We start from the raw sequence: 266,235 nt of genomic DNA on the forward strand, positions 1-266,235 counted from the left end.
CCGAGTCTTGTCCACTTATAATAGATCTCAGACATCTTTCCATATCACTTACATATTATCACTTATGTATCTATATCATACTTGCAAATTTCTGCATAAATATATGACAGTTTATGGATAATTTATTTAGAATGGTTTTAGATTGTTTATTGTTTTTTAAAGATTTTATTTTTTCATGAGACACAGAGACAGGCAGAGACATAGGCAGATTGAGAATAAGCTACCTGTGGGAAGCCTGATGTAAGACTTGATTCCAGGACCCCAGGACCATGACCTGAGTCAAAGACAGACACTCAACACTGAGCCACTCATGTGTCCCTTGACACATGGCACACTTTTTTTTAAGGGGCACTTTGCATATAGAACATTTTGGAAATTATAACCCCAAATGCTAGTAGATAATTTGACTTAATGGGAACCTGGCTGCTTTAGTTGGTAGAGCATGGGGGATCTTTTAGTTTTTAAGAGGTATGCACTTTTTTTTTAAGATTTATGCATTTATTTTTGGCATGAGAAGGGGACAAGGCACAGGTTGAGGTAGAGGGGAGAATCCTCAGGCAGACTCCCTGCTGAGTGCAGAGGACGACACAGTGCTGGATCCTTAGACCAAGATCATAACCTGAGCCCCAACCCAGAGGTGGACATTTAACCAAGTGAGATACTCAGGATATTCATGAGATATTCATGAGAGACGCAGAGAGAGAGGCAGAGACAGAGGCAGAGGCAGGCTCTTCACATGGAGCCTGCGCAGGACTTGATCTCTGGACTGGGATCATGCCCTGAGCCAAAGGCAGATGCTCAATCGCTGAGCCACCCCGGTGTCCCAGTTGCATGTGGAGATTATTTAAAATTTAGAAAAAAAAATACTTAAATAAATAATTAAAAAAAGGAAGAAAATTGTCCTCATGAGAAAAGACTGTACAGGCAGGCCACCTATCATGTCCAGCCCCTTGGGTTGGGGACAAAGGGGGACATGGCCCCTGAATCATCTATTCTTCCCAACCTCAAGTCTTGCAATAGAAATGGAACTTGTGAGCATCGATCAAGGAGGAAAAGCTTGAAGTTAGAGGTAACTTGTGTTAGATGAATCACGATGAGGCCTCCAGGGTTCCCACCTTTTGTGTAACACGGGAACAAACTGGTTGTCACTGTGTTTTGTCCACTTATAATAGACCTCAGACATCTTCCCATATGACTTACATATTATCACGTGTATCTATATCTATATCATACTTGCAAACTTCTGCATAGCATCCCATTGTGTCAATGTACCACAGTTTATGAACCATTTATTTCAAATGCTTTTAGTTTTATTTTTATTATTTTTAAAGATTTTATTTATTTATTCATGAGAGACACAGAGAGAGAGGCAGAGACATAGGCAGAGGGAGAAGCAGACTCCTCACACAGAGCCCGATGCCGGACTTGTTACCTGGACTGTGATCACACCCTGAGCCAAAGGCAGAGGCTCAACCCTGAGCCACCCAAGAGTCCCGGTTGTGTGTGGATATTACTTAAAATTTAAAAAGATCTTTAAACAAATGTTAAAAAAAAAGAAAGAATATTTTCCTCATGAGAGAAGACTGTACAGGCAGGCCACCTATCATGTCCAGCCCCTTGGGTTGGGGACAAAGGGGGACAAGGTCCCTGAATCATCTATTCTTCCCAACCTCAAGTCTTGCAATGGAAATGGAACTTGTGAGCATCAATCAAGGAGGAAAAGCTTGAAGTTAGAGGCAACTTGTGTTGCCTGAGGCCCTGGGTACCCGGAGGCCTCCAGGGTTCCCACTGTTCTCAAGTGTGCACCATGCACCTACTGGTTCATGCAATGACTTTTAGGAGGTGGGTACGATATAGTAGTTGGGTATTTATTTCAATATGTATTGGAAAAAGTAGCTGGTGCATCAAACCTATGACTTCAGGAATATTATTAATCAGGATAAGACATGAGTTAATTTAGGAAAATTATTGACTAATATTGGGCAGTTAGCAACATATGCTAGAAATGGTAAAATGTCTCTTGAGTCACTGAAGTTTAGAAAATACTGGTAGGAGATGCTGGGCAGGCATGGCCCGATGGAGCATGTGAGTCTTGATCTCAGAGTCGTGGGCTCAAGCGATAGAGATTACTTAAAACCAGGAAACAGGAAAGGAAAGTATATGAAGAAATATATTTGAGGAATATATTCTTCAAAGAAAATATCACAAGAAAATATAAAAGATGACACCCTTTATAAAAAAAAAACAAATATGAGCCCCGACTCCTAGGATTTGGGACCATTTCGAGTGTTTCATGCTCAAATTGCCAATATGGCTTATACGGGAGATCAAGTAGTGAGAAAGCAGTAGAAGAGGCTTCATTTTTTGAAGTCAGACAGAACTGGAGATGGAATACCGTCCTTTTCGTTGAAATTGCTCTGCCACCTTGGGCACTTTATTATCTGCAGGATAATGATCATTTAAAGGATCTTTAATTCCTGGGGGCATTACTTTTCAGGGATTGTTGTGAGACTTAAGTGGCTGACACATAAAGCGCCTGGCAGGTGGTAGGCATGCAAAGCTGAGTGCTTTCCTCCCTAGTGGGTTAGATGTAGGAGGGAGCACACCCGCTGCCAGACCTTTGGCCAAATTCAGCCTCCCCACCCCGCCTCTGCTTCCTCATACTCTGTAACTGCACCTTGCTGTCAAGCACCAGTGCCCATGTCATTATTTAACATCCTTCCAACAGAATATAGATGCCATGGGAGGAGGGACCTGTTCATCTCACTCCCTGCTGCGTGTCCTTTTCTATCACTGTCTGGTTTGTAGCCCTCAGTGAAGAGCTGTGGAAAGGGAGGTGGCCTGACTGTGAAGTGTCCCCCTGTTGCTGTTCTCTTGTCCCCTGGGCTCTGCATGGCAGCTGCACGTTATTGGGGCCTCTCATGGTCCTTTCATTTATTATTCTCTTTAATGATTCTACTTATTTGAGAGAGAAAGTGAGTGAGATCAAGAGAGATCATGAGTGGCAGGGAGGGGCAGAGGGAGAGGGAGAAGCTGACACCTCTCTGAGCAGGGAGCTGGACATGGGGATCATGACCTGAACTGAAGGCAGATGCTTAACTGACTGAGCTGCAATGGTGTCCCCCTACCACCTTTTTAAAAAGTGACTTCTACACTCTAGGAGTAGCTTGCAGTCACGACCCCGAGATCAACAGGTTCATGTTCTAGTGATTGAGCCAGCCAGGTGCCCCTCGTGGTCCCTTCTTATGAAGAGTCTCCGTGAGGGGAAGAGGAAGGTGCCTTCTCCCTGGGCATCTATGGACAGTGTCAGGTGAAAGGAGGGTATTCCTGCCCTTCCCAGTCGAAAGCTGAGAGAAACTCTTCGCATTCTCATAGAAAATGGGGTTTGGTTTCCAACTGGCTTAAAAAGCCTGTTTAAGGGCAGCCCCGGTGGCCCAGCAGTTTAGCGCTGCCTTTGGCCCAGGGTGTGATCCTGGAGACCTGGGATCGAGTCCCAAGTCGGGCTCTTGGCATGGAACCTGCTTCTCCCTCGACCTGTGTCTCTGCCTCGCTTTCTCTATATCTCTCATGAATAAATAAATAAAATCTTTAAAAAAAAAAAAAACCTGTTTAATTCAGAGTGTTACAGATTTCCAGTGCTGAGTTTTTCATTCTTTGTTTGCAACGTTGGGAAATACCAACTTTTTTTTTTTTCCTTTAAATAATTGTTTGATAGAGAGGGAGAGGCAGAAGGAGAAAACCTGAAGTAGACCCATTACTGTGCAAGGACCCCAAGGCAGACCTGTATCCTATGACCCTGAGAACATGACCTGAGCTGAAATCAGGAGTTGGATGCTTAAGCAACAGACTCACCCAGGCACTTCTACCAAGTGTTTTGTATAACTATGTGCATTTTGACTCTTGTACAAATAAGTGTACATTGTACTACGTGGTTGTTTATTTGATTTCTCATGCAACTCTTTACTCTTAGATTCTGAAATATGTGGAGTGCTTCACTGGACCCAATATTATGGCCATGCATGCAATGCTTATAAACAAACCTCCAGATTCTGGTAAAGTGGTTTTATTTGTTAAGTAGAAGCCAAAAAAAAAAAAAAAAAATAGAGAAAGGTAAAGTAAGAAAAAGTTTCAAGGATTCAAAGGATCGCTTTGTGTATAACTGCTGAATATTAAAAAACAAATGTGGGGACGCCTGGGTGGCCCAGTGGTTGAGGGTCTGCCTTTGGCTCAGGTGGTGATCCTTGGGTCCTGGGATCTAGTCGTACATCAGGCTCCTCGCAGGGAGCCTGCTTCTCTCTCTGCCTGTGTCTGTGACTCTCATGAATAAATAATAAGATCTTTAAAAACATAAAATAAGGGCAGCCCAGGTGGTTCAGCGGTTGGCGCCACCTTCACCCCAGGGTGTGATCCTGGAGACCAGTGATCCAGTCCCATGTCAGGCTCCCTGCATAGAGCCTGCTTCTCCCTCTGCCTGTGTCTCTGCCTCTCTCTCACTCTCTGTGTCTCTCATGAATAAATAAATAAAATCTTTAAAAAAAAATGTGTATATACTTTTAAGTCTTAAAACAGTATGTAAAAAAAAACCAGTATGTATCATAAGAATCGTGGAGTAGGGATTTCAGATGTCAACTATATGGTTATTTTTTCTTACTTTTAAAGATTTTATTAATTTTTTTGAGAGAGAGGGAGAGACACCATAGAGGAAGAGAGAGAAGCAGATTCCCTGCTAAGCAGAACCCTTTGCAGCTTGATCCCAGGGCCCTGAGATCCTGAGCTGAGAAAAGGCAAATGCTTAACCCACTGAGCCACCCAAGAGCCCTTAGAGGCCTTTTATTAACTTAGTTAGCTGATATTTTTTGCATCAGCCACTTAAAAGGCTAACAGGGAACCTCAAATTTGGTTGCTCTCTTCAATTACTCAAACTTTTTTTTTACTTTTTGAATTCTAGCTTCTATGCCCAAACCACAATTACAAAGGAATAAAACACAATAGAATTCATGACATGTGTATGAATTGCTAGTGAATGTTGTGTGTCAGTAAGTCCTCGGCTCCCAGAAACCCAGAAAAAAAATAGAGGATCTGGAGTTGTCCTGTGGATTTGATATTCAAATTTGATGCTTATCTCTCTGGACTGATTCTCAATAATGTTGTTTCACTTCTTTGGGTTTTGTGGGAATAGTCATTGCTGTGGTTTTGCAGGCAAAAGAGATGAAATCTGAGATGCAAGTGTGTATTAACAGCAGGTTCTGTTTCAGGCAAGAAGACATCCCGCCATCCCTTGCACCAGGATCTGCACTACTTCCCCTTCAGGCCCAGCAATAAAATTGTCTGTGCTTGGACAGCCATGGAGCACATCGACAGGAACAATGGCTGTCTGTGTGTGTTCCCAGGCACACACAAAGGCTATCTGAAGCCACACAATTATCCCCAATGGGAGGTATGTCTGCGTAGAGGAGGCATCATTTTTTTGTTGTTGTTTTTTGTTTTTTGTTTTTTTTTAGGTTAGCTTTTTTTTGTATTTTTTTATAGGGTTCGATTTTTCAACCTATAGTATAATACCCAGTGCTCATCCTGTCAAGTGCCCCCCTCGATGCCTGTCACCCAGTCACCCCATCGCCCTGCCTGCCTCCCCTTCCACTACCCATTGTTCCTTTCCCAGAGTTAGGGGTCTCATGTTCTAGCTCAGAGGAAGAATCTGTTTTTTGTTTGTTTTTGTCGTTGTTTTCTTTTAAGATTTTATTTATTTATTTGAGAGAGAGAGAAAGAGCACAAGCAATGGGAGAGGAGGGGAGGAGAGAGACAAAGGGGAAGGGAGAGGGACAAGCAGACTCTGCTGAGCACGAGTCAGATATGTGGCTTGAACTTCGCACCCTGAGATCATGACCTGGGTTGGCATCAAGACTTGGACGCCCAACTGACTGAGCCACCCAGGCACCCCTAGAGGAGAAATCTTAACCAGAATATTGTTTGTTTTGATTTCACATCACTCTCCCTAAAGAGCTTTAACAATCAGATGGCATTTCCTTCCTTACAAAACATCATTATAGGATTTACAATTAGGGTCAGGGAAGATTCAAGGATGTCAGGTAAAATAACCATTTTTCCATCAAGAAGTGTTGGAAAGCTGACCAGTGTGGGGCACTTTGGTAGGTACTATATAGGATATGAAATTATCAAGCCCAATTGCACAGGTAAGATGTCAACACTTGCAACACCACATGCATGTGTAAAGTGCCAACTACTTCTTACCCACTGATTGATGGCTCTTGGCATAAAGAAGAGAGAGGAATCATCTCTTTACTGCTAGAGAGACCAATGAAGACTCTGGGGAAGCATGAGTAGTATTCCATTGCATGACTGTTACATGGTGTATGGAATTGAGCTAGTTGAGGATGGAAGAGTATAGAAGGCTTTTGAGCCCATGAATGGTGAGATCAAATTGATCCTTCAATAATGATAATCTAGAGGCTTAGAGCAGGATATACTGGAGGTAGGGCTCCAGAGGCAGAGAAACCAGAGAGGAGATGATAAGTGTTTTAGGTATCAGACAATATGGTCTTGAAATCCCATAATGATGGTCAGAAAGAGAAGAGCACGGGTTGTTAACGCAGGAAGAATGAATGTGGTCTGTAGGAAGTAAAGAATATGGCTTTCAGGACTTCTGTCTCAATTAGATTCTTGCACTGAGGATTAGTGCCAAGGAAAATACTGGGGTCTGGATTCTGATATAACTGAAACTGTGAGATTCACAAATTCAGTTGAGTTTTGGGGAAAGTTTGGTGCAGGCAACAGAAGTGGGCTGTGGCTGACTTAAGCCAAACGAAGTGTTTTGGAGGGTGGCAGGCACCTGCTGAGTCCATGGAAAGGCTGGCTAGCTCTGATGAGCAGGAGAGTGGGGGTTATGTTCAGTGGGAACACTCGGGGTGGGGCACCTGGTGGGGTCAACTGAACTGTGATCATGACCAGTGCCTTCCATCTTCTGCTCAGATTCAAAGTGACCACAGTGGGCGGTTAGATTGACTTAGCTTAGGTCACGTATCAACCCTGGCCAGGAGAGAAGTGCACTGGATGAAAACCACAACTGAGTCCAGCAGGAAAGCAGTCCTTTCCCCAGAAGAATGTGGCACAGTCTCAGGAAGGGAAATGTGATGCCGTCCTTCCACCATAACTATTACTTAATGAAATAACTGACTTGGGAAATAGTTATAAAAAACAGAATGTTTTAATTTACTGTTTTTCTTTCCTTACTCTGCATGTGACATCAGTGCTTTCTGAGCTGAGAAAAATTGAGATTTTCTCTCTGCTGGTTTGGGAGAACAATTAGCTTCTTAGAGGTACTCCTGAGTTATAGAAGAATGGTTCAGGCAAAGTTCTAGGTGAGGAGAATATCATCCTGGGAAAGAATGATTATACATTCAGGCTTGAAAGGTGATCTCCCATGTTAACTGCAACATGCAACGTTGATCTAGATCCTCAATATAATACAGTTATGAAGGGTGAGAAGAAATTTCAGCATCTTCCTTTGCCTCCCTAAATCCATGATTTTAATATCACAATGTGACTTTCACAGCCACACATCTGAGAAGCTTTTGTATATTTGCAGTACCTGTTAAGAATCTATTTATCTTTCTCTTGGAAGAACTTAGGAAATCTACTTTTTAGTCATTGGGTTCCTCAAATACAGAGTTGGGTTCTCTTATGTGTTCTAGGGGGGCGTGAACTTAATGTTCTATGGGATCCAGGACTATGATGAAAACAGCCCCCGCGTGCACCTCGTGATGGAGAAAGGAGACACCGTTTTCTTTCATCCTTTGCTCATCCACGGATCTGGCTGGAACAGAACTCAAGGATACCGCAAGGTATGCATTACATCACCGTGCTTTCCAAAGACGAATAGGTTAGAAGCAAAAATGTCAAGATATGTGAAACTTTATGAGATTTGTGATGTTTAACTAAACTGCTCTTGCTCTGGTTTATTTACCAGGAAATATATTTGATACCACATTCTTTTTTGCTAAGTTATCAGTAGGAGGCCATGTGACCTCCGGTTCCCAATCCTACTGATCGTGAATTAGGAACATTCATAGAGTTGCTTGGTAGCCCACAGCCTGTGCTTTTGGAGACAGAAAGAATGGATGATGTACTAAAATCTTAAAATGGGAAATGGATATAGGAACCATTTATGACGGCAGTTTATAATAGCTTTGTTATTGAATTGGCTGCCCAGAAATAAGATTTAGCAGCGAGCCATGGTTTTTGCCCCTTAGCTATGAATATATTAAAAACCTATTGATTTCATTGCTTGCATTAAAATTTGACAAAATTTCCCATATTCCCAGATTTCTCTCTTCTCAAAAATTCAGCAGCTCTGACAGTACTGTGGACTGACATTATTCCACATTACATGGCTCTTATTACGATATATAGGGGGTTTTTGGGGTTGAGTGAAGCGTGCCAGTTTGTCACACCAACACCCATTGTCTCCCTAGGTGCAGGGTTAGCTACCATGTTTCATCTTCCATTCATTCATATTTCCACCAGGTCAACAGGGCCAGGATGAGGGTGAGGCAAGAAAGCCCTCTCCTCCAGGGAAAATTTAGCAGGGGTCGGGGGATGGTGCCAAACACCTCAACAATCAAGTTAAATGATAGTTTAAGGCAGTATTTAGAAAATCAAAATCAATGCAAAAAATACCTTGATGAACACAATGCCAAAATTTTAAATAAAGACTAGATCAGACTCCCCACCAACATGATCCTCAGAACTGTACAAGCAGGGGTACAGCCACAATGACATAAATAATATGAATGTTCATGAAATTCATGAATTTGGCCATTTATCATGTGTCCTTGGTGTCAAAATTCAACTTGATATAAAAAATGGAATTTTATGTATATGCATCTGTATCAAAACAGCAAGCTAAGACAAATAGTCTTAAAGTCTGTATGAGTTAGAGAATTATATTACTTCCTATATGATCAGGGTTATAAACTGAGTAGGATAACAACATACTGAAAGATCTCATGTCAAAACCTGAAAATATAGTATAAAGTGATTACTGTATGAAACTAAAAGGTAAATGATAAGAAACCAAGTAATGTGATTGATAATATCCTAACTTTGTAATTTTTCAATAGTTTTTGAACTACTTTATTTGGGAAAAGATGAACCCCTACAAAAAGACTTAAAAATGCATATATGGTAATGTACTTATCCCCTTGGATGTCACTTTTTCTTGGTGTGGTTTGGGGGCTTCCATGGGAAATGGGGGTCCCTGTGTGGCTCAGCGGTTGAGCGTCTGCCTTGGCTCAGGGGGGTGATCCCAGTCCGGGGATCCAGTCCTACATCGCGCTGCTTGCATGGAGTCTGCTTCTCCATTGCCTGTGTCTCTGCTCCCCTCTGTGTCTCTCGTGAACAAATTTAAAATATATATATATAATAAAAATTAAAAAAAAAAAGGAAATGGAATTTGTGACTCCACTGTCTACAAATCTCATGTTGTAAGCAAAGCAGACAGCCCTTCTGAGAGGTGAGGTCATCTCAAGAGAAGAGAACTAACATGCGACTAGGAAAGTGAGTTTTAAGTTTATCTGCTGATAACCTTTTCAAGAATGGGAACAACCGGGCAGCCCCGGTGGCCCAGCGGTTTAGCGTGGCGAGCAGCCTGGGGTGTGGTCCTGAAGACCCAAGATCGAGTCCCATATTGGGCTTCCTGCAGGGAGCCTGCTTCTCCCTCTGCCTGTGTCTCTGCCTCTCTCTTCGCTCTCTCTGAATGAATAAATAAGTAAATCTTAAAAAAAAAAAAAAAAAAAAAAAAAAAGAATGGGGAGAACCAAGTAACCTCCTTTCCCTTAAGAAGGAAACAAGATGTGTACCTTATGTGAATGATCTTGGACTTCAAATGTCCTTTTGATTTGAAAGGGGTGGGTGTGTATATTATTTTCCTTTGCAAGGTATTTTTAATGTTGATTTCCCTGATCTTTAGACATTAAAATAACAAAGCACCACAAACTCAGCTGAGTAACTAACTTCTGTGACTAAGAAGAGGATGAAGAACCCTGGAACCCATTCCTGTTTAGGACTGGGGGATATGCACTAGCTAGATAAATCACATGTTAAAAAGTTTAAAGTCCTCTTACTCTTGTCATTATGTTCTCAGCCCATTTTGAAAACAAGTATCCCAGGGAGCTTAAAACCTCTTGGAATTTCTCAGTCAGCCTTTAGCTGTACCTAGGGGGAGAAAAGACTCCAACCCCAAAGAGGCTAATCCAAGACACGATGGAACATTCTAGAAATCAAATGCTAGTGAAATAGCTGATGTTCTAAAAGAAGACTTTCTGTTTGGTTGTTGCTGTTAACAGATTTTTTTCTCCCCCAATATTAATCATTTCACCCTGCACAGGCAATTTCCTGCCATTTCGCCAGTGCTGACTGCCACTACATCGATGTGAAAGGCACCAGTCAAGAAATCGTTGAGAGGGAAGTTATGGAGTTAGTACACAGATTATACGGAATTCCGAAAGATACCAGCTTGCAGGTACGTTTGTATGAGATGAAAGATTTATAAGACTATTTTCTTCAATGCATGACAATACTCATATCTATTTTTTTAAAGATATTCTTTATTTATTTGAGAAAGAAAGAGAGAGGGAGAGAGAGCATGAGCAGTGGGGAGAGAAAGAGGGAGAGGAAGAAGTAGACTTCCTGCTGAGCAGGGAGCCTGATGTTGGGATCAATCCAGCAACCTGAGATCATGAACTAAGTGGAACATAGAGGCTTAACCAGCTGAGCCACCCGGCAACTCTGTTATCCCTGATTTAATTTGGAAGCATAATGTGCATTGTTTAGAGCACCGTGCAGAAGCCTTGCTGAGATCCACTGAGAATTTCAGCTAATACTTGCTTCCCCCACGTGGGGCACCTGAGCATCCCAGACTTCTTTATGTCTTTTGGCCGCCCTGTGCTGTGTAGGCTATCCTGTTCCAGGACAGGCAGGTAGGAAAGGAAACAGCAGATCTGGAGGAGAGCAAATGAGCAACAAAAGCCACCTTCTGAATGCACATAAGGAAAGTTAAAGGTTTGGGATATTACCCATAGGCCTCCCTTAATTTCTCTACAACAGAGTATTTACATATATGCAGATCCAATAACTGTCCCAGAAGCAATTCTCAAGCAGGTTTCTGTGTGGGTCAGTTAGCATCTGGGGTTCCACGGAGCTGATGGCAGAAACCACTGATGCTTATCAAGAGGGGACATGAGACATTATTTCATATGCTTTGCTACTTAATACACAACACTTGTAAAGTAGTTGCGTGTAGCTAGTGGGCATTCAGTGCTGCCGATGATCCCCAGACAAATTACAGTCAAGCCAAAGAAATAAACATATTTGCCTGGTAGACAAAGACATTTTAGCCTCCGAACCAAGAGGCTGATCCTATGTTCCAATTTGCAGAAATCACCAATATATGTTTTCCTAGGGGGTGACAGGACCTCCACGTAGACTGAATGTAATGATAACTCGGCCCCTCTAGTACTGTGAAGAGTACCGCACACCAGCACTACGCTACTGGGCCACTGGGAATCACCTTCTGAAAGTCATTCCCAGCTGAAGAATCTTACTTCCCCCTTGGCCCCTTCTCCCTTTAGAACCTATGAATCTACCCCATATCAGAAAAGACTCTCATTTCTCATTTGCCGTTGGTGGGAAGTCTTGTCCTTCTCTCTTTGCCCAGTTTTTAAAACGCTTTTATGAAGGCATCCTATTTTGTGAAGTGGGGCTTCCGGGCAACACACTGATTCTTGCAGCAGAAAACAAAAGCATATATTGTGTTGGCAGTTTGTCAGGGTTGTAAATGAATGAACTGCCGCCAGTATTTATTTCAATTATTTGAGAGAGAGAGAGAGAGAGAGAGAGGAGAGAGAGAGAGAACGTGAGCAGGAGGTGGGGGTATGGGCAGAAGGAGAGGGAGGGAATCTCCAGCAGATTCCCCACTGAGCCAGGACCCCAACACAGAGTCCATCCCAGAACCCTGAGATGAGTTGGACTCTGACTGAGCAACCCAGGTGCCCCAAGAAAGTTTGTTGACTCAAAAGTCTCAGTTGTTTGATGAAGAACAAAGCAATAATACCAAATCACCCCAATACCAAATCATGACCTGATTTTCACTGAGGAGCAGATCACTCTAGATGAGGCAGCGAGTGGCTAAAGGAAAGCCAGACAAGGAGTACAGGTCTTCTTGACCAAACAGCATGCTAAGCCTGTTGAGGACACCTGTAGTCAACAGGAGCACCAATTGGCACAGGCTGACTGGCCTGACTGGCGTCTGGCTCTCTCAGTTTGTTCAACATGATTTCAGATGTTGACAAGTAAATTATTGGGAGTCTTAAAAAATGGTTTATTTACTGATAGGACCACTGTGAGAGTTTTTCCACTTAACTATTCGTAGATGCTAGAAATCTACTTTTTTCTTATGCTGAACACATTCCCAGTGTTCCGTGGACTCCTTGTGGTTGGCTTTATTTCCAGGATGTCTTTAGACTGGGAGGACAGCTGGTGAAAGGAAGAAGGACCAACCTTTGAAGTGGCCGTCTGCTGGAGCTCTTTGAGAGGAAACCAAAAGGAATCAAGATGCCTATGGAACCTGTTTTATTAATGAGCTGTCCTAATCTTTCCTGTCACTTGTTATGAAGATCACAACGCACTTACAGGGAACTTTATGGGATCTGGTTAGCTCTGGGTGAGGGGCTGTTGCTTTAATGGATGAACAGGTGTAACAGTGGCATATTACTATTGTCAGGAATACTACTTTGCACCTAATAAAGGTCACTGATGTCTAATTTAAGTGTGTTCAGTTACTTTCATCCAGTTAGCTCTTTGCCCAAGCAAGAAGGAAAGCTTTGAAACTCAGGGTCTGCTGACTTTTTCGCATCCCTCTTCTGGAAATCCCACCACCCACTGATTTCATGGCATGAGAGACTTCTCAGATCTAGAACACTGTCCTCTACACACACGTTTAATGAAGGGCATTGTGGAGTGAGGACAAGGGTGGATGTTCATGCTCTGACACATGTCCTTGTGTCCTTGAGTCCTTGCATGACTCTTCCAACCCAGCCAGCTTGCTTAAAGAAAAGCCAGAATTTTTCCAAATCTTTCTCTGTTGCTGAAGAAGGAAGACAAAGGTGACTTCCTCTGCTAGTTAGGCAGCTGGAAACCCTCAGCATTTATGAATGAAACCTAAACTCTCTCAAGGTACAGGGAAATTGTTAGTTTCGATTTCTAATGGGCAGGAACTGGGGAAATTTGTTTTTTTTTTTTTTCATTTAAAGATTATTTATTTATGTTAGAGAGAGCACAAGGAGCAGCAGGTTGGAGGGGCAGAGGGAGTGGGAGAAGCAGACTGCCCGCTGGGCAGGGAACCCGATGGGGGCTCAACCCCAGGACCTGAGCCTAAGGCAGAGATGTTTAACCCACTGAGCCACCCAGGTGCCCCATGGGGACTTTCTTGTAATACAGAGCTGTGTTTCTACACCAGCTGAGGGTAGCAAAGACACATACTACTGATTATTAAGCATACCAGTTAGAATTTAGATCAGGAATAACAAGGAGTCCTTTTCTTTCAATCTGCTAAGCAGAAGTTGTTCTAAATGGACGTTCACCTTTTTTGTTGGTTTCTTTGAGGACGCTTTCTTTCCTTCTCTTTCTTTCCTTGTGAGAGAGCTCAGAGGGAGAGGGAGAAGCAGACTCTTTGCCTAATGAGGGCTCGATCCCCAGGAACCTAGATCATGAGATGAGCCAAAGGTAGATGCTTAACCTACTGAGCACCTAGGTGCAGGAGGACACACAGTTTAAGTTCACATCTGGCTGGAAACTGGAGAAGGTAAGACTATCCCTGACAGGGTTTAAGGAAATTGGATTATGGAAGAATTGTACATAAAATGTACATAAGGAATACGGTGTAATCAGCATGTATGGAGCACTGTTCTAGCAAAAACATTTTTTAACTCTTCAAATTTCAAATACATTTGAAAAAATAAACTTCAATAGGAAAGCAGACAGCACAGTTTATGTCCCTTAGGCATTTCTGGTTGCCAACTAGTCTCTCAGGAAACAATCCATTTCCCATTTGTTCTGTGTCCCTGGTGTCCATGAATTCATTTCCCAAACATCCAAGCATCCATTCCTATTCAGCGCAATAGGACTAGATGTCAAAGAAAGACAACAAGTGGAGGAGTTAGGACGGCTCCTTTTGTCTGTGTGGACCCACCTGGGAGAGGTGGGCAGGAGGATCAGCTGTAGAATGGAGAGCTGGGACGGGATTACCACCGGATCTTGGCAGAATGAGGAGCAGCCTGGTTTCCCAGTGGCTGTAAAGGGGAGGGATTTATCCTGGGCTAACCTTTTATTTCCCCAGAGGCTCACTTCCAAGGGCTATAGGAGGTACTCCAAGTGCAGACCAAAACAAATAGAAAGGGTCCCTTTCGTTGATGATTGGCACTGACAGCCTCAGAAAAACAGACCTTGGCTCCTGGTATCTGCTTGGAGTTCCTCCTTTGTGAGCCACAGACTGAAGCAGTTTGAAAAGCTTCTGATTGAATCAACAAAGGGTGGTAACCTTTCCCAAAGCCAATCCTAGTAATATGGCTGCATGGTTCAAACCAAATCCACCTGTGCAAGACCTTTTCCTACTAACCCCGGGCAGGCCGGCAACTCAGCTCCCGTACCCATCCTGTATGTACAGCATAGCCCATCACTTGGCCCTTGACTTTTCCGGAAGGGATGATGTTCTTTTTTTTTCATGTTAAGACCCTGCCTTCCCAAATAGAGAGGGTAGGCTCTTTGATAGCCCTGTCTATTCCTTTGCCCCTCCTGTCCCCCGTGACCACTTCCAGCACACTCACACTCGAGGCACGTACTATTTATGGCTTGTTCAATGTGAACACCAAACTTCTCATTTTTGTAGCTGTCCCTCCTACATAAGAGAGTGTCTTCTTGGAAATGTAGACACTTTACCTGCACGGTACCCATTATGATTCCCAGACATGTTTTTTTCTGAATGTTTCAACCACTTCTCCTTTTTTTTGAAATATATTTTACTTATTTACTCATGAGACTTACACACACACACACAGAGGCAGAGACATAGATAGAGGGAGAAGCAGGCTCCCTCTGGGGAGCCTGTTGCAGGACCGAATCCCAGGACTCTGGGTGGGATCATGCCCTGAGCCCAAGGCATATGCTCAACCACTGAGCCACCCAGGTGTCCCAGTTCCAACCACTTCAAATTCCAGGGCTCTCTTCACCAAACCTCTCCCCTATAGGTGGTGGTATGGGGGGGCGGGGCACTGGAAAAGTGGTGACTGTGGCTGAGTTTTTGCTCACTCATCAGAACTCTAGAAAATGTTTCCGTTGAATTCAACATTTTGTAAGTTTTAGTTTTATATTCTTTATTTTTTAAGTTTTATTCATTTTTAAAAATGTAATCTCTATACCCAGTTTGGTCCTTGAACTCATGAATCTGCCATCAAGAATCAGATGCTCTACCAACTGAGCTTGCTAGGCACCCCCAGTTTTGTTTTTTGTTTGTTTGTTTTTGGCCATGGGTGGATCCTGCACAGGGAGGGGCAGAGGGTGATGGAGAAGCAGACACATCACAGGGTGGGGAACCTAAAGTACAGCTCAATCCCAGGACCCCGAGATCATGACCTGAGCAGAAGACAGAGGCTTAAGTAAATGAGCATGCCCCCAGGTGTCCCCAATAGCCCCTAGGTTCAGTATTCTTAAAGAATTTTTTAAATGGTAGCAAAATGCACATAACACAATTTACCACCATCATCATTTTTAGGCCTCTAATTCAGTGGCATTAAGTACAATCTAATCGTTGTGCAACCATCACCGTCATCCATCTCTAGGACTCTTTGGCTTGAAAAACTGAAACTCTGTCCTCATTAAACACTAACTCCCCATTCCCTCTCCCCCAGGTCCTGGCACCCACCATTCTACTTTCCATCCCTATGAATTTGACTACAATGATAACTCAGACAGGGGGTGGTCCTACAGTATTTGTCATTCTGTGACTGGCTTATGTCACTTAGCATAATGTCCTCAGAGTTGATATATGTAGTAGGTGATGTGTGAAAATTTCCTTCTTTTTGAGCGCTGAGTAATATTATATTGTATGGATATACCCAGTTTTGCTTATCCATTCATCAGTCTGTTGACATGTGGTTTGCTTCCATCTTTCATCAAATGTGAAAATTGCTATGAACATGGTGTACAAATATCTCTTAGACACATTGCTTTCTTTTATTCCAGATACATATATTTATATGTATATTTTTAATATTTATTTATTCATCAGAGACAGAGAGAGGGAGGGAGAGACAATAGGCAGAGGGAGAAGTGGGTACCCTACTGAGAGTCTGAGAGAGACTTGATTCCAGAACTTTGGGATTATGAACTGAGCCAACGGCAGACACTCACCGATTGAACCATGCAAGCGCCCAAAGATACATATTTTTAAGTAGGCTCCATGCAAGGCATGGAGGCACTCACAACCCTGAGATCAAGTCCTGAACTGAGATCAGGAATCAGACACTTAAGTGACCGAGCCACCCAGGCGCCCCTGGAGAACTTGCTGTCAATTTTTTGGTATATATACCCAGAAATGGGGTTGATGGATCATATGGTTTTTCTATTTTTAATTTTTTGAGGAACCCTCATACTGTTTTTCAATAGTGGCTGCACCATTTTGCATTCTTGCCAACATTACATGAAAGTTCTAATTTCTCTACATCCCCACCAGTACTTGTTATTCTATTTTTGTGTGTTTATTTTTCTGGTTTTCTTGGCAGTATTCATCCTCACAGAGGTGAGATGGTGTTGTGTTAGATATTTTTAACTAAGGTAAAAATCTTAGCTCGTACTTCCAAGGACAACTGGATGCTAACTATGCCTTCACAATGACTCAGGGACAAACCTATTGTGAGGATAGCTAGGTTTAAGCTAGAGGGTTAGACAAGTTTAAAAAAATGAGCTGGTGTTAAGAAGGGGGGTGATGATGTTACAAAGCTGTTTTCTATGTTTATTGTTTATAAGGACCATGTAATAAAGCAGGCACGCTTTCTGATTGACTCTACAGAGGAAAGCCTTGCAAATGAAGCCCTAGCATAATGATTCTGGGCTTCCCCTCCCTGAACACAGATGGTCCCCCTGGAAGCTTTGGAGGAGGGGGATTTCACAGGAACGTGGAAGGTTTTGGGACTCTGGCTCTGCCACTTCCTAAAAGTTAACATTCCCGAGCCTGTTTCCTTACTGTAAGGTAGCAACACATATGTCTGACCTCTAGGGTGACAGTAGAGGATAAACAGGATAATATACTGTGGGGGCATGCAGCACTGTTCAGATTCTTTTCAGGAATAAAGAATTGGGGCCCCTGGGTGGCTCAGTCTGTTGAGTGTCCGACTTTTGATTTCAGCTCAGGTCATGATCTCTGAGTTGTGAGATCATGCGCCACGTTGGGCTCTGCACCTGAACTCTGGGCCTGGAGCCTGCTTAAGACTCTCTACCCCTCTCCTTCTCCCTACCACCTCCTCTCAACAGCTGATATGTGTGTGCACTTTCGCTCCCTAAAAACAAAAAAGAAAAGAAAAAAGAATATTATCTCTAGCTTTGAAAGGGCTGTCAGCAGATGTTCTTTCTGTCAGCCCTCTAGGGAGGGCCTCAGCTGCAGAGCTGCCTTGGTCTAGGTCATGTCCCTGCCCTGTGTCCACTGGCTGGTACAGCGTTAGAGCTGGTACTGCGTAGGGGGTATGAAAGCTGACACTTCTCAGCCCAACTCAAGGCAACTCTAAAGGGCCATTCCATTTCAGAATGTCTCTTGGCCAAGGGTGTCTCTAAGCTGTGCCTGCATTAGATGGTCCAAATCCTTTTAATTTTTGACTATGTAAAAGGAAAGCAACATATAAGTGGTTATTAGAATTTGCATTCCTTTCATAATAATGAGATTGAGGATTTGTCCCATCTTTATAGGCTTTCTGTGACTGACCAGCTAAATGCTGGTTTCTTCTTAGTTCTAGGTACACCTTCTTCTATAAAAGTTGTAGAAAAGATTTCACATAGCCATACATGACTCAAATGTTTTGAGAGATTAGCCTATTTTTTCTTTCTCATTCACTGCATGCCTGACTCCATGTTGTTATTCCCTGCCTCAGGGATTTTAACAGAAGCAGAATGTGATGTCCAGTCCTGAACCCACTGAGAGGGGCTGATATATGTCCTGGTAGGTAGGGAGGAAGGAGGGTGGGGACGAGGGTTTGGGCAGGGGTGATGTCTGAAGTATGTAACGAGGGCACCATTAATTAGATATCATGCAGACAGGAATGTGGCACATCTTGACAGTTTGTGAAGTTCCTGAGAAGTGGGTAACTCATCAGGCTTACTGGAACCACTCCAGGAAAATGGCCAGGCTCCGGAAGGCTCTCAAGGCAGGCTGTTCCCTGTGGCAGGTTGGGGCCTGGGTCTCACTTGCTGTCTCAGTCCTTGTCTACTATTTCCAGAGCAGCATTCCCTCTGCTTCCCATCCCTGGTTATCTCAACTCGGAGTAACTTACACCCAGGCCCCTTTCCCCAATGTAGGTGGGTACAAGATACATCATCCAGAGAAAAAGATCAATAAGGAATTGATGGTTTTCAATTAAACCAGAACCACCTAATACGTACATGTAGAACATTCCACCCCAAAGCAGCGGTGTACATATTATTCTCACATGTACATGGGACATTCTCTACAACAGAGCACACAAAGGACACAGGACAATTAGGAAAATGTAACTATCTCAAGCATCTTTTCCAACCACAGTGGTATGAAAATAAAAATTAATCACACAAAGATCCCCCAAAATGTGGAAATTAAGCAACATGCTCAACAAGTCATCAAAGAAATCGAAGGAGGAAAAATACCTAGAGACAAATGAAAACAGAAATACAATACAGCAAAATTTGTAAGCTGCAGCAAAATGATTCTAAGAGGGAAGGTAATAGCAATACAGGCCTACCTCAAAAAGCAGGAAATACCTCCAATAAACAATAAAATTTTACACCTAAAGGAATTATAAAGAGAAGGAAACAATAATTCAGAGCAGAAATAAATGAAAAAGATGAAAATGATAATAGAAAAGATCAATGAGGGGATCCCTGGGTGGCTCAGCGGTTTAGCGCCTGCCTTTGGCCCAGGGTGCGATCCTGGAGTCCCGGGATCGAGTCCCGCGTTGGGCTCCCGGCATGGAGCCTGCTTCTCCCTCTCCCTCTGCCTGTGTCTCTGCCTCTCTCTCTCTATGTCTATCATAAATAAATAAAATCTTTGAAATAAAAAAAAATCAATGAAATTAATAACTGATCATTTGAAAAGATAAAATGGGTAAACCTTTAGTTGGAATAACTGAGAAAAAAAAGAGAAAAATATAAATAATCAAAATCGGAAATGAAAGAGGACATTAGTTTTAGTTATGACTGTTTAGATACAATACCGAAGGCAATGATCCTCAGAGAAAAAATTGACAAGTTGGAATTTATACCAAAAAAAATCTCTACTCTGTGAAAGATGCTAAGAATGAAGAGACAGGCCACAGACTGGGACAAAGTCCTTATAAGACCTATACTAGGGCAGCCCCGGTGGCGCAGTGGTTTAGCGAAGCATGCAGCCTGGGGCGTGATCCTGGAGACCCTGGATGGAGTCCCACGTCGGGCTCTCTGCATGGAGCCTGCTTCTCCCTCTGCCTGTGTCTCTGCCTCTCTCTCTCTCTGCATCTCTATGAATAAATAAATAAAATCTTAAAAAAAAAAAAAACCCACATACTAATACGATCCAGCGGTCCTGCTCCTTGGTATTTACCGAACTGAATGTGACAACTTCTGTCCACCCAAAAACTTGTACCCGGATCTCTTCACAGCTTTACCCGTATCTGCCAAAACTTGGAAGCAACCAAGAAGTCTCTCAGCAGGTGAATGGATAAGTAAACAGGTCCACCCAGGCAAAGGAATATTAGTCAGTTCTACAAAGAAATGAGCGATCAAGCCATAAATGACATGGAGGACCCTTAAAAGCATATTTCTGAGTGAAAAAAGCCAATCTGACAAGATCAAATGCTCTAGGATCCCAATTCTGATAATCTGGAAAACGCAGTACTGTGGAGAGAGTAAAAAGATCAGTGGTTGCCAGTTTTTAACTTTTGGTAAAGTATGAATAGCTACTTTTCCAGATGTGTTATTTCTACTTACTAATCCATACACTTTTCTGTCTTTGAAGGCTTTGGTAACAGGTTTCAGCTTTTTCTGTTTTGAAGATTACAGAGCCACTGACAGCATCTAGATATTTAGGGATACACTCTTTCATGATCTTGATTTTAAGTTAAAAAATATACAAGAAGTCTTGTGTAAAAGGAGGATTCCATGTAGAAAATCAAATCAAAGAGGAAAAGTTCTTGTTTGGTTTTAAAGATTTCTTTCAGTGAAGGTGTGACTCGGTGGATCAGTTGGTTAAATGTCTGCCTTCGGCTCAGATCATGATCTCAGGATCCTGGGATCAGGCCCCCAGCTAGTCAGGCTCCCTGCTCAGCTGAGAGGGTGGGGCATGGGCTGCTTCTCCCTTTCCTTCTGTGTGCATGTTCTCTCTCTCTCTCTCTCTCTCTCTTTCTCTCCCCCTCCCTCCCTCTCAAATAAGTGAATAAATCTTAAAAGAAACTTTTTAAAGTCTTTTATGGGACCTATATTTTCTTGAATTAAATTTTGTAGTTCTAGAACAAATAGGCGATCTAAAAAGGTGTTTATCCGTGTTACTTAAGAACAGAGGCTTCCCTCTGTTGTAACCCACAAAAGCGAGAGGGACTGTGGTCATTAAGCACAAGCGCTGACTCCTCGAGTGTCCGCCTGAGAGAAACAGCACCTGGCCCAGGAGCCTCCCAACGCCTCCTGCCTCCAGGCACCAAAGCCTGGACATCAGAGCCTGCCTGTCCTCCCCAAAGGAAGCGCCCCTTGGAGATGAAGCCCCAGAAGAGGCTCGGCTTGGATGCACCCTCCACGAGGAGCCAGAGGGCAGCCTTTCTGCAAGTGGGATTGGAACTCAAGCCATAAGTACGCTGTGCGGGACCCGACAGGGATTTATACACATGTTGGTCCTCAAAAGCGACAAACCAGTGCTCTACAAAATAAAATGTGTTGGAAACCTCTGAGTAAGGTGAACATACTGTTGGGCTTTTTTTTTTTTTTTTTCTTTTTTTTTGGTATACTGGTGATGACTAAATCTGAATTCTTTTGAATGTCCATCATGTCTTGAATGCTGCTGGCTTCTTCGGTGGCAGGTCTCCTGAGAGGCAGGGAGCTAAGCAGATGATGTCCCTGAGGAAATCATCTTCGTGAAGATTGGATTTTGTAAAATGCAGGTCTGTGTGATTCATGTGATCCCGAGGAGGAAGAACTGGTCTTTAAAGCAGGGTTTCCCAGAGTGCATTCCAGATCATCTGGGGGTGCTTGTCACGGGCACGGTCTCGGGTCTCGCCACAGACCCGCAGGATCCGAGTTCTGGGTGGCCCAGGGAGTCTGTCTTCCACCAGCATCCCAGGTGGCTCCGTGCACTGAAGTTGGGACCACAGATCTGAGGAGTGTCCCAGAGGGCCAGGAAGAGGCAAAGGAGGGAAGGAAAGTGCAGTTGCTCTGGCAGCACCACTCTGGGCCCAGCAAACACGCACCCACGCCCAAGAATTTGGAGAGTTCCTTGAAGAATCAAGTGATTGAATATTTGACCTCTTAGCAAAATCTGTGTAGGAGATCTTCCAATTTGGTGAATACTTAATAAATAGACAATTATTTGGCTTCCTGATAGCATTTTAAAACTTCACATTGACCTTGGTATAGTGAGTTGTTCTCCTTAAATCCTATGATTTATCCAAAAATATAGCTTGTTGGGATCCCTGGGTGGCGCAGAGGTTTGGCGCCTGCCTTTGGCCCAGGGCGCGATCCTGGAGACCCGGGATCAAATCCCACATCGGGCTCCTGGTGCATGGAGCCTGCTTCTCCCTCTGCCTGTGTCTCTGCCTCTCTCTCTCTCTCTCTCTGTGTGTGTGACTATCATGAATAAATAAATTAAAAAAAAACAAAAAACAAACAAAAAAAACCACAAAAATACAGCTTGTTAAAATGCACGGCATTTTAAACTACAGTCTGAAAGGGCACGGCCCTGGTGAGGTAGGTTATTCCTATGGGCAACAGGAATTACCTGTCAATATCAAGGCTCAGCTTGTTATATTTGCGCAGGCTGTGTTGAAACTTGGAATTCTGCCTAGGAAGAGATGCTGAAATACTTACTGTGTAAGCAATATGTACTTTTTGGCCAAATATTTTTAAAATAACTTAGTACGTTGTAGTCTGCAATTCTGCATGCCTTATGATGAATAAATGGGAGTGCTTTAAGTTGTTCTGATCTGAGATGTTTGAGCCAGCAGTTTTGGTCTGAATTTAGCGTTGCCTTTCAAGGAGTTATAACCGAATTCTAAGTTTTACAGTTTTATTCTGTAAAGAGAGACCAGAATAGCTATACTGTACTACTACTGCGATGCTTTTCTTTATTTTTAGAAGTAATAAAGCAAGCATAGATAATGATGCTTCAGATACATAAGTATCTTGTGTGTGCATGTATGTGGGTACACAGAGAGAGGTCTAGATTTCCCCCAACCTACCTCCTTGAGCTTCTCATCCCCCAAGCTCGGAGCACCCTTTTTCTCTAGACAAGGTATTGGTTGCATAGATAATATAATTTACTTTCAACAGTAATTTTGCACCTTTTCTCACTAGAGAGAATAGTGCATATGGGGGGCACCTGGGTGGCTCAGTTGGTTAGGCGTCCACCTTCAGCTCAGGTCATGATTCTGGAGTTCTAGGATTGACACCTGTATCAGGCTGTGCACTAAGCATGTACTCTGTTGTCGCACTGCTTCTGCTCCTAACCCCTACTTCCTTTATCTCTCTCTCAAATTGATGAATAAAATCTTAAGAAGAAACCAAAATGATGACATATTTCTAAGGTGAGACATTCCTGAAGTAACTCTTTAAGACAAAGAAACAATGAGAAAAATGAAGAAGAAAAAAGAAACAATGAGATGCTATGTCAATCATCTGCAGAGACTGGATGAAAAGATATTCTAGAAAGAATTTCTAGTTCTTACAGTCATTATGGAAAGCAGTATGGAAGTTCCTCAAAAAATTTGAACTAGAACTACCATATGAGGGGCGCCTGGGTGGTTCCGTGGTTGAGCGTCTGCCTTTGGCTCAGGTGGTGATCCCGGGGCCTGGGATCAAGTCCCACATTGGGCTCCCCGCAGGGAGCCTGTTTCCACCTCTGCCTAGGTCTCTGTCTCTTCCTCTCTCTCTCTCTCTCTCTCTCTCTCTCTGTGTCTCTCTTATTTAAAAAAAAATAAAAATAAAAAAAGAACTGCCATATGATCCAGTAATCCCACTTCTGGGTATCTATCCAAAGGAACTGAAATTAGATCTCCAAGAGATATCTGCACTCCCACCTCCACCTAGCACTATTCACAAGAGGCAAGATAAAGCAAACCTAAGTGGTGGTCAACAAGTGAAAAGGTAACGAAAACAAGGTACACACATACAATGGAATATGATTCAGCATTAGTGAGGAAGGACATCCTACCATTTTGTGACAACATGGATGCAGCTTGAGGGCACTAGGTTAAGTGAGATAGGCCAGTCACAGAGAGACAGGTACCTCCTTCTCCCACTTACCCAAGGAATTTAAGAGTCAAACTCACAGAAGCAGAGACAATGGTGGTTACCAGGGGTTAAAGAGAGGGGAGAATGGAGAGGTGACGGTTTAAGGCTACAAACTTTCAGTGAAGCTACATAAGTGGTTCGAGAAGTCTATAATACAGCATAGTGTCTACAGCTAGCAATGTTGCAATATATACTTAAAATTTGCTAAGACAGTGGATCTTATCTTGTGTTCTTCCCACATACAAACAAAATAGTGAGGTGAAGAGTATGGGAGAAAATTTTGAGAAGGGATGGTGGTTATGACCTCGATGGTGGTGGCAGTATCATGCATACTTACCCCAAAGAAACTGAATTGTTGGAACGGAACGGAAAGAAAAGGAGGGGAAGGGAAGAGAAGGGAAGGCCTGGCTTGGTTGGTGGATCCTGAACTACTGATGTTGGGGTGGTCAGTTCGAGCCTCATGTTGAGTAGAAATTAGTTCAAATAAATGAATTTAAAAAGAGAGAGAGAAAGATAAAACTTCAGAGTTTTAGAAAATTTAAAATACTAGACTGTGGATCACACTAGCTTCAGAGTCATTCCTTCAGGGACTTTCTTTTTCTTGAATGAGAAGCCAATATGTTTCGGCATCCTCAGACTGGATCCCCAAATTCCTCTTTGGATCAGCACCTTACTTGTATGGGTGAACGACCATGTGAATTGTCAGAGCATCTGCACAGGGAGGGAGGGGCACAGTCACGTGGGATTAAACAGACTGAAAGTCCCGGTTGGGAGCATGGGTCATGTGTTGGCTCACTTCTCCCTGGACGACCTTCACCGGGTTAGAAGCCCTTGAAAAGCACTTGCTCTGCTCTGGGAGGCAGTGAGGATCTCTGCGATCTCGAGGAGCAGGGTGTGCGGGCATCCATCCTCTCCGCCCGGGGCGCCCAGTGCGTGGACCCAGGAGGCCCGGGGCATCTCCGCACGACGGAGAATCCGGGAGTTCTACGCGCTCCGCCTGGGCCACTACTGCTCCTCATCAGCCCCCACCCCCCCACGCCCAGCCCTGCAGCAGCTGTCAGGCCCTGCTGAGCCGTCTCCTGTCGCGGCCATGAACCAGCGCCAGGCAGCCGCCCGCCTGCGCGTCGTGCTGGGACACCTCGGCCAGACCTCCGCCAGGACCGGCGTATCCTTTGGGCTGCGGGAGCTCGGGCTGCAGGAGGGGTGGCCTCCAGGGTCCCCTGGGTCGGCGCCCGCGTCCCCGTGATGGTCCCGCCTGTTCCGGGCGCCCGGGGCGGGGGGCAGGGCGGCAGGCAGCAGGGGGCATCCGGCCGCCGGGAGGGCGCGGGCAGTGCGGGCCCCGGGGCTGATGCGCGCCCCCAGCCCCCGGCGTCCGCGCCGTCCCGGGCCCGGGGCCCCGCGCTGCGGGCGGAGAGCAGGCGGCGTGCGCGCAGCTCCCCGGGCCTCTGGCCGCGGCCGCCCGGAGCCCGGGAAAGGCGAAGCACGGGCCCGGCACCGCGCGCGGAGCTGCCCGGGGCGGCCGGGCGGGCGGGCGGGCGGGCGGCAGCGGGACCCTCGGGCCGGGCCGGCCCCCTCCGCGGGGGAGCCCGCTCTGGCCGCGGCCCCGGCGCTCCCCTCCTGCCCGGGACCTGCGTGCGCCGCCCGCCGCCCGCCGCCCGCCGCGCCCAGGGGCCCGCGCTCTCCGCGGCCTCGGCCTTCACGAGGGCAGCTCGCAGGCGCCGTGGGCGCCACTGCTGTGGCATCCAGGACACGTCGCTGCAGGACAGGGACACCAAGTTGCCGGATAGAACCGGGTCTCCTGATCCCTCTGGGGGCCACTTCGGGGAGCCTGGGAAACGCTGCGCGCGATTTTCCCTTAAGCCGCGGGACTAGTCTCTGTCCTGCTGTGGGCAGGGTCCTGAAACCTTTCCTACAAATGAGACTGGCTGTTGTAGGATTGCTCTGAGTTCCAAGCCGCGATGCAGCGGTAAACGAAAGTCCAGCCGCCCTCCCACAAGGCTGATGAGGTGATCTCATCCGACGGGCCAGAAAGCAGAAACCCAGGCCAGGGGAGAGGCACACTCTTGACCGAAGCCATTTAACTAAAGCAGTGTGTTCCCGGGACGGGCACCGTCAACAGCAGCTGGAAACTTGCTAGAAAGGCAGATTCCAGGCTCATCTCTGACCCTGGACTCCTAACACCCGGGAGTGGGGCCCAGCCATCTGTTTTCACTTGTTTCGGATACATGCCCAACAGTGAGAAGCACCAACATACTGGGACTAGGGATAACTGGGTCCAGTCTGGTACTGCTGTTAACATTTGATATCATGGGCCCCTGGGTGGCTCAGTCCACGAGGCATCTGATTCTTGGATTCTAGCTCAGCTCTTGATCTCAGGGTTATGAGTTCAGGCCCTACACTCGGCTCTATGCTGGGCAATCAGCCTACTTAAGAAAGAAAGAAAGAAAAATCTGATATTCTGATCCTGCTGGTTCTTGCTTTTTTTTCATCTATGTTTCCTAGAACAGCACTATCCAATCAACTTTCTTTGATGCTGGAAATGTCCTACACCAGCATTGTCCAGTACATGTGGCCATTGAGCACTTGAAATATGGCCAGGGCAGGCTTCATTTTCATTCTCTTTATATTAAATAGACAGACGTGGCCGGAGGTTCTGGTATCGGACAGCTCTGCCAAGATGTTCAATGAATGTGTATGTGGTTAGTGCTTAGAGAGGATCCTGGAAATCCTGTGGCAGTTTCTTCCCAGCCTTAACTGGTCTTAAAGAGATGTGGATTCTGGCACAAAGCAGGGATTTTTTTTTTTTTAAGGCATAAACCATAAGGCTTTTTTAAAATGCAGATATGCATTGAGAAGAAAATAAATATGACTTATAATTCCACCACTCACAGATCATTATCAGTCAGCTTTTTGGTGTGTTTCTTTTCTATGAATTTACATAATTATAGTCATACTGAATGTACAGCTTTTTGCATCTATTTTTTTCATGTTTACTAATATTATGTAGTAAACACCAGAAACATTTGGCTTTATATAATACCCATTTCCACACCATTAAAACATTTTTTAGAGAAAAGCAACTACCACCACCAAAACACACAGTGGTAGGAAGAATTTTGGACTGGAATATTGCTTTCTGGCCACATCTTGCTAGCAGCTGACAAAGGTCATTATCCTCTCTGCCTCAGGGAGAACAAACATTGGCTGGCAGTTCTGTGTCCCTGGCTGTTTCTCTCCTTGACAGTAATACTGTCCCCAGTTACATAAAGACATGACAAAAATAACATGTTTATGAGTAGTGACATTCTGACAGTCACTCCTTAAGCTAAAGAAACAAACAAAAAAATTAAAAGGAAAAAAGGAGGGACACCTGGGTGGCTCAGAGGTTGAGTGCCTCCCTTTGGCCCAGGACGTGATCCTGGAGTCCCAGGATCGAGTCTGGCATCGGGGTCCCTGCATGGAGCCTGCTTCTCCCTCTGCCTGTGTCTCTGCCTCTCTCTCTTGTTTCTCTCATGAATAAATAAATAAAAATCTTTAAAAAAAAAAAAAAAAAGAAAACTAGAAAGAATTTCTAGAGTTCCTGGCTCTTTAGGATATTTAAAATTATACTTGATTGTATGGATCACACTTTTCCTGCAGCCAGTGTCTATTTAATAGATATTTTTTAGGGGATCCCTGGGTGGCGCAGCGGTTTGGCGCTTGCCTTTGGCCCAGGGCGCGATCCTGGAGACCCGGGATCGAATCCCACATCAGGCTCCCGGTGCATGGAGCCTGCTTCTCCCTCTGCCTGTGTCTCTGCCTCTCTCTCTCTTTCTGTGACTATCATAAAAAAAAAAAAAAAAAGATATTTTTTAAAAGCCAGCTAAACTGTTTCTCATATTTGCACTGCATTACCAATAAATTCAATAACTCTTGTGAGAAGCACGTTTCTTCTCACTTCTATTTTCTTTTTAAAAAGTTTTATTTGTTTGCTTATTTATTTATTTATTTATTCATTCATTTATTTATCCATGAATGACACACAGAGACATAAGCAGAAGAAGATGCAGGTATCCTGATGCAGGACTCGATCCCAGGACCCGAGCCGAAGGCACAACCACTGAGCCACCCAGGTGCTCCTCTCCTCACCTTTAGACATGAACCTTACAATGTTTATTTGTTCAGCAGTTTAGTGGAAGGAATAGTCACATAGAAAGGGAAATCTATGAAGGAAACAATGATGGCTCAAGTGTGGGCTCAGCCATTCTCTGCTGGGTGACCTTGGACCAGTTACTGAGCCCAGGGGTCCAGGCCACCTGCTCTGGGCAGCTGGAATGCTGATAAAGGTCTTGGGGCTTCCAGCCCCTCCTCAGGACTTTGTGAATTGAAATGATGGAAGCAAGGGCGCATACCTGTCATCAGCTCTGTGTGTCTTCCCGGATGAGGGCTAATCCAGGGCCAACTGTGGGTTCCAGAAAATGCTGACTCTGAAATTTAATTTTATTTGCCTTAATTCATATTGTAGGTAGCTTACCCCACTTCGGGAGCTGTGTCTCCAAACAGCTTCCATCCTCCACAATTCCAGTAAGTAGATCTAATGGTCATTAAAAACCATATGATTGAGATATATATACACACACACACACACACACACACACACACACAGCTTTTTCTAGTGGGAATTAAGATATAAAATACAACAGATCATGTTGCCTGGTGAATTTATTACACAGGGGGTGGGGCCCCTGGGTGGCTCCGTGGGTTAAGTGTCTGACTCTTGATTTCTGCTCAGGTCATGGTCTCAGGATGGTGGGATGGAGCCCCATGGAGGGCTCTGTGCTCAGCAGGGAGTCTGCTTGCACCTTTCTCTCTGCTCCTCACCCTGCCCTGCCTATCCTCCCTCCCTAAAGAGAATAAATAAAATTAAAAATATTATTCATTATAGAAATCCTCTGTTGCCAGGACTTGTTCTATTTAAACCTAGGGAAAATGTTAAAGACCTTGACTTTAATACTTATATGTATTTTAACATCCAGAAAGGCAAAAAATATCAGAAGTTAATAGTCTGATTATTTCAAATTCAGGCATGTTACGTCTCATTGAAGTTAGCCTATAGTTTGTGGCCATACTGCTCTATCAGCTGGTATCTTTGGCTTATCTTAAATTACCTTTCTCGTGGAAGACTTGATAATCATGGAATATTATCACAGAGCCACAATTCTGATCTAGAATAATGGATGGGGTGCTCTGAGCTGTGCATATGCTATGCACTGAGTTTGCTTTTTGCCACTTTGATTTCTTCTGAGTATGTATGATTTAATATAAAATGTAAAATGTGTTATATGTAAAATAAAATTTAAAATATAAGATCTATTGGATTGTTTCCCACCTGAAAACTCATAATATTCCTGACAAATTACAAATTACAAAATCAGAGAAATAAAAGGAATTGAAAAAAAAACCACCCACAATTCCATTACATAAAGGCAATCACTTAAAACATGTGGTTCTTTTTTTATTTTTCATTTTTTTCCAAGTAGTGTCTTGGTTTTGCACAAATCTAACTATATATTATAATCACTGTTCATGCTCTTAAATTCTTCATTTTTTTTTAAAAGATTTTTAATTAAGAGAAAGCAAGAGGGATAGTGAGTGAGGGGAGGGACAGAGGGAAAGATTCTGAAGTGGACTTCCCCTTAGCAGGTAGGAATCATGGGGCCCTATCTCAGGACCCTTAAGATCATGACCTGACAGGAAATTACCTGGGGCACATGCTCTTCACATTTAATTCCTGAGTCCTACCTATCCCATTGACTAGATATAAGTCATTAATTGTTTTTCTATTTTTTGGTGACAGTAGTTATTGTTTTGGATTTAAAACTTTTTAAAATAAATGTTCACATTAGGGATTCCTAGCTGGCTCACTCAGAAGAAAGAGCACATGACTCTTGCTTCGGGATTGATTATGAGTTGGCTCCATGATAATTTGAAAGTTTTCTTTCTTTTAGGTATACTCGGGATAATGATGTCCTAAGCCTAGAACAGAGAAAATTTTATGAAGAAAATGGGTTTCTTGTCATTAAAAGTTTGGTGTCTGACGCTGACATTCAACGCTTTAGGTACAGTAACCTTTCATTATTTTACAAAATATGTTGTATGTTTGCGTTGGGAACATGGGTAAGAGGAGAGTGTGCGTGTTCAGATATTTTTCAGGGATTGGTTCCTTGGGACGTGGTTGGGAACATGAGCTCTGGAACCAGTAAGGCTGGCTTTAATCTTAGCCCTTCTACTTAATCTTGTGTGCCTGGGGCAACTTACTTTCCATGCCTCTCCTTTCCCATCTGTAAATTGGGGAAAATAGGGGCAGCCCTGGTGGCTCCTCAGTTTAGCGCCACCTTCAGGCCAGGGCTTGATCCTGGACCCCCAGATCAAGTCCCATGTTGGGCTCCCTGCATGGAGCCTGCTTCTCCCTCTGCCTGTCTCTGCCTCTCTGTCTCTCTTTGTCATTCATGAATAAATAAATAAAATCTTTAAAAAAAAAAAACGGGGATAATAGTACTGAGCCCTAGTGTTGTTGTGAGGACTGAATAAAGTAAAAGACGCACAGAGTGCTTCCAACCGGGCCTGGCCCATGGAATGGAGGAGAGAAGTATTTGCCATTGTTACTCAGATGCAACCAAATCACAGATTTTCCCCACTGTTTTCTTAGGCTAAGGAAGATGTGAGTTCTCACAGTGAATTCTGGCCTCACAGTGAGGAGGCAGGGGCTTGTGAGCTGGCCATTTCCTCACCCTATGCTCAGAGCTGCTCAGCCTGGCCTGGAGGTCAACTTGGTGCAGAGACACCATCTCCTCAATCTTTGTGGATCTTTCCACAGAACTGGCCAGGCAGGTGCCTGGAGCCTACAGTAATGACATCATCTGCCAATTTCATTTCCTAGGGACCAGTTTGAAAGGATCTGCAGAGGGGAGGTGAAACCAGAACAAATGATGATAATGAGAGATGTGTCCATTGCAAAATCAGAATATATTCCAAGTGAAAGGATGATTTCAAAGATCCAATACTTCGAAGACGACAAGGAACTCTTCAGATACTGCACTCTCCCTGAGGTTGGAGAACCTTCCTGTGTTTTCTTTGTTTTTAGGTTAACAGCCCACCGACATGCCTGCCTCAGGCATTGCTGCTTTTTCCTTTATCTGAGCCCCTCTCTGGTGGCTGTAGAGCAGTGGATCTCAGTTGGAGGAGCACATCTGGTGGCACCTGGAGCCCTGTCAGGTTGTCACAAGGTTTGGTCTGTAGAGCCTGGGCATGCCGCTAATGGAGCCCAGGGAGCCTATAATGCACAGAACAGCCCCTCCCCCCAATTAATGAATTATCCGGCCCCAAATGTCAATACTGGCCAGGTGGAGATACCCTGCTCTGGCGCTTGGTAATTAACCTGGTGGAGAAGGGCGGGAATTCTGCAGTGGAGAGGGGGAGCCTCTCTCACACTGAATATGGGCATATCAACAGGAGTCACATTGCAGATCCCACTCACTGTACATCCATTTATTGTTGCTTTTGTTTCTGTGAATCTGGTAGTAGAGGTTTAAGTAGGTCTTTAGAGTTAAACTTGTCTAAAAAATTATTCTTTAAGCATAAATCATATTTATAAAGTTATCCACATAATATAGAAAATGTAAAGTGAAGTCTCCCAACTTTCAGCCCCACTCACTGCCAAGCTTTTAGGTGTATTCAACTAGAATTCTTTCATGGTCATGAAAATGCATCCGTAACCCCCCACCTTTTGTGTTACACAGAACGTACTGGTTGTCACTGTGTTTTGTCCACTTATAATAGACCTCACACATCTTTCCATATCACTTACATATTATTACTGTTTCTTTTTTTTAACATTTTATCTATTTATTCATGAGACAGAGAGAGATGCAGACATTGACAGATGGAGAATAAGCCACCTGTGGGCAGCCTGATGTGAGACTTGATCCCAGGTCCCCAGGACCATGACCTGAGTTTTTTTTTTTTAAGATTTTATCTATTTATTCATAGACACAGAGAGAGAGAGAGGCAGAGACACAGGCAGAGGGAGAAGCAGGCTCCATGCAGGGAGCCCGATGCGGGACTCGATCCCAGGTCCGCAGGATCACACCCCAGGCTGCAGGCGGCGCCAAACCGCTGCGCCACCAGGGCTGCCCCATGACCTGAGTTAAAGACAGATACTCAACATTGAGTCACCCATGTGTTCCTTGAATAGTTTTATGCGGCACTTTGCATATAGAACATTTTGGAAATTATAACCGCAAGAGCTATTAGATAATTTGACTCATGTGGGAACCTGGCTGGTTTAGTGGGGAGAGCTGCGACATTTTTTATTATTTAAGTGTATGCGCCTTTTTTTTTTTTTTTAAGATTTACATATTTATTTAGGCAGGAGAACTGGAAGGGGGCAGAGGGAGAGGCAGAGAGAATCCTCAGGCAGACTCCCTGCTGAGTGCTGAGTGCCTAGAAAGACACAGGGCTGGACCCTTATACCCTGAGATCATGATCTCAGCCCCATCCAGAGGTGGACATTTAACGAACTGATCCACCCAGATGACCTGAGCATGTGGCTCTTGATGTCTGGGTTTTGAGTTCGAACCCCAGGTTGGGTGTGATGATTGCTTAAAACTTAAAAAAAAAAAAAAAAAAAAAATCTGGGCAGCCCAGGTGGCTCAGTGGTTTAGCGCCAACTACAGTCCAGGGCGTGATCCTGGAGACCCAGGATGGAGTCCCATGTCGGGCTCCAGGCATGGAGCCTGCTTCTCCCTCTGCCTATGTCTTGCCTCTCTCTCTCTCTGTCTCTAATGAATAAATAAATAAATAAAATCTTCAACAAAAATCTTTAAACAAATAAAAAATAGACAGAAAATTTCCCTCCTGAGAGAAGACCGTATACACAGGCCACCTATGATGTCCAGCCCCCTTGAGCTGGGGACAAAAGGGGATGTTGCCTAACTGAACCATCCATTCTCCTCACTCTTAAATCCTGCTATGGCAATGGAACTTGTGAGCATTGATCAAAGAGGAAAAGCCTGAAGTTAGAAGCAACTTGTGTTACATGAATCCTGATGAGGCCTCCAGGGTTCCCACCATTCTCAAGTGTGCACCATGCACCTGCTGGTTCATGAAATGATTTTTTGGAGGTAGGGATGATTTAGTAGTTGGATATTTATTTCAATGTGTATTGGAAAAAGTAACCAGGGCATTAAACTTATCACTTCAAGAATACTATTAATCAGGATAAGACAAGAGCTAATTCAGGAAAATTATTATTTTTTAAAAGATTTATTTATTCATTCAGAGAGAGAGAGAAAGAGAGGCAGAGACACAGGCAGAGGGAGAAGCAGGCTCCATGCAGGGAGCCTGACGTGGGACGCGATCCCGGGTCTCCAGGATCACACCCCGGGCTGCAGGAGACGCTAAACCGCTGCGCCACCAGGGCTGCTATTCAGGAAAATTATTGACTAATATTGGGCAGTTAGCAACATATGCTAGACATCATAAAATGGCTCTTGAGTCACTGAAGTTTAGAAGTCGGGGGGGGGGGAGGGCAGAGGGAGAGAAACACAAGTAGACTTGCCACTGAGCAATTAGCCCAACCTAGCCCATGATTCTATGACCCTGGGATAATGACCTGAGCTGAAATCAGGAATCCGATGCTTAACCAGCTGAGTTACCCAGGAACTTCTACCAAGTGTTTTGCATAACTATTGGCGTCCTGGCTTTTGTAATAAATAATTGTACTTTGTACCACGGGCCTGTTTATTTGATTTTTTGTGAAACTTTTTTTCCTGTTTTCTCTTAGATTCTGAAATATGTGGAGTGCTTCACTGGACCCAATATTATGGCCATGCATACAATGCTGATAAACAAACCGCCAGATTCTGGTAAAAGACTCATATTTCAAGGAGAAAAACAAACAAACAGGAAGTTTCAAGCATTCCAACTATAGCTGTGTGTAATACTGCTAAACTTTGATAAATAAATATTTATACACTTTCATTTACGTCTCAAAACAGCACACATCATAATAGTTGAGGTAGAATAGTTATTTCAGATATTAACTGGAGAGTTATTGTTGCTTTTTCAGAAGACAGGCTTGCTTCTAAAAAGTGCGATTAAATAAACATGACTGTTCATATACCATCGGTTGCTATTATTATAATCATCACCTGTAAGGTTTGTTAACCATTCTCACCTATGATAGGGTGAATTCTGCTTTTCTGATTGAAGATATTATGATTACTAACAAAATTAAAACTATATTTATGAATCACAAACTACAGTTGCTCTTAAAATTCCTTGTCCTTGCTGAAATGTAGCTCCTAAGATCTCATTACCACAGAAAGCGATTTGAAAGCTAAAACCCAGGAATGAGTATTTCTAAAAAAATTTTGTGTAGCTCACCCGGGACTTGAACTCATGAGCCTGAGATCAAGCCTTGAGCTGACATCAAAAGTCAGATATCTAACTGACTGAGCCACCTAGGTGCTCCAAGGAATCTGCATTTTTGAAGCCATCCCCAGCCATTGGACCATGCTGAGAAATTCTGCTCTACCTGTGATAAATTGATCCTTCAAGATCCTTTATCCTTCTCCACTTTTTCTGGAGAAAAAGAGCCAGGAGAACTTTATTTGACAGGCTTGTAGTTTAATTAACATCACCAAATCTTTCCTACCCTGGATGTCTTGTTTAGAGACGTCATAAAACATAAAACAAACATAAACATGGCTGAGGGAGCTGTGGTCCTCCATAGTGATGTACACCAAGTGCTTTTCGTTCTGTGATGTACTTTTTGGAAACCTTTTATTAATTTAGTTAATGATACTTTTTTTGCATCAGCCACTTACAAGGCTAACAGAGAACCTCCAATTTGGTTACTCTCTTCAAGTATTAAAACTTTTTTTTTTTTGGTACTCTGCTCTGTACCCAAACCACAATTACAAAGAAATAAAATACAATAGAGTTCATGACAATTCAGTGTATGAATTGCTAGTGAATGCTGTGTGTCAGTACGTCCTCGGCTCCCAGGAACCCAGAAAAAAAGTAGAGGATCTGGAGTTGCCCTTTGGATTTGATATTCGAATTTGATGCTTATCTCTCTGGACTGATTTTCTGTAATGTTGTTTCACTTCTTTGGGTTTTTCAGGAAGTCATTGTCGTGGTTTTGCAGGCAAAAGAGATGAAATCTGAGATGCGAGTGTGTGTTAACAGCAGGATCTGTTTCAGGCAAGAAGACATCCCGCCATCCCTTGCATCAGGATCTGCACTACTTCCCCTTCAGGCCCAACAATAAAATTGTCTGTGCTTGGACAGCCATGGAGCACATCGACAGGAACAATGGCTGCCTGTGTGTGCTTCCAGGCACACACAAAGGCCCTCTGAAGCCACACGATTATCCAAACTGGGAGGTATGTCTTGTTAGAGGAGGAATCTTTTTTGTTGTTGTTGTTATTATCTTTAAGATTTTATTTGGGAGAAGAGGGGAGGAGAGACAGAAGGGAAGGGGAAGGGACAAGCAGATTCTGCTGAGCATGAGTCAGATATATGCTTGAACTTCGCACCCTGAGATCATGACCTGAGCTGGCTACAAGACTTGAACACCAAATTGACTGAGCCACCAGGACCTCTAGAGGCAAAAATCCTTTATTTTCTTTTTAAGATTTTATTTATTTATTCAAGAGACACACAAGACAGAGAGGCAGAGACATAGGCAAAGAGAAGCAGGCTCCATGCAGGGAGACCACTGTGGGACTCAGTCCTAGGATTCCAGGATCATGCTCTGGGCCCAACATGGGCGCTCAAGTGCTGAGCCACCCACGTGTCCCAGGGAGAAATCTTAACCATAATATTTTTTGTTTTGATTCTACAACAGTATCCATAAAGAGCTTTAACAATGAGATGGCATTTCCTTCTTAAGAAAACATGGTTTTGGAATTAGGATCAGGGAACATTTGCAACACCATGTGCATGTGTCAAGTGCCGAGTACTTCTTACTCACTGATTGATGGCTCTTGGCATAAAGAAGAGAGAGGAATCATCTCTTTCTCTCTAGAGAGATCAACGAAGACCCTGAGGAAGCATGAGTAGTATTCCATTCATAACCATTGCATGGCTTATGGATTGAGCTAGTGCTGTTGGAAGTATAGAAAGCTTTTGAGCCCATAAATGGTGACATCAAATTGGTCCTTCAATAATGATAATCTAGAGGCCTAGAGAAGAATATACTGGAGGTGAGAGTCCAGAGGCAGAGAAACCAGAGAGGAGGTGATAAGTGTTTTAGGTATCAGACAATATGGTCTTGAAATCCCATAATGATGGTCAGAATGGGATAGAGCACGGGTTGTTAAGGCAGGAACAATGGATGTGATCTGTAGGAAGTAAAGAATATAGCTTTCAGGACTTCTGTCTCAATTAGATTCTTGCGCTGAGGATTAGTGCCAAGGAAAATACTGGGGGTCTGGATTCTGATATAATGGAAACTGTGAGATTCACAAATTCAGTTGAGTTTTGGGGAAACTTTGGTGCAGGCAACAGAAGTGGGCTGTGGCTGACTTAAGCCAAACGGAGTGTTTTGGAGGGTGGCAGGCACCTGCTGAGTCCATGGAAAGGCTGGCTAGCTCTGATGAGCGGGAAAGTGGGGGTTATATTCCGTGGGAACACTTAGGGTGGGGCACCTAGTGGGGTCAACTGAACTGTGATCATGACCAGTGCCTTCCATCCTCTGCTCAGATTCAAAGTGACCACAGTGGGAGGTTAGATTGACTTAGCTTAGGTCACGTATCAACTCTGGCCAGGAGAGAAGTGCACTGGATGAAAACCACAACTGAGTCCAGCAGGAAAGCAGTCCTTTCCCCAGAAGAATGTGGCATAGTCTCAGGAAGGGAAATGTGATGCCGTCCTTCCACCATAACTATTACTTAATGAAATAACTGACTTGGGAAATAGTTATAAAAACAGGATCTTTGAATTTACTGTTTTTCTTTCCTTACTCTGGATGTGACACCAGTGCTTTCTGAGCTGAGAAAAATTGAGATTTTCTCTCTGCTGGTTTGGGAGAATAGTTAGCTTCTTAGAGGTACTCCTGAGTTATAGAAGAATGATTCAGGCAAAGTTCTAGGTGAGGAGAATATCATCCTGGGAAAGAATGATTATACATTCAGGCTTGAAAGGTGATCTCCCATGTTAACTGCAACATGCAACGTTGATCTAGATCCTCAAATATAATACAGTTATGACGGGTATGTGGAAATTTCAGCATCTTCCTTTGCCTCCCTAAATCCATGATTTTAATATCACAATGTGACTTTCACAGCCACACATCTGAGAAGCTTTTGTATATTTGCAGTACCTTTTAAGAATCTATTTATCTTTCTCTTGGAAGAGCTTAGGAAACCTTTGCTTTTCCTAATGAGTCATTGATAAAATTTTTAGTCATTGGGTTCCTCAAATACAGAGTTGGGTTCTCTTATGCGTTCTAGGGGGGCGTGAACTTAATGTTCTATGGGATCCAGGACTATGATGAAAACAGCCCCTGCGTGCACCTTGTGATGGAGAAGGGAGACACCGTTTTCTTTCATCCTTTGCTCATCCACGGATCTGGCTGGAACAAAACTCAAGGATACCGCAAGGTATGCATTACATCACCGTGCTTTCCAAAGACGAATAGGTTAGAAGCAAAAATGTCAAGATATGTGAAACTTTATGAGATTTGTGATGTTTAACTAAACTGCTCTTGCTCTGGTTTATTTACCAGGAAATATATTTGATACCTCATACTTTTTTTGCTAAGTTATCAATAGGAGACGAGTGACCTCAGTTTCCCAATCCTACTGATCCTGAATTAGGAACATTCATAGAATTGCTTCAGAGAAAGAACATATTTGGTAGCCCACAGCCTGTGCTTTTGGAGACAGAAACAATGGCTGATGTACTAAAATCTTAAAATGGGAAATGGATATAGGAACCGTTTATGACGGCAGTATATAATAGCTTTGTTATTGAATTGGCTGCCCAGAAATAAGATTTAGCAGCGAGCCATGGTTTTCGCCCCTTAGCTATGAATATATTAAAAACCTATTGATTTCATTGCTTACATTAAGATTTGACAAAATTTCCCATATTCCCAGATTTCTCTCTTCTCAAAAATTCAGCAGCTCTGACAGCACTGTGGACTGACATTACCCACATTACATGGCTCTTATTACAATATATTAGGGGGTTTTGGGGTTGAGTGAAGTGTGCCAGTTTGTCACACCAACACCCGTTGTCTCCCTAGGTGCAGGGTAGGCTACCAGGTTTCATCTTCTATTCATTCATATTTCCACCAGGTCAACAGGGCCAGGATGAGGGTGAGGCAAGAAAGCCCTCTCCTCCAGGGAAAATATAACAGGGTTAGGAGGATGGTGCTAAAATACCTCAACAATCAAGTTAAATGATAGTTTAAGGCAGTATTTAGAAAATCAACATCAATGCAAAAAAATATCTTTGATGAACACAATGCCAAAATTTTAAATAAAGACTAGATCAGACTCCCCACCAGCATGACCCTCAGAAGTATACAAGCAGGCGGTACAGAAACAAGACATAAATAATGTGAGTGTTGTGAAATTCATGAATTTGGGCCTTATCATGTATCCTTGGTGTCAACATTCAACTTGAAATGAAAAATGGAAATTTAGGTATATGTGTATCAAAATAGGAAGCTAAGATAAATAGTTTGAAACTCTGTATGAGTTAGAAAATTGTATTACTTCCTATATGATCAGGATCATAAAGTAATATAGGATAGCTACATATTGAAAGATTTCATGTCGAATCCTTAGAAAATAGTATAAAATGATTACTGTAGGACCTAAAAGGTAAATAAGAAAACCAAGTAATGTGGTTGATAACATCCTAACACTGCAATTTTTTTCAATAGATTTTCAACTACCAATTTGGGAAAAGATGAACCTTACAAAAAGACTTCAAAACACGTATATAGTAATGTACTTATCGCCTCTGGCCTCAGGTGTCACTACTCCTTGGTGTAGTGTGGGGGCATCCATGGGAAATGATGTTTGTGATACCACTGTCTAGAAATCTCATGTTGAGGGCAGCCTTGGTGGCTCAGCAGTTTAGCGCAGCCTTCAGCCCATGGCTCAGCGGTTTAGCGCAGCCTTCAGCCCAGGACGTGATCCTGAAGTCCGCGGATCAAGTCCCACATCAGGCTCCCTCCATGGAGCCTGCCTCTCCCTCTGCCTGTGTCTCTGCTGCTCTCTCTCTATCTCTCTGTGTCTCTCATGAATAAATAAATAAAAATCTTAAAAAAAAAATCTCATGTTGCGAGCAAAACAGGCAGACCTGAGAAGCGAAGTCACCACAAGAGAGCTAACATGTGACGAGGAAAGTGAGTTTTAAGTTTATCTGCTGATAACCTTTTCAAGAATAGGGAGAACCAGGGCACCTGGGTGGCTCGGTGGTTGAGTGTCTATCTTTGGCTCAGGTCATGATCCTAGGGGTCCTGGGATTGAGTCCAGCATCGGGCTCCCCGTGGGGAGCCTGTTTCTCCCTCTGCCTGTGTCTCTGCCTCTCTCTCTGTGTCTCATGAATAAATAAAATCTTAAAAAAAAAAAAAAAAAAGAATGGGGAGAACTAAGTAACCTCCTCTTACCTTCAGAAGGAAACAAGATGAGTGCCGTATATGAATGCTATTGGACTTCAAATGTTCTTTTGATTTGACAGGAGTGGATGTGTATATTATTTTCCTTTGCAAGGTATTTTGTGTTTTTTTTTTCTTGATCTTTAGACATTAAAATAACAAAGCACCACAAACTCAGCTGAGTAACTAACTTCTGTGACTAAGAAGAGGATGAAGAACCCTGGAACCCATTCCTGTGTAGGACTCGAGGACATGCACTCGCTAGATAAATCACATGTTTAAAGTCCTCTTACTCTTGTCATTATGTTCTCTGCCCATTTTGAAAACAGGTATCCCAGGGAGCTTAAAACCTCTTGGAATTTCTCAGTCAGCCTTTAGCTGTACCTAGGGGGAGAAAAGACTCCAACCCCAAAGAGACTAATCCAAGACACGATGGAACATTCTAGAAATCAAATGCTAGTGAAATAGCTGATGTTCTAAAAGAAGTCTTTCTGTTTGGTTGTTGCTGTTAACAGATTTTTTTCTCCCCCAATATTAATCATTTCACCCTGCACAGGCAATTTCCTGCCATTTCGCCAGTGCTGACTGCCACTACATCGATGTGAAAGGCACCAGTCAAGAAATCGTTGAGAGGGAAGTTATGGAGTTAGTACACAGATTATACGGAATTCCGAAAGATACCAGCTTGCAGGTACGTTTGTATGAGATGAAAGATTTATAAGAGTATTTTCTTCAATGCATGACAATACTCATATCTATTTTTTTAAAGATATTCTTTATTTATTTGAGAAAGAAAGAGAGAGGGAGAGAGAGCATGAGCAGTGGGGAGAGAAAGAGGGAGAGGAAGAAGTAGACTTCCTGCTGAGCAGGGAGCCTGATGTTGGGATCAATCCAGGATCCTGAGATCATGAACTAAGTGGAACATAGAGGCTTAACCAAATGGGCCACCAGGCAACTCTGTTATCCCTGATTTAATTTGGAAGCATAATGTGCATTGTTTAGAGCACCGTGCAGAAGCCTTGCTGAGATCCACTGAGAATTTCAGCTAATACTTGCTTCCCCAACATGGTGCACCTGAGCTTCCCAGGCTTCTTTATGTCTTTTGGCCGCCCTGTGCTGTGTAGGCTATCCTGTTCCAGGACAGGCAGGTAGGAAAGGAAACAGCAGATCTGGAGGAGAGCAAGTGAACGACAAAAGCCACCTTCTGAATGCACATAAGGAAAGTTAAAGGTTTGGGATGTTACCCATAGGCCTCCCTTAATTTCTCTACAACAGAGTATTTACATATATGCAGATCCAATAACTGTCCCAGAAGCAATTCTCAAGCAGGTTTCTGTGTGGGTCAGTTAGCATCTGGGGATCCACGGAGCTGATGGCAGAAACCACTGATGCTTATCAAGAGGGGACATGAGACATTATTTCATATGCTTTGCTACTTAATACACAACACTTGTAAAGTAGTTGCGTGTAGCTAGTGGGCATTCAGTGCTGCCGATGATCCCCAGACAAATTACAGTCAAGCCAAAGAAATAAACATATTTGCCTGGTAGACAAAGACATTTTAGCCTCCGAACCAAGAAGCTGATCCTATGTTCCAATTTGCAGAAATCACCAATATATGTTTTCCTAGGGGGTGACAGGACCTCCACGTAGACTGAATGTAATGATAACTCGGCCCCTCTAGTACTGTGAAGAGTACCGCACACCAGCACTACGCTACTGGGCCACTGGGAATCACCTTCTGAAAGTCATTCCCAGCTGAAGAATCTTACTTCCCCCTTGGCCCCTTCTCCCTTTAGAACCTACGAATCCACCCCATATCAGAAGAGGCTCTCATTTCACATTTGCCGATGGTGGGAAGTCTTGTCCTTCTCTCTTTGCCCAGTTTTTAAAACGCTTTTATGAAGGCATCCTATTTTGTCAAGTGGGGCTTCCGGGTAACACACTGATTCTTGCAGCAGGAAAAAAAAGCATATGTTGTGTTAGCAATTTGTCAGGGTTGTAAATGAATGAACTGCCTCCAGTATTTATTTCAATTATTTGAGAGAGAGAGAGAGAGAGAGAGAGAACGTGAGCAGGATGTGGGGGTACGGGCAGAAGGAGAGGGAGGGAATCTCCAGCAGTTTCCCCACTGAGCCAGGACCCCAACATGAAGTCCATCCCACCACCCTGAGATGAGTTGGGCTCTTAACTGACTGAGCAACCCATGTGCCCCTCCCTCCCCGCTCTTAAGGATAAAATGAAAAGTCCAAGAGGCTACCAGAAGTGATGCAGGTGACAGAGCTACATTTCAGAGTCAGGTTGAATTCTGAAATTAAGCATTCCACCAGACCTTGCTGTCTGCTCAAAAATAAACAAGAAACCAGAAAGCTTGTTGAATCAAAAGTCTCAGTTGTTTGATTAAGAATAAAGCAATAATACCAAATCAACCCAATACCAAATCATGACCTGATTTTCACTGAGGAGCAGATCACTCTAGATGAGGCAGCGAGTGGCTAAAGGAAAGCCAGACAAGGAGTGGGGTCTCCTTTACCAAAAGCCTGCCCAGCCTATTGAGGACACCTGTAGTCAACAGGAGCACCAATTAGCACAGGCTGGCCTCTGGCTCTCTCAGTTTGTTCAACACGATTTCAGATATTGACAAGTAAATTATTGGGAGTCTGAGAATATGGTTCATTTACTGATAGGACCACTGTGAGAGTTTTTCCATTTAACTATTGGTAGATGCTAGAAATCTTCTTTGTCCGATGCCCAACAGATTCTCAGTGTTCCATGGACTCACTGTATTTGGCTTTATTTCCAGGAGGTGTCTAGATATCGAGCCCGGCTGGTGAAAGGACGAAGAATTAGCCTTTGAAGTAGCCGCCTGCTGGAGCTCTTTGAGAGAAAACCAAAAGGAATCAAGATGCCTACGGAACATGTTTTATTAATGAGCTGTCCTAATCTTTCCTGCCACTTGTTATGAAGATCACAACGCACTTACAGGGAACTTTATGGGATTTGGTTAGCTCTGGGTGAGGGGCTGTTGCTTTAATGGATGAACAGATGTAACACTGGCCTATTACTGTCGTCAGGAATACTACTTTGCACCTAATAAAGGTCACTGATGTCTAATTTAAGTGTGTTCAGTTACTTTCATTCAGTTAGCTCTTTGCCCAAGCAAGAAGGAATGCTTTAAACTAGGGTCTGCTGACTTTTTTGCATCCCTCTTCTGGAAATCCCACCACCAGATTTCATGGCATGAGAGACTTCTCAGATCTAGAACACTGTCCTCTACACACACGTTTAATGGAGGGCCTTGTGGAGAGAGGACGAGGGTAGATGCTCATGCTTTGACACAGGGGTCCCTTGCATGACTACTCCAACCCAGCCAGCCTCCTTAAAATAGACAGGATCTTTCCAAATCCCTTTCTCTGTTGCTGAACAAGGAAGACAAAAGTGACTCCCTCTGCTAGTTTTTATTGAGTTAGGCAGCTGGAAACCCTCAGCATTTATGAATGAAACCTAAACTCTCTCAAGGTACAGTGAAATTGTTACTTTCGATTTCTAATGGGCACGAACTGGGGAAATTTGTTTTATTTCATTTAAAGATTATTTATTTATTTATGTTAGAGAGAGAGAGAGAGAGAGCGGGCACAAGCAGCAGCAGGTGAGAGGGGTAGAGAGAGTGGGAGAAACAGACTCCCCGCTGGGCAGGGAACCTGACAGGGGGCTCAACCCCAGGACCCTTAGATCACGACCTGAGCCTAAGGCAGAAATGTTTAACCCATTGAGCCACCCAGGTGCCCCATGGGGACTTTCTTGTAATACAGAGCTGTGTTTCTACACCAACTGAGAGCAGCAAAGACACATACTACTGATTATTAAGCATACCAGTTAGAATTTAGATCAGGAAAAACAAGGAGTCCCCTTTTTTCAATCTGCTAAGCACAAGTTGTGTACATTGTGCACAAATGTACGTTCACCTTTTTTGTTGGTTTCTTTGTGAGGACACTTTTTTACTTCTTTCTCTTTCTCTCTCTCTTTCTTTCTTTGAGAGAGAGAGCTCAGAGGGAGAGGGAGAAGTAGACTCCTTGCCTAATGGGGGCTCGATCCCCAGGAACCTAGATCATGACTTGAGACAACGGTAGATGCTTGTTACTGAGCATCCAGGTGCCAGGGGGCCACAGTTTAAGCTCATATCCAGCTGGAAACTGGAAAAGACAAGACAACCCCTGATAGGCTTTAAGGAAATTGGATTATGGAAGAATTGGTCATAAAATGTACATAAGGAATGCAGTGTAATCAGCATGTATGTAGCCCTGTTCTAGCAAAAACCTTTCGAACTCTTTTCAAATTTCAAATACTTATCAAAAAATAAACTTCAACGGGGAAGCAGACAGCAGGGGATCCCTGGGTGGCTCAGTGGTTTAGCACCTCCCTTCAGCCAAGGTTGTGATCCTGGAGTCCAGAGATTGATTCCCACAGCAGGCTCCCTGCATGGAGCCTGCTTCTCCCTCTGCCTGTTCTCTACCTCTCTCTCTCTCTCTATGTCTCTCATTAATAAATAAATGAAATCTTAAAAGAAAAAAAAAAAAAAGGAAAGCAGACAGCACAGTTTATGTCCCTTAGGCATTTCTGGTTGCCAACTAGTCTCTCAGGAAACAATTTATTTCCCATTTGTTCTGTGTCCCTGGTGTTATTAATTCATTTCCCAAACATCCAAGCATCCATTCCTATTCAGCGCAAAGCGCAATAGGACTAGATGTCAAAGAAAGACAACAAGTGGAGGAGTTAGGACGGCTCCTTTTGTCTGTGTGGACCCACCTGGGAGAGGTGGGCATGAGGATCAGCTGTAGAATGGAGAGCTGGGACGGGATTACCACCGGATCTTGGCAGAATGAGGAGCAGCCTGGTTTCCCAGTGGCTGTAAAGGGGAGGGATTTATCCTGGGCTAACCTTTTATTTCCCCAGAGACTCACTTCAAAGGGCTATAGGAGGTACTCCAAGTGCAGACCAAAACAAATAGAAAGGGTCCCTTTCGTTGATGATTGGCACTGACAGCCTCAGAAAAACAGACCTTGGCTCCTGGTATCTGCTTGGAGTTCCTCCTTTGTGAGCCACAGACTGAAGCAGTTTGAAAAGCTTCTGATTGAATCAACAAAGCGTGGTAACCTTTCCCAAAGCCAATCCTAGTAATATGGCTGCATGGTTCAAACCAAATCCACCTGTGCAAGACCTTTTCCTACTAACCCTGGGCAGGCCTGCAGCTCAGATCCCGTACCCATCCTGTATGTACAGCATAGCCCACCACTTGGCCTTGATACTTTTCCAGAAGGGTTGATTTTTTTTTCCCATGTTAAGATCCTGCCTTCCCAAATAGAGAGGGTAGGCCCCTAACCTCTACACCAAATGTGGGGTTTGAACTCACAAACCTGAGATCAAGAGTCTGCTCTCAGGGCACCTGGGTGGCTCTGCGGTTAGCAACTGCCTTTGGCCCAGGGCGTGATCCTGGAGTCCCAGAATTGAGTCCCACATTGGGCTCCCTGCATGGAGCCTGCTTCTCCACCTTCCTGTGTCTCTGCCTCTCTCTCTCTCTCTCTCTCTCTCTCTCTGTCTCTGTGTATCTCATGAATAAGTAAATAAAATCTTATAAAAAAAAAAAAAGAGTCTGCTCTCTACCAACTGAGCCACTTAGGCACCCCTAAATTTATTTTGCGTTGTTTTTCAAGAGATTATAAACGACGGCCTATGCACAAACCAGGGGTATAGCAGGGGAGATGGAGAAATATACCCCTGCCAGGCAGAGAACTGAAGTGGGGGTGGATAGGACCTTGAGATCATGACCTAGCAGAATGCAGATGGTTAACTGACTGAGCCCCCCAGTCACCTCTAGTTTTGATATTATTAAAGAATTTTAAAATGGTAATAAAATGCACAGAACATACAATTTATCGTCATCACCATTTTTAAGCCTCCAATTCAGTGGCATTAAGTACATTCTAATCGTTGTGCAACCATCACCATTATCCATCTCTAGGACTCTTCGTCTTGAAAAACTGAAACTTTGTCCCATTAAACACTAATGGGACACTTTGTCCCCATTCCCTTTCCTCCAGGTCCGGGCACCCACCATTCTATTTTCCATCTCTATGAATTTGACTACACGGATAACCCAGACAAGGGGGATCCTACAGTATTTGTTACTCTGTGACTGGCTTAGTCACCTTACATAATGGCCTCAGAGTTGATGTATGTTGTAGCTGATGTGTGAAAACTTCTTTCTTTTTGAAGTCTGAATAATATCTATGTATGCGGGACACCTGCATGGCTCAGCGGTTTAGTGCCTGCCTTTGGCCCAGGCCGTGATCCGGGAGTCTTGGGATCGAGTCCCACATTGGGCTATCTGCATGGGGCCTGCTTCTCTCTCTGGCTATGTCTTTGCCTCTGTCTCTGTCTCTCATGTATAAATAAATAAAATCTTTAAAAAAAAAAAAAAAGAAGGGAGTGATGATGTTACAAAGCTGTTTTCTATGTTTATTGTTTATGATGATCATGCTAATAAAGCATGCAGGACTTGTGGTTGCCTTGCAAATGAAACCCTGGCACAATGATTCTGCTCCCCCCCCCCCCGCCCCAAACATGATGGTCCTTCTGGAGGCTTTGGAGGAGGGGAATTTCACAGGAACATGAAGGTTTTGATATTGGGGTGGAATGGCTCTGCCACTTCCTAGGAAGTTAATGTCCCTGAGCCTGTTTCCTTAATCTAAGGTAGCAACACATATGTCTGACCTCTAGGGTGACAGTAGAAGATAAACAGGAGAATATATGGTACGGGGCATGCAGCACTGCTTAGATTCTTTTCAGGAATAAAGAATTGGGGCCCCTAGGTGGCTCAGTCCGTTGAGTGTCGGACTCTTGATTTCAGCTCAGGTCACGATCTCAGGGTCATGAGATCAAGCCCTACATCAGGTTCTGCACCTGTGCTCTGGGCCTGGAGCCTGCTTAAGACTCTCTCCCCCTCTCCTTCTCCCTACCACCCCCTCTCAACAGCTGATATGTGTGTGCGCTTTCTCTCCCTAACAAACAAACAACAACAACAAAAAACAACAAAACAAAAGAAAAAAATATATATCTCTAGTCTTGGAAGGGCTGTCAGCAGATGTTCTTCAGGTGTCGGCCCTCAAGAGAGGGCCTCAGCTCCAGAGCTGCCTTGGCCAATGTCAAGTGGCCAAGGCAGCTCTGGTACTGTCACAGTGGCTGGTACAGTGTTACAGCTGGTACTATTTAGGGGGTGTCAAGGCTGACACTTCTCAGCCCAACTCAAGGCAACTCTAATGGGCTGTCCCATTTCAGAATGTCTCTCGGCTCAGGGTGTCTCTTTCTCTAAGTTGTGCCTGCATTAGATGGTCCAAATCCTTTTAATTTTTGACTATGTAAGAGGAAAATGACATGTAAGTGATCATTAGAATTTGCATTCCTTTAAAAAAAAAATAAGGGGGAGTCCGGATGGTGCAGCGGTTTAGCACCGCCTTTAGCTCAGGGCATGGTCCTGGAGACCAGGGATCAAGTCCCACGTCGGGCTCCCTGTATGGAGTCTGCTTCTCCCTCTGCCTGTGTCTCTGCCTCTCTCTCTCTCTCTCTGTCTCATGAATAAATAAATAAAATCTTAAAAAAAAAGAATTTGCATTCCTTTGATAATAATGAGATTGAGGAAATTTTTAAGGATGGGAACAAGATAACAATGCCCACTCTTGCCACTTTTATTTAACATAGTACTGGAATTCCTAGCCACAGCAATTAGACAAGAAAAAGAAATAAAAGGCAGTTAGGTTGGAAAGGAAGAAATAAACTGCCAATATTTGCAAATGACATGATATGTATAGATAGAAAACCCTAAGGAAATCATCAAAGAATTATTAGAACAAAATAAATTCAGTAAACTTGCAGGATACAAAATCAATATACAGAAATTTGTGGTGTTTCCATACACTAATAATGAAACATTTGAATTAAGAAAACAATCCCACTTATAACTACATCTAAGACAATAAAATACCTAGGCATAAATTTAACGAAAGAGGTGAAAACTGAACACTAACATCTATAAAGCACTGATGAAAGAAACTGAACACACAAATAAATGGAAAGATAGTATGTGCTCATGGATAAGAAGAATTAATATTGTTAAAATGTCCACACTACCCAAAGCAATATACAGATTCAGTCCAATACTTACCAAAATTCCAATGGCATATTTCACAGAATAGAAATAATAACTCTAAAACTTGTATGGAATCACAAAAGATCCTTATGCACCAAAGCAATCCTAAGGACAAAGAAGAAAGCTGGAGGGTATCACCCTTCTTGATTTCAAACTATATCACAAAACTATTGTAATCAAAATAGTATGGTATTGGTAGAAACATCAACACACAGATAAACGGAAACATTGAGAGCCCAGAAAAAACCTACAGATGTATGAACAATTAATCTTTGACAAAGGAGCCAAGAACATAAAATGGAGAAAAGACGGTCTCTTGAGCAAATGGTGTTTTCATGCAAAAGAACGAAACTGGACCACTGTCTGACACCACACACACAAATTAACTCAAAGTGGATTAAAGACTTGAATGTAAGACCTGAAACTGTAACATTCCTAGGAGAAAACAAAGGCAGTAAACTCCTTGATGTGTGCCTTAGTGGCATCTTTGTGGGTATGACTCCAAAGGCAAGGGAAACAGAAGCAAAAATAAACAAATGGGACTACGAAACCAAAAAGCTTCTGCCCAGCAAAGAAATCCACCATCAAAATGAAAAGGCAATGAAATGGGTGAAGACATGTGCAAGTCATATAAATGGTAAGAGATTAATACCCAAAATATATAAGAAACTCCTACAACTCAACAACTTAAAGACAAACAACCGGCTTAAAAAATGGATAGGAGACCTGAATAGACATTTCTCCAAAGACGACAGATGGCTAAAAGGCATTTGAAAATATGCTTGACATCACTAATCATAAGGGAAATAAATCAGAACCACAATGAGGTATCATCACCTGTTAGAATGGCTATTACAAAAAAGACAAGTGTTGGAGAGGATGAGGAAGAAAGGGAACCGTTATGCACTGTTGGAGGGAATGTAAATTGGTGTGGCCACTGTGGAAAACACTATGGAGACTCCTTAAGAAAATTAAGGACAGGGCAGCCCAGGTGGCTCAGAGGTTTAGCGCCACCTTCAGCCCAGGGCCTGATCCTGGAGACCTGGGATCCAGTCCCATGTCGGGCTCCCTGCAGGGAGCCTGCTTCTCCCTCTGCCTGTGTATCTGCCTCTCTCTCTCTCTGTGTCTCTTATGAATAAATAAAATCTTAAAAAAAAAAAAAAGAAAAAAGAAAATTAAGGACAAAACAACAGGACCCACCAATTCCACTTCTCAATATTTATCCAAATAACACAAAAACATTTAATTCAATAATGTTTTACCTTTATGTTCACTACAGCATTTTGTATAATAGCCAAGGAAACAACCTAAGTGTTCAGAAGCAGATAAATGGATCAAGAAGATCTGGTATATTTATATAATAGAATATTACTCAGCCACAAAAAAGAATGAAATCTTACCATTTATGACAACATGGGTTGAATGTGAGAGTATTATGTTAAGTAAAATAAGTTAGAGAAAGAAAAATATAGCATTTCACTCCTCTGTAAAATCTAAAAAAACAAACAAACAAACAAACAAAAAACCCCAAACCCAACAAACTCAAAGAATCAAACTCAAAGATGTAGAGAACAGACTACTAGTTGCCAGAGGAGAAGGAGGTGGTGGGTAGGCAAATGATGTGAAGGAAGCCAACTGCATGATGATGTTTGGTAACTAAACTGTAATGGTGATCACACTGTGGTATATACAGATGTTGAATTATAAAGCTCTACACTGGGAACTTACACACACACACACACACACCTATATACATAGATATATATGTATATAAATGAACAGAGGGCATGGCACGCCTGGGTGGCTCAGTGGGTTAAGCATCTGCCTTTATCTTGGTATTGGTACAAACATAAACACACAGATAAATGGAACACATTGAGAGGTCTTGGGTCATGATCTCAGGATCCTGAGATTGAGCCCTGTGTCGGGCTCCCTGCTCAGTGAGGAGTCTGCTTCTCCATCTCCCTCTGCCCCTCCCCCTGCTCCTGCTCGCGCTCTCTCTCTTAAATAAATAAATAAATAAATAAATAAATAAATAAATAAATAAATAAAATCTTTTTTTTTTTTTTTAAAGAGAGTTATTTATTTATTCAGAGAGAGAGAGAGAGACAGGCAGAGACACAGGCAAGGGAGAAGCGGGCTCCATGCAGGGAGCCCGATGCAGGACTCAATCTCAGGTCTCCAGGATCACGCCCTGGGCTGCAGGCGGCGCTAAACCACTGCGCCACCGGGGCTGCCCAATAAATAAAATCTTTAAAAGATTGTGAGCAATCTAGGAACCGGACACTAAGAAACACAAACTTGGTTGATTTGGGGATTTCTGCCCTAGGTTGGGAGTTGGGTGATCCTTTTTCTGTCAAGAGCCAGAGAGTAAATATTTTCTGCTTCATGGGCTATACTCTGCTGCAACTACTGAGCTCTGCTGTTACAGCAGGGTCAACAGGTAAATGAAGAGGTGTGGCTGTGATCCAATAAAACTCTGTTTGCAAGAACAGGCAGTCTGCCAGATTTGACCCCAGGGGGTCTGTTTGCCTGCCCTGCATTGGATGAATATGTCTATTTACGAATAGCAAACAATTGCCAGTGTGCCTTGGCAGAAAGCACCTGGCATTGTGAGAGCATTGCTTTAGTAGACCTCCCTGTTTTTTCGAGATTAACAGGAAGGTGCTGGAGAGCCCAGCCCCACCCGGTGCAAAGCACAGCTTGCTTCCTTATGTGATGTGCAACTGTTTGGGTTTTTTTTTCTCCTCAATATGGCCAATTGTTCATGATCAACTCTGGCATACCATGTGAAGACTTGTTCCCTGACTCTTCTGGTATAACTTGTAGGCCAGAAAGGAGCTGCTCGGCAATGGGGTGGGAGATACACAGTACTGAAGGACTCTACTTAAGTGTACACATTAGTATCCATCAGAAATCTTGGTTGCAAACAACAGAAACTGACCCTAACCATGGGAGACAGGAATCAAATCATGTTAGCAGGCTTTCCAGGGCTTAGGGAACTGCTGTGTGGCTGGCAGGGGTAGGGGGTGGGGGTGCCAGGTGCCAGGTATGCAGTGGACAAGAGACCAGCACAGTGGCTATGAGTGATCTATGTGCCTCTGCCCCCTAGCCCTTGCAAACTTGGAGCCCCTGCTTTGGAGTCAAAGCCCTAGGGACAGGTTCTGGGGACAGAGTGTGAGTCACATGCCATGACTGGCTGTTGCAGTGGTGGACACATAAGGAACATGGGCCTTTCTGGTTCTCTATTTTAGGATGTTACCACGTATCCTAAGACCACACTTTGTGGTGGGCTGGGGCTGCCGCAAAGCAAGATCCAGTTGCCAAAAGAAAGAATACGGACAAAGTGTCACCATCTGCTGTAACACCCACACACCTGGATATCACAGTCTTCCTGCACAGGAAAGGTAAAACCCCTTGTGAATGTGATGAAGGGAAGGGCTGTGTCCTAGGTGCCTGTCTCAGCCCTCATAGGACAGAGGCTCATCACCCATCACCTGGGAAGCACACTGGCCCACAGGAGCTCTGGCCTGGTGCAGCATTCCTTAGGCTGATGTGGGCATCCATTATGGGGTCACTGTCAGTACTTCAGTAGGTCACCTCTTCAATTTTCTTTTTGTGAGAGACTGAGAGCAAGTGTGTGGGGGAGGAGAGGCAGAGGGAGAGGGAGAGAGGGAGAACCTCAACCAGACTTCATGCCCACAGCCCAAAATGGGGCTCAATTCCATGACCCCGAGACCATGACCCGAGATGAAATCAAGAGTTGGATGCTCAACTGATTGTGCCACCCAGGTGCCCCTGTACCCTCAACTGCTAAATAAAATGACAGACTAAAATGAAAAACAGAGAAGAAATGAGAGAGCACCACATAAAGTAAGGGAAAGCAATGCTTCTGTTTTGTAAAACTTTCTGTGTGTAAAACTTGGGTCACAATGCAAAATGGGTTTCCTACTCTTGACTGTGGTCACAAAGAATGGAAGCCCATGAGTCTTGTTCATGACACACACACTGATTAGTGTGCTTGGACTGTTGTCATGAATATCCCAGATGAGCGGCTTAGTAACAGCCTTCTAGTTCTGGAGATCTCGGTGCAGTTAGGGCTGTTTCTTCTGAGCCTTTCTCCTTGCCTTATAGCTGGCCATCTTCCCTGTGTTTTCACACGGTCTTCCTTCCACACATCTTGTGTCCTGATAGCTTCTTACAAGGACACCAGTCACACTGCATTAGGGCCCATCTCAATGACCTTATTTATTGCTACCTGCCTCTTTAATGATCCCATCTATAAGTACAGTCACATTCTGAGTTACTGGGGGTTAGGAATTTTAGGAAACACAACTCAACCCACAACACACACCTTAAAGCTTTCAAGCAGCTGATGAAGCTTCAGGAGCTTCAGCTTTGCTTGTTTTCTTTGGTACCCCACTTCCAAACACGATTATAGTTTTAATATATGTCTTTATTTTTCCAGCGTCCAGATTCCTTTGTTTCTCGGTAGAATTGGTATGGCTTGGTATAATTTACACCTCTCATAGTTTAGAGAGAGCAGATCTTTGTTAGTGGCCTGAGACAATTTCAAAAATTACAGCAAGGATGGTTTGGAGATACTTCTAGCAGAATGAAGGACTAGGGACCAACAGGATAGAGTAACTTGTCTCCCTAAGTCACTGATTTCTGTCTTATTTCCAGATCAAAATGACTCAACATGGCTTCTATGAGAATAAATGTGGCTCGCAGTGTCTTTAACTCCCAGAGTACATTTTACTGTGCATTTACTAATATGTTATTATGATGGAGCTTAAAATCTTTTTGTATGCATTTCATTCTTTGGACAAGCAGAATAGCGGTGGAAAGATGATGAGCTTGGAGGTCAGACAAATCTGCATTTAATTCCTGGCTCTACTGCTAATGAGCTGCGTGGCCTTGGGTAAATCACTTAACCTCTCTGGGCCTTACAGTGTTCATTTGAAAACTGGAAGTGATAAGGCCTGTCTTTCAAAGTAAAGCCATCCAGTTTGTGGGTGGAATATCAAAAGAGATCATATAGTACAGCAGGCACTGAATAAATACTAGTTGTGGTATGTACGAATCCTCACAAGTGTGAAGTAGGGAGGAAGGATATATGTTGCTCCATTTTATGGTAATATGTTCCCTGAAAAGGAGTTTGGTTGGGCAAGAGAGGAGACTGGTAAATCCAAGAGTTCTGATTCCCAGTCTAGGCATTTCCTACCACACCACATTCAGAACCCCTGTTGATGCTCCTTACCCATAATTCCAAAGAAAACCATGGGCTGTGGTTTATTTTCTTTCGTGAAGCGTGGAGGATATGCAATGCGAAATGTCTATGTTAGCCCCAGTTCCTTAAACATCATGGGTGGAGGCAAAAGTGGAGATCCCAAGTCTTTACTGGGGAATGCAGTGGCCCAGGGACCAGAAAGAGAATGTGCGGCAGGAAAGAGGAGGAAGTGAGTGGCACGTGGCCAGTGTGTCACAACAGAACAGCCTGTTCTTTATCCTAGGGCCACACAGAGGCTTCCTGGAGTCCCTGATGCAGGAAAAAGAGTGAGTCAGCAGTTGAGCAATTTAGCTTTAGTCTTTCCCTTCTCCCTCCTGGGTTGTGTTTCTGGCTCTCCAGGTATTTGCTGGGGAATTCAGCTTCTGAGGTTCCTGTGTGGTGCATCTGTACCATGTTCAGTTATGTTTGAACAATACCAATCTCTCCTTTTAACTAGTAAAAGCAATGGCAGCTACTACCTATATTATGCCTTACTATGCGTTGGGCAGTGCTGTGAGCCTGGAATTTGTAGTATTGTTTAAAAAAAAAAAGAGAGATTTAGGGGATCCCTGGGTGGCTCAGCGGTTTGGCGCCTGCCTTTGGCCCAGGGCGCGATCCTGGAGTCCTGGGGTTGAGTCCCACGTCGGGCTCCCGGCATGGAGCCTGCTTCTCCCTCCTCCTGTGTCTCTGCCTCTCTCTCTCTCTATGTCTATCATAAATAAATAAATAAATCTTAAAAAAAGAGAGATTTACTTATTTGAGAGAGAGCAAGAGCCCATGGAGGGAGAGACAGAGAGAGAGATAAAGAGAGAGAATCCTAAGCAGGCTCCACACCTAGGGCAGAGCCTGATGCAGGGCTCAATCTCACAACCCTGCGAGATCAGGACCTGAGCTGAAATCAGGAGTCTGGCACTTAACTGACTGAGCTACCCAAGTTCCCCATCCTGATGCTTTCAGTTCTTGCAACAACTCTACAGTCTAAATACAATCATTATCCCCATTTTACAAAAGAGACAACTCAGGCACAGAAAGGTTAAGTAACTTGCCTAAGGTCATACAGCTAGCAAGTGGTAGGATTTAAACCCCAGCAATCGGGCTGTGGAGTCCTCACCACTTCATCATTGGACTAATGCATTAAAAGATCATCTACACATTTTTGGCGATTGATTTTATTTCGTATAATGTTAAGAACTTCAAAATTTTCCAAAATGTCAGCTATACTACAATTCAACTTATATTTCTTTAAGTAACAATGGCAGACAGTAAGAATAATCTTTAATATAGATATTGATCGTGTTTATGGTAGTTGGTATTGTAAAGGGATTCTACTGTATGCACAGAAACTGTGTCTAGCAATCCACTGATAAACAACAGTGGGCAGATGAATAGTTTATAGAATCAGAATACACAAGACGTAACAGAGAGAGTCTTAAGGATCATATAGTCCAATCCTCTGATTTCATTCATTCATTCAATTATCAACACTCTGGGCACAGGCATACATGGAGTGTGAAGCACATAAAGATGATTAGGACACGCTTTCTGACTTCAATGAACTCACCTCTGGGCTATGAGGAAACCCTGAGCTCAAGGCGGGGAGGGGGGGGCCCTCTCTGGGCTGATACATGTGTCTGCAATTTATTGACTGTTAACCAAGAAAGGAGAATTAAAAACCTCTAACAATACTTTACCTTAAAATGTCTATAATCGTTTAATTTCTATAAAGAGAATGTATTCATATAGTACTGCAATTAAAAATTGTTTTTAAAAGTTCATGATAATGACTGTTGGTGCTAAAAACCAACAATGTATTTCACTAGGCTAATAAGCTAAGGGGCTTGAAGTCGTTTTTGTTTTTTGGTCCTGCAGAAAATAGCAGATACTATGACAGAAACAAGTCATTAAGTCCAAAGTGTTTTTAGGTTGGGCATGTGTGTTTAGCTGAGTAAACCTTGGTTGCAGGGATTAGTTTGAGCACAATGGGGTTTTTATGATAAGGATCCTGGGCCATGCCATGACATTTAGAGAGTTGGGCTGCAGCTTCCGGGCAGGAACATAGTACTTCAGGGAATCCAAGTCTCCTTTCTCCCAGCTGCTTTGTCCTCTCTCCCCATGATCAGCTTCTCCTGAGCCCCAGCTGATGCCAGATAAGAGCTTTCATCAACAGGGCTGAGTTTATGTCTCTCCTGTCCAACGGAGCAGTCAGATGGTGAAAATATCTATTTAAATTCCACATTCCTGGGACGCCTGAATGGTTCAGTGGTGGAGTGTCTGCCTTCGGCTCAGGGCGGTGATCCTGGGATACTGGGATTGAGTCCCACTTCAGGCTCCCTGCCTGGAGCCTGCTTCTCCCTCTGTGTTTCTGCCTCTCTCTCTGTGTGTCTCTCATGAATAAATAAAATCTTTTTTTATAAATAAAATCTTAAAAAAAAATCCAGATTCCTTGTCATCCCTACCAAAATACCAACAGCATTTTTCATAGAACTCGAACCATCCTAAAATTTATATGGAATCACAAAAGACCTCAAGTAGCTAAGCAATTTTGAAAAAATAAAACTGGAGGTATCACAATTCCAGACTTCAAGTTATATTACAAAGCTGTAATGATCAAAACAGTATGGAACTGGCAACAAGAAAAGACACATGGATCAATGCAACAAAATAGAAAACCCAGAAATAAACCCACAGTTACACGGTCAATTAATCTTCAATAAAGAAGGAAAGAATTTCCAAAGGGAAAAACTCTCTTCAACAAATGGTGCTGGGAAAACTGATCAGTTATGTGCAAAAGAAAGAAACTGGACCACTGCCTTACACCATATCCAAAAGTAAATTTGAAATGGATTAAAGACCTAAATGTGAGATAAGAAACCATTAAAATCTTAGAAGAGAGCATAGGCAGTCATTTCTCTGACATCAGCCATAGCAACACTTTTCTAGGCACATCTCCTGAAGCAAGGGAAATAAAGGCAAAAATAAAGTATTGTGACTACATTAAAATAAAACATTTTTGCACAACGAAGGAAACAATCAACAAAACTAAAAAGCAACCTATGGAATGGGTATATTTGCAAATGACGTACCTGATCAAGGGTTAGTATCCAAAATATATGAAGAATTAATACAACTCAACACCTCCAAAACAAATAATCCAATTTAAAAATGGGCAGAAGGGATCCCTGGGTGGCGCAGCGGTTTGGCGCCTGCCTTTGGCCCAGGGCGCGATCCTGGAGACCCGGGATTGAATCCCACGTCGGGCTCCTGGTGCATGGAGCCTGCTTCTCCCTCTGCCTATGTCTCTGCCTCTCTCTCTCTCTCTCTCTGTGACTATCATAAATAAATAAAAATTAAAAAAAATAATAATAAAAATAAAAATGGGCAGAATAAATGAACAAACATTTCTCTAAAGACACATGGCCAACAGACAAATGAAAAAAAGATTCTCAACATCACTCATCATCAGGGAAATGCAAATCAAAACTGTAATGAGATGTCACCTCACACCTCTCAGAATGGCTAAAATAAAAAAATACAAGAGACAAGGGTTGATGAGGATCTAGAGAAAAAGGAACACTCATGTACTGTAGGTGGGAATGCAAACTGGTGCAGCCCTCTGGAAAACAGTATGGAAGTTTCTCAAAAAGTTAATAATAAAACTACTCTATGATCCAGTAATCACAGTACTGGGCATTTACCCAAAAAATACAAAAACGCTAATTCAAAAGGATACATGTACCCCTATGTTTATAGCAACATTATTTACGGTAGCCAAATTATGGAAAGAGCCCAAGTGTCCACCGATTGATGAATGGATAAAGGAGAAGTGGTATACTTACACAAGGGAATATTACCCAACCATAAAAAAGAATGAAATCTTGCCATTTATAATAAATGGATAGAGCTAGAGGGTATAATGCTAAGTGAAGTACATCAGGAAAATACAAATACCATATATGAATCTCACTCATATGTGGAATTTAAGAAACAAACAAGCAATGGAAAAAAAAGACAAACCAAGAAACAGACTCTTAACTCTAGAGAATAGACTGTTTGCTTATCAGGGGGTGGGGTGGGGTGGGGAAGATGGGGAAAATAGGTGAAGGGGATTAAGGAATGCACTTGTGGTGAGTACCAGCAGATGTATGGAATTGTTGTATTATACACCTGAAACTAACATAACACTGTGTTTACTGGATTTTTTAAAAGATTTTATTTATTCATGAGCGACACAGAAAGAGGCAGAGACATTGGCAGAGGGAGAAGCAGGCTCCCTGTGGGGAGGCCAATGCAGGATTCGATCCCAGGACTCTGGCATCACGACTCAGGCCAAAGGCAGATGTTCAACCACTGAGCCACCCAGGTGCCCCAACTCTACTGGAATTAAAATAAAAAATAAAAATAAAATAAAATAAAATAAATTCCAGGAATTCCTAGGAAAGAAGCTCACTGGCTCATTTTAGATCAGGTGCCCTGCCCTGATCCAATTATTTTTTAGCATTGTCAGCTTCTCCCTTAAGTAAGGCTAGTATAGCTAGTACCCAATCAAGTGTCTCGGGCTGTGGGGGATGAAGGTTGAGGAACAAGAGGTATGGGTTAGGTGAGGCAAAGGCAGGGAAAAAAGCTGACCAGACAATGTAGCTGTGGCTAGAACAGTCTATATACTAGGCAACACATCTCTATTAAAAATGCACTGATCTAGGGGCACCCAGCTGGCTCAGTCGGAAGAGCATTCAACTCTTGATCTTGGGGTTGTGAGTTTGAGGACCACATTAGGTATAGGGATTACTAAATAAATAAATAAATAAAAAGAAAGAAATTTTAATAAAGAAAGAAACTTGCATTAAACAAATGCACTGTGGCAGCCTGGGTGGCTCAGCGGTTTAGCACCACCTTCAGCCCTGGGCGTGATCCTGGAGACCCGGGATCGAGTCCCATGTCAGGCTCCCTGCATGGAGCCTGCTTCTCCCTCCGCCTGTGTCTCTGCCTCTCTCTCTCTCTGTGTCTCTCATGAATAAATAAATAAAATTTTTTAAAAAGAAGACTTATTCTTAGAAAGAAATTATAAAACAAAACAGAAAAATGCACTGATCCAATCCAGCAGTTCCATTTTTTATAGATATCTAAAAGAACTGAAAACAAAGTCTCCAAGAGATCTCTGTATGCCTATGTCCACAGCAGCATTACTTAGAGTAGCTAAAAGGCAAAAGCAACTGTGTTCATCAAGGGATGAACGGATAAACCCAATGTGTAAACATACAGTGGAATATTATTCAGCCTTAGAAAGGAAATCCTGACTCATGCTACAGCATGAATGCATCATGAGGACATTATGCCAAAGAAAATGTGCCAGTCACAAGGACAAGTATCAAATGATTCCATCTATATGAGGCAGCTAGAGCAGTCATATTCACAGAGAGAGCAGAATGGAAGCAGCCAGGGGCTGGAGGCAGGAAGGATGGGGAGTTAGTGTTTAATGGGGACAGTTTCAGTTTGGGAAAATGAAAAGAGACCTGCATGTGATGGGTGTAGACTTGGCGGAGTCGAATGGTTAAGACTTTCATGGTACCTTTTACTTAATGGTAATGGTAACTTTTCCGTTATATGTATTTTACCTAAGTCTTAAAAAATAAAACAGAAAACTTTTAATACTGAAAAAAGAAAACACACCCAAATTTCCTAAGATACTAGAAAGGAATATATATACACCAAACCCTAATAACCTCAGGAAAAAGGTTTCTCCTCGCTTAGAAAGACTTCAAATGGGGCACCTGGATGAAGTCCTGGCCATGCAAGGGTGGGTGCCCCTGCATTAACCGCCCACAGCTCTGAGCCTGAGCAGAGTCAGGCACTCAGGGCAGCACAGATCCTGGGGTCTTTGTGATTCAGTCCTAGAGGTGTGGCTAACCCTCTGAAAAAACACTTTTCTCCTCACCAGGTGCCTTGGAGACTCCCCTCCTGGCCAGCATTTCCCAGTCTGTGGGCATTTCCCAGACCTCCCACAGAGCCAAAGAAGCCCAAAACAAAACCACAACAGTCCTCAGCTTTTCTTAGAGATTTCCTTAAAGATGCCCCTCAGATAGGCCAGAGGTAAAATCCCAGCTCTACTACTGACTCACTGTGAGCGTCACTCAACATCTTAGACCTCAGTTTCTTCATTTATATGATGAAGCCTCTGGGGTGGTCTTGAAAATGAAATAAGGGTGTTGGCTACTTTTTTTCCTGTTCTTATTGTTTGTTGAGAAGTCTATTCAGACTTCAATTTAGCAAAGATCTTAAAAATGAAGTCCAGGGCCGCCTGGGTGGCTCATCGGTTTAGCGCCGCCTTCAACCCAGGGCGTCATCCTGGAGACCCGGGAGTCCCACGTTGGGCTCCCTGCATGGAGTCTGCTTCTCCCTCTCCCTCTCCCTCTCCCTCTCCCTCTCCCTCTGCCTCTCCCTCTGCCTCTGTGTGTGTGTGTGTGTGTGTGTGTGTGTGTGTGTGTGTGTGTCTTACGAATAAATAAATAAAACCTTAAAAAAAAATGAAGTCCATGATGGGATGCCTGGGTGGCTCAGCAGTTGAGCCTCTGCCTTTGGCTCAGGACGTGATCCTGGGAGTTTGGGGATCGATCCCAGGAGTCTGGGGATTGAGTCCCACATTGGGCTCCCTGCAGCAAGCCTGCTTCTCCCTCTGCCGATGTCTCTGCCTTTCTCTGTGTCTCTCATGAATAAATAAATACAATCTTAAAAAGAAAAAGAAGTTCATGTTATCACTAAAAACAAAGAAAACCACCCCCAAATCAGTAACAACTGTAAGTAGGATGTTGCTAGAATCAGGCAGGGAAGAGGGATGTCCCAGACCAGCTTCAGTGAGGGTGACCCATGGGCCCCTAATCCTGTGTTGGTCCCTCTTTGCTCAGATGGGACCAGAAAACAAAAACAAAAGGAAAAACACTCACATCAGCCAGAGCTTGGGAGACCCTCAGATTGTTTCCATTCGCTCATTATTTTTTTTTTAAAACACCGGGTTATGTATATAATAGGTGATAATCTGCTTATTATTAGAAACATTTTGCCTCATTAAATGCAGGTGACTTGAAAGGGATGTGGGAAATTGGGGCAGGATGAGTGGAAATGAAATAATTAGAGGATTGGATGCTAGGACTTACAAGATGGCAAAGACAGCTTTAGAAGAGATCTTAGGCTGACCACGCTTTTGAGTGATGTGAAAAATTTACTTATGTTCCCACCACAGTTCTGACTCAGCCCTCAGAACTGCACTCCAAACAGTTTCACAGATTCCTCCAGTCACATAACAAACTCCCTTTCACACACCCTTACACAGAAGACTTCCCTCACACAAGCCCACATTCACCCGCTTGTTGACACACTTGCACTGTCCACACAGACACCCTTTCATGCTATTTCCTCAATGGAGAAACCCAGATGCCAGCCAACACATGCGTCTGTTGCTGCATCTCCAGCTTTCTTCCAAGTTGTCCACAGAAATCCCCTGCAACAAATATATATATATGGGTGACCATGCCATGCTGGGCACTGTCGTGACCCCTGGGAGCCCCAGGACTGAGGAAGAGGTGGTCTTTGCTCCCAGGAAACTCCGGGTCTACTGGAGAAGGGTTGGTGGTGGGGGGGGGGGTGGCAGGGAAACTGTCTAAAAATCTAAATGCTTGGGGTGAGGCTGGTCCTAAAACTGAGGTAAGAACAAGGAAAAGGAATGGAAAAGGGGACAGTGAGAAGTGGGGCCACAAAGTAGAGAAAGTGTCAGGAGGGTCAGGTGTTGAAGAGAAGGGGATGCTTGAGAACAATCTTAGAAAATTAAAAAGATTTTGCCAGATGGGGAAGGAGGAGAGGATGCTCACTGGAGAGGGTCTGAAGAAAGGGAGAATCAATCCCCAGGGTATGGCTAGGGTTGAGACATGCTAGAGTGCAGAGGGGGAGACAGCGGGAAGATGGGGACCAGGAGGTAAAATGGGACAGATGATGAAAAATGCTTTTTTGCTGTGCAAAGTAATTTGGAATTTATTCAATATTCAGTGATGAGTCACTCAGGATGCTTTTGGTGGCAAGTAACAGAAAAAGTTGATTCTGGAGGCAACCAGTAACAAAATGGATTAACTCATATAACTGGAAGCCCAGAGTAAGGGTATGATATGCTCAGTGTCATCAAAGACCCAGGTTATTCTCACCCATTTCCTATTCTGTCCTCATCATGCTGCTCACAATCACAAAGTGGCTGCAGTGGCCTCAGGCACTGCATCCTCACACAGCATTCAGAGGTGGAAAAGAATTTGTTCTTTTTTGAGTCTCTCTCTTTTTTTTTTAATTAAAGGTTTTTTTTTGTTTTTTTTGTTTTTTTTTTGTAAGTAATCTCTACATCATACAACGCGGGACTCAAACTCACAACCTCCAGATGGAGCTGCATGCTATTCTGACTGAGCCAGTTAGGTGCCCCTCTTTAGAATCCTGAACCAGAATCACCCCCAATCCAGTGAGCTTCCTCTCACCCCTCAAGTTCATATGCCCTTTCTCAAACCAGTCATTCGCAAGAGGATTACTTGATTGGCCTGACAAATCAAGAGCCATCCCCTGGGGCTGGAGATGGAAGTCCATGGGCCCCAGAAGCCCACAACTGACAGAGGACTGGACAAAATCTTAGCTCTGTTGGCAAAGGCTTGTGGTGTGATGCAATCAAATTTGCAATGTAGATCAGTGACTCCACAATCTTAGTTTGCAGGATAAGTAAGAGAGAAATGAGAGTAGAAGCAGGAAAACCAGTGGTAGAGGTGACAGCCTCAATCAGGGCAAATGCATTCAGGGAAAAAGGGACTAGAGTGGATGGCAACATAGAAGAGATGGAAGAAGGGAGAAGTGGACGATGAGGGAGGAGGAGGAGCCCAGGTAACCCCTCGTGCCTCAGGGCACATTACTGTGCCAAATTCACCAAAGAGACCTCCGCAAAGCCACTTTGGGACTCTCCAAAAGAAGTGCTTTCCAAACCCTTAGAGATCCCTCTGAGCATGGGTGCCCATGCTGACCAGAAGTGTGTGGTTCCTTTTGCCATGAACTCACCTTCCTCTTTTGAATCTTTTAACCCACGGGCTGTTCCTTCTCAGCGCCCCCCTGCTGGTTCCTCTTCAGTCCCTCACCTCTAACTCTGTGCCTGCCTTAGGCTTTTTAGGCCAGAGAACTTCAGACGGTGGTGACTGGGGTCTAGCTAGGTGTATGGGCCACAGACCCTTTTAAGAGGATCCAGACTGAAGTCCTCTATTTCCATACATTTTGTTCCCAAAGATGTTCTGCCCAAGAATGTACTTGGATGGAGGTGCAGGTTCTCCTTTCCACCTTTTTTTTTTTTTTTTTTAAATATTTACTTATTTATTCATGAGAGACACAGAGAGGCACAGACATAGGCAGAGGGAGATCAGGTTTCCCACAGGGAGCCTGATGCAGGACTCAATCCCAGGACCCTGGGATCACACCCTGAGCAAAAAGGCAAAGGCTCAACTTCTGGGCCATCCAGGAGTCCCCTCCTTTCTACTTCTAACAAAAGACCTTCCGATATCTTTCTGATTTCATTGCTCCAGGGAGTAACACCCTCCAGAACTATCTGCTTCTGAGGAACTTCTGGTGAGAGTAAAGCAAAAAGAATGTCAGAGAGAAAAGCTGTAGGCAAGGGGACTGATTTCATTGCAGAGTGAGGCTCTGTGATTTATCTATTTGTCTTAGAAGCAGAATTCAGAAGATGGTTGTCCCAGGAAGTGCATTAGGCAGATTTATTTAATCTAAGAAAAAGCCAGGGATCCCTGGGTGGCGCAGCGGTTTGGCGCCTGCCTTTGGCCCAGGGCGCGATCCTGGAGACCCGGGATCGAATCCCACGTCGGGCTCCCGGTGCATGGAGCCTGCTTCTCCCTCTGCCTGTGTCTCTGCCTCTCTCTCTCTCTCTGAGTGACTATCATAAAAAAAAAAAAAAAAAAAAAGCCAAACTTTTGATTACTTTTGACGACCCCTCCCCACTGCAGACGAGGACTGGTCTGACTTTATAATGGGGCAACACACTGTTCTTTGCAACCTGGTTAGGTGGCATGTCCCCTGAAGCAATGAACAAAATATGCAGCTCCCAGTGTTCGATAAAATTAACAGAAGGCATGCTAGTGATGAAATTTTTGTTAAAATATTTTATTAGCAAAGAAGAATTTAATAATAAATATTTTAGAAGTCTTTATAAAGTTCTTCTTATTCTATTTTTCAGAATCTAGGAGAACGAATGACTCTAATGACAGGTTACAAATCCTCTTCAAACTCTATTGGTTTCCAATTCCTTGCTTTCATCAAAATTCAAAGAAGGTCTAATAGACCTGTCAGCTGGTATAGGTCTTTGTAAATAATATTTGATGATAGATCACTATGTGATTTTTGGCTTGTAATTCAGAAGACTTTAAAAGAATTGGGTGACAGCTTTGATACTAAAAATCCTTGCTTTATGTATTTACAAGAGAAACTTTCATCAGTTCTTCTGTCAATAAAAATGAAAAAATAGGAAAAACTGTTGCTAAATCTTGTCCCAATCTAGCAATAAGAGCCACCCATATGTATATAATCTAATTTGCAATGACACTCATTTCACAAAGAAGTGTTAAATGACTAACATCTACAAGTCATCATTTGTTGTTTCTAATTTAATAAGTAGTAAATATGTTGTTTGATCAGTTATGCACGAATATTAACTGTAATGACAACTCTCAATCCAGAAGAAAAAATTCTAACACTAGGGATTATGGTGTCAGGAAAAAAAACCCAAACAACAAAACACTGACAAAGGAGAATGACAGGGTGATAAATGAATGACTTACAAGCTTAAAGACATATTGCATTAGGAAAATATTTGTGAAGAAGTGGAATGGAAAGGCTCTAGGGTCTTACCATTTGCCATTTCAGCCAATCGATTGGAAATAAGAGTTCAAGGAGAAAGAGGAAAATATGTCAAATTTCCAACTGTTAAAGAAGAGCCTGTTCATGCCTTTATTTCTAAAGAAAATGAATGATAGTGGCGATAAAATCACTACTGTATTTGGATTCCCTTTGATACATTTATTTTTTTAATTTTTTAAAAAGATTTTATTTATTTATTCATGAGACAGAGAGAGAGACAGAGAGAGAGAGTGAGAGAGAGAGAGAGAGAGAGGCAAAGACACAGGCAGAGGGAGTAGCAGCCTCCATGCCCGGAGCCTGATATGGGATTCCATCAGGGTCTCCAGGACCATACCTTGGGCTGAGGGCAGCGCTCAACCGCTGAGCCACCCGGGCTGTCCTCCCTTTGATACATTTAAAAGAGCAATATGGAACTTTACTTAAAAATATGAATGCCTATAAAATGCCTAAAATCACTTGTAATTATTTAAACTTATAAGCAAACTGCAGCTGCCACCTTAAAAGGCATGAGGAGAATCCTAGTTCTTAAAAAACAAAATTTGTTTTTAAGTAGGCTCTATGTCCAACATAAGGCTCGAATCCACCACCCTGAGATCAAGAATCACTTGCTCTGCTGACTAAGCCAGCCAGGAACCCCTTAAAGTTTTTTTTAGACCTTGACGTTGCTAAAATGTGACACTCAACAACTGCAGGAATCAAAGTGAACCCAGATTTTTAGCGACATATACCAAACACTGGCCATACAGCCAGTCTCCATAAATTTCAAAGGACTGAAATCATACATATAGATTCTCTGATCATACAATTTATTGAAAGAGTTATCTGGAAAATTCCCAACTATTTGGAAATTAAACAAAATACTTTTAAATAATGAACGGGTCAAAGGTGTCACAGGGGAGCTCAGAAAACATTTAGAAACCAATGACAAAAACACAACATATCAAAATCTGTGATATGTGACTAGAGAGTGGTGCTGACAGAGAACTCTATGACTTTAAATGTTTATATTAGAAAAGAAGAAAGAGGGCAGCCTGGGTGGCTCAGCTGCTTAGTGCCGCCTTCAGCCCAGGGCATGATCCTGGAGACCTGGGATCGAGTCCCACGTCAGGCTCCCTGCATGGAGCCTGCTTCTCCCTCCTCTGCCTGTGTCTCTGCCTCTCTCTCTCTTTCTGTGTGTCTCTCATGAATAAATAAAATCTTTGAAAAGAAGAAAGAAGAAAAGAAATAAGCTTATTAGATTTAAGCTTTCCTCTTAAGGAGCTAGCAAAAAATAAGACAGAAAAATAAGAAAAAAGAAATAATAAAGAGTGTAAGTCAATTAAATAGAAAATGAACAAGCAATGGGGGGCGGGGATCAGTGACAACAAAAGCTGGTTCTTTGAAAAGATCAATAAAATCAATAAACACCAAGCAAGACTGATAAAGAGAAAAGATGAAAATGTGAGTTTCCAATTTTAGGAATGAAAGAGGGGACATCAATACACAGCACAGAAATGGGACTAGGTTAAGAACAGGAAAAAAAAAAAAAGAACAGGATATTATGTCCAGCTTTCTTCCAATTAATTTGGCAGCTTGCATCAAATAGAAGATCTGAATAGCTATATATCTGCATATCTATATCTGTTAAAAAAAACTGAAGCTGTAATTTAAAACTTCCCACAAAACTCCAGGCTCAGAGAAAACTGTGAGCTCCAATGGCTTCACTGGTGAATTTATCAAACATTTCAAGAGATAATATGAATCTTACACACATTTTTGAGAAAGGAGAGGAGAACACTCCCTAACTCCTTCAAGGAGGCCAGCATTCCCTTGACACTGAAATCAGTAAAAGATATTACAAAGTAATAACTACGACCAATAGCCTAAAACACAGATCCAAGAACTGTAAATAAAATACGAGCACAGTACAATTCTGCAGTAAATAATAAAGATAATCCAGTAGCATTAAGTAGGGTTTACCCCAGGAATACAGGGTGTGTGGGTTTCACATTTGAAAGTCAATCATTGTAATTCATCACATGAAGGTAATAAGAGAAAACCTGTATATTATCTGAGTAGATGTAGTAAAAGCAATTGACAAAACCCAGGAACATTAACAACAAGAAGCCCAGCACGCTAGAAGTAGAAGGAAACAATCTCATTCTGATAAAGGACACCTGCAGAAAACCAACTGCTGACACCACACTTAGTGAGGACAAACTATACTTTCCTCGAGATGGTATTCTTCCACTTTTATGCAGCCTCTCATCATAGACTTTAGCCACTGCCCTAAAGGAATGTAAAGCATACAGATTTGAAAGAGAGAAGGAAAACTCTTATTCACAAATAACATGACTGTGTACATAGAAAATCCTTAAGGACCTACAAAAGCCTAATATAAAAAAAGGGAATTTATCAAGATTGCAGGAGAAAAGGTCAATACACAAAAATATATAGCATATGCATATATTAACAGCAAACAATTAAAAAATAAAAAATTTAGATTCCATAAAAACCCCCATAAAATACCTAGGAATAAATTCAACAAAAGCTGTGCAGGGCCTCTATACAGAACAGTAATAAGACATTGCTGACAGGCATTAAAGGGGATTAAAATAAATGGAATGAGACATTATGCCCCTTGATTGGAAGACCAATATTGTTAAGCTTGCAATTGTCCCCAAAGTAATCCACCTAAAGTGCTTCTAAAATGTATATGGAAGTAGAGAAGAATGAAGAATAGCAAAAGAAGGAACACAGTTGGAGGTCTTAGGCCATGTGCCTTTAAGACATAAAAAGCTGCAGAACTGAAGACAATTGGTATTGACATCAGGGGAGGCAAACAGATCAATGGAACAGAATAATCACACTGATACATGGTTAGCTGATTTTTGACAGACACAGCAAAGCAATTCTATGGAGAAAGAAAAAATTTTCATCAGATGGTGCTGGAACAATTGGATATCCAAAATGAGAAGAGACAAATGCTGACTCCTATATCATACCATACACAAAAATCAGTTCAAGGTGAATTATACACTTTTTTTAAAAAGCTTTTTATTTATTTATGAGAGACAGAGGCACAGACATAGGCAGAGGGAGAAGCTCCCTGCTGAGCAGAGAGCCTGATGTCGCGCTGGATCCCAGGACTCCAGGATCACGACCTGAGCCAAAGGCAGGTGCTTAACCAATTAAGCCACCCAGGCACCCCAATTATACAAAACTTGTGTAAGAAATTAGAGAAGACCTTTGAAACCTTGTACAAAGTACTTAAAAATACATTAAAAATTTTATATCTGACAAAATATCATATCAAGAACATAAACAGGGGATCCCTGGGTGGCGCAGCGGTTTGGCGCCTGCCTTTGGCCCAGGGTGCAATCCTGGAGACCCGGGATCGAATTCCCACATCGGGCTCCCGGTGCATGGAGCCTGCTTCTCCCTCTGCCTGTGTCTCTGCCTCTCTCTCTCTCTCTGTATGACTATCATAAAAAAAAAAAAAATTTTAAAAAAGAACATAAACAATCTATAATAAAAAGACAAACCGATTAAAAAAAAAAAAAAAAAAAAAGAGCAGACCTGAACAGGAACTCTACAAAGGAACACATACAAATGGCCAGTAAAAACATGAAAAAAAGCTCAACATCCTCAGTCATCAGCAAAATGCAAACTGAAACTATAGCATAATATAGTTTTAATAACAATCACTCAATGGGCTAAATTAAAAGCAGTAACATCACCAAATGTTGGTGAAGATGTAGAGCAACTGGAACTCATATACATTGGTGGCTCCTCACACTCTAGATTTTGAGTCATAAAGGTGATGTTTTAACCTCCACCTTCTGTTTTGTTCTTTAATTTGTCTAGGACCCCAGTGAGAAAAAGAGGGCCTCAGCAATCTTATCTCTGAAATGGTGATAGTCCCCTCACCACGGCATTGAGGGTTGTTCTGAGAATCAAATGTAGTAATTCTGGCCTTGGGACAACCCAGACACTCTACAAGATCATACATAAGCTTCCTCTTACCTTTTCCTTGAATAGCTCTTTCCATGCTTGGAAGATTCTGTCCCCTTACCCTCTTTGTGCCACATGACAGCCAGTCTCTGCCTCTCTCACTCCCCAGCTATTTCTATAAAGATGAGAGCCTCAAGGATCAGCCTCCCTCCAGCCCATGTCTCCAGGAGCTGCTTCTCTACCTGTCCATCTCTAGCTGCCTTCCCTGGAATCAACTGTGCTAAAAAGTGCCAGTGGCAAAGATCTGGGGCAGGGGACTTCGTTTTCTTTTTCAATTTTAACCATTTTACCAGCATGGACAATTCATGCTGTTAACACACTGTACGATCTTATAGTAGCCCCTTCCCTTGTTTTACTTCAGTGAAAACAATAAACAGATCGAAACAAAATTAAGAGCCAGGCTCCTGAGCTAGGTAGAAGGAAGCCAGCCAGCCTTCCTTGGAGGCTATCTGGCAGCAGAGAGCTGGGGCAGGAGCCTGCCCTGGCAACAATGGCCACAGCTTGCCACTTGCCCTGAGTTCCCAGAGATGTTGGGAGAATCGATAACATGAAGGATAGTGTGCATGTAAGGAGATGTCAAGGGCTGCTGTTTCTAGGACAGGTTTATTATATGTTCAAGGCTTTGTTTATATGCAAATGAATGATTTTTGAGCTTCCATGCCCTAAATTGGGCTGTTTTTCAAAAGGGTGCTTATCAGAGTCTAACTAGGTCATATGATGAGATGCCATTTTTCCTGATATTCTTGCTGGTCAGAACAGATGGCCTCAAATTCAGAATCTTTCCAATCTGGTCCAAAGTTGGACATAGGAGGGACATGATTCTCTTCTACTCTCTATCCTGAAGCATACTGTATTCATCCTTCAGAGACTTGCGTATTTCTTTACACTGGCACTCTGTTAAAAGCTTTCCTGCTTACACTGACCACTCTCTTTTCTGGACAATTCTATATCCCTATCAATGACTTTGGTGCTCATAGCTTATTATGTTGTCATTAAAAAAAACCCACAACTGTTTCCAGTTAATAATCTGTCAATTGGCCAGTATATTATTTGAGGACAGTGACCCAAATATGTAATACTTATTATGTTTTTTTTAAGATTTTATTTTTAAGTGAGCTCTACACTCAAAATGGAGCTAAAACTCAATCCTGAAATTAAGACTCACATGCTCTACTGAGTGAGTGAGCCAGGTGCCCCAAATTAAGCTTTTTCTTGGAAAGGGAATTGATTAATGACAAATACCATTCTAGCTATGGACTCTCTTGCCGTAAAGTAATTGATTCAGATCTTCCCAAAATGGACCCTGAATATTAACAGGTATACCATCAATTAAGATGGTATGGTCAACTAAATTTGGAGGCATGCTGGGATTTTCCAGCTGCAGGACTTGTTAGAGCCTTTAATATGCTTCTGCATTGTGAATCTGCTAGAGAGGAGAGGGATAGTCTAGTAGTTCCCAAATTTATTTGACTCTGGTACCCTTTTGTCTTCAAGCATTTTGCTGTGCTAGTGTGTCCAAAATTTAGGGAAGCTACATCCTAATATATTCCCCATTGCTAGGGTACAACTGGGAAGTCACATAAGATGACACTTTCTCCTTCCAAGTAAGATGCATTCTGACATTTACTAGGAGGAAGAAGGCCAGGGATCTTACCTGCCATTTTCTAGTCCCTCTGGTTTCTCAGACTTCCAATGCAGGACTTACCAAACAGAGTCCCCACAGAGCCTTGCCTTCAAAGCCATCCCCATGAGGATGGCAAGGCAGGGACCAGTGTGCCTGTTTTCCTCTGGCACAGCTCACCTCTACATAGGCTTCCTGACGTGACTCAGTTCCTTTCCTCCCTGGGTCTGCCTCAAGATGTGTCAAGCCGCCAGAACTGTGAAGAACTCAGAATACAAGCCATACATTCACCAGATTCCTGGACAGACAGAAACCCTAGTCAGCTTGGCCCACATTTCTTATCCCACAGACCTCACTTGTATGTTCTTCCACAGACCTTGCCAATGCATCCATCCTTTCCCTTCCGTTCTCCTAGATAGCCCATCCGGAGACCAGAAAGCTGCTCTGGGCTTCATCTCCAGAGAGAGAGAGTGTCTGTTCAGAGAACTGAATGACTCCTGGCACCAGCTCAGGCCCAAGTTATCAATAATGCCTCTGTCCCTGCAAAGATGTGCCAGACCCTTCCCTCCGGGCACTCCTTGGCTGGGGGAGGCACTATACCAGCATGAACAAAGAGTAAGCATCTGTAGTCTCTGTGAAGTGCTGGAGGCACTACAATGGCCACAGGCAGGAAGGAATTTAGGGGAGAGAAGTCTGTTGGGTGTTGAAGGGGCTCAGACAGAAAGCTGAGCTGATCTAGAAAGGTCAGTAAAGTTATTTTACAAACAGCACGTTGGCTTCTTGTGATTATAAATGATTGCACGACACTGTACAAAACTTGAAAAAAAAAAAAACTCAAAAAACTAAAGAAAATCAAGACCACTCCTATTATAAGTTTTTTTCCAACACAGACACAGACACAGACACACACACTTTAATAAAAAATTAGAGGGGCACCTGGGTGGCTCAGTCAGTTGAACATCTGATTTTGGCTCAGGTCATGATCTCAGGGTTCGAGCCCCTGGGTTCGAGCCCCACATTGGGCTCCCCGCTCAGCAGGAAGTCTGCATTTCCCTCTCACTCTGCCCCTCTCCCTGCTTGTGCTCTCTCTCAAATAAATAAAATCTAAAATTGGATGAGTATGTGAATGTGTATCCCTACATAAGTATAATATATATATATATATATATATATATATATATATATATATATATACACATATATACTTGTACCAGTGGTTTTCAGCCTTAGCTGTTCATCATAACCACCTCCAATGATTGTAAAAGATATCAGTGCTCAGACCTCACATAAACTGAACAAAAGCCTTACAGGTTGGGGTGATGGATATGTTAATTAGCTTAATTGTGATGATTATTCCACAATGTACACATCAAAACATCAGTTGTACAGTTTAAATGCATATAACTTCCATTTGTCAATTATACCTAAATAAAGTTGGAAAAAATAAAATACAGAGATTTTTAATCAGCATGTACTGATTACACATTCATGTGCACACACACACAGATGTTGACATCCAGGCACCGTGTATTTTTACAGCACCACGGAGACCTGAATGTGCAAATGTGAGGTCCACATCTCTAGACCCTTCAGAGTAAAGTGAATGTACCTCCATCCATCTCAAGAATGAGAACATTAGAGACCCCCATCTGATGACAATGGCAGAATCCAGAAATTCAGTCTCTTCCCCAATGTACATCAGGGGTCTTGAGGGCAGCAGCAAAGCCTGCCTTGGCTGTATCTTGGGAATCTGGTCTTGGGATGGTGGGTTTGTAGTAGATGTGGGATTTTTTTTTTTAATTATTTATTCATGAGAGACACACAGAGAGAGGCAGAGACACAGGCAGAGGGAGAAGCAGGCTCCATGCAGGGAGCCCGATGTGGGACTCGATCCTGGAACTTCAGGATCACACCCTGGGCCAAAGGCAGGTGCTAAACCGCTGAGCTGCCTTTTTTTTTTTTTTTTTTTTTTTTATTTATGATAGTCACACATTGAGAGAGAGAGAGAGAGGCGGAGACATAGGCAGAGAGAGAAGCAGGCTCCATGCACCGGGAGCCCGATGTGGGATTCGATCCCGGGTCTCCAGGATCGCGCCCTGGGCCAAAGGCAGGCGCTAAACCGCTGCGCCACCCAGGGATCCCCCCCCCTTTTTTTTTTTAAGATTTTATTTATTTGAGAGAAAGAATGAGAGAGAATGAGCAGGGGGAGAACCAGGGGGAGGGGGAGAAGCAGACTCCCCGCTGAGCACGGAGCTGATGTGGGGCTTGATCCCATGACGCTGAGATGCTAAAAGCAGATGCTAAACTGACCAAGCCACCCAAGAGCCCTGGCACGGAATTTATGATGGTGGTTGGGGGTAGTACTTCATATGGAAAATAGAACAGAGGTGTTCTTCACTGCTCCTGAGAGGTAGACAAAACACAAGGCAAGTTCAGAGGATCAGTGGATGATCAGAAAGCCCTAAATTCAGAGTGACAGGAAATATGCTTAGCTGGCATAGGTCAGACAGTGATCAATCAGAATCAAGGTGAGCTGTGGGAGCACAGCAGGGTTCTGCAAGTTCCCTGCTGGGCCAAGCATCACCCCTTTTGAGAATGGATTGTGGAAAGCATGGGTTATGGAGAAGAGCCTGGAGCACTTGGGGCAGAAGAGGGCTTTGGGAAGATGGCTCAAGAAAGTGGCTATTTATCCACTAATAAGAAAGTATTTTAATATTTTAGGAATATTGTAGCCAACACAGTGCTTGCCTGCTGAATGAAGATCAACACAGATACGAGTGATCTCCTGGCAGTACTCTATGCAGCTGTAGAATATTTCGTGGCTTTTTCTGAAGGGGACAATTCTTGTCAGACTTAGTTCCACAGGGAGACCACTAGAGACCATTTTTATAGGAGCTAATAAAATTCTGTCACACATGAGGAGAAAAGCTATAAATAAGCTCCATGACACTCTAGGAGAGAAATAAATGTATTTCACAGGAAAATAACCAACAAGAAAGGTTTTAGAAATGTTGTCCTGACTCACGAAGCTCTCATTGTCCACACCCCACTGTGTCAACACCATTAGCTCCAGGAACATCAAACCAGGTGTGACATTTTTTGTAAATGTCACCCTCTTGCCCAAAAAACAAGCCTTCACATTCACATCTAAGGTTTTCTAACTGCTCCTGCAACCTGAGGAGGTGGCAGAAAAAATTGTTCATCTATATTTGCTACGGGGATTCCTGAGGAAGTTGAGTTCTGGGGATCTCCTTGTTCCCAGGGTCATGAGTTCCTTTTTTTTTTTTTTTAAGATTTTATTTATTTATTCATGAGAGAGACAGAGAGAGAGGCAGAGGGAGAAGCAGGCTCTTCGCAGGTAGCCCAATGCGGGACTCGATCCCAGGACTCCAGGATCATGCCCTGAGCTGAAGGCAGACCCTCAACTGCTAAGCCACCCAGGTGTCCCATGAGTCCCTCTTTTGGTATAATCCTTAACTCACCCTACCAAATGGGCAGGGGGAATGAGCTTAGGAACATAATTAGTCCATTGAAAATGAAATAACATGAAAGAACATAATATATTCTTCTTTTTTTTAAAGACCCATTTATTTATAGAGAGAAGAGAAGGAGAAAGACAGTGTGTGAGTAGGGGGAGGGGCAAAAGGAGAGGGAGAAGGGGAAGCAGACTCCCTGCTGAGTGTGGAGCTGACAAGGAGGTCAGTCTCACAAACTTGAGATCATGATCTGAGACAAAATCAAGAGTTGGAAGTCCAACTGACTGAGCTACCCAGGAGCCCCAGAGCATAATATATTCTTAATATTAGGTGCTGAAAATGGGATTTACATATTTGTTTTGGGAGAACATTTACCATGGGCCATAGCATCTAGTGATCTCATTTGGCTGGGTACACTGTCCCCAAGGGCCATTTCGACTTACATAAGTCATGCCCATAGGCCCTGGTGGATCAGGTGATATGCTGAATCAATGACTTTTTCAGAGTTAAGATTGTAAAAGACAAAGTTAAAAAGGCAAGGAAGATTTTATTCAGGGATATTGCAATAGTGTAGTGACACTAAACTCAATTCCACTGAAGGACCTGGTGAGTTTTTAAGAGGTGGGGTCAGGGGAATCTCAGGCCACCTGCATTTGTTACCTGCCCTTCACAATTGGAGCGAGGTGCCCACCAAAGCCAAGTGTCTACCCTCCCACAGAGACTGGGAGATAGGGATGCTATCTCCTGTGATATTTTCATCTCAAAAAGAAGGTCTCCAGGTCCCTGAGAAAGATATTCCTGGACTGTAAGACCAGCAAAAGACTGGAAGAAGATCTGCATAGATTTCAGAGGGGCAGAAAAAGAATTTATAAATTGCAAGTTTTCTAAAGTAAATGCTCTAAGAAAAGGGAGGTCAGGGGCCTGCCATCAGGAAGAAACCTGTCTAAACTTTAGTCAAATGGAGGAAAATGTTAAAGTCAACTTGGCTACTCTCTAAGGCAATCTATAAATGCACCACAGAATTTGTTCCTGTTTGCTTGAGAACAATCCTGAACCCATGGATACATTAACTTGGAAATTTTGAGTCTCTGTGTGGGTTTATGAATAGCCCACTGAAATAAGCTTATAAATGTTTCCTGTTAATGCCCTCACCCAAGACTATTTTCATTGAATAAGTCAACAAATATTTATGAAGTACCTATTCTGTGCTGGGCATCATTTTAGTAGAACAACATGGAAACTTCTCTTCAAAGAGACTTCATAAGAAAGATGAAAGAAAGATGAGTAAATGAAGATATAAAATATGTGAGAGTCCCTCAAAAGTTAAATATGAAGGAACCATGTGATCTAACAATTCTGCTCCTAGGCATCTACCCCACAGAAATAAAAATGTATGTCCACCCACAACTGTGCACAGGAATGTTCGTAACAGCCTTATTTATGATAGTCAAAAGGTAGAAACCACCAAATGCCCATTAAATGAAGAATGGATAAATAAAATATGGCATATCTGTACACAGATTTTTCTGTAGCAGGGAGAAATGAGATACTGACATGTGCTACAACATAAACGAACCTTGAACACAGTATTTGAAGTGAAAGAAGCCAGTCACAATGGACCACACACTGTATGATCCTATTTGGACAAAATGCCCAGAACAGGGAAATCCGGAGACACAAAGCAGATTAGTGGTTGCTTTGGGCTTTGGGGGTTGGAGAAAATGAGGAGAGACTGGTAATGGGTATGGGGGTTCTTTTTGGCGTGGTTAAGTGTCCTAAAATGGACGGTGGTGATGATTTAGTATAGTCACAATATTATGGTTGTGAGAAAATGAGAAGAGCACTAGATTTGCTATTAGGAGATCTGGTTAGAACACAAGTGTCAGATACTTGACTTGTCAAATGCGTGTCCTTTGAACTTTCTCTTGTGTTCTCTGCCTCATTGAATGGTCTTGCCATCCATCTGCCTGGTTCCCCAAACCAGATACACAGGAGCCATCTGAATGCACATCTCCCAGCCTCTCGCTGCCCTTAGCTAATCAGTGGAGCCCTATCAATTCTTTCTTCAGTCTTTTGAAATGTTTTGTCTTCTCCATTCCTGATCCTCCTGTCTTTTTCCTGACATCATGTCCCACCTGGTCTACTGTGAAAGCCTTCTCTAAGTCCTAGAGTTTAATACCTCCCACCTTCCACATCACTGGGAGGGCAGTATTCCTAAAAATCCCCTTGTGTCCCTACTCTGCTCAAAATCATTCAGTGGTTCATGACTGTGTCATGACAGCAAACACATATCCAATGCCCCATGTGTGCCAGGCACCATCCTGACTTTGGGTACATTAACTCTAATCCTCACATCAGTATGTGGCAGAGGAGGGGATTAGGCATGAAGAGGTAAATGATCTACCCAAGGCCTGTGTGCTGGCCAAGCCTGGAGCTGGAGTTGAATCCAGGGAGCCTGGTCAGGGTCTGTGCTTGTAACCCACACACTAGGCTGCCTCACGACGATGGAGACCAAACTCTTTCCTGTGACCTCAGCCCTGCCTAACCCCTGCTCCCCAAAGGCTCCGGGGCTCTGGAAATACTGAACTGTCTGCATTTCTTTGAAATGGCCTCACTTAACCTTGCCACCTCGGGTATGGCCAAAAAGTTCACTGATGAGACAACTGGGGGACATGACTCCCATGGGTACCCTCCATCTCCCCACACTTTCAGGTAGGTGTGGGCTGTGCTCTAGGTTTAGTGATGGTCACCATTAAGAAAACTCTATAAACAATGTCCAAAGTGCAACTCTTCAGCTAGTAAGAGAGTTGAGGATCGTTCATAATAAAGGAGAATGTCAAGAACATACCTCCAAAGGGACTGTACCCTGATGGCTACACAGAGCTATGATCCCATTAGCGTTCTCACTTCTAGGAACTCACTTCCTTCCCTACATGGAGTGTACCTTTGTCTCCTTCCAGAGACACATGCTCAACTGTGGGCTCTTCACACACTGTGCACTGCTCTCTCTTTGCAGTGAAAGGCGAATTGGCACTCTTCCCTCAAAGTCCTGAAAGGGCGCTGGGACCCCAGCACAGGAGTCTATGTTTTGCTTGACAGTGAACATCAGCTGGGGGATACTTCAAGGTGAGGGGTACTCTGGTTACTGTCGTAACAGCCTATATGTCCATGTGATAGTCACCTGAGGGGGTCTTCCAGGCTTTCTGGTCCCTCCTTGCCTGACATTTCAGGCAATCTCCCACTGAAACCCGGTTCCCCCCACAGGCTTCAGCCTCCAGGACTAGAGTCCCCACCTTCCCTGAAGCAGATGCCAGGATCTCTTTGGAAGTCTTCGGAATCCTGATTCTTGGGCTGGGAATTCCAACAGCAACTCTTTGGGTGCAGAATCTTGGAAAGGCCACTTCAAAACTGTCTCGGCTAGAGCCTCACGACAGGCTCTGCTTCTGTGAAGGTCTGCATGATGCCAAAAACATCTCCAGTGCTCCAGAAGGAGCAGCCAATGGAAGTCACAACTGAGACCCCTCCTACTCCCCCCCACCCCTCCCCACCCCTGCCAGGGGCATCCAGGTCTCCTGCCTCCCTCCCTCCTGGCATGCCTGGCACAGAAGTGAGGATCTGGCGGCCGGCTTCAAGTCCTGTAGAACCCTCTCTGCCCTGAGGTTCCCTAACGGAGTCTCAGCCCCCGGCAAAGATGGCCTGGAGACAGCTGCTCCTTGCCTCCGGTCTCTTGGCTGCTGTGCTCCTGACCAGTGAGTATGAGGGGGAGGCTCCAGGATGGATTGGTGTTAGATGAGGCTTCTCAGCTGGCCCAGATCGGGTGTGTGTGTGTGTGTGCTTACTGTAGTACCTGGGGTGTGTGTGTTATGTGTGTGTATAACACAACATAACATAGAAAGAACAGCTTGCCTGGTGGTTTCCTGGGGAGACTGCTCTGCAGCTAGGATGTGAGGGACCCAGGGCCCCACAATGGGGCCTGGCAAGTCTCAGTGTTCAGGAAGGACTGTCCCAGCCCAGCTGTGGGTGAGGTGGGCAAAGGCTCCTCTTGGGGTGCTGCAGCCCTCAATGCTGTGCTTTCCCACAGTGCTGCAGGAGGGGACTGGTGCATCAGTGGGTACCCAGCAGGTGGCAGAACAAGAGGCCCAGGAAGGTGAGTGCAAGGGTCACGGAAGGGTGCAAAGCAGGTGGGCCAGCCACTGTAGTAGCCCTGGCGAACTTGCGTCGGTCATGACTGGCCTCTCTCGGGTTTCAGATGCGGAACAGAAGATTTTCATGCAGGAATCAGATGCCTCAAATTTCCTCAAGAAGCGTGACAAGCGGTCCCCCAAATCCCGAGATGAGGCCAATGGTAAGGATGCTGGAGATCTGCACCTAACCCCCACCTCCCATTCCTTTCTCACAGTCAGCTGGGCTCTGGGGACTGCAAAGGGAGCCCAGAGGGAGGGTTCCACATAGACTATCGGGTATCAAAGTGACAGCGGCTCTGAATTAGAAATTCCACATTTCCTCAACTGCAGGTCACATCTTGGGACTGCCCCATCAGGGTAAGGAACACACAAAGAGACAGTGCAACATTGAATGCACCTGATAGGGATGAGACTCTTCCCAATTCCAGAAAGTTTAAATGTTAAGAATTATGTTCTAGTCAAGAGGGAATGCAGTATCTGGGTGTGTGCTTTCTGGGGGTATCGGGCAGTGCCCCCCATGCAAGAGCAACAAATGGCACTATAGTAGAGAGAGGGCACACAGGACCGGGAGCTCGGACTGTGGGCTTGGTGACAGCTGTGCTAAGTGGCCTTGGCCACTTCCTCCCCTTGGCCCCAAGTTTCTTTATTTATAAGCTCCTGAAATTGTGGTATTCAGCCAGCAGTGGTTGTGGGGTTTTTTGTTTTTGTAATTTTTCATTTCCAATGCATTTGGAAGACTTTTGAGCTTGGAAGCGTGTCTCCTTCTCAGTCTGAAGTAGGCCCTGGTGTCCCCTGCCTGGCAAGGACCCTCATTTCCATGACCTGCTGACCCTGGAAGGCATCTGAGTTTTCTGCCCTTGGACTAGATTCTTCCAAGGACTCTGAGCTCTGTCTCTGAGGCTGTGGCTTGATTCATTACTTGTGCACGTGTCTGAATAAACTCTTTGTGTCCCTCGGCACACTCAGAAAGCTTTACAAGCTCCGTCAAAAATAACAAGACTGTTTTCAAATAATGAAAAAGGCTTGGAGATGAAATTCCTTTCCCACCCCCTCCAACTGGATAAGAATGAACCACACTGGGAAAATCTCCAGGCCTCTCACAACTTGAGATTTAGAAGTTAGCAAACATCGAATACTGGAAGGGCTGTGACGAAGGCCGGGCAGTTTGTGATGGAGATCAGAGAAGCGGCCTCCTGGCAGACTTCCAGTGGGGAACAGGTGTGAATTTGGGAGAGGCGAATAGTTTCCATTCTCCTAAGCTGATTCAAAACCATGAGGAGTGTGATGAAGCCATGGGGTCCTCTCCTCAAACAGAAGCTCTGTGTGTCAGTCGTGGGTGGGTGGAGGGTGGGGTGGGGCCAGGACAGCCTAGTGAAGACATAGGACACACCTGAGTTCACCTGCTGTCACCCAGTCAACTCCTGTGCAGGGGCAGGAGAACAGAGCCCAGTTATGTCTCAGGCTGGGTAACAGGCAGGTAACATTGATAGAATGCAATCTGGAACCAGGAAACAGGCATCTGACATCTCTAATCTTCTGGATAAAGATGCGAGACGTTCCTCTGGGATGAGAGGAGACGCTGAGAATACAATGCAGAACCTGAGAAGGGATGTACACAGTGCACAGGATGCATGGTGTTAACATGGCATTCTGACCCAGGACTTAAATTGTCCGTAGCCATCGCTGAGTCCAGAGTCCAATCTGCTGCTCCTCCAGAAAGGCAACTTGGGAAGACCGCTTCTTTTGAAGTACAAAGGAATAGAAAATGCTTGGTTAGGAACTGGTGATGGCTCATTAAGCACCTGCTTCCTACACTCCAGACCCCCTTGTCTGCCATCCCCAGTGGCTTTCTGGTGCCTGGAGCATGGGCACCTGGGGCTCTGCTCGTCCCAAGCGATGCCCTGACCAGCTGTGTAACTTTGATTAGGTCATTGCCTCTCTCTGAGCCTCAATTCCCTCTTGAGAAATGTATGGATGTGGGGCAAGCTGGTGGTGGTGGTGGGGAGGTGGATGCATGGGGGAGGACTGGAGTACCAATTCCTTCGCCAGTCTCAAGAGTCCTACAACTATGTGGGTAAAGGGGCAAGTGTGGGAAAAACATGGGATTTCCCTGAGGAATCTGCAGTGAGACCAATTCACAGGTAACTGGACTTTTACTCTGAGTTAAAATAACATAATATAAATAACTAGTATTTATTTATGTATTACTCTAAGCCCCTTAACTTTCAAAGATTTCAGATGGTTTATGGTATTATCATTTCACAAAGAAATACTGTGTTGTTTGTGCCAGCACCACTGTAATGTGGGGTGGGGCAGGAAACCAATGGCTTCCTCAATTTCTTGGCTTCTGTCACCACTTTGCCCCGGACTTCCTATTGCACAGCCAAACTGGTGGGGACAACAGCGCCTCAGTCTCCCCTCTTTGATGTGGTCATACCAGAAGAGTAGAGTTGTCCTTGAGGGGCCAGTTCCTCTGGCATCAGACATGGCCTTCCTGCTGTTGTGGATTTGTTCAGTTGAAGCCCAGTTAAAAACAATTCTGAGACTAAGAGAGCTTTCAGTAATTTCGTTCAGACAACTAGAGCTCTCACATGGAAAGAGGTCAAGATTTAAGGGTAGAAATGGATGAACCTGGAAACTATTATACATAAAAAAAAAAGCCTCCAATCTAGAAAGATTTATTTTCAGGCTAAATTAAAGCAGAGACAGCTGCACCTGCTGGACAAGCTGCAGTGATTCAGGTGGGGGTTCCCGCTGGGGCTCAAGGTACGGTTGGGTGACAGTTTTCAGTTATCATTGTGGGTATTTCTTCTGACCATAGAGGTGTACCCTCCTCCCCTCCAATTTTATCATCTCAAACTAATATTTCTCATAAAAAGTTTATAGCCAGGGAACCTGTGTGGCTCAGTTAGATGTCAGACTCTTGGCTTTCAGCTCAAGTCAAGAGATCGAACCCTGCGTCGGGCTCTACAATTGAGATTCTCTCTCCTGCTCCTCCCTGTTCTCTCAAACAAAATCTTAAAAAAAACAAAAACAAAAACAAAACACGTTAACGGTCACCTTTACTAGAATGCATTGCCTTACAAAATAAGCAGTTGGTCTCTTCCTCATCAGGAAGTTTACCTGGTCACCTTATATTCTGTACCAGTTACCTACTGCTGTGTGCCAATGGGCCCCTAAATTTAGCAGCTTAAAACCACATTTACGGACTCCTAGTCGCTGGCATCAGCAGTCCAGATATGCCTTAGCTGGGGGCCTCAGGGTCAGCGTCCCTCCCAGGCTACAGTCATCTCAAGGCCTGACTGCAAGATCTGCCTTCAAGCAAGCCTCTACGCCTTGCTGGCTACCCGTCAAGGCCACCAGTTCCTTGCCTTGAGTGGGCCTTTCCAGAAGATCACTTGCATGGCAGCTGGCTTCCCTCAGAGCAAGGGACTCCCAAGAAGGAAGCCACATTCCATCATGCCTGCCATCTTCTGTTCATTAGCAGAGTCAATAAGGCCAGCCCACATAAAGGGAGGTAACTGCCTAAGGGCACAAATATCAAGGATCCTCCAGATTGCCCTACCTAATTTTATCATCCCTACCATCATTGTGCCCTGCATACGTTTCTATCACAGTAGCCATAATGCTGGGCATGACTTATTTTTGTATCTTTCTCCTTAACCAGACGATAGGCCTCTAAAATAGAGGAACAGAATCTTTCTTGCCTTTTTAATCTGTGCCTGGCACACATTTTGGCTGGAACAAGTGCTCAAAGATGGACTTGAAGATATTAATGTGAAATTAACTTTATTTTTTAAGATTTCATTTATTTGAGAGAGAAGGAGTGCATGAGAGAGTGAGAAAGAGAGTGAGCACGAGAGAGAGAGAGAGAGAGAGAGAGAGAGAGAACGAGTAGGGGGAGGGGTAGAGGAAGAGGGAGAAGCAGGCTCCTCACTGAACGGGACTCTATCCCAGAACCCTGAGATTATGACCTAAGCTGAAGGTAGACCCATAACCAACAGAGCCCCCCAGATGTTCCAATGTGAAATTTACTTTAAGTTGGTTATTCCCTCCTAGAATTCTTTATTATTATTATTTTTTTAAGACTTCATTTATTTATTCACAAGAGACGCAGAGACACAGGCAGAGAGAGAAGCAAGCTGCCTGTGTGGAACCTGATGCGGGACTCGATTCCAGGATCCTGAGCCAAAGGCAGATGCTCAACCACTGAGCCACCCAGGCGCCCCTAGAATTCATTTCTCATCACTGGATTTCTAGTTTCTAACTGGCCCAGTATACTTAAATGCACCATTAATTTTATGAGGGAAGTGAAATTGATTTTCTCATTTGCAAAACGCAGTGCTTGGACGAGGTGAGTTCCTGGGTCCTTCACGTTTTAAAGTCTGTCTCAGGAGTAAATCATCTTCTTGAAGGTTAAAGTTTCTCAGACAAAATGATTTGTGTTCCCCTAAATGTGTACAACTGCCCCCATTCTTGAAGGCAATTCTCACTTCTTGCGCTTTCCCAGCGGAAAACAGGCAGAAACTGCGGGCTGATGAGCTGCGGAGAGAGTACCATGAAGAACAAGGGAATGAGTTTGAGAACTTCGTAGAGGAACAAAATGACGGTAAGAACTCTAGCACCAGCATCTTCAAAGAAGTGGGTCTTTGGGGGAAAATCAAAAGTTGCCTCCACTTCTCCCTATATTGTAATTGAAGGCGGGAGGGGTAGGAGAGGCTCCTTCCTCAGTTCACTCTATTGGAGTCTCGAAGGAAGAAAGTCACACAAATGGCTCCCGAACTTGAGAAGGCATGAAGAGGGAGGAAACACCTGGATTTCCACAGGCTCGGGGAATTTCTGGCTGATTGTATTTTCTCATTCTCCTTGGGGGATCACGACGGAGGCCTATGTTCTCTGTCTTGGCACCTACACTGGTGACTTAGCTCTGGTTACATGTGGATTGGAAAGATCTCAAACTCACTTTCCACCTCCCTGGATTCACATCAACGTGATGGCTCTAGGAACTACTCATTCTGGCCTTTGTTCACCTAATCACTCTAATAATCAGTGTCTTACCTGACTCGTGCAACCAAACCAGGAAACCTGACCTCAGAAACAACTCACCCACAATGTTGGGCACACTGTAAGTTTTATATGCTTTGCTTGTGCCCTTACGCGACTGGTCTTTCCTAAGCCTGGGCCTTTGCCTCAGAGTCTCTTGCCAGGCAAACAGCACACATCATTCCCTGCCTCAGCCCTTGGGCAGACAGGACTCCTCCCTCTCTTAGGAAATGCTTATTTCACCAAGTCTTCCGTGGGGCAGCTGGGTGTAGGCAGAGGAAGGTTCTGTCTTTGAACCAGTCTCCCTCCCAAGGCATGGGACGGGACTTTGCATCTATTAAGTGTTCCCAAGTGTCACCCAGAGCAGAACCCCATAGAAATATCGAATAGGGTTGAGGCTAGTAGTCCAGGGTATGTATTTATGTTTATTTCTATTTGGGTCTTTCCTAACACTTCAAGATGGAAATGTTCCCAAGCAAGCTCCTTAATGCCCATGAGCTTAGAGAAAAGGCTCCAGTTTAGGTGACCTTTGCTAGAGAGTTGATTTTCATTCTTAAGTCATAAGCCTCCTGGCTTGTATGCTCTTGTGGATTTGGGGGGTAACTCTCTCCAAGGGCATCTCTTAGAAACAGGATACAATCACTAGGTACCCAAGGGCTGCAGGCCCCATGCCCACTGCCTCACAAGTGGCACTGGAGCTCTGCAAACAGGTGCTGGGCTTGGATCCTACCAAATCAAGCTTTCTTGGGAACATCCTGGAAAAAACCCCAGGCTGTTGTAACTCAGGGGCAAATATTTCTGTTGGACATTTATTTACCTTTGTGAACAACTTAAGGTGAAGCATTTAAAAAATGAGAATATGGCCAGCAAAAATTCCTTCAGGGTTTTTTGGTTCTTTTAAGTCATCTATTTTGGGCATTTGTAAATGTTTCAGGTCCAAATCCCTAGCATCTGGGTGGAGAATATTCACTGTTTTTGTTCACAATGAACAAAACCTTGGGGTAAGGGATCAGGCAATTGAGGGATGACCAGCCCTCTACCAAAGGCAGAGGAGACTGCATTTAGGGGCCTCAGGACTTACCCACAAAGATGAAGACTCCACAGGCCAGGCTGTGGGTCTAAGGGCACTGTAGTGACAGAGCTGTTGTCACTGGTTGAACACCTGCTCTGACGGAGGCTATTTGGAACTACCCAACCCTTATAACCAGCTTCTTGGGTCTTAAAATTTCTGTGCTTTTGTTTTAAAAACTCAGGCTCAGAAAGCGTGCCTGAATATCCAACCTGCCATAGCTAGTCAGGGATTTGAAACAAGGTATGTTTGCCAGCCTAGAAATGTTCTTATAAATGAAGGATAATCACATGTGTGGAGGTCTTGGGGGAACCTTCTTCGATCCAGGAATTGGTCCCTGCAGATGGACAGAGTGAGGGGAGTAAGGAGAGTGTGCCCCACCCCCACTCCCTAGTCTCCCCAGAGCTGGATAAAAGGAGGCAAAAAGATGGAGCAGGTCCAGCCGACCTGAGAGTAAATGACATGAAATGCATCTCAATTTTCCTCCTCTTCCCTCACGTATGTCCCAGAAAACTGCTGCATGGTAGCCAGGTTGGTGAAATCCTGACCCTGGGGTAGTGCTGAGGCCCCCACATACTCCTGTCAGGACACTGGTTTTTCAGTTGGCTATCATGATCTGACAGTGTCACTTATTCTCAGAATAACTGGCAGCAGTTGCAGGTTTGTCCCCACCCCTTAAAAGCAAAAGCTGAGGGATGACCATGGCTAAACAAAAGGACTAGGATTTCCAAAGGAGGAAGTTTAGGCACGTGATCTGGACCAGAGTGACCTTCCTGAGAGCCTGAGCACTCCATCTCAAAAGCCCATCCGTCCATCCAGGACATGGGACCTGTTCTGGGAATGTTGTGGCTCGGGTTGCTTCTCTACTCAAAATCACCAGTTTTATGAGCCAAAGATGCCGCTAGGCCTTTGAGTTCTGCCTCTGGAAGTGCCAGGATAAATTGTGTTGAGCTCCTACCTCTAAGGTCTGTGTGGGAGCCAAAGTCTGCTTCCACCTTCAGAGCAAGAAGCTTGGGTCAGCCCATCTGAGATTGGTTGCATGACACCTGGCTTGGCTAAAGCTGCTCAGCTGCAAGTGGTCCCCTACACAAAAGCCATGCTGTTAGCACCTTTGCCAGAGACGCCTTCAATTTGTCTAAATGGAATGGTGTATGAAGAAATTGGCATGATCTGGAGAAAAAAAAAAATCAACTTCTATGTCATAATCAGCCTCTTAAGATCGGCAAAGAGTAGCTATGATCTATCTGGCCTGAGAAAGGTCTGATGGGCTTTCACAAAGCCCAGCTGGGGCCTGACTCTAAGCTCTGGGCTACTAAGTCCCAAAAGGGATTTCTAAGATCAAGGGTAGCACTGACTCTTAGCTCACATAGGAAGGAAACATACCCAGTGGTAATAAGGGGTCCTTCTTCTTGAGGGCATCTGATTCTCATGGGTGTCTAAGGACCATGGGGACACCCATTTTCTCCAAACCCTGATGCCACCGGGCCACCCTGTTCACCCAATGCCCCAGAGAATGAGGTTCTCAAGTACCAAAGTCAGGTTCACAGGCTTTTTGGTGGTGAAGCCCACACTTAAAAAAGTAAGAGGTGGGATCCCTGGGTGGCGCAGCGGTTTGGCGCCTGCCTTTGGCCCAGGGCGCGATTCTGGAGACCCCGGATCGAATCCCACGTCGGGCTCCCGGTGCATGGAGCCTGCTTCTCCCTCTGCCTGTGTCTCTGCCTCTCTCTCTCTCTCTGTGACTATCATAAATAAATAAAAATTAAAAAAAAAAAAAGTAAGAGGTAGACAAGGACAACTTTTGGGGTTCTGAATCTTTAGTATTATCTTTTTTCTGTTAAAACTTATCCTTCCAACATTTTCCACAAACACTGAAAAATTGGGGCAAAGAAATCTACATAAAATTTGCCATCATAACCATGTTCAAGTGTGCAAGTCAGTGGCATGTGGTACGTTCACACGGTTATGCAACTAGCAACACTTAGGGATTTCTAGAACCCCTTTCATCACTTCAAAGACCAACTCTGTACCCATTATAATACAGTTAGTTCCTCCTTCCCCCCAGTCTCTGCTAACCTCTAATACATTTTGGTCTCTACCAATCTGTCTGTTCTAGGTATTTCATAGAAGTGGAATCACACAGTATGGGTCTTTTGGCATGTTTCACTGATTGCATTTCAAGATTCACTCATGTTGTAGCATGTTATTAGAACTTCATTCCTTTTTATGATTGAATAATACATACGTGTGTGTGTGTGTGTGTGTGTGTGTGTGTATAGCTTCTTGTTTATCCATTCATTTGTCTCTATTTTCACTTCTCTTAGTTATATACCTAGGAGTGGAATTGTGAGGTTATGTGGTAATGCTGTTGAACTTTTGAGGAGCCTTATGGTTGCCTTTTTACACACTGAGGGACTTGTATGCTTGTGCTTTAGTGGTCCCTACCAACAACGGGCAGTGTGGACTTGGCCATCAGGATAGCCTAATTTGACAATTGAACGAAGTTGTAATTCAGAGAACTGATTAAAGGCAGCAAAATCAAGACTTTCTTACTCATTAAATAAGACTCTTTTACTCACTAAAAACTCCCTTCTGTTCTTTTAGCCTTTTACTTTGAAAATTTTCAAATGGCAATGTAGTTCAAAGAATCCCCATATAACCATCACTCAGAATCAACGATTATCAAATTTCCCTCCACTTCATCCACCCCATTTTCTCATTAGTTTTTTTTTTTTAATATTTTTTTTCTTTATTTATTTATGATAGTCACAGAGAGAGAGAGAGAGAGAGAGAGAGAGAGGCAGAGACACAGGCAGAGGGAAAAGCAGGCTCCGTGCACTGGGAGCCCGACGTGGGATTCGATCCCGGGTCTCCAGGATCGTGCCCTGGGCCAAAGGCAGGCGCCAAACCACTGCGCCACCCAGGGATCCCTTCTCATTAGTTTTTAAAACATAATTTTCTTTTTAAAGCCTGAGGAAAAAAAATTACTTATTTTATTACTTATTACTTAGTTATAAGTAAGTAAAAAATTACTTATAACGTCATCACTTGAAGTTGATAGTTCTTTCCGTGATTTAGTTTTTCAACCGTAAAGGCTGTCATCTCTTTTCCATGCTGTTTTGTCCTCTTTGCACTTTGTTTCTTAGCTACCTCTCCCTGCTTTGCTGGCTGTGTAGGGGAAAGAGCACAGAATTGGGAAATAGTTCTTGATCTTGGCTCTCCTGGCTACCAGCTCTTTCTCCTGCCTGGCTTGGTCCCCAAAATGGGGCTTTTGGACTTTCTGTTCTGTGAGGTCTTTCAAGCTCAGATTGTTCTGTCACCAGTACACCCAGCAGGCACAGTGTGTTCATGTCATCACAGGGTAGGCAGTTTGGGTTGATGACTGCTTGGTGGTTCTCCTCAGACCAGAGTCCTCTCCATACTAACACGATGACTTTACCTCTGCTCCCCAGAACAGGAAGAGAGAAGCCGGGAAGCTATTGAGCAGTGGCGCCAGTGGCATTATGATGGCCTGTACCCATCGTATCTCTATAATCGCCACCACATCTGACATCTTTATTGACCAAGACGATGGAGACTGAGATTCACATACCTACCCCACGTGTTTGAACAACGCTTCCACACAAACAGGCCTCTTTGGAGGGTCTCAACTTGGGGCTTGGTGTGGTAAACACACAAGCCTTTTGCTCTGATTAAGATGCCCCGGCTTTTGCTTCTTTGCATCTGTGGGGTTAGCACCAAACTAACAGTGACTTCCCCTTACTTGGCCATTGTCTCCCACAGTAAGATTCCTGTCCTGTAGAACAATGAAAAGGATCACAGTAAAAAGAAAAGATGACATGTTTGCTTACAGCTTAGAAATAAATGTGCTCAGTTGACCCTGAGTATTATCTTCTGAAAACTCATCAAACCGAGCCATGCCAACTTGTCTCCCCTAGTGACAAGTTACTCTGACTTAGGCATTGAAAGCCTGAACTCAAGGAGTATGGCTCAGGATTCTTCTCAGTCTGTGTCACCAAGTCACATAAGCATAACAGAAATGTTCACACAATTGTTTAGATTAAGACCATTCTCTGGGAGTTACTGGGCCCAGATGCTTCCCCATGTCTCTGACATGTTGAGGTTCAACTGCGGTTCCTTAACAGCATCAAATCAGAAGCCAGGGTTACAGCAAGGCCAACTGTAACCAAAACAATAAAGCAGAAGAAATTTAGGCTTGGTGTTAGGTACTTCAGTTTCCCTCCTACTGCCTGCACACCTTAGCTTAAGGCTGCTATAACACTGCATAACAAACCCAGTGGCTTCACACAGTAAAAAATGTATTCTCTTACAGTTCTGGAGGCTAGAAGTCCAAATTCAAGGCGTCAGCACAGACACATGCCCCCTCTCTCTCTCTAGGGGAGGATCCTGCCTTGCCTCCTGCAGCTTCTGGTGGCTGCAGGACTCCTTGGGTGTTGGCAGGGTCACTCCAATCTCCACGTCTGTTGTCACAGGACCTTTCCCTTTGTGTCTTCACATCTCTTCCCTCTGTATTTCTCTATCTCTTCTCAATATCATTTCAAAGTGAACTCTACACCCAACATAGGCCTCGAACTCACAAATTCGAGATCAAGAGTTGCATGCTCTACCTTTTTGTAAGGACAGCAGTCATACTGAATAAAGGGGTGGGGGAGGACACAACCAGCTTCTTACAGTGATCCTTTCTTCTCTCCAAACCACTTTGCTTCCAGCCCCAGACTCACCAACTATCCTACTTTACCCTTGCTCTCAACTACCCTCAGCAATTCTACACTAAGAATGCAGAACAATCAAGAACAATTATAGCAGGCACCTCTGTGGGGTCATAGTATATTAGAAAATACAGAGGACTCTAAATGAAGCATTCTCTCTCAGCCATCTCCCTGCCCCTACCCCCGGTTCCTTTGCTTCCCCTGAGACTTGGGTCCCTGGCCAGCCAGTCCACCCTGCTTCTGAGGTTGGGATCTCAGGGCAGTGTAGAGGGACTTTGCTTTAAGGAAAAGCCGCTCAGCTGTGGTAAAATACTTCTTCACCAGGGATGGGATGATTGATCAGAGCAGGACATTTTGTACCAAATGCATGTATTTTAAAGTAATCTTTATTTAAAAAAAAAAAAAAGATTTTATTTATTTGAGGCAGGGGAGAGAGCATAGAGGTAGAGGGAGAAGCAAACTCCCCACTAAGTAGAGTCCAATGGGCTCGATCCCAGGACCCTGAGATCATGACCTGAGCCAAAGGCAGAATACTGAGCCACCCAGGTGTCCCTAAGTAATCTTTTAAAAGGCTGATAAAACCTAGCAATTAAGCAAACATGCATATCCAAAAATCACTTCATCTATAGTTAGCACTCTATTTTCTCTCACAAATTCCAAGCAGGAGCTGAACTGGCCTCAGGGAGGTAACAGTGGCACAGGGCACACTCTATCATTAAACGCTGTCACCTGGGCAGGTGGAATGGAGGGGCCCTTCTCTTCTCAGGAGTCCTGGGATTCATACTTTGGAGATTCAGGCTTGGGGCACAAGTCCCTGCACAAAAGCCAAAGCAGTGCCCAATTTTTCAGTGGCATGACGCACTTGTGTTGAATGTGCCTTAACCATGATGACTAGTAGCTGAGCCTCTGGAATACTCTGATTATGCTCCACAGTGTGTATGCTAAAGCTGTGCTACCAACATATGCCTTCACTGTCTGTGGGTATCTAAGTTGGATCAAACTAGAATGCTTCCAAAAGGGAACCAGGAGAATAAGGAAAACTTCCCTCAGAATTGGAGATGCAGAGAGAGGCAGAGGGAGAAGCAGCTCCCTGCCGGGAGTCCAATGTGGGACTCGATCCCAGGACTGACATCACGACCTGAGCCGAAGGCAGACACTCAACCACTGAGCCACCCAGAAGTCCCTGAAAGCTCCCTCTTTCTAACAAGATCTAACAAGAGTTAGACCACGTAGCCCATTATTATATTGTCACAGGCATGTTCCTTGCTTCTTTCCATAAACAAGGAGATCATCATCGAATCAGGTCCTTTTACCATAAACCTTCTCACGGTGCAGCTGGTATGGCTCTCTGCAGCGTAAGCACACTTCTTTGGGAGGCAAGGGGTAGGGGGTGCTCAGGTAATTGTCTGGGCTCCTAAGTTATCTCTCAATAAACCCATTTTGTATTTTCATCACATGGCCCGAGTGTGTGTGTGTGTGGGTGTGTGTGGGGTGTTTGTGTGTGTCTTTGCTCCCTTTGCATGTCAGTGAAAATGCCACTTTACTTACCCATGCCTCTATTAATAAGACAAACCTCTGGAAATGAAATGATGGGTCAGGACTTATACACGTTAAACTGGATAAATCAGGTTTCTCTTCGAAGACATTCTATGCGCTGTCACTGTACACATCTGCCAATCCTTTCCTATACCAAGCCGACTGAGAATATTGGGGGAAAGGCTAGGAAGGGGGAACTCTTTCAGGATATGCAATCCATGGGGTTTCCTCAGACAGCAAACATCCCCTTCAGGTCTAGCCTCCAAATCACACCCATGTATAGCAGCCATACATTTCTACCAACAACCCCAAAGCCTCAATGGAAGGACCAGCAGCCTTAAATGAGAAACTCTGCAGATGGCTCAATATTTTATTATTATTTTTACTTATTACCTGATGAGACAAATTACTTGAGAAGGGAGAGTTCGAAGTTTCAAAACATAAATCTCAACAGAAAGGAATGGAGTTTGCCTGCTGTTAGCCACCTCCCATCTCTGATCTCAACTGGAGACATTCATCAGCTTGTGTAGAAAAAAAGGTCAGAGAGGTTCCTCTCTGAACTGTTGGGCAGGAGATGCATGCGTGGGCTCCCATCTGCTTCCTACTGCACCCCTGACTGGCAGACCAGATCCCTGCCTCTGTCTTGCTCTAGCGCGTGGGGCTCCTCATTGTAGTGCCTAATCACACACCTAGATGAGAAATTCTCGCTGAGAGGCATGTAGGAGCAACACATCCCTGTCCTTAGCTGGGTTACTAAATGAGAGAAGACCTGGTGAGTCAACCAACTAGGGCTGGTAGTTGGGCACAAGCACTGCAAGCTGAGCTGACGGCTCGCTCTGATCCCGAGGCCAGTCCGCAAGCTGCTTGCTGGGTCAGGGGTACAGGTGAAAGTACCTTGTACTTTACATCAACCACATGGAACTGAAACAGTCTTCTTGGTTGGCCAGATCCAGTCTCTGAGCCGTTCGGTTGGTAACCCTAATTGACAAGGGGGAATGTGTGTGTTTACACATCCAAGTTATGTAAACAAAAAGAAAAAGCAAAGCACTGCTCTCCACCTTAGCCATGAAAATGGAGGAGCCACATTTTGCGTCCTACTGGTGATAACACATCTAAATGCCTTCTGGTAAAAGGTCCAGCAACTAGGTAGAGGGCAGCTGATGGATTCAGACCCACAGCCACCCACACCAGCAGGAAGGAATGCTCAGGCCATACTGATGTCAAGAATCCAGGACAGTGGGGTTGAATAACCAGTTTAAGACAATAAAACGGTCTGTCTTTGCCTCTTCAATGGCTATGCTTGGCACGTTGGCCCTTGATAAAGAACTCTGACAAAAAAAAAAAAAAAAAAAAAAAAGCAATCTATTACCTCGTTTTACCCCCATCCTTAACAAGGACCCCATTATACCTCAATATTTTCAAATTCCACCCAGAATTCCTTCACTGAAAACCAATCAGTCATTTTTCCTGGGTAGGGACAAACATGCCAAAGGTAACACGAGCGGGAATCTGGGCACCCACATTTACTAGGAAATCAGTAATGAAGCAATTTATACTTTATTAGGGACTGGCCTTGTCAAAAGTGTGGCCTTTTGGACTCCTCTGTTCTTTCATTACTCTCCCCTAGTCCTATAGGGATTCCAGGTAAGTGGTTAAAAACAAATTTGTTGAAGGATGAATTGGCAAAAACTCATTATTTTTATTTATTTATTTTATTACTTTTTAAGATTTTATCTATTTTTAAGTAACCTTTATACTCAATGTGGGGCTTAAACTCACAACTACAAGGCCAAGAGTTGCATGCTCCACTGAGGCAAGCCTGGTGCCTTCAAAACTCATTATTTTAAATGTTTTTTTAAGAGAAAGAGAGCGTGTGCAAGGGGGAGAGGCAGGGGGAGGGACAGAGGGAGAGGGAGAATCCTAAGCAGGCTCCATGCCCAGCACAGAGCCTAAGGCAGGCTTGATCTCACAACCCTGAGATCATGACCTGAGCTGAAATCATGAGTCAATATGTAACTGACCGAGCCACCCAGGCGCCCCAGTACAACTCCTTTAGAAAAATATTTTGGCAGTTTCTTTCTTTCCTTTTTTAAAAATATTTTATTTATTCATTTGAGGGGCAGAGGGAAAGGGCACAGGGAGAAGGAGAAGCAGATTCCCCACTGAGCAGGGAGCCTGATGCAGGGCTTGATCCCAGGACCCCAGGACCATGACCTGAGCTGAAGTCAGATGCTTAACCAATTGAACCACCCTGGTTTAGCAGCTTTTTTTTTAAAAAAGCTAAACATATACTTACCATTTGACCTGGAAATCCCATCCCTAGATATTTAACCTAAGAGACAAAAACACATAACCAAAGAAAGACTTCTACCTGAATATTGGTAGAGGCTTTATTCATAATGGCCCCAAACTGGAAATACTCTTAACTCAAATGTCTATCAACAGGTGAATAAATAAATTGTGGGGCATATCCATCCAGCAAAATACTCAGCAATAAAAAAACAATGAATTACTGATCCATGCACCTACACGGATACATTTTGAAATACACTGAATGAAGGAAGCCAAATACAAGGGGGTGTTCTGCAGGATTCTATTTAAGTGAGGCTCAAAAGGCAGGTTGAAACTTCAGGGATAGAAAGCGGATCTGTGATGGGGGTGGAAAACAGGGAAATCGCAAAACCTGCTGATGGGATGGAAATGTCCTACATCTTGCTTGTGGTGGTGCTTACCTGGATGTCTGTATTCATCAAAACTTAATGAATCATACACTTAAAATGTGTGCCTTTACTATGTGAAATTTAGGCCTTACTAAAGCTGATTAAGAAAAAGACCAATATTTGCTTGCTTCGGCAGCACAGATACTAAAACTGGAAAGAAAGATACCAAAAGAGAAGTCTTGGCTCAAGCAATATTACCACAGCCTTTGTTCCAATCGGAGTTTCAACTCACATTTTCGAATCCCTTAAATCAATTTCCTAATTCTGCAAAAAGGAGACACACTCAATCTGGTCTTGTTTTGGAAAAAAATCATACAGTCGCTTATTATTCGTGGATTCCCTTAATTGCTAAAATTTATTAGTAACCCCAAAATCATTACTTGTGGGGTCTTTCTGGTCATCTATGTATGTGCAGAGCAATGAAAAATGAGTTACCCAATGTACACACTCCCAGCTGGTGTCAAACTGACATTCTTGCTCATTTCAGCCCTGATACTGTAAGCAAATGTCCTTTTTTGTCATGTTTTTCACATTTTTGTGCTTTTTGTGGATGATCTTGCTGTTCAAAATGGCCCTGAGCATAATGGTTTAAGTGTTATCTAGTGTTCTTCAGTAGAGGAAGGTTGTGTGGTGTGCCATGTGGAGAAGATATATGTGCTAAGATCAGCTTCATTCAGTCATGATTTACAGTGCTGCTTTCTGTGAGCTCCACATTAGTGTATCAACAATATTTATTTAAAATGGTGTCTAAACAGAAACACACTTAAAACAAGGTTACAAAATGTAAGACAAAATGTAAGTCTGTGTGGTCTAACCTGTGTAGGGCACAGCAGGGCTCATTCTCATTTTGATCTATACAGTTTGGCGTTGTGTCTATACTGTCAACATTTTTTTTTTAAGGTTTATTTATTTGACTGGAAGGTGAGCAAGAGGGAGAGTGAGAGGAGGAGAAAAAGCATCCTTAAGCAGACTCCCAGCCCGGTGTGGAGCCTGATTCCGGCCTTGATCCTAGGACCCCAAGATCATGACCTGAGCCAAAATCAAGAGCCAGGGACAGCCCCGGTGGCGCAGCGGTTTAGCGCCACCTGCAGCCCGGGGTGTGATCCTGGAGACCGGGGATCAAGTTCTACATCAGGCTTCCTGCATGGAGCCTGCTTCTCCCTCTGCCTGTGTCTGCCTCTCTGTCTCTCTCTGAATAAATTAAAAAAAAAAAAAAAAAAAAAAAAATCTTTGGGCAGCCCTGGTGGCTCAGCGGTTTAGCACTGCCTTCAGTCCAGGGCGGGATCCTGGGGACCTGGGATCAAGTTCCACGTTGGGCTCCCTGAATGGAGCCTGCTTCTCCCTCTGCCTGTGTCTGTGCCTCTCTCTCTGTGTGTCTCATGAATAAATAAATAAAATATATTAAAAAAACAACAACAAAAACCCAAAATCCAAGAGCCAGCAGCTTAACCAAGTCACCCAGGTGCCCCTCAGCTTCTTTTAAATTTTAAAACTTTCACAACTTTTCCACAAACTGCTATTAAATCAACCTATTTCTTCCATTTTGTATCTATTATTTTCTTTAGATATATCACTGTTTTTTTCCTCAATATTGGTGAATATAGAATTTCATTTTTTGAGCCATCCATCCTTGAGAGCTGTATTGTTTCCAAACATCTACCCATGGGATCAGATGTCTATTTTACCTGTCAAGGACAGCTCTGATGTGCTCCTATGAGTGACACACTTAGGCAAACAGATTTACTCTCCTGACTTTTAAAAATCCACGTTCTGGGATCCCTGGGTGGCGCAGTGGTTTGGCGCCTGCCTTTGGCCCAGGGCACGATCCTGGAGACCCGGGATCGAATCCCACGTCGGGCTCCCGGTGCATGGAGCCTGCTTCTCCCTCTGCCTGTGTCTCTGCCTCTCTCTCTCTCTGTGTGACTATCATAAATAAATAAAAAAAAAAAAAAAAAAAAAAACAAAACTTTAAAAATCCACGTTCTCAGGCACATTTAAATTTTTTTTTTTTTTTATTTATGATAGTCACACACAGAGAGAGAGAGAGAGAGAGAGGCAGAAACATAGGCAGAGGGAGAAGCAGGCTCCATGCCCCGGGAGCCCGATGTGGGATTCGATCCCGGGTCTCCAGGATCGCACCCTGGGCCAAAGGCAGGCGCCAAACCGCTGCGTCACCCAGGGATCCCCTCAGGCACATTTAATCTGCTATACACATCAAGCTTCACTTGCATCCTCATTCATTTTACGTAAAAGTCCAGTTCATGTTATCTCTTCCTGTCAACTTTGCTAAAAAGTTTTTGTTTGCTAATTTAGATCACTGTGTACTTCCTCTGTTTGGATGGACTATGATCACATAATAAACCCTACATTGCCAATGACAGGGTAAGGAAAAATTAAACACATGTTTGGACTTATATAAAAGCATTTAATACATTGATAAACAGAATAGTATTAAAAGACTGATCTCACTGATGAATCATAATTTCAATCCAAACAAGTAAGTTCCCCTTCTGGCCCTCCGCCCCTTCTCATCGTTGAGTACTCTATGAGACCTCCAATGAAAGCCCTCCAACATCTAGAGTAACTGAGAATTTGATGATTTTTTTAAATTATTATAGTACCTTATAATACTTATTTATGATATACAAGTGAACGGGGAGACTCTTATGGCGCCCTTGGGTCCAACAGGAATGTGTACGTTTCTTTCATATGAATGGGATTGCTGGTGTTCAAGTCCTTGTCAGGCACTTCTTCACATACATTGTTCTAATTTAAGTTTATGGCATAAACTAACTAAGCCATTAAAAATATCACAGTTTCAAGTGCCTTTGGTCCTTATTAAGAATCAAACACTTTATTCTTTTCTTCATTAGTTAAAAATTAAAACAAACAGCTCCTGGGAAGTGAAATACTCCTAAAAATATACCTTTTACAATATAACCCTAGGAGGAATGCAAAGGGTCAGACACAGCACCTTCTACTCCTATTGAGCAGAATTTGATGAAATCTAAGGCATGTACAATGTGTTCTGGCTCTTGAAAACAAACATTTCCCACAATGAGCTCCTGTAAGCATTATGCCTTACCATAATACCATCATGGGGGAAACCTGATCTATTTCTAGATAGAATTTAAAATCCCAATATAATAATCTTACCAATTTACTCGATCTTTGGATGGTATCAGCATTCACTTGGAAAAGCAGGTTGCCCAGGTGTAGGAATCTCCTAAACAGCATTTTTTTGGGTGCTACTTTGAACAAGGTTTGACCTACAATTCTTGATGTGTATGATAAAATATATCTGCAAATCTCAAACTCCCTGTCTTTCAGAGATGTTTCTGTTTTTCTTTTTTTCAAGATTTTATTTATTATTCATAAGTGACATAGAGAAGCAGAGATATAGGCAGAGGGAGAAGCAGGCTCCCTGCAGGGAGACTGATGCAGGACTCGATTCCAGGACCCCGGGATCATGACCTGAGCCAAAGGCAGAAGACACTCAATCACTGAGCCACCCAGGTGCCGTTTTTGTTTTTCATTGTTCACACCTTCTTAAACTCTGCATTCATTTTGGTTAGAGGTTTTGAAGTTTCTTTAAGCCACATTTAAACAAAGCTGTGTACTTTAGAATGATGAGATTTTAGGTGTTTCTATTAAAGAGCTCCACAATATTGTAAAGGCACAAACCATATAAATATGAATTAAATGCCACATGAGGCAGTGAATTATTATATTTGAAAAGCAAAAGAAAGGTAAGAATGGAATTGAGAGAAGGAATCTGGCTTTGATGTCAATATATCAAGATTATATCAAGGTTGATGAATATAATTATCCATATGGGAAAAGTTGTATTATTTGCAGAATTTGAGTGCTGAAAAGTACACTTCAACATCATTTACTCCAAGCCTCCTCATTTTCTAGGTAAGAAAACAGAAGCCTAGAAGTCACACAACCTATCCAGGGTGAGCTAAATTAATTCTTTTACTTTTGTTTGCCCATATAAATACGAGAACTTTACTCTGATCAAGAAGCAACGCTACACATTATATAACCCAAGACATACAGCAACACAGCTCTCAATTTACCTTTCAGTTTCTGAGCAAAAAATCTGCACAAATGCAGCCATCAGTAGCAAGAACATGGGAGAAAACAGTAATTTGATTCATCACTTAAAGATCATTGTTATTTTCTGTTTTGTTGCTTTGATACCAAATTTAAGTAGGCAAAACATGTAGGTTTAACAAGTACTTGTTTGGACTGTGTCAATCAGGAATATGAGCAATACGGAGCCAATACCCTTGCTTTTCCAGAGCCGTAAGAAACAATGTAGGTCGTGGGTACCTGTTTGAAGTCAGGGCTATTTAAGGCTATTCAGAAATTTGGCATGTTCTTCTCCTCTTGGTAATAGGGTTTCTCCTCCTATCTTTGGGCCCATTTTTTCCTAGAAAAATGAAAATAGTTTAGTGAGAAATGGATCAACATTATTTGCACAGATCACTAAAATTGGTTACCTTGCAAATGACCTACCTTCAGCATTCCATCTCGTTCCCACTTGAAGAGGCCACAGTTACTGAAACAGAACAGATGAGATTCACTCAATGGTGAAGTATGGGCTGATACTTAAAAACAACTGGGTTCACTGCACTTGCAGGAAGAGAACCTGCCATCCAAACAAAAGATGAGGTAACACTCATATTACAGGTTACGTTCTAACGCTACTGAAAATACAGAGTCCAATGATTTGAGAGATAGTCTTCAGATCTTTTGTAAAAAGCTAGATACTTCAAAGATGGAATATGAAATCATAGTGTAACAGGGTATGCACATGGCAGGTGATAAACACAAGAGTGGCTTCTACTGATGGGCATCAGAAAGAGACACAGAATATGAAGCTAGCCCTCTGATGCCATGTAGTTTTGGCTTCCCCCGTTCCCCTTTTCTGGAACTAAAAGCTTGTGATAAGAGAAGTTGAATCTTCCTTCTGATCTGCCCAATCCTTCCTCCCTTTTCAAACTTAAAGATGTTTACTCTCTTATTGTTCAGAGGGCCTAGAGACTTTTGTTCGAGTCCAACCCTGAGAAGAGATATGGCTACTACACAGAAAGCTTATTTTTCCACAACGTTCACTCTGCTGAAATAAAGCTACCTGCTTTTGTACATAAAGTTTTATTTGAACACAGCCATGTCCGTTTGTTTTTGTATTACCTACATTGCTTTTGAGGTCTAACACCAAGCTGGGTAGTCATGAAACAGACCACCTGGTTTATGAAGCATAATATATTTGCTATCTGGGCTTTGACAGAAAAAGTTTGCCTTGTTCTGTTTTAGATCAAGAATTGACAAGAAAAAGTCTAGAAAAGCAGTTGTGACAAAAATAATAGCACTGCCTGCAGGATGAAAAAGCATCTTGCTCTTCCCTTTGTGAATTGTACTTATTACTTATTCATGGAATTTTTCTGATCCTCAATTTTATAGAAGCTCTTGCTGTTAAAATATTTCAGAGAAGTATCAATATACAAAAAAAAGGTATCAATATACAGAGAGATACTTTGAAAAATTATAATCCAGATTGTAACAATTACACAAACCAACTCCTGACAAGGTAATGAACTAGCATGGGGTCTGGAGCTCCTCAATCCCAATCAGCCCTGGAGAAACTTGGAAGTGAAGTATGAGTTCCAGGAAGTAAACAAAACACAAAATACAAGCAAGTAGGAGGTGACACTATCCTGGAGGGACATTCTTGGGAAGTCTAAGGAGATCTTGAAATTGCCTAAGACTCATTATCATATTTGATCCTTTAAGAATAAGTCAATAAAGTAAAAAAAAAAAAAAAGTAAAAATCAATCTCCTATATTTGAAAATTAAACAGTATTACTCTTAGATGAAACAGGAAGTCATCAAAGGCATTAAAAAATACTTAAAAAATTTTTATTTAGGTAAACTCTATACCCAATGTGAGGCCTGAACTCACAACCCCGAGGTTGCAAGCTCCTCTGACTGAGCCAGCCAGGTCCCCCAAGAAATACTTTTTAACTATAGGCCAAATGTAATGGGAAACACTGAAGCAGGACTCCTTAGAGGGAAACATGTAGCTTTAAACACATTGACGAGGGAACAAGAAAAGTTAAAAACTAGTAAGCGGAGTATAAGCAATTAGCTGAAGTTGTCAAAAGGATACAGAGAAAACCCAAAGAAACAAGGAGGACAGAAAGATAAAGACAGAAATCAGTAAAACAGAAAGAAAATCAATAAATATGAAGAAAGCTAAAAGATGGTTTTCTGAAAAGAGAAAGAGAATAACAAGACTTATGTCAAAGCTGATCATAAACAAGAGAAGAGATATAATAGCACAAAACATAGAAAGTGCCTATTAATAAAAAGGGGTAAGAGTTTAAAAACAATGAAAATTTATTAGGAACCACCATATGTTAATATATTTGAAAACCTAAATAAAATGAATTAAAAAAAAAAAAGCTGAAGCTGAAATTGGCAGAAGAGACCATGAAATTGAAATGGTAATCAAGCTACTCCTGGACCCCAAACCCAGGCCTGGAACTAAATAATTTTACAGTTGAAAACACGTCTAACTCACTTACAAATATACAAGTGGACCCTTGAAGAAGATGAGAGAGAATAGGGGTACTGGCCTCTGTGCAGTTGAAAATCCGCATGTATCTTTGGACTCCCCCCACAACTTAACTACTAATAGCCTACTGCTGACCAAAGCCTTATTGATCATGGTCAATTAACACATATTTCTACAATAAAGTCAGCTAGAGAAAAGAACATGTTATTAAGAAAATCCTGGGCAGCCCGGGTGGCTCAGTGGTTTAGCATCACCTTCAGCCCAGGGCATGATCCTGGAGTCCCGGGATCGAGTCCCATGTTGGGCTCCCTGCATGGAGCCTGCTTCTCCCTCCTCCTGTGTCTCTGCCTCTCTCTCTCTCTCTCTCTCCCTGCATGGAGCCTGCTTCTCCCTCTGCTTCTCTCTCTCTGTATGTCTCTCATGAATAAATAAATAAATAATCTTTAAAAAGAAAGAAAAAAGAAAGAAAATCCTAAGAGAAAATACATTTAGGTACTATACCATAGTTATTAAAAAAAATCTGCATATAAGTGGAGCTAGGCAATTGAAACCTTCATAAAATATTAGCTAATTGAATATAACTGCATACTAAAATAAGAAATCCTTGACATAACCCCCAAACCACTAATAATCCAATCAAAATGGGCAGAAGATATGCATAGACCTTTTTCTAATGACACACAGTTGACCAACAGACACATGAAAAGATGCTCAACATCACTGATTATTAGGGAAATGCAATTCAAAACCACGAGATATCACCTCACACCTGTCAGAATGGCTAGAATCAAAAGGACAAGAAATAACAAGTGTTGTTGAGGATATGGTGCTCTGCACACTGCTGCAGCCACTGTGGAAAACAGTATGGAGTAAAAAATAAAATACAGACCTACCCTATGATCTAGTAATCCCACTACTGGATTTACCCAAAGAAAATGAAAACACTAATTTGAAAAGGTATGTGCAGCCCTGTTTACTGCAGCATTATTTACTAATCAAATTATGGAAACTTATACCTACCTACTCACACACATACAATGCAGTATTACTCAGCCATAGAGAGGACTAAGATTGTACCATTTACAACAACATGGATGGATTCAGAGGGTATAATGGTAAGTAAAATAAGTCAGAGAAAATTTAAGAAACAAAACAAATGAGGGATCCCTGGGTGGCGCAGCGGTTTAGCGCCTGCCTTTGGCCCAGGGCGTGATCCTGGAGACCCGGGATCGAATCCCACATCGGGCTCCCGGTGCATGGAGCCTGCTTCTCCCTCTGCCTGTGTCTCTGCCTCTCTCTCTCTCTCTTTCTCTCTGTGACTATCATAAATAAATAAACATTAAAAAAAAAAAAAAAAAAGAAACAAAACAAATGGACAAAGAAAAAAAGAGACAAAAAAAACAGACTCTTAAATACAGAGAACTGGTGAGATGAGTGGAATGGATAAATAGAATTTCAGATTAAAAAAAAAACATCAGGTAGGTTTTTTTTTAAATGCTAACTTTAAAAAAAAACAAACCTTTAAGATTTATTTATTTATTTATTTATGATAGAGAGAGAGAGAGAGCAGAGACACGGGAGGAGGGAGAAGCAGGCTCCATGCCGGGAGCCCGACGTGGGACTCGATCCTGGGACTCCAGGATGGCGCCCTGGGCTAAAGGCAGGCGCTAAACCACTGAGCCACCCAGGGATCCCCTCAGGTAGGGTTTACGCAAAGAATGAAAGGATACTTCTGAAGGTGATGTGATCATCAAAAGGGGAGCTATTCCTTTTTCTTCTCCCCTTTGATTTACAAGTAATTGGACAACTTAAAAAAAAAAAAATGTACTTGACCACAGCATACCAGGTTATCAGGGGTGAACTGGAGCAGGAAAAACAGAGAAGGAGGGGAGTGGTCATAGAGATGGCAGGTCAGCAACACCCTTCTGGTAGGAGGTAGAGAGTGAAGGTGCTAAGTGGGGGTCCGCCACCATCCTGCAGCTTCTTCAGCTGGAGATACTACAGGGAAGTGTCTCCTCCTGCCTGCCCAGGGATTCAGGCCCATGGACTTCTGGGCTCACTCAAAGTCCAGAGTGCTAAGTACATACCTCCCCTTAGTTGGCCACAGCCCCCCACTCTATTTTTATTTACTTTTTTAGTGCACTCTGCCAAGAGAAACCAAAATACACATGCTATGGTGCCACCTTCTGGAAAACAAAAGAAAGGCTCCTAATTACCAAGGGGTTGAATGTTCAGAATCAAAGTGAACAAAACTTTGCCTAAGTAAGAAAAGGGCTCATTACATCAAATGTGATGGCAGAGACACTCTTCCTCAGACACCATGACAAATCACAGTAATTTAGTATTAAAAATAAAAACAATAACAACCCGACAATTTTCCAGCAAAAGAGTCCAAAGAACATTCTGATCTGATAAAGATTTGAAAGAGCTTTTATGAAGAAATTCAGCAAGCTACAAGGAAACTTAGAAAGACCTTGGAAATAAAATTAATGAACAGAAGAACTTCACAGAAGAAATTCTAAAAAAGAACTAAACAAATTCTGGAGTGGAAGAACTAAGTAAGATGGAGAATGTAAAAGAATGCATTGGAAATACAGCAAATCAGATGGAAAAGAGAATGTGTGAGCCAGAAGACCGAAACCTAAAAATTTATGATGCAGATGGGAGAGGTGAGAGAACGAATGTTTTAAAAAAGAAATGAAGTCCTCTGAGATTCCATGTAGAAAATAGATTTCACTGGAAAAGCTCAAGTAAGAATGATGGGTATTCCAGGAGGAGAAGAGAGGAGGACATGAACAGAGTTTTTAAATGAAATAATAGTTGAGAATGCCTTAAACCTGGACAAAGTCTATGAAGCTAGTTGAACACCTTCTTATCTCAATTCAAGAAGATCTCTCCAAGAAAACTGTATCAAAACTGTCAAAAGTCAATGATAGAGAAAAAAATTTAAAGGCAACAGGGGGGTGGGGTGGGGTGGGGTGGAGGTAGAAACCTACAAAGGATTAGGCTCTCAGATTTCTCAGCAGAAACTCTACAGGCCAGGAAAGAGTGGAATGACATGAAAAATATTCAAAGATTAAAAACTGCCAGCCAAGAATACTCTATTCTGCAAAATTATCCTAAATTTAGGTAGGAAGGAGAAATCAGGACTTTCCTAGACAGACAAAAACTGAAAAGTCTATCACCACTAGACCTGCCTCATAATAAGAAACACAGAAAGGAGCTCTTCAAGCTGAAACAGACAGAAATACATGAAACTCTGATTAAAGTGATAAATGGTCAGAATCAGAAAATTAATTTTTTCTGGAATATTGTATTAAACTCTTAATTATGGTATAAAGGTTAAAGCAAAAGAGCATTAAAAAGAACTATGGCTACTCCTTGGTGATGACATCACAGCACAAAGGAAATAATTTATGACATAAAATATCAAAGGAAGAGAAAAAGGACATAAGCTTTATAGGTGAAGATAAATTGCTGACAGCAGAGAAAGGAGTATTTTACTGAAGAGATGTTTTATGGAAACCTCATGGTCACCACAAAGCAAAGATCTAGAGCAGAGACGCAAAACATAAAAGACGAGAGACTAAGCAAATCACCATGGAAAACTACTAACTTAAAAAGCAAGCAGAAATGGGAAAAGGAAACAATGCGGAGACCAAAAAATCAGAAGAAGAAGAAGAAGAAAAAAAGAGTAGTAAATCCTGACCTATCAATAATCATCCAAGAGTTAAATGGATTGAATCCATCAGTCAAAAGGCACAGAATGGCTAGATGGAAAGAAAGCGACCCAATCATATGCTGCCTACAGGGGTCACATCTCAGCTCTAACAACACACAGGCGCAAAGTGAAAGGATGGAATACGTTATCTCTGGCAAATGGAATCCAAAAGAAGGCAAATAGAGCCATCCTTACATCAGACAAAAATAGACTTCAAGCTGAAAAGAGACAAAAAGGTCATTATGTCATGATAAAGGGGTCAATCAATACATCAGGAAGACAGAATGATTGTAAATCTGTATGCTCCAACATCCGAGCACCGAGACATATTAACAAATACCAACAGATCTTAGGGGGAGAAACAGATAACAATACAGTAATAGTAGAGGACTTCAGTACCCCAGTATCATGATGGATAGATTGCCCAGAAAGAAAATCAACAAGGAAACATGGAAATTGGTGTACACTTTAAAACAAATGGACTTCACAGACATATACAGAACACCCATCCAACAGCAGTGAACATGCACTCTTCTCAAGTGCAGGTAGCATATCCAGAGTAGATCACAGGACAGGCACAATACTAATCTTAGCAATTAAGAAACCTTAAATCATACAGCTGTGTTCTCTAACCACAATGGTATGAAAGTAGAAATCAACAAGAGGAAAGTGAGAAGATCTACAAATATGTTGAAATTTAACAACACATATCTAAGCAGTCACTGGGTTAAAATAAAAAATTATCTTGAAACAAATGAAAATGGAAATACAGCAAATCAAATATTGTGGGATGCAGCAAAAGAAGTTCTAAAAGGAAAGTTTACAGCAGTGAATGCATATATTAACAAATTAGACACATCTCAAATAATCTAATTTTATACCTCAAGGAACCAGGAAAAACAAAAAACCAACTAAGCCCAAATTTAGCAGAAGGAAGGAAATAATAAAGATCAAAATTCTCGATAAAACATTAGTGAATCAAATTCAAGAACACATTAAAAGGATTATACACTATGACCAAGTAGGACTTATCCCTGGGATGCAAGGATGGTTCAACATACACAAATCAACAAATTTATTTTTCTTTCAAGTCAACAAATTTAATCCATCACAATGAAAGATAAAAATTACACAATCATCTTGATAGATACAGAGAAAGCATTTCACAAAATACAACACCCTTTCATAATAAAAACCTTAACAGATTGGGTATAGGAGGAACATACCTCAACATAATAAAAGTCACATATGACAAACTCAGAACATTATATACTCAAGGGGATAAAATAAAAGCATATCCTGTAAGATCTGGAACAAGACAAGGATGCACACTCTCACCATTCCTATTCAGTACAGTACTGGAAATCTTTGCTAGAGCTAGAGCAATTAGGTAAGACAAAGAAATAAAAAGTATCCAAATTGGAAAGGAACAAGTAAAATTGTCACTATTTGCTGATGACATATCTTATATGTAGAAAATCCCAGAGTCAGTCCCAAAAAAAAACACTGGAGTTAATTAACAATATCAGTAGAGCAGCAGGATAAAAAATCAACACACAGGGCAGCCCCAGTGGCTCAGCGGTTTACGCTGTCTTTGGCCCAGGGGCAGATCCCAGAGACCCGGGATTGAGTCCCACATCCAGCTCCCTGCATGGAGCCTGCTTCTCCCCCTTCCCGTGTCTCTGCCTCTCTCTGTCATGAATAAATAAATAAAATTAAAAAAAAAATAGATAAATAAATAAATAAATAAAAATAAACACACAGAGATCAATTGCCTTCCTTTACACTCAGGATATACTCAAAAACAATAAAAGGCTTAGTAACAAATTTAACCAAGGAAGTGAATGGAAATCTACGAGACTTTCCTGAAAGAAACTGAAGACACAAATGAATGGGAAGACAACCCACAGTTCATTGATCTGAAAAAATTAATATTGTTATAATGGCCAAACTACCCAAAGGAATCTGCAGACATTCAATGTAATCCCTATCAAAATACTAAAGGCATTCTTCAAAGAGAGAGACAGAAGAACAAATGAATGCAAACTCTAAAAATTGTGCAGACCCAGGGAAGATCCTCAATAGTCAAAGTAATGCTGAGAAAAAAGAACAAAGCTGGAGACATCATGCTTCCAGATTTCACATTATACTACAAAGCTATCGTAATAAAAACAGTATGATATCGGCACAAAAATAGATATATTGACCAGTAAAACAGAAGGCCCAGATTTAAATCCCAGTATATATGGTCAACTAATATTTCAACTGCTATTCAACATAGGAGCCAAGAATATCCAATGGGGAAAGGACAGTCTCTTCAACCAGCAGTGCTGGGAAAATTGGAGAAACACAGTCAGAACAAGGAAATTGGACCATTATCTCACATCCCTCACAAAAATTAACTTGAAATGGATGGAACACTTAAATGTAAGATCTGAAACTATAAAACTCTTAAAAGAAAATGTAGGGGAAAAGCTCATCAACATTGGTTTTGGCACTGATTTTTTGAACACGATGCCAAAAGCTCAAGCAACAAAAGCAAAAAATCAACAAATGGGACCACATCAAAACTCAAAAGCTTCTGCATAGCAAAATTAACAAGTAACAGAATGAGGGCAGCCCCGGTGGCGCAGAGGTTTAGCACCGCCTGCAGCCCAGGGCGTGATCCTGGAGACCTGGGATCGAGTCCCGCGTCGGGCTCCCTGCATGGAGCCTGCTTCTCCCTCTGCCTGTGTCTCTGCCTCTCTTTCTCTCCCTGCATCTCTATGAATAAATAAATAAATAAAATCTTAAAACAAAACAAAACAAAACAAAAAAAACAAGTAACAGAATGAAAAAACAACCTATAGAACAGGAGAAAATGTTTGCCAGTCATCTATCAGATGAGGGGTTAATATGCAAAATACATATAGAAATCAGTCAGTAACAACACACTGATAAGCTAAAGGATAAGATCATAAAATGAAAAAAAGATATCTACTCACAATCTTGGTAAACTGGAAATAACAAGAACTTTCCTTAAGTTGGTAAAGGCTACACTTGGAGGAGAAATCTGTGAAGGATATATTCACTTAAAGATAAAGAAATGAAAGCCCATTATCATCACTATTATTTAACAAAGTATTGGAGGTCTGGCCAACCCTATTGGGAAAGACAAAGAAATAGAGGGTATTAAGGATGAGAACAAGACAGGTAAAACTGCCTGTTTGTGGATGATGAACTACATAGAGAAATTAACAGACAAATTACTAGTTTAATAAGAGTTTAATAAGCTTGCCAGAGGCAAGATCAACATATAAAAAATTTGATAACATTTCTCTACACCAATAAGCAACAACAAAATACTAAAAAATAAGTTGCCATTCACAGCATCAACAAAAACGAGATTCATCTAAGAATTAATAATATTCAACATCTGAAGTGGAGATAATTCTAAAAATTAATAAAAGCCAGAGGATTAGATGAATAAATGGAAAGATACTTCATGATCTTAAAAAGGGATGACTTCATATATAAAGACATTATTAGTCCCCACAAAAGACATTATTATTAGTTTCCACAAAATTGTTTTATTCACTTAAATGTGATCCTAATTCTACTTCTGAGTGGGATAGACCTTAGACAAGTGCTTTGAGAACAACTAGAAAAACTGAATGGAATAGATATCCTAAAGGGAATATCAACCAATGCTCCACCAATGCTCCCAAGGCAAAAGTGGCCACAGAAATTAGTTAGCTCATGGCTCTAAGATTATATCCTGGTTCTGATTCCCTAGTTCTTGTCCCAGCAACTCCAGGACATTCAGAGAAATGACTTCTGTCATCTATTCAACAAGCATTTGTCAGGACCCACCATGGGGTGGGCACTATACCAAGTATTGGGGATAAAGCAGTGACAAGGGAAGGGTCCCTTCTCTCCATGAGCTTTTAGAGATGACCCGGAGCTGTGAGAGGGATGGAAAGAAGGCCTGACCCTCAAAATGGACTGACCAATGTTCCAGTAGAATGGCATCATATGGGAACTGGAAAGAAGGTTAAAGAACACCAGGCAATCCTACCTGCAGTGCTTTTTGGGGAGCCTATCGAGGGAGATGCTTCTGTTTCCACAGGGACACTTGAAAAACCTCTTTATGCCGTCATGCCAGTGGTAGTCGTGCTGCTCACTGATGCAGGTCTCCAAAGGCTTCAAGTGGGTATAGGCGCACTGCATATAATCAATAGAAGGGTACACATTTGGTCAAGAGCTTTGAAGGAGAAACTGGCTGTTAGGAGGGTGTTCTGTTCCAGAGAACTTCTGTTTTCTTACCACCACCCAGGTAGCTATGAGCAGAGCTTATCTGTTTTCTTACCACCACCCAGGTAGCTATGAGCACCGCCTTATCTACTAGCTGTGGTGATGCCTATGATTTCTCAAGTCTTGCAGAATGATGCCACTTTTTCTTGTGTTTGACACAATTTTGGGGCAGGAATGAAGTACAATAACCTTCTGTAACATCAAGACAAAAGCACTGGGAACCTCTCAATAGCTTCATTAGGTCTGTCCTAAATTCACTCCAGTTGCTTGGTTATAGGACACCGACAGTGGGGCCTATGCAGTAGCCCTTGCATTTCCTCTTAAAAAGCCTCAGAAAAGGATGTAAGCTTATAATTACTCCTCTTTCACAGGCAGCAAAATCAAATGGAGATGATAATAATTGACTTGTAATTCTGATCCTCAGAATGACTGAATAAAATAGGAACAAAAAGCAGCACCATACTAAGAGAACCTCCCCAGTACTTCTGAAGCCCTCCCCATGCCCCCTTCCAATCATAATCACTACCCTGCTTTCTAACAGCAGAGATTCATTTGTCTGGTTTTGTATTTGGCATAAATGGAATTGTATGAGACATTTAAATGAAAGGAAGGAAGGATATGAAGGGTGAACGTCGAAACAGGTAGGTGCTGGGACAGACCATATGGTTTCTGGTAACTTTTGGTTCTGGCAGCCTCATAAAAATACAGAGCAGAGTGGTATGCCAGCTGTAGTAGGTAGAACAGATGCTCCCGCCCAAGACATACATACCCTACTCCCTAGAACCCATGAGCATTTTAGATAATGTGGCAAAGAGGGATTTTAAGATTGGGAAATGATCCTGGATTATCAGACGGGCCCAATGGAATCCTAAGGGCTCTTAAAAATGGAAGTGGAATACCATAGGGAGGCAGTCAGAGGATGTGATAAAAGGGCTGGGCCTGCCATGGCTGGCTCTGAAGATGGAGGAAGTGGCTGCAAGCCAAAGAATAATGAGTGGGATCCAGAAGCTTGGAAAGGCAAGTATATGGATTCTCCCCTAGAACCTCCAAAAGGAACACAGTCTTGGCTGACCTGGATTTTAATCCTGTGAGACCCACAGAGACTACAGAAGAGCAAAATAAAAAAGTTGTGTCTTTTAAAACAATCAAGGTGGTGGTTATTTGTTTGGGCAGCAATGGGAAACTAACACCAGCTATGTCCTTAGATTTGCCATTGTATCAGCATAAAATCTGTTAATCTGAAGTAAAACTGTTACTTATTCTGAACTTTCAAAGGCAGCCCTGCCTTTTGGGGTGACAGCTGGTTCAGGGCCATCCTCTAAATGTAAAGGAGAGGGGATCCCTGGATGGTTCAGCAGTTAAGCATCTGTCTTCGGCCCCAGGTGTGGTCCTGGAGTCCTGGGATTGAGTCGTACATCAGGCTCCCTGCATGGAGCCTGCTTCTCTCTCTGCCTGTGTCTCTGCCTCTCTCTCTGTGTCTCTCATGAATGGATAAATAAAATCTTAAATAAAAAAATAAAAAATAAATGTATGTATGTATGTATGTATGTACGTATGTATGTAAAGGAGAGTCAGAGGTTTGAAAAGGAATAAAGACAGAGAAAATTGTACTTGGTAAGCTAAGCCTCTTCCTCCTCTTATGTATGCTTACAAGGAAGATTAGCCAGGCAGTATAAAATGAGTGGTAATGAAAGGATACTGTTGCAAGAACTATTTTTTGGTCCTATTTGTCAATGTTGATGGACAAGGGTATTATCATTTTTCTAATGGATTTAGTGTAAAAATTCTGCAAACACTGAAAATAATGCAATTTACACTTTGCCTTGAGATTCAATTTAGCAAGTTAAGCCCTGAGTAGAAAGGAACAATAGTAGTTGGTCATAACATGTGATGCCAAAGGAAATCATACATGTCCCAGGAATGTGAACCACGGACTATGGATGTGCTAGAAACTTGAGAAGGACAGTTAAGAATAACTTGGATCCAACGTTCAAGGCTTGCCTGCAGAACCAGGAGCTGTGGTCAAATGAGAGAAGAATCTCACTGCCACTGCTCTGCCACCAGAGCTCAGAGACCAAGTCAGCTGGCAGCCAGGTCCTTGGCTGTCGTGAACCACTTGGTTTCCAGCCTAATTAAATGACCTGTGCAGGACTCCAGTCACAAGACATGGCCCCATATCCTATATATCTCCATGTTCTGCTGAGTCACAACAGCTCAGAATAGGGCCCAGGGTTAGAACCATCTCCTCCACTCACCGTCTTGCATGTCACTACTCGACATTTCACTTCTCTGATGCTTCTCATCTTTTCTTCCATTTGTTCTTTTTTCACCAATGGCTCAAAATAGCGTTCTTGCAGCTCAGCCTCAGCCTGGAAATGACAAGGCATACAAGAGACCTTGCACCAAATCCAACTTGTACTCAGGCACCAATTCAATAATAGTAAAAACCACCAGAGACAAGCTGTTATGAGGACACCTGATAAGAACTCAAAGAACTGCAAACCAAAAGATGATCATAAGTAGACATAAGCTCTTACTTTTTCCAAGAACTGGTTTGAAGGCACCTGGTGATTTTTAAAACACGAAATACAAACTTAAATACTAACATTATTAACAGCGTCATCACATTGAGTGTGTGCACCAGAAGGGAATTATTTCTCCTGTGCCCGTATAGACTCAAGCTATGGAAGGTATTCAGTGCCTCTCCACTTATGACAGCCGAGTCTATTTGATACTATTTTCTAGACCGAGCACTTGGCAGGAGCCATCCTTGGGTGAGGGAAGAGATATTCAGAGCTCGGGAGTTAGTGCAGCTGCACAAGGCCCAAGGCTTCTGGTGGATGCAAAGACCAGGAGCTCAATTCTGCAACCTCTCAGGGATGGCCTCGGCACCTCTTCGGGCCAAGTTTCTGGTCTGGTAGAGTGGTAGGATACACAACTGTCTGATTAGTCAGTAGTTTTATCAAAAGCACAACATTCAGAGCAGAGCATTCAGAGTACTGGCACTAATGGAGACACCGTAAAAATTGGTGGGAGCCCTTGTTTTGTTATCCCAATGATTGCTACCCCTCCCTGCTACTCGCAGGGACCAGGGAAACTGCACCCGCAATGCACCAAACAGTCCCTTGATATGAAAGGATTCATTTGACTGTTTTAGAAGGTACCCATGTGGATGAAAAACCCCATTATAACTCTCAAAACTAACTGCTTTATATACGACCCTACAACATTTGTGCATCATTCAAATATACATTGAATATACCAAGAGCACACTAGGCAACTCGTGTATATAGAGGGACAACCATAGTTTGGTGTGTTCAAAAGGTTCCCTGGAGTATTTATTGTTAAAAAAAAAAAAAAAAAATCACACTGTCAGAGAAACAGACCCATGGTATTTAAGTAACCAAAAAAACCCACACCTAAGGCTTCATTTCTATTTGTCTTATTTACGTTTATAACCCAACCCTCTGACAACTTTCTTATTTCTTCTGGGATAGTTGTGCCTACATGTTTATGTAATCAAATATATATTTTTAATACAAATATTTCCTTTTCTCATTTTTACATTACACATAGGATATGGATACCCTTTTTTGGGAAAAGCTTATTTATTTATTTGAGAGAGACAGAGTGAGAGGGTAAGAGTGGAGGAGGGGAGCCAGAGGGAGAAGCAGATTCCCCGCTGAGCAGGGAGCCCAATTCGGTGCTCAATCCCAGCCTGGGATCATGACTTAAGCCAAAGGCAGATACTTAACCTACTGAGCCACTCAGGTACCCCTATACTGATATTCAAAAGAACAGCTATAGTGGCAAACCACTGAAAGATAAATTCAAAGCTATACCTAGAAAGCAACATTTTTATAACATCGATGTCTATTAAAATTAAGATAAATGATATTCTTCACAAGGACAGAGGCAAAGCTAAATTCTATCAAGAATGTTCCTGTTCCTTGAAGTCAACTCAGACAAAACTATGTCTTGGCTGAGGTCGAAGAAATATTCTTCTTAGTCCCATGACAAAGTGCGAGTCTGAAGGGCAGCACTATCATTTTTGACCTTTTTTTGGCTTTTACCTCTTTGAGTATTCCTGTGTGCTTTGATTTTGCTTTTAGAATTTTCTGAAATTCTTCAGATTCCAGGTAGGTAAGTTGTTCTCTCCTTTTTTTCCTGGCAGGCTCCAACTCATCTTCAGCTAGAGCAGAAAGGAAACAGTAGCCGTCACTGAGAAATTTCAGGAAGCCAAGGAGCCTCATGGACTCAGCTTCTTCCTGTTCTCTCCATCTCTGACAACAAGGCCCTTCAAATTTAATTTACCCCAATCGGTACCAGCAGAGAAAAACTCTTGAGGAGTGAGCTGACAAGTAGGCCCTAGCATATGGGGAATGGCAGATTTAACCACTGGATTAGAATCTCTTCCATTCTTAAGACAGGAACAGACTATGATGATAAGTAATGTCAAGAAAACTCCTTTTTACAAACCGATAATAAAATGTCACCGCCAACTTCATAGTTTTTAAAATAAAAATAGCAATTTGGAAACAAATTCTACTTCTTTCAAAGTAAATCTTTATACTAATATATCTCTGTACAAAGATCTAATAAGTAATCATTTTCTTATTTATTTTTAAGATTTTATTTATTTATTCATGAGAACACACAGAGAGGCAGAGACATAGGTAGAGGAAGAAGCAGCATCCCTGTGGGGAGCCGGATGTGGTACTCGATCCCTGGACCCCAGGATTATGTCCTGAGCTGAAGGGAGATGCTCAACCACGGAGCCACTCAGGCGTCCCAAGTAATCTTTTCCTTAAGCTTTTAGATTGTGTATAATTTCACTTCAACTTAATGTGATCATTGAAAATGGTGCCCCAGTGGCACTAGCGGTTTAGCTCCGCCTTCAGCCCAGGGTGTGATCCTGGAGACCAGGGATCGAGTCCCACATCAGGCTCCCTACATGGAGCCTGCTTCTTCCTCTACCTGTGTCTTTGCCTCTCTCTTTCTCTCGGTCTCAAATAAATAAATAAATAAACTAATTAAAAAAAAAAAAAAGGTCAATTCCAGTTGCAGAAATTCTATTTAGGTACTGTAATAGAGGCAAATTTAAGTAAAACAAAAACTTCTGGTATCAGGGATGCTGGTTATGGTTTAGAACATCTTACAGATGGCGGCGGCCTTCCCACTGCTAACTCTAAAACCCACAGTACCTTCAGGAGAAAAGTTGTGGTTCTTTTCTACACGGTCCTTCACTCCTAGGACATCCTGGGGGTCCTTTTGCTTCTTTTTAATGCTGTTTGGGTCTGTTTTTGTCAGAATCTGGCCTTTTGCTCTTAATTTGGTTATAGCAGCTAACTAGAAAAAAGATAAAAAATCTTAATGAGACAGTTATCTAAAGCCCTGTACCCCTTTTCTAGTTATTAACGAGTGAATTCTATTCTCAAATATAAATTAGCAAAATATATCTTCTCTTTATAACATTACCCAGTTATTAAAATTTTAAAGTATGGGATCCCTGGGTGGCGCAGCGGTTTGGCGCTTGCCTTTGGCCCAGGGCGCGATCCTGGAGACCCGGGATCGAGTCCCACGTTGGGCTCCCGGTGCATGGAGCCTGCTTCTCCCTCTGCCTGTGTCTCTGCCTCTCTCTCTCTCTGTGTGTGTGACTATCATAAATAAATAAAAATTAATAAAAAAAATTTTTTTAAAGTATGGAGACAGCTCTATAAGCTAATAAAGTTTCAGCTTACTTAAATACCAAGTTTAAAATCATTACACTAAAAAAAAAATAAAAATAAAAAAAAATAAAATCATTACACTACAGCCTTCAGGAACCATAGAGGAACCACATAAACACTGTGGAAGTTTGTTTTACAATCAGACAGAATCAGGATAAGATTCTAGCTCTGCTACTTACTAGTTTGTAACCTTATGTAAATTACTTAATTTTTCAGCCTCAGGTTTTACATTTATAAAATGGAGATGATAGTGTTTAGTAGGCTGTGCAGATGAGAGAATGTGGGCAAAGCACGAATCTATACAGACTAAACAGCATGTGTGTATATACCACAAGCACATGTCCAATCGTTTTGTTTTACAGGGCTTTTTGTTTTTCTACACCTGTGGTGGGGCTTGGACTCATGACCCAAGATCACAGGTGCTCTTATCACTATCATTACTGCAGGTGCAGCTCTGGCTTATGACTAGCCTTTGCCCTTCAAGTGGTGATAGTGGCTAACTAGGACAAAGAGAAGACAGGCTCTTACTGGGGCTCGGGTTGACTCACGAAGTGTTTGAAAAGTGGGGCTCTGAGCATGGCAATCAGAGCAACTTAGCTCCTGTGTAAGATTTCTTTCAAAGAAGGATTCTGTAAATCACCATTTTACAGTCTTGTGTTAATAATTCCCAGAATTTGCTTCCCTCAGGCCAGCCAGAGTTTAGACCATCTCCCTCAGCCTCACAAGGAACAGTGTTGAGAATGGGTAACGTTCTTGGATTGAACCAGTGGCATTATGTTGATGCCATTATCACTTGATATTCCTTTCACTCTAATTTTCATGATCAATAAATATCTATTACTCTCTTTCAACTCCAGCTACAGCCTACAGAATGCAAATTCAAATGTTAAAAAAAATTGATGCCACTCACCTTTTTGGCTTCTGCTAAAGCACTCAGTTTTGGTCTTGGTGGTGGTGACTCATCAAAAAAGAGAACGTCATCTCCTTCTGAGATGCCTCGCCCCAGCTTGGGCATCTGTGTGGCTGGTGCTCCTTCCAGGCTGGGCAACACAGCCGCCGTTTGCAGAGACTGGGAAGGGACCCGTTGAGAAGAGGGTGTCACGGCTGGGCTCTTGATCCCACTTGAGCTTTGGAGAAATCTTTAAAGAAATACATAGTCACAAAATATGCTGACTGGGACACTGTAGATAGGCCACCAGCTGGTAAGTAGTCACTAGTAAAATAGCTGCTCCTCCATGGTCAAGACCAGCACACACTGAGAATGTGCGGGCTTTCCTAACTCTGGTAACTGACTATTCATTGCATAAGCTCTTGTTGTTTTAGCAATTTAGAACTGATTTTTGCCAACTGGCTTTCTTGTGGGTGCCTCTCAACAGAACATAGCCCTGAAGGTGAGATGTGTGCTGTATTCCCAGCTCTCTGGTTAGCTGGGACCTTCAGAAACTCATGGAAGGTCTCATTTTAGTTTACTGGGAAAAGGTAACACACAGGATATATGTGAAAATCCTTCACAGAAAGACATAATTCACATGGTGACTTATTTTGTAAGCAGTCAAAAGGGCTAATGAAAAACAACAGGTGCCACAAATTATGTAGTCCAGAACTCTCATTTTACAGATGAAGGAATTGAGGGCCAAGATCCTACTGCTTGTAAGTGACAGGCTGATGACTAGTTCCAGAGATATTCCATCAGCACCTCAAACTCACCTGCCTGAAGCCAAATCTATGCTCTGGATTTTTCCAAAGAATTTCCTGGTAGCTTAAAGTGGACTTTCCTATTTATTGAACCATCTACCTTTCAGTGGCCCAGATCTGGGGCAGCCTAACTGTTTTAACTAGGGCAGAACAGGTATGAATGAGTCCAAACCTGACTCCATCACCAACCAGCTCTCTGGCACTCAGTTACATCACTCATAAAACAAGGATAACAGCATCTCACAGACTATGGTAAGGACTAAAAGAGACACCGTTGATTTGATGTATAGCATGTGCTCCATACCTGTTAAGCATCTCTAAACTGATACTCTTATCACTATTCTGATAACTTGAGTTTAAGAATCTTTGATTCATTTACCTTCTGCACCATTTTCCACTTGTTTCTGCCTCTAAAATGACTCTCCACTTTCACTGCCTCACTTTTATCATTTACGTGAACAACTGTAAAATCTATTTACTGGCTTAGCCTGTACTTAAAAAAACTGTGGTAGAACTAAAAAATGAGAGATAGAGGTCAACATGTGCTTTTCCCTTTCACAATACCCTTTTTAAGCGTTCCTTCTTTCCCTTCTAACCCGGGGTGTTGGGGTGTTAATTACTATAACTTGTACCACCTGGTCTCAAATTCACCAGCGTGAGTCAGAGATACAGAACCCGAAAGGCTGTGTTCTTAGGTTATGTTAAAATTGCTTTGGAACTTTCAAAGTTAAAAAGCTATCCAAGCATCTAAAAATTTAAAGCCACATTTTGGAAATCCATTAAGACGTTCTGAGGATCCCAGAGATAAACTATCTAAATAGGAAATATTAAACCCATTATTCTTACCGTTTTTGTATTTCTTCTGACCTCTTCTTCCTCATCTCCAGCATGTGCTGCTTCTGCTGCTTTAAGAGGGCTGATGCTGAGACAGACTGGAAAGCAGGTTTCGGGCTTCCTGTTATCCCTGAAACACAAGCCACAGACTGAGGGGCTCCGAAGGGCTGTGGGAACGCAGGCGTGGGCACAGGAGCAGGGGCAGGCTGACTCTACCTGGTAACCTGGCTTTGGCTAAATGTTGTTTTAAGTTTCTGGCTCCAAATGTAGGCAAGTCCATCAGTTCCTTGAATTCCTCAGAGCAAGACAAGCTCTTCTGGGGTATTCCTGGAATATACAAACATCAGCTTTAGAGGACTCAAAGTTCCAACAGTTTGAGATTATATGATGTTACTTTTAAAACTCTGCATTCAGGGGCAGCCTGGGTGGCTCAGCAGTTTAGCACCGCCTTCAGCCCAGGGCCTGATCCTGGAGACCCAGGATCGAGTCCCATGTCGGTCTCCCTGCCTGGAGCCTGCTTCTCCCTCTGCCTGTGTCTCTACCTCTCTCTCTCTCTGTCTCTCATGAATAAATAAATAATTAAATAAATAAATAAATAAAAAATAAAACTCTGCATTCAGGGCAGCAGCCGGGGTGGCTCAGTGGTTTAGCGCCACCTTCAGCCCAGGGCATGATCCTGGAGACCCAGGATCGAGTCCCATGTCGGGCTCCCTGCATGGAGCCTGCTTTTCCCTCTGCCTGTGTCTCTGCCTCTTTTTCTGTGTCTCTCATGAATAAATAAAATCTTTTTAAAAAATAAAAAAAATAAAACTGCATTCACAACCCAGTCATTTGTAAATGAAGTACATGGAATGCCAAGAGAAAAAAAGAATCCTTAGCTTCTAACATCAAACTAATAGGACTCTGAAGGCATGACAAGCAGATCTTATTTCAAGTTATGATTAGAACACCAGTGTCTGTGGGATCATTTCATACACTATGTCTGGAACGTGCACTATGGGTAGGGTCTGTGCTAGGCCCTCACTACTGTTAGGAACAAAGCCCCAAGTGAAAAGGGCAGAGGTGTCATTCTTTGAGTAAGATCTGTTTTAACAAGAAGGTAACGATGGGTTTGGCCAGGAACCTTATACTACTGATTCTAATGCTGGACATTAAGAGTTAGACCAGATATATCAAAATTTAGGGAATCCCTGGGTGGCTCAGCGGTTTAGCGCCTGCCTTTGGCTCAGGGCGCGATCCTGGAGTCCCCAGATCGAGTTCCACGTTGGGCTCCCGGCGTGGAGCCTGCTTCTCCCTCCTCCTGTGTCTCTGCCTCTCTCTCTCTATGTCTATCATGAATAAATAAGTAAAATCTTAAAAAAAAAAAAAAAAAAAGAAAGAAAAGAAAATTTATACAGCATCTACGTAAAGACTCAGCTATGATTAAAAAGATGCTTTCCTTAAGATGCAGCCAAGCAAGCCTGATTGCTTCAGCTTAGGCCACATTACTCGGTAACTATAGTGATGACTGGGTATTTATAATTTAGGGCATGAACGACTGTGACCATTTTCAATCCTAAAGACTACATATTTAAGCTACAGAAAGAAATATAGTATTGAGAAACAAAGTTACCAAGTTTTTGTTGGGTTTCCTGAATGATCAAGTCTGTCCCCTTAACCACCAGATTAGTCAGAGTGGTTTGAATCTTCTTTTTAGGAGCAACAGCAGCCGCACTGAAATGACAAGAGTCACCCCCCCAAAGGACAGTCACTAAAATCTAATGCTCTGATGAAAGCACAGAAGTATTCATTTATTACAAACTGTCGAAGCTTCTCAAAGCACTATATAAGGAAACTTTCTTAATACCATAGTCCTACAATATAGGTGCTGATGCATCATGTCAGGCAACCTCCAAGTTTGGTGAAGGCCATTCTGGAAAAGCAGTATGGCAAAAAAAAAATAAAAAATATGCCACCACTTTGATCAAGCAGTCTGGAAATTTACCTTAAAAAATTAAGGACTAGGCAAAAACTTAGGATATTAATGGCGTAAAATATTGTTTTCAATGTTAAAAGTTAGAAATATCATTAATGTTTATCCACAAGGAACTATTTTATCACAGAGCCATGTAAAAAACAATGTAGCTGCTAAAGATAATGCCGTAAATGCATATTCGATAATGAAAGCAGTAATTATTTTATGGTGGGGGGACTGCAAAGTATAGATGCAGTATGATCTCATTTTGTATTACTGGAAACATATCTAGAAGGATATATAGCAAGGAATGATTATCTTACACCTAGTTTTTATTGTCTCCTTTTGGCTGAACTGTATATATACAGATACATCTTTATAATGTAGAACTGCTTTTTGTAGTTTGTGAAAATACAAGCATTATTTTAAATGTGCTTGATATGATAAATTAGGCAAGAGGTGAGAGTTCCCTTGCCCAATTTCTGTGAGCCTAGAAACAAAATGTTTTGTTCTCAACCAGTGGTAGCTCCTTTGTGACAGGTTCCCACTGGCCATGTCCTCAGATGTGCTTTCTATTCTACAGGGACAAGGCCATCGATCACATACTTCAAGGACTCTATGGAAGGCCTGACATGCCCAGGAGAGAGGCTACGAATGTCTGCCTCAGCAGCATCCCAATCCTATGTGAGGCTTCACTGCTATTACTTCACTGAGTTAAACATGGCCTCTAAGAGGTCTATCATTTCAATGTAGGAGTTGTGAGGGAAAGGACTTAGAGGATGCCAACACTAGGACTAGTGGACTTTTAGTGGCCGTATAATCAACCCTGACAAAGTTGCACTATTTACCTTAGAAGCCAAAGAAGTGTGGGCTCTATGTTAAAGACCATCATGACACAACTTACCTAATTTCCCTCCACCTCCTGTGTTTTCCTCTTTCCCTGGGAATAAAGGAGGTCCTTGTCTACCTTGTTCTGGGCAGTGAGTTTATGAAAGAGCAAACCTGTACAAGTCTTCTAGGACCATTACAGGGAAGTACAACCATTTGGTTGTTCTTATAAGGAGACAAGCAAGATCCCTGTCCTGAAAGAAGCCCCAGAGAATGTCTCACACTGAGGCCGCGTACGATGCAGAAGAAACCCCTCCATAGTAAAAACCATCCTGACATAGCCGTTCTTTTAGGCTGCTGCCTTTGCGGGCAAACTTCTTTGGAATTCGTCCTCCGGAGAAGGTGGACTGCAGGTCAGCTCGCCTGGCACTGAGCTTCTTATATTGAGCCTGGATGTGATATTGACAGTACTCACAGTCATTCTGTAAAAGGAAGAGTGTCTGCATCAGGATTATGGTGACATACCCGGGGACAGTGTCAATAAACACTTTCTTTTCTCCCAGCTTCATGGGGTGCTACTGAGTGTAGAGCCCCGCTACTGATCTCCAGGGCCATTCCTCAAGTGCAGCTATGCAGTGACTTCTCTGAAATTCCACTTGAGAGCTCTAGTTGGGTGAAAGAAAAAATGATACTGTTCACCCCATAAGCCCTCGCTCTACCTTGACAATAAAAGAAGTCAGATACACTAGGCCCAATCACCAGGGGATGGAGGAGCGGGGTGGAGAGTGGTTACTTAATGGGTATAGGGTGTTTTTGTGTGGTAGTGAGGTTTTGAAAGTAGAGAGCTGGTGGTTGCACAAGAGGAAACATGCTGAATATATCACTCAAGTGTACATTTTAAAATGGTTAATTACAGGTTATGTGCATTTTACCTCAATACAAACTGATTTAAGAATAAAACAAATCAGGGGTGCCCAGATGGCTCAGTCAGTTAGGTGTTGACTCTTGATTTCGGCTCATGTCATGATTTCAGGGTTGTGAGATTAAGCCCCATGTTGGGCTCCACACTGAGCGTGGAGTCTGCTTAAGATTTTCTCTCTCCCTTTCCTCCTACTCCTACCACCTGCCCCCACCACCGTGCATACTCTCTCTCTTAAAAAAAAAAAGGGGAAACATGCTAACATTCTACTGGGTGAGGCCTTAGATGGGCAACAATAGGGTTTTAATGATCACACTGGTCTGTGGAGATCCATCAAGCACTTTCTTTTGAGACCTCTTTCTCCAACTATCTCCCTCCTGCTATTTCCTGCTCACTAGCTCATCTATTAGGAAGCAAGGAGGGAACTAAAAGGTGATGAAACCAAAACCCGCCATTTAATTTGTTCACAGAACTCTAAGTAGCACCACTTCACACCCACTAGAATGGCTGTCATCGGCAGCACATAGAAACAAGGGTTGGCTGGGAGGTGGAAAAAATGGAACCCTCCTCTCTGCTAGTGAGAATGTAAAAGCCACTTTGGAAACCAGTCTGGCAGTTTCTCAAAAGCCAAAACATGAGGTTACCAGGCAACCCAGAAATTCCAAGGAAACTAAAAACATCCATCCATCTATATAATAAGAATGCTGATAGCAGCACTATTGATAAAATGCCCAATGACTAATGAATAAACAAACTGCTGTACGCATACAATGGAATATTATTTGACCATGAAAAAATGAAATATTGATGCATGTGACAATGTGAACAAATCCCAGAAACATCGTGCTAAGTGAAAGAAATTAGACACAAAAGGTCACGTGTTGTACATTTCCATGACATGCAATGTCCAAAGGAGAAAAATCCATAAAGACAGAAAGCAGAGTAGTACTTACCAGGGGTTGGGGGAAGAAGGTAATGGGGGGGTGACTGCTAAGGAGTATGGGGTTTCGTGGGGGTGAGGTGGGGTCTGAAATTACATAGTGGTGATAACTGCACACCTCAGCATTAAAACTACTGAACTGTACATAAAAGGGTGAATTGTATGGTACATGAGGATCTTAAGTTATGACTTATATTTTAAAAGGCTCTAAGAAAATACAAGTTGGACTTAAAGAAATGAAAATAAGGTTTTCAGTGCATTTCATCATTGTTTGATCTCTGGCACTGCTCAGAATTTAGGGCAAACTAAAAATCTGTCTTCCTTATACCTTCCAGTCAGTTGGCAATAAAAGATCACTTTCCTGAGAGATTAAATCCTTCTCTTGTCCTCAGTTTTTTAAACTGGCAGTTACTAACTACACACCGAATTTTCTTACTTTTGTGCTTTCTGTTATGTAGGAAACTCTGTTCCAAATTGACCATTACCACTATGCTATCTACAATCTAGTCACATTAGATCCCGTCCTCATCAGAAACTATCCCAACAGAGTTGAAACCAACCAAATTAACAGTCTGTGTACACGGCTGTCCATTCTTCTTCTTTGCTTTACAGGTTCCTAGGTCAAGAGCCTCACCCATGATTAAGATCTTCTGAGGATGATCAACAGACAAGCACACCTACAGAGAAGACACAGAATGGGAGTTAAAAGCTGACAAAGGTATGGCCTTTTATCAGCAAGAATGAGTAAGAGGCTGGCTGGTGGGAGTTAGCGAGGCTGTAGCAGTCTATAGGAATTAGAAGCCAGGACCCTATAGAGCAGCTTTAGGAATAGGAGTATAGGAGATATGCTCAATTCTCTATCTAGTATCCATTCTCTCCTGTCTCCTTTGTTTCTGCTGCAGAATTTGGATTTTATTTGCGTGGGCCAACGCTCAGCCTCAGGTGACGGATCCTGTTCATTTTCCCAGCATCCCTTGCAGGTAGTGATGGTCACAGGACTGCGTTCTGGCCAAGGAGACTGATTCAGGAGGTCCCAAAAAAGCAGACAGGGCAGGGCTGGGTCACTCCTGCCTTGAATGGTGGTACGAGGGCAATAGCTTCAAAGCCATGCAGTGACCAAGAGGAGAAGGCTGAGAGGCTCATAGACATTGGCCCTGACATCACTACATTGTCTATGTTGGGATTAATATGTAAGGATGGAAGATCTGTTGCTGTTCTCTGGTAAAAGGAAGAAAAGAAAATAATTTTGATTCTCACTCTCCCTTATTGTATTAATGATAACATATAGTAACAACAAAATGATACTTCTTGCTGGTTGGATGGAGAAAAGGTCTGTTGCTATTCACAATAGATCTCAGGCTATAGCAGCAGGAACCTCTGCTGCTGCTGAGAAGATGAAATCACTCTGGTTCTAAGTTGCAGTTATGGCTGTACAACTAATGGAATCAACTATAAAATCCTGCCTGCTTGATGCCGCCAATGGAGATCTATGAAGAAGATGTAAGGAGACCTGAGCAGAACAGTTTAAAACACTCTAGGAAACTTGGAACTAATGTGGAAAGATTTAATGAAAGCAATCGTTGTGAAACATTTAAGAGTAAACAGAAGTTCAGAATATTGGTGGGTGAGGAACAAACAAAAAGCTAGATTACTGGAGATATATAAAAGCATGACTCAGTTCTGGAGATGGACCAGTTTTTGACAGAATTTGGCTCAGCTGTAAAAACCAGAGAGAAAGAGAAAGAAAGATCATGGAAACAGATTCTTACCTCATCTGAACCATCCTTGGGCTTCATGGGGTTAGCATTGAGCAGACCTATGACAGTACCCTGTTCAGTCTTCCAGAGTTCTTTGTGAACTTCTCCAAATAAGAACAACGACACATACCGTGTCAGGTCACGGAGATCATTCAGTCGCCAGATACTAAATGTTTTCCCCTGGAATAAATATTTACCCCTCTTTTTAATAAATTTTGCACAATGGGCTATACTGTGTTTCAAGTCCTCTACTGTGGGAACATATATAAACATAAACCAGTCTTATTGTATAATCTTGAAAATGCCTGTTTGTTGTGAATTAATCCTACCTCTAGGCTTTAGTATTTACTACCTTTCTCATTTTAGAAATGAAATTAAGACAAGCCAGAAGCACACACGTTAGTGAAGTCTCTAATTCTCAGGTCTAAATCGTCAATGGGATAGCACCACCTTTCTAACTACATGCACACAATATTAAAAGGACCAGTCAAGTTGTGGCACTACCATTTAATGACTTATTGATATAAATTTAGTGGATCTGTTATTTATCACTGATTAATTATATTATTAATATTAATAAAAAGGTGTCAGCTCTGTGCTATTCAATCTTTGCCTAACTTACAAGAAAAACAAAAGCATATTTAAAGACAACTGGTTTATGTTTAACTGTAAAATTTCAGAAGTATTCTATATCTGAAGAAATGCAACTCAAAATGCTAACCACTTACATAAAAATGTCCACTTTCAGTTTTTTTTTTTTAAGGCAAAATAATCTGAATATTCAATCAAGCTATTTCACACAGGCATCCTGGAATGGGTGTGGTTATAGGTTATGCTGAGTTATTGACTGGATTCAAGTGTTTTAACTATGTTTCCATGGATTTGTACAACTCCTTTCTTGGGAGGGTTCAAATAAAATTTTACACCTATCATTTCAAATCATTACAGCCAGTGTCATTAGTCATTACCAGCCACAATACCAGTAGTGACACAATTAAGAACTTAAAAGAACCAGATGTGTTCACTTTCACTTTTAACAGTAAGAGGGCTAGAGCAGGACTTGCAGAACAATATAAGATTGACCAAGATCTCAATTAGAGAATGAAATCAGGATTGTGCATGAGTAAGCCTAGTATTTGAGAGCTGGAAGAGAATTCTGATATAAACAAAAGCCATTTCCTTCCTTTTACAAATATGGAAATGAAAGTACTTAAAGATTAAAGGTCAGGCTAAGTCCACATAGCTAGTGAGAATGGGGCTTAGGATGCAGGTTTACTGACTTCCCACACCACAAAGTCATCTTATTACCTCTCCGTCAACTGCAATTTTAAAATCTGTTAGATATTTTGTAATATGCACTGTGCTGGCACAGTCAGCAATTTCAGAACTTCTGAGGCTGACCTCTTCTTTCTAGAAAGGCTCTTTAGAGGATCCAGGTACTCGACCTCTCCCCCTCAAATGGGATGACAGTATCACAGGGGCAACCCTTGTGCCACCAAAACAATGACCAGTGAAATACGGCAGGAATAATACAGTGAAAAGCCCAAGGACCCTGTACAATCAGGTCTGTAAGTAGGACATTCTTTACGTATTTAACCTTCAGATAGCAATCCAACGATGGTGAGGCAATCTGTGAACTCACTGGCAGCTATTTCAAAATAAAAACTAATAGGCTTGGGGTAGAGAAATCAAGAACATGAATCCCCACGGTCAGCTTGTGATGGAGCAGCTAAGAAATCAGTAAGATGGCTTACACTATTACAACTCTGCGGAGTGATTTTCTTCAATATAACCCCAAAAGTCACCCAGTCTATTTCTTCTAGCTTCTCACTTGCCATCTTTTCCTTGAGCTGAGACAGTCTGATCAGTTTTCGGCCAATCATTTTCTTGTTCATCTCTGTGGAGGACACTCGAGGCCGCCTGGGTCAAGAAACCAGCAATGGTTAGATTATCATTCTAATAAAAGATTACTTAGCACTGTAGCAGGTTGGTTAGAAGAGACGTTACGGATAGAAATATTCTCTGAAGTACTTGTTCTCAGAGAGGCTTAGTTATATAGTATGGACAAGGGAAAGATTTTTATGGCAGATAAATAAAAATAATTTTTTAAAAGATTTTACTTATTTATTCATGAGAGAGACAGAGGCACAGACACAGACAGAGGGAGAAGCAGGATCCATGCAGGGAGCCTGACATGGGATTCGATCCCAGGTCTCCAGGACCACACCCTGGGCTGAAGGCAATGCTAAACTGCTGAGCCACCTAGGGTGCCCAAAGTAAGATAATTCTTAAGGCTAGTTTATCCTTACTTGGATAGAGAACTGGAGCTTATACAGAAAACAAGACTGTACACACTCTAAGTTCTTATAAATGATAACATATGTTATAATAGTCTTTTGAAAGTAATCTCTTTTGACTTTAATACAAAATGAATTGATATTAAAAATAAGATTTAAATTTCATCAATTCTGTAATAATTTCAGAGTCTACAATTTTTTTTTCTTAAAAAGATTTTATTTATTCATGAGACACAGAGAGAGAGAGGCAGAGAGACACAGGCAGAGGGAGAAGCAGGCTCCATGCAGGGAGCCCAATGTGGGACTTGATCCCGAGTCTCTAGGATCAGGCCCTGGGCTGAAGGTGGCGCTAAACTGCTAAGCCACCCGGGCTGCCCAGGGTCTTTAATTTCTAATTGGATTTTTTTAACCCAACATTTTCATATAACAATAAATAAAAGCTTATAATCTAGCTTCAGTTAATATTTTCTTAATCCTAATGACTGGCCAAACATTGGTGGATTTGCAAAAGCTATTTTTCTCTAGGGGAATATTAATACCTATTCCGTACTAGATCATATTATATATTCAAAAACAAAAGAAAAACCAGAATAAAACATGCCTTTTGATTATTTCAAAGATCTTTAGAAATAAAAAGTCATAGAGCTAACTCTGAAGCAATGAAGAATATTCGGGAGAAAAACACTGATGTAGGTAGAGAAATCCTTTTTGTGGCTTGATTTCTGTGAATTAATAGATTACTATCACGTTACTGCCCTTTGGAGTATTTTCAGAGCCTGAGATCCAGGTACAACAATTACAAAGAGATTCAAACAATTGTGGTCCCCTAAATCTGTAGGCCACTCAGAAGCTTGGGCTGACTACTGCATGTACACTTTCATTAGCAACATCTCTCTGTGGGAAATTTCAACAGAGAACTGGTTACAGCAGGCACTATCATCTTGCTGGGGGTGGTTTACCTTAAGACAAAAAAACCCTGCAGTGAAAACCATAGCTCTTACTGTATCCCAGCCCACAGACTGTCTCAGATGTAATTAAGATACTGAATACTTTCTTCTAATTTTGGAGAGTATGGAGTCTTTACAATATGCTTTTACTTCATGGTGGCAGCTTATTCTCCCTCTGCTCAATATTATATAATTTAAGACCTTAGTAGTTTTAGTTTAGATTGACAAGGGTTAGGTGTTCTAAAGGGATTGCACTTAGCTACTCAGATGGACTATACTAAAAGCAATCTGGTCTCAGAGTAAGAATTACTGCTCTGCCCTGGGCTTTGACAGAATAGAGATACAATGGAGTAGTGATATGGAGCACAGAAGATTTGAAAAGCTTTTAACTCAAATGATCCTGGGACTTATTCCTATTTTAACTGAGTATCTTAATTTCCCCACAGTTATAACTGAAGCAAAGGACATAAGTTTGCCTTAAAAGTTATTAGAAAAAGAGCACAGGGTCCTTTTCTTAACATTAGTTACAAGAAGTCACTACTATTCTGGTTAAACTGGATACACCTTTATGGACTTAAAAATAATCTCTATCACAGTTTCTGATTAAATATACTATTATTTACTTGTCCATTTCCCTTTTACAGATACATCATCTTTTATTCATCACTCAAATAAGAAAAAATCGCCTTTAGACATTTCACATGTGAAGTATACTGGATGTTATGGCTAGTCTTACTGCCAACGTTTGCCAAATTAAAGAGATGTTGGTGTTAAGTGGATCTGCTGTACAAACATGTCATTTCTAGAAGGTTCAATCCTTGGGAAGGAGGACAGGCATCTAGTGGGGCATGAGAACCAAGTGAGACGCCTTTACAGTTACTGACCTGAGCCTCAGGCCTGAGAAGGCTTCCACGGAGACTACTGTCTGAGCCGGTTCCCCAGAACTCCTAGGGGTCCCTGCATTTTGACCTCTGGCCATCCCACTAGGTTTGTTTCCAGGAGTAGTTCGGAGTGGTTGAGGGGATGTACTTGTCATTCTTGAAGAGGAGCTTTTGGGCTCTAGAAATTTAACATAAAAGTGAAAGGAAAAAAAAAATCATACTGATCCTTACAAAATTTGTTTATATAATATTGTTTTTTTTTAAATCAACATATGTAATAACCAAATCTTGAGAACAAAGGAAGCCCACAAGACCATTTCTGTACTACCCTCCAAATCTCTGCAGTGCAGTCCGAAAGAACTTCCTGTGACAATGCGAAGGTTTTATACCGATGCGGTCTCATAGGGTGGCTACCAGCCACACGCACCGGGCACTTAAAATGGATGAATGTTTCTAAAGAAATCAATGTCTAATTTTACTGCATCCAATTAAAGCCTAATTAGCCACATGTAGCAGGTGGTGGCTGTACTATAGTGCTGCTTTCAAACACAGTTCCTTTCTGCAATGACATTTCCTGAGTATTCCCCATACAGAGTGCTGTGGTATACTCCACAAGGGAGTAAGATCCATCTTCAGGGAGCAATGATTAGTGATTTGTGTGCAGACCAACCTCTACCTGAAGAAAACCTAAAGTCAGCTCTCGTTTCTGGTTTCATCTCATTCCATTGTTTCATTTGATTTTATTTGTGGTGATGGTGATCTAGGGGAACCAGGGTATTTTATTGCCTTGCTTGCATTAAATATCCCTGTATTTTTCTTCTTCTAGAAGTGTTTGATAATGTTCCTGAAGGTCAGAAAATGTGAATGTTTTCCTTAAAAAATACCACTTTCTTATAAATAACACTGTTGTTTACCCTCAAAGAAACTTTGGGTCACTGCTTCCAAGCTAGGAGCTAGGACAATCCTAGAACTTTAGAATCTCTAGAAAGCATACCCATGCCCCACGCCTTAAAACTAAACTTTGGACACGACCTAATGAAATACCTTAGTAATGTCAAAGGTCCTAAAGGAAAGGATGCCATTCATAAGTGGATATGCAGAATATATATTTTATGTCAAATATAAATACAGAGAAGCTGCTATTCCCTGCGATTAGGTCATACGTCACTGCTATTCAAAAGGGCCTTTTTGAACATGAATGGTTAGGAATATGCTGCTTACTCTGAGCTTGTTATCCAGACCATTTTGTCTTAGATCTTCTGAAGAATTATTACCACCATTTGCAAACTGAGGCAATGCAACAAAATCAGTATGTAGGGCTTACATATTTTCTCCATTTTAATTGTGTGCTTATATGTGGGTTGAACTAGAATGATATCTGAGTGTACATTTCTACTCCAGACAAAGAAATCTTCTCCAAAGAATGGACCGTCTGCTTTAATACAACTTGGCTTCAAATAAAACTTAGCCATTTTGAAAGGAATCTGTGCCTTGAACTCACAAGCCCAAAGATTCAATCTCTAGACTGCACGAGAACTCAAGCCAGTAGTTATACTTACAATTCAACTACAGGACTACAGAGTTTAAGAAAACTTCAATTCATTGTTTTAGTGAATATCCACTTTGTACCTAAGGATTTTCTAAGCACTTTGAGATGTAGAAAAAGATTACAAAATACAGCAATGGCTCTCATTCCCAACAAACTTACTTTTCTCAATAGGCAGACAAGACAGAGCTCTGGCCCTCTCCCATTGGCAGAGATGACAGTGCTCCCTGCAGACCGATATGACAGTGAATTTCAAATAGAGCAAAAGTAGTGAAAAACCAGGGAGACCTTGAGTACTATACCTGCAGGTGAAACCTTTGGTGTCCGAGCCACTCGTTTGGTTTTTGGGAGAGCAGGGACATCAAGCTCTGCAGAAAAGCACGTCGACTCCAGAATTCTCTGAACTTTCTTCTCTTTAAGAGGTGGACGTGATGACTTATCTACTTTATTAAAAGAAAAGGAAATTCAGAAAGGGGCTCAAAGGCTATTTTACCAGCAGCTGGATGCAGAAGTAATGCTATAATTTCTTAATAATGGAATTGCATAGTATTCCTAGAATTAACAGTCTGATTACCAGATTTAGGTGGAAGGGGTGAACTTGTAGGCTGTTTAATTGTTGCTATTTCTAGTTGTTTTTGCAAACATTTCATCTGCTCTTGCAACTTCCTTAGTTCATCTAGAAAAGAAAAAATATACTGATTTAAGATCCAGAATAGAAGAAATATTAATACGTGATAAACATGCTGGAATTATTTTTGGTGCCATTCCCCCACCTTGAAACTCTAAGGCAGTATATTCACATACTGAGAACTACCACCAACTTTTGTACCTCAAAGAGGCCCCTCAGAGAAAGAAACTTGGTATTTTCAGTAATCAAGCCTATAATACCTAAGCTGGTTAGGAACTGGTACTACTGACAAATATCATAGATCCATATCCCCAGTTAACAAGTTTTTCGGTATCAGGGAATGATTATTATTTTATAAACTGAATACCATAATTAATATACAATAAATAAGGGCTCTTTTACCATAAGAAACATCCAACCACTGAATTTTATTAGAATTTCAAACTGTGTGAGCCGATGTCGCAAATAAGAAAAGGGCGCTCCTCAAAGCTTCTGTTCAGAAATGGATCTCCTGCCCAAACAGACTGTGGAAGAGCCAGCAGTCTTGACCCTGGCTCCACATACAAATCTCTAAGTAAGATTCTTTGGTAATAGGCACGAAAGATGTTGGAGCCATTGTGGGAAGGACCAATTATAGCTGGCTGACACTGAGACAGGGGGCCTCTACGTGCTGAAATGCCTGCCTTAAGTGTCTTATCTAAGTTCCACGCTTTTTTTTTTTTGCCAAGCCATTTATCTCCACCTGACTCAGCAGCTACTTTGATGAGAACCATCAGGCTCCACCTAGTCTATTTTGAAGAAATTAGAAAAGCTAGTAGTTAGGGCACCTTGCAACTCTTGATTAGTTTTCCCCTGACTGGGAGCAGGAGCGGGGGGGACTCTATTTTCAGGTGACTGCCGTGTGGGAATTTCTTCCTCATCTGTTAAGTCCCCCATATCTCCAAAGAGAGTGGCCAAATTTTCCTTTTGCACTGCAGTCTCTCCCAGTTCTCCATCAGTGGCCTCCTCTGAGTAAGATTCACCATCGTCATCCGCATCAAAGAGCTCATCATAGGCGTCGGGTTCACGATCCTCCTGGGTCAAGGGGTGACTTTCTTCTGGATTACAATCCAAGGCAGACTCATTCTCCTCCAGCAGTGCAGTGAGCAGAGATAAGTCATCTTCCTCCCCTGGGGAAAAAGGATCGAAAATAAACCTGAGAAAAAGTATCAATGGAAGTATCAAATGTGCTTTGGAGAAAAAGCACAGAGAATTAAAACATTCACCATTAATAAGGCAACTGAGGGGGATCCCTGGGTGGTGCAGCGGTTTAGCGCTTGCCTTTGGCCCAGGGCGCGATCCTGGAGCCCCGGGATCGAATCCCACGTCGGGCTCCCGGTGCATGGAGCCTGCTTCTCCCTCTGCCTATGCCTCTGCCTCTCTCTCTTCTCTCTGTGTGACTATCATAAATAAATAAAATTTAAAAAAAATAAAATAAGAAAAATTAAAAAAAAAAAAATAAGGCAACTGAGGGACGTCTGGGAAGCTCAGTGGTTGAGCATCTGCCTTTGGCTTAGGGAGTAATTCTGGTCCTGGGATCGAGTCCCACATCAGGCTCCCTGTGAGGAGCCTGCTTCTCCCTCTGTGTCTCTGCCTCTCTCTCTCTGTGTCTCATGAACAAATAAATAAAATCTTAAAAAAAAAAAAAAAAAAAAAAGGCAACTGAAATGACTCTGCTGTCTTGTGTTCATCTTTCCTCTTCCCAAGTGCTTAGTGGGCACCAGGCTAAGGTGGAAGGGGCAGGTATTTTTCATACTTTTTCATTTAACATTGCATATCTGATTGATCTAAATCAAAACACAGACTTCTAGTTTACTTCTTTCAGTTGCTAGATGGCATTCCATAAGACCATCCCATTTTATTAACTCACATTCCAGTTAAGGACAGATGGGCTAGTTCCAACTTTCCCACCACAAACTAGGTGGCAACCAAAAATCTGCCTTGCCATACATGTGAGTTTCCTGAGAATACCTATCAGAACTGGAATTGCTGGACTGCTGGGTATGCATACTTTCCATCTTTCCCAGACACTGTCAAACTGCTCCCGAAGTGGCTATACTCTCACTAGCATTGTATGCAAGTACCATTTCTCCCTTACCCCTTCACTAATATCTTTCACTTCAAATTTCGTGCTAGTCTGATGATTTTAAAAGGCATCTCATTGTTCTGATTTGCATTTCCAGAAATCTCACAAAGCAAAGAATTGTTTACTGTATTGGCCCTTTGGATTTCTTCTTTCTTGATTTGCTTATTTTCTGTGACCGTTTTTTCTATTTGGGCATTAATCCTTTATAAATCTGAGCCATTTTAAAGCAAAGACATCAAGGATATTTCATGCATCCTCTTCCCTTCAAAGACAAGGGCTGACGTCCAGAGAGGTCAAAGGCCTGTTCAGGGCCATGTGTGGTGAGACAGGTCAGCACAGGATCCTGGCTTAGGATGGAGATATCCAGGCTAGCAAACAGTATTCTTCCCACCACTCTGCACTCTCATCAGATGGAAAATGACCAGTAGCCAAACTTATGGCCTAGAATCTGATAAAAGGGTCTAAAGTTTGAAGTCAAAGGTTGCATAATAATTTGAATTGCTTACTCAACAAACACTCCATAATTGCAGGGTGCAGCAAGACAGAAGAGGCAGTCTGGCTCCCTGTGCAAGGGGTGAGACTGCCACATTGCCTCAAGACTGCCAAAAGACCCTCCTCTGTCTTGTTCCCAGCTGTGGAAGAGAGCACACCCTAAAAAGAGACCTTGGCTCACACCACTGGGAGCCCCAGGTGACAAATTTTACCAACTGGCCTCCATATCCTTCCTCAACCCCATTTTCTTTCAGGAGAGCACCAGAGATAATCCTGTGATAACTCCCATCCTGGTTTAACTCATGCACCACCAAAAATCCTGTCTTCTGCATGGTATGCTGACCCAATCTCCCTGCTTCCTCACTCTGCTATATATACTAGACCCTCTTCCTCTCAGCTCCTCAGGGACTTCAGCCTATAATCACCAGCTCTCTTCCCAACATCGCCCATTATTCCCTATCTTCTGGAGCATTCCTCTCAGCATACAAATTCATTCTAGCTTCTTCTCTCTTACAAACTACCTGGTATTTTCCTACTTGCTATCATCATGCTCTCTGTACTAGAATGGAGGCAGAAATGTTGTTCAAACGTGTATCCCTAGCACCAGTAAACACTTCGATTTCATCTATATGGGACCAAATTGTTAACACTGTGCCAACCAAATGAATGCTTATTAGATACAATGATTTCTTAGAAAACACATACCATTTGCCACTTATTTTCTTAACTGTCTCATAGCAAATAACTATGCTTTATATATATACATTAACTGCCCTGAAGATAATTTGATGATTTTAGGAAACAGGACATTATTAATCTACCAAAGGTATAATCAATGTCACATGTTATCATAGTGGAAGAGTTTCAACAACATTTGGTTCTACTTTTTTTGAAAAGGGGAGGGTAGGGATCCCTGGGTGGCGCAGCGGTTTAGCGCCTGCCTTTGGCCCAGGGCGCGATCCTGGAGACCCGGGATCGAGTCCCACATCGGGCTCCCGGTGCATGGAGCCTGCTTCTCCCTCTGCGTATGTCTCTGCCTCTCTCTCTCTGTGTGACTATCATAAATAAATTAAAAAAGAAAGAAAGAAAGAAAAGGGCAGGGTATAATAAACCTGGATTTAAAAACAAAATCCAGTTTCAGATAATGAGCGCAATCACACAACCAGAAAAAAAATGTGTTTTATTAGTCAGGGTCTCTCTGCAGCCAGTATCATCATTTTTGTGCTGCTCCCAAGCTAAGCTCTGCTAATTACAGTAGCATCTCTTTACTAGGTAAAATTTTGTACGTACCCTTACAAAGTAAGATTAGAAAGGACAAGAGTTTAATTCAGAGTTAGACTAAATTTACCTCAACAGATTTCAATACTAATTGTGAACTCTGAGGTCAGACTGCCTGGGTTCAAACCCCTGCTCTGGTAGTCTCATCTGTGACAAATTATACTAAACATCTGTCTTCCAGGATAAAAAATATGGCTGCTCAGAGGACTAAGACATTTAATATTAGCAGAGACCTTAGAACCAACTACCATTATAAAAGACAATCACCACTACCAGGAGAAAAAAATCCCACCTGATTAAAACGAGCAACATTCACTGACATGAGATCTTCTCTAAACCACTCAGACAATACTCAAGGGTGTGGTACTTTTGCTTTTTTGTAAGTAGAATAAATAACAAATCTACTGTGGACAAAAGGGTGGTTTTCAATGAAACAAACAGAACTTACCATCCATGCCGCGAAGAGAACAGTTGTGATGGAGAACTTCGAAGGAGAATCAGGTGCTCAGGAAATGGCAATAATGTCGAATCTCGGCTATGCTACGAGATCAGCATGGGAAAAGTCACTCTTGATTGTTTGCTCTCTCACGAAGCATATGTAATAAACTTAGGATCTCAAAATCCTATGGGCTTGAAGCTCAGAACTCATCCAGAATCTGGCCATTTCTCATCCCCACCACCAACACCATCCCACTTTATCACGACTTCACACTGTGGTTATAGAAACTTGGTTGCAATATGGAGTCCTTTGTAGGATACTAGATTATGTGGATGGGACAAATTGGGAACAAGTATTATTGAGGGTGGCTTAAATATTAGAGCTATTATCCCATTTTACTGACTGTGACACATGTGACAGTTACCTTATCCACAGCAGTCTAGTGAGTGGTTTTATTTAGTTGCACCCTTGTCACATCAGGATTTCAATTCAGTACTACTTAGCAAAACCTACACTTGGCAGAGCTAAGTAAGGTAAGTTCGTATACTTCTGTGCACTTGTCTTATTTCATTTAAGTGATTTTAAGAACTGTGAGGGGAAAAAAGGAAATTTTCTTCTACATTACTATTCAACTAATACGAACTTCATAGCTAATCTTGGTCTGTCCAACGTCAAACATTCATTATGATGCTTCCTTTTTATTTACTCGACAAATATTTCTATGGAACTACTGTGTACACCACACTGTACTGTCTCCTGGGAAACCTGCTGGGTTGTAACCTTCCTGAGGGTAAGCAAACGGTCTCATTCATCCCTATGACCAAGCGTCTTTTTCCCCCCAGAGCCGTGTACTCTACGTCACCCTCACGTCCAGGACCACCCAACTGCTATGAGCCCATAGCGGCTGTCTCCAAAATATCGTTCAGTCTTTTGCCTCAACGACTGCATGAGCTTCTGGTATTGGTCTCGTCTCTCTATTACCTCTTCTCCACACAGTGGCCACAATAATCTTTTCTTTCCTTCATAATCTTCTAGGAACGTAAACCGTGGTATTCCCTTAGTAAAGATTCCTTAGCCGGGGGCTGCCTGGGTGGCTCAGTTGGTTAAGCATCTGCCCAGCTCAGGTCCTGACTTCAGGGTCCTGGGGCTGAGCCGGGAGGGGGGCGGGGGTCTGTTTCTCCCTCTGCCTCTCCCTTTCTCACTTTTGCACGCCCACTCTCTCAAATAAACAAAATCTTAAAAAAAAAAAAAAAAAGATTCTGTAATGATTTTTGCCTTAGAACAAAATTTAAAAGTCTATGAAGAAATGGACACTCCCTCTCGCCACCTCTTGCTCCATCAGGCCAGCCTGCCCTCAGCTTCCTCCAAACACGGAGTGCTCCCTAGGCCTCGGGCTCTTGGGGAGAGGCTCCCCCGGCTCCTTCTCACCCCACAGGCTCCCACTTCTCTGAGCGTCCCCCCCAAGCCTCGCACCCTCTCCGCGACTTTACAGCACTTTCCACTGCGGTGTGCTCCTTACCCCATATTCTCTTTATTGCCTAAACTGCAGGGCGTAAGTGATGTTGGAGGCCTGCGCAAAACACACTTTCAGGGACTAGGAGCCAATCGTGAATTAAAAAAAAAAAAAAAATGAACGAACAAAAACATTCATTTGTTCAATGCCTACATCGCAGGCACTCGGCAGGCATTTAAAAAGGTTCCTGTAGGAAAAAACCCAAACAGGGGTGCCTGAGCGGCTCAGGGGTCGAGCGCCGGCCTGCGGCCCAGGGCGTGACCCCGGGGGTCCCGGGACGGAGTTCCACATCCGGCTCCCCTCAGGGAGCCTGCGTCTCTGCCTCTCTCTGTGTGTCTCTCAGGAATAAGTAAATAAAGCCTTAAAAACCAGGAATAAGTAAACAAAATCTTAAAAACCAACAACAAACCTGGCCCCTAAAGCAGAGAGAAGGCCCACCGCGCGGCACCCCCTCAGCCCGGGCGAGCGGCGCCCCCACCTTGCGGACGCTCCTCACGCGGCGCCCACCCGCCCGCGGCCCGCTCGCTCGCCCGCCCCGCGCCGGCGTCGCCCGCCTCACCGCCCGGGGCTCCGCGCCGCCCACCCTCCACTCCACGCTCTCCCGGGACCAGCCGTCGGAGACCAGCCACACGCCCACGGCCCCGCTTCTTACCCTCCTCCGCGCCGGCTCCCGCCCGGCAGCCAGACCCGCCAAAATTCCAACTTGGCCGCACCCCTCCCCTGACGCCAGACGCACGCTCACGTAAGGCCGCGCTGATTGGCTACGTCAGCGATCTTGGCGTGAGCTACCCGGAAGAGATAGCGAAATGCCCGGCTGCGTAGAGCCATCTGATTGGCCCACGTGACGAGGGCCCCTCTTGGGTGGCGGCCGGGAAGTTTCCGGCCGGTGAAGCCGGGCGCCTTAGACGCAGTGTTCTGGCGCCCCCGAGCGTCCTGCAGGGCGTTTACACCGGAGGTCGGACGCAATTCCTCACGCTCTCTGGGGCAGTCCTTCTGAGCCTCCTTCTCGATTTTTTTTTTGTATTTTTTTTATTGGAGTTCGATTTGCCAACATAAAGCATCACACCCAGTGCTCATCCCCTCAAGTCCCCCCTCAGTGCCCGTCACCCAGTCACCCCCACCCCCGCCCCCACCCCCCGCCCCCCTCCCCTTCCACCACCCCCTGTTCATCTCCCAGAGTTAGGACATTTCCCACTCATTTTCTCTCCCTTCCCTTATATTCCCTTTCACTATTTTTTATATTCCCCAAATGATTGAGACCATATAATGTTTGTCCTTCTCTGACTTACTTCACTCAGCATAATACCCTCCAGTTCCATCCACGTCGAAGCAAATGGTGGGTATTCGTTGTTTCTAATGGCTGAGGAATATTCCATTGTATACATAAACCACATCTTCTTTATCCATTCATCTTTCGATGGACACCGAGGCTCCTTCCACAGTGTGGCTATTGTGGACATTGCTGCTAGAAACATTGGGGTGCAGGTGTCCCGGCGTTTCACTGCATCTGAATCTTTGGGGTAAATCCCCAACAGTGCAATTGCTGGGTCGTAGGGGAGATTTTTTTTTTTTTTTTAAAGATTTTATTTATTTATTCATGAGAGACAGAGAGAGAAAGGCAGAGACATGGGGGAGCCCGACGTGGGACTCGATCCCCGGTGTCCAGGATCACGCTCCGGGCTGAAGGCAGCACTAAACCGCTGCGCCGCCCAGGCTGCCCGAGTAGCTCTATTTTTAACCCTTTGAGGAGCCTCCACCCGGAGGGTGAGGCCTGAGGCCGGGAACTCTCCTACAGGGCGCACATTCCAGGCGTTTCTCCCGCCCATGCAAACGTCCTGTGGTTGGTGGATCCTAGAGGGATCTGAATAAGCTACTTGGTTATTTCACAGCCTCTTGTGTTCAGTGCAGATGGCTGGACCCGGGAACACAAATCTGGTTCACTTTTGATTGTGTGTGACCTTGGGGAAGCAACTTGTCCCTTTGGGATTCTGCTTCATCGTCTGTAAAATGAGACTTGAAGTCTAGATGACATTCTTTAATGCGGTGAAATCGCTCTTGACCGAGGAATTTGTGACAGTACACAGACTTGCAGAATTGTAACTGGCGTCAGGTTAACTTGTTAGGAGACCATGTTTTTCACAGAGCTGCCTTTTCTTTTCTTTTTTTTTTTAGTAAAATTCAGACTTTGTTAGGTATTTACATTCTAAAAATTGTGTTTGTACCTAATTCTGAGGACTGCCGTGTTTAAGTGCAGAATTAAAGTTAGCTTATTAAATAATTACATAATTTAACAGAATTTAAAGCAGAAGAGTTTTTGATGGAACAAATGACTTTTAAAATTAACTTTTTAGTTAAAATTTTAGTTGACGTACAGTGCAATATTGGTTTCTGGAGTAGAATTCAGTGCTTCATCACTTACATACAACACCCAGTGCTCATCCCAAGTGCCCTCAATTTCCATCACCCATTTCGCCCCATCTCCCCTCCCTCCCTCCATCAACCCTCCATTGCTTCTATATCATTGAGTCTCTTATCGTTTGTTTCCCTCTTTTTTCTTTTTCCTCTTCCCACATGTTCGTCTGTTTTTCTTTCTTTTATTTTATGTATTTATTCATGAGAGACACACAGAGAGAGAGGCAGAGACATAGGCAGAGGGAGAAGTAGGCTCCCTGCAGGAAGCCCGATGTGGGGACGTGATCCTAGGACTCCGGGATCAGGATTGGAGCCAAAGGAAGATGCTCAACTACTGAGCCACTCAGGTGGCCCCCATCTGTTTTTTTTTCTTAAATGCCACTTATGAGTGAGAGCATATTTTTGTCTTTCCCTGGGACTTGCAAATAACCATTTTAAGTCTTTTTTAAAATCCCCCCTCTTGCAGCCACTGTTCAGGCCCTGCATCGCCCCACTAGTTATTCCATGTAAGACTGTATCCATTGTGTTTGACTTTGTTTTCAGAAAAACTAAAATCAGCTTTAGGATGAAAATAAACAGTCTGGATACCATCTACATCGATTTTTTTCCCTGTGTCCTAATGGAGCATTAATGCTCCTTATTATCTGAGCTTATTATAGTGTCCCAGGAATGGGAATAATACCACTTTCGAGAGCGGCTAGTGTTGAGAAATTCACAGCAATGGAGGAACTATATAATCAAATTGAAGAAAATTAAATGTATCACCACATCTAATTGTAAAGGTTCATCACAGACTTACTGGCCATTATGCAGACATTCCTGGACTAATTCTGATTTGTTTCCCAAAGTTCTTTTCTTCAACTTGACTTTCCAGGTCTACTTTGCACCCAAATCCATGCAAGAAGTAGAAGATAGTACCGATCTAAGCTCTCAAGTTTCCCTCCAGTGAGGGATAGATTATTATTGGGGTGATTTTGAGAAAGAATTAGGAGAGTAGTTTCAGGACCCACTGATGGAAGGGAGAAAGGTAGGAAAACACCAAAGTTTAGGGTGGTTTTTGAGGCAATCCATTGATGTAGGGGACATAGGAAGCATAGAACAGGTTTAGGGGAGAAGACAGGCTTGGTTTTAGATTTCAGAACGAGGTATGAAAGATATTGCTTTAGAAAAACTTGATCTGCAGATGTGGGATTCAAAAGAGAGGTCCGTATTGCAGTGGTTCTTATCTTTTTGGCATAGGTGATCTCGGACGCCTTTGAGGACAGAAGGAAAATGTTTTTTCTTCCTCAAGAAAAATGTACATTCCTACATTCAAGATTTTGTATACCTTCTGAGGGGACTCACGTATTTTCCCAAAGACACTCTGAGTTAAGAACCTGAAAGCCAGAAACCTGAGACATGTGAGCCAGCGACAGAAGCTGAACAGGAGCAGCTGGAGTGGTTAGGAAAGCAGTGCCACTCTTAGCCCTAGGTCTAGGCCTAAGCTTCATGTGGCCTTATGTTGATCCTCTTCTAGCTATGTCACTGTTCCTCCACAGGGTGAGGTGTCCCAGGGCCGATGGGATGCACTCATCCAAACCCTGGGCAGCCCCTGATAGCCAAAGCTCTAATCCTGGGACCCTGGGATTTTTTCTTACCCAATGGCTCTGAGTCTGCTTTGAGGCCTGGCGTGTCCTCTTCCCCTAGCTGTCCTTGAGGTCAGATCCCTCTGTTGTAGGGGTGGCTATTTGGTGGTGGGTGGGCTGTGGGTAGAGTGGGAGTTAAAGGGAGCTTGAACAGCAGGGAGGGGTGGAGAGAGGCTGCCAAGTGCTACACAGAACTGAGTCCAGGTGAGAGGACAAGCAGGGTTTGCAGGGCTGGGGCCCAATTCTCAAGGTGCCATGCTTCTGTACGAAACTCCAAGGAGACTATGAGCTTTATTTCTAAACTTTAAAACTTTACACGTAGGATCTCTGCCTGTATCCTGGCCCCAGAGTTTTCCAGTGTAAGTGGTGAAGCTGCAGGAAAGAGATGGCCCAGGATGCTGAGGAAAGAGTGTGTTAAGAAGGAAATGGCAAATATCAATATGACATAGGAGGGCTTCTCCAGGGCTGGTCCCCGGAGGAGTAGCTGCTGCAGCTCCTGGGAACTTGTGAGAAATCAAATGCTCATGCCTCACACCAGACCTACTGAATCAGAAACTGAGGGTTGGACCCAACATTCTGCATTCAGCCTTGTGGTCACTGCATCTTTTACAACAGTGGTTCTAAAGCTTTAGAGGACACCAGACAGGAAAGTCTGTCTGCTTTGGGAACAAAAGAACTGGCCGAAGAAAGTGACCTCTCACAGGAAAAGGAGAGGATGATGGCCCGGTTGGCAATACCTGGCGCCTCAAGAAATGGACTGGAGTGTCCAGAAGGAGCTTGCTGTGGACAGGAGCGAGATGGCCAGTTCATTCTGAGGTGACAGTGCAGATTTCAGCAGGTGCCTTTAAACTATGTGACGGAAGCTGGAGAATATGTCAGGGCTCCACGCGTGGGCCTGGCATGTGGTGAAGTGAGTGTACTTGAGCTCTCCAAAGCAGAGGCTGTAGAAGCAGAATGTCCTTGAGTATGTCTATCTAGTTAATGCACCAGGTGATTAAACCACTTCCTCCATCCAAGGCCTGGCAGGCAATGCTATTCAAAATCAGAAAGTCAGACCTTCTACTGAGAGTAATAGCCAGTTTCCAAAGCTCCTCCACCACCAACTCCTCCCTGCATGCATCTGTTTACATCTGCATTCATGTCTTCTTGCTATATGTGCAGAACTCTCTAGAGTCTTATCCCAAAACTTGAGTCTGTCTGAGGACAAAGATCCTGTCCTGAGAAAAACGTTATCCTTGCTCAGAGGCAACCTCTCTACTTAGAGAATGAGGGGAAATCCCATCGCCCTGATTTTACTAACAGAATATTGTCTCTGTTGTGCAAGGAAATATCTGTTGCTTTTTAATCAACCTAGAGGTTACTTTAAACAAGGAGGAATGTTCCTTCCTGTAGTTACCTCAACTGATATTTTCCAAAGGGAAGCCAATAAAACCAGTAGCCGTGCTGGTTTTAATTCATTCATAAGACTGTTCAACACATTTTTTCCACTTCTTCAACACATTTCTTCCTTTCTGGGTTATAAACCCAGCAAATAATAACACCACCACCACCACCACCACCACCACCACCACCACTACTACTATTACTACTACTACTACTAAAATATAATACATGTACATATATACAAAATAAATTTTACCCATAATTATGGCTCCATATATTTAAAAAGCCCAAACTGCTATCTAAATCCATCAACTTACAGAGAGTTTCTGAATGAATATTTTTTTGTGTATTTCACAGCTTTGCAAGTACTTAGCTAGAAAAAAAAAGCTACTCAGTGATGACTAACATGTTTGCAATGAGAACATAATGTTATTTCAGTAATTATTAAAATGATAAACTCTAAATCAAAGGATTCAAAAGACTACAATTATTTCTATTTTTTATTTGCTTTTAAGAGCAAAGCAGTTTTGGTACTTTTTGTTATTCCATTAAGAATGTTGGTTCATATACTTGATTTCTGTTATACTTAAAAGCTGCAACATCTTGCACTAGTATGGGACATTTGTTACAATGGATGAGCCAACACTGACACATTATTCTTAACTGAAGTCCACAGTTTACATTAGGATTCATACTTATACATTCAATTGATTTTGACAAATGTATCCACCATCACAGTATCATGCAGAATAGTTTCACTGCCCTAAAAATCCTGTGCTCTCACCTATTCATCCTTCCCTCCACCTAACCCCTGGCAATCCATGATCTTGTCTCCACAGTTACGACTTTTCCAGAGTGCCGTACAGTTCAAATCATACAGCATGCAGCCTTTTCAGATTGACTTCTTTCACTTAGCAATAGACATTTAAAGTTCCTCCATGTCTTTCTGCAGTTTGATGGCTTATTTCTTTTTAGCACTGAATAATATTCCACTGTATGGATGTACCATGGTTTATTTATGCATTTACTTATCGATGGACATTTTGGCTGCTTCCAAGTTTGGGCAATTATGAAATAAAGCTATTGTAAACATTCATGGGCAGGATTTGTGTGGACATAACTTTTCAATTCATTTGGATAGGTACCAAGGATTGTGCACTTAGTTTTACAAGAAACCCCTGGAGTCTTCCAAACCACCATTCTGCATTTCCACCAGCAATGAATGACAGTTTGTTATTTCATGATCCTCTCCAGCATTTGATGTGTTTTGAATTTTAGCCATTTTAGTAAGTGTGTGGTGGTATCTCATTGTTTAAATTTGCAATTCCCTAATAACATGTTGTCGAGCATCTTTTAATGTGTTTATTTACCAACTATATATCTTCTTTGGTGAGGTATCTGTTATCTTTTGCCCATTTTTAAATTGGGTTGCGTTCATGTTGCTGAGTTTTAAGAATTCCTTGTATATATTGATACCAGTCCTTCATCAGATAATGTTTTGTAAAGATTGACTTCCAGTCTGTGGCTTGAGTTTATTTTTGTAAAAGGTATAAGGTTTGTGTCTTGATTCGTTTGTTGTTGTTGTTGTTGTTGTTTCGTTTTGTTTTTACGTGGGTATCCAATATCGCTCCCTAAAAATACTATCCTTTCTCCACTGAATTGCCTTTTCTCCTTTATCAAAGACCAGTTGACTATCTGGGTCTATTTCTGGGTGCTCTGTTCTGCTCTATTTATATATTTGTCTATTCTTTCATCAATATCACAATCTTGATTCTTGTAGCTTGAGAGTAAGTCTTGAAGGCAGGTAGTGTCTGTCCTTCAACTTTGTTCTCCTTCTATAATCTGTTGGCTATTCTGGGTCTTTTGTGTCTTCATATAAACTTTTAGAATCACTTTGTCAACAACCACAAAATAACTTCTTGGGATTGTAATTGACTCTGTAGATCAAGTTGATGATACTAAGTCTCCCTATACACGGATACGAAATATCACTTTATTTATTTAGCTCTTTGATTCCTTTAATTAGATCTTATATTTTATTAGATTTCTACTTAAGTATTTAATATTTTGGTACTAATGTGTTATTATTATTATTTTTAAAGATTTTATTTATTTATTCATAGACACAGAGAGAGAGAGAGGCAGAGACACAGGCAGAGGGAGAAGCAGGCTCCATGCAGGGAGCCCGACGTGGGACTCGATCCCGGATCTCCAGGATCACACCCCAGGCTGCAGGCGGCGCCAAACCGCTGCGCCACAGGGGCTGCCCCTAATGTGTTGTTATTATTGTGTTTTTATTTTTATTTATTTTTATTTATTTTTATTTTTTATTTTTTTAAATTTTATTTATTTATTTATGATAGTCACACAGTGAGAGAGAGAGAGGCAGAGACATAGGCAGAGGGAGAGGGAGAAGCAGGCTCCATGCACTGGGAGCCCGACGTGGGATTCGATCCCGGGTCTCCAGGATCGCGCCCTGGGCCAAAGGCAGGCGCCAAACCGCTGCGCCACCCAGGGATCCCTATTATTGTGTTTTTAAAGTTCCAGTCATTCATTGCTGGTATACTGATACTGGTAATTTGTGTCTTCCATCTTCTTAATTAAGCTAGGTAGGTTTATTAATTTTGTTGATTTCAAAGAAACAGCTTTTTTTAATAATACATTTATTTTTTATTGGTGTTCAATTTGCCAACATACAGAATAACACCCAGTGCTCATCCTGTCAAGTGCCCCGCTCAGTGCCCATCACCCATTCACCCCCACCCCCTGCCCTCCTCCCCTTCTACCACCCCTAGTTCGAAGAAACAGCTTTCATTTTCATTGATTTTCTCTACTGATTTCCTGGTTTGAATTTCATTGATTTGTGTTTTAATTTTTATTATTTATTTTCTTATGTTTATTTTGTGTTTAATTTGCCATTCTTTTCCTAGGTTCTTAAAGTGGAAGCTTCAATTACCGATTTTAGATCTTTTCATTCAATGCTATATATCTGCTAAACATGGCTTTCACTTCAGCCACAAATTTTGTGTTATATTTCCAATTAGTTAAAATTTATTTAAATCTCTCGAGAATTCTTCTTTAGCCCACGTATTATTGACAAGTGTGTTAAATCTCCAAATGTTTGAGGGTTTCCAGGTATCTTTCTGGTTTTGATTTCTAGCTTAATTCCATTGTGGTATGAGAGCATATAATGTATGGCTTGCATTTTTAAAAAATTTGTTAAGCTGTATTTTATGGCTCAGAATGTGGTCTATCACGGTGAAATGTTCTTCATGAACTTAAGAAAAATGCATATTCTGCTATATTTAGAATATGAAGTATTCTGTAGATGTGAGATCCTGTTGATAGTGTTACTCAGTTCAACTATATCCTTACTTATTTTTTTTTTTTTTACTTTTTATCAGTTTGTTACTGATAGAGATTTTGAATTCTCTAACTGTATTACTGGATTCATCTATTTTTGCTTGCAATTCTATCAGTTTTTGCTTTATGTATATTGATGCTATGTTGTTAGGTGTATATACAGGAAGTACTGTTATGTTTCTTGGAGAATTGACCCTTTCGTCATTTTGTAATCTCTTTTTATCCCTGACAATTCTTCTTGCTTGGAAGTCTAGTATAGTTACTTTAGCTTTTTTATTTTTTTAAATTTTGTTTATTTATTCATGAGAGGCACAGAGAGAGAAGCAGAGACATAGGCTCCATGCAGGGAGCCCAATGTGGGACTCAATCCCGGGACTCCAGGATCACACCCTGGGCCAAAGGCAGCTTAACTGCTAAGCCACCCAGGCATCCGTAGCTTTCTTTTAATTAGTGCTAGTTTGCTATTTCTTTCTCCACCCTTTATTTTCAGTCTATGTGTCTTTAAAGTGGGTTTCTTACAGACAGCATATAGGTGAAGCTTGTTTTTTTTTTTTTAATCCACTCTGACAATTTCTGTCTTTTAATTGGTATATTTAGACCAATGATATTTAACCTATTGATATAATTGTATTAATATCTACTATAATTGTTACTGTTTTCTATCCATTGCCCTTGTTTTTCTTCTATTGTCTTTCATTCTATTTCTGGCTTTTCTGATTTTAACTCAACATTTTATGTTATTCCATTTTCTCTCCTCCCTTAGCATATCTCAGCATAAACTTCTTTAACATTTCTTTTCTCAGTGGTTGCACTGGAGTTTGCAATGTAAACAACCAATCCAAGTTCACTTTCATGGAACACTATACCACTTTATGTATAACGCAAATACCCTGTAATAGAATATCCTGCTTGCCCTGTTTCCATCCCTTATAATATTGCTATTATTCACTTCATTAATCCATTAGCTATAATCACTAAATACATGTGGCTATTATTATTTTGAACCAACTGTTAATCTGTTCAATTAATAATATGGAAAACATGAGTTTGTCTTCATTTATTGTTTCTCTAATGATTTTCCTTTTTTTTAAATGTAGATCTGAGTTTCTGACCCATGTAGCTTCCTTTTTTTTTTTTTTTTTTTTAAAGATTTAATTTATTTATTCATGAGAGACACACAGAGAGAGAGGCAGAGACACAGGCAGAGGGAGAAGCAGGCTCCATGCAAGGAGCCTGACATGGGACTTGATCCTTGGTCTCCAGGATCACACCCCTGGCCAAAGCCGGTGCGCTAAACCACCGGGCCACTGGGGCTGCCTACCCATGTAGCTTCCATTTTCTCTGCAGAACTTTCAACATTTCTAACAAAGCAGGCCTACTGGCAACAAGTTCATCAGTTTTTATTTGTCTAGGAAAGCTATTTCTCCTTCGCTTTTGAAGAACAATTTCCATAAACACAGAGTTACATGGTGATTTTTCTCTCTCAATACTTTAAATGTTTCACTCCCTTTCTTATTGCTCGCATAGTTTCTGAAGAGAAATCTGATGTATTTCGTATTCTTGCTCCTAAAGGTAAGTTTTCTTTCCTTCTGGCTTTTTCAAGATTTTCTTTTTGCCTTTGATTTTTTGCAGTTTGAATACAATATACCTAGGCGAAGATTTTTTGGTATTTAACATGCTTGGTGATCTCTGACCTTCCTTATCTGTAGTTTGGTATCTGTCATTAATTTTTAAAAATTCTCAGTCATAATTACTTGATACAATCTCTTTTTATTGTGATATTCTCATTGCACATATATTACATTAAAACACTGTCTCACAGTTCTTAGATATTCTATTTTCATTCTTTTTTTCTCTTTGCATTTAAATTTTGGAAGTTTCTATTGACATTGCTTCAAGCACACAGATTCTTTTCACGGGCATGTTCAGTCTTTTCATGAGCCCATGAAAGGCATTCCTTATTTCTGTTATAGCACCTTTGATTTCTAGTATATCTTTTAAATTTTTTCTTAGAATTTCCATGTGTCTGCTTGTATTACCCCTCTGTTCCTGCATGTTGTCACGTTTCCCACGAGAGCCCTTACAATACTAATCATAGTTGTTTTAAATTTCTAGTCTTATATTCATCATATCTGACGTTTGCTCTATCTTTCCAAACTGTGTTTTGTGTTTTAGTATGTAGCATAATTTCTTGTTGAAAAATGGAAATGATGTAGTAGGTAAAAGGAACTGAGGTAAATAAGTCTGTAGTGTGAGGTTTTATGTTTACCTGGTTAAGAGTTGGACTATGTTTACTATCTGCTGCAGCTATGGGTATTATAGGCTAAAATTTCCTCTGGTGTCCTTGTTTTGTTCTGTTATCTTTGAGTTTCCCTATATACTTCTTCTTCAATACACCCAAAGATGAGCGGTTTCTCCAGTTGTAATCCCATTATTATACAAGCACCTTGTTGATGTGGTGGTAAGGTAGGTATGGGTGAGAAAAATTCCACAGTCCTACGATAAGCTCTCAGTCTTACTGAGCTTCTGCCTCTGGGCTGTGACCTTACAAGTGCTTCTCAGACTTTTTTTCTCCTCCTTGAGTGAGAGGAGTAAAGCTAGAGCGGGGCTGGAGTTGGGTATCTCCTTTCCTCCAGGTCAGTCAGGCTCTGATAATATCCCAGCAGGTTAGGGTCTGGTAAAACAGTTCCCCTTGAGGGAAGGCATTCCTAGAAGAACAGTGTGTGTGTGTGTGTGTGTGTGTGTGTGTGTGTATTAAATCAAGTTGCCTAAGAGATATTATTAAAACAAATCCAAACAGAGATCTTTTAATTTTCTTTTAAATGTTTTAGGATATAGACAAAGACATTGTTTACTTCTATGACTAGCCTAGTATTAGTTAATCTCAGTAAACTGTGGGTTTACAAAATACAGCAAATCCCTCTCTCTTTACCTCCTTAGCAAGAATAATTTCAAATTCAAACAACACACAGTTGTTTCTAGTAAAGGGATTTGCTCATATTCACAGAATTCGCAAAACAGATCTGAGTAAGTATTACGCTTATATGAAGCTGAATATGGGAAACATGTCTCATGAAATTGGCCAGTCATATACAAACAATATGAACGATTCAAAAGCAAAATTTTATTTTGCAATACCTAGTTTTGTGATTATATATATACAGCTTAATCCAGGAAAATTTACAGTAAACAGTGCTTTTTAGAAATTAATAAACCATCTACTATATAAGCCTGTATACCTGTGGCACATGAAACCAGCAAACCTAATGTATGTACTTCATGTATGCCAGTGTAACTCGTCCTAACAATCAAGCAAAAGCCCACAGTGCTCATATGAAAAGAGCCATATCATAACTTTGGTATAATTACTGTGGCTGCAATAAAACCCCAACATACACACAACCCCAGACAGAGGTGTCTTAAATGGATGGAGAAAAATAACAATATAATTTATTTAAAAAATACTACAAAGGTCCTTTTCTTGATTAAATCTGTGATCATTTTTCCTGCCTCCTGAAAAGATCCTCAAAGTTTATCTGTGAGGCCTCTTCCTTTGGTTACATTAACTCTGTCCCATGATGTCTCACACTCATTAGCTTCATGAACAGTTTAGCTCACATACACAGAACATTAAAAAAAAAAAAAAAAAAAGAAAAGAAAAGAAAAGAAAAAAGAAATAATCTATTATCAGAAGAATCGTATGTTAAGGATTCTAAGGAAATCCACAGAAAATGTCTTATTTAGAACATTTTGATTTTCTTTCTCCTAAAACACAATGAGGCAAAATGTTTGAGTGAAAACAAATAATACAAAAGCACAACTCTTGGAGGAAAAAATCTGATATTTACCAACGGTTTGGGGGAAGTTACATTTGAACACTTAAATGATGCAGTCCATAACGTGGATCTGGAGTGTGTCTATATCGGGTAGAACTTCTCCACATTTGGGGCAGGAATGAATCGGAATATTACGCTGCTGCTGCCGCTGCCAGCTTCTATCCTCAGTTCCTGGGAATAAGCATTCAATGAAAAGCTATTCCATTTCTTTCACATTGCAAGTGACTTTGTTTGATTTTAATAATGGGTGATTAATGTTAACACCCATTAAGCTCTGCGACTGATACCTAGTGGGGAGTGAATAAAGGGTTTTTTTGTTGGGGGAGGGGAGGTCCTTATTAACTTAAGAAATCTATACACAGAGAAAAATCTCCCAAAATGGTACCTGCTTTCCTATTACTTTGTGATTTGGGCTCTAGTTCAGGTTGTAGGCATGTGAAAATATGTGGTTTCAGTTCTAGGGACAGGACAATATGTGTTCTAATGAAAACAAGAATATTTGAGGGAAGGAACAAGATAGATGAGGATATGAGCTGAAGAGAAGGTGGAGAAAACAGTGAGCAGCATGTGGGCAGGAAATCTCACAACAGTGCGAACCTTCTTGGAAGCATAGACAATAATGACATTCATTTGGCCCATGGGTCTGAGTACCTGGGAGGTTGTAGAGAGGGATACAGAGACGGTGGGGACTTTGGGCGAGAAAAATGACAGCAGAGTGCAGGACGGAAGTGTCACACTGTGTCCTGTTAGTGGGTTAGTTGGACGACAGAGAAAGGTCCCCTGACGAGACCTGTTGCACTTGAGAGGAGTTTTAAGAATAAGTAAAGGCTGCTCAGGCAAAGTCAATGATGAGAAAGAACAAAACAACAGGTCATGTCATTTTGTCCAATTTTGGAAGTGGACTGAGGGTCAGGTCTAAATTAAATATGGGATGTCTGGGTGGCTCAACAGTGGAGCATCTGCCTTCAGCTCAGGGTGTGATTCTGGGGTCCGGGGTCAAGTCCTGCATCAAGCTCCCCACAGGGAGCCTGCTTCTTTCTCTGCCTATGTCTCTGCCTCTCTCTCTCTGTGTCTCATGAATAAAGAAATAAATTTTTCAAAAAAATAAAGAATGTTTGAGATAAGCCTTGACTCTAAGTAGGTCCCACGTGTGAAAACTGGAAATGACTTCCAGCTCCTGGGACATCTCCTTGGTCTGACCTTTCTGGACCAAAGCAAACCATTTTGGTCTCAAGACTTTCAGTTGGCCCACTGAAATGTTTGCTTTTGGAGGCTGACAGTGGAAGCAACCTTATACATAATTTTTGGCTTCTGAGCATATTATTTGAACTGAATAACATGTGAGACTATTGCAGACAGTGTGTGTTCAGCAAATTCCAGAAGCACCCTTGAATAGAAATACTGATCCCCAGACATGAGTTCTGAAAGCTGGGGACTTTCTCGTGGTATCATGATCCTAGATCATGGCTCAGCCAACTTTTTCCACTGTAGATGACAACTGGTCACTGATCAGCGACTGCTGATTCTTCATTTTTAAACTTTTTTGCTTCCATCTGTGCCTTTTTTTTTAGGTGCTGATCTAGGTTTCGACACTCAGACTTTGATTGTTGCTATTAGTCCATTAATGGGTTCTCTGTACCTCCTGGCTTTTTGCTATAAAAAAAACTTCTTCGGTTTTTGCTTTTTTTTTTTTTTTAGATTTTTTATTTATTTATTCATGACAGAGAGAGAGAGAGAGGCAGAGACACAGGCAGAGGGAGAAGCAGGCTCCATGCAGGGAGCCCGACGTGGGACTCGATCCAGGGTCTCCAGGATCACACCCCGGGCTAAAGGTGGCACTAAACTGCTAAGCCATCGGGGCTGCCCAAGGTTTTTGCTGTTAACACATCACATTCCTCTCCGCCTTGGACCCCTCATTCTCATCCTGTGCTTATGTGAATCCTAGCTTCAAGTTCAAGCTTAAAGTCACACCTTTTCAAGGCCTTTCTCAGCTCCCCTGGTCCTCAGTCATCAACCTGTCCTCTGACCTCCAGCAGCATTATTTCTATTACTTAAATATTATCTTGTTTTATGAATCCATCCTTTTCTGTGCAGAGCCTGTCTCTCCAACTAGGCTATACACTGCTGCAGGCCTGACCTTGCCTTGTACCTTTTAGTTCCCTTTTAGTTCTCAGCTGAGAGTCCTGGATCAGGGCAGATGCATTGACGGCCACAGAAGACCATAAATAAGGATGACTTATGGTGAAGATAAGGCACCTTTGTTATGAAGCTAAGAAAATAATAATAAAAAAATAAAAATTTTCATGCAGTCTCTATTTGGAATGTTGCTTTTTACAAGACAAAAAGCATGTAGGATTATCATGACTAAATCTGTACTCTGTGATGGTTTTTATTTTTTTATTTTATTTATTTTTTTTCTGTGATGGTTTTTAGTTTATAAATACAAGTCAAAGAGTGTTTGACTTTTTTTTTTTAAACATAAATAGGCATGTGCCTTCTTTAATTATGACAAAAGAAAATCTTCCTCTAAGAAATTCAGGTGCAAGAGATTGTCTATTTGGACTCAAAACAATGTTGCAGGCACTTTTGATAAAAGAGGTATAGACGGGTGTTTCTGGGATACTTAAAATCGGATTAGAGAAAATGTCTGATGGTGCTCAGGTGGGTAGATGTAGTTCCAAAGAAGAGCACAGCTTCACCCTGTGACGCTAACCATGCCTGAGGCCAATGTTCACGTCTGTCTACCTGCTACTTCCACATACGCCCCATGAATACTGTGTTTATTTTCAACCTCAATTACTTTAACCTATTTCTTCCTGTAAAAGAACTTTGGTGGGGGAACAGGAAGAGAAGGGGGTAGGAGGAATACTAGGAGAAATTTCCTAAAGATTTAACAGTCGATGACACACACTAACATTGCTTCCTTGCTGCTCCCAACACTGTGATGGGAATTTGCCTTGGTAATCAGTTGGCATGTGGAAGGAACTCAGACTGGTCCACCATCAAAGAAAGGTTAAAATGCCAGTTTTATGTGAAATTTAGGATGGCATCTTAAACTAAGATTCATGTCAGTGGCCATGTGACTTTTTGTCTAGCTATGTCAGTCTTCGACCCCTTGAATTTTACGTTTTTTCAAATCTAGACTCCAGTAGTAGTAGAAATCTACTACTAGATTTCTCTAGTAGTAGAAAGACTACTACTTTCCTTTCACTGATGTACTATAACATAGGGATTTATTATATGTTACAGAACATTATGACTAATGTATTTAAACCATGTAATAAACACAGCATCATACTTTTAATGAGGGCCACGATCAATTTCACTTAGACAACTGAAGTCTGGATGTGATAAAAAACTAGATGACAACTTATTACATGATAGTACCATTTAGAGTCGGATAAGCCTAGGTTCCATGGCCAGTTCTGCCCCTAACTAACCTTGTGATCCTAGGTTATTTAATCTCATCTTCTGGAAGATTGTGATCATTTATAACTCATGGAATTTTGTGAGGATCACAAGAAATAATGTGTACGAAGTGATCAGCATGGTACTTGTGCACAGTAAACTCAGTAAATGCTCACATTATTATTGCATAATACTAGGTAATGGGTAAAGATACGAGTTCTGAGAGAGCTTAGTTAATATGGTACTTAGGAGCACATTTAGAACACAGAATTATAATATAAAACAGCAGACAAGTGCTACAACAGGAAGAGAGTACTTTGAAAATTTAGGAGGGAGAGGTCACATTCTGCTGGAATCATGGAGATAGTATTTGAAATGGGTTTTACAGATGGGGTAGGAGTTCACTGGAAAGAGACGGGAGGGAGACAGGGACGTGAGTGAGGGAAGGACGTGCATAAGGAGGTATACTAGCCTTGTACAAGTTCAAGGAATAGGGAGTGATTTATTTGGCTAACAACTGTAGGGAATTAGAGGGGGAAAGGTTAAAAGCTGGGCTATGCCAGGCCTTAACTGCCAGCATGAAGAAAGTATGGTGTCCAGATTCAGTTGGTAAGGTATGGAGAGCGGGGTACTGGGGAAGTAATACTGAAAGGCACGCTTTACTTTCGTAGTTTGAGCTGGAATTGTGCAGAATGTAGTGAAATTTGTCTTCAAGCATTCTCTTCATAGGATAGGTCTTCTCTGAGACCCTGAATACTTACAATCACACGCGACTCACCTCTCTGGACGAGGTAGGCCTGCTGGTCAGGGTCACTTGTTCTTGCCCCATGACGGCTCTGCATCTCCATCAAAGACTGCCTACTGGGATAAAAAGTAACACACAGTGATGTTCTAAAATCCTGACATATGGCAACATTAAGCAGGTATTCAACAGTATTGGAAAAAAAGAGTTGAAAAAAGATATAAGGTCCATAAAAAACAGATCTTAAGAATTAACTTGAGGTTTAAAAAAAATTTTTTTTAAAGATTATTTATTGGGATGCCTGGGTGGCTCAGCAGTTGAGCATCTGCCTTTGGCTCAGGGTGTGATCCCCGTCCTGGGATCAAGTCCCACATTGGGCTCCCTGAGAGGGGGCCTGCTTCTCTCTCTCTGCTTGTGTCTCTGCCTCTCTCTGTGTGTCTCATGAATAAATAAATAAAATCTTAAAAAAAAAAAGACTATTTGAGAGAGAGAGAGCGCAAGCAAGCACACACAAGCTGGGGTAAGGGCAGAGGGAGAAACAGGCTCCCACTCAGCAGGGAGCCTAATGTAGGGCTCGATGCCAGGACCTTGAGACTATGACCTGAGCCAAAGGCAAATACTTAACCGACTGAGCCCCTTAACCAGGTGCCCCTTAACCTGAGTTTTTTTTTTTTAAATATATATTTTTTAAGATTTTATTTATTTATTCATGAGACACACAGAGAGAGAGAGAGAGAGAGAGAGAGAGAGAGAGAGAGAGAGAGAGGCACAGACACAGGCAGAGGGAGAAGCAGGCTCCATGCAGGGAGCCTGACCTGGGACTTGATCCCAGGTCTCCAGGATCATACTCCGGGACTGAAGGCGGCACTAAACCGCTGAGCCACCCGGGCTGCCCTAACCTGAGTTTTTAAATGTTATTGGCACTAGGACATAGTTTAGTGAAAGATACTAACAATTAAGATTTTAAAAATCAACTAGTAAATGACCAAACTGTCAACTGATAAGGGAATGGATTAAAAAAAAGTGGCATATTTCTGAAACAAGACAGTATAGAGCAATTAAAGAAAATGAAATATATCTGCACGTGTATAACACACACATACACACACACACACCCTCAGAGTTCAAAATCACAATGTTATTTATATAAAGCAAGCTGTAGAACAATACTTGGTGATCACTTTGTAGCTTAAGCATAGAGAAATTAATATTACCTTGTTTCAAGACATGACATAGATATTGTATTGATACTACATAAAAGCATAAAACGGATGGGTATGTTACTCCCCAAAATCCAGGCAGTATGGGGCAAGGAGAGAAACACTAATGAAGGGTGGTGAACAGAGGAGCCTCCAACTTCGCCTATGACACCCTTTTTTCTTTTGATAAAATACACATGATGCAAATAAATATATGTAACTGTCAACTACAGTTGACATACAAATATATGTAACTGTCAACTACTCAACAATATATGTACATCATGGTGTCATTTTATTCCCTGTATTTTTCTATGTCTCTGTTCCAAATTTTTCTCAAAGTGAAAATTTATATTTTTTAAAGATTTTATTTATTTATTTCATGAGAGACACAGAGAGAGGACAAGATACAGGCAGAGGGAGAAGCAGGCTCCCTGTGGCGAGCCTGATGCGGGACTCAATCCTAAGACCTGGGGATAAGGATCTGAGCCAAAGGCAGGTGCTCAACCACTGAGCAATCAAGGAGCCCCTCAAAATGGAAACTTAAAAGAAAGAAGTAATTTGAGCAATATTTCCTTTTAAAGCTTATTACAGAATTGTTTAAAGTGTTAAGACTATATGTCACTGACAACGGCAGGATAGGACTTTGGAACACATGTGGTCATGTTTATACAGCACGTCCAAAAGCAAAGAACTTATCATGTTCCTACAAGATGCTGCCAAGCTTCCTAAGTTATGCTGAGTGTCAGGTACACAATCAAGTGAAGTGTACTCAGGGTGATTTCTACAGCTCATCTTAAGCACCACCTCTGACAGGCCACCTGTCCTCAGCCTGTGCCCTGGGCTCCAGGTGGGTGCCCTGAGCCTTCCCGAGCCTTACCTGCCTCCATCTTCAAAAGCATTATTCTCTTTCAGCAGGATTGCCAGCTGCAGCGCCAGCTGTTCCTTTTCTTCATGTATCTTCTCTCTTGCTGCTCTTTCAGCATGAAAGTCAGAACAGTAAACCTCCATCTGATAGAAGGTAAAAGAGGCAGAAGTCACCACCTAGGCAAATGTAGATTCACCCACCTGGTGATGGGGTGCAGACAGAGTGCTGCCTCATATGATATGCCTTGTAAGTAATGGGTGCACATATTCCTGCTGGAAACCAGTGTGGCGACTGAGACTTTCCAACCACCTTCAGAGAGGAGACAAGTCGCACGCGCATGTGTGAGCATGTTAGACAATTAGAACCTGACAATGACACTGATATAGGTGGTTTAAATACCACATGTAACATTTGTTCAGCAAGATTCTCTGGCCTTTTAAAAAAATAATATTCAAGATTAGCTTAATAGCTTACTTACTCTGCCAGTTATATTTATAAAGGCTGGTCTTAAATTTAATTTTAAATAATAATAATAAATAGATACTATTTATTAAATTCCAAACATGTACAAGGTTCTATGTTGGGTGCCTGTATTCCTACCTCATTTCACTTTATCAAAAAATTCTACGTAGCAATGTGGAATTGCTATGCTCATTTCGCATTTACAAGTTTAACAGCGCTCAATCTTGGGTAAATTAGGTAAGTGATTAAACCAGCACTTGAACCAAGATTGATGCCCACATTCTATGCCATTTCCCACAATGGTAGCCAGCCTCCAAGATGGCTCCAGTGATCCTCACCTTTATGTGGTCCCCTTCCACAATGAATAGAGCCAACCTGTGTAACCACTAGGATATTGCAGAAAGGATGGTGTGTGGCTTGTCTTGTTCTCTTCTGGGTCACTTGTTGTAGGGGAAGCTCACTGACATGTCATGAGGGTGTGCAAGCTGCCTGTGTACACCCTGGAGGCCCACAGGGTAAGGAACTCAGGCCTCCTGCCCACAGCCATGTGAGCGTGCCAGCTTGGAAACAGATCTTGAGTACAGCCTCATGAGGGGCTCTGGGCCAGAATCATCCTGCTAAGCTGCTCCTGGATGCCCAACCCACAGAAACTCGAAGATAACAAATGCTTGTTGTTGTTTCAGCTGCTAAATTGGAGGATAATTTCTTTCTTTTTTAAATATTTTATTTATTTATTTATTTATTTATTTATTTATTTATTTATTTATTTATTATTTATTTATTTCACACACACACAGAGAGAGAGAGAGAGAGAGGCAGAGACATAGGCAGAGGGAGAAGCAGGCTCCATGAAGGGAGCCTGACATGGGACTCGATCCTGGGTCCCCAGGATCACGCCCTGTGCTGAAGGCGGTGCTAAACCACTGAGCCACCTGGGCTGCCCTGGAGGGTAATTTCTTATCTAGAAATATATAAATATTATGGCGTGATATGATTTCCTGTTACAAAATTCTAAAGTAAAAATGAACTCAAGAGTGAAATGAACATTACTCTAACACCAGTTTTTAGCTTTCCAGATTTAAAATGAGTTTTTTCCCCCAAAATTTTATGGTTCTAGGATAAAAATGTTTATCTCTAAAAGTAAAATCAATAAAAATTTAAATATTCTATCACAGTTTTAGTTACCAACCTCCCCTCACTACAACCATGTAATAAAAAGGTCATTTTAAGGGACTTCCTGCCATCTGTGAATGGTCCAACATTTTATGCTATCATTGATGCATCATGGGGTTTTTTGAATCAGATCTCAATTTGAGTTATAGTCTTACTTCTTTCTCTGATTAGCTTTAAGCCAGTCAGACCTGGGTCGTTCTGTCCATTCCTATACATGCCTTGCAATGACAACAGTGGCTCATGTTACAGGTGCTCAAAAAGCAGTGGCTGAATGAGTGAGAGTACCTATCAAAACACAACCAATTGGGGATCCCTGGGTGGCGCAGCGGTTTGGCGCCTGCCTTTGGCCCAGGGCGCGATCCTGGAGACCCAGGATCGAATCCCACATCGGGCTCCCGGTGCATGGAGCCTGCTTCTCCCTCTGCCTGTGTCTCTGCCTCTCTCTCTCTCTCTCTGTGACTATCATGAATAAATAAATAAAATCTTTAAAAAAAAACAAAAACACAACCAATGTCAGAAGGACAAAGGATATGACAACAATACCATGAGGTACTCAAATAAATGAATTGCTATAAAGGGCTTGGGTTGAAATTCTGATAATACAGGTAAGGGTAAGGATGTCGATCAATGGGGAGTCTGTTGATAGGAGTAAAAACTGGTACAACGACTTCGGAAAACTGTTGGCGACATCTAGTAACACTGAGTAATATGTGTACTCCATGAACCAGCCATTCCACCACTAGCGAGATATGCACCCAACAGAAATGAACGCACAAACCAAACAAAGAGACAGGCACTAGAATGTCAGAGCAACGATAATCATAATGCTCCAAATTGAAAATAAGCTAACTACCTATCAACCATAAGTGGATAAATTCATTGAACTATACCCTTAAAAATTTGGTGCACTTTCCACACATGATATACTTCAATAAAACTTTTTTTTAATATATTGGTGGGAATTATATAAAATCCAAAAATATATTTTAAACACGATTGCTTTTCCAAATGAGAATACGATAAAGGTTGGCCTTACTCAATTCATGTTTCAGACCACAGCTTACCTGAGCCCTAAGAACGGTCATGGTTTCCAGGTCCTCCTCCTGCTTGGTGATGGTCTGCTTCATCTCATCCATCTGAAGCTGCTTGGAAGCCAGGGCCTTCTCTGCCAGTTCCAGTTTTTCACTTAGTTCTTGCAGAATCACCTTATCCACTTTTTCTGACTGAAAGAGACAAGATTATTCTAGAAATGGCTGTGAAATAATCCAATCTATTTTTTTTAAGATTTATTTATTTGAGAGAGAGAGAGAGCCCATGTGGGCATAAGTGAGGTCAGGAAGGAACAGAGGAAGAGGGAGAGTCTCAATCAGGCTCCGTGCCGAGTGCAGATCCCAACGTGAGGCTTTGATCTCACAATCCTAAGATCACGACCTGAACCAAAACCAAGAGTCGGTTGCTTAACCATCTATGCCCCCCCAGGGGCCCCTAATTTAACCTATTTTAGTAAAATATTAAATGAAGTTTAATTTCTTTAAGTGATTGGCTTCTAAACTGTTCTGTTAATTAGCAATCAATGATAACTTACTCAGAAAATTGTATTCATTTAACTTATAGCTTGCAAATTACATTTTCTTAGTTTAAAACAATTTAAAAAAACCCACTGAAATAAGGGAAATAATAACAAACCCTGATCTCAGTGAGGTTGTAACTTGCTGATACTGTCATCTTCCCCACTGATATTACTGTTACTTGGTGAAGTCAGAGGAAAAGAAGAAACATGTTTATATTAAAAATTGGTCACCTCACACCTGTCAGAATGACTAGTGTCAAAAAGACAAAAAAGAACAAGTGTTGGTGAGGATGTGGAGAAAAAGGAACCCTGCTGGGCTGTTGGTGGGAATGCAAACTGGTATACCCACGGTAGAAAACAGTACAGAGGTTCCTCAAAAAGTTAAAAATAGAGCTACCCTATGATCCAGCAATCCCACTTCTGGATATTTATCCAAAGAAAATGAAAATACTAATTAAAAAAGATATATCCATGCTTATTTTTACTACAGCATTATTTACAATACTAAGATATGGAAGCAGCCTCAATATCCATCGAATAGCTGAATGGATAAAGATGTGATCTATACATGTACGCACACATAGATGTATCACTCAGCCATAAAAAGACTGAAATCTTGCCATTTGTGACAACAGGGATGTACTTAGAGGTCCACCTATGCTAAGTGAGGTAAGTCAGAGAAACAAATACCATATGATTTCACTTATATGTGGAATTTGAAAAACAAAACATAGAAACAAACATAAATACAGAGAATAAACTAGTAGTTGCCAGAGGAGAGGGAGATATGGGAATGAAGGGGACCAAGAGGCACATAACTTCTAGTTATAAAATAAATAAGTCACGGGGATGTATAGTACAGCAGAGGGAATATAGCTGACCCTTGAACAACATAGGGGTTAGAGCCACTGACCCTCTGCAGAGTCGCAAATTCACAATGTAACTTTCGACTCCCCAGAAACTTAACTAGTAACAGACTATGGTTGACAGGAAACCTTACCAATAATTTAGTGGATTAACACATATGTATCATATACTGTATTCCTACAATAAAGTTAGCTAGAGAAAAGATGTTATTAAGAAAACAACAAAGAAGAAAAAGACACACTTATAGTTCTGTATTTTAAAAAATCTGCACATTAAGTGGACCCGTGCAAACCCTTTCTATTCAAGGATCAACTGTACAGTCAATACTATTGTAATAACTTTATATGCTCACAGATAGTAACTACAATCATGAGCATTTCATAATGTGTATAAACATCTGATCACTATGTTAGACAATGAAAACTAGTATGATATTGTAGGTCAACTGACTTCAATTAAATACAAATAAATAAATAATGAAAAAACTTACTAGCTTCTAGAAAGGAACAATATTCTATCAAAAAAAAAAAAAAAAAGAAGAACAACAAGGATGTCTGAATGACCCAGTCAATTAAGCATCTGTTTCGAATCAGGTTATAATCTAAATGGTTGTGGGATTGAGTTCTGCATCACTGAGCTCTGCCCTCAACAGGGAATCTGCTTGAAAGATTCTCTCCCTCTGACCCTCCTTCCGCTTGTGCACACACTCTCTCTCTCAAAAGAAATACAACTTTAAAAAAAAAAAAGAAAAATGAAGAGTACATTTATAAGCATATTAAACTCAAAGACCCCCTTCTACTAATTCAAAGCTTCCATGATCTTCACTTATTTATCCCAGCTTTATCCAAGTAAAACTGACAAATTAAATTGTAAGATATTTAAAGTGAACAGGGTGACAACTTGATATGCATATGTAGCATGAAAAGGTTGACCCCACCCGGTTAACTAAAATGCCTATCACACCTCACAAATCCACCCATGTTTAAACTGCTGCACCACACTGGCATTCTATTAATGTAAGTTGCAATCTGGTAAATCCAGGGTCTCCAGGTCACTGACAGCAGCAAGCTAGCCCTGTAACAGCTCCATGGAGACAACCCCTCCAGTGGCAGCCCACAATCTTGCTGCACCCTGTTCCTGTGGGAGCCCACACTGGTAGCTCTCCTACAAACCCACCCTGTTAGAAATGCTAAAGGCTGTGGCACCAGGGAGGCTCAGTTGGTTAAGTAGCCAACTCTTTGATTTCAGCTCAGGTCATAATCTCAGGGTTGTGGGATCGAGCCCTGAGTTGGGCTCTGTGCTCCGCAGGCAGTCTGCTTGAGATTCTCTCTCCCTCTCTCTCTGCCCAGGCTCACCATGCTCTCTCTCTCTCAAATAATAAATAAATGTTAAAAAAAAAAAGAAGTGCTAAAAACTTACTCCCTGACTGTAGGACATTAGCACGATCTTTGCACATGAAGCAAATTATACACAGGTGGACCATCAGAAGTTCTACGCACTTAGACACAAGAAATCAACTATAAAACTGAAGAACAACCTTTGAAAAACAGACTCAAGGATTAACACAACTGCTTTACATATAAAAATGTTTACAGCCTGTTTGTTATGGGGCCATGAAAATAATTTTTTTCTATGAGTACCTCTTTCCTTTTCAGTTCCTCGATTGTTTTCAATGAATTATTGTATTCTTGAAGAAGCTTGTTATGTGTCAACTGGAGAGTGGCTAACTTGGACCTATTCAAAAGAAATTAAGAAACTGAATATTGGGGGGAAATATGATAAAAACTTAGATTTGTTCTTCAATCTTCTTCCGAGCATTCAACTAGCAAAATCGTCTCTCCTACCTTTACCATCTCACCACCTGCTGACATTTTCTTACTCTCAAAGAAAATATTTAAAAAAAAATCTATAGGTTACAAGGAACTTTAATAATGTTGTTATAGCAGAACAAATTTGATCTCCTCAGAAAAGTCTCTTAGTACTCCTTCAATTACATAGAAAAGTTTAAAGTTTGTTGTTAAATCCTAATTCCAATCTTATAAAAGTACTATTCTATCTTCTCCTAGCAAGGGGTCATTCAGTCATGGGATACTCACTTCTCCTCTTCGGTTTTAGCTTGCTCCATTTTGATTTCTGATCGCATGCTTTCCACTTGTAGCTCCAACTTTTTGTTGTTATAAACAAGCTCTTGCTTTTCATTCAGCTCTGATGGGGTTGCAGAATTTTTCCTTTCAAGGGTCTGACATCTAAGAAATATCAAATTTTCATGAGGATAAACAACACTCCTTTATTTCTCAGTGGCTTTTAAATAAATCCCAAGATTATGTAGCAAACACAAAGAAATTTAGGATTGCATTTTTCTTTTTTTTTTTTTTTTAGGATTTTTCATTTTTCCATTTTTCAAGGATATAACGGCAAAAAAAAAATAAAATATTTTATCCTCCTTGCTTCTTTACCAGAAGCAAGTAGTATTTCTAAACCCTCATGACTAAACATTAAAAAAAAATACAGATTTTTTTTTTTGAAAAGAAATTTACACAATTTTGAACCCTTATGCTTAACATTAAAAAAAGTGCAGATCTAAGACCACACAAGCTATGGCCCGCTTGGAATAACTGTCTTCAGTAGTCACGCAAGTATATTTTTGTTGGTCAGATATAGTCCAAAATAGTAATTGGCTAAAGATGCTTTTCATATAGTGATCCATGGATATCTGCAATATTTTAAGAAGTCTGGGTTCCCTTAAGCACAAAGAATATGACTTCTGGCGAGGATTTAATAAGGGAAAAGGAAGCTCCCTAAGTTCAGAAAGAGAATTTCAATATAATAATAGCAAATATGAACTCATGGTTGCTATATGCAAGGCGTTAATGCCAAGCATGTTAAACATCTCAATACAATATTATGAAGTAGGGATAACAACACGCGTACGTTTTACAAATGATAAACTAGGCTCACAGAGGCTTAATATATAATTTGCCCAAGGTAATACCACAGATAAATTCCAGATCCATATGTCAACTAAGTCTGTTTGTCCAAAGTCCTTTAGCTGCTAGGCTGTGCCAGATTACCATAATACTGTAGCTCTAAGGCAACGTACACTCATGTGTTGTGCTGGATATATGTTTGCCAACTAATCCAAAAGAACAACATAAACTTAGCATTTCTAAATTTCAAGTAATTTGCTACATCAAGAAAAACAAGCAAATGCAAAGGTCTCAGTTTAAATATTAGCCTTCATAATTGACTAAAAATGAATTTTGTCCTCAATAAATCTCACTCAAGTTCTTCCTTCTCTTTGGCAGTTTTCATTTATGTTTGCTTACATCAATATTGTCAGCTCACATAAGTCACAGAAAACTGGGCTTACTGCTTTTTTACAGGTCCTCACAGAGACTCTAGTACGCATAACAAACATCTCTGAACAGCAGAATCAGATTTCCCTGGGCCCCATCCCCCTATCCGCAAGTATTTCATATTTATAAATGAACCTGTACATTAATCTTGATGTTAGCATTTTCTGAATTCATATTTTAATTAGGTTTCTATTTTTCTTTGGGTAACATAGTAACAAAGCCATATTTTTACACATAGTAATACATTTTGTAAAAATGTCCATTTTCTGAAGGGGAATAAAATTCATCTCTCATTCTTACTTCTCTTGAAGTCTCTTCTTCATTAACTCAGCCTCACTGAGTTTTGTATGTGCCTCTTGAAGCTCCTTAAATAGGGTTGTCACCTGACGGTTCAATGTCTCCACTTCACTGCCAACCTGTCATTCAAGAAATTCCAAACATGCACAAGTGATTCATATCAGAGATTAAATGACTCTCTTTGTGGGAAAATAGAGTGAACCATTAGTATCCAATGAAGACCGGTGATTAAATTTTGGACAATCAATGCCCTAAATATCTTACATGAAAAGAAATGTTTTAGATACAACTCTGTTCCCTTATATGTTTACATTTACTAATTACAGATAACATTTTACATTTCATAATATGTAATTTACATATATAATCACTAATACATCTGGCAATATTTATATATAAACTGTTTTTCTTACATAACTGATCAATTTGGATGCACTGTCATAACTGGTTATCTCTTGATCTCAGTGTTTGAAATGTTCTCTGGTCTCTCAAAGTAGGAGACTCAGCCCAGAGCATGGCATATAGTAGGCATGCAACATATATTTGCTGAATAAATGAACTGGCTAAAGTGAGCATCTTACATAAATGTCTTTCATGTGGATGACTGCGGCACTTAAAACCTCCTGGCTTCGTCAACCTTCCCTTAGCTTAAGACTGTGTGACAGGCTCCAATGCACATCTCTGAGTTGCCACAGAACACTGGCTACAGAAACATAAACCTTTTCATTCAAACTATTTCATTCAAACCAGTAGTAGGGTAGAATCAAGGTCTTTCAATTTTATCTCAAGTTTCTGGGTCATATTCTCAAGTGATCTCATTATAAAGTGGACAAAATTGCTTTCTTTGCTGGTGGATCTGTTCATTCACGAAGTTAGGAAAGAAAATCAGTCATGAAGAGTTTAGAGATAGGGCCGTCTGGGCAGCCTACCCAGTTGGTTGGGTATCTGACTTTTGATTTGGGCTGGGGTCCTAATCTCAGGGTGGTGAGATGGAGCCCTGTGTTGGGCTCTGCCCTCTGAGGGCAGTCTGCTTGGGATTCTCTTTCTCCTTCTCCCTCTGTCCCTCCCCCTGACTCACGCACACTCTTGCTCTCTAAAATAAATAAATCTTAAAAAAAAAAGAAGAGAGGTATGATTCCCTACAATAACTGGGATAGGAACACATCTCACTACAATTTACTATGGATGAAATTCAAATCAGAACAAGGAAATATGAGAGAAACAGAATATATCCAACATTAAAATTATTTCTGTTTCTAAAGCTAATAACAGCACAAGACTTGACTTCAGATATGACTCTTATGTACAATGGCGGTGTGACAACAGCCTTAGAACTTAAGTACCCACAGTTTCTGGGCCTTTCTCCTCTTCTTTCTCTTTTTCTGTGCTCTCCTCTGTCTGGGTCTCAATCTCAGAACCACCACTGGCTTTCTTTTCAAAATATAAAACTCTGAAAAATACAGAATATGTTAAAGTTACTTTCTCTTTGGCTTTAAGAGGAATAACAATTGCAGAAACACTAAAAAGAACATTGTCTGAAATTTGGATAAAGGATCAAGGGCTTCAAAATCTCTCTACATTTACTCTATTAACCTTTCTGGGCTTAGCTTTTCATCCTAAAATTGGCTAGACAGGAGTTAAAGCATGAATTCATGCAGAGGCAAAAGATGGGCATAAATCATCACAAACACTGAAAAACACTGCCTCTTTCTGTGTATTCAGTAATACACAGAAATATTTTTAAAATCTGTCTTTGTGTGTATGTACCTGTATGCATGTGTGTTACATGAGTGTGTCCCTTTATAAGGATTCAGCAGAGAAAGGAAAAATAGACAAAAAGTACCAACATTCTTATACTGAATAATAACCACCTGAAGGCCAGCCCAACAGAAATGCAAATGAAAGAAGAGATTTCTAGTTAAAAACGGTGAACTGAATATATTTTTCTCCCACCTAGATGCCACCAAAATGACTTTTAAAAAGCCATATACAGGGGCACCTGGGTGACTCAGTGGTTGAGCATCTGCCCTTGGCTCAGGTCATGATCCCAGGGCCCAGGGGTTGAGTCCCCCATCTGGCTCCCTACAGGGAGCCTTCTGCTCCCTCTGCCTATGTCTCTGCCTCTCTCTCTGTCTCTCATGAATAAATAAATGAAATCTTAAAAAAAAAAAAAAAGCCATAACATACAAGAACAAAGAGAAAGGGAGAGAAAATAACAGCAAGATTTAGGGGGCATGGCTATGAATGAATTGATTTGGCAGCCCAGTAAGGCTAGGTCTGAAGCCATAGCAGGGAAAGCCAAGATATAATCCAATTGACATTATGGTGACCCGAAGGCTCAGGAGTCAGTGACATCAGATTCCTCTGGACATGGGGACAAAGGTGGAGCCTGTTTAAGAGGGACTAGAAGGGGGCAGCCCCAGTGGCCCAGTGGTTTAGTGCTGCCTTCAGCCTGGGGTGTGATCCTGGAGACCCGGGATTGAGTCCCACATCAGGCTCCCTGCATGGAGCCTGCTTCCCCCTCTGCCTGTTTCTCTGCCTCTCTCTCTCTCTCTCTCTCTATCTATCTATCTCTCTGTATCTGTCATGAATAAATAAATAAAATCTTAAAAAAAAAAGAGAGGAACTAGAAAGGGTGCTCAGTCAGTTGGGCATCTGACTCTTGATGTCAGGGTGGTGAGTTGAGGCACCATGTTGGGCTCCAAGCTGGGTGTGGAGCCTACAATGAAAGAATATCACAAAATAAAAGGTTTCTGGGTTGAGATGTTAGAGATGAGAAGTGGGTTCTTCCATAAGGGGAACTGACACACAGTTACACACAGAACACTAAGACCTTCACCCACCTTTTTCTACTCATCTCAAGAACTTCAACATCTTCCAGGCAGGAGGCTGGAAGAGTCTCCTCTGTAGTATGTAACCAGGATAAGGGAAAAGATTTAAATTTTTTAAAGAAATAATTAATTAATTAATTTATTCATTCATTCATTTAAAGATTTTATTTATTTTTTCATGAGAGACACAGAGAGAAAGGCAGAGACACAGGCAGAGGGAGAGGTAGACTCTCTGTGGGGAGCCTGATGCGGGACTTGAACCCAGGATCCTGGGATCACGACTTGAGCCAAAGGCAGATGCTCAACCACAGAGCCACCCAAATGCCCCAAGATTTAAAATTCCTGATGTGGGGCTTCCCCAAGGAAACCTCCCAGCCAGATCTCCTTAGATGTGCTCAGCTTCTAACACCCTATAATTCTGCTAAATCTGGTCAAACAGCCAAGATTGCCAGACACTTAAGGAAAATATTAATATGAAACAGAAAAAGTAACTTACTGAAAATAGAAAATGCCAGTGGAGGGAAAAAGTCAAAATAGTATCACTAATATCCTTAGAGATAGGAGGAAACATTATAACCACAAAAAGTAGAACACAGTAAAAAGGAACATTCAAAGGTTCTCGCTTGCAAAAAACAGAAGATCAAAGTTGGTCAAATCTAGCAGAAGGGGAAAAAAGAGAGAGATAAAAGGAACAAGGAGCTAAGAAAATTAGAAGAGATCCAATTCAAAATACTAATAATGCCAGAAAGAGAGAACAAAGAAAACTGAGGGTAAGAGATTATCACTAAATTAATTCAAGATCATGTTTCAAGAACTGAAGGACATGAGTTTGCAGAACGAAAAGCCCAAGTGTGTCCAGAATAAACAGATGAAAAACGGGCTCAAACCAAAGCACATGAGAAGTCTCATTCCCAAAGATGAAGAACCAGGATGGCAGTGGGTCTCTCAGCATTAAGACCAGAAGCTGGGACACAATGAAGCAATGTTATTGAAACGTGGAGGTAAAATCTTATCCAATTACAGAATTTTATACCCAGCCAAACTATCCATGAAGTATAAAGGCAGGAGAGATTTTCAGATATACAGGTCTCAGAAAATATACTGCCCATATGTTCTTTTTCAGTAAGTTAGTGGAAATGTAGTGAACTGTGTTTGAAAAAAAAAAACACAAAACTAAAAAACATTCAAAAAAGAGTAGGAAAGACAATGGATTCAGGAAACAGGTGATGGAACACAAGACAGTGAAGGAATTCCTTAGGGTGAAGGTAGAGGGAGATGCCAAGATGATACCATGTGGCAGGACCTAGAAAGCAAGTAGGTCAGACACCAGAGAGAATACCACTAGACTCCTAACATGTCTGAATGTAACTGAGCAATTTCTCCATTGGGGAAGAGCATGGAGAAACCATGCAAATTTTAAAGATGTAATTATGCATAGAAGTAAAAAAAAAAGTTCCATAAGAAAAGGAAAAGTGTTCAAGGCACAGAGTTCAACTGAGTACTCTGTGTGTGCCTAATAACGTAAACACTGGATAGTTATCTAACTGAATTTCAATATAGCCAATTTTGGAAATGGAACAGGTAAGCTGGGTCCAGGAGCATCTGTGGTATGTGAGTTCAGCTAATTGTGTGTTACAATTCAGTAGGATTTAAGTCTGGTGCATGGAGGTAATTTAAGTCTGGTGCATGGAGGTAAGTATCAAAATAGCTAGAGCCATTGCAAAGTGCCAGACCTAGCTGGTGCACAGGCATTGTTTCAGGCTAAGGCAGGCTAACTGGTGCACAGGCACTGTTTCATTAAGACAGGCTTAAATGGGTTAAGAGCCAGCTGCGGCAGGGTTGATAGATGAGCCTTTTTCATGTCACTCAAGCATGACCTAGGGTTCTGATCTACATTTGAATGATCATTTATTTTACTTTCCTAGGGCAAATTTTCATCTTGGACTGACTGTCTCTGCTACCTCTTGATTCTCTTGCTATGCACTTTCCCCCTCTTTACTTGCTATCAGTTCAAATTTGTTTAGAAAATGCAAATTACATGAAATACTAACCCTGGAAAACAATGAGAAAAAAACCTCAATCTATGATCCCTTTTCCCCACAAGTCTCCTAAAAGTTATCAGAATAAATTTTATACTGTCTATACCCATTTGTTGTGATTCATGAAAATAGTTGAAGACTCACTTGTCTGAGAGAGAGACATGTTGGGTCTTAAAATACATTTTCATTGTATCCTATACAGCCTGGAAAGCAAGCCAAGTTGTCCAGGTATCAGGGGTTTAATTTCTTGGTTTCGGGCCTATCTCAGCAAGGGAGAAATCACCATTCTGGTACCCACCCAGAGAACATGAAGTCTTGTTAACTACTGTTGACTTGCCAGTTACCAAATACTGAGAGAAGGCTGGCTTACAGAGTAGAAATTTAATACTATTGAGAAAGGGACCCTTTACAGGTGCTTAAGGTGGGAGAATAAACAGAGCCATCTCAAAGGCATGCCTGACTTCCTAGTGCTATCTGAAGAGCTATAGCTGCAGAGAGAAGGCTATAATTATTCTGAAAGTAGGAATTACATACATCATATGAAGGAGGTATAATTAGCAAATTCCTAAGTTGACACTTTCATCATGAAAGCTAATAATGTTGTCTAAGTATGCATGAACTACTGGCTAAACTTGACTTCTGAGAATGGTGGATAGAACACAGGTGGAGTAAAGGTGCTCACAGAATACAAACATGATTACCTCCATGCACCAGACTTAAATTACCTCCATGCACCAGACTTAAATCCTACTGAATTGTAACACACAATTAGCTGAACTCACATACCACAGATGCTCCTGGACCCAGCTTACCTGTTCCATTTCCAAAATTGGCTATATTGAAATTCAGTTAGATAACTACCCAGTGTTTACGTTATTAGGCACACACAGGGAGTACTCAGTTGAACTCTGTGCCTTGAACACTTTTCCTTTTCTTATGGAACTTTTTTTTTTACTTCTATGCATAATTACATCTTTAAAATTTGCATGGTTTCTCCATGCTCTTCCCCAATGGAGAAATTGCTCAGTTACATTCAGACATGTTAGGAGTCTAGTGGTATTCTCTCTGGTGTCTGACCTACTTGCTTTCTAGGTCCTGCCACATGGTATCATCTTGGCATCTCCCTCTACCTTCATACAAACATGCCGATTATTCATAGGTAGTAATGGTCTTCTTCAAAGTGGAACATCTTCTCTTTAAAAACCAGTTGTGGTAATTAAGGTGTAAAAAGGGTGCTTTTATTTACCTTACCATCTATCTATGCATGTTACTATATTTCGGGATTTGTCTAAAAGATAGGATGAATATTTTGCTCTATTAGAATACATGGCCCTAGTCTCCTAGAAGTCAACCTTTGAAATTTTCTAAGGGACAACAGTAGGATATGATGTAAACCCCTAGGATTGAACAGCCAGCATGCCCTCTGTAGCTTTTGAAACAAGCTATCAAATAAGTTATTGGACCACTGCTGATGTGTCTTCCAGGTTAACCTCATCTGAATAAATAACTTATGTTTCATATTTTAGGAAAAGATCTTTTTATAGTTAAAAATTTTAACTGCTTCAGGTGCCTGGGTGGCTCAGTTAAACATCTGACTCTTGGTTTTGGCTCAAGTCATGATCTTGAGACACTCTCTCTCTTGCCCTATGCCCCCACCCCCAATAAAGAAATCTTAAAAAAAAATCTAAGTTGCTTCAGTTAGAAAGTGCTAATTCTTACAGTGCTATAATTTTAAGATTAACAAGCCATTTATAATGTCTGAGAGAATTAATTATGTCATAGTATATTTATGATTAAATGTTGCAATCACGGGAACCCTATTGCATAACCTTTCCCATGTCTTACATGGTTTAGCATTTTGCATTTCTTTTTTTTTTTGCATTTTGCATTTCTAAAAAGTGCATTTGCACATAAGAATTCATTGACTTCACAACTCTATAACACAGATGAATTTTACTCCAAAGTAAGTGCATATGTGTATACACGTATACCACATTCTATTAGGCCAGTATTTCCCTTCTACCAAAACCAAAGACATCACAAGGCAAGAAAACTATGGATTGATACCCTTTATGAATAAAGATGTAAAAATCCTTAACAAAATTCTAGCAACCCAAACTAGCAACATATAGAAAGGATTATACATCATGACCAAATGGGATTTACCCATGAATGAAAGGCTGGTTTAACATATGAAAATCAATAAGTGAAATACATCATATTAATAGAAGTTTAAAAAACCCACGTAATCATCCCCATAGACATGGAAAAAGTGTTCCACAAAATTCAAAACCTGTCATGATAAAAAGTGCAACAAACTAGAAATTGATGGGAGCTTCTCAACCTGATAAAAGCATCTATGAAACCTTACAGCTAATATATACTTCGTAAAAGCACTTTCCCCCTAAGATCAGGAACAAAACAACCATGTTGTATTTAACATTTCTCCACTTGTATTTAACATTGTGTTAGAGGTTCTAGCCAGGGAAATCATGCAAGAAAAAGAAATACAAGGTACCCTTGTTGGTAAGAAAGAAGTAATACTTTCTCTTTGAGTATGATGTGACCTTATATAAAGAAAATGCAAAGGAATCCACTGAAAAAACTATTAGTGCTGATAAATGATTCTAGCAAGGTTTCAGGCTATAGGATCAATGTACAATATATAAAAAAGTTGTGATATTTCTATACACAAGCAAAGAATATTCCAAAAATGAAATTAAGGAAAAAAGTTGTGTATTTCTGTACACAAGCAAAGAATACTCCAAAAATGAAATTAAGGAAACAATTTCATGTATAACAGCACTAAAAAGTCTAGAATACATAGTAACTAATTTTGAAAAGTAGCTTAAGGCCTGTATACTGAAAATGACAAAACATCATTGAAATACATTACAGATGACCTAAATAAATCTATGCGTTATCTTCTATGGATCAATTGATTTCATATTATTAAGATGGCAATGCTCCCCAAACTGAACTCCAGATTCAATGCAATCCCTAACAAAATCTCAGCTGGTTCCCCCCACCCCCAGAAATTAGCAAACTTATCCTAAGATTTATACAGAAAAACAAGAAACCCAGGATAGCCAAAATGATCTTTCAAGGTTGGAGAACTCATACTTCCTGATTTCAAAATTTACTACAAAACAGTAGTAATTGAAATAGTGTAGTATTAGCAAAGGATAGACATATACATTAAAGGAATAAAATTGAAGGTTTAGATATTAATCTTTACATTTACGACCAACTGATTTCCACCAAGGGTGTCATGACAGTTCAGTGAGGGAAAGAATGGTCTTTTCAATAAATGGTATTAGTGCTGCTGGATATCCACAGACAAAAGAATGAAGTTGGACCCCTATCTCACATCATACACACAAACTCAAAATAGATCAGAGCCCTAAATGTAAGAGCTAAAATGAAAAAGCTCTTAAGAGAAAATATAGGAGTGAATCTTTGTGACCCTGGATTAGTCAATGGTTCATTAGAAAAAACACTAAAAGCACAAGTGACAAAAGAAAAATAGATAAGTGGACTACATCCAAAAAAACTTTTTGTGCTGTCAATGATAGCATCCAAGAGGTAAAGAGGCAATCCACAGAACGGGAGAAAGTATTTACAAGTCATATACCTCATAAAGGATTTGCATCTAGAATAGATAATGAACTCTTATGACTTAGTAATGAAAAGGAAATCCAACTTTTTTAAATAGGCAAGGGACTTCAATAGATATTTCTTTTCTTTTATAGATATTTCTTCATAGAAGATCTATAAGTGACCTACATGAAAAGATGCTCAACATTATCAGTCACTAGGAAAATGAAATCAGAATCGCAATGAGGTACCACTCTAACTCCATGAGGATGGCTATAATCAAGAAGACAATTACAAGGGTTAAGAAGGATGTAGAGGAAAGTAGGACCCTCATATGTTTCTGGTAGAAACATAAAGCGGCGCAGTCACTGTGGAAAACAGCTTGGTAGTTCCTCAAACTATCAAACACACAGTTGCCAATGACCCAGTAATCCCACTCCTGGGTAGATGCCCCCAGGGGATTAAAAAAAATGTCCACACAAAAAACTGCATGAATGTTCAGAAGTAATATTAAGTGGGAACCAAAATGTTCACAAAATGATGAATAAACAAGATGCTGACTAGTCACACAATGGTCTATTACTTTGCAATGAAAAAGGAACTGAAGAACTGATACAATGCTACAACATAGATGAACTCTGAACACATGACGCTAAATAAAGTCAACCACAAAAGACCACATATTAAATGGTTCCATTTATATGAAGTCTTGAGAAAAGGCAAATCTTGGAGACAGAGAACTGATTACTGGGAAGAATGAGGAATCAGTGCCAATAGGTCCTGGGTTTCTTATCTGGAGGAAAAAATGTTCCAAAATTATCATGTGGTAATGGCTGCAAACCTGTGAATATTCTATACACAAATGGATGGATTATTTGGTGTCTTAATTCTATTTCAACAAAACCGTTTAAAAAAAAAGCAATGTATGCATACTTTAGAGTTACCTATTTCATACCTTTCTTTGGCTTCCTTGAGTGCAGTTTTAAGCCTCTCCACCTTCTGGTTTTCCTCCCTTAGACAAAGCAGGAGCTGGCTCACAGTTAATTTCTCAAATTCCAAATAATTCCTTGCACCTTCTGTAGATTTGTTCCTACATCAAGAACAGTATAAAGATTAACAGGTTTTCATCAGAAAACACCAATGTCAAAGTGTCTAAGAATGTAACAGGAACCAACATAAAGGAACTTCTTTCCAGAACACTCTCCAAATAATTCTCATTTACAGACCAAACGCAGTTGGCCCTGTGACCACTGGGGCCATACTCCTCTGTGCTTTCCAAGAAAGGAGTGGGGGCTCTCGGGTAGGCTCACTTTGCATGCGCACGCTCACTTTCTCCAAATAGCCAGTGTGCCCATAACATTAGAACCCAGTACCCATGAGAATGGTGGAGCAGAGGTGGCCCTGGTTTCTTGTGCCCGGCCTTCCTACAGAAGAGGAAAGTCACACAAAGTCTACGAGCAGGCGTGCAGCCTGGCGACATGCGGACCACCAGCCTTTCTCTAACTTGATATTCTCAAGTTAGGAGAAGAAAATAGTGTTTGTTTTTGATTTCATGTAATTACAGCAGAGAAATATAGGCACTGTTGATAATGTACAATATTTTCCTTGACTTTGAAATCTGATTACATCAAGAAGCTGTTGGATGATAAACAAAACCAGGACCACCGGTGCAGTAACTACACTTCCCGGGTGACTGCACCGATGCTCATGGCACCTACTCCAGTTCACACCTCTTATAAACAGCCGGGATTAAATCCCAGTTCCAGACTCTGAACTCCATACCCAGAAATCAATCTCTGCCTCCTTAATATATTTTCAAATGAGGTAAGGAAGCTGTTATTAAAACATAACTGTGGCTCAGGGCACCTGGTTGGCTCATTTGGAGGGGCGTGGGACTCTTGATCGTGAGTTCAAGCCCCACGCTAAGTGTAGAGATCACTTAAAAATAAAACCTTAGAGAAAAAAAAAACAAACCTGTGGCTTAAAAGAGGAAGTGGTTTTGGCAGGTTGATATAAATGACGAGGAAGTGGCTTGGAAATTTCAAACAGGGCTTTCTTCCTTCCCACCACTTCCAGGAAAGTCTTTCGATATTAAAAAAGCAATACAGGGGAAAAGCTGAGGAACTGCTAACTAAGCTAGGGAGTAACTTTCATTTATACCAACTGCCCTGTTTGATGATAGAATACTAACACTTATTTTCTCCCTGATGCAAGGGCTTGGGAGCATAAGTGGGGAAAAAAAAACTAGCCCATTTTCATGTTTTATAAGAACATTCGTCAAGTTATAGAAAAAAAGATACTAAAAGCCTTAGAAAAGATTCCTAGAGAAATTCTCTGGTAACTGTCTCTTTCAAATAGACTAATACAACAGTAACCTGCTTACATGGGATGAGTCAATAGCCTGCAATGGGGAGAGGCTCAAATGCCCAGCTCCTTTGCCATCTCTTCCTCCAAGCCCCTCTGCCATTTAAGATGTATGCTACGTAATATCTACTGGGAACAGGTCAACTTGAGACGCCACGGGTAAGACATCTGGCCACTGGGTAAGGCGGTGACTCAGAACACTCGCAGTCCTCACTAGAGATTACTCAGTATCAGTCACCTGGGCTTATCCTTGGGAATGAACAGGGAAGACAAAATGATAACATCCCACTTATCGAGCTGGACAGCCTGGTCCAGGTCAAATTGTGCTGATAAACAAATCAGGAAGCAGGAGTCTTTTGATGAAGGACAAGTTTGTCTTCACTTCTCATCTTATGGCAGATGAAATGCCTCTCAACAGAGTGGTGAGGGTTGTTAGCCCACAAAGGCATCACACATAGTGTTTATTCTCTGCCAGTTTGGGCTGCAACACCAAATCACATTCAAACCGACATTCTTAAAAGGCATAAATTAGTAAGAATCAACTTGTGCAGCCAAGATGTTTGACCTCCCAGTGGCGAGCTGCAAGTGACAAGACTGCCCGAGGGTGTCTCCGACGGCCCTAGCCCTTCTTCACATACGTGTCAACGGAATCAGTTCTCGTGGGACCAGGACTTGTCCTGATTTCTCTCACTGCCACATCTGCTTCTCCTTCCTGTAAAGGCAGAAATGAAAGTGCTTTAACATGATAATGTCTCCAAGACAAATTATGAAAGAGAAAAAGGCAAAAGATCAAGAATTTGATGACCTGCAACCCAAGGAACCTACCAACATTTAAATGCGAGATGTTTAACCAAGGTCAAGGAAATGGAATGGAAATCTACCCTTCTTCCCTCACCCTGCACACCCTGTCAGGATTATAAATATCTAGGCCAAGGTGTGAAGATTGGTGTCTCATCCAGAATAGTCAACCTGACCCCAAACACATGAAAGCTTATCTCCTCCCTCTCCTTGGCAGGTCCCTTCTCTCTCAAGTTAAGGTCATATAGAGCTAGTGACAACTCCACACGCCTTCCCTGTACAGGCCTTTAAAATGCAAAATGTCAGAACTTGCTGAAGCAATGCTGAAAAAGAGGCTGTTTTCTGTGGGCAAAGCTCTCAAAGCACAAAGTTGGCTCCTATCAGAAATGTGAACACATCGTGGGCCACTTAAGGAACAAGAAGTCTAAGACCAGTTAAATGATTTGAAAGACACTTATATTTTAATGAGCTAGCAGGAAAATCTTCCAAAAATGCACAAAGATGGTTCTAGATAATTCTGAATGTGTACATTCTTCCTAAATCTTGGGCAATGTTTTCTAGTTCACAGAAGCCAGGCAAGAAAAGCATGTTTACGCTAAAAATAACTGTCAGTCATCAGATCAGTGAAGCAGCATATTATGCTAACTGTGCACCTCAAAGGAAGAAGCCTCATTTGGAAACTTCTCATCTGTTCTTTGGCCTCCTTGAATTTTGCCAGTTATTTGCAAAAGGTAAAAGCTATTTGATCAAACTTGTGTTTCATCATCTTTGGTTGTCTACAGAAGTGTGCTTTCCATCTGGTATTTCAATTCTCCTGATTTCAACTGCTTTGAAGACACCCAAAGATTTATTAGGGGGCATGGGGAGCCGAGGTATTAAGTGCCCTTTCCCCAGGCTGTTACTCTTTAGTGCAGCAAACGAACTGGAAGGCAAAGGAAGTCATACGCTAATAATTCCAACACACCCAGGAGTTTGGCTTTTTACAAGCTCCCCAGATATTATCTACAAGGTACATGCTTCTTTCTCAGAGGCGCTATCTCTTTTCCTATGTCAGATGTGCAGTTTGACAAAGCTAAAATGCCACAGTGTGTATCACAGAAGGTCTAATCCTTGTTTTTCTCCCTCACTATTCATGTAGCGACCATCACCTAGCTGCCCTGCTCTTCATTTAGCGGGACCACCCACACACCCAGACTCGGTCACAACAGATGCTACTCATGCGCTCAAGAATGGCCCAGCGCACACCACGTCACTGATCTCACTTCAGTTTTGGTTTCACCAAAATGTGTCAGATGCCGTGGGCTCCCAACTCTGCTCCCGGAGGTGCCCGGGCAGCTGCTGTCAGAAGCGGGGGCAAAGCCAAGGTGGACCCTCAATCACAACCCCAGCGGTTCTGCTCACTCTTTTCTCCACTTCTTGTTTTTAATAAACTGAGGTTCCTTGTAAGGCTGGTCTGAAAAAAGGGTTCTATTATTAACAAGTGTCTTAAAGGGCAGCCCCAGTGGTGCAGCGGTTTAGTGCTGCCTGCAGCCCAGGGTGTGATCCTGGAGACATGGGATCGAGTCCCACGTTAGGCTCCCTGCATAGAGCCTGCTTCTCCCTCTGCCTTTGTCTCTAAATCTCTCTCTCTCTCTGTGTCTCTCATGAATAAATAAATAAAATCTTAAATAAAAAATCTTTAAAAAAAACTGTCTAAAAGTCAGTTCACTGCACTTGCTCAGGATTCTGCTCATCTAAGTGCAATGCCAGACACAGCTGAGGACCTGGTCTGAAAAAGTTTATGTTTTCTGTTTTTTTTTTAAGATTTTATTTATTCATGAGAGAGAGAGAGAGAGAGAGAGAGAGAGAGAGGCAGAGACACAGGCAGAGGGAGAAGCAGGCTCCATGCAGGGAGCCCGATGTGGGACCCGATCCTGGGTCTCCAGGATCACGCCCTGGGCTGAAGGCGGCACCACCCGGGCTGCCCTCTTTTGTTTTTTAGGTCAGACATAAAATGTCTAATTTGCCAGGACCTATGGGAAGGAAAAAGAAACTATCTCTTTTGTCATAAAAGGTAATCAATTGTCTTCCATTTCAGCCATGATAAACCTCACGAGAATTATATTACACTATTTTTTTGGGAGACAGAGGGAGAGAGTGCTTATGTTTGCGCGTGAGCAGGGGTAAGGACAGAGGGGGCGAGAGAATGCCAAGCAGGCTCCACACTCCAAGCAGGATCTCATGACCCTGAGATCAGGACCTGAGCTGAAATCAGGAGTTGGATGGACATTTAACTGACTGAGCCACCCAGGTGCCCCAGGATTATGTGCTACTTAAAAACAAGAGCCAATTTATCTTGGCGATGTTGATGTTGAAACTTCTCCACTTTTTGGCTTCCATGTGTTGAAGAGACATAGAGTGTAATCTAGGTGTCTAGGTGAGGTTCTGTAATTTGCTTAAAACTGAATCAAAGCTGGGACACTCACAGCTATCCTGATTTCCACAAAGGAGTCTTCCGAGGGGCCGCCTGAGTTCAGCTTGAGCTGGAGTTCAGACACAATCCCCAGCAGATCGGCCTTTTCAGCTTGAAGATAGGCCACCTGGGTCTTCAGCTGTTCCACTTCCTGGTCTGCTTCTGCCTTGGGGGCTTTGAGGTCCCCAGCCGGGTCCTGGAAATGACAAAAAGAAAGTGAATCAAACTCACACCTGGCCATCACACTCAAGTGTCCCCACACCCACTGGCAAGGCAACAATGCCTTATGGTAGACAATTCTAGCCTTTTCTTGGAGATCTATATTGATACATCAATTCTAATGGAAAATTTTACATTATTTTATTATAGCCAAACAATAGAAAGTTAAAATAACCTCATGCCAAGAAAGAGAAGCTTCCTCAGCCCACAGAATAATCTGATAGGAAAATGACCAATCGGACTTTGTCAATGGTAGACTGTTAAACTGTAGTCCAAAATGTCAAAAAGGACAAAAAGCTACCAGAATCAACCTCTTGCCTTTTCTTCCTCTCCCACAGATGCAGACCCAACCCTACTCTCCCCATACTTATCATGGACAATCAGAAGCCAAAGGACCAAAATATTTCATTACTTGATACATGAATGGCAAAAGACCATGAAAAGTCCAAAATTCTCTCAGGCATGCAAGCTGGTGGCTATCATACTCTATGATGGTGTTTTTAGGTTGCTAAAAGTAACCCTGGGGAGAATAAGAAAACTGAACATTCAGAGGGTGCTACCAAAGGTAAAAAAATTAACTTTCAGCCTATATAAACATTGGTAAGTATTCATATTTTACTAACACCAGTATGTATTGTGTTCCTCATTACAATTATTGCACATGACAAAGTTGTCAGAGATGGACCCTGTTTACATGAAGTGTTTTCACTCCGGGGTAGAGTAAACAGATTCCAGTCTACACCCTGCTAATCCCTGTGTGTGTTGCCTTGAGAAGATTCACTTAATGTCTTGGGCTTGGTTTTCTTGAGTTAGGAAGATGAGGTGCTACATGGTCTCTGTGGTACCTTCCAGCTGTGACCTACTAGGCAGGCCTCTCTGATTTCCTCCTCAGGAAACTGTCACTGCTTTTCTGGGCATGGTGCCGCCAGAAATATATACTTGAGATTATCAGAGAATGACAACACTTCAGAAAACTCTCTCACACACACACCCATGCCTGTGATAGATTTCCTAAGGAACTGCAAACAGACCCAAAGGCTGGGAGCAAAACCAAGAAAGCACCAGAGAGGACATGCATAAACCAGCTGGTCCATGAACATTTAAAACCTGGAAGGAAAGGTATTAACATGTATCATGGGAGCACCCCTCACACCAGTGAGATCGTGCTCTTCCTTTACTGGGAGTGTTCTCTTGCCAGGAAACCACTATGGGCCTGAGAGAAAAGAACTCTTTGTGAGGCTGAAGAGGTAGGTGTGCAGCAAAAGGTTATCAGCCTCTGCATCCTCTCTAGGTAATGACTCATCTGAAAGAAATGTAAATGTGAAGGGGGTGGGGGAGATCAAAGAAGAGGTGCTTAGCCTGGAAATAGGAAGCAAGTGGGTAAGGGAAAGGCCATGCTTTTTTTAGGAATCTTTGCATTTTCTTACTGGACCCCTTTGAGGACATTTTATGGAATTTTTTTTCTCTTCTTTTTAAAGGGTGAGTGAGCATGTCAGCGAGGGTAGGGAGGAGCAGAGGGAGAGAGAGAGAATCCCAAGCAGGCTCCCTACCCAGTGCAGAGCCTGACGTAGGTCTTGATCTCACGACATTGAGATCACGATCTAAGCCGAAATCAAGAGTTGGATGTCCAACCAACTGAGCCACCCAGGTGGTCCAGAATGGATTTTTAAAACCACCCTGGTATAAGAGTAGGAAACAGAGTTTTAAGCAAGTGTCCAAGGACCAGGGATATAAGATGATCCTAGAATTGCAGACTTGTCAGGTTTTGTTTTTTTGCAATGGTAAGGATCCCTTCACCATTGTTTGGAAATTCTGAATCTACTTGATTGGCCATAAAACAATTCACAAAATAACATTTTAAATCTCTCTTCATTTTACTACTTGAGACTCTTTCCATTCCCTTCTTAAACTAGAAGTCACACGTTTTAATCTCTCTGATCAACCTCAACTCCACTATTTGTTACTGTCTTTTCCACTTTTGAGTGCCGGCCATTGATTTTCATGCAACACAATGGCTCTCCTTCTTGTGTACTTGTATCATGTCTTCATCTTGCTGTCCGGGAAATCCGCCCAGACTAACATGCCATTTTAGAATCCTAGAGGAAACATCCATCTAATGACCGCTGCCTAGCAATTGGTACAATTAAAAGTTAAAAAGTTCTCTCTACAGATGCTTATAATGTATAATTCTGTGAAATGGGAAAGAACCATTAAAACCTCAGCCTTACCCTAAGGATCAGAAGGCAGATCTCCAAAAGAAATTCCCTAATCCCTTCGTTGTGTGGCATAGAACACATGAGAGGCCCTAGTGGCTGGAGGGGAATCCCTGGAGGAACAGCAGCAAGGATGGACAGCAAGAGTGAGACAAGTCAGAGGCTTTGAGAGCTTTAAGTCAGGAAGATGAGAGCCTCGATTTTACAAATCACCTCAACCGGTCCATGAAATAAAAATTAAAGAGACAGGGAGGTAATAGGCAGGCCTGGAAGGCACATTTAAGGGGGAGAAAGCTGATGACCAAGGGTTTTAAAGACCCATAAATATCTCTTTGTCCAAGCACCCATACCTCTGTCCCAAGGACTCACTTCTGAGTCCTGCTTTTGCTTATGGCTTGTTTCACCTGATCTTCTGCATTGAAAGAAGTTGTCTAGAGCTCTAGCTTCTGTTCTCAACTTCTTCTAATACTAGGACTTTTTCAGAAAACCCATAGGCAGACTATTTCAAGCAGACAAACTGCTTCCGGAAGGCTCCTCAATATGACAGGCCCCACCAGGCTGATGACAACTGTCAGTTCACATCCCCAAAGCCAAAAGAGGAAAACAGTGTAAGATATTTTCTTCCAGGGAGCAGAAAATTATTCATACATCCTAGGTCCTATCTTGAAAATATTTAGATACTAAGAGATTTCCCCCAAAGAAGTGACTTAGTGTTCTTTGAAGTGTAAGACAAGTTGAAGCATCAGATGTGATAAATCTAATCAACAATGAGTCATTTCCTATACAAATGTAAGTATATTAAAGCAGAATGTTCACATCATCCCATGAGCAGGGACTGATGAATAAAGCACTGACATAAACCACAATTTCTCTAAACAACTTTTCATTCTTCATGTTATTCTGTATCATCCCTTTTTTGTTATTTCTTCTTATTTTTCTTTGTTTGCATACATTACCCAAGAAATAAGAGATCAACAGGGTTCAAGGTATCTCAAGGAAAATCACTGATGTCTGGGATTCTATCCTTCAGGGGGCTGCTAAGTTCCAGGTTGGGAAGGAACGGCAGATGTGCACCCTAATGAACAATATCCAGTGAGCCTTAGAATATGGGCAGGTGGTTCACATGTGGGTTTTTTTTTTTAATTTTATTTATTTATTCATGAGAGACCAGAGACAGACACAGAGAGGCAGAGACACAGGCAGAGGGAGAAGCAGGCTCCATGCAGGGAGCCCGACATGGGACTCGATCCTGGGCCTCCAGGACCACACCCTGGGCTGAAGGTGGCACCAAACTGCTGAGCCACCTGGGCTGCCCTCACATGTGTTCTGATACATATTTTTTCACTGACATCTTTGACATCCACTCTTGGCTATGGGCACATTTCTCAGATTCTTTGGGTCAATGAAAATGTGACAACCTGATAGCCTCCTATCACAACATGACATATGTCACGCCATTTCTCAAAAACAGACGTAAAATGTAAAGGGAGGAATCTCTATTTTAGGCTTGGGAAAGGATAAGATCAGTAAGTAAAACTTCTGAGTAACAGACTTTTAAAATGTTATTTTATATCAGAGAAACTAGAAACTAACACTTGGATGGTTCTAGGCAGAGGTTTTCCTGCATCATCTATAATGAATACAAAATACTGATTGATGACTACAACCTTCTTTTGACTATAATCAATATGGTCAAAACTGTACAAATTTCCTTCCCCCAACAGAGATTGTACACGACCCTTGATATTGCAACCAGCCTTCTCAGCAAGAACAATTCTTTCAAGACGATGCAAAATACTCATCTAGCCTGAACCATGAAAGGTTTTGATCTAGAAGTCTAGACAAGTGAGATTACACTTTAAATATTAATCAAATCAAATCACAACTGATCAGTCTGCTCACCTTAAGAGACATCTCTGTTTTCCCTTTTAGTTTTTCAAGTTCTTCCTTCAATTTTTCATTCTCATGACTCAAAGCCATGAGGCGTTCTTTGGCTTCTTTGCTCTGTACCTCAAAATAAAGGCGTTCTTCCTTCTGCTTCTCTGTCCAGGCTGAAAGCTCCTCAAATCGCCCTTTCATCGCCTGATTATTTAGTTTCATGGCTTCTGCATGGGGTTCGGAATGAGATTGTCCTACATCAGTATCGATTTGATGAATCCAACCTCCAAGACCACCCTCACACATAGTTCTAAATCTAAAGACGCCATGCTTGGCCTGGACCCCAGGGTTGGCCAGAAAAAGACCAAGGTGGGTGGTTTTTGCTTCCAGATAGGACTAGGGGGTCTAGTGTCATTTCCAGTGCTTCAAAGACTCCAGAAAACAAAATGGGTTTGGATACCTCTACTACAGCACACATGCTAGAGGACTCATTTGAACACTAGTCCTGCCAGAGGCCATGGCCTGAGACAGAGGATGCCTTCTGTGAACTATTTAGGACTAACTCTGTAATAACAGTAGCCTTTCTTCCTGTTTCTTTCTAAATGGACTACATGTCATTATGCCATTTGCCTGAGGTATGCAAGTGCTTTTTATTCTTACCTGTATCTCAAACTGAACAATGGAAACAATTTTAGTCTTACCATAAGCTAAACTCTGCTCTTGCTCCTGCTAGTGAAACAGAGAGGAGGGAATGCAACAACAAGCCTTTTTGCAAAAATATTTCATTCACCAAGGCCCAGGGTGAATGAAGAAACATAGGGGCCAGGTGCTGCTCACCTTTGAGCTGATGGTTCTCAGTTAGGAGCTCCTTCATCTGCTGCAGCAGCTCCTCTGGAGTGAAGGTGTCCAGGTTTGGGTGAGCCAGATTGGGGGGTCCATTTCCTGTGGTTTCATTGGAGCTGTCCCCCTTTGCAGTCAGGCAGCTAAGTGGTTGGTGGGACATGGCAGTAGGACCTATGGAAATGTCACAACCTGAAAATAGAGCCATCTTTTCTCAGCAAGGGGTCTCCCTACAAGTCCCACAGATCCACTGGCAATTGCTCTTCAGTATTCCAAAAGCTGTCTATTTCCTCTCCAGTTGTATTTTGGACATTTTTGGTTCTTCCTTTTTTTCCCCCCCAAAGATTTTATTTATTTATTCATGAGAGACACAGAATGATAGAGGCAGAGACACAGGGCAGAGGGAGAAGCAGGCTCTCTGCAAGGAGGCTGATGTCCCTGGGATCATGATCTGAGCCCAAGGCAGACACTCAACCACTGAGCCACCCAGGTGCCCTGGTTCTTCCTTTTAAACAAAAAAAAGTGTATTTTAGCTTTAGTGTGTCTGTGGGTGTGGTGAGGGGCCACTAGATGGAGGAGGGAGAGAAGACAATGATATCATGAGACTTGGGAATCCAAGAGAGGAATTCAAGAAAGCTTCCATATATTCGTGCATGTGGGTAAAGGATCCTTAAATTGGTTTTCCTATGCAAATCTTTAAAGCTCAGCTCTTTTTATTTTGGCCGAAACTGTTGCAAAATCTCCATATTTTATCTCTTGTATTTTTGGCTAAGTGGAAAGGGAGAACAAACATATTTTGGATGCTTACTATGTGCTGAATCACCGCACCAGACATGTCAGTTTCTAATCCTCACTAAAACCCAACTGGATAGTTATTTTCTAGGATATGGAGCTGAGTTCACAGAGGCTTTATAGCTCAGCCAAGGTCACTTAACAAGACATGCAACAATATTGGCAATATTGTTAATTAACAAGACCAAAACCCAGCCATGTAATACAATAAAGATGCTACTGAATATTTATGCTTCTGTATTTGATAATTCTGCAAGGCATACTAAAAAGACTAAGGTATCTTGCCCACTTACTGCATGTCCTGAGAATATTTTAAGCATACCACTTCATTTTGTACAGGGGTCAATGTGGATATAAATAAGATAGACAAGTGTATCCCAAATCCACTTAGTATGTGCTTCCACCTGGGCATACACAGGAATCTGATAACTGGTGACATGCTACAGGCAAATATTTTCTTTTTCTTTTCTGTGCTTCATGAAGATGATGATAAGCCTTGTCATGAAAGATGGAGAGAGATAAGTGCACTCTGATACATCACTGTATCATTAACATCTAAGAGTCATTCTTGCTGGCCATATATTAAGATGCAACCAAACACACAGGGTGTGGTGCTTCCTCCCCCCACCCCCCCAACTGGAAGCAACGCCTAAGGGTTCTCTGGAGGTCCCTGGACTCAAGAGCCTGGTGACTTGTTTTTGTTTTGTTCATTTTTTAAAAAGATTTTATTTGAGAGAGAGAGAGACAGAGCACGCACACACACAAGCTGGGGGAGGGGCAAAGAGGGAGAGACAGAAGCAGGCTGAGCAGGGAGCCCGATGGTGACCTGCTTTTGGTCTGAAGGAGCCTGCAGGCCATGAGAGACAGTACTACCATGGCTCTTCTCCCCAGAGCAGCCATCTGAAGAATGGCAGCCCCATGAAATGCTTTAATGAGGGTGGCAATCTTAGGAAGTGAAAAACACTGATGAGGCATATTATTCAACTATGAGCCTTAGAAGGTATCTGTTTCAGGTATTCTAATGCATTTAGAAAAGAGATTATGCTGAAGTGTGCTCTTAGCATTCAGTGGCTAGAAGAGACTGCTCCCCCCCCCCCCAATAATTTGTATAAAATAATTTAGACAAAAGTAATTTGGAGAAAGCCAGTTTCTGGCTTTCCATAAAATTCATTTTTGCACAGTATGATGTTAGAGCTAATATTCACAAACGTGGGTTTTTACTAAATAACAGGAATACTAAAGAGACCTACCCTGGCAGTGTGCCCCAACATTTATAGCAGCAGTGTCCACAACCGCCAAAATATGGAAAGAGCCCAGATGTCCACTGAAAGATGAATGCATGAAGAAGAGGTGGTATATATGTATATACAATGGAATACCACTTAGCCATAAAAAGAATGAAATCTTGCCATTTGCAACAATGTGGATGGAACTAGAGGGTATTATGTTAAGCGAGATCAGTCAGAAGAAGACAAATATATGATTTCACTCCTATGTGGAATTTAAGAAACAAAACAGATAAACATAGGGGGAAGGAAGGAAAAATAAGATAAAAACAGGGAGGGACACAAACCATAAGAGACCATTAGAGACTCTTAACTCTAGGGAACAAGCTGAGGGTTGCTAAAGGGGAGGTGGGTAGGAGAATGGGGTCAATGGGTGATGGGCTTCTTAATGAAGGGCACTTGATGGAATGAGCACTGGGTGTTTTTTTTCTTTTTTAAAATACTTTATTATTTGAGATAGAGGGAGCACAAGTGGAGGGGGAGTGGAAGAAGGAGAGGAAGAAGCAGGCTCCCTGCTCAGCGCTGGGGCCTGATCCCAGGACGCTGAGATCATGACCTGAGCTGAAGGCAGACACTTAACCCACTGAGCCACCAGGAGCCCCAGCACTGGGTGTTCTAGGCAGCTGATGAGTCACTAAATTCAACCTCCGACACAAATAATACACTACATGTTAACTAAATTGAGTTTAAACAAAAAAAAATTTTTTTTAAATCCTTACAATGTGGATCATTTACTTGTCAACATTCAATTTGCTTAGGTATTCAATGATTATAACACACGTTACAAAAGTAAATGGAAACATTCAATAGATGTTTTTTAAAAGAAGTTCCTAAGCAGTTCTCTACCAGTGTGTTTAGTTTCATTTTATTATATACACATTTCTCCTTAATGGTTTTTCCAAGAGAGAGGAAAAGGGAGAGATGGAGAGAAGAGAAAAGGGCAGGAGAGGGGAGAAAAGAAAGATTTTCTCTTGAAAATTATCCAGGTATTGTTCTTCGACTTTCCTTTGTACCTCCTTTAGACACAACCACAATAAAGTTAAAAATTGGTTCTACCAGTTATATCAGTGCTCCTACCTTTATCAGGTTGCCCAGATATTAGGAGGACAGAAGGGGCAAAAAAGCAGGGTTATGCTAAGGGGGACAGTAGAAAAAACAGAGTGCCTCAACTAAATGTGTGACCTCTTATGGTAATTTAGTGACTTGTCTAACAAATGATGATTCTTACATTTGCTTTCAGCTCAAAAAGCAAATGAAAAGTATTCTTGAGTTTCTAGGAAGGCCCAACCCTACCATCCAACACATACACCCCAGCACCATTATGGTCATGCCACCCTCTCTCACTAATACATATGCCTGTACTAATCATTGCCAACACTTTATTTTCCAGCACTGTGAGGAAAAATTATTTGGTAATTGAAATGTCAGAGTAATAAGAAGTTAACATATATGCCAAACATAAGCATGTAAATACTTACTACCAAATTTTTACCAAAAGCAATACATTTGATTTTTGGTGGCTCAAAAAGCATCCGATGATTTTAGGTATTTTGGGGGCATCATTATGAGTTACGAATACACTGCCTATGTGAAATATCTATTGGTAGAACACCCATCAGAGAAAGCTGTATTTTCTAAATCTTTAAACATCATTTTAAGCTATTTTCAATTGAACACAGAGATGTGTTATAAATTCTTTTTTTTTTTAATTTATTTATGATAGTCACACAGAGAGAGAGAGAGGCAGAGACACAGGCAGAGGGAGAAGCAGGCTCCATGCACCAGGAGCCCGACGTGGGATTCGATCCCGGGTCTCCAGGATCGCGCCCTGGGCCAAAGGCAGGCGCCAAACCGCTGCGCCACCCAGGGATCCCTGCATTATAAAATTCTTGCACACATCTTCAAAGGTTATAGAAATTGAAACTAAGTCATTTATTCCAAGGTTCTATCTGGTAACAGAATTTCTTTTTTCTTTTTTTAGTAACAGAATTTCTCATAAAAATCCAACTAATCTGGATCTGAAATGTGTCAGTGTTTTCTTTGTTCTTTTTTTTTTTTTTTTAATGTAAACTCTATTATGTCCAACATGGGGCTTGAATTTACCACCCCGAGATCAAGAGTCGCAAACTCTACCAACTGAGCCAGCCAGGCACTCCTGAAATGTGTCATTCCTAAGCTAAGGTGGTATTTAACTACAGAAGGGTGAATTAATTTAGCACAGGATTTGCCAAGATTTCACCAGTAAGGAAGAAGGCAAACCACCTGGAATGTGGAAGAGCAAAAGCAAAACCTCTTGGATTTTATTCTCAGATCTGTTTGAATTCTTAAATGTCAGTTTTACTTTCGCAAGTCAAGTAATTATATCAATGACCTGACTTTGTGGATGTGAGCATGAGCTTAAATCTTATTTCTGTGGTGGCCTTACAAATGATCCACTCCAACTTATTCGATGCAAAAATGTCTTATCTGGTCTCCACGGAAGATGGTCATATAGACCAGGCATGAAAGGCTTCAATGACAGAAGATATGAGCAATGACTAGCAGGCAACAGCCCGTTCGATTGGAGGACCACTACCATTGTCAGAAAGTCATTTTGTATCGAACAAAAATCTGCCTTATGCGGACTTCTACTCCCTGGACATTGGACCAACCAGCATAATACAAAGTAAGTCCAGGCCCTTACCTTGCTATGGCTGACGTTCCAAATTTGCTTAATAAGCATTCACAGGCTTAATCCGCACATGGATAAATTAATTTTAAACAGTGCAAACCTATTTCTTGATCAGAAACAATAAGTGGCTATTGGCAAATTCTGGTTTGGGATCATGAGAGGGCTGAGTAAGAACCCAAGATTGCATCAACTAAAATTATTATCATCCTGGAAAAAGAACTCAAAGTATGTATCCTATTAAGAGGAAAAGAACTCAAAGTATATATCCTTTTAAGAGGGTAAAAGAAGCTTCTACGCCAGAAATGGTATTCTGATTTGGTAATTCGCTAACATACAGAAAATGGAAATCGATTTAACCTTATCACATAATGCAGGAGCCTGGGAGTGTCTTGATGCTCCATTCGAGTCTGAGGGGTGACCGAGTGCTGGCACTTGCACCTCCCTCCCATCCCTGCCAGCTCAGGTCAGGCCCTTCTTGTCTTGTCTCAATTACAGCAATGCTGCACTCCGCAGAGTACAGGATTTTTGTCTCTTTTGTCCACCACTGTGTCCCCAGTACCTAGAATACTTGCTGAATAGCCTCCTACGTGGTCTGACTCACCTCTTTACACTGCAGTCCCACTACCACCACGGTTTCTTTCCCAGCAGGAAGTCACTCTCCTGCTTAAAACCCTTCCCATACAGGACAGAGTTCCAGCTCCCAAATGAGAAAAACATGGCCTTTCAGAGTCTGGCCCCCACTTACCCACTGGTATCATCTCCCATCACCATGCCACTCACACGCAAGGCATATGAAAGAGTTCACAGTTCCCTGATTTTTTCTGCTTCTCTGCCCTTGTCTCTGTTTTGTTCTCCCCTCTGCACAAAATGCCTGGCCACAGTTTTGCTCTGGCAAATACTCACCAGACAGTTTCACGTCCGGCTGAAATGCATGTCCTGTGTTAAAGTTCTTTCCTCTAAGTACCCAGTAGCACTTGGCTCTTTCTGCAAAGTCCTATAATCCTCCCATTCCAGTCTATCTTGCATCAAACTTCAGCAAAGGTCTCTATTTTATTTTTCCTTGTGAGCGGCACATAGCAGGCTCTCAGTAAATGTTCGTTGAAATGAAATGAAAATACAGCGTAACGAGGTATTTTAAGGTCTAGCAATTGTAAAACACTTTCTGCTCTGTAGGTGACAAAGCCAGCGGTGCTAGTAGTATTTTTTTCTACAGCTCTACGGCACTCCTCTCCAGAATCTCGAACTCAACTTTCAGAACTTGTTTTGAAAATTAATACTGTTTCTTTTGTCATCCCTAAAAGATCTGGGTGTCATTTTGTAACACGCATTCTAGCATTCCATCCTCATATACATGTCAAACCTTCCAAATATTTTTCTCTGGATGAAACAGACTTCACTTTTTAAAAAACAGAGTTTAATTCCTTCCTTTTCATTTGGATTTACTAATCCCATTGATTCCAAAGAACATATCAAATAACCCAAGTGTCTATAAAATTTGGAAGGGCACCTGGGTGGCTCAGTGGTTAAGCCCTCTGCCTTTGGTTCAGATCATGATCCTGGGATTCTGGGATAGAGTTCCAAATGAGGCTCCCCACAGGGAGCCCGCTCCTTCCTCCACCTGTGTCTCTCATGACTGAATAAATAAAATCTTTAAAAAAATTTCGGAAAAAGCAGGGCTAGGAGAAGAAAATACCCACGCATCCTTACTTAAGGGAGAAGGTTCTGTAGTACAATGGCCAATTCCTTTCAAGAATAAAGCCTGTTTTTGTTTTTTGGAGGATTTAGTTGGATTCCATAGCATAATATGCAACTTGAGATCAGTTACAAAAAAAAAAAAAGAGGCTATTTTTATAATGTTGTGTACCATGTACAAAGAACCACTAGAATTGGCCCAGTTCTGAAAAACAGATCAGTCACTTGGAAGATTCCAGTCACTGTCCTCTCTCTCCGGGCCACATTTAAACTTCACTTACCTTCTCCATTCCAGGACAGCTCCTGGCCTCAGCCTCTGCTCCAGGATCTTTCCAGCCCAGTACAAACTGGGCAGGCATATCCTGGGAGGTAGCCAGGGCTGCCTAGCTCTTCTCTCCTTCAGCAAAGAGCAGGGGGAGGAGCTGGCTCCTGAGTTAGTAGGGATGCCCTGCTCAACCAGATCTGAGGCTCTGAGGTCCCACCTAACACCACCTTCACTGGCCAACGGTTCTGTTTTCCAGTTCATCCTTCCACAGCTCTGGGGCATACATTTCCATACAACAGTTTTCCTGGAGGAGGAGGAGGGGGTGGAGGAGGAGGAGGCCAGACCAGAATCTGGGTTTCGTTTTCTCCCAGCGATGTTTACTCCGCCTCCAGCTCACACCTTTCCGACAGTATAAACAATTCCTTTGGGGTTCTCAGCCTCCTTGAGTGTTCACCGTGTATGTACGTACATGCCCAGAGACAGACATGGAGCTGGTGGTTGTTTCTCAAAGGTGTCCCTTTAACCACTCCCCACACAGAGAGGAACTGGCTGTACAATCATTCCCAAGCTGCGGGAGGATGTCACCCTTAAACCACCTCCGTGCCCTACAGAGGAAGTCACCTGCGGTCAGCCGGGCCGGTAAAAGAGGGGAGGGGGGCGCTTGGGGAGGGCCGCCCCCCCTGCCCTTTCCCACCAGGTCAGGATCCCCCCCACCCCGCCCCACCCCCGGGCCTGGAAACCCTCCCCCGGGCGGCGGCAGCAACGGGGGGTCTAGAGGACGCCCCATCCCCATCCCCCGCCACCCACACCCCGACAGACTCGGGGTCGCAGGGAAAAGGGGGGTGGGGCCGCGGGAACCGCTTCCAAGGACGCAAGGGAGCTGCCGCGCCCCTGCCCGCCCCCGGCCCCGCTCACCCCTGCCCGCGCTCCGGCCTCGCTCGGGGTCACTGCTTCCTCGCCATGGTGCCCGCGGGGGGAGGGCTCCGGACCCGGATGCAGACGCCGACCTGGGCACCGGCGGGGGGCGGCGGCAGCGCGCTCGGGGAGCCTCGGGCGGACTCGCGGCCTCGCGACCCCGCCCAGCGCCGCTCAGCTGACCGCCGCGCCCGCCTCCCCGCCCCGCCGGGAATTTCCCGGGCCCCGCCCCGAGGCCCCGCCCACCCGCAGCCCCGCCCGAGGCCCCGCCCACCCGCAGCCCCGCCCGGGCCCCGCCCACCCGCAGCCCCGTCCCCGAGGCCCCGCCCACCCGCAGCCCCGCCCAGGCCCCGCCCACCCACAGCCCCGTCCCCGAGGCCCCGCCCACCCGCAGGCCCCGCCCCCTCCTCCCGGGCGCGGTGTCCCACCCGGCGTCTCTATCTAGGAGAGGTCCCGACCCGGGAAAGCACGGCTACGCGGGCCTGTGAACGGCCGTAACCCGTCGTGATCATTTAAATAAATTATCAATTAAAGGCTATTGCGGAGTCGGTCTCCTCCGCTGGGGTCCCTCTAGGAGGCCGGAGCCGCAGGGGTCGCTGCGCCCCACGGCAAGAGGAGGCCGTCCGAGGCATGCTTTGCGCGAACCCTCCACCTCTGTTATAAGCCTTGCATCTAGATGGAGTAAACTGAGCCTGCATGGCTTTCCATCCGACTTTGCCCTTAAAATAGACCTTTCAGGGCAGCCTGGGTGGCTCAGCGGTTTAGCGCCTGCCTTCAGCCCGGGGTGTGAGCCTGGAGACCTGGGATCGAGCCCCACATAGGGCTCCTTGCTTGGAGCCTGCTTCTCCCTCTGCCTGTGTCTCTGCCTCTCTCTCTCTCTCTCTGTCTCTCATGAATTAAAAAAAAAAAAAAAAAGACCTTTCATTAAAAACACAAAGCCTGCAGGATTTTTGTCCCAGGCGACAGGCCAACTGTTGACGCCGGCATGGTTGGGGTGCCCCTGGCAGGTGGGATTACTGGGGTGACCTGGATTGTTTAGGCAAGCAGAAGTATTGATCTACTGTACCGGAGGAGGGAAGATGCCTCCGGATTAGGATGAAAAGGGAGGAAACCAGACGAGGAAGGAAAAAGAACCACAATAATTTGCATCCTAGGCACAGCGAGGAGGGTTGAGCAAGGACGCAGACCCAGGACACCGAAGGCAAGTGATAGTGAGGTCAAGGTCTGGGCAGGGTCTCCTCCCGGGCGGTGCAAGACGAGAAAACAGAAATGGGAGAAGGGGAGGAGGAGAGGGTCTGAGAATAGGTTTGTGCCAAAGATCAAAAAGAAGTTCAAACACCAGACTTATACCCTAACTCTAACCGTCAACCGTGACCCCAGCAGAAACCTGGGGTTTTATTCTCTGGAGCCTCTGAACTGCAAAATACCAGGCACATGCCCTAACCCTAACCCCTAACCAAGGGGGGGGGGGGGGGAAGGACTTCATATGGGGAAAGAACTTGATTTAGTAATGAAGATGCTGACTCTGCTCCGTGGTCATACGCAGCACGTGGCTGTGCGTCCAAACTGCCCAATGGTTGGAAGGCAAGGCAAAAAGCCGAATCCAAATGGGAAAAGGCCGATGCGCCCTCTTCTGGGATTTCGGAAGGATTCAGTTTCACTTTCAATACCGACTGCTTTGGTCGGGCTCCCCCTGCCCGGTCTTTTATACCACCTGTGAGTGAATAAACTCTAGAATTGGGCAGAAGGGTAGCGAGGCAGCACCTGATCCCACACTCAGTTCCCCGGGGTCTGGCAGGGGTCTCTGGGGTGAATCCCACTCCCGCTGGGTTTCCTTCTACTATTTTAAACCATATTAAGGTAAGATAAAATGAGTATAAGAGGATTTGGGGGCGGGGAGGTGCAGGAGGAAGGTCGTTTACAGGCTGCCCTCAGCTGAGGAGTACTGAGGTTGGAGTTGGGTTTCTGGTGAAGGGAGTTAGGGAGGGGGGCCCTGAGGCATCGCGCACCCCTGCCACTTCTTAGCTTCTTAGCTGTGTGACCTTGGGCAAGTTGCCTGATCTCGCTGGGCCACATTCTCTTTATCTGTAAAATCCAAAAAGTCCTGAGAACCCAAAGGCTTTCTTACTTCGTTTGGTGGCAAAACCTTGACCTAAACCGATGGAAAGTTACTTGCAGTCTTTAGACCACTTCGTGGGATCATTTATTTCATTGAAGATGCGTTAATTGGTTTGTATGAGATCTGCTTCAGACACTCTTGGGGAGGTATGTTATATAAATTACATACTTTGCAATACATTACTGTATCACCTTTTTAGATATTAAAAATCCTCAATGAGTTTTTGAGATTTTTGAATTCTTAAAAATTCTGAATTCTAAAACTGGAGCTTATTCCGAAGGCTTTAAATAAGGGATCTGGATCTACAGCTCCGACTGCCGAAGGCCATTGTGAGGATGAAGGGCTAAATCAAGTAACAGTAACACTGGGGCACAGTGTCATTGCTATTGTTGCTGGTGGGACAGCCTGCCCTGCTTCTTCGCTTGCCTAGTCCAGGGTGGTGCCTCCTCCCTCTCGCACTTCCGTGAGTAGATGGAATCTAAGGGTAGATAAAACTAAAACTATAACACGCTTTTAGTTGTTCACTGTTGTGGTTTTGTGGTAAGTGAATGCAGAGCAGTGTGGCAGGATATTTACTGAGATATTCACTTGTTTGACGCTTTCTGTGCTGCTCCCCACCCTCTCACCCCTTCTGTTTGGAGAAGGCAGTTCATTCCTTGGTTCCTACCTCAAGGGTGTTTGCAGGACTCTTGGACAAACTATCATTCTATACCTTATCTACCCCAGGTGTCCTGGAGGGAAGGGGGGAGAAGCCAGGTGGTATGTGTCAAAGCAAAATGAACAAGACTTTTAGTTTCTTTTTAAAAAGATTTTTAAAAATTCATTTGTGAAAGAGAGAGCACAAGCAGAGGGAGAAGCAGACTCCCTGCTGAATGGGGAGCCTGACTCAGGGCTCGATCCCAGGACCTGGGGATCGTGACCTGAGCCAAAGGCAGACGCTTAACCATCTGAGCCACCCAGGCGCCCCAACTTTTAGCTTCTAAGAAAAAAAGGAAGAAAGTTTTATTTGAGCCCAAGTAAGGACAGCTGCCCTGGATACACTATCTTCACAAAGAAGAGAGTGCTCCTGAGAAAGAATGTTTGATACAGGGTCAACATACAGGTTAAATAAATACATATATTTTTTTACATCAAGGGTTACAATTCACCATGACATAAGACATTTCAGAAACTTACAAACTCTTATGTTTTAGTATGTACACAGTTGTGGGCTTAGAGGTATGGGAACTTTTTTTTTTTTTTAAGATTTTATTTATTTATTCATGGGAGATACAAAGAGAAAGAGAAGCAGAGACACAGGCAAAGGGAGAAGCAGGCTCCATGCAGGGAGCCTGACGTGGGACTCGATCCTGGGACTCCAGGGTCATGCTCTGGGCCGAAGGCAGCGCTAAACCGCTGAGCCTGCCGGGCTGCCCAGAGATATGGAAACTTAGGGAGATTCTTTAACTCTAGAAATGTTTCTTTTAGGTAATTTGCTAATGAAGCAGATGTATAAAGTGTGCTCACAGCAGAAATAATGCCTGTGCTCTGAAGTTTGGTTAAATCATTCTGATCTTGGTAAAAGTTAAAAATATAGCTTCCCTGAGATCCCAGGAGCAGAGCCCACAGCAGTATAAGTTGAAATTTTCTTTATCAGGTGGAGAGCTTTCACAGCAGATGAAGGGCAGCATGGGAGGGGTAGAGGTTGGTGGTCTCAGGAGCAACACAGAGTCGAGCCTCAGCCCCTTTGCCTATAACCATACTGTGATTGAGGTTATCTGGCCTTGGGGTGACCAAAGAAAAGACATTTGTCAGTGCCTCTCAGAGGTTGGCATTGACACAGAGGAACAGCTTAAGCTTCGTAGATTATAAAGTGAACCTAACGACGTGGAGAAGTTTTTGAATAATGTTCTCCAAACCTACTTTGGCTTCCTTTTGAAATGATTCTCTGCAGTAAACAAACTTTTTATTTATATAATCATTCAAACTTCCATTCACATCTGCATGATTATGTAGGCTAGTAACACATAGGAAAATTGCAGTAAGGTGGTAACAAAACCCCATACCATCGTAACATGCTTCCAGTGGAAAATTTTTTGTTTGGAGTATTGATTTGTTTATTGTTCAGTTTATTATTTTTCACTTGATTAAATACTTTCTTGTTGTATTAAACCATGTATGTTGCAACTTAACAATAAAGTCTATGAAAAAAAAACACCTCAATTATACTATAGGTCTACCTGTAGTGTGATTTCATATGTATGAGATGTCTGGAAAAGGGAAGGAGAAACAGAAAGCAGCACTGTGGTTACCTGGGATTGGAAGTGGCTTTGACTGCAAGTGAGTTCAAGGGAATTTTGGGGGGTGATGAAAATATTCCAAAACTGATAGTAACAATCATTGTATGGTGCTATTGGCCTAATTAGAAACATTGAGCTTACAATGAGTGAAATATATAGAATGTAAATTATACCTCAGTAGAGCTGCAAAAACAACACCAAAAAGCACCCTGGAGCCAGAAGCAAATAATCCTGAGGTCTGATGAAGGGTACACCCCTTCTTCTGTTGGATGGGTGGTCTAGCTCCATGGCCATCATCCCCTCTGCAGCTGAGCTGGGTCTGGGCTTCCTTTGAATTTTAGTTAGATTCAGTTCATCATTGGCTCCACATATTCTGAGGATGGGTTCCTTGGGAAAGTTCAATGGCATTGCCGCATGATCCAGCAGTTCCACTCCTAGGTATACACCCCCAAGGATTGAAAACAGGGACTCAGAGGAGCCTGTGTATTTCTTCTAATGGTATCTGCCATAGGAGGAATGAGGTGTGTAGTGGAGGCTTCCATCGGAAGAGAGCTGTGGGACCAGAGTCTAACCTGCCACCAGTTTGCAAGCCAAGTATCCTGAATGCTAGGAACAATGACTCTGCTTTTAAAAAGCCAGAGCACAGCGTGAATGTAGTCTGTTTTTAATTCCTCTCCTTTGCCTCATGACTGTAAACCTTGAAACAGTGAACTCTTTGGGGAGGAGTCAGTGTTTATCTTTAAGGGGATCATTGGTCCTCTGTGAATATTAAAAAAACACACACACCATAGTGATGCTACTACCTAACCATTAATTCCTGCTCCTCTCCATTAAGTACATACAGACACTATCCTAGACTCTGGCACATTTTCTCTCAAGTCAAAGCAGAGCGTAGATTACACCTTCAATTCTTATTTCTGTGTTTTGCTATCGAACTGTTAAAAATTCCTGAAACAAAATTTTCTATCAAAGTACTTATTAGTCAGAACCGGTGATTCGGGAACATAATCACTCTAAGACACCACAGCTCTTCATCATGGTCTGCAAAGCATTGCCATTGTCTTCGTTGTATGCCTGGTGAGTGAGAAATGGCCTGGGTGTCTCATTTTCTACAGAGTTCCTTGCTTCTGATTAAATAGTTCATCTGTCACTGTTGAAGCCCATGTGATTGGTCTTTTTTCCATCTCACTTACTCTTTTCTAGAATAAAATTTCTCACTTCTCAGAAGTGCAGGGTGGAGTAGGGGACACAGTTCTGGGTATCAGGCTACCTGGTTCTGACTTGAGAACACAAGAAAGGGACAAAGTTCCTTGGGCTTTGGCCTTTGTATCAGTATCAGTAGAGACGCTGGGGCAGGTGATCTCTTAGCTTCCTCCAACACTGAAAAAGCGGCATTCCTTTTGGTCCATTATATTTGGTATTCTGTTTTAGTAGATGCCAAATTAACTGAATTTCAGTTTAGACTTCTTTTTTCATATGTTAATCACAGTTCTCCAGAGAAACAACCCATAGGATAGATGTGTGTGTCTGTACAATTTTTAAAAAATATTTTTAAATTTATTTATTCATGAGAGATACAGAGAGAGAGAGAGGCAGAGACACAGGCAGAGGGAGAAGCAGACCCCATGCAGGGGGCCTGATGTGGGACTCGATCCCGGGTCTCCAGGATCACACCCTGGGCTGCAGGCAGCGCCAAACCGCTGTGCCACCGGGGCTGCCCGTGTCTGTACAATTTTATTTTGATTTTTCAATTTGAAATATATGTATACAAAATAATATATTTATTATAAGGAATTGGCTATGCCAATAGAAGCTGATGAGCTTCTTGATCTGCAGTTGGCAAGCTGAGGTCCAGGAGAGCTGTTGGTGTAATTCCAGTCCAAAAGCTGGCAGGCTTGAGACCCATGAAGTTGTTCCTGAAAGGCAGGAAAAAACTGATGCCTTAGCTGAAGGCAGTCAAGCAGAAAGAACTTGTTCTTATTTGGGAGGAGGGGTCAGCATCCAGTTGTATTCAGGCCTTCAACTGATTGGATGAGACCCACCCACACCAGAGCAATCTGCTTTATTCTGTCTTATTCATTTAAATGTTAAAGTCATGCTACAATTCTCTTATGGAAATATCCAGAATCATGTTTTTCAAATATTTGGGTACCCCATGGCCCAGTCAAGTTTTAAGCTGACACGTAAAATTAACTGTCATATTTCTATAAAGCTGGCTTAATACTTGGCTAGTTAAATGATCATAAGTGACTTTGCAATTTGAAAAGTCGCAGGTGTCTTGAAAAAAATGTATTCATTCATGGCTTCCATATAGACTATGATAAACCTGGACACAAAATCTTAGCTGGACTGTCCCTGACCTTCTGTACCCACAAAGCCTCAGTGCTCCCCTCAGCACACTACATTCACCCTTTTCTGGTTTTGTGGACAGAGGTCCTATTCCCCTCATCATAGGCCAGTAGACAGTTACTAAATTTATAGACATGATATTCTGCTGAGAAGCAAATCAGCTTTCTCTAGGGTTGGTCTCCTCAGATCTTCGCAACTGTGGATGCCAGAAACACATTTCTTTCTTTCCTAAGGTCCATGGGTCAATTCTCCAGCTAATATAGCATTAAATTTTGCAACCAATGACTCTATTGACATTCCTGTCCTCATCCATTCCTCTTTCTGGTTCCGTTGGAAACTAAGGGAAAAAATGACTTTGATTACACAGGAGTCATTCCAATGTGGAAGTCATATAAAGCAATTCACACAAAGCAGTTTTCACCAAGTTAATGTGATCCAACCCCAGGGAGGGGGGAAAAGTCTCAGCCAAAATACGCTTCTTGCAGAGACAATTGGATATTCATGGAATATTATGGCAGTGGGGGCCAAGCTTTGAAAAGCTGGCTGTGAACACTCTAAGAGGAAGGTCTATTTGTGAACTTGGAAGTGCTGAGGCATTATTTCCCACTGCCATGATTTCAGAGATCTTACATAAATGTAGAGCTTTCCCATTCAGTGGGTCTTATTGAAATTCTGGGAAACTGCTTCGTTCTGTTTATTACAGAAAAAAGAGAAGAATCTCTGTGGATCTTTTTATAAAACCATTTCCTGTGCCTTGGCTCATGTCCTCATGAATTCCTTTACTCACCTTCAGTGCAAAAGTATATTTTAGTTGATTCTGGCTTGGTTGGCTCAAGCATACCTTGTTTGCCTATGTGTTCATGAAATATCACCCAGCGAATTCTCTCTGCCCCCCTACACCCTTTCCTTCCTGCTCTGATCTCCCACTCCCTGATTTCCCAGCCTCACTCTCTGTGTGTGCCATCACCTCTCCCACTGGAAGGCTATGTGATAGGGAAGTGACACCTTGGTGTGCTTCAATGCAGGCTGTCACCCTTCCAGACCCTTTTGCATTTCAGATCATTTCTAACATTGTGATAAAAACTTTGCCTGTTAGAGGAGTTCCAGGGATCCACCAGCAGGGAGGATTTTGTTTCAGATTTGGGCCTTTCCTAGTAAGCTTGAAATCGGGGACCTCCGTCTCAGCTACAAATAAAGTCCCATATTGGACTCTGTTATGAAAAGGGGGGATACATTTGGGAGTTTTTATACAGGTGGAGCAGACAATTTCAGGATGATGAGATGTGACAGATGAGAAGAAAAGAGTAGTTGAAGACAATTACGAATTTCTGCCCTGGGTGACTGTATAGACAGTAGAATCATTAGCTGAGATGGGAGCACAGATGGACATTCGTGTTGGTGGGAAGATGACTAGTCCTATCTGAGGAATTTGAAGAACCTACGGGGCAGGTGAGTGAAGTACTTGTGGGATAGGTGAGTGAAGTATCTGTGGGGCAGATGTGGGAAGCACCTGTTGGGCAGGTGTGGGAAGTACCTGTGGGATAAATGACTGAAGTACCTGTGGGATAGATGAGTGAAGTACCTGTGGGGTAGGTGTGGGAAGTGCCTGTGGGACAGGTGAGTGAAGTACCTGTGGGATAGATGAGTGAAGTACCTGTGGGGCAGGTATGGGAAAGGCCTGTGGGGCAGGTGTGGGAAGCACCTGTGGGGCAAGTGTGGAAAGTACCTGTGGGATAAATGAGTGAAGTACTTGTGGGATAGATGAGTGAAGCGCCTGTGGGGCAGGTGTGGGAAGTGCCTGTGGGATAGGTGAGTGAAGTACCTGTGGAGCAGGTGTGGGAAGTGTCTGTGGGGCAGGTGTGGGAAGCACCTGTGGGATAGATGAGTGAAGGACCTGTGGGACAAGTGTGAGAAGCGCCTATGGGGCAGGCGTGGGAAGTGCCTGTGGGATAGGTAAGTGAAGTACCTGTGGGGTAGTACCTGTGCCTCTTTTTGTGTGTGTCTCTCATGAATAAATAAATAAAAATTAAAAAAAAAGATTTATAAAGATAAAAAAGGATTTACATGCTAAATCTTAAATAATAAGATTTATTATTATTTTATTTAAAAAATTTTTAAATATTTTATTTATTTATTCATGAGAGACACAGAGAGAGAGAAGCAGAGACACAGGCAGAGGGAGAAACAGGCTCCATGCAGGGAGCCCGACGTGGGACTCGATCCCAGGTCCCCAGGATCACTCTCTGGGCCAAATGCAGCACTAAACTGCTGAGCCACCCAGGCTGCCCTGGTTGTGTTCTTTATTTGATTACATATGCTCATACATGCTAAATAATAAACTTGTTATATAAAACCGGCTCTCTACAGATTTGGCCATTATATGTAAGCTGCAAGATATAGTTTATATGGTCAGCTATATATTTCTTGGACCTTACTCAGACCCTAGAGAATTTGAGGAGAAAATTTATTCTAAACCTAATTCTACATGTATCTCAATATTCAGTTAATAAAAGGATGCTTTCCTCTTTCTCATCCTATCTCGCTGATGCTGCTTATTGCCTCATTTAATTCCTTTGCCTAATTTTTTGGTGACAAGAGCAGGCAGGTGAGAGACAACCTGTCTCATAATAGTCACCTGGTGGCTTTGGTTATTTCTAGAATGTCATCTGTGGGAGATCTTCAGCTTAGCTTCTATCCCTGGGGCTCATGTTAACTTTCAAGATCAAAAACTCATTTTTCGATATGATTCATCCCACTTAGTGTCTGGTGCTAATTATAGCCGATATTGACTCTGCTGGATTTTAGGGGATGTCTTCCCACCATGTTCCTTCCTTGTGTTTGTAAACACTGGTTTGCTCATTTCATATTTCCCCTTCGTTGATTCCAAGATTTGTATCTCTGCTATGGACTTGGAATCCTTCTATCTTTGGAATAGCATGTAAATCCTTTTGATCCTTCTCAGCACTGTCTCTAAACTCTTGAATCTTTTTATGATAACTAAGAACCAATGGGGAAGAAAAAGCCAATAAAAAATGACTTAGTGGTGGGTTGTCTGGATGGCATTCAGTGCCCCACTCTTGGTTTCAGCTCAGGTCGGGATCTCCTGGGTCTTGAGATCAAGCCCTGTGTGGGGCTCTGCGCTCAGCCTGAAGTTCTCTTGAGTTTCTCTCTCCCTCTTCCCCTGCTCCTCCTCTGCAGCTCTCTCTCTCCTTTCTCTCAACTAAATAAATAAATAGTCTGGGGAAAAAAAAGACTTAATGGTGAGTAAGACGGCCCAAACTTTCTGTATATAAATTTGCTAATGTGAATTTACTGTGGTTTAGTCTTGCGAGGATTTGCCTGAGGCCGCTCCGCACGATTGTGCAGGCTATTGGTGGCATAGTGGCGCTTGGCCGTGGGGAGCAATGCAGGCTGCCGGGCAGCTGGCACTTTACACAGCACCCAGCCGTGCACTGTGGAGTGTGACTGCCTCTCCCCAGGGAAGCAATTCCTTTTTCTAATTTACACAAAGACCCTACATTGATCATCGGAGAACTGGATTTGATTATTTTATAGAGCTCCTCAGCCAACTATACGATCACCAAAGGGAGGGAGCAGTGTAGACCTTGTCTTAAACTCTGAAAGGAGATATAACTCTTGCTGTCAGGGGCGCCCTGGGTGGCTCAGTTGGTTAAGCATCTGCCTTTGGCTCAGGTCATGATCCCAGGGTTCTGGGATTGAGCCCCATGGTCGGGCTTCCTGTTGGGTGGGAAGCCTGCTTCTCCCTCTTCCTCTGCCCCTCCCCCTGCTTGTGCTTGCTTTCTCTCTCTCTGTCAAATAAATTAATAAGAACTCGTTAAAAAAAAATCTTGCCTTCAGCCATTACAGAGTTCACAAGGTCTGTGTAGCCACGGCTGCTCTGCTAAGCAACTAGCTCCCTGCTCCCACTCTCCACTGGTGCCAGACCATACTTGCACCAACAGGGCCAAAATCTTCTGGTCAGGAGAAAAGCCCCTTTCCCTTCAGACCTCCTACTTTTTTCCCTTCTGTCGCCCATAACCCTTCTGTACTTTTCTCTTACCCACCCCACTTCCAGGGTTCTGATTCCTCTTGTGTTGATTTCCAGAGCTTCCATCTGGTCTTGTCACTGAATGTCCCGTTGTTGATTCTTCATGGGGAGAGGGACAGGGGTGACCATAGAGAAGGGACGGGGAAGTGGTATCCCTATGGTCTTATACTCTACCCTGTGTCAGAGAGGCTAGAAGTCTGGAAACTCTATTTCTGAGACTCCCTTACCATGAGGCTTCAGGATAGGGCTTAGAAAGTGCATCTGTCAGCCACGTGCAGAAGAATGAAACTGGACCATTCTCTTACACCATACACAAAGATAAACTCAAAATGGTTGAAAGGTCTAAATGTGAGACAGGAATCCATCAAAATCCTAGAGGACAACATGGGCAACAGCCCTTCTTACCTCGGCCACAGCAACTTCCTGCAAGACACGTCTATAAAGGCGAGGGAAACAAAGCAATAATGAGCTACAGGGACTTCACCAAGATGAAAAGCTTCTGCACAGCAAAGGAAGCAGTCAACAAAACCAAAAGGCAACCTACCGAATGGATTTGCAAATGACATGTCAGATAAAGGGCTAGTATCCAAGATCTATAAAGAACTTATCAAACTCAACAGCAAAGAAACAAACAATCTGGTCATGAAATGGGCAGAAGACACAAACAGACATTTCTCCTAAGATGATCTACACATGGTGAATAAGCACATGAGAAAATGCTCCGCATCACTCGCCATCAGGGAAATACAAACCAAAACCACAATGAGACACCACCTCACACCAGTGAGAATGGGGAAAATTAACAAGATGGGAAACAACAAATGCTGGCGAGGATGTGGAGAAAGGGGAACCCTCTTGCACTGTTGGTGGGAACACAAGCTGATGCAGCAGGTCTGGAAAACAGTTTGGAGATTCCTCAAGAAGTTAAAAATAGAGCTACCCTATGACCCAGCAATAGCACTACTGAGTATTTACCCCAAAGATAAAGATGTAGTGAAATACTGGGACACCCACATCCCAATGTTCACAGCAGCAATGTCCACAATAGCCTAACTGTGGAAGAGGCCTCAATGTCCTTCGTCAGATGAATGGATAAAGAAGATGTGGTCTATATACACCATGGAATATTACTCAGCCATCAGAAAGGATTAATACCCACCATTTGCTTCGACGTGGGTGGAACTGGAGGGTATGATGCTGAGTGAAATAAGTCCATAGGAGAAGGACAGTTAGTTATATGGTTTCACTCATATGTGGAATATAAGAAATAGTGAAAAGGATCATTAGGGAAAGGAGGGAAACTGAGTGGGGAAAACTTAGAGAGGAAGACAAACCATGAGACTCCTGACTCTGGGAAACAAAAGGTTGCAGAAGGGGAGGTGGGTGTGGGGATGGGGTAACTGGGTGACGGGCATTAGGGAGGGCATGTGATGAGATGAGCACTGGGTGTTATACTATATGTTGGAAAATTGAATTTAAATTAAAACATCCATCTGTGCCAGGCTGGGAAAGTTATGGCTGTACCAAGTATGTGGGCTTCAACAGGTGGATTTGTACCCCTCTTGCATACCTTTGTTGGTTCTCAGTCCCCAGGTTGTGGACACCTGTGACCACTGAGAATGGTTTTCTGCATTTTGCTGACCTCTGGGTGGCAGCTGCAACTTTCTGACTTCTGGACCACAGCTCTGGGGAGTAGTCTGGAAATGAGGGGTAAATCCCTGATGCTCATTGTAGGAGCCTTTGTAGGGAATTCAAGTTTTTTTCATAACACCCCCAATATTAAGAACAACTGCCTTACATTTTAAATATCAGCAAGAGTGGGACACCTGGGTGGCTCAGTGGTTGAGTGTCTGCCTTGGACTCAGGTTGTGATCCTGGGGTCCTGGGATTGAGTCCCGCATTGGGTTCCCTGCAGGGAGCCTGCTTCTCCCTCTGCCTAGGTCTCTGCCTCTCTCTCTCTCTCTCTCTCTGTGTCTCTCATGAATAAATAAATAAAATCTTAAAAAAATAAATATCGGCAAGAGTGACTTGAAATGGTGGGGGCCAACATCTTTGGAAATACCTGAAAATGTATTTTGCATTTACAACGTTTACGTTTGAGGCTTCCTCTCATTTACATTGACACAGGACATATTTACCAAGTCAAAGCTACCTGATTATGAACTCCTTGAGGGATTGAGATTATTTGTGTTTATTCTATTGACCATCTATCCCTTTTTTGGGGCTTCCTCCCTTGGCCTACAAACATAACGGTGGTCCCTACCATTTCCAAAATAACTCCATCATGAAGTAAAAAAGGCCTGTCTTGGTTCTACTCTTCTCTTTACAACCATTAGGCATCCTTTTTAATTTTCTGTACCAAGATGTCTTTTTAAAAAAAAATATTTTATTTATTTATTTGAAATAGTGAGAGAGAGCACAAGCAGGGGGAGGAGCAGAGGGAGAGAGAGAAGCAGACTCCTCACTGAGCAGGACCTCACTGAGCTTGATCCCAGGACCCTGAGATCATGACCTAAGTCGAAGGCAGATGCTTAACCAACTGAGCCACCCAGGAGCCCCTGTATCCAGATGTCTTAAATGATATTGGACTCCCTGAATTTTCAGTGCTCCTTGAAGGCATTCATAGGTTTTTGGCCTGAAAGGGATGATTGTGGGTCAAAAAGTCTCTGTTAAGCAAAATTTAGGAGCAAAATTTCAATGCCCTTTAATATGCTGATATGCATTATTCACACAGAATTCAGTATTTCCTGAATGTTTCTGGCTGAGAACCCTTTGGCTCTGTCCAAAAACACTGAGGACCTCCCGTCGCTAAATTCAATGGATGTGTAACAGGATGAAGAATTGCTTTTTGGCAGAAGAAGCTGACATTTCAAGCCCTTTCTATTTCTGGCTTGGGACACCCCAGTCATCCAGGAGCAGACTTTTTTTGTTCTGGGAAGAGCTATGGGAATCGCCCCTTTTAGCTCTTGAGCTGCAACGTTTCTGGGGAACCTGTGCCCAAGCATGCTTACTTACTAATTTTTCCTCAGGCAGGGGCTGGGACCCTGGCTTGAGGTAGATCCCATACCTCGATCATAGGTAAATGTTGCTGGGATGGTTTCAAGGGACAAGACCTTTCAGGGAGGAAGGATACAGACACTAGAAACTTTTCTCTTTGTGGTTTTGTCAGGGGCTTTGGGTGGGGAGCTCTGAAAATAGGACCTTTCCCTTTCCATGGCCTTTAAAAATGCTGACATGAATTATTCACACAGGAGTCAGTATTTCCTGAACGCTTTTGACTGAGAGCCCTTTTGCTGTGTCTAAGATCTTCCTCCCTGCCTGGCTTCTGAACAAATTGAGAAATAAGACAAGAGAGAAGGGCAGATGGAAAATTAACATTTTCCTCTGACTGATTAAGGCTTGGCTGGAGGGTGTGGCTTATCTACTGGGGAAACTGGCTCCCTAAGTTTTTATAGACACCCTGGCCCAGGCCCTGCCCGGCTAACCACGCCCCTGGGGACCCTGGGGGAGCAAAGTAGAGCTCAGGCTTTCATGGGCAACTCCATCTGGAGAAGAAAAACAGAAGGGAGGGAATACATGTGATGTGCAGCATTGAGTCCTCCCAAATTTAAGTCACCCTGCCTCCCCCTGCCCTGCCCCCAGGATGAAGTAAATAAATGGGCAAGATCCAGGAGGGTGGCCCCAAGTGAGCTCCCTCCTACCTCTCTTCCTGCAGGAAACACTTGGCATAGACATATGTTGCCCTGACCTGTGTTAGCATGATTAATGGGACAGGGAGAGTTAGAAAAAGATCAGCTGATGGGAAAGCACCCTGGGGTACCTGATGGGGGGGGGGTGCTTTCCACGCACAGCAGGTCACCGATGCTGTCATTGCTTCTGTCCCAAACACACCAAAGGATAGGGGGTCTTGGGGCAAATGGCTGCATTGTGTGTATGTGTGTGTGTGAGTGTGAGTGTGTGACATCGAGTAGTACCTTGGAGCTTTGCCCTACTTTGGCATGTAGCACCATAGCTCAAGGTAAAACTGAGGACACAGGCAATCTTGCCTCCCAAATCCTACATCAAAAGCCTCAATGGTTTCAAATCCCTGGCATGGAACTGGTGGCTTTTAGCAGAGACACCGTGGAGGGCTGCCACCTCTCCTGCCCCTTCTCTGTAAAGTGACACTTCTTCGGATGGTTCTCTTTCACAGTATAGGCCTGCCTGGGGGTTTCAGATCCTACCTGTGATAGGAACCTTAAGAACATTAGAATGGGCTGCTGGCACTTACAGCTGGGAACGTACTGTGGTCTGAATACTAAAGAAATGCTGTTTTTTTGTACCTCAAGGGGATGTGATAGGATGCACGACTTATAGATGCTTCCCTTGTGTTATTTTATTGATGCCTCTGCTGCATTTCACAGCTGTGATCATACACGTAGCTGCTGTGTTCTCTTCTCGCTGCCCTGAGTGCTCCATCTGGCCTCCCTCACAGCTGAAATTTGTTTTCCCGATACTCCTCTTAGTGCACTTTGATGCTTACTGCTCAACGCTCTCCTTCCTCACCCTGGAAAGTCTCTCTCCCACTCCTGGTCCTGCTCTTGGTCTCTTCCAGCCTCAGACCCTCTTGACCGATTGCTTGCTGTGACCCTTTAGGCACTTCAGAATCAACATGTTACAACCTCTGAATTCATCACCTTGGCCAAACTGGTTTTCTCTCTCTATTCTTCAACTCGATTCATGTCATGGATGTTCAGACAGTTGTATGAGTTAGAAATTAGGGGCACCTCTGACTCTTCCTCCCACATTGACTTAGTCATCAAGACCTGACCCATTAAACAACATTTTTAAAGCTTTTTTGGAATCTGTTAGCATCTCTGCCTCCATCAGTAGTGTGCTGGTAGGTGACTAACAGATAGCTCTGAGGGGAAGCCTTGATTTGTACCTTTTGCCTGATGTCTATGGCATAAATGCTACCACCATGGCTGATTTCAAGCCATCCAATAGTCTTTCCCCCAAATTTCTAAAAACTTCATTGGGTTTTGCAAGATGGGACAAACCAGCTCCAGTCCACACTGGCCCCAACTTCCTTGGTGCTTCTCAGCCCATCCCTCTCCAAACTTCTCTCCCCTCAAGACATTCTGTAGCCAGCTGCTAAACTCAGTGCTGACCATGCCACTCCCCTGCAGAAATGACGTTGATGGCTTCCTGGGTGATTCAATCCATGCACCTTACCAGTGCGTTGAGCTCTTGGAGGCACAACCCTGCCTACCTCTTCGGTGTCGTTTCTTGGCTTCTTCTTCTTTTTTTTTCCTTTGAGGCTCAGTTCAGCTGAAACTCCCTCCGACCATTTGGCAGGTTGAGTCAGCTGCCCCATCTCATCAGGCTTTGATTACTGCACTTACAACCTTGTATTTATGGGGTTTTGTTTTGTTCTTGGTTTTTCTTTCATAAGTCTAAAATCTTCTGAGGGAGAGATCATGTGTTTGCTCTGCATCCCCCCAGCTTTGTATATATAGAACAGTGGTTTTCTCATTGAAATTAATAAAAAAAAAAACACTTTTTAGAATAAGTTTTTTTTTTTTAAAGACTATTTGAGAGAGAAGGAGAGAGCATGAGAGAGAGAGTGGGCAGGGGGAGAAGTAGATTCCCCACTGAGCAGGGATCCCGATGTAGGGCTCCATCCCAGGACCTTGAGGTCATGAGACCCAAGCTGAAGGCAGATGCTTAACCGACTGAGTCACCCAGGTACCCATGAAATTAAGCAATAAATGCTTCTTAATTACTAAAATACGATTATCAAAGTTGCATGTGTGTGTTGGGGATGAAGTGGGGGTTTAACAATTGTCTATTTACCTATTACTGTGTAACAATTGCTCCTCCCTCAATTGTGGCCTAAAACAATTGCAATTATTTTGCTCATGAATCTGGGATTTGATGGGGTCTGCTAGGCAGCTCTTGCCCTATTTTGTTTTGTAGATGCAGGTGCAGTCAGATGGAAGCTGGAGCTGGAGTCATCTCAAAGATGAATTTACCTCCACGTCGGGGAAGGTAACTCAAACGGTCGGGGCTCATCAAGACTGTCCCCACACATAGCTGTCTCAGTAGCTGAACTTTTGCCATATGGCTGAAAGAGCACTTCCTCTGCCCCCACTCCCACTTATACTGCCATGATGACTGTCATCTATCTATTCTCATGTTTGGAGAGTGCAGTCCCCCAAAACTACAAGATGCCTTTGAGATGTGCTTTTCCTGCTTTCAGTGACGATGGACTAAGTTTTAGGTCAAAAGTTCCAGTTTTTCCTTCAGGTCCTGAGGCTGAAAGCTCTCCCAGGTCTTTCAGCAGGTAGCTAGCTGTCTCCCTAATGTCACTAAAATGATGTGTTGGAAGCCAAGGAGTTGAGAGAAAGCCCTGGGAGCTTTGACTGGCAGATTTTAGGTCAAGAAAAAATAAAATACATGAGTTTTTATTTTTAAAACCCGCAATCCATATTTTCTTTCCCTGTTCTTCTATGTTCTGATCTCTGACACTGGAATGGGTGCATTCTCTTTGCCTACATTTGGCACAGATAACCTCTTCACCAGTAATTTGCAACATTTTTTTTTTTTTGCACACTATCTCATGCAAATGGATACTTTCTTAAAAAGGCAAGATTTTCCCTGTTGGTAAAGAAGTCATAAAAATGATCTTTGAGAATGTGAACTAAGAAGGAAAGATGCTTGGCCAGGAATCTGAAGACTTAGGCTAGGTCCCAGCTCCACCATCCAATAGTTACCTCACCTCTTTGAGCATCAGTGTCCTCATCTGTAAAACAGTAACACCTGCCTTGCTCGCCTTCTAAAGCCATTAGGATCAGTTGAGCTAACATACGCCAGCGTGGCTGTCCGAGCATGATACAAACGCAATGCTCCACTCTCCAAATGCACCAAGTGAATGCAGTGAGCAATGGACACAGACCGCAGATCTGAATTCTGGACCCGTCATGCACTAGCTGTGTTTCTGATACTCCTCTCTCCTGGTCCTCCTGCTGCCTGTTTGGAGGTGGCCTCACCTCAGCAGGTGCTCTCTTGTTGATGTCTGGGGCTGGAATCCTCCTCAGGTCTTGCTCCTGGGCTCTGCTTCTGTGTGTGAGCTCTCTCCAGGGGATTTCATCATTGCCATGTCCTTAAGTCCCATCTCTCCGTGGTGACACCTAAGCTTATATCCCCCGTCAGACCTCTTCTTTGAGTTTCATGCTGGTCTGTCGACCTGCCTCCTTGAAATGCCTCCACTGGGGTGCTGCACATGCAGCTCCGGTATAACTTGACAAAGGCAGGTCTGAGCTTGAAGTTCACCCTCTGTGACTAACTTAACTCAGGGTGGATCCATTCCAGTTACTCAGTCACCTCCCGTTACTCATTTCCTGGGTGGCACAATCCACATGCCCTGTGGCAGTATTCATTTCTTGTTCACTTGACTGTTATTGGTTATCCTTTCGAGAGAATTAGCTCCATGAGGGGACCGTGTCTCTCATTCACCTTGCCAGCTCCAGGGCCATGCAGAGTGCCTGACCCATAGCAGCTGCTCTGCATTATCTGATGAACAAATGAATGTGTATCCTGAACAGGTTACTAACCTTGAGATAACTAGGTCTACTCTATAACAAGAGAGTTGAGTGAGATATGAGATAATATACTCAAAGCCTAGTCTAGGATTTGGCACATGGGAGGTACTTAATAAACGTTAGTTCCCCTTTCTATAAAGAATAAGCTATGCAGGTTATAAAGAATATATTCTTTAAGCACATAAAAAATATGGGTGGGCTAGGGGTGCTTGGGTGGCTCAGTCAATTATGCATCTGACTTTTTTTAAAAAAAAGATTTTATCTATTTATTCATGAGAGACACAGAGACACAGGCAGAGGGAGAAGCAGGCTCCCTGCAGGGAACCCGATGTGGGACTCGATCCTGGGACCAGGATCACGCCCAGAGCCAAAGGCAGATGCTCAACTGCCAAGCCACCCAGGTGTTCCAGCATCTGACTCTTGATTTCAGCTTAGGTCATAATCTCATAGTTCTGAGATTGAGCCCCACATTGTGCTCTGCACTCAGCAGGGACTCTGCTTCTCACTTTCTTCTTCTCCTTTGGCCCTCTCTCCCCTCACTCAAATCAATCAATCTTTTAAAAAAAGAATATATATGGGCTATAAAGAATAAGCACATAACGTGTATCAAAAAGGTCTTAATCGAACCCGGTGTAATGCACATTGCTAAACTTAGTGTACCAACTGTAGAACTTACTACATATACAGGCGCCTGGGCTGTACTCTCAGAGACAATGATGTAAATGGTGTGTATCCTTTTTTTTTTATTTTTATTTTTATTTTTATTTATTTACTTATGATAGTCACAGAGAGAGAGAGAGAGAGAGGCAGAGACACAGGCAGAGGGAGAAGCAGGCTCCATGCATCGGGAGCCTGATATGGGATTCGATCCCCGGTCTCCAGGATCGCGCCCTGGGCCAAAGGCAGGCGCCAAACCGCTGCGCCACCCAGGGATCCCAATGGTGTGTATCCTAATGCCTATCAGTTTGAGAACCAGTGATGTAGCATGCACATTGAAGTACTGTACTGGATATATTGGGGTTCTCCAGATGGAGAAAATTTTTTTCTCTATATGGGGAGAAAGAGTGAGATGAGAGAGGGTTGGGATCCACAGGGTGAGTAGGCAGGCTGGAAATTCAGGCAGGGTTTCTATGCTGCAGTCTTGACCGGAAGCTATTCCCGCTTTGGGGAACTCTAGTCTTTGGTGTTAAGGCCCTCAACTGATTGGATGAGGCCCACCCACATTATGGAGGGTAATCAGCTTTACTCACAGTTACTGATTTAAATATTAATTACATCTGAAATATAACTTCACAGCCTCATCTAGACTGGTGTTTGATCAAACAACTTGAACTAAAGGCCAAGTTGACACATAAAATTAACTAGCACATTGAGCAAGTATTTTAATTATCAGTTTTTAAAATATATTTTAGGCATTTACTATTGCTCCAGTTTTAGGCTCGGTTTCATGGAGTATCTAGAATGCAAAATCTTAGTCTCTCCTCTTGCCCCCGTCCAAGAGTTTGTTACTGATTTGTTTTTACTTATGGTGTTTCTTCCTTTAATAAAGATTTATTACATAAGATATGGAAGATTTCTGGTTAAGAGCTTTTAAGGACCTACCGAGGCAGAGAAGTCTAGAAAGCTCTCTCTTCAAATAAAGATCTCTGTGAGTCATCTGCACCCACCTCAGGTAATACTTGCTTACAGTTGCATTCAAAATGCCACAGAAACAGGGACACCTGGGTGGCTCAGTGGTTGAGCATTTGCCTTTGGCTCAGGTTGTGATCCCAGAGTCCTGGGATCGAGTCCCGCATCAGGCTCCCAGCGAGGAGCCTGCTTTTCCCTCTGCCTGTCTCTGCCTCTCTGTGTGTCTCTCATGAATAATAAATAAAATCTTTAAAAAATGCCAGAAAAACAAAACAAAATCAAGGCCAGAGCTGCTACCATGTGCCAGTTGCTATGCTGGATTCTAAGGACACAGTGACAAAGGAAACGTGACTTCTAATTGTTGGTTATCATGAGCTCCTTAGTTCTCCTGACTTGCTCGACTAAATAAACAAAGGCGCTTTATGAAGTGCAGAGGAAATAGGAATAGAAAAGGCCCTTGGCTTTTGAGATATTTCTTAAAAGTTGGGGAGTTTATTTGTCATAAAGGGATGGAGAGCATCCTTCCAGCACGAACAGTTCCAGGTATGCAGGGGGTACCTGATGCCCGTTATACCAGATCAGCTTCCCCTCAACCTGCGATGCTTTGTGTCCAGCAGATGGCACCAAACGACTGGTTATAGTAGGATGCACATCGTCCTCTGGAAAACATGAAATCTATTTCTATGAAGCCGGCATCTTAAACATGGCACTTATATTGTCTGTCTGAGGCCCTTTCTTTCTTTTTTAAAAAATATTTTATCTTTAAGTAATCTCTACACCCAACGTGGGGCTTGAACTTACAACTAGAGATTGAGTCACGTGCTCTACGAACTGAGCCAGCCAGCTGCCCCTTGAGACCCTTTGTTTTGCTTTTAGTGAGACCTGTGGATCAAAATAAGAAGTGGACAAGAAAACGGTTGCCTGTCCTGGAATGTGGCACTATTGTGGAATAATGGAAATGTAGGTGAAACACAAGAGATAGCCTAGTAAAGTAGTGCCCAAATATGGGGCAGACATGGGAAACTTGTATGTGTCTGTGTCTATGTGTGTGTGCACGTGCATACTTGTGATGAAAACACCTCAAAAAAGGGTATTGAGAAAGTATTTAAAAACCTATAAAGAGAATTTAAATGTTGGAGAAGATGAAAGAGTGTGCTCCAGTGACCACAGCAGGGAACTCAGTTTTGAAACTATTAACTTGGAAACTCCAGAAGAAAGGGTCCCATTTCTCTAGTTCTTCAATCCTAACAGGTGACTTGAATTTCAATGACTATCATGCAAGTAGAGGATTAGGAAAAAAGACTCAAAGTTGTCTAGAGCCAATTCAGTGAAATTCCTTTCAAGGCATTTTTCCTGCACTCTCAGAGACTAGGAAGGACCCATATGCACACAGTGCCTGTTATGGAAGGTGACATCAAAGCTTTGGGTTCTGAGAGAGGCTGTTCTCTACTGCAGAAAGAGAAAAGCAAAACAGAGTTGAGTGGTCATGGTAGACCTACCGGGTTCTCCCATTGAAGGGGTGCCTGGGCAGCTCAGTTGGTTGGACATCCAACTCTTGATTTTGGCTCAGATAATGATCTAAGGGTTCTGGGATCAAGCCCCATGGTGCCTCGAGACTCCACACTTAGTGAGGAGTCTGCTTATCCCTCTCCCTCTGCTCTTCCCCTGTGCTAAGTAAAATCTTAAATAAAAAAGAAAAATCTCCCATTGAAATAAAAAGTCTGCATCAGATAAGGAGGAGGATATGAAGAAGGGGTTTATTCCTGCTGTGTTTGGGGGCGTCCTATTGCTCAGAATAGAAGCTGCTTCCAGAGCACTAGAGCAAACCAGTGCCCTAGTTTGGAAAAATGGTTCTTTGTCTGTGTCCTGGGGCCCCTACATGGAGACATTTCAAAAGGGAAGACACAAGGAGAGAATTTGTGAGATAGTCCAATGATCATACATTGAAGACCAAACTAAGATCCTACCACAGTTTGCCCAGAGGGATATGGCTTCTCTTGGGAAATGTGCAAGTTAAAAAACTCAAGTGAACTGATGCTACAGGCAGAAGTGTCATTGAATCATAATAGTATATAATTATGGGCTTTGCGATTTACCTCAATTCCAGTGGATTTACAACACTGCTTGCGAAAAAAAATTTTTTTAATCCCTTTCTTTTATGAGTTGATCTCCTTTTTTTTTTTTTTAAAGATTTTATTTGTTTATTCATGATTGAGAGAGAGACAGAGGAAGAAACAGGCTCCATGCAGGGAGCCCCATGTGGAACTCGATCCCAGGATCACACCCTGGGTGGAAGGTGGCGCTAAACCGCTGAGCCCAATGAGAGTTGATTTCTTACAAAGAGTATGACACCCAGGTTGTTACAAATTTGAGCTTAATTACAAAATCAATGGAAAGGAACAGTGTTTAATCCAGATTATTCCAATTCATCATTTAAAAAATATCTTGTAAACATACCCTGATAAGACAGTAGCTCTCAACAGTAGTATGCCAAAGATTCACCTGGCTGGGGGCTGGGGGTGCACCTGAGTGGCTCAGTCTGTTAAGCATCTGACTCTTGATTTCAGCTTAGGTCTTGATCTCAGGATCCTGAGTTCAAGCACCACATTGGGCTCCAGGTCATGGAGCCTACTTAAAATAAAAGAGTCATCTGGGGTACATTGTTAAGATGCAAATTCCTACCCCAACTCCAGATATTCTGGTTGTAGGGATTGGGGATGGAGCTCAGGAATTTGAATTTATAGTTAATTTCTTCATTTCGAGTAATTCAGAGCAGAAGGTGGAAAGACCGTCCTTAGAGAAATACTTCCCTAAGCAAAGGCAGGATTAGTCAATCACAGAAACCTTCAAACTTCTTTCCATTCATTCATTCATTCATTCACTCCCTCCCTTTCTTCTGAACACATAATTCACCTAATATTTCTGGTGCCCTACCTTTGAACTTGGTGCTGTGGGACATAGTTAATATAAGGAAACTCTGTTCCTGCTTAAAGGAACTTATAATGCCTGCTACAGATTCTCGTAGCAACATGAATGACAATGTCAGGTGTTAAGTATTGTGCTTGTAGAAATGGTATGGGTGTCAAAGGGTATTGCAGGGATTGAGAAAGAAGTCTTGTCCACGTGAGCTGGCATGCTCAGGGAAGGAGGAACCATTCTGTGGAAAGGGTGGGACATGGCCTGGGGCCTGAATGATGAGAGGGAGTAGGATATTTGAAATGTGGGAACAGCATTAGCTTCATATCCTTATTAAGCAAGAATATTATTATCATCCATAAGCCGTGCAATGCCACTCTAAAGATAGCAGAGTAGCAATGCACGGCCAGCGATTAAAAGTATAATCTCGTTAACTGCCTTCTGAGGAGAAATAAAGGGTGAGAAGCCATAAATTCCTGAACCAGCAACGTCATTTCCTTGTTTTTTCAATATCCAACTGGACCACCCTCTACTTTGCTAAGTTGATGAAGGGTAGAAACGCTTGACATGACATGTTTATTACAAATAACCTGTTTTCCTCATAGACTGATATCTATTTCATCCAGCTGCCTTCAAAAAGTTAAAATTATGATAAGGCACATGACAGGTATGGGCAATTAGCACCCTAAGAGAAAGATTAGGACTGTTTGAAGCCAGGGGAGGGAGATTAGTTGAATCAAAAATCACTTATTTAACAAAGAGAGCTGTATTCCTAATACTTATGTTTAGATATGGTACTTTTCTTAGCTGTCTTTGGCCCATTTCATTACATGAAAAAAAAATTAATTCAGCTATCTTGTTCTCCTTCCTCAGTGCTTTTTGCCAGTATCGTACAAAGCATCAGAAATCAAATATTTAAAGTATTATGTCTCTGAGCATGTAGAGGAGTGGCATTTTTCTAACTCCATACTTGGTGAGAAAGGACACAGACTCTGGAGCCAAAGAATTGGGTTTTTAATCTTAGGTCCATCACTTTCTGTGTAGCTTTGGCAAAATTACTTAATTTTTATGGGCCTCAATTGTCTTATCTGTAAAGCAGACATAAGTAGGATTCTTATGATAAGTAATGAATTTATACATATAAAAGCACTTAGAACACCCCATAGCAGGGGTTCAGTTGGTGTCAGCTACTGTCATGAGCTTTGGTATTAAGGACGATACACAGGGACAAGCTTTATAGGATATCTAGGTAGACTGGAGAGGTATTAATATATATTTGAAAATCAGCTATAGGACAGCTCGGGTGGCTCAGCGGTTTGGTGCCGCCTTGAGTCCAGGGCCTGGTCCTGGAGACCCGAGATCAAGTCCCACATCAGGCTCCTGCATGGAGCCTGCTTCTCCCTCTGCCTGTGTCTCTGCCTCTCTCTCTCTCTCTGTGTCTCTCATGAATAAATAAATAAAATCTAAAAAAAAAAAAAGAAAATCAGCTATAATATGGGGCTAAAAATTATTCACCCCCCCAAGAAAATTCTATCTTCTCTTGTAACAGCAAACATTTAGACTCTAAGAATGCGTAATATAAAATATCACACATTTTAAATGAGAGTAACAAGGACATAAAGTACTGGAGAGGAGTCTAGTACAAAAATGTACACATGGTGTCTTCTCTACCTGCAATGGGTGGACCACACATTTGTCTCTAAGCTTCCCGGTTATCACTGCAGAAAAGTGGAACGTGATCGGTTGCAAGATAAAAACAGGCCCATTGTTCAGGAGAAACACAATTACTTACACCATTGTGACCTGGGAGGACACTCACCAGGTCAGCTTAGGAGGAGAATTTGTAATGCAATACACAACATCTTCAACAGCTTTCCGGCAATGGAACTACGGGGTTTCACAGGGCTGCTCTGATTATGTTCCTCAAATCATCACCCTCGGGCACTTCAGTGATACAGTTCTAGGAGATGGATTGTGTGGCACCTGTGGACAGGTGCTGGGCTGCCTGGCCATCCTCACTGAGAGGAAGATTTTGCAATACCTGGAATGCCCAAAATTTCTCTTGCATTCCAAGTTGTTTAGTTTCTTAAAAGCCCATCACAACTGTTTTCTCATTTAATCCTCAGAAACCTCTGGGACAGGGATCATTAAACCCATTTTACAGATAAAGAAACTGAGTTCGAGAGTACTTGGACAGTGAGAAAATGGTGGTGGAGGATGAAGGGGCTGGCTCTCTGAGCTCATCCGGACCTTCGGACCTGACCAAGTACCAGACATCTCAGAGCCCTGCTCCCTCCAGCTCACTGCTCAGTCACTGTTTTATCCATCAACGTCTGATTTTTATGCCTGCAGCTCCACCGAAATTGCTCTGGCAACAGTCACGAGTGATAGTTTGATTATCAAATGCAGAGTCCTTTTTTTCAGCTTGCCTTTTTTTTTTTTTTTTTTTTTTACATTTGAAACAATGTTATTCACTCTGTGGCATTTGGTTCTCCTTTGGTTTGGGGAGCACTAAATACTCCTGGTCCTTCTCCTACTTCACCTCCCACTTCTGCTCTTTAGCCTGTAAGAACATTCCTCCTTCTGCTTCCCAAATGTTGGGGTCCCCAGGGTTCCATCTTTGGCCCTCTCTTCATACTCCCCAAGAGAGCCAATCCTCTGGCACAAATTAGCTGCCCTCCTGGAAACAGTAATGCCCAGACTTACGCAGGAGAATCACATCCTCTGTGAGGTTGAGTTCTCAGACCAGGGTCTGAGGAAAAACAACATTTCTTCAACAGGAGACTTGTTCATTGTTTTTTTTTTTTGGTTGAACAAGAGATGAAACAGCTGGCTCCAATTTGGAGCCATTATGTACAAAAAACTGTTTCATTACAGACTAAAGTTCTACTCGGAGTGGTGAGATGTTCGTATTGTGAGGACATATGAAGGAAATGAGACCGCCTGGAGAATGAGCAGGTTCATACCTCCCATTTCACCGCCTGCTTAGAGCCTATGGCTATGGGGTGAGAAGGCAGAAGGAGAAAATTCTTTCCCTCTGTTATTTACTTACGATCAAGCACACAGGTGGATTTGTGTGCATTAACGGCAACCCCATGTGTCTCCGCTGTCCATCCCCTGGTTTTCCCAACGATTTCAAACTCAACATGGCTGCTATTCCTCATCTTTACTTCCCCCTCAGTTTTACTCAGATATAGCAAGATATTCACTCTCTATAATTGCTGTTTTAAGATACTTCCAAATTTCAGTGGCTTACCCAATAACAATTTATTTCTCATCTGTGTCATGTTCCAAGGTAGGCCAGGAGGTGGAGGGTGACATGTGGCACAGGAGGTCTGCTCTACAAGGTCATTTAGGTATCCAGACTCAAGAAGGGTCTGCCATCTTCCATAGGTAGCTTCCAAGATTGCCTTGGGATCAATATGGAGTCAAGAGAAGGGGCCGAGGAGAGCATGGCACGGGCATATCTGTGTTTTAGCATCATGCCACTTCCATTCCTGCTCCATCAGGCCACCTAGATGCCAGGGGAGAGTGCACATCCCAGCACCAAGTCTGTACCGTGAGAGGGAGCATAGCACCACATTTTGGTGGAGAGGTCTTCATCTGTCATTTTCCTCCCTCATTTGTTCTTCCACCAGTATTTTCTGAGTCTCAGTTCTCTCTCTCTTTTTTAAAGATTTCGTTTGAGAGAGAGAAAGAGCACAAGTTGGGAGGAAAGAGCACAGGGAGAGGGAGAAGCAGACTTCCCGCTGAACAGGGAGCCCAAGGTGGGCCTCGATCCTAAGACCCTGAGATCATGACCTGAGCCAAAGGCAGATGCTCAACAAACTGAGCCACTCAGGTGCCTCCTCAGTTTTCTCTTTTGTGAAAGATGCCAACAGTTGTGCTCTTCACAGGGGTTGTTGTGGAAAGTGAGAAAACCTATGGAAAGCAATTAGAATGTGCTTGACTCACAGTAGGTGCTCACAGGTGGGTTAACTATTATTGTTATTAGTTGCAGGGCTTCATCAGCTGCCCTGTTATACCAACCTAGAAACTCTCTTCCCTCATCACCAACTGCCAATCAGTCAGTGAGTCCTCACCTAATTAAAAAATACACAATTTATGTGTCTTTAAATGCAAGAAATAGATGTTTTTTATATGAAGGTTAAAACATATGGATTTGGATTTTTTTTTAAAAAGGAAACAAAAGCCATTCTCCCCGGGGGATCCAATGTATTTCTATGGCTTCAGCTACCATCTTTACAATGGGTTCTATATGCCAGATGAACTAAACAGATGTATTCAGAACATTCCATCCTGAAACAGCAGAATACATATTCATTTCAGGTGTACATGGAACATTCTCCAGAATCTATCATCACATATTAGGCTATAAGACAGACTTTGACAAATTCAAGAAGATTGAAATCATACCATGGCCCTTTTCTGACCACAATGCTATGAAATTAGAAGTCAACCACAAGAAACAATCTGGAAAGACCATAACTACATGGAGGCTAAATAACATGCTACTAAACAAGAAATGGGTCAACAAGGAAATAAAAGAAGAAATAAATAAAAATACATGGAAACAAAAGAAAATGAAAACACAACAGTCCAAAAACCTTTGGGATGCAGCACAAGTGATGCTAAGAGGGAAGTTTATAGCACTATAGGCATACTTCAAAAAGCAAGAAAAATCACAAATAAACAATCTAACCTTACACCAAAGGGAGCTAGAAAAAGAACAATCAATGAAGCCTAAACCAACAGAAGGAAGGAAACAATAAAGATCAGAGCAGAAATAAATGATACAAAATTTAAAAAATAGAACAGATCAATGAAACCAGGATTTGGTTCTTTGAAAAAAAATCAATAAAATTGATAAATCTCTAGCCAGACTTAACAAAAAGAAAAGAGAAAGGACCCAAATAAAATTACAAATCAGAGAGGAGATATAACAACTAATATCACAGAAATACAAAGTTATAAGAGAATATTATGAAAAATTATATGCTAAAAATTGGGCAATCCCAATAGGTTTACCTTCCAGAAATAGGTAAATTTCTGGAAGCATATAAGCCACCAAAACTGAAACAGGAAAAAATAGAAAATTTGAACAGACTGATAAGCAGCAAAAAAAAATCGAATCAGTAATCAAAAAACTCCCAACAAAGAAAAGTCCAGGACCACATGGTTGCACAGGCATATTCTACCAAACATTTAAAGAAGAGTTAATATCTATTCTCTGCAAACTATCCAAAAAATAGAAAATGAAGGAAAACTTCCAAATTCATTCTATGAGGCCAACATTACCCTGATTTCAAAACCAGATAAAGATAGCACTAAAAGGGAACTATAGGCTGATATCCCTGATGAACATAGATGCAAAAATTCTCAACAAAATACTAGCAAACTGAATCCAACAATGAATTTTAAAAGGCATTCACCACAGTCAAGTTGGATTCATTCCTGGGTTGCAAGGGTGGTTCAACATTTGCAAATCAATCAATGCAATACATTACATTAATAAAAGAAAGGATAAGAACCATGTGACTATCTCAATAGATGCAGAAAAGGCATTTCACAAAGTACAACATCCATTCATGATAAAAACCCTCAACAAAGGTGTAGAGGGAACATACCTCAAGATTATAAAGGTCATATATGAAAAACCCACAGCCAATATCATTCTAACTGGGGAAAAACTGAGAGCTTTTCCCCTGAGGTCAGGAACAAGACAGTGAAGTCAACTCTCACCACTTTTATTCAACATAATTACTAGAAGTCCTAGCCTTAGCAGACAATAAAAAGAAATAAAAGACATCCAACTGGCAAGGAAGAAGTAAAACTTTCACTATCTGCAGGTCACATGATATTATATATAGAACCCCAGAAGACTCCACTAAAAAACTGCCAGAACTCATATAAGAATTCTGTAAAGTCACAGGGTACAAAACAATGTACAGAAATCTGTTGCATTTCTTTTTTTATTTCTTTTTATTTTTTATTTTTTAATAAATTTATTTTTTATTGGTGTTCAATTTGTCCACATACAGAATAACACCCAGTGCTCATCCCGTCAAGTGCCCACCTCAGTGCCTGCCACCCAGTCACCCCCACCCCCCGCCCACCTCTCCTTCCACCACCCCTAGTTTGTTTCCCAGAGTTAGGAGTCTTTCATGTTCTGTTGCATTTCTATAGAACAATAAGGAAGCAGTAGGAAGAGAAATTAAGGAATCAATCCCATTTATGATTGCAACAAAAACCATAAGAAATCTAGGAATAAAACTGACCAAAGAAATGAAAGACCTGTACTCAGGAAACTACAAAACATTAATGAAAGAAAATGAAGATGACACAAAGGAATGGAAAGACATTCCACACTTATGGAGTGAAAGAACAAATATTGTTAAAACGTCTATACTACCCAAAGCAATCTACACTTTTACTGCAATCCATATCGAAATACCAACATTTTTCACAGAACCAAAACAATCCTAAAATGTGTATGGAAGCACAAAAGGCCCCAAATAGCCAAAGTAGTCTTGGAAAATAAAAACAAAGATGGAGGCATCACAATTCCAGCCTTCAAGTTCTATTACAAAGCTGTAGTCATCAAGACAGTATGGTATTGGCACAAAAGTAGATGCATAGGTCAATGAACAGAGTGGGAAACCCAGAAACGAACCCACAATTATATGGCCAACTTATCTTCAACAAAGCAGGAAGGGATATCCAATGGGAAAAATACTATCTCTCCAACAAATGGTGTTGGGAAAACCATTTTCTTATGCCATACTCAAAAAAATAAATTCAAAATAGGATAAAGACCTAAATGTGAGACCTGAAACCATATGAATCCTAGAAGAGAACACAGGCAGTAACCTCTTTGGCATTGACCTTAGCAATTTTTTTCTAGCTAGGTCTCCTGAGATAAGGGAAATGAAAGCAAAAGTAAGCTGTTGGGACTCATCAAAACAAGAAGCTTCTGCATAGCAAATGGAACAATCAACAAAACTAAAAGACAATCTATGGAATGGGAGAAGATAATTTGCAAATGACATATCCGATATAAAATCTGTAAAGAACATATTAAAGTCAATGCCCCCCCCCCAATAATCCAATTAAAAAATGGGCAGAAGACATTTTTCTAATGAAGACAACCAAATGGCTACCAGACACATGGAAAGATGCTCAATTCACTTCTCATCGGGGAAATCAAAGCTACAATGAGATATCACTTCACTGTTAGCAGAATGGCTAAAATTAACGACACAAGAAACAACAAGTGTTGGCAAGGATGTGGAGAAAGGGGAATCCTTGTGCACTGTCGGTGGGAATGTGAACTTGTGCAACCACTGTGGAAAACAGGATGGCAGTTCCAAAAAAGTTAAAGATAGAACTACCCTATGACCTATCAATCACTCTACTAGGTATTTACCCAAAGAATGTGAAAATATAAATTCAAAGAGATCTATGTACCACTATGTTTACACCAGCATTACCTACCATAGTCAAATGATGGAAACAGCCCAAGTGTCCATCAATTGATGAATGAATAAAGAAGATATGGTGTATATACACAATGGAATATTTATTCAGCCACAAATGAAATCTTGTCATTTGCAGCAACATGGATGGAGCTGGAGGGTATACTGCTAAGCAAAATAAGTCAGTCAAAGACAAGTAGCATATAATTTCACTCATATGTGGAATTTAGGAAACAAATAAATGAGCAAAAAAGGGGAAAAAAAAGAGAAATCAAGAAACAGATTCCTAACTATAGAGAACAAACAGATGGTCACCAGAGGGGAGGGGGGCTGGGGGATGGGTGAAACAGGTGATGGGGATGAAGGAGCGCACTTTTCCCGATGTCAGATGTCACGTATGGAAGTGCTGAATCACTCAATCTACATTTGAAACTAATGTTGCATTGTATGTTAACTAACTAGAATTTAAATAAAAACTTTTAAAAAAGGGTCTATTATATAACTGGATTAGAACTCCCAGCTGGAAGGGGGTCTACAAATATCTTCTTTTTTTTTTTTTAAGATTTTATTTATTTATTCATGAGAGAGACACACACACACACACACAGAGAGAGAGAGAGAGAGGCAGAGAACAGGCAGAGGGAGAAGCAGGCTCCATGCAGGGAGCCCGATGTGGGACTCTATCCTGGGTCTCCAGGATCACACCTCGGGGGGTTAAGGTGGAGTTAAACCATTGGGCCACGGGAGCTGCCCTACAAATATCTTCTTGTTCCCTCATTTTAAAACCAAGGAAACTACAGCCTGCTAGTGGCAAAGCCAGGGGTCAAATCTAGGTCTTTTGACTCCAATCAAATGCTCCCTTGGACTTAGCTCCTTCCAACATAAGAACGTTCACATATTCCTCTTGATTTTCATTTCTCTGTTTACCTCCTAGTAATTTCACAGAAAAATTAAGTCTTTCAAAACCACCCAAGCAGCTCCTCTCCCTTGTCCTCACAGTTACTGGTCGGAGATGAAAATGACTGCCTTGGGGATCCCTGGGTGGCGCAGGGGTTTGGCGCCTGCCTTTGGCCCAGGGCGCGATCCTGGAGACCCAGGATCGAATCCCATGTCAGGCTCCCGGTGCATGGAGCCTGCTTCTCCCTCTGCCTGTATCTCTGCCTCTCTCTCTCTCTGTGACTATCATAAATAAATAAAAAAATTAAAAAAAAAAGAAAAGAAAATGACTACCTTATCAATTTCCTCTAATCTCCTCTGGTTACCAAGCCAGTGAAGATTCCAGAGCACTAAATTCTGGCTCTTTATCTTAACCGGGTTCCTCAGATCCCCAGACCCAATGCCACCTCCCTTCCTGCTTTTGATTCCGAGCAGCAGATGGCACTGTGCACAAGTCTGGAAAGATGTTGAGAGAAAATGTGCTCAAGCTCCCTGCAAAACCCTGCCTTCATTGCAGAGGCAAGCTCACCCACCTCTTCTGGGGTTGAGGGCTCACAGGGAGTGGGAGTCGGCCAGGGACGCTGTGGCAGAGGCTGCTGGCTCACCACTGAGCTTGCTTCCTCACCTCCTGGGCACACAACTGGACTATACTTCTTGGTTTCCGTTGCAGTGCCGGAGCTGTGGCCATTGTGGTGTGGCAGAAAGTGATCCTCATCTTCCCCATTTCCAGGCTTGGCCGATGAGTATCCTGTGCTTTCCCCTCCTCCTCTAGCTGGGTATCAATGCCCAGGATGACCTTGGAATCGTAGGATGAAGGTGGCAGAGTTGGCACCACACTGAGTCCCTGAATGACTACATGGAGCTGAGGCCTCCCCAGTTTGGACCCACACTGGGGGGAGTTCCAGGAGCATGAATTACTGAAGTCCCCCCCATCAGCTTGAGACTCTTAGGCCAGGGGGACCCACTCCTTGCCCTCATGGAGCTCATAGCAAAACAGAGGGAGACAGAAATGCAAATAAACAACTAGTTCTTGGAACTGATACTGAGTTGGGGGGCAAATCAGTGGAAGTGATCCATTTTGAAAAGCTTAAGCTGAGTTTGTAAGTTGAGTAGACTTAAGGAGTATCTGGAGAGGATTGCAGGGGAGGAACCAAAGCATTCCAGGCAGCGGGAGGGTAGGCACGAAGACGGGGAGGGCTGAATCCGGGCCCTAAATAGGACAAACACAAGGCTGAGCCATAGCTGGACTGAGAGCAGGTAAAGCAGGTGAGGCTCACCTTTGCTGCGATCCCTGGGCCTTACCACAGCTACCTGGCTGCACCCAGTGCCACACTGTGCCACTGACACGGTGAGTTGTGTGACCTAGAGCCTGCCCATACACCTCACGAGGAGCAGAGCAGGCAGCTCCTATTTTGGTCCCAGTGGTGTACAGACAAAGTACCAGGCACGGGGTAAGTGACACAAGATAACGAGTCAACATCCTTCACTTGCAGAAGTGGTAATCTTTCTGTTTCTATCACCTCCTGTTTTTCTAAAGAGCATTGCTGTGGGCTCCGTGTGCTTTTATTACATAAGTCAAACGTTTTCCTCTCTCTCTGATTTTACCCCTCCGACCTACAGAAACAGAAACAAAAAATGCGAATAACTCCACTTTCAGATGACTGGTATTAGAGAAAGAAAAAGGATTTGTTACCTTTCTGAGAATGGAGGCGAATGCCCTTCCCCTGCCTCCTCCACCTCCCGTTTTGGGGGTGAGGAGTATCCAAAATTGGGTGTGCAAGAAGATCCACTGAGGGGCAGGGAAAAAAAAAGCCACTGAAACTTCCAATTAAAAAAAATTATGTAAGAACACTTAACATGAGATCTCCTCTCTTGACAAATCTTGAAGTGCACAATACAGTACTCTTACCTATGGGTATGGTGTTGTACAGGAGATCTCTGTGTGTGTGTGTGTGTTTTAATTAATTTATTTTAGAGAGTGAGCCAGTGGGGGCAGAGGGGTGGGGAGGGAGAGAGGAGCAGAGGAAGAGGGAGAGAGAGAATGCTGGAGCAGACTTCCCGCTGAGTGTGGAGCCTGACTCACAGCTCAGTCCCTGGACCCTGGGATCATGACCCAGGGTGAAATCAAGAGCTGGCCACTCAACGGATTGAGCCACCTAGGTGCCCCATTTCATGTATGTGTTTTAAAAATCTAAGCCATATTTTATATGTAATCAATGCAGATGAATAACGTGTAAATAAAAATATGTATATGGAAAGTACCTAATTTCATCAGGTAAGCAATAAACAAAGTTTGGAGAACGTACACCCTAGCAGTCTGCACATTCCAGATTCCTCCTAAAGTCCCAGAGGAGGGGCCCTCCTATCCTTACCCCTCAGGTGAGTAGCTGCACACCTTGTGCAGGAGGAACCTAGACAAGTGAGCCCCTCTTGTCACCTCCCCAGCAGCACTTTTCTAGGCTCTGGTCCATGTCTGCTTATCTTGTTGCAGAACTTTGGGTCCTGAAGCCTGCTCCTGCCCAGTCTAGTACTTCCCCTCCTGTCTGGTGATTTGGACGTTACCTTTCCACCATCCTCCCAGCCCTCCCTTCCCCTGGGTGGGGGCGCCGATCATTCCCTGTCTCAGGCACTCCACCTCCTGACCTCCTGGCCACCATCTCCAGCAGCCGCTGCCACTGCTACCCCAGCCCTGCCTTGGTGGTATCTACACTCTGTCCTTAATGGACTGGTGCCCCCTCCTGTTTCCCTGATTTTGAAGGAACAGTAATCATACCATAATAACAGTAGTGACAACTGCCATCTGTATGCCCCCTGGTGCTCTGTGCTTTACAGATAGTCTCCAATGCTGACAACAACTCTTTAAGGGGAGCGCTGTCATTCCCCCTTTTGGGACCACACCACTGCGACTGGGACTGTAAGCCCAGACACCCGAGCTGGGATTTGTACCCGAAGGACCCCTTTGCGACCAAAGCCAAGATCTTTCTGCCACACCTCAGGGCTTTCCTCACCAGTACCCGTCGTGCTGAGGGATGCGTTATATTAACGTCAAAGCAGTGTTGAAAGAGAAGTCCCCCTTTCCTCTCCAAGCAAACAACCTACTTTGCAGGCCGTGATCAAAATAGATAAATAAAACATAGCGGTTGGAGATACTTGAGGTTCACCTGGGGGCAGTCAGAATAATAACTTAAAGGAATTCCAACGTCTAGAGCTTTGGGTAGTCCCCCTGACGTGGTTCCTCCCTCCTAGTGACAGCGACAGTGGCCGTGCCTGCCCGCTGCCCCTGCAGGCTGCACTTCCCTCGGTCGCAAGACTTGCGGGCACGGCCACGTCCACGGGCGCGGCCACATGCACAGGCACGGCCACATCCATGGGTACGGCCACATGCACGGGCACGGCCACGTCCACGTCCACGGGCACAGCCACATCCACGGGCACAGCCACGTCCACGGGCACGGCCACATGTACAGGTACGGCCATGTCCCCAGTCACGGCCACGACCACGGGCGCAGCCACTTTCACGGGCTGAAACCGGACCCTCCCCTGCCACACGCCTCCGGGACCATGACAGAGTTTCCCTCCAGTCCGCCTCACATCCTGGCTAACACCTGGGCTGACTTCACCTGTCCACCTTTCAGGTTTGCGGCTGTGTCTCCAGCGGAATCAGAGCAACAGCTTTGGGGCGCCCGGGTGGCTCCGCGGTTGTGCGTCTGCCTTGGGCCCAGGGCGTGATCCGGGGGTTCCGGGATCGAGTCCCGCATGGGGCTCCCCGCAGGGAGCCTGCTTCTCCCTCTGCCTGTGTCTCTGCCTCTCTGTGTCTCTCATGAATGAATAAATACAATCTTTAAAACAAACAAAACAACAGATTTAGGCAATGCTGTGGGTCTGGATGGGAAAGTGTCCTGGAGTCGCAGGTTCCTTCTACGCCCCCCCCCCCCCCCCCGCCCCCGGTAGCTACTCCCCCCAGAGCTGTGCTGGTGCGGAGAACATCGTTTCTTGGGGAAGAGGCCGAGGCAGGCGTGCTGAAAATCCGCTCCAGCTGCGCTCCACACCCGCATACGTGGAGCCAGGACGTAAGGCATCAGCTGTCCTGAAACGGGGTGGGGGTCCCTTCTTTGCCAAGGGAAAGGTGACAGCCCCTGGCTGCCTGTGCATTTCCCCCACCCCGATGGGGACGGCCTGCTGATGGGGGATTTTAGAAAACCTCCTTCCCCTCAAGTGAGTGTCCAGCTGCTGGTCCTGCTCCTGTTCTTTATTTCCAGCTACTCCAGGGGGGCTTTCTCCCAACCTTAGCTCCTAGAACCCCACACCTGGAGGGCTGAGGGCTCTTCTATTTCCTTCATATTCCCAGGCTCACTCCCTCTGACACTGCAGGCCAATCATTTGGCTTCTGCTGCCTTTCTCTTCCCACGAAAGGGATTAGGGGGGATAATTCTCCAAGAAATCTCAAGTGGTTTCAATCAAAAGCGAGTTTTGATTCTTCATCTCTTTTCTTGCAGCTATTTTGAATTTTGTGCACCTTGGTTTGCAGAGGCTCATAAAAATGCATGAGTTTCCAGCCTCACAGGTGAGGGCAGAGGTTTCCAAAGAGCAAAGTGGGTTCTGGCTGAGGTAGAGTCAGTAATCAGCGTTGTTGACCTTTGGCTCTATCCACCTTGCCTGCTCTGAGGAGGTGTGTAGTGCAAATGGAGACACAGACATGCCTTGTGGTTCCTGTATTCCAAGAGGAAAGGTGCTCTGCAGGCCCACTCTCCAAACTCCTTTTCCAGCAGGTATTGACTGATTTGTTTGAATTTTGAGCTCCAGTCAAAAATGAAGCGTCTAATTGGATCTTCACACTAACCAACATGTTCAGGGCTTATGTACAGGATATTGAGTAATTTCTAACTTGGAGTCTGGTAGTCTTTCTGGTGAATAAAGGGAAAGGGTGGCAGGGGCATATTTTTGTTTACTTTCAATGGTGATGTCTTATAGGAATCAGATACCTAAGAGGTTCTAAACCAGGAGTCACGTCAGGTGACCTGGCCCTCGTTCCTGGACTGCTCCCTCCAGCTGTGACACATGAACTTTGTGTGCGCATAACCATTATTATTATATAGCTGACTTTTCATGTTTTGCAACGAAAAGATGGAAAATTCAAAATAGATGGTTAAAACCCACGTGGCCGTGGATATAATGAAAAACAGTCATCTACGGAGACACGATGTCTCTCTCCCACATACACATCCCACTCATATATGTTTGGGTTTTTACTTTGCATCTAATTATAACCCTCTTTTGGCTTGTTCTATAATGCCTATGACCAGGGGACCAGGGGACCCAGGGGGACACCTGGGAAAGCACCAAGCTGATCATCCACATGTGGCTTTTTGGGAAGCACTTTCAAGTTCATGGCCCCAGAGGCTGCTACCCAAAGTCAACAGCCTAGGAACCTTCCTGTTCTATCAGGGCCTCTATCTAAAAATGGATGAACTTGGGCCACCTGGGTGGCTCAGTTGGTTAAGCGTCTAACTCTTGGTTTCAGCTCGGGTCGTGATCTCAGGATCCTGGAATGGAGCCCTGTGTCAGGCTCCACACTCAATGGGGAGTCTGAAGATTCTCTCTCCCTCTCCCTCTCCCCCCAACTTGTGCTTGCTCTCTCTAAAATAAATAGCTCTTTAAAAAAAAAGAAAAATAAAAATGGATGAACTCAATAGGAAATCAACAGCAAAAGGTAGTATTTCCTTCGTAGGTACCAGAGTCCATGAAACAAAGCAGTCTGAGGTCTTGGTCTCTTTGGAGTGTTTTCGAGAGATCTGCAGTTGTCCTGGGTAAGTCAGGCCACGTAGTGGAAGACACGGGAGATTCAGCTTGGAGCTGTCAGGACCATAGCAGACTACTAAGGTGCCTTTATATATAACTAGGTATTCTCCAGGGTGTGTGTGTGTGTGTGTGTGTGTGTGTGTGTGTGAAAATGGGACTGGATCAAATTTCGTTTGGGAAATTCTGCATTAAAAAAAAAACAACCTGCTTAAGAGACAGGTTTCTTCAGCCTTTAATATTGAGATTTTATTGTGAATCTCTTCAGAGGGGTACATAATAATAGGAAGCTTTTCCCAAGCATCTTTGACCTGGGAGTTCTTCCTCACTGGGAATCTCTAACATTTCAAAGGGCACTAAAATTCCACAAAACCCAGTTTGGAGAATGCCGTTTGGAGAAGTCAGAGAAGCCCCAGCTGTCCAGGGTCACCAGCTCCAGTGACGCTCAGGTCCTAGCCCAATGGGCTTCACATTTGGAGACCTACCTTGTGGGAATTAACACAAAGGTTTGCTAAGAGTACATAAATGCAAGGATTAAAAAAAAAATTCTAGGTCCACCACTTCCATGGGCACATTCGCCTCTAATTGCTCTGCAGAGAGCCGGGTGGCAGTGAGCCATTCCTGCAGGATGCGGAGCCTCTTTTCTGTTCTTCTTGCACACTGGCTGCCCTTCTTGTGATGCTCCGTTGCCCCAGGATACGCAGCTCTCTGGGGTGCCTGACAAATGCTGTTTTTTTTTGTTTTTTTTGTTTTTTTTTTTTGAGAACGTGAATGTGTCTATTTACTAATCTTGCAACTCTGATGATTTCTAATTCTTTGCTTTCATGCAAATTGAGGGAAGACTTAATGGAGTTGTCTGCGAATCAGATCATTAATAATAACTTTGATGATAGATTACCGTATCAGAAGGGGCTCAGGAATTGATATAGCTATGATAAAACCCTTCCATTCTAATCTTACTTTTGTGAAAATGGCCTCGGAGTGCTTATAATAACTGTAGCAACCGTAATGGGAAGATGGGAATAATATTTATAAGAAATCCCATCTATTTTACTAAGAAGTCTGATGACGAGTAGTTTTTCCAAAAAATTTTTCATCTTATGTTGAATAATTATTTGCAAACATTGTATTTCTGTTATTTTCATAAATTGTGTATTAATAATATCTATAATGATAACTCAGTCTGGAAATATTTCTTTGATACCTAGAGTTATATAGTCACAGGAAATTTTAAACATTAACTTCAAATTAATTAAAACAGGCAAGATTAATTTCAAATTCTATACATATTTTTGCTGCAGATAATTATGGGTGATCAATAAAAGGATTTCAGGCAGAAAATATTACATTATCATACATTTATGTGGGGAAAATAGAATGGAAATATAATTTTAGGAGTAAATGAAATAATTTTTTGCTTCTTGGTTTATATTTAAAATGAATTATGGTGGATATCAAATTGCTATGGCACTGGAAACAGTTTTGAAGGTCATATGAGTTTTATTTTTTAGTGTCGAGTATATCCATTTGCCAGCAGTTATATCCTTTGTAACTATTTAAACCGATGAAGAGATATTTTAGATGTTAACCTTAAAGGGTTTGAGAAGACATGTCACTTAAAAAAATTATTTTCAGGGGTAACCGAGCAGGAAGTTGAAGCCTCTGGGTCTAGTAGCACTTAAGGAGAAGGAAAAGGTATGGACCCAGAGATGGCAATGTTTGGCCTGAATCAGCTTCGGGTTGTCCCTCCTGCCCCATGCCCATTTCACACTTCCTCCCTCTATGGAGCCCTCGCTCTGGTCTGTCCCATCCATCCATCCATCCATCCATCCATCCATCCATCCATCCATCCATCATTCCAGCTCTAGGTCTTTCACTGCCCAATGTAATGTCCTACCTTACCCCTAACGTTCTCCTCTTCCTGGCCCCAGCACTCTTTCCCTTTAGACTTGATAACCAACGGTGTTAACTTGACCTCTGGACACCTCCTGGTTCACTGCCTTACATGCCCTCACATCATTCTTGCCCTAATCCAAGAAACTCTCAGATAATAGGAAGCTCACAGCTGGTCCAGGCCTCTGAGCCCAGTCCATCCATCACCATCTCAACAATTAGCATTAATTTGTAGGTTCGCAGTCTTTGAAGTGCTTCCCTCTTCTCTCATTTACTCTCTACCACAGCCTGCTGCATGAGATGAAGAAGCTGGAGCTCAGAGGATTGAAGTGATTTGCAAGAAATGGTGGAGTTAACACCTGGATCTGGGTCCTCTGTCGTAAAAAATCTATGCTTTATCCATTATGTCTCACTGCCACTGGGAGTCTTTTCTAGTCCAAGGTGAAAGCAAACCAATTGGGATCTTCCGGGTCTGGAGAGGCCCACTTCTCATGGCCTTAGTGAGCCCACCAGCTGGAGTTGGTGATGGGTGTTCGTGCAGTGTCCTTGTCTGCTGGCCTCTCCTGGGGGTCTCCATCAAGATTCTTTGCCAGAAGCTCGGAATAGACTTACAGACAGTGAAGGGGAAGTCAACACATATGCATACTTGATGTGGAACAAGATACGATGGTGTGGAGCCAAGATGAGATGAGTAGAAACAAACATTCACATAAAAATGCACAAGATTTGCTGCAAGTGGCGTTTTAGTTTGTATAGTTGTACCAGAAATAACACTTGGTTGCATGTCAAAATACCAATCATCCAGCTTCAGTTTTTATTTTTAATTGAAGACAAAGACTTAGAAACCAACTGAAGTGCTAAATCTGTTTCAATTAACCTCAAAAGGCCCAAGTTAATAGATATTTCTGGCTGAATAAGTTGACTTTCTCTATGCTTTATGTGTGTGTGTGTGTGTGTGTGTTTTGCAAACTTTTGAGGAGAGCTTTTTTTTTCTCAAGCTGCTAGACATATATTAATTAAATATATAAAATATAAAATAATTACTCTATTTTTGGGGCCTTGATTTTTGATTCCTCAGTGTGAGGTATTTCATTGAAGCTGACCCTTCAAGAACATTATAAGTGGGATTTCTAAAAGTGATGGATTCTCTCAGTCGTGAAGGAGTAAATACGTAGTTAAGATAGATGGTAAATCATTTCAGGCCTCTTAGCACACACAAAGAAATAATTTGCTAAAGAGAGAACTGAAGCATTGTAAATAGCCGGGGATCAGCCTCAAAGACCCCCTGGAAGTTCACGCGTGCAGATGACTAGGAGGTTAGCCACCTGGAACTTATTAAACCTGTTCTCATTGGTTGGCTCCAGCTATTTACTTCGGAGCACAGCTTAACTTGATGGTTACTCAGGCTGGGACCTGCTTGCTTTTGTGACTTGATCTAGGGCTGGTGAACATGTTAACACATGTTGACAGGGTTACAAATATTAAATTCTTCGGTGGAACTTAAAAAGCAAATCTAGGGAAACAGTGGGTGGGGCCCTTGCAGATGGTAGTCACCTTGCTGGTTCCCTTTGCTCACCTCTGGTACTGATATGCCCTCTGAAATGTCACTGAGCATGAGACGGACTGCTTGAACATAGAGCCTAATCCCTTTGTGGCTGAACTTTCGGAGACAGTTGTACGTAGTCTGTCACACTGGGTAGGGGGTTAGAGGTCATTTACTTGGGTGTAAGTGACCACCCAGGGTCAATTTGGGGCTTTTGACATTTGGGGCCAGAAAAACTTTTTCTGTGAAATGTTCCTGTGCAGGAGAAACAGCACCCTGCCCTGGCCCCTAACATCATTAATGCATCTGCTGCAGTTACTGTGACATTTCCAAATACGGTGGGGAGAGGAGTAGAGGGTCATAGGACTTTCAGCTGACAATGCTGTGTAGAGAGAGGACACCAGGGTTCAGGGAGTGGGGAGTGACTTGCCTGAGGTCAGAATGCAAATTAGTAGAGGGGTCAAATTTTTCCTCTGCCATCTGTTGACTTTATTGCCCTACTGCTACTATCCATCTGTAGACAAGGTGTTAATTTACTATTAATGGGCAATGTTGGTGAAATGTTTTATAGTCCTAGGCAAAACCTACTACATATCTCAGATTATTTATTATCGATTTGTAGCACAAGGCACTTTGAACAACAGTGTAAATGACAGAATAAAAATTTACGTGGTAATCCATTAGGGAAGTACTTCTTAGAGACAGATCACAGATGCGTAGAAGAGCACAGCGGTGCCCAGAGTGACAGCTGCCAGAGGACAGGTCTGGAACATGCCCTTTACGTCCCAGCGCTAAGCCTGGCATGAAGCTGGCAGCGGCCCAATGTTTGTTCCTTGGACCCGAGGCAAAGGCATGTTTGCATTTGGGCAGTTCTCCCAGTTTGTCAAAAGGTGTATCTTTGGAGTTTAATTTCTGATTACTCCAGGGGCTCTGGTTCCGGCTTGCTTGGATTGTGGAGAGGAAACTGGACCCCGGAAAGAAGTCCAGGTTGAGTGGGAACTGAAGGAGTCTCCTCGAAAGCAGGTGTGTAAGAGGTGGCCAAAACAAGCCATTGGGACTGCTGGGAGGGGTGTACAGAGCAAGCCTCCTTGCCAGCCCATAAATCCCTCCCACCTGGGAGTTCTAGCACCTTGAGCAAGAGGCTGCCTGCCAAGTGCTCTGAACTGCCTGGAACAAGGTGCTGTACAAACATCATCTTGATTGTTGTTTCTAATCTGCAGATCCTGGGCTCTGTGTTGCAAATAAGAAAGGAATGGGGCTGGGTAGACAAAACAAACGCATCTGAGCACCCCAGGCTGCTTCTTGCTACGTGCCTTTCCAACAAGAGACATTAAACCCCTACTTCTAAGCGTTAGTAAGTCCTATATATTTGTCTGTGATACGAGCTTCCTCTTCTGGAAATAAATGTTGTTTTTTCCCCCCTCTTCAACAATCAACTTTTGTTCTTTCCCAGCAGAGCTCCTACACAGCCCTAGGCTGCTCTCTCTCATAAATGAGTTATGGGAATGCTACTCTGGTCTTCCAGCTTTCCAGTAAAATCTATTAGGGACCTCCCTGAAAAAGCTGTGTCTTGGATTCTAAGTGATCGGTTTCATCCCTTCACCGAGATCTAGGGGAACCGGGTTGTGTGGACACTCAGACTGCACACCTGCCAGTTTCACTAAACAAGGCAATAGAGTGCCCACAAGACCCAAGAATGTTCCTCTGGGAAATCTCACCTGACCAGAGTGTTCAGAGCTTAGGAGTGGCTTTGAAACCACATCCATAGTGTGACAATTTCTTCAAGACTACTGATCCAGTTTCTTCAACTACCCAACGGCATGGGGAGGAAGTGGGGAGGGCAATGCTCTAGTGTGAAAAAAGTATAAATGAACTATTGGGACTTCATCAAGATAAAAAGCTTCTGCACAGGAAGAAAACAATCAACAAAACTAAAAGACAACCTGCAGAATGGGAGAAGATATTCCCAAATGATGTATCAGATAAAGGGCCAGTGTCCAGGATCTATAAGAAACTTATCAAACTCAACACCCAAGAAACAAACAATCTGGTCATGAAATGGGCAGAAGACATGAACAGACATTTCTCCTAAGATGACCTACACATGGAGAATAAGCACATGAAAAAATTCTCCACATCACTTGGCATCAAATCAAAACCACAATGAGATACCACCTCACACCAGTGAGAATGGCTAAAATTAACAAGACAGGAAACAACAAATGCTGGCGAGGATGTGGAGAAAGGGGTACCCTCTTGCACTGTTGGTGGGAATGCAAGCTAGTGTAGCCAGTCTGGAAAACAGTGTGGAGGTTCCTCAAGAAGTTAAAAATAGAGCTACCCTAGGACCTAGCAATTGCACTACTGGGTATTTACCCCAAAGATAAAGATGTAGTGAGGGAACCCTGGGTGGCGCAGCGGTTTAGCGCCTGCCTTTGGCCAGGGGCGCGATCCTGGAGACCCAGGATCAAATCCCATGTCAGGCTCCCGGTGCATGGAGCCTGCTTCTCCCTCTGCCTGTGTCTCTGCCTCTCTCTCTCTCTCTGTGTGTGACTATCATAAATAAATTAAAAAAAAAAAAAGATGTAGTGAATGCTGGGACACCTGCACCCTGGTGTTTATAGCAGCAATGTCCACAATAGCCAAGCTGTGGAAGGAGCCTTGATGTCCTTTGACAGATGAATGGATAAAGAAGAGGTAATATATGTACACTATGGAATATTACTCAGCCATCAGAAAGGACGAATACACACCATTTGCTTTGACATGGATGGAACTGGAGGGTATAATGCTAAATGAAATAAGTCAATTGGAGGACAATCATCATATGGTCTCACTCACATGTAGAATATAAGAAATAGTGAAAGGATTACAAGGGAAAGGAGGGGAACTGAGTGGGGAAAAATTAGAGAGGAAGACAAACCATGAGTGACTCATAACTCTGGGAAACAAACGCAGGGTTGTGGAAGGGGAAGAGGGTGGGGGGATGGAGTGACTGAGTGATGGGCACTAAGGAAGGCACTTGATGGGATGAGCACTGGGTGTTATACTATATGTTGGCAAATTGAATTTAAATAAAAATAATAAAAAAAGAAATATAAAAGAGACTTAAGATGCATAATACCTTATATAGTGTTTCAACCAAACTTATGGTAAAAAAGATTGTTTAGACATTTGAGGTACTTTTATGAAGTTGGGTATCAGGTTAGTTTGTTGGGATGCTAATGGCATTATGGTTATGTGCTAGAGCATTCTTTTCTTTTAACATGCCTATTGAAACAAAACGACTTGAAAACTTGGTCTTGCTTTAATCTATTCTAGCCTTAAAAAAAGTTATTGATGATAAAGAAATATGGCAAAATGATGATTATTAAGTGGATAACTGGTAGCTGGTGTTTGTTATACTCTTGGGGTACATTTGGAAATTTTTATCAAAATAATTTAACACAAAAAAATTAAATATCTTATATAGAAATATGGATGTTAATTGTGTGATAAAAGTACTCAATATAAGGCCTTTACTTTCTGTCGAGTTTAGAGAAAGCGTAGTTTTAAAAACAACTGTTCATTTAAACCCTTTGGGAAAGAGGTATCTGTGCAAAGTTTGGAACAGTTTACCTGAAATTTAAAATTCTATATATTTTATGGATTTTTTTAATGTTCTGGAAATACTGGTAAACATATGGATGTCCACAGTTCAAAAGAGATAAAGTAGGATTCATGATAACAGCTCTTTTCACCAGGGCAATCTGTTTCCCACATTCTCCTTATTCCTTCACACTGGTGGATGGGCACTTCCTGGTAGTATTAGACACTTCAGCTCCTTTTTGCTTTTCTCCCTAGGGGAAAAGGTTTTGTTTGTCTGAACATTTCTGTTCAAGTCCATTTTCTGAAATGTCATCCCAAGTGGTTCCAACTGTAGGATGCCTAAAGTCAAAGAACCATGAGTTGTATGTGGGTGGTGACCATAACACCTTGTTGTTCTTTTCTTTTCTTTTTTTTAAATAATATATGTTGTGTTGATATATAAGTGTCATATAACATTGTCTTCATTTTAGGTGTGTCATGTAATGATCTTACTATATGTATATATCACCAGGTGATCACCCTCGTAAATTTAGTTAAACATCCATCACCACACATAATTACAAAAATTTTTTTCTTGTGATGAAAATTTTTAAGATCTATACTCTCAGCAGCTTTCAAATATGTGATACAGTATCCTGAACTGGAGTCACCATGTTTTACATAACATCCCCAGGACTTATTTATCTTAGAACTGGAAGTTTGTACTTTCTGATGACCTTTACTCATTTCACCAATCCCTTTACCTCCTGCCATTGGGCAACTGCAATCTGTTCTCTGTGTCTATGAGTTTGGTTTTTGCTTTTTGATTCCATATATAAGATTATAACAATATTTTCTTTCTCTGTCTTACTTATTTCACTTGGCCTAATGTCCTTGAGTTTCATCCATGTTGTCTCAAATAGCAAGATTGCCTTCTGTTTCATGGCTTAATAATATTTCATGATTCCATATATTACATGGAATATTATGTGAGTAATGTATGGAATATTCCATGTGTTATATATATCTCTATATATTATAATATTTTATTTATCTATCTCACTGTCTTTATTCATCCATTAGTAGACCCTCAGGATATTGCCATGTTTTGGCTATTGTAATAATGCTACAATGAACATAGAAGTACATATATGTTTTTGAGATAGCAATTTCAATTCTTTTGGATAAATATTCAGAAGTGGATATTTTGAAATTGCTTTATCATATGGTAGTACTATTTTAAATTTTTTGTGAAACCTCCATATTGTTTTCCATAGTGGCTGCCCCAGTTTACATTCTTTCCAGCAGTACATATGGGTTTCATTTTCTCTATGTCTTCAGTAATACTTATTTCTTATCTTTTTCATGATAGCATTCTAACAGGTATGAGGTGATATTTCATATTGTGTTTTTGATTCATATTTCTCTTATGATTAGTGATGTTGACACCTTTTCATATATCTATTGGCCAGTTGTATGCCTTTGGAAAAATGTCTATTTATAATCTCTGTCTACTTTTTAATTATTTTTTTCTATTGAATTGTATGAATTCTTTATTTATTTTGGATAGTAACCGCTTAATCATTTATATGATTTACAAATATTTTTCAGCATTTGGTAGGTTGTCTTTTCATTTTGTTGATGATTTCCATTGCTGTACAGAAGCTTTTTACTTTTATATAGTCCCACTTGTTTATTTTCACTTTTGTTGCTTTTGCTTTTGGTGTTAAATAAAAAAATGTCATTGCTTAAATTGATGTGAAGGAGCTTACCCTCTATATTTTCTTTTAGGAGTTTTATGGTTTCAGGTCTTTAACATACAAATATTAAGAACATTTTGAGTTTATTTTTGTGTGTGGTACAAGAAAGTGGTTCAATTTCATTCTTTTGAATGTGGCTGTCTAGTTATCCTACACCATTTATTGAGGAAATGGTCCTTTCCCTGTTGCATATTTTTAACTTTTTTGTCAAAAATGACCACATATGGGTGTTTTTTTTTTCTTTTTGGGAGGGGTCTCTCTATTCTGTTCCATTCATTTATGTGCCTGTTTTTATGCCAGTACTATACTGCTTTGATTACTATAATTCTATAATACAGTTTGAAATCAGGAAGTGTAATGCCTCCAGCTTTGTTCTTCTTGCTCACTATTGCTTTGACTATTGTTTTCCATACAATTCTCTTCCACACAAATGTTAGGAGTGTTTGTTCTATTTCTATGAAAAATACCATCTTAGGGATGGCATTGGATCTGTAGATTGCTTTGGGTAGTTGGAAATTTTAACAATATTAATTTTTCTAACCCATGAATGCTAAATATCTTTCCATTTACTTGTGTTTTCTTCAACAGAGATAGTTTTACTTCTTCACTTCATTTCCAATTTGGATGCCTTTCATTTCTTTTTATTGTCTGATTGCTATGGCCAGGAGTTCCAGTAGTATGTTGATTAAACATGGTAAGAGTGGATATCCTCATCTTTTTCCTGACCTTAGAAAAAAAGCTTTCCATTTTCACCATTGAATATGATATTGAGTATGAGTACAAGCTATGGGTTTGTCATATATGGCCTATATTATGTTGAGGTACAGTCCTTCTATATTCACTTCATTGAGAGTTTTTGTCATGAATTGATGTTGAATTTTATCAAATGCATTTTCCACATCAAATATATTTATAAGATGATCATAAAAATTTTAACCTTCATTTTGTTAAAGTGGTGTATCATGTTGATTGATTCGTGGATGTCAAACTATCTTGCATCCTCAGAATAAATACTACTTGACTGTGGTGTGTGATCCTGTTAATGTATTGCTGAATTTGGACAAGTCTGAAGATTTTGGACATTCCTTCCTTAGAGATTTTGGATTGCTGATTCAGTCTTTTTATTAGGAATTGATCCATTCAGATTTTCTATTTCTTCATGATTCATTCTTGGTTGGTTGTATGTTTATAGGAATTTATTAATTTATTCTACCTTGTCAAATTCATTGGCATATAGTTTATAGTAATTTCATATAATCCTTTGTTTTTGTATGGTATTACTTATAGTGTCTCTCCTTAGTTAATAATTTTATTTACTTCAGTCCTCTATTTTTCTTGTTTAGTCTAGCTAGCCTTGTCTAGACTATACTTGTTTACACTTTTTGATTATCTATTTTTTCTATTGCCTTTTTTATTTCTATTTCATTTATTTCACTCTCATCTTTATTTCTCTTCTTCTGCTAACTTTAGGCTTGATTTCTTCTAACTTACTCTAGTTCTTGGTTAGATTATTTGATAGCTTTCTTTTTTCTTGATGTAGGTGTCTATTGCTATAAAATTCCCTCTTAGAACCGCTTTTACGGTATCACATAACTTTTAGTGTGTTGCATTTCCATTTTCATTCGTCTCAAGGTATTTTTAAATTTCTCTTTTCATTTCTTGTTTGACTCATTAGTTTTTCAATAGCACGTTGTTTCAGCTTCATATATTTGTGAATTTTCTAGTTTTCTTCCTTTAATGGATTTGTAGTTTCATACCATTGTGATTGGAAAAGATGATATAATTTCAATCTCAAATTTATTAAGACTTTTTTGTGGTTTAATATTGATCCTGGAGAATGTTTCATGTGCACTTGAGAAGAATGTGTATTCCACTACTGTTGGATGAAAGTTTCTCTAAATGTCAAGTCCATCTTGTTCAATGTGTTTAATGGTTTCTATTGATTTTGTCTGGATGATCTACTATTGATGGAAATGGGGTATTGAAGTCCTCTATTATTATTATATTGCTGTCTACTTCTCCCCTTAGGTCTGTTAATATTTGCTTTATGTATTTGGGAGCTCCTTAGTATTCTTGATATTTTAACAAATACCTTTGGATAACATCGCCCTTTCTTAATACGCATCAAATAAGCAGAATAATCTTGGTTCAGTGGAACATATATAAACACGATGTTTCTTGTCCTTGAAAAGCTCACAGGTCTAGCCAAAATGACAAATGTGGAACCACAGGAAAGTTGAATTTTTTTGAAAGGGTCCCATAGGGTAGGAGGCCTGTCCTGGCAAAGTGTTTTTGAAGGATATGGTCATTCATTCCAGAACCGAGTTACCAGACCATGATAAGAGTCATGCCAAAAAGTGAATTTCTTTTGTCTAGCTCTTGGGGAGTTAGAAGAAAAAATACTTTAAGACATGCTAGAGCAGAAATAGGAGCAAAATGCACTGAAGCCATGCAGAGGCCACTTCCACCCAGTAAAGGCTCCATCTGTAAGACTACGGTCCGGAAATGGAGAGCGCACCAGTGCTCTCTATTTATGGCATCCTGAAATGATGCTAGGACTGGGTTTTGTAAATTTCCTTTAGTTATTTGTGTTTTGAATTCAAATAAACAAAACAAAACTGATTTTTGAGGCAACGTCAAAACAACTTTTCTTATGCTGTGGAAATTTCCAGAAGTTTGAGAGTTGGAGGTAGAACCTGTGGTAAAGGCAGTGGATCAGAGTACACCATAGCAGCACAGGGAGAGAAGCTGGTAACTCATCTGGGTCCACTTTCATCCTTGATCACATACCCACATACTTGGCTTAGGTGTAGAACAGGGTACTCTAAATCAGAGGGAAATTCCAATCAATATCTGTTGAGTGTTAATAATATATAGCTGTCATTTTGCAGGATACTGTGGTGTGGTAGGGACTAAGACACTGTTCTTCCTGTCCTCAGGTCATTTATATAGTCCAGCAGTGTCTGGAAAGATACCTTGTTTGTAAAGGGGCAGAATCTTGGTTTTGGTAGATTTGACTATTAGGGAGGCAATGCCCTTTAGATTTTACTGTCCAGCTATTTCCTATTTCTATGTACTTGTACGCCATCAATTAATCTTCCTTGTACTTCTGCCCAAACCATTTACTAAGTGGATGAGGTCTAGGTTGTTAAAAAATTGGCAACATTATGTGAGGTGATCCTATGGGCTAGTAGTAGGACTCTACTGATCCTGTGCATCCGCGCACGTGTGTGGGTGCATACGTGCCTGTGCGTGTGTATGAGAAATAAGACAATCCATTTAATTTCCTAGAAGTTTGGCTCTTCTCTATCATCTGTGGGTGCTCTATGAATTGAGAATTGAGTACTCACATTAGAAAAAAATAAACTTGAAACCCTAATAAGGTCATTCAAATGTCTGGGTGGTCTGGGTCACATGTGTTCTAAATTCTGTTTTGGGCTATTCCTCTGATTTATTGGCATTGTGACACTGTCTTTTGCATCAACCTGGCCATGCAAGCCAAGGGGTCCTAGTCAAACATATGGTAAATATTCTACTGCAGAATAATAATATCTCCCTAGAAGGAGTGTTGATCTTGGCTTCTATCACTAATCGAGAAGATAGAGTATGAGGTTTAAATGCTGGCTCCAGTGTTTACTAGCTGTATAACCATGAGAAATTGGGCAAGTTAAAGCAACAGTTGCTTTAACTATTATCAATAGTTGCTTTATTGCTTTAATTCATTATCAATGAGATGGAGCAAATATTTACCTTGTAAGGTTACAGTGATGAAATGATAAAGTATCCAGTAGAATGTTGATATACAATATGGGCACATGGTGGCTGCTCAATGAATGGTGTCTGTGGGTGAATGAATGATTAGTGTTTTACTGTACTGAGAATTCAGAGAGAAAGAAAAAGGAGAAGACTTCACAATATTAAGGGATGTGAAGAAATTCCTGATATATCATAACTAACAGAAAGTACTTCTGAAGTAAGCTATTGAATCTCTTTCTCATTATATTCTTTAATATAAGACAGTATTCATTTGTTGAAAGAGTTTGCTGTACAGTGGACCACCTCCTGAGGTATACTTTGGGTTCTGGGAAATGCTGTTAGCAGAGGAATTGCTATTGAAATTCACGTATGAACCCCAGACACTGATGCTTCTCACAAACTCATCCCTAATAAAGGTCCTACCTTCTCGCTTGGTGACAGACTAGCTTGTTTGCCTTTGGAAGTTTTGTTTTCAAATGTGACAGAAACAGAGCTCATACTGAAGCAGCATTTATAGGTCCTTTAAAAATGACTGAGATTACCATGGAAACTGAAGTTAAAATGACAAAACTCCAAAGTGGGGGCATTCTTTGTTAATTGCTTATGAAGTTAGGTGAAAGGAATAGAAAGTTTGTGCCTGGTAAGATGATAGATCTGTTTAAGAAAAGGAAATGAAAAAATAGTTAACAACACCCTTGGGGAGGCTCAAAACAGCACTGTTGAAATTATTGGCTCTGTTGAAGCATTTTGATTAGTTTCAGTTACACTACCTGTCAGATTTATGCTGGGGTAAAAAAAAAAAAAGCTTATGTTACATAGACTAGTATAGATTAAGCTGAGAATCTCATGGGAGAAAAACAAAATGGTCAACATATATACCTTTTAGTTGGACTTTAAATCTGTTTTTTGTCCTTTACAAATCACCTGTAATTTCATCAAGGATTAAATAAAAATGGAGAGTGCATCCTAAATCTCAGTGATTTCAGACCCTCCAGATTTTTTCTATCGTTATGTAAAGAAGACATAGCCCAGCTATCCAATGCCAAATGTAGACTGCATAGTCTTATAAAACATGAAGTGCTTTTATTCTTTAAAGTTTCATTTAAAACTTACACATGTAGCAGAGAACAAAATTAAACCTCTATTTAAAAAGTATGTCTTTGTTGAAATGTTCTTTGTATAGACTCTAGGCCTTTCAGAACTAATTTGTTTAGAATTCTCAGACAGAAGCAGTTTGTTAAAGCTGTAGGTTATTAGGCTTGATGAGGAAGGTATTACTGTATATAATTTCAAGCCACATCTGCCTACCAGTGCCTAGTTGGCTGCTGAGAGAGTGACCATTTAATTCTCTATGAGTGAAGTTAAGAAACTATGTCAGGATGAGGGCTAATATGTGGATGCTATTATGATGGTATTATTTCCAAGGACTAGTGATGCCCAGATTCTGTTTTGTGACTCTTCTTCTGCAAAGGGATCTTGACCTGACAGTGAAACTAAGGCACAAAAACCAAATGGGAAATAGAATAACCAGAAAAAGTCCATTCAAATGGAATCCACTTAAAGTAGGAACCAAAATGTCATAGTAGACAATGTAAAACAGGATTTTCGAAAAATAAAACAAAAACTTATAAAAGTTTATTTCAGCTCATAATTAATAAAATAATTTTATAATGATAATTATGCATTAATCATTTGCTGAATAAATCAAGTGTTGGTTTGAGGGGTGTGGTACATTTTGGTGGCCCTCAATGAACCATGTTTCTTTGTATGAGTCCTCTTACATGTTGATTTTGGGCTTGACCATGTTACTGGCTTTGGCCAATGGAACATTAGCAAGAGTGATGCAAGTGAAGGACTGGTAAATCCTTGCACATTGGGCCTTATTATCTTGGGATGTTTCTAGGAACCCATCCACCATGCTATGAGAAACCATAAGCAACCATGGGAAGAGGCCCACATGGTGGAGAACTGAGGCCCTCTAGCCAACTCTAACTGAGTTCCCAGCCAGTAGCTAGTACCATTTCCAGCCACATACGTGAATCCATTTTAGACAGACTCCACTTAGAGTCCATTTAGACATCTCAAGCCAACAATATGTGAAGCATAATAATCTCTAGGTCAACCCACAGAGTTCTAAGAAGTAACAAATTGTGATAAGTGGCTAAATTTTGGGGTGGGTTGTCATACAGGAACAAATAACTAGAACTGAAACTATTACCTGAAAGTGGGGTCTTGCCATGACATGTGGCATTGACTTTGAGTCTTGTAGAAGGAAGGGAGAAATTTGGAGGAATCACAAGGAGATTGTTAGTGGAGGCTGGAAGTTAGTGAGGAAATTCCCATCGGAAGCTGAAGAACAGGGAACCTGAGTTATGTGTTGGCAGAACAATGATCAAAACTGCTTGTGGTATTATGGGAAATAGAAAGGGTACCTGGTGAACTTGTGGATGTGGCTAAGGAGATTTCTGGGAGGATGTGGAAAGTACCATCTGGCTTCTTTTAGCTGCCTATACTAAAGCACAGGGGGAACAAGCTCTACCAAAGAAGGAACTGTACAAATTTCCAGCGGAATTTGAGCTAAAGAGGGGCTAGAATGTGAGGGTTTGATAATAGCTTTATTATCAAAAAGATAGATAATAGATAGATATAGATAGATATAGATCCCCAGTCTCTATAAAAAAAAATTTTCTCAAATAAGAAATGGCCTGGTTTGAAGATGAAACCCAGGGTGCTGGTAGTGAAATATACCCTCAGGGTCGAGGTCTGTAGTAAGGCCTCTGAAAGATATGAGGAGTATCTCAAAGATCCTAGACAAGAAGACCTCTAAGAATCTAAGGGATATTTTCCCATATGATTCTGATTTGGAGTCCCAAACAGAAAGGATTTTCTTAAAGAGATTCGTGAGTGTGGTTTTATTTAATAAGGTGAATTATAATTTGATATCTAAAAAAACCAAAGTATGTGGTACACCTGTGTGGCTTTGTTGGTTAAGCATCTGCCTTCAGCTTGGATCATGATCCCAGGGTCCTGGGATTGAGCCCCGTGTTCGGCTCTCTGTTCAGTGGAGAGTCTGCTTCTCCCTTTCCCTCTCCTTCTATGCTCTTCTCTCTCTCTGTCTCTCAAAACATTACAAAGTATGTGATTAAATTACACAATTAAAAGGACAGAGATAATTCAAAATAAGAAGATGCCTCAAGATCCTCAAACTCCTATGGGGAGGAGAAAGCAAGCTGAGAAAAAAAAATGTACCCCTGGGTCATTTCTCTTTGGAAAATAATAGCTCATAACAGAGTCTAGAGCACAGAGGGTGGAGGTTAGAGCCACAGAAAATCATTCTCAGGGAATAGAACTGAATCATTATCAAGAAACTGGCTACATGTGCCTGGCTGGATTTCAAGATTGCCGTGGACCAGTAACTGCTGTGTGCCTCCCATTTTCAACCTCTTTGAGTAGAAGTATCTACTGCAGCTTTCTTTGTTTTGATTCTTCATTGCATGTTGGCTGTGTGAGGACCAGAAAACTTGTCTCTTTAGTTCACACTTCTTCAGATCAAAAAGAGCTCCAGGTGGCTCAGCGGTTTAGTGCCATTTTCAGCCTGGGGCCTGATCCTGGAGTCCTGGGATCAAGTCCCACGTCAGGCTCCCTGCATGGACCCTGCTTCTCCCTCTGCCTGTGTCTCTGCCTCTCTCTCTATCTCACTCTCTCTCTCTCATTAATAAATAAATAAAATCTTAAAAAAAATAAAATAAATAGTTAATACTACAAAACTGTTTAAAAAAAAAAAAGAGCTCCACTCAAGAGAATTTGGTTGCTTCTAGACCTGACTTAGATGATGAGAGTCTGTACTTGATGGCATAATGGGATGAGGCCTTGGGATCTTTGAAGAAGGTATGTGTATCTTGAATGTTGAATAGACATGACCCATTAGAAGCCAGAGGGTTCTTTGGGGTAGACTGTACTTTGGTGGCCCTCAGTGAACTTTATCTCCTGGTATTCCCTCCCACATTGACTCTGGGCTTGGCTCTGTGATCAGTTTTGGAAAATGGGAATTTGGCAAGTTTGATGCAATAAGAGACTTGGTAAGCACTTGTACATTGGGTGTTGCTCTCTTGGGGCAGTACTTCTTGAAATGTAGACACTAAGTTATGAAAAACCCAAGCAGCCATGCAGAGGAAAACTGAGACCTCAGAAAACACTTGAAGTTAGACACCCAGCTAATGGCTAGCACCAACTTCCAGCCATGAGAATGATGTCATGTTGGAGTTCCTTGTCAATCCAGCATCCCAGTCAATAACATGTGACGTGGAAGAACTATCAGATGAACTAATAGAACTGTGAGAAATATTACACTGTCATTCTTTTAAATTATTAAATGTATGGTTGGTTTGTTACACAGCAATGGATAAGCCAAACAGAAAGCTAATACTTTTTAGATAAAATTGTGTAACAACAGGATAAAATATCTTTCACTTCACATTTGACTTTTGCCATATAATCAAAGGGCTATTCTTTGTAAAAGTATTCATAAGTTATATTTAGATTTTCCCAAGTGCTTGTTAATCTTTTGATAGTTGAATATATTTTTTAAAAAAGATTTTATTTATTCACTCATGAGAGACACACACACACAAGAGGCAGAGACACAGGCAGAGGGAGAAGCAGGTTCCATGCAGGGAGCCTGATGTGGGACCCGATCCCGGATTCTGGGATCGTGCCCTGAGCCAAAGGCGGATGCTCAACCCCTGAGCCACCCGGGTGACCTGAATATCTTTTAAAGTATTAAAAGTATCTTTAAAGTATCTTTTATGTTATTGTTCTTGTTTATTTTCTCTTTGTTAACTGGAAAATTGTGCTATGTCATCATATATTTCAAATAGTTTTGCAACATTTCTTTCATTAATTTCATGAAATTCTGCATCTTTTGCAGTATTTACCATTCCTTTCCACAGTACACCTCTACTGTATTTGAATTTATTATCTGCTATAATGGTGGGGTAGATATTGATGTCTTGAATGAAAAGGGCTTTGGTTGGAGATTAGTTTTATAAAAAGTCAGTTTATCAATACATAGTTTTGCTTTATGATGACTTTGCTTCTCTTCAACAGATCAGATAATGTATGTTCATATAATGAGAGATGCCCTGTGCTGCTATATTTATAGCTGAGCAGTCCCTGGTACCAGACAATGCTGGTTTTTTTGGTAAAAACTGAGTTGAAGCATGCATGTTAGGTTCATGGTCTAAGAGGAGTTTCCTACTTTCCACCATGAATCTAAATCTTGGCACAACCCACTCAGGTTAAACTTCGGGAAGGGAGAGAAGTAGAGAGAAGTGTGGATCCCCAAGCCTGTTCTAGCATGCTGTTACAGGTGTGGAAGAGGTGGGAAAAGGATAGATGAATGCTCTGAGAATTCAGCTTTTTCACAGTCTACACAGGAGGAGGCTGAAGAGAAAGAGGTCTGCTAACCTGTTACCCTTGGCACCCCTAAAGGTACCAAGAACCTGCCCACTGGTAGGTGGGACCTAGTGAATGCCCTGGGATCTCATCAATAAAACAATTAATCTTCATCCTTTGTGGGAGGATGGAGGTAGGAGGGGATAGAGAAATAGAAGAGTAGAAAGAGAGGACTGAAGAATCTTATCCCTCGGCAATAACCATCTTCCTGAAGGAGAATCTACCCACTGGGTGATGAGATGTGGGGAAGTCACCAGTTGAGGAACAAGACAAGTCTTACACTCTCAGGGCAGATCACTCTGTATTTCTCTCTTCATTCTCTCCCCATGGAAAGGAGGAGAGAGAACTAAGCAAAGGAATTGCTCCTCTGGGCAGAACCACCTTAGCAAAAGACTAAGAGAAGGTGGTCATAGGACATGAGCTTGTCTGAGTTGAAATTCTCATAACTTATTCTTGAAAAAAGCTGCAAGAGTTTTTAAAGACAAGTTTTCCTAAAGTTTGGCACTACAACTAGGAGGGCACTAACTCCAAAGACGCTTGAAATGGAGGGAACTGTTCTTTAGTGAAGATCTAGAAATGGGGGCAAGATCAAGCTGTGATTGAGAAGAGTACGCAGATGGGAAGGAACAGGTGTACTTTGAATGGGTTTACTTTAAAAGGTTGTTCCAGAGACAGAACACGAAGACTCTGGGAAACGAACTAGGAGGGGTGAAAGGGGAGGTGGGCGGGGGGTGGGGGTGACTGGGTGATGGGCACTGAGGAGGGCACTTGATGGGATGAACACTGGGTGTTATTCTATATGTTGGCAAATTGAACACCAATAAAAAATAAATTTATATAAAAAAAGGAAAAGCAAACAAACAAAAATAAAAGGTTGTTCCAGAAGAGTTAGATGTACTTTGTATTGGTAAATGTTAAGCTTAGTTATTTCCACAAAATTCATTTGTAAATAATTAGCAGAACATTTCTAGTTCTTTTATAGCATAGCTATAATCTACCCCTCAAAGCTCACCCTTTGGAGTTTATTTCTTTTTTACCCTTTTGAGTTTAAACATACAAATTCAATACACAAGAGAACACGTAAACTGAATAAATAGTTTTAGTGTGGAACAAACTTTCAAAAAGCTGAAGTTGTACATTTATAGCTATGGAACATACATATCCGTTAATTCATTCAACAAACATTGAGCGCCTGATGAGTGCCAGTCACTATATCTAGTGTTCATATTATTAAAGCAGATTTGGAAAGCTTATTTTTAAAAGCTGTAACATATAAAAGTGGGGTCACTGGCGCTAAGTCATAATATTTTTAAGTGGAATAAAGTCAGTAATGGAAAATTTGGAAAAAGCAGATATTCTTCTACAAAGTACTTTACCTTAGGCATAGAAGTTGCTGAAGTACCACAACTACGTCTTTGCAATGAGAGCACAGATAGAAATGTTAGTAAATGCAGAGTGTAAGTGAAAAATCACTTAGGGAAAAAACATTAATTGTGATGCCTTTGGGGTTTGTTATAAACGAATCAGATGCCCAAAAAGGGCTGTAATCAGCATATCTACTTTCATTTATGTTTCAGAGCAATATTTGTTAAGTCCTTTAATACAGTGCTTTTATAGTAAACACGAGAATACCTAAACTTCTTCCACACTTTCTATTCATTTCTTAATGGTCATCACAATGTCCTACCAAGCCAAAAATCCTGTAAGATCCTTTCTCTAGAATAAGAAGCCATTTCTCCCGCAAGCTTTTCAACAGGATTTTAACTCTTCCGTCAGCTGGCAAAAGCATTGAACCAGCAGATTGAAAACACATAGTGGTATGTATGTTTGGAGTCTTTGTAAACTTTCCCATGCATGCTATTCCATCGGCTGTGCACATTCCCTGAGCAGATACTGATGAGTTGAGATATCATGCAAGTGCGCAGAGGTGAAAATTGGTCTAGGATGCACAGTTTGTGAATTTACAGTCTATTGAGTGGGCCCAGCTGTGGGCCTTCCCGTCAGCAGGAGGGCTCTTCCCTTTTAAAAACTTTGTTCCACTCCAGCCTCCATGGCTTCTACTATCTCCCCAGGAGACTTCACTTCCTATGGGAAAGAGCCACTTGTTGACAGTATCTCAGGGAAACTCAGGGCAGCTTTATGATAATCACATATATACCCTCTTTCCACCCCTCCTTAACTTTGACTTTTTATTTTTTTTTTATTTTTTATTTTTTTACCATTTCATTCCAAGGATATTGATGTGAAAGGATGGTCAGTGAAAACCACTTTGCTGTCCTTCCAAGGGTTTGTTGTTATTTATAACATAAATAAAGGGGGCGTATCTTCTTAGGGACTCACCTGACACCTGGCATGCTTTACTTTAACCTTGTCAGTTACACATACATTTAAATGAAGGTGTTTAAAGAAGATGTTGAACTAGATTTTCAAGCTGTTCTTTCTAAGATAAGGGTTATGCCTTCAAAGGCCATTTTTCCTCTCCCCAATTTATTGATAGTATCAATTTGACTTTTGGTGGATGTGTGTACCCCATATGGGCATGTGATCTCTATTTTATTCATTTTATTCCTTCAGGGACCTGAATAGTGCCTGGCCCATAGTAGTTGAAACATAGATGTTGAAACAAATACAGAGTGATGATTATAGAGTAGAGTATAAAATGCTCAACCCATGCCTTGTATTTCCATTTCATATTTGAAAATTTACATAGAGGATGTTGAGAACTTGATTTGATGGACTTAGAATTATAGCAAGAATCTTAAAGCCTCATCTTGATTACTTGAAAAATCAACTGGTCTCCCTGTTTCTGTTTTTCCAGCCGTGAAGGGGGCTGTTGGTAGTGTCTTCACCAAGGCAGTAGAGTAAGGAAGGAAGCATACTGCATTGTTATGGGGTACGTGTCAACTCCAAACTTAGCTCATTTCCCCCCCTGAAATGCAGACACCAAAATGGCGTAGATTGAGATGTCTTCCATGAGTTTTAGGCTCCTGTTTCTGTCCTTTCTCGATAGGACAGATTGTCATAGACTCATGGTCACTGGAAGGGTCATTTTGGCTAAATATTAGTCTCCAAATTGGATGTATTTTCAACTATTATAGACAGTGGCTACATATTATAAATCCACCTCCTGAAAATGTACCATGCATTAATGTTTTTTCTCAGCAGTCCCATAACATTCCTATGATGGGGCAAGATTCCAACAGAGTTTTAACATACAAAGTTATTTCATAAGAAGGAGGTCCCATTTGGGAGCCAGGGGGCCACAGGCAGGGACTCCTAACCCCATGCCCCATTCCCAGCACCCCTAACTGCCTATAGTTATGTGACCCCGGGTAAGGCATTTCACCACTTGGGATTCCAGCTTCTTTATCTATGAAATAACATTGGCTTCCTGCCTCCCAAGGATACCAGAAGGAAGAACGAGTTAACATTTACATAGCTGCATTGGGAGCCTCCAAGAAAGGCACTGCATGAGTAGGAAATATGATATAAGAGGAAGAACATCTTTTATCTTTAAGTTGGTCTCTGGTCAATCTTTCTGGGTCTATTCTCTATGTACAGTAGTAAAAGAATAGGCAAACATACAAAGAAAGTTCTGAATCTAATTCAGATATGATAACTCTAAATCATAGCTACTGGGGTTTTTTGTTCATTTGCTAACTTTGGGGTGAGGTAACTTGATTGCTATTGGGAGAAGTATTTGATACTGGGCTGTATTTAGGCAAAACAGATAGGAACTCCTGTTGGAGAACAGCTGTAGGCATAGATGGAATGGCCTAAATTTGGAGTCCATTAAGATAGTAAGCTCCTGGAGGGTAGGAATTTTGTCTTAACATCTTTATGTCTCCAATATCTTTCCAGAGCCTGACATAGAGCTGCAAATTAGTGTTCATCTAATGAGTGCACTAGGGTCTGAACTGCTATTTCATTCACCAATATTGTGTGCTTTTCCTTAGTTGAAAACTGAGAGTAATATATCCTCTTTGCAGGCTACCGTGAGGGTTAGATGAGTGATATGTGTAAAGTGCGCAGCTCACTGTCTGACATACTTTTGGGGGCATGTAATCACAGTAGCTGTTGTCCCTTCTCACCACTAATGCTGAGGACACAGGGTAGTGCTGTGGCCAAAGCACAGAGGAGTCCACATCCTGGCCTTGGTATCTATCCACTCCCAGACAGCAATGGTTTAACTTTTTTGGAACATGGTTCCTCATGTGCATGGGAGACTGCTAAAATTTGATCTATTTAGCAGCTCAATATTTGAAATATAGTCCATATTATAAAGGGTCTTGATGTCCTTTAAAGATATTTTGTTGTAACAAATGTCAGGAAAATATGTAGAACAGATTTATGAAACAAAATTAATGACCATATGGCTACCACCACAGTCAAGACAACCTTAAGAATTCATCATGTGAACACAGATCATTTCTACTCTTCTCTCACTTAGCATTACATCATGTGCATGTCATTTGGAATTTATTAAAATATGTTCAATTGTGATAAATATTTAATCTATAAATGTGTGACAGTTTATAAAGCAGTCCCTCATTTTTGGCAATTTGGGTCGTTCCCACATACTATATTAAGTTCTTATGAACAAGATCCCTTTTGTTCTCCCGATATGCCAGTTGCTTCTTGCATAGTTACTACCATTTCAAGCATTGTAGCTACACAGTATACCTTAATATCTGGAAGGGCAAATTTTTCCTGCCAGTCCTTTTTAAACATTATTCCACTTATTAATTTTCCTTCCTTTTTAAATTTGAAACTTCCTCAAACTAACAGAAAAGTTGCAGGTTTAGTACCAACAAATTTTTCTGGAACCATTTGAGAATAAATTGGTCCATGATGCCCCATTACCTGCAAATATGTTAGTGTGCATTTCCTACACTCAAGGCCGTAGAAATAAAAAATTAGCACTGATATATTGTCATCATTGAAATGTCAGGTTCTACTCAAGTTTTGCAACTTGTCCCAATAATGTCCTTTATAGCAAAGGACCCAGTTCAGAATCATGCTTTGCATTTACACTTTTGCATGTCTTTTCTATCTCCTTCAACCTGGAACAGCTACTGGGTCTTTTATTGATTTTTGTGGACTTAACACTTTCAAAGACTATAGGCTAGTTATTCGGTAGAATATTCCTCAGTTTTGTTTGTCTGATGTTTCTTCACTGTTTGTGTTACCTTCAGCAGGAACATCATAGAAGTGATGTTCTCATTGCATTTTATCAAGTATCATGTGATTTCCATGTGTCCCATTACTCAGGATGTTTATTGTGAGGAAGGTGATATTTGCCAGGCTTTTTAAACCATAGATTATTCTTCTTTTCCTTTGTAATGAACAAATATGTTGTTGGAGCTATATGTAACCAGGTAAACATATCCTTAAAATGTTCTATTTATCCATTCATGTATGCATTTACGATTTTAAATAGTAAGCTATTTACAACTACAATTGTCATAAATAATAAACTATAGGGTATAATCCATTACTATCATTATTAATTTTAATTGATCACTGGGAGCTCCTTCAGGCTAGATAGTGTGTGTGTGTGTGTGTGTGTGTGTTGACATATCCCTATTGTTTGCTGTGTACTCCCTTACTTTTTGACTTTTGGCACAGCAATATTCCTGACTCATTCCATAACTACTCTATGGAATCAGCCATTTCTCCAAAGAGCCCTGTTTCCTTTATTGGAGAATGATATTTAGAAACCTAGATCTGGCACTAAGTGCTCTTATTTCTTCTGTGTGTTATGGCTCCTAGGTTCTCTCAGTGGACAGAGCTGGGGAGTGTGTGTGTGTGTGTGTGTGTGTGTGTGTGTGTGCGTGCATGCGCGCATATCAGTGTGTCTCTAAGTCTTAGTGCAGTCTTAGGTTATAATAACTTCAGAAGTACATATGCTATAAATAAAAATCATTGGGAAGGTTAGTTTTATACTTCTTTACACTTCGTGTTTTGAGTTTTGAATAATAAATTTTTATTTTAAGGTTTATTTGTGATAGTTTTATGGATGAGAATTTCTAAGACCAGTGGATTGGTTCCCAGTAGAGGAGGTTCCCTTGCTTGGCCACATTTGTTACCTGATGTATCTCCATTAGGTTTTTCTTGTCAAAACTGTTATTTATGCATCAAAACAACATTCTTCTAACAAACTGGAGAACCTAGGTAAAATGGAAAAATTCCTAGAAAGGCACAAATTGCCAAAACTGATTAAAAAATAATTAGAAAATCTGAATGGCTTTATATCAGATAAAGAGATTGAGTTAGTAATCAAAACTCTTTCTACAAAGAGAAGCTCAGGAACACATGATTTCCCTGGTGTAGTCTACCAAACATTTAAAGAAGAACTAATACCAAGTCACAAAATCTTCCAAAAAAAAAAAAAAAAAAGATGAGAGGCCATTCTCTCATTCATCCTATAAGACCAGTCTTACCTTGATACCAAAACAAAAGAAAAAAACCCTTTCATCACCACAAGAAATGAAAAATACAGACCAATATCTCATGAATATAGATGTAAAAATCCTCAAAAAAATACTAGCAAACTGAATCTAGCAACATATAAGTAGGATTGTACACCATGATCAACTAGGATTTGTCCCAGGAATGAAAGATTGGCTCAACACATGAAAATCATACACAGTATTAATAGAAGTAAAACACAACACATAAATCAATAGACAAAGAAAAAATATTAGGCAAAACCCAGCATCCTTAAAGAAAAAACATTCAACAAATTGGAAGTTAGAAATAGGAGGCAGCAAGATGGCGGAAGAGTAGGGTCTCCAAATCACCTGTCTCCACCAAACTACCTAGAAAACCTTCAAATTATCCTGAAAATCTATGAATTCGGCCTGAGATTTAAAGAGAGACCAGCTGGAATGCAACAGTGAGAAGAGTTCGCGCTTCTATCAAGGTAGGAAGAGGGGGAAAAAGAAGTAAAGAAACAAAGGCCTCCAAGGGGGAGGGGCCCGCGAGGAGCCGGGCTGAGGCCGGGGCGAGTGTCCCCAGGACAGGAGAGCCCCGTCCCGGAGGAGCAGGAGCTGCACCGACCTTCCCGGGCGGAAAGGGGCTCGCGGGGAGCTGGAGCAGGACCCAGGAGGGCGGGGATGCCCTCGGGCTCCCCGGGACAGTAACAGCAACTGCGCCCCAGGAGAGTGCGCCGAGCTCCCTAAGGGCTGCAGCGCGCACGGCGGGACCCGGAGCAGCTCGGGGGGGCTCGGGTGGCGGCTCCGCGGAGGGGGCTGCGCGGAGGGGGCTGCGCGGCCCCGGGAGCAGCTCGGCCGGGCTCGGGCAGAGGAAGAGGCTCCGTGCAGAGGGGCCTGCGCGGTTCCAGGAGCAGCTCGGAGGGGCTCGGGGGGCGGCTCCGCGGAGGGGGTTGCGCGGCCCGGGAGCGCGAATCCAACAGCGCAGGCCCCGGAGCACAGGGCGCCGGGACACAGCCCAGGATCCGGCCTCCCCCGGGACAGGCAGAGGCCGGGAGGGCCCAGGACAGCAAGGACGCTCCTGCCCCAGCTGAGCAGATCAGCGGCCCCGCCCCGGAGCCTCCAGGCCCTGCAGAGAGCTCCGTAGTTCCTGCTGGAGCTGAATCCAGGTTTCCAGAGCTGCCCCGCCACTGGGGCTGTTCCTCCTGCGGCCTCACGGGGTAAACAACCCCCACTGAGCCCTGCACCAGGCGGGGGCACAGCAGCTCCCCCAACTGCTAACACCTGAAAATCAGCACAACAGGCCCCTCCCCCAGAAGACCAGCTAGACTGACAACTTCCAGGAGAAGCCAAGGGACGTAAAGTACACAGAATCAGAAGATACTCCCCTGTGGTTCTTTTTTTTTTTTTTTTTTTTGGTTTTTTTTTTTTGTTTGTTTTTTGTTTTTTGTTTTTTTTTTTTTTTTGTTTTGTTTTGCTTTTTGATTTGTTTCCTTCCCCCACCCCCCCTTTTTTTTTCTCCTTTCTTTTTCTTTCTCTTTTTCTTCTTTTTTTTTCTTTCGTTTTTTTTTTCTCTTCCCTTTTTTTTCTCTTTCTCTTTTCTTTCCTTCTTTCTCTCCTCTCTTTTTCTCTTTTACCCAATACAACTTGCTTTTGGCCACTCTGCACTGAGCAAAATGACTAGAAGGAAAACCTCACCTCAAAAGAAAGAATCAGAAACAGTCCTCTCTCCCACAGAGTTACAAAATCTGGATTACAATTCAATGTCAGAAAGCCAATTCAGAAGCACTATTATACAGCAGCTACTGGTGGCTCTAGAAAAAAGTATAAAGGACTCAAGAGACTTCATGACTGCAGAATTTAGAGCTAATCAGGCAGAAATTAAAAATCAATTGAATGAGATGCAATCCAAACTAGAAGTCCTAACGACGAGGGTTAACGAGGTGGAAGAACGAGTGAGTGACATAGAAGACAAGTTGATAGCAAAGAGGGAAACTGAGGAAAAAAGAGACAAACAATTAAAAGACCATGAAGATAGATTAAGGGAAATAAACGACAGCCTGAGTAAGAAAAACCTACGTTTAATTGGGGTTCCCGAGGGCGCCGAAAGGGACAGAGGGCCAGAATATGTATTTGAACAAATTCTAGCTGAAAACTTTCCTAATCTGGGAAGGGAAACAGGCATTCAGATCCAGGAAATAGAGAGATCCCCCCCTAAAATCAATAAAAACCGTTCAACACCTCGACATTTAATTGTGAAGCTTGCAAATTCCAAAGATAAGGAGAAGATCCTTAAAGCAGCAAGAGACAAGAAATCCCTGACTTTTATGGGGAAGAGTATTAGGGTAACAGCAGACCTCTCCACAGAGACCTGGCAGGCCAGAAAGGGCTGGCAGGATATAACAGGGTCCTAAATGAGAAGAACATGCAACCAAGAATACTTTATCCAGCAAGGCTCTCATTCAAAATGGAAGGAGAGATAAAGAGCTTCCAAGACAGGCAGCAACTAAAAGAATATGTGACCTCCAAACCAGCTCTGCAAGAAATTTTAAGGGGGACTCTTAAAATTCCCCTTTAAGAAGAAGTTCAGTGGAACAGTCCACAAAAACAAAGACTGAATAGATATCATGATGACACTAAACTCATATCTCTCAATAGTAACTCTGAATGTGAACGGGCTTAATGACCCCATCAAAAGGCGCAGGGTTTCAGACTGGATAAAAAATCAGGACCCATCTATTTGCTGTCTACAAGAGACTCATTTTAGACAGAAGGACACCTACAGCCTGAAAATAAAAGGTTGGAGAACCATTTACCATTCGACTGGTCCTCAAAAGAAAGCAGGGGTAGCCATCCTTATATCAGATAAACTAAAATTTACCCCAAAGACTGTAGTGAGGGATGAAGAGGGACACTATATCATACTTAAAGGATCTATTCAACAAGAGGACTTAACAATCCTCAATATATATGCTCCGAATGTGGGAGCTGCCAAATATATAAATCAATTATTAACCAAAGTGAAGAAATACTTAGATAATAATACACTTATACTTGGTGACTTCAATCTAGCTCTTTCTATACTCGATAGGTCTTCTAAGCACAACATCTCCAAAGAAACGAGAGCTTTAAATGATACACTGGACCAGATGGATTTCACAGATATCTACAGAACTTTACATCCAAACTCAACTGAATACACATTCTTCTCAAGCACACATGGAACTTTCTCCAGAATAGACCACATATTGGGACACAAATCGGGTCTGAACCGATACCAAAAGATTGGGATTGTCCCCTGCATATTCTCGGACCATAATGCCTTGAAATTAGAACTAAATCACAACAAGAAGTTTGGAAGGACCTCAAACACGTGGAGGTTAAGGACCATCCTGCTAAAAGATAAAAGGGTCAACCAGGAAATTAAGGAAGAATTAAAAAGATTCATGGAAACTAATGAGAATGAAGATACAACCATTCAAAATCTTTGGGATGCAGCAAAAGCAGTCCTAAGGGGGAAATACATCGCAATACAAGCATCCATTCAAAAACTGGAAAGAACTCAAATACAAAAGCTAACCTTACACATAAAGGAGCTAGAGAAAAAACAGCAAATAGATCCTACACCCAAGAGAAGAAGGGAGTTAATAAAGATTCGAGCAGAACTCAACGAAATCGAGACCAGAAGAACTGTGGAACAGATCAACAGAACCAGGAGTTGGTTCTTTGAAAGAATTAATAAGATAGATAAACCATTAGCCAGCCTTATTAAAAAGAAGAGAGAGAAGACTCAAATTAATAAAATCATGAATGAGAAAGGAGAGATCACTACCAACACCAAGGAAATACAAACGATTTTAAAAACATATTATGAACAGCTATACGCCAATAAATTAGGCAATCTAGAAGAAATGGACGCATTCCTGGAAAGCCACAAACTACCAAAACTGGAACAGGAAGAAATAGAAAACCTGAACAGGCCAATAACCAGGGAGGAAATTGAAGCAGTCATCAAAAACCTCCCAAGACACAAGAGTCCAGGGCCAGATGGCTTCCCAGGAGAATTTTATCAAACGTTTAAAGAAGAAATCATACCTATTCTCCTAAAGCTGTTTGGAAAGATAGAAAGAGATGGAGTACTTCCAAATTCATTCTATGAAGCCAGCATCACCTTAATTCCAAAGCCAGACAAAGACCCCACCAAAAAGGAGAATTACAGACCAATATCCCTGATGAAAATGGATGCAAAAATTCTCAACAAGATACTGGCCAATAGGATCCAACAGTACATTAAGAAAATTATTCACCATGACCAAGTAGGATTTATCCCTGGGACACAAGGCTGGTTCAACACCCGTAAAACAATCAATGTGATTCATCATATCAGCAAGAGAAAAACCAAGAACCATATGATCCTCTCATTGAATGCAGAGAAAGCATTTGACAAAATACAGCATCCATTCCTGATCAAAACTCTTCAGAGTGTAGGGATAGAGGGAACATTCCTCGACATCTTAAAAGCCATCTATGAAAAGCCCACAGCAAATATCATTCTCAATGGGGAAGCACTAGGAGCCTTTCCCCTAAGATCAGGAACAAGACAGGGATGTCCACTCTCACCACTGCTGCTTCAACATAGTACTGGAAGTCCTAGCCTCAGCAATCAGACAACAAAAAGACATTAAAGGCATTCAAATTGGCAAAGAAGAAGTCAAACTCTCCCTCTTCGCAGATGACATGATACTCTACATAGAAAACCCAAAAGTCTCCACCCCAAGATTGCTAGAACTCATACAGCAATTCGGTAGCGTGGCAGGATACAAAATCAATGCCCAGAAGTCAGTGGCATTTCTATACACTAACAATGAGACTGAAGAAAGAGAAATTAAGGAGTCAATCCCATTTACAATTGCACCCAAAAGCATAAGATACCTAGGAATAAACCTAACCAAAGATGTAAAGGATCTATACCCTCAAAACTATAGAACACTTCTGAAAGAAATTGAGGAAGACACAAAGAGATGGAAAAATATTCCATGCTCATGGATTGGCAGAATTAATATTGTGAAAATGTCAATGTTACCCAGGGCAATATACACGTTTAATGCAATCCCTATCAAAATACCATGGACTTTCTTCAGAGAGTTAGAACAAATTATTTTAAGATTTGTGTGGAATCAGAAAAGACCCCGAATAGCCAGGGGAATTTTAAAAAAGAAAACCATATCTGGGGGCATCACAATGCCAGATTTCAGGTTGTACTACAAAGCTGTGGTCATCAAGACAGTGTGGTACTGGCACAAAAACAGACACATAGATCAGTGGAACAGAATAGAGAATCCAGAAGTGGACCCTGAACTTTATGGGCAACTAATATTCGATAAAGGAGGAAAGACTATCCATTGGAAGAAAGACAGTCTCTTCAATAAATGGTGCTGGGAAAATTGGACATCCACATGCAGAAGAATGAAACTAGACCACTCTCTTTCACCATACACAAAGATAAACTCAAAATGGATGAAAGATCTAAATGTGAGACAAGATTCCATCAAAATCCTAGAGAAGAACACAGGCAACACCCTTTTTGAACTCGGCCATAGTAACTTCTTGCAAGATACATCCACTGAAGGCAAAAGAAACAAAAGCAAAAATGAACTATTGGGACTTCATCAAGATAAGAAGCTTTTGCACAGCAAAGGATACAGTCAACAAAACTCAAAGACAACCTACAGAATGGGAGAAGATATTTGCAAATGACATATCAGATAAAGGGCTAGTTTCCAAGATCTATAAAGAACTTATTAAACTCAACAGCAAAGAAACAAACAATCCAATCATGAAATGGGCAAAAGACATGAACAGAAATCTCACAGAGGAAGACATAGACATGGCCAACATGCATATGAGAAAATGTTCTGCATCACTTGCCATCAGGGAAATACAAATCAAAACCACAATGAGATACCACCTCACACCAGTGAGAATGGGGAACATTAACAAGGCAGGAAACAACAAATGTTGGAGAGGATGCGGAGAAAAGGGAACACTCTTACACTGTTGGTGGGAATGTGAACTGGTGCAGCCACTCTGGAAAACTGTGTGGAGGTTCCTCAAACAGTTAAAAATATACCTGCCCTACGACCCAGCAATTGCACTGTTGGGGATTTACCCCAAAGATACAAATGCAATGAAACGCCGGGACACCTGCGTATAAACGCTGGGACACCTGCGTATAAACCCCGATGTTTATAGCAGCAATGGCCATGATAGCCAAACTGTGGAAGGAGCCTCGGTGTCCAACGAAAGATGAATGGATAAAGAAGATGTGGTTTATGTATACAATGGAATATTACTCAGCTATTAGAAATGACAAATACCCACCATTTGCTTCAACGTGGATGGAACTGGAGGGTATTATGCTGAGTGAAGTAAGTCAGTCGGAGAAGGACAAACATTATATGTTCTCATTCATTTGGGGAATATAAATAATAGTGAAAGGGAATATAAGGGAAGGGAGAAGAAATGTGTGGGAAATATCAGAAAGGGAGACAGAACATAAAGACTGCTAACTCTGGGAAACGAACTAGGGGTGGTAGAAGGGGAGGAGGGCGGGGGGTGGGAGTGAATGGGTGACGGGACACTGGGTGTTATTCTGTATGTTAGTAAATTGAACACCAATAAAAAATAAATTAAAAAAAAAAAAGAAATAGGAGGCAACACCCTTAATGTGATAAAGGGTATCTGTGAAAAGCTCACAGCTAACATCATGTTTAATGATAAAAGACTAAGAGCTTCTGTCTTTAATCAGGAAACAGACAAGGATTTTGTTCTTGCCACTTCTATTCAACATTGTATTGGAAGTTCTAGCTAGGCTAATTAGGCAAGACAAAGAAATAAAAAGGCATTAAGATTGGTAAAGAAGTGAAACTACCTCTATATGCTAATGACATGATATTTTATAGACAAATCCTAAGAAATTGACAAAAAATATTGTCAGATATATGAGATCATCAAAGTTACAAGATGCAAAATCAATATACAAAAACAGTTGTACTTTTACACACCAACAATGAACAAGACAAACATGAAATTGGAAAAACAATTCCATTTACAAATAATATCAAAAAGAATAAAATACATAGGAATAAATTGGATCAAACAAGTGCATGACTTATATACTGAAAACTGCAAAACACCATTGAAAGAAATTAAAGAAGGCCTAAATAAATGGAAGCACATCTCACATTCATTGAAGAAAGAATTAATATGGTAATACTCCCCAAAGTGATCTACAGATTCATCCCAGGAATGCAAGATTGGTTTAACACACAATTGCTAGAATCAAAAGCACATACAAATGATGGTGAGGATGTAGAGAAATATAAGCCCTCATAGATTGATGGTGAAATTGTAAAATGGTGTCATTGTTTGGGAAAACAGTTTGACAATTCCTCAAATGTTAACATATATTTATCTTATGACCCAGCAATTCCACTCCTATGTATTTACCTGGGAGAATTGAAAACATTTATTCATATAAAAACTTCTAAATGAATGTTCACAGGAGCATTGTTCATAATGGACAAAAAGTAGAAACAACCTAAATGTTCAGTAATTAATGAATAAACAAAATATGATATTTCCATACAATAGAATATTATTCAGCCCTAAAAAGGAATGAAGCACCAATTAATATTAAACATGCAAAAACCTTGAAAGCATTATGCAAAGTCAAAATAGCCTAATACAAAAGTTCACATACTGTTTTAGTCCACTTATAAGAGGTGTCCAGAATGAGAAAATTTATAGATATAGAATGTAGATTAACAGTTACCAAAAATTAGAGAGGAAATTGGCAGTGATTGGTAATGGGTCTGGGGTCTGAAGTTGGGGTAATGAAAATGTTCTGGAGTTATGTAGCAGCAATTGTTATGCAACCTTGTGAATATACTAAAAACCACTGAATTGTATACTTTAAAAGAGTGAATTTTATGAAATGCCAATTATGTCTCAGTAAGAAAAGCAAAACCAATGAGAGTCTAAAACCCTAATTTTTTGTAGCATCTGAAAGCTAGAATTATAAAGGAAATCTTTTATGTTATAAAATTTGAAAGTGGACTAAAATTGTATGTAGTGCAATATAGAAATTATGTAAATTTAAAACATAGTTTTCCTTACTACCATTGACATACACTAAACTGCACATGTTAAAATGTACAATTTGGTAAGTTTTGACATATGAATATACTCCTGAGAACATAATCACAATAAAAATAACTAGCATATTCATCATCATCATCTCCAAAGGTTTCACTACATCTCTTTATAATTCTCACATCTCCCTTGGCTCTAGGCAACCCCTAATCTTATTTCTGATACTACATAGTAATTTGCATTTCTTAGAATTTTGTATAAAAGAAACCATATGATATATTACTTTTTGAAGCATCTGGTGTCTTTCACCTAGCATAATTATTTTGAGATTCTTTAATGTTTTTTGTGTATTAATAGTTCATTCCTTTTCACTGATGAGTAATATTTCATTATATATCAGTTAGTTTACCCATTTACCTGTGGGTAGACATTTGGGTTGTTTCCAGTTTTTGACTATTTCAAACAAAGCTGCTATGTGCATTGATATACAAATTCTTGTATTAAATATGCTTTAATTCCTTTGGGTAAATACCCAGGAGTGGAATGGCTTGATCATATATTAAGCTTTTAAAGAAATTGTTTTCCAAAGTGGTTATATTGTTTACATTCCTACCTGCATGAGAGTTCCAATTGCTTCACATTCTCAGCAATACTTGGTATGGTCAGTCTCTTTAATTTTTGCCATTCCAGCAAGTTTGTAGGGTATCTTGCAGTGGTTTTAATTTGCATTTCTGTAGTGATTAACAATATTAAGTATTTTTCCATGCAGTTAGTTGCCAACCTGATATCTTCTTTGGTGAAGTGTCTGTTCAAGTATTTTGCCCATTTTTATTTATATTATTATTTTATTATTATTATTATTGCCCATTTTTATATTGGATCGTTTGCCTTTTTTTTTTAAATTGGGTTTGAGAGTTCTTTTTGCATCTGGTTATGCATCCTTTATAAGATAAAGACTTTGCAAATATTTTCTTTCAGCCTGTAGCTTGATGTTTCATTCTCTTAACCATGTCTTTTGAAAAGCAGAAGTTTTATTTTATTTATTTTTTAAAGATTTTATTTATTTATTCATGAGAGACACAGAAAGAGAGAGAGAGAGAGAGAGAGAGAGAGAGAGGCAGAGACACAGGCAGAGGGAGAAGCAGGCTCCATGCAGGGAGCCTGAGGTGGAACTCGATCCCGGGTCTCCAGGATCACGCCCTGGGCTGAAGGCGGCACTAAACCGCTGAGCCACCCGGGCTGCCCAAGCAGAAGTTTTAAATTTTGATAAAGCTCAATTTTTGTCTACCCCAAGTTATCAGAGGCTTTCTCTTAAAAGCTTTAGAGGTAATTTTTGCACATGATGCAAGGTATGGATTCAAGGCTTTTGTTTTGTTTTGTTTGTTTTGTTTTGATTTGTTTTTTGACATATAGATATCCAATTGTTCTAGCACTATTTGTTCAAAACATCTCCCTTTCTTCAATGATTGCCTCTGTATCTTTGCAGAAAATCAGCTGTAGAAAATCATATATGAGTTAATTTCTTCACTCTTTATTTTGTTCCATTGACCTATGTGTCTATGAGACTAACAGCAAAGCACACTTTATTGATTTCTCTAACTTTATAATGTCTTTAAACCAGGTAATATTAGCTTTCTAACTTTGCCCTTCTTTTTTTAAGTCATTTTGGCTATTCTGAGATGTTCGCATTCCCCATGAACTTTAAAATCTGCTTGCTAATGTCTACTGAACGTTCTGCTGGGATTTTGATTGGGATTGCATTGAATTTGCAGATCAGTTTGATTAAAATCGACACTTGAACAATATTGAGTTTCCAACGATTAGCAAAGGATATATCCTCATTTCTCAAAATCCTCAATTTTTCTCAGTAAATGTTTTTTAGTTTTCAGTGTACGATCTTCCACGTATTTTTTCAGATTTATTTCTAGTTATTTCATGTATTTGATGCTACTGTAAATGGGTTTATTTATTTATTTATTTATTTATTTATAAAGATTTTATTTATTTATTCATGAGATACACACAGGGAGAGGCAGGGGCATAGGCAGAAGGAGAAGCAGACTCCCTGTGGTAGCCTGATGCAGAACTTGATCCCAGGACCCCAGCATCATGACCTGAGCCAAAAGCCGACATTCAACCACAGAGCCACCCAGGTGTGCCAAATCGGTATTTTTAAAATTTCAATTTCCAATTTTCATTGTTAGTGTATACAATACAACTGATATTTGTCTATTGATCATGCATTCTGCACGTTGTTAAGCTTGCTTATTAGTCCTAGTAGTTTTTCTCTAGATTCACTTGTATTTTCTAGATACATGATTATGTCAAGTGTAAATAAATGGAATTTTACCTATTCCTTTTCACAATGCCTTTTTTTTCTTTTCATTGCCTAATGCTGGCTACAGCCTCCAATGATGTGTTGAATAGAAGTGGTAAGAGTGGTCTTAAGTGGAAATATTCAGTGTCTCACATTAATGTTAGCAAGAGATTTTTCACAGATGCTCTGTATTGGGTTGAAGAAATTCTCTTCTATTGCTAGTTTGCTGAGAGCTTTTAATCAAGAATTCTCTCTCTCTTTCTTATAAGAATATAACACGTATATTTCTGAGTTTATTAAAGCTTGAAGTTGCACTAAGACTTTGAGACAAAGATGTATATCCATACATGCATAGTCACACACCTTTATATTTGTACATTATTTAAAAACGATTTATAATTGTTTTCAATTGTTATAATCATGAGCCATATGATTTATTCTGTTTCTCTCCCTTTTCATATTTGTAAACTCCTTTCTCTGACAGTAGAAACTTGGATTCCATTATCCTTAATGTATTTGCATAATTGGTTAATTTCCTGTGTGTATTCAGCCTATCATTGCCACAATCTCATACCTCCTGCAGATGCACCTGGGTTCTTTTTTTTTTTTAAAGAAAGTTTTTTATTTTTATTTTTTAATTTTTTTTAAATTTTTATTTATTTATGATAGTCACACACAGAGAGAGAGAGAGAGAGAGAGAGAGAGGCAGAGACACAGGCAGAGGGAGAAGCAGGCTCCATGCACCGGGAGCCCTGACGTGGGATTCGATCCGGGGTCTCCAGGATCGCGCCCTGGGCCAAAGGCAGGCGCCAAACCACTGCGCCACCCAGGGATCCCTGCACCTGGGTCTGACGCTCACTGGACTGCTGATGCCTGCCTCAGTATGGATGCCCCCTTTACTCTGCTAAGCCTCCGACTCCATGCCTTGAGCTGCTCTTCTGCATGGACACCACCTTATTCTGACCATGCTCTGACGCTCTGCACTTGTTATCACCTTCCACGTGGAAGCCCTTCCCACTGGCTTATGCACTGACATTCTGTACTAGACACTTGTGAGTGTCCTCACCCCTGTTGGCTTGTGAAACCCATGTTGGGCTGTTACCCCTACAAGGCCCCCTTTTGGCCTACTTAGACATGCATCTCTGCAAAGGCTGCTCTCTCCCACGGTTACGTTCCTCACCTTCTTGGGTTCCAAAACCCCATGACATACAGTTCATAGGCAGAGACTCCCTCCCAACCCTGCTGGAGCTCTGACATCCTGTGCTGGGCCACTCCTTTGCATGGAGCTGTCCTTACCCTTTGTGGCTCATGCCTGCAATGGGCAGTTGTGTTTGGAAAACTACTTATTTTTGTTTGGTCTCCTATATATCTCTTCCCACCCCAGGTTGGACATGTAACATGCTTGGTCCCAAACAAAGGGTTTAGGACTGAATTTTTCAGGAAATGATATGAAGGGGAGGAAGAAGAGGAAGAACTTCACTCATTTACATTTTTTAAAAAGATTTATTTATTTACTCATAGAGACACAGAGAGAGAGAGAGGTAGAGGCACAGGCAGAGGGAGAAGCAGGCTCCATCTAGGGAGCCCGACCCTGGGTCCCTGGGACCATGCCCTGGACTGAAGGCGGCGCTAAACCACTGAGCCACCTGGGCTGCCCCTCATCTACATTTTGTGATTAACTTAGAATAATTTTCTTAAAATCAAACTCAAAAAACTTGCATCATGTTTTTGATTGGGATTTTGTCAAGCTTATTTTAGAAGGAAATGACATATTGGCAGTACTGGGTCTCTCCATCTTTGGATGGTCCAGCTCTGTCACTGCAGGAGAATCTCCCACAAGGCAACTGAAGCCACAATTAAGGTCAGCTAGAGCTGTGTTTAAGGACAAAGCTCAGTATGCTTCAGGGGGCAGGTACAACTATTACCCAGGGGGAAATAGCCTACACACTAAAGGTATTGCAAGACTTTGCCAATATATATCAAAAGAATCTGGGTGGAACTAAAGTGGGCTGAGTATAACACCAGTTCTGGCCAAATTTGTTGATACTGACACATTTACTAGAGATTGTAGATTCAATGTACTTCTAGAGTGGCTCTAATAGTTTCCTTGATTGGTTGAATAAAATTTAGAGTCCATGATAGCATCTATTTAATGAGGCTGATATGTCAGAGCTTCCATGGCATAATGTGGAGGAGGGAAACCAAAGGCTTATGAAGTTAGGAATATTGAACTGAATGCTTTATGTGTGACCTGCTTGGCCAACTCCCAACTACATTCCACAAGATGGCCCAAAGGTACTCCCTTCACAAAAGCAATGAGATATATATTAGTGAGGGGAACACCCACATCCTTAAAAATCTCTGTGGTTGCTCTTTTTCCTAGGCAAAGTATGACTGTAGAGAATGCCACTGTTTAGTTGGGTTCCTGATTTCAAAGGGGATGATGGGATTTTGAAATAGCAGGGGACAAGCAGTCACATTCAACTGCCTAAGGCAGGTGAATACATTTACCATAAAGGACAGGAGGGACATACTAGTAATCAGAATGTTTTGAATGTTGGAGCTCTTTGGCAGTGGCTAGTTGATCATGATGTCCCTCAGAAGTAAATATACGGAGTCTACTAGAATATTGCTTCATCTATATAACAGGAAAAACTGTAAGCCTCATAGAAGAAAACAGGACTTAAGTTGCCGCAGAGGAGAGTCCTCTTACCGAGTTTCCAGACATAGGTAAATTCACAGAGACAGAGCCCTTTGATTGAAGGGTAGGCCAGGTACCCTTGAGGAAGGACTCCAAACCATTGCCACAAGTATACATTGCAATTTTTCTTCTAAGATTTTTTAAGAGGACCAGAGGCAATTGACCAGAATGACTACATTGGAAAAAGGAAGTACCAAGACCTTTTGGGGATTTTTAGACACTGGCTCTGAAATGATATTAATCCCAGAGGGCTTCAAGACCAAAGTGAAATTTTATAATGTTCAGATTATAGATGAAGTTTAGTTCACATCAGATCTGTATTAGGCCAGTTTGGTTCAGAGACTCAGCTATTGGTTGTTTTCCCAATTTCTGAAGGTATAAGTGGAATAGACATGGTTGACAACTAGCAGAATCCCCATATTTGCTCTTTGACCCCTGGGTGATGGCTGCTATGGTAGGAAGGGCTAAGTGGAAGCCCCTAGGACTTCCATTCACACCAAGAAAGTAAGCCAGAAGTAATACTGCAATCCTTGGGGGGATTGCACAAACTAATGCTGCCACTGAAGCCCTGAAAGAAGTGCAGGTAGTGCACTGTAGTGTAAGCCCTGACAGTTGTTTTTTTCTCTTTTTTTGTGATGCAAATGCCTGATTTAAGCTTTGATTGCTGAGGCATGCACTTCAAAGAAGCATGCACTTCAAAGACAGCTATCTTGAATAAACACAGTGCCAGCCACAGGACTCAAGAAGAGTCAAGCTGCCCTCAGGCTCCTTTCTTTTAGAGATTTTAGTTGATTTTGATAACGAGCATCTGAGCAGCTGGTTTTTCTATTCCCATGCTTTAAATTTCTGCTCTTACAGTTTAAATTCATCAATGAAGAATGAGTCTATTAAAGCCTAGGCATCCCACCCTCAACTCCAATAAAAGGAGAACTCGCGGCCCCTGCTCTGTTTTTCTACCTTGTGAGCTTACTCTGTGGCCTCAGATGTGTTGTGTAATTTCCAGGACTTGTAAGTAATAAACATGTTTTTCAAAGTTTCCTGATAGTTATCGCTTAGGATTCATAATAAGAACCACAAGGGCTGCTGGTCCAGACTTTGGTCTCCAGCTGAGACTGACACAAAACACAATACTTATCACATCTCCATTGAACTCATCAGTTTGGCCTGGGCAAAAGTCGCACAGATCTTGAAGAATGAGCAGTTTACTGTAAACTAATGAGGTAGTAACTAAAATTTCAAATGCTGCCCCCAGTGTGGCATCTTTCCTAGAGCAAATTGCCATGTTCCTTGGCATTTGCTCTGGAGATGCTGACCTGGTATATGTCTTTTTCTCTAGGCCAGTTTGTAAAGACCACCAGATATAGTTTGCCTTTACTTGTCAGGGCTAGCAGTACACTTTCACGGTCTTGCCTCAGGCTAGGCCAATACTACTCTTTGATACATTTATTCTATAGAGATCTTGATTGTCTTGACATTCCACAAAAGATCATTCTCTACATTGTTGATGGCATTATGATGATTGGCTCTGATGTTCATAAAATAGTAGATACTTTAGAGGCCTTCCTAATAATGTGAACTAGAAGGTAGGAAAGAGATACTACAAAAACTCAGGGGCCCATGAACTCAGTGAAGTTTCTGGAGGTTTAAAAATGTCACTTTTCTGAAGTGAAAGTAAAGCTGCTGTTCTTTGGACCACCTGCAATGAAAAAAGAGGAAAAATGCTTGGTGAGTCTTTTTGTACTTGGGCAGCAATATATACAGTATATACAGCATTTGAATGTGCTACTTGGATTGTCTACAGAGTCAACTATAAGGCTACCAGTTTTAAATTGAGACAAGCAAAAGAATGCCCCACTGCAAGTTCAAGCTGTGGTTTAAGCCACTGTATCACTTGGGTCTTTGTTTACCCATTAGGTCCGGTGATATCTAACGTGTCTATGGGAAATGTGAATGCTGTAAGGAGCCTCTGGGCAAGCACCAACAGGATAGTCCCAGCACCAAGCTCTAGGAGTTTGGATCAAATCTATGCCTTGTTCAGGATCTGACTATTCTCCTTTCAAAAACCAGTGGTATGATTCAGTCTGAGTCTAAGGGCCTAAGGGCCTAAGGGCCAGGTGTAGATTCTGAAGGTGAGATGAGATGTCCCAGCTAAAGGAGCGATGCAGGAAGAAAAAAAGATGGGGTGCAAATTCCTCCTTCCTCCACTTTTTGTTCTATTCAGGCCCTCAGTGGATTGGACGATGCCCTCCCATATTGTGGAGGACCAGCCTTCTTTGCTGAGTCTACTGATTCAAGTGCTAATCTCATCTGGAAACATCCTCACAGGCACTCAGAAATAATGTTTAATCTGGATGCCCTGTGGCTCATTTAAGCTGACACATAAAATTAACCATCATAGATTACCAGGGACTTGAAAGAAATAGGTTTGGAAAATGGGTGACAAGGATGTCTGGGGAAGAGGTATGTGGATAGACTTCTTGGAATGGTCAGATTATAAGACGTTTGTGTCCCACATAAATGATGACCAAAGGCATTCACTGAAGAGAAGCTCTCAGTAACTAGGCAGACAAATCATGTACTCTAAGGATATCATTGTCTCTTCCTAGCCACTCCAGTGCTTGCTCAGTGGGCCCATGAAAAGGCGGCCATGGTGGTAGGGATAGAGGCTATGCATTGGTTTGACAGCATAGATTTGCTCTTACCAAAGCTGACCTGGCAAACACCACTGCGGAGAGCCTACTGTGTGAACAACAGAGACCAGTACTGATCCCCCGATACAGTCCCATTCACCAGGTGAACCAACCAGCCAGCTGGTGGCAGGCTGATTACATTGAACCTCTTCCATCTTGGAGGGGGCAGAGATTTGTCCTCATTGGGACAGGCATGTTCTGGACATGGATACACCTTCCCTGCCACACAGTGCTTCTGTCAGTAGCACTACCTTACCCCCCATCATGGTATCTCCCATAGCACTGTTTCTGATCAGTGATTTCCATAGCATTGCTTCTTCTACTGCAAAGGGAATAGCAATGGGCTCTTGGCCATGGAATCAACTGGTCATATCCTTTGCTCCATCAACTAGAAGCAACTGGACAAGTTTTGAAAGCTCACTAATGGCTTACTGAAGACTCATTTATGTCCTGTTGAGAGTCCCACCCTGAAAGGAACAGGTGCTATATTAAAGAATTCCAGATGTGCTTTGAAACATAGAACAATCCAGGGTGCTGTTTCCCCATAGTCAGAACATATGGGACTTGGAATCAAGGAGTAGAAGTGGCTCATTCACTTTTAAGCCCAAACATTTATTGATAGAAGTTTTACTTCCCACCCTGGCCACCTTGAGCTTGGCTTATATGGAATTCTTAGTCTCCAAAGAGAAGCTGCTCACCAGAGGACACCCCCTTATGACCCCAGGTAAAGAACCCCAGGCAGTGTGACACTCAGCCAGACCTGACAGAGAAGAGAAGCATGACTGATGTTTCTGTGAAAAGTCTAGGAGAAAGACAATCTCTCAATGATGCTCATTTCTGGAAAATACATTCTGCATGGTGTTGGAAGAGTTTGGATTTTGTCAAGTTTATGCAAGGAGAAATCAGCTATGCATACTGATTTTTTATTTGCTTGTCTAAATGGAAAGAAAACTCAGGATTTTAAGATCTGTTGAAGTGAACAAATCTTTCCCAGGCTTCTGAGATGCTCGAAGATGCAACGGAAAAGCTTTCTTACCATCTCATCTGTTTAAGTTACAGCATGAGACTAACACAGAGCAGGGTTAATACAAAATGAATGTTTGTCCAATTACATACTGCTCTAGCCATCACTGATGAGTATGCTAAGGTTATTACTATGCATATATTCGCTTCTAGATGAATGGTTCACTTGCATCTTGAAAACATTGCCTATTTTGTCCATATTCTCATGTTGTAGTTAAATATATATATTCTGGAGTCTGATGCTGGGGTTTGAATCCTGGTTCAGTCACTTTCCAGCTCTGTAATCTTGGGTACGTCAATTAAACTCACCATGCCTAAGTTTCCTTATCTACAAAAGGAGGATGAGAGTAGTATGTACTTCCAGAGTGTTGTTTGGAGAATTAAGATAACACATTCAAAGCCCTTACAATAGTGCTTGGCCCACAGTAAGCAATGAATACATGTTAGCAGTTGTTAATATTATAATTTGTCCATGGTTGCTTGAAGTCCGCTTGCTGGGAATATCAAGCATTTTATATCCTCTCTCTTTCCTTCTCTAGCAAACCTACAGAATACCTGCTAAATATCTGTTATGGACCAAGTTGTGTTTCTGTTTCCCTTTCCCTCTAAATTCACATGCTGAAACCCTAACCTCCAATGAGACTGTATTTGGAGATGAAGACTTTAGGGAAGTAATTACATCCTTAGGTCACATGGCTGGGCCCTTAATCTGATAGGATTGGTGTCCTTTTTTTAAAATTTTTTTAATTTTTTATTGATTTATGATAGTCACAGAGAGAGAGAGAG

At 42.0% G+C, this 266,235-nt stretch overlaps 5 protein-coding genes and 1 long non-coding RNA gene across 21 annotated transcripts in view; 4 read left to right on the forward strand and 2 right to left on the reverse strand.

The window, feature by feature from the left end:
- Positions 1-12,841, forward strand: part of LOC119876065 (phytanoyl-CoA dioxygenase, peroxisomal-like) — an 18,812-nt gene extending 5,971 nt beyond the window's left edge. The window contains exons 5-9 of one of the 2 annotated variants that reach the window (XM_038530105.1): positions 3,971-4,052; positions 5,256-5,437; positions 7,710-7,859; positions 10,403-10,537; positions 12,526-12,841. In XM_038530105.1, the coding sequence (XP_038386033.1) occupies positions 3,971-4,052; positions 5,256-5,437; positions 7,710-7,859; positions 10,403-10,537; positions 12,526-12,579 (603 nt within the window). In that variant the 3' untranslated portion in view covers positions 12,580-12,841. Of the gene's footprint in view, positions 1-3,970; positions 4,053-5,255; positions 5,438-7,709; positions 7,860-9,137; positions 9,202-10,402; positions 10,539-12,525 lie in introns of those variants that run through there. The other variant, XM_038530106.1, reaches the window with a different exon arrangement.
- Positions 12,842-24,700: 11,859 nt separating this feature from the next.
- Positions 24,701-42,550, forward strand: LOC478001 (phytanoyl-CoA hydroxylase-like). The gene is given in 9 exon segments (NM_001253721.1): positions 24,701-24,943; positions 28,283-28,341; positions 29,766-29,876; positions 30,698-30,866; positions 33,602-33,683; positions 35,026-35,207; positions 37,278-37,427; positions 39,996-40,130; positions 42,243-42,550. Coding segments are annotated over 9 exon segments (1,017 nt in total). The 5' UTR covers positions 24,701-24,868; the 3' UTR covers positions 42,297-42,550.
- On the reverse strand, positions 28,230-134,342 carry MCM10 (minichromosome maintenance 10 replication initiation factor). Of its 12 annotated transcripts, none has more exons than XR_005355300.1 (22): positions 134,267-134,342; positions 132,111-132,202; positions 128,595-128,936; positions 127,714-127,815; positions 127,442-127,582; positions 125,597-125,771; positions 123,223-123,388; positions 121,481-121,648; positions 120,272-120,388; positions 118,135-118,334; positions 116,683-116,783; positions 115,287-115,397; positions 115,083-115,200; positions 113,452-113,680; positions 112,017-112,161; positions 110,886-111,004; positions 109,068-109,181; positions 106,577-106,722; positions 96,737-96,779; positions 96,551-96,650; positions 84,188-84,399; positions 77,501-78,857 (listed from the first exon to the last, which is right to left on the reverse strand). XR_005355300.1 is itself a non-coding variant. In XM_038530101.1 (21 exons), exons 2-20 carry the CDS (start codon positions 132,115-132,117, stop codon positions 96,567-96,569), a joined length of 2,628 nt encoding a protein of 875 aa, XP_038386029.1. In that variant the 5' UTR covers positions 132,118-132,202; positions 134,267-134,342; the 3' UTR covers positions 28,230-28,244; positions 96,551-96,566. The 12 variants fall into 12 exon arrangements, 10 of the variants coding, with proteins under 10 accessions (XP_038386029.1, XP_038386028.1, XP_038386024.1 ...); XR_005355301.1 differs by lacking the exon at positions 84,188-84,399 and adding an exon at positions 90,387-90,470; XM_038530101.1 differs by lacking the exons at positions 77,501-78,857; positions 84,188-84,399 and adding an exon at positions 28,230-28,244.
- UCMA (upper zone of growth plate and cartilage matrix associated) lies at positions 76,488-111,294 on the forward strand. 2 transcript variants are annotated; one of them, XM_038530108.1, is made up of 6 exons: positions 76,488-76,682; positions 77,015-77,080; positions 77,183-77,278; positions 81,628-81,726; positions 96,131-96,171; positions 110,987-111,294. In XM_038530108.1, the coding sequence occupies exons 1-5, from the start codon at positions 76,625-76,627 to the stop codon at positions 96,148-96,150; spliced, it is 339 nt and encodes a 112-aa protein (XP_038386036.1). In that variant the 5' UTR covers positions 76,488-76,624; the 3' UTR covers positions 96,151-96,171; positions 110,987-111,294. The 2 variants fall into 2 exon arrangements, with proteins under 2 accessions (XP_038386036.1, XP_038386035.1); XM_038530107.1 differs by lacking the exons at positions 96,131-96,171; positions 110,987-111,294 and adding an exon at positions 86,679-87,110 and having other exon boundaries at positions 76,493-76,682.
- An 11,157-nt stretch (positions 134,343-145,499) lies between the features above and the next one.
- OPTN (optineurin) lies at positions 145,500-187,191 on the reverse strand. 3 transcript variants are annotated; one of them, XM_038530111.1, is made up of 14 exons: positions 187,028-187,191; positions 179,404-179,580; positions 178,591-178,793; positions 174,270-174,452; positions 171,645-171,718; positions 169,598-169,732; positions 161,523-161,625; positions 160,179-160,294; positions 158,619-158,768; positions 158,163-158,256; positions 155,150-155,308; positions 152,463-152,593; positions 150,420-150,499; positions 145,500-146,404 (listed from the first exon to the last, which is right to left on the reverse strand). In XM_038530111.1, the coding sequence occupies exons 2-14, from the start codon at positions 179,567-179,569 to the stop codon at positions 146,277-146,279; spliced, it is 1,722 nt and encodes a 573-aa protein (XP_038386039.1). In that variant the 5' UTR covers positions 179,570-179,580; positions 187,028-187,191; the 3' UTR covers positions 145,500-146,276. The 3 variants fall into 3 exon arrangements, with proteins under 3 accessions (XP_038386039.1, XP_038386037.1, XP_038386038.1); XM_038530109.1 differs by having other exon boundaries at positions 150,420-150,502; XM_038530110.1 differs by having other exon boundaries at positions 150,420-150,502; positions 179,404-179,598; positions 187,028-187,186.
- Positions 187,192-188,682: 1,491 nt separating this feature from the next.
- LOC119869988 lies at positions 188,683-227,993 on the forward strand. The gene is made up of 3 exons (XR_005354947.1): positions 188,683-188,887; positions 203,781-203,852; positions 226,338-227,993. It is a non-coding gene; the product is annotated as an uncharacterized LOC119869988 (long non-coding RNA).
- The last annotated feature ends 38,242 nt before the right edge of the window (positions 227,994-266,235 follow it).

Source organism: Canis lupus, chromosome 2 (assembly GCF_011100685.1).
Source record: "Canis lupus familiaris isolate Mischka breed German Shepherd chromosome 2, alternate assembly UU_Cfam_GSD_1.0, whole genome shotgun sequence".
NCBI lineage: Eukaryota > Metazoa > Chordata > Mammalia > Carnivora > Canidae > Canis > Canis lupus.

Coding starts and splice junctions, on each gene's coding strand:
- OPTN (XM_038530109.1), bottom strand. CDS start 179,569: ATGTCCCACCAACCACTTAGCTGCCTGACTGCAAAGGGGGACAGCTCC. Junction 169,733..171,644: donor AGAACTGATTCCGTTGACAC/GTATGTGAAGAA, acceptor TTCTTGATGTAG/GAACAAATCTACAGAAGGTG. Junction 155,309..158,162: donor AGGAACTGAAAAGGAAAGAG/GTACTCATAGAA, acceptor TGTCTCTTTCAG/TCAGAAAAAGTGGATAAGGT.
- UCMA (XM_038530107.1), top strand. CDS start 76,625: ATGGCCTGGAGACAGCTGCTCCTTGCCTCCGGTCTCTTGGCTGCTGTG. Junction 77,279..81,627: donor ATCCCGAGATGAGGCCAATG/GTAAGGATGCTG, acceptor GCGCTTTCCCAG/CGGAAAACAGGCAGAAACTG. Junction 81,727..86,678: donor CGTAGAGGAACAAAATGACG/GTAAGAACTCTA, acceptor TCTGCTCCCCAG/AACAGGAAGAGAGAAGCCGG.
- MCM10 (XM_038530101.1), bottom strand. Junction 116,784..118,134: donor GCATCGTACGCGGCCTCAGT/GTGAGACATTCT, acceptor TTGTCATTTCAG/TGCGGCTGCTGTTGCTCCTA. Junction 112,162..113,451: donor CTTTAGCAGAAGCCAAAAAG/GTGAGTGGCATC, acceptor TCTTTTTTCTAG/TTAGCTGCTATAACCAAATT.